The following is a 288,358-nucleotide window of genomic DNA, read 5'->3' as shown; positions in this document are numbered from 1 at the left end:
GAAATGGAATCGCCTACCAATATGTTTGGTTTTTCCACGGTATTTGGGATCCTTTACATATGCAAGAGCTGATGTGCTATCACTATGAAGCACCACCGCATCCTTTGCATTTTCTGAGACACCAAGACTCTTAAGAAATCTCCTTAACCATACAACTTCTTGGACAACTGTTGAAAGTGCAACATACTATGCTTCCATAGTGGAAAGAGAAACATACTTCTGTTTATTACTACACCAAGTGATTGCACCACCTCCTAGTTTAAACACATAACCTGAAGTAGACTTGTACTTATCTTTATCGTTGCCCCAATCAGCATCGCTAAATCCCTTAAGTATAATATCATCACCATGGTAACAAAGGGGAAGATCAGAAGTCCCTTTAAGATAATAGAATATCCTTTTGACCGATTTCCAGTGATCCGGTCCAGGGTTACTTTGGTAACGACTTACCATACCCACTGCGAAACTTATGTCAGGTCTAGTACACAACAGAACATACATTAGACAACCAACTGCAGATGCATAAGGTACTTTGGACATATAATTTTTTTCTTCTTCATTCTTTGGGCATTGATCTTTACTTAGGACCATAGTTTGATCCATAGGAGTGTCAACGGTTTTGCAATCATGCATTCGAAAACGTTCAAGAATCTTCTTTATGTAAGTCTCTTGTGACAAACTCAGAATCTTTCTTGAGCGATCTCGTGTGATCTTAACACCTAATACATAATTAGCTTCACCCATGCCCGTCATCTCAAAATTAGAGGAAAACCACTTCTTAGTGGCGACAATACCTTCAAGATCATTACCGACTAATAGAATATCATCGACATACAGTGCTAGGATAAGAATACTTTCCTTGGATCGTTTAATGTACACACAATGGTCTTCCTCAATCATCTCATAACCAGCAGAGGTGATAGACTGATGGAAACACATATAAAATTGTCTAGACGATTGCTTAAGGCCATAAATAGAACGTTTGAGACGACAAACTTTGCGCTCTTGTCCCTTGACCTCAAAACCCTTGGGTTGAGACATGCAAATCTCTTCGTCCAGTTCTCCATTGAGAAAAACAGTTTTAACATCCATTTGATACAATTCTAAATCCAAATGTGCGACTATAGCAAGCATGAGACAAATTGAGGCAAACCTCACCACGGGGGAAAATTTTTCCTCATAGTCAATACCCTCTTGTTGGGTATATCCCTTTCTACTAGGCGAGCCTTGTATTTGTCAATTGAACCATCTGCCTTGCGTTTAATTTTAAAGAACCATTTGTTTCCAATAGTCTTTCGCCCAGGCAGAAGGTCAACATAATCCCAAACATCATTGTCTTTCATTGATATTACTTCATTCTGCATGCCAACAATCCATTTACCGCTAGAAGGTGATGAAACTGCTTCTTCGTAAGAAGTAGGTTCATTCTCAACACTCGCAACACACATTAATATTCCCCCTTCAATCTCAAAACGACGACGGGGTACTTTTTGACGCTTACTTCTGCGTGTCTCAAGGTCTTGGGGCTATAATGAGATACTCCCACTAGGATGAAGATCACTCTCACTATCATCAGCGCGTGTGGGTTGAGAAACTAATTCCCTACCCTCGCTAGAAGATGGCAAGATGTCAACATTCTCTTCTATTTCAAAGAGTTCCAAGTCCTTGTTAATGTCACTGATGCGAGGAAAATCATCTTCGATTAAAACAATATCTATGGACTCTACTTCAGTCATTCCTCCACTTGGATGTTCACCATACATCACATAAACTTTTGAGCAATCATAATACCTTATAAAAACAAGATTTCTTGCTCTAGGTACTATTTTCCTATACGCGTGAGAAGTGTTTTGAACATAACCAGCTGAACCCCATGGGCGCAAATTCCCTAAATTGGGTTTTTCGCCTTTCCAGAGTTCATATGGTGTGGTAGGAACTGACTGTGACGGGACACGGTTTAAAATATAGGCCGCAATCATAATAGCATCCCCCCAGAAATATATTGGGAGGTTGGATTGCGCCATCATTGATCTAACCATATCCAATAATGTTCTATTCCTTCTCTCTACGACACCATTTTGTTGCGGAGTATAGGGAATAGTAAGCTTCCTAGTTATACCCTTGTCTCACAAAATTCTTTGAACATGTCAGATAAGTATTCGCATCCACGGTCAGTATGGAGAGTCTTCAAACTCTTCCCAGTTTGATTCTCAACTTCTGCTACAAAGCGCTTGAAACAATCCAAGGCTTCGTAGCGATGAGCGATCAAATATACATAACCAAATCGCGTATAATCATCAATAAATGTAAGAAAATAGGAATAACCATGCCTAGCTTTAACATTCACAGGTCCACAAATGTCTGAATGTACCAACTCAAGAGGTTGAGTAGGACGCGCCTTACCAAAAGGCTTTCTACAAGATTTGCCTTCTAGACAAGGTTCACAAAAGGGTAAGGAAACTTTAGCGAGTGAGCCAAGATAGCCTTCTCGAGCTAACCTTGTCATCCTATCCTGCCCAATGTGTCCTAGTCTAGCATGACAAGTCATACAATCATCAACAACACTACTACTAGCATTAGTTACTAAAACATCAAAAGAAAAAAAATTAAACAAATCTAATTTAAAGAAGTTATTACTTAAATAACCATGTCCAAACAAAATACCATCATAAATGATATCCAACCTACCGTCTTCAATTTTAAAAGAATATCCAAAACTAAGAAGTGCAATAATTGAAAGTAAATTATGATGAATTCCAGGTACATAAAGCACATTGTGAAGTGTTAAAATGCGTCCAGAGCGCATATGAAGTTGATAAGTGCCAACTCCCACAGCTTTCTCACTTGGTCCATTGACCATGTAGACTCTTTGTGTACCACGTGAAAGACGTCGATAATTTACGAACCCCGCTCGATCTCGAGCTACAAGTCTTGTTGCTCCCGTATCTACAATCCATTCAGGGAGAGAGTGAGCCACCAATACATGTGTACAAACACATATGTTTACGAAGTTGGGTGAAAAAGGTACCTTTTTAGGCTCAGTGCACTCACGGCCAAAATGTCCCTTATGAACAGTTGTAGCATTTTATCTTGGAGTTATCCTTTTTACCAGCTCGCTTGCCACGATGGCGCCTAGCTGTCTTTTCTTCCTTGTTGACATCTTTTCGGCTATCGTTCTTGCGCCTACCATGTGGTTTGCGCTCACCATGAGCATACAAGGCATCCACACGCGTCTCCTATTGGCGCTCAGCCTCAAGCTCAACGTGTCGACAGATATCAGAAAAATTCTTGATGCCTTCATTATGAGTCAAAATTTGTTTCATATGCACCCAAGAATCAGGCAACGGCCTTATCACAACTAAAACTTGTTGTTCATCAGTAAGAACATTCCCAGCAGATTTCAAATCATGAATCATAGACGACATCATCCTAAGATGTTCAATCATTGAATGTTTGGGATCTTTTCGGTAAACCTCAAATTTCCGCACTAAGTTGCGAAGTCTAGTAGTGGACATACCACCAAAGTCAAATTTTAGTTGATCCCACATCTGCTTGGATGTAGGAAAATTCTCATATTCTCCAATAAGATCATCATGCATACTACTCAACATAGCATAGCGCTCATGACGATCTTTCTAAACCCAAGCTTCGTAGGCTTCAAGGTCACGACGGGCTTGTGCGGAATTACGTTTTTGAGGTCGGACCATTTCATTTGTCAGCAGTTCTATTTGATCTTTGGAATCGAAAAAGTACTCAATCTTCCTATGCCACATGTCATAGTTTTTCCCATCTACTTTGTAACCCTTGTTGAGATCGGCAATCAAACTCTCAGTAGTCATTTCTACACGTATTTTGCACGAAGATTGACATTATTATTATGTGTACATTCAAAATACTGTCTCAAAATCTAATTAATAAAAATAACATTTACATACAAATTTAGGATCGAAAATATCGCTAGGCTCATAATCATCACCCAAATGTGTACTTCAATACGAAATTTATCAATTAACTTGGACAAGTAATTATTGGTAAAACACATAGCTTAAACCAACTACACCACTAATTGTCATTTAATTAGCATGTTATCCAAACAAACAAAACAACATGTGATCACAACATTCATTTCAAGCATTTTCACTATGATTTCAACCAATGAAATGCTAGCATCAAAATAATCAAAACACACAGTACATGTTCTTTTCTTGTTTTTGAAAATATGCTGAGTGCCTGAGTGGATGCAGACCGAGCTATGGGTTTGTTATAACTAATATATAGCCCATCATGATTCATTTTCAAAGAATCATGGTTTTTTTGTGGGGACCATGATTCTATTTTAGACAAGACATTATAAGTAATCCTAAGTCACCCCTTATCTAAATGTTTTTCTTAATACCAAATTTACCCTCCTTAATTAAATGTGTTAGTTTAATGATTAATTAGTTATTAGTTAATGATTAGTATGATTAGTGATTAGTATCATTAGTATGATTAGTTACCATTAAGAAGTTCTATTACAAAAAATTGAAAATTTTCTCTGCGAGAAATTTTAAATTTTTTTACGATTAAGTTCGGTTACCCAAATTTATGACCAAAAACGATCTTAATGATTAGTGATTAGTATGATTAGTAATGATTAGTTACCAGTAAGAAGCTCGGTTAAAAAATTGAAATTTTTCCTTGCGATCAAACTGAACTCTATATCTGGTGTGACCATTAAATAGTTCGGTTATAAAAAAATTTAAAACTTTTTACGATCAAACCGAACTTTAAGAAACATTTTTTGCGACGCAACCGAACTAAAGTTCGGTTGGGAAATGTTTTTTGAAACCAACCGAACTATTAGGGTTCGGTTGGGAAATGTTTTTTGCTAGTAACCGAACAAAGGTTCGGTTGGGAAATGTTTTTACAACTAACCGAACTATTAGGGTTCGGTTGGGAAATGTTTTTTGCTACTAACCAAACTATTAGGGTTCGGTTGGGAAATGTTTTTTGCGACATAACCGAACTAAGGATCGGTTGGGAATTTGTTTTTTGCGAAATAGCCAAACTGTTCTTCATGTTCATCATTTTCATTAGGTTCGGTTAGTTCGACAAAGTTTTTCACATAATTCCTAGCCGAACTTCTCTCTGCAACTTCCATTTTCAACTCATTTTGATGGTTAATAGTCATTTTTCAATCGAACGAGGAACGTCAAGCAAAGAGAGAAGAAGAAGAGGATAATTTTTTTTTTCAAAACTAAAAAATTTCAATTCCCCCTATTTTTGTTTTTGATTTTGATTTTGATTTTGGTTAATAGATTCATTTAGATTAGATATATATTATTACATTTATATAATTATTAGGTTAGTTTTAATTTAAATTAAAGTAAAGGGTAAATGTGTACTTACCTAACTTTAGGACACCCCTTATGAGTATAGGGAGGTTGGCCTAATAAGACCATGGTCCCCCAAAAAACCATGGTCCCTAAAAAATGGTTCTTTTCTAAGTACTGGGCGCTTAGCCAATCACGGACACAAATCCCACTTAGATTTTATCTATGTTCTCGGGTATCAACACTCAAAGGAGTTTCTGAAAGTAGGAATTACTGGCTAGTCCAGTTCTAGCAGACCCAGTTAATGGCTAGTCCATCCGTGGAAAAGATTTACTCTCTAATCCAAAAACATGTTTTTGGACTAGATTATTTACTCTCTAGTCCAAAAACTTCGTGGAGACTATAAAGTGTATTTTATAAATTCCTAAAACACCCTTCCAGGTCTAATTAGTATCAACACATGTAAATGTTACTAGTAATATGTTACTACATACTAGTAGTATCACTATGGTGATACTACATATTAATATGTACTGTACTAGTAATAACAAAAATATCTTATTGTTACTAGTAAATTATGTAACTACTTTACTATACTAAACTAGTATACTAGTATACTACTATAGTATAGTATACTAGTAAACTAGTATACTATACTAGTTTACTACATATCAAAAAAAAATTGATACTACATATCAATTTTTTACTAGTATACTAAACTAGTATACTATACTAGTTTACTAGTATACTAGTAAACTAGTAGTAACTAGTACTAGTAGTAAAATATGTAGTATCAATACATTACAATTTTTTTTTGATATGTAGTATCAATACATAACATACTACATATCAATATGTAGTATCAATATATAACATACTACATATCAAACATACTACATATCAATATATAACATACTACATATCAATATGTAGTATCAATATATAACATACTATATATCAAACATACTACATATCAATATATAACATACTACATGTCAATATGTAGTATCAATACATAACATACTACATATCAATATGTAGTATCAATACATAACATATTACTACTAGTATATTAGTATACTAGTTTCTACTAGTATACTATATACTACATATGTTATTACTACATACTACATACTAGTTACTACTAGTATATTACATACTACATATGTTATTACTACATACTAGTTACTACTAATTACTACTAATTACTATTAGTATACTACATACTAGTTACTACTAATTACTACTAGTAGTAACTAGTATACCACATATGTAATATGTAGTAACATATGTAATATTATACTTAATGTTATATACTAGGGTTAGTAAAGTAATTTTACTCTTTTCAAAACTTTTTTGGACTAGGGAGTAAATATTTTTTGGCGCTGGACTACCAGTAACCCGGGTCGGGTTTTTTGGACTAAATAGTAAATCTTCTGAAAAGAAGAAAAATTCACTCAGCAAGCAAAACATGGTGACTCCTTTTACAAACAACATGAAGACAAAACAAATCATTCAAGGATCATGGTATAGAGAAAAATTGAAGATAAAAAATCATTTTGCTTCACTGTACAACTAAGAACCCATCTCAAAAATCATTTTCAACTAATGAAAATGACGCGAGCATCAAAACAGTCAAGAACACATTACACAACCGTTTTCTTATTTCTGACATTGTACATGTTTATCTTGACTGACTCTTTAATCATGAAAACAAATCTCATTATAGACAAACCATGGTATAGCAAAACAAAAAACACTCATCATGATCACACTATACACAACACATATACAAACAAGATGCATAGATCATTATGTGTTACTGATTTGTTGTACCAACTCACGAAAAAATTTAACTAATGAAAATGAGTCTACGTACAGCACTTCTCATACGCTGGACTTATGAGTAGTCACAAAAAAAATACACAAAGCATTTTCTTTTCCTCTCAAACATACACCGAGTATAATCGAGAACCAAATACTACACATAAAAATCCAGAAAGCATACTGCATATCATAAGTCTGTGTACGGAACTTGAACACAAACAATACGAGTGCTTCAAAACAGCACCTGGAGTTCATGTTACAAACTGCATATGATCAAGGAATCAAAAGAACAAACCAACATGGATTTAACATATAAACATGTTTGCAACCATAACAGAAAAACGATTCATTAATCATACTACCACAACACAACCTCATGTAGGTATAAAACAAATTATTACCATCATTACAATTATGATAATCAACATATTCAAATCAATCAACGTATGAAAAATAAAAACAGATTGTCAATCACAAAAAAAATCAAAGAACACTCAAATAGGCGAATCAAGCAATACTAAACATCTTTGATTACACTGTCACACAGACTTGAATCAAAGTAAATGGATTCAGATAGGAACTTACCTGCGGAAGATCCGAAATCCCCAGGATCGAATGATTACTGTTACAATCCTCTTATTGAGAATCCTTCTTCATTCTTCAATTGCAGTGAAGCCTTGAATATAATCCACTAGAGAATATACTACTTGTTCACGCCCTAGTCTCCTAGAGAAATAATGGAAGAGAAGATACTTTCTGTGTAAATCCTAAACCTTGCGGCAGTTTCACTTAACCAAGAAGACAAGAATAACTTATACTCTTATATATGCCGTTGAATAACTTATACTCTTATACATGCCGTTTAGGGAAGTGGAAGAAGTCCTCCGAATACTTCTCAGACAAAACTAATGAGAGAAACTGATTCTATCACGTTCAATAATTATGTTCGAATATATGCGGGTACATGGGTGGATTTGGTCATGGGTCAAGACACCTTACCTGACCGACCAAATACTAACAGTTTGGATACAAAGGTTTTATGTACATGCTGTATGTTTATAATTGTCTCAAATTTTTTTTGTTGAGTGTGGTTACTATTACTCACTTCTTTGGTCTTTTCAGTTGGCGTTGAATCGTATTCTGAGTACGAATAGTGTATAGTACTCGTTGTACAGAGAGTATCTTCTTCATCTTCTGTTTGTTGTTCATAAAATTCAACTGGTGAGTACTTGACATTGACAGCGGTGCCAACACCAGCATCATTACAAGATGCAGGAGGACAATGTTTAGTCCGATCAATAGTACCAGCATCTTCCTCAATTTGTTGGTCAAATAATTTTAGTAGTGACATGACATTGCAACCCTGGTAATTTAAAAACAACTTAGGGTCACTCCCTTTTAACTGGAATGGATGTTATGAATATTCAAAAGAGATGAACAGATGACGAGAATACCCTGTTAGCATCGTTAGAAAAATTAATAATAGAAACCGCAGGTATTTAACCTCTATAGTCTAGATCTCCTTCGGCACCCACAAATCATAAGAAAAAAACAATTTTTATTAGAAAAATCATTCAATATAAGGTAAAAACCTAAATAAAAAAGCTAACCGAGATACATAGAGACTTATTACCAGTAAAACAACCAACGAAGATCCGCAAACTCTAAGAATACATTCCTGCTTCGGTGGCCGGCTGTCATATTTATACTCATCTAAACAAACAAAACGGGTTGACAAAACCGGTCCGAACCCGGCATGTTACTAAATATTTTTCCTTATTACCATTATATGAGGAAGGCGCCCCCTTTAAGATGAAGAGAAAACCCTAAAATCGGCCGACTCTACAGAGAAAACCCTATATATCTAGATCAGAGATAGATACAGTTTCCCTGGGGTTTTAAGTCGATTCAGTTTCCCTTCAATCATTCATGGACAATCTCCCTGTCGAGATACCATTAGACATATTTTCTCGATTACCAGCTGATACAGTCTTGAAATGTCAACAAGTACGCAAAACATGGTGAAATCTCGTATCACTTGATAACTTTGCTGCGATGCATTTACTGCGACACACTCACAGTCATCATCATCATCATCAGAACAATGGTGGTATTGGCAACTCAAAGGTAAGTAGTCTAGGTCTTATTTTCGTAGGTACGTCAATAAAACAAAATGGTACATGTCCCCCAGAACTTCATTATGGAGAATTTGATGAGAATGATATTACTGATCAAAACGAGCAATGCGTTCAAAACATACTTAGCTCTATCAATCATCCCGACCTTCGTACCAGTCAGAAGTACGCCATGATATTATTGGTTGGTTCTTGCAATGGTTTGATTTGTTTAGGTGAACCTACAGAGAAAGGACTCCACGATCCAATCCATATCTGTAATCCCATTACTGGAGAATGTTTATTTCTTCAAGGATTTCTGGAAACTGTTCTGGAAAATAATAGTAAGTACGGTGATGTGAATAGTATAGGTCGTGGTTTTGGTTACAGTCCACAAACCAAAGAGTACAAGGTTGTTAGAATCGTATACAGAGGTCAGAGGATACGCTAGTATAGGAGATATCCAACTATACACTCTTGGTGCTGGAAGTGGGTGGAGAAATAAAGGGGTTATCACTATCTCGTTACATTATTCGCTTGGTGTCTTTTTAATGGAGCTCTTCTTTGGTGGAATTCGCGTAGAAAAAATATAATGATCTTTGATTTGTCAGATGAAACGTCCCATGTCCTCCAGGGACCTTTTTCGGATTGTAGTTCCATGCGCACTTATATTTTCAGATCATTTGGAAAGTGGTTGAGTGTTAGTGGAACTTACACGGACCCCTATTCATGTTTAGATATATGGACTTATAAGAAAACATCTTCAGAGAAGAGTACTGAAGCTACCGATAACAAGAATTACTCATGGAGTTGGTGGAAGGAGTTCAGTACAACTCCAGACAATTCATTATCCGCTTGGTATTGTAAACCAATTGCTCTTACAAAGAGTGGTTTGGTTGTACTCGAGTATGATGATTGTAATAGCCATGAAAGCTCTCACGATCGGACACTCTTTATTTATAACCCGCAAACTGCAACTATGGAAAGGCTTGGGATATGGAATTTTTTTGAAGCAATTCCACATACTAACAACTTTGTTTCATTGGAAGCTTTAGGAGAAACTACATGTAATAAGAAAAGAAAGAGAAGATCAACCTCATCGATCAAGTCATGGTGAAAGAGAAGATCAACATGTAATTATCACTTAATCCCTAAAGGTTGAAAAGTCCAACTTCATCAAGTCGCGCTGAGTATTCATTATCATTTAAGTGGTAAAGTCGGTGGGTGATGATATAACTGACTTGAATTCGAAAAAATGATTGAGTTCTGAGCTCATACCTATCGGATGGGATTTTGTTTTTTCGTTCTTTGCATAGTTGCATGGGCTAGTACGTAACCGGCCTCTTATTTTATAGAGTTTTTTATTTTTATTTTAATTTTTTATTAGCATAGTTTTGAACTTTACGAATCTACATTATCATGTTGGGTGGTTTTTCTGTTCTTTTAATGTATGTTGCCATAATCTTTCTTGTTAATATTTAACAAATTGGTGTTTAAGCAAATCAAACAGGAGTTCTTGGTGTTAATTAAACCAATCTTTCTTTATAATAAGGGACACCCAAATCACCACATATCCACGCCACAATCATTCTTGATTTTTGTGAAGCCACATCAGCACTTCCTTTCCCTGTCAGCATGATCTGATTGGTTAATCCAATAATCACTCCGGTATTAGATGCAATCCAGTTGGCAAATTCAAGAGTGACGATTGAAAAGAGAACGCACCCTTTCACAGAAAAAAATACACAAAGAAGACACAGCCATTAACGACCAATAGATACAACCATTGACCACCAAAAGTTACTTGATTATAAAATCATAACGACACGATGCATCAGTTCAACCTCCTACTTTAGGATTGAAGTTGCACAACAAAAATGAAAGATCTTTTGGCATTTTATGTTTTGGTTTGAGTTGTTCCTTTTGTTCAATATCTCAAAAGATACATTATACTTCAGTCTTATACTAAAGACGCGTTGTTTGCTTGGAAAGGATACGTCTTTTGGTTCCAGTTGAACCTGAACTTAAGTGTCCCAATTCCCAGATATCTTTTCAAAAGACACGTCGTTTGCTCTTTTCTCTATATATATGTTCGACAAAGTTAGCTTCACAAATAACCAATAGTGCTCCTCCTGCATCAGCCATTTGGGTCTAAGTAGCTTGCAATAGATACGGGCAAGATGAAAATGAAAATGAACTCCATCTATAAAAAGATGGAGTTCTTTCATTCATTACACAGGAAAGGAAGTGCCTACTCAACTGTCATTACTTTGAATGTTTCGAAAACTGCTTATGTTTGCTGAAATTTATGAAAATCATCGATGCGAGTTTTGGATCATATCGTCTATGCAACATGGTTGACAATCTCAATTGTTTTGTGCAGTTGATTAGTAAAGGAAATATTTAGAGAAATGATGTTGTTTTGGTAAGTTGTTCACGGCATTTAAAGTTGTATCTTAGAGGAATGATTAACTACACCAGTTTCCATGAAGGGTTGGATACAGAACATGTACATGTCGATAAAATGAGAAATCACTAGCAAAAAATAAACAACGTTTGGTTTTGATTTACAAGTGAACGTGTAGTTTGTTTTACATCAACAATACATTTTGAATCAAAATTTAAATTTGATGGTTCTAAAAAATCGTATGAAGCATGATCTACTATAGATTACCCGTAAAGTAATCAAGGTTTTCGGTTCAGTATAGGGTTATTTGTAGTCTATTAGAAGTATATCATGCTGACAACATTATTTGTCACTGCTGCTTTCACTCATATTTTTAGTGTGTTTATAACTACAACAAAACTCAACATTCTGAAGATTTTTTTATGGCATTACAAGGGATTGAACATCCAGCAAACAAACGTGTGGTTCAACTTCAAGCCAAAAAGAAGGGAGATTTTTTCGTCTTTGGAAGCAGTGGGATGGGAAAAACCTTTTTATTGAATCTGTCGGCAGCCGTACTAAGATCGAGGTCGAAAACTGTTTTAACAGTATCTTAATCAGGAGTAGCATCGCTCTCATTTTGCGAAGGTAGGAAAGCAAATTTAGCATTCGAAATACCCATATAGCTTATGCTATGAAAACTTAGTTTGTGGAATACGCAAGGGAACATATTTGGCAAAGTTAATGCGTAGGGTAGACAATATAACATGGGATGAAGCAGCAATGGTGCATAAACATGCCTTCGAAGCACTGGATAGGACATTGAAGGATCTGATGAGCTATCCGATCAAGATTCCAGATATATGGAAGAAGAAAAAAAACTATAGTTTTCAGTGGAGATTTCAGGCATATTTTCATGCCAAGGTCAAACCCTAGAACATGCGAGGCATCTACTTTCCAAAACCACTTTTTACTCAAGGATACGGCAGTGACTAGAAAGGCATCAAATTTTGTCCAATCTAAAAGTTTTCCAAAGCGATAAACTACGTCTATCAATCCAATTTTGGCCACCCGGGCATGTAGACACTCGAGACAACGGGTGCGTATGCACCGGGTTAGATGCTTGTTGGAATAATGTCTCAACCAAGTCCAACCAAACATTGGCTGAGAGAGTCCATGATGGCATAATGTTTGGCTCCAAGAATTTTGAGACTGGGAGCTGAACCACCAGTTGACTCACTGAGTAATCATCCTCATGTACTCGACTCGATTCAATTATTGCTGATGGGCGTTTTAGTAAATCTCACAATTTCATTACTGTAGTTATCAACAAATCCCTAAAATTTCGATCGAGTATGTTTGATAACGGTGAGGTACTGAGCCGGCGGTATTGAAGGAAAAAAAATCTAAAGATCTAAACACAAATCCAAGAATGGAATCAGATCTTAGTTTCTCCCTTGGAGATCACAGTCACCAATTAGTTTTAAGGGTCAATGGGTCATAATGATTTTTCCTCTCAAGAGTAGTGTTTTGCTTCTCTGAATTCTTGCCCCAAGAATTTTCTCAAAGGGAACTTCTGATCCAAGAGTTCTTTTTTGTTCTCACTTCAGTTCTGACTCACCAACAACTCAGCAAAGTTGATTAGTACAGCATTTCCCAGACATTAAGATCAGATCTTTTTGTGGATGAGTACCAGATGGATGGATGAACAAACATGGCATTTCCAGCTGTAAAACAGGTCTTTGGGGTCTCAAAGATGACGAGGAGAGCAAACTTTAATAGAGTAGGTGCTTGTTGCAGCATCATACAATGGATCGATTGTCATAATGACTTACCCTCTCAAAAATAAGTGAGTTTTTTTTTTCCTATTGCAATTTCACTATAAAACCTTATTAGATTGATTTTTTTTTAGTTGTCTAACAACTGATTTGATTATCATTTAAAGCAATGGAATGGAACCATTATGGTGGATACTGATTGACTAACACACCAGAAAGGTATCATTGATTTTCATTACAGTCCCACAATTGAGTAGAGATGGAATTTTGTTGTTTTACTGAACAGGATTTTAGATTGTTGGTATATGTTCTTTTAGTGTAAAATGAAAGCACCAGGATTTGCGTCATTCATTGTATGGTTGTTGCATCCATGCTTTGTGTATTTTATTATTGAAAAGATGGAACAAAAATGGAGTGAGCATAGCTTGAAAGAGTAGTAATGATATTTTTGAGAGAAACCAGTGAATTTTAAGAATTTTATTTGCCTAATAGAGTCGCAGTGGTGGCACAGTTGGTACCGTTGTGCGGTTCATCAGCCCTAAGTATTATGGAATGAATATAGTGATTAGGTGTGACCAATGGTTTGACATCTTAAGCTGTGTATTTCCATGCGAGTGTAAACAGGGCAAAATATATCAATTGGAATGGTGAGTCCTTGTGCATAGTAGTTTCACATTTTAGTGTGTTTGAGTTTTACAGGATTATGTTTCATGTCAGGAGGATTCATCAGTTCTTGTATTAACACTATATGTCATGCTCATGAGTAAAACAAGGTGTAAATTCTGAAATTAGTTCTTTTTTCTTAATGTGTGACTTTATTTGCTTTTGCACTCTTTGGTGATCCTAAATTCAAATGATTTTCATTGAACTCTTGAAATTTACCAATATGATCTTTCGTTTACAAGTTCTGTTTTCATTTATATCTGATGCGCAATAAAAATTAACCAACTAGGGTAGTACATTAATTAGCTGCGTTGATAATCATTTTCTGCTCAAGTTTTAAGCATCATTGTTCTAGCCAGATTAGTTATGTAGTTGCAGTCAAGTTACAACTCATACAATTCATGTAGCATTGTAATGTTGAATATGTAAAGCTATGGCTTCCAGGCTGCCTCGTGCCTAGCCAGTCGGCTTCATATTATCTTGTTAAAAGTTGTTCCTGAACATAATTGTGTTGTTCTTTGTTACAGATTGTGCTGCAAGTTATGAGAAACCACTAACAAAACCAACATCCTGCTTTCAAATATCAACGAACCCCTTTTAACTCCGCCAATGTTAATGCCAGTCCCAAGACTGGGTTAAGGAGGAGGGAAGAGATGGGCACATGAAAATCCTGTTTTGCCTCGATTTTCATAATTTTTTCAGAAACTTTTTAGAGTCTTGATTTATGGCTCTTTTCACCGTTGCAAGATTAATACAAGGTGATTTTCTTACTTCAGAGGCAACTTTCTTCCTCAGTACGAGCCGTTGCCATAGGCAGCCATTTTAAGGATGCAATTGCCCATTGTTTGATCTCTCTGATCATACTCTCATTGCAGGCAAACATTGAACGAAACTTCTCATGGCTCTCGTGAGATGATGTCAAATGGATCTGCAGAAACAGTTAGTCAAAGAAACATGTTCCATTTTGCATTGATGAGTTTGCATCAAAGGTATACTGATTTTTTTCTTTTTTTATTCAGTTTGGTTCAAAGTTCGTTCTTAGTTGTTTATTTTAGTTTATATGTCAGATGATTTGGAATGCAGATTTCCTACTTTGGTTTAAGTTTGCTATCTGGTTTGAGTCATGTTTAAAAACCAGACCTGCATTTATCTTAAGAGATGTTTATTATGTTGAAGTTAGGGGACGTTGTAATAGTTTAGCTTGATTTGGAGTTAACCGCAGAAGCTAACTCCAAATCAAGTTGGTTGTGCTGTCCCATGAGTCGGGTCAAGTTGGTTGTGCTGTTCCATGAGTTTGATCAAGTTGGATTGTATTTGTTAGATCACTACAAATTATGAATTATCACGAATTATATGTCCGAAACTCCATCCCACATCATTCATATTTGATTATCACACCTGCAAAATTAGTATTAACAACACTCCAGATTTTTTTAGCAATAGAACATTCTAGAATATATCTGACACATCTAGAAAGTTTAGCTATCACTGTTAAAAAATGGACCTTCTAAGACGCGGACCATTAGAGGTAGACCAAATTGGTCTACCTCTCCTCCACCACAGGATCTGGTAGGGGTGGTCTTTTAAGGTGTTAGTGGGGCCTGCACAATTTTGTTGGATGGTTGGATTTCATTGGTCCACAATTGGACTATGAAATTTGATCTACCATTAGTTTTTTTCTTAAAAAATTATGGATACAATACATATCCATAACAGATGTAAAATCTTTTGGGGAAGATGTGTTTTCCAATATATTTTCCAGGGATAGTTAACTCCATTCAACTGTTGCACATTATTACTATCATCATTAGCCCCGTAAGCTGTTTTAAAGGAAAACAAACCATTATGGGAAGGTGCCCATCTTAATTTATCTTCGCCATTCATTGGAATTCTAATACTATTGATTTAAGGCACAATTTGACTATTAAAAAGCGCAACTAGGATGTCTATGTTCCAGCACTTTCTATCCTGAATAATCAGCTGGTCAACAATGTTCATATTGGATGAGTACATATTTGAACTAATATCATAATGCTTTCTTAGAGCAACCACAGTCATGAGACAGACCAAATACCAAAAGCCAGACTAAAAGCCAAAAAAAAATGGTATTCTCAGTGTTCAAGCGCAATGGGAGAGACTAAAATTTGGTGAAGCGTAACTTATACGAACGCTTGATGAAAGACGGAACTTATACTCACGTTTCTTGATGGAGCGTCTTTATAATATGCGTCTGAGTGAAACGGAGGTATAATGCGCGCTTGATTGGGGCGTAGGTATAATTCACGCCGGACATGGGACGGCGATGGAAAGTGCGTCTACTGGGACGGAGATGAAAATTGCGTCTCACACATACGGAGATATAAAGTGCGTTTGGTTTGGGGACATAGAAAGTCCGTATGTTTTGGGCGGAGAGTGGGGCGTTACGGAAAGTCCGTCTGAGTGGGGCGTTTACGGAAAGTCCGTCTGAGTGGGGCGTTTATGGAAAGTGTGTCTGGATTCTGTCTTGGTCGGTGGTGGATTGCATGTTAACTCCTAATGAGGTTTTGAGCATAACATGAAGTTCTGATTATGTGTGGATTCACTGTTGTCATTATGTGTGGTTTACCATGAGGTTCGTATAACATGATTCTCATTATGCATGGATTCCCCGTTGGTCACACAGACGTACATTAAATTTACGTCTCACACAGGCGCTCATAATACATGCGCCCAAACCAGGCTACACTAAAGATACGCCTACACACAGGCGCTCACAATACATGCGCCCAAACCAGGCTTTTTTTTATAACTGCGCCCCGTTGGGACGTACATTCTAATTACGCATGTTATGGGACGTATGTTTTATCTCCGTTTGGTCCGGCGGTGTTTATAAATACGCCTCATTCATACGCTCTTTATACATACGCCCGGTGTGAAGCGCTCACTATACAACCGTCTAGATTCATACGCTCACAATAACCCCGTCCCACTATAACTGATTTTAGTCTGGGTTGGAGACCACATTTGGTCTCAAACCCTAATTATCTGGACTAAATATAGCTTTAGTCCGTTCCATTACGGATGATTTTGAGACCAAATTTGGATATAGTCCCCAAATTTAGTCATGACTGTGGTTGCTCTTATATGTTATAGGCCTCTACATATTCCCCTCGAAACCCAAAATCCTTTATCAGTCTCCTCATAATGTAAGAGATTCATATCTAGAAAATATTTGTCCCCCATTATGTTAACAACCAGGCTATCAGTCTCCCCTTTATCAGTCCTCCATGCCATCTTTGCTAAAAGGGCATTCTTCGTGGTTTCAGACTTCCTAATCCTCCAACATCTTTAGAACTAACTAATGTGTCCCACTTTATAAGGCTAAGACCTCTACCGGTAGCTTTTTTGTTACCCAAAACTTCTTCTGAATTCTATCAATTTTGTCGGTCATAATTTTTGGCATTGGAAAAACAGAAAGGTGATGTGATGCTGGAGATCCTAAAACATGTTGAGTAAGTAAAGTCCTAGAAGGTTGGTTGAAGTACTTTCCTTTCCAATGAGCGAGCTGGTCCTTAAATCTTTCCTCTAGATGAATGAAAGTCTCCATTTTATTCTTTTGAAATAGAAGGGGAACTCCAAGATATTTATCTTGTAGAACCATCCTCCTAGTGCCAAGAATACCCGCAACTTGATTTTTCAAAGTATCATCTGTTTTGGGGCAAAAAACGTACCAGATTTATCAAAATTTATTAATTGGCCAAATTATACTTGCTGAATTGCTTAATAATCTCATTAAGATGTTTGGTACCTGTAGCATTAGCTCTAAAGAAAAGAAAACAATTGTCAACAAAGAATACCTTATAGTTTACCAACACTTACAGGGTGGATTAATAACCTAGAGAAGGACTCCATACATATGATAAAAAGATAGGGGGTCTCCCTATCTAATACCTCTAGTTGGATATAAAACCTGACTCGGATATCCATTCAGTAAGACGGAAACAGAGACAGTTGATATACATTATGCATCATTTCACAGAAAAAATCATGAAAACCAAGTTTTTTTAGGATGGCAATAACAAAAGCTTTTGACATATTGAGCTTGACTGCCATAAAATCCTTTTTTTACTTTACAGTTTCTCATTGTATGCATAACTTCATTTCCCAGGAGTATATTATCAGTCATATGCCTATCGGACAGAAAAGCACCTTGGAAAGGGCTTATCAATTTGTCAATCACCTTTTTTAACCTAGTGGCTAAGACTTTAGATATTAATTCATATGACACATTACTAAGACTAATCGGTCAAAAATTTGCAGCAGTTCTAGTATAAGTGATAAATGTTTTCCTGCATCTAATGATCATGTTTTAATTTGTTTATCTTCGGTTCAAATTTTTAGTTAGCTAAAGCCGATGCTAGTTAACATGGGATCTTGAATATGTATGTGTTTTCATTCCATAGTTAAGAACTCTAGACGGGAAGACAAGGGTGCCAGGGAAACAAGTGATATATGTATGAGTGCAATCCTGAATATTGTGTTGGATATTTTCAATAACATAGAAAATAAAACGGTCTTCGTTTTTGATTTTCCGCTACGACGGGGGAGCGTCCTGTGTCGAATAGACACAATGGATGTTAGTTGGAGATGAATAGACACCTCCAAAGGGTGTCATGGTTCACAAAAGACACATCCATTCCCATAAGACACTATTGATGTCTTTTGGAAGTAAAGAGGCACCTCCAATAGGCATGAGTTCCCTATGAGTAGTGATGATTTGTTTTCATTCAAAAATGAAGAACAAAAAATACTTTCTGTTTTATCTCTTCTAAGCATTATCAGACTTTTATTATTGTGTGTTCTTGATTGAGTCAAGAGGTACAAACCTTGAATCCAATTTCTCTGTTGTAGGGCTTTCATTGCATCCTGAAGGAATTATTTCGCATACCTGTTGTAATCTCCAATTGATATTGGTAGGGTAGAAATAATTGTGTAAAAGAAATCTATCCGAGCCTTGAAAGTCAGGAGTACAACAATCTCTGTGTGTTTATTTCATCCTCTATCTGATCCCATTTTCCAATAGTTTTAGACAATTATTTCTAGATTATAGAGGGTGAACATTCAGTTGATCCAACATTGCTGAATTGTGAGAATATTTTTCGGTGGATCATGGAATTGGAAAAGCTTTATAGTTTTCAGAACGGTCCTGGTTGTATTTTTGAAGAAATCTCTCGGGTTCTTGTCTTCTGATGTATGTTTACGTTCACGAGGTTTAGATGATCAATTTGGGATTTATTATACCATCAGAAGTTGGGCTTTTGCGGAAACGAAGAAATAAGAAGAGAAAAATGATTTTTTAGGGACCATGGTTTTTTTGAGGGGACCATGGTTTTATTAGGCCACCTTCCCTGTAGTGATAAGGGGTGTCCTAAAACGTTGAAATGACTAACCTACCCTTAACCTAATTTAATTTAAAACCAACCTAATAACTACCTATATATATAACCACCACCTCCGCCCACCACCACCGCCCACCACCGCCGATTACCACCACCACCACCTCCGATTATCACCACCACCAACCACCGATTACCACCACCACCACCGCCACCACCACCGCCACCTCCTATTTAAGAAATGTAACAACATTAATGCAATCACAATTAAGTTCGGTTACATAATAATTTTATCGCGTATAAAAGACGCCAGCCGCAACCTGATTCTGCCATGGGACCACTCCAGAGGTATTTTCTAACAAACCCTTCACTTTAATTTGATTTTGATTGCTTCAATCGAATAGAAATCATCAAAATAAGGTTTTAATAGGACTTATAGAGCCATGTTCGGTTAGGCCGATTTTCCAAAAAACCCTAGTTTACTAACCGAACTTCTTGAAAATGAAGAACACGAAGAACAGTTTGGTTCTATTGGATTTAAAACTAAGTCACCGAACTCTTTGTTCGGTTGTTTCGCAACAAATTTTAAAACTACAAAGTAACCGAACTCCACCCTTAGAACCGAAAAATAAAAAATCCAGTCTAACCGAACTGTGTTGCTGTGGCCACTATGTTGAGTTCCAAAATAACCGAACTTATCCAATAGAGTTCGGTTTGTTCGCAAAAACTTTTAAAACTACAAAGTAACCGAGCTTATCCAATAGACGCTGGAACTTCACTTTTTTTGTTTGTTAAGTTCGGTAACTTCACAATTTTATCGCAGAAACCGAACTCAGAGTTCGGTTGGTTAGTTGTTAGGTTCAAGTCTGCGAAAGAACCGAACTTTGTAAACTTATATACTCTTATATTACGTAAAGTTCGGTTAGATCAAAAGTGCATGTGTTCACTCACAAGTCACAAGTTCTCAGCAGAATGGTCTGTAATAATGCTTTGTAAGATATTATAAACTGTATACATCTTTCTAGAACTTGAAAACTCATATGTATTACTAAATTGTGGTTCAGTTTAGGAGAAACTTGACTGAATACATCTACAGTCCCAATATTTCTCAGCACAAAGTTACCAAAAGCCAATGGTGAATACTAAATAGTATATCTACCAAACTTATGGTGAATACAGATCTTAACCATTTAACAGATGTATGAAGTATCAAAAGCTTTATCTGACAGTAGGTTTGATGTTGCAGGAGTGCTTATACTGCAGGAGTACTGAACCAGTTTTTTCCCATCTGAATTTACTGAGAGGGAAATGGTTTTTTCCCATCAGCATAAAATTCAGTTGTCTGTCAAGCTCGATCTATTGTTTCCCCTGCAGCAGAAGCTGCAAGAGATGCTGTTGAGCTTGACAGAGAAAGGGTTTGACAGAGAGTACACACAAAACAAAACTATATACAATCAAAATAAACAATCATGGAGATCAAAGATATGAAAAAAATCAAAATAGTACACAAAACAAACTATTATAAACACTCTAAACAAACAATCATGGAGATCAAAGAAGAAAAAAAACATACCTGAAAGAAGCGTTTCCTCTTCTTTCTTCTATGATTTTTTTCGACCAAACTCCCTCCCAAATCTCTACTCTTTTGAGAGATTTGTTGTGAGACCAAAATACACTAAAAACTCCTTCGAACTCTCCAAAGCAACCAACTCCCTAGCATTCTAGGGTTTTAGGGAGTTTAGGAGACTCTTCTGAGCTCTCCCACGACTAACGGGGATTTTGAGAGACTCCCTCGAACCACCCCACGACTAACGGGAAAAACTCAAAATACACCCAACTCCCCCAACCCCCTCGAGGACTAACGCCCTGTTTGTTTTCCGCTAATCCTTTACCCACTTTTGATGCAAAACTAGCTCCTTACGAAGTTTCCAGCAATGCGTACATTAGAATCCCCCAAACTATCCACAGACAGCTTCAGATTATTCAAAGTTGCATCATCCTTCCAGGTTTCCACGGACAAAACAATAAGCCTTATAGATCATTCCAGGTTTCCACGTACAAAAAGCCTCATATAACCTATGAGTAGGCGCTAAAATAGCATTTGACGCGCCAAACATTTTGAAGTGATGGGTTGGTGGGTGACACGTGGATCTGTACGGATTGGCCTGCCATTTGGCGGATCCAAAAACATAAACCCTAACCCCCAGGTCCGGTGGGTTAGGTGTTCCTGAACATTGTAGTTCTCTTAAAATTTGTTTTTTAAAGGGATTCACTGCTGTTTTTTTAGCATGGGGGGACTTACGCTTCCTTGGGCATTCTTTGCAGTCGACCTATTGAATTTCAAATTCTGACAAAGTCATAATAATCTTCAGCTTGTGATTGTAATGTGTTGGCTATTTTTGAAACATTTAAGCAAAGCAAAAAATAGTATCCCATCTTTTGGCATGTAGTCTCACGGCAACTTTAATTCCTTTTCGGGTTATCTTGTGTTTGGTGTTGTGTTTATGGCCACATGCTAATCGAACAAAAAGCGCAGGACTTCTGAATTAATGGCCACTATACAAAACACTGAAGAGACACCAGACTTGAATATTCCACCACCTAGAGCAACTCCAGTGGGCAAGGTGGTTTGGTTTTCTCATTTGTACCTCCACGTGGAGTGCAAACATGATCTCTCAGTGGTAAACATGCAAATGAATGGGTAAACCTCAACCTAACCTCAACCTGCTTGTTTCAGATAGTCTCAATTTGATCTGCTTGCGGCTCAACCTGGAACGCGATGGACAAACCCTTCTATTTGAGGGTTTGTCAATCCATTTTACTTGTTTGTCAGTTCCGATGTGGGCAGTAAATGGGAAAATCAACTTGTTTGCCAGCCCACTGAACTTCTCTTAGTCACCCTTCTGCCCCTCCCAGCAATCTAATTTCTAATACTAACAGGAGAAAAACCAAATGTAGATTACATTGCATAATTTCGAGAGGTAAAAAATGATCTCGTCTGATTAGAAATTGCGAATGGAATGATCAGCAAGAGACATAATGGGCTTCTTCAGCTACCCATTTTGTTAGAAACCCTAGAATCATTTTCAGCCGTTGAATCATTTTTCAAGGATTCCTTATATAAAGTTCCTCTAAATGTTTTTCTCTCTCCACTCTCTTCTTTTTTCTGCCGCCACAATCACAATTGACTCATCAAGAATTTGTTTATGGATGAAGAAGACCAAACCAAAACCCTAGATTTGTTGAATCACAGCATAATGATTTCTCCTCTCGAAACTAAAGTATGTGTGTGTTAACATGAGTTGATAGAAAAAATCACTAATGTTTTAGTTGTGTTGTTGACTTGGTCTTCCGAACATCCCACCTCCATCTCTTCTCGGTGGTATGTAACATATATTCCAACACAAACATCATGGTTTATTCAAGTTGAATTTGTACTCAGTTTGGTTAATTTTCTGTAGAAATGGCATTGCAAACTACAATGCTTTGCTATATGGACCTAATTAAACAGAGAAGGTGATGTTGTATAATGATACAGTTTAGGTTCATTAGATTTGGTTTCACTTTTGGTAGAAACATTGCATGCACTCCTAGTTTACTCATACAAGGGAGGTGGCATGCAATTACAGGGTAACAAATTGTGTATTAGGGTTGATATATATTAGTGCAGTCTTGAACACTGTTTCAGCTGCAGTTGGTGGCATATCTGTCTTTTTGGTACCTTTAAGACCAGGGAAATGTTGGTACCCTTAAGTTGACTGGTCATTCTTGTCTTGTTCTACTCAAATGTGTTGTAATCTTAAACTGCATTCTTCTGTAGTTGGTGGCTATGTTGTAAAAGGCGAGCGCCTTTGGCGTCTAGGCGCCAAAGGCCCACTAAGCGCAGGTCCAACGCCCGAGGAATCGGATTTTCTACTACTTCCCACACTAGCGCCTTAGGCAAGCGAGTATGGTAACTATGTATATACAAAGATATTGCAGAGATTTTATAGCTCATTAGTTATCAAAACTTAATTGGAGAGATTTTATAGCCAACTAGCTGTCAGATATTTGATCACTTATCCGGAGAGATTCTTTAGGTAATTAGTTGTCAATATTCAATCAAATCTTAATTGCAGAGATTTTATACTAAAGCAATCAAAGATATGTGACCATATATTGTGCTTTATCTCCGGAGCAAATTGAGTTTTTTGTTTCCTTTTTTTGTTTGTAAATTTTTAATTTTCTTTATATTGTATTTACTACCCCTGATATCAGGGCTGTAATTATGTTAAGAATAATGCTTTTGTTTTGGTCTTCTCATCGATTGAGAAACCAGGAAAATTATATTCTCAGTCAAAGAATATCGTTAACTTAACTATGGGAGTATAAGACTGTAAGCATGATTATAAAAAGAGGAAGAAGACTTGGTGATGATGAGAGTTGGGATAGCTAGGATTATGGAACAGAGACGTACAACCACAAGGCAGTACAAGAAGAGGATTATGAAAAGAGGATTACGAGCATGGCAATCAAAGCAGGATTATGAGTATTGCAACCAAAACAGGATTATGATAAATTGTATTCGTGGTCGCCTAGCGCCTAAGACAACATAGGTTGGTGGTGGTTCATGGCACTCATCTACGTGATAGTTACTTTATTATGTTTTGGTTTGGCTTGATATGTACTGTGTTGTAATTGTTCTTAAACATTGTAGTTCTCATAACCGGCAGTCGGCCTCTTAAATTTCAAAAACCTGAGCTAGTTGTATTTGTAATGGTAGCTATTTTTGAAACAACTAAGCAAAGCAAACAAATACTATCCCAAATGAGCTAATCTTTTGGTAGTTGCACAGTTGAAACACTGATTCCATTTTGGTTATCTTGTGTTTGGTGGTCTGTTTATGGCCACCTGTTTACCGAACAATAAGTGCAGGACTTCCCAATTAATAGCCACTAACTTAGCTCTCTTAAGCTCCTGTGAAAACTTGTCTAGAATGGGGAAGGGCACCAAAACTCAAAACTCCTCTATTCTCTCAGGAGAGAGGTCTGTTGGGCCTGGATCCATAATAGGGCTTCTACAGCTATCAGTTTTGTATAAACCCTAAAAACATTTTCAACATCCATTTATCAAAAACCTGATAACATCTTCAGCCGTTGGATCACCATTCTAGGTTTTCCTTATAAAATCTCCTCTTACGGTGTTTTTCTCTTCACTTCACTCTCACTTATTTTTGTTGCTTCCGCCGCAACCACAAAATAGTTTCTTCAAGAATTAGTTTATGGATGGATGAAGAGGAAGATCAAACCCGAATCCAATCTGGTTTTGTTGATTGAATCATGAAAGCATAATGATATCTCCTCTCAAATCTAAAGTAAGTGTGTGTTTATATTCTCATCATCACATACATTTTGATTGATTTCCTTTCACATACTGTCCATCGAACTAATGTATGCTTCGATTATGTTGTTGACAGGCTTTCAGAAACGACATCGCCTCCAATTTGTGTTATGATTCTGTGTTCCCCATACATATAGTTCCTGGGAGAAGATGAAGGAATTCGTTGTGCCTTTTCCAATTCCTGGTTTCGTCCATGGTCGAGGGTAAGTGGAAAAATCAACATTTTTTCTTTAACAAAATCCAATTATCTAACATTTGTTTTCAATATTTTCTAGCGCACATACTACATTCTTAGAAGTTTAAAGCACACTATTCACGCTTCTTCGCTGAAGCTTCTAAGCATAACATGTTACATTCTGTCACTAGTTTAATTCATAATTGATTGTGCAATTGATTATACTTACTCATCCAAGCATAACATGTATGCGCTTTCAGAGACCAATTGAAGTGAACAGTTGAATTCTGGATAAGCGGCTGATTGGATTGATGGTCCTGTAGGAAAAGATGGAAAAATACATTTTAGGTTTGTGTGAGTATATACTTGGTCAGTTTGAATTAATAGAAACTTGTAGTTTGCCTGTTTACTTGTGAAATTAAATCTTGCCTTTCTATTTATGTTGCAGGAGAGATCTAATCCACCTGACAGAAGAAGGCTGCTAGAAAGAGCATATTTGATGCAGAAGTCAAAAACTGATGCAGATCTAATCCTCTTTGGACTTTGAGAACTTATAGATGAAGTCTTTGTTTCTATCAAAAACTGAACTGGTTTGTTGGGTAATTCCACGTTGACGAGACTGAGCTGCAAAAACAAACCTGACTAATTACCAATGTGATCATCTTTCTATACTTTTCCTCTCCACTCTGGAGATCACCACTAATTTTTATTGTCATAATGACTTGTCCTCTCAAGGGTAGTGTTTTTTATTTGGTCCTTGTCCAATGAATCTGAAGCCTCCCCAGATCTGCTGTCTTCCTGGTAAAGATCTTAAGCACCAAACTTGAAATTGCTGGGATCTTCTATGGATCGATGGATGATTACTGGCCTGTGTAAAAAATTCGACATCTCCGGCTCAAAAAGAGGTAATCGGGTCCACTAAGATGACGAGGAGAGTAAACTTTAACAGAAAAGGTGCTGGCTGCAGCGTCATTCAATGGATTGATTGTCATATTGATTTCTCCTCTCAAAAATAAGTGAGTTTTCTTTATGCATTTTCACTGCATTATATTAGATTGATTTTTTAGTTGTTTACAACTGATTTGATTATCATTTACAGCAATGGGATCATCATGGTGGATACTGATTGCCTAATTATTACAACTTCTGCTCAGTGTGCGACTGTGGCCAAACACCAGACAGGTATTATAGATTTTCATTACATTAAATTCCCATAATTCAGTAGAGATTGGGTTTTTTTCCTTCTACTAAACAGGATCTTAGATCGTTGGTATATGTTTTTATTAATGACAAGATGGGTGTATGTTTTTTAGTATAAAATTTGGATATGCAAGATTAATCAAATGGAAACCTCATTACAGATACTACCATTATTTGGTCAATTCAAAGCGCTGAGGTTTGCCTCATTTATTGTGTGATTGCTGAGTCCATGATTTGTGAATTTTATAAATGAAAAGATGGGTAACCAGTAAATTTTAAGAATTTTGTAATAGAGTCCCAAATGGTTGCCCAGTTTGGTAGACAATGTTCTACACATGTTATTTACAATGTTGAATCCTTTTTCAGTGAAATCATATTTTAAAGTATTCGAGTCTTATAGTAATAGGATTCCTCTCCACTACGGGAACTCACCATTTCTCGTTCTAAAACTATGTCATGCTCATGAGTAAAACAAGGTGGAAATCCAGTCGATTATCATTGTAATAGTTAAAATTGAATCTAGGTTCTACCATGTAAAGCATACAGTATGTAGTTTAAATGCTGAATGTTTTCCTGCATCTAATGAACATGTTTATCTTGAGTTCAAATTTTCAGTTAGTTAAAGGCAAGGATAGTTGGCATGCCAGGAGCTTGCATATGCATGTGGTTTCATTCCCGATGATAGTTAAGAACTCTAGACGGAAGGACAAGGGAGCTGGCATGCAGTTGCAGGGAAACAAATTGTTTACTAGCCTACTAGGGGTGTTATATATGAGTGCAATCTTGAACACTGTTTCAGTGGCAGTTGTGGCATATCTGGCTCGACTGGAAACAAGTATCTTTCTAGGAAAAGAAGCATATTTTGTTTCAACTAAGCTCTAACATGAAATCTTCTTTCCTAGCTTCAAGTTCGTCAAGGAATTTTTGGTAACTTTAGGACATTGGAAATGTGCATACCCTTAAGTTGACTCTTCATTCTTGTTTTGTTCTACTCAAATGTGTAGTAATTTGTAGACTGCATTCAGCTCAATAATCTTCTGTAGTTGGTGGTTGTTCATGCCACTTATCCATGTGATAGTTGATTCGTTATTTTTTGGTTTGGTTTGATATGTAGTTGGTTGTAATTTTAATTAAACATTGTAGTGTCGTAAGTATGGCTTTGAAAGGGCTTCACTGCTGTTTGCAACCGCAACCTGCCGTCAGCCTCTTAAATTTGGAATTCCTCAGCTAAACAGTAGATAGTTGTAATGGTAGCCATTTTTAAAACAGTTAAGCAGAGTAAAAAATAGTATCCCATGGTAAAATATTGCACAGTTGAAACACATATTTGGGTTATCTTGTGTTCGGTGCTCCGTTTATGGCCACACTAATTTAGCTATTAGGCTCTATAGAACAACACTGAATATATACCAGTAATATGGACCATGACCGGGTCTTAAAGTCCAGACGGAACTTGTCAAGACTGCACCAAAACTTAAAGAACGATTTTTTGGGGACCATGATTTTTTTTGGGGGACCATGGCTTTATTTTGGGTAAAGACATTAGAAGTAAATCTAGGTCACCCCTTATCTAGATATTTATATTAATACCTAAATTACCCTCCTGATTAATTTTGGGTGATGATTAGCTAGTGTTAATAATAGTTAGTGTAATGATTAGTGAGATGATTAAGTTAAAGATAATTAGTGAGATTAAAAAATCAGATGAGTTTTTTTTTTTTAAAGAAGTAAAATTATTGACAGAGTAAAGTTAGAGAAGATGAAGAAGGAAAACATGAAAAACCATGGACTTTACCAACCACAACCGGAGGAAGGGTATTTGGGTACCCAGGTATGCTTCAAACTTAGATAATGTTGGTTGAATTGCTCCAAACTTTCAAAAAAATGAAATTTTTTATGTCAACAACATGTAACCGAACACATCTGAAAGTGTAGTTCGGTTACCATATGTCAAGAACATGTAACCGAACACACCTGAAAGTGTAGTTCGGTTACGTTTTCCAAACACGCAGGTTACCGAACTCACTCGTTAATGGAGGTTTTGGTCGTACAGTGTAATGTTCGGTTACTTAGGATAAAATAGTAGGTAACCGAACTTTGAACTTAATTATTTGGGTACATCTTGTGTGTTCGGTTAGTTCGCAAACTTCAACGCAACCAAGTTCCCAATCGAACTGCAGGTTAAAAGTAACCTAGTGTTAGAAGTTCGTTTGGTTCGCAAACTTCAACATATTTTGCGAATCAATCGAACTGGGCTTATATATGCATATATGCAATTAGGCAAACGTTCGGTTACTACGAAATTTATTTCTTGGCGAATTAGGTAGAGTTCGGTTACGAAGTTTCAAAGGTAGAGTTCGGTTACAAAGAAAACTTAACATTTTTGCGAACGAACCGAACTTGTGGACTTCTCATTATTTTCGTAAACTAAAGTTCGGTGATGTCCTTATTTTGCGATGGAACCGAACTTATGGACTTGTGTTGTTCTAATACAAGGAGTTCGGTTAAAAGTATTTTTTTGCGAATCATCCGAATCCTGAGTTCGGTTAAGAAAAAATTAATTCTTGATAACCGAACTTTTCTCTGAAAAAACCCTCCATTAAACCTCTCTGCAACTTCCATTTTCAACTCATTTTAATGATTATTTCTCATTTATTCAACCAAAAACGAATTACAAGTAATGGGTTTGTGAGAATATCTTTGTTAATATTTTAAATTAAGCTATATATATAGTGGTGGTGGTGGTTGGTGGTGGTGGTGGTAATCGGTGGTTGGTGGTGGTGATACTCGGAGGTGGTGGTGGTGGTGATCGGCGATGGTGGGAGGTGGTGGTGGGAGGAGGTGGTGGTTATATATATATATATATATATATATATAGGTGGTTATTGGGTTGGTTTTAAATTAAATTAGGTTAAGGGTAGGTTAGTCATTTCAATGCTAGAGGACACCCCTTATAACTATAGGGTAGGTGGCCTAATAGGACCATGGTCCCCCAGAAAAAACCATGGTCCCAAAAAATCGTTCAACTTAAAGGTCCATGTCTGTTGGGCCTGGATTCATAATTTGGCTTCCATAACTATCCATTTTGTTGTTTACCAAAACCCTAATAACATTCTGAGCCATTGGATCACTATTCTAGTGTTTCCGTATAAAATCTCCACTTTTGAGTGCTTAACTTCACTTCACTCTCTCTTCTTTTCCGCAACCACAAAATGGATTCTTCAAGAATTGGTTTATGGATGGAGAAGAAGATCAAACCCAAACCATGGTTGATTGAATTATGAAAGCATGATGATTTTGATTGGAATCCCGTCTATCAAACTAACCTATGCTTATGTTTTCATGTTGATAGGCTTGAACAAACTCCCTTTCGGTGGATTTATGTTAGTATAATGTGTAGCCACAATTTTGATGATCTGAGCGAATAAGAAGGAATTCGTTTCACGTGTTCATACTTCCTATTTCACATTTCGTGTGTGGCTATTACTATCAAGATTGCGTAAGTGGAAAAGATAACTACCATTTTTCTTTACAAAAATTCAATTTATCTAACAATTGCTTGCAACATTTTATAGCAGACATGCAGAATGGACTTTGGAAACCTATTATATTCTTTTTTAAGCATGAATCATACTGACCGCGCTTCTTGGTCCAAGCACACCGTGTTCATTAAGCTATTACTTATGTCACTAGTTCAGTTCAAAATTGATTAAGCATAACATATATGTGTCTAGTGTATGTGCCTACAGGAAAATATTGAAAAATACATCAGGCATATGTGAGTGTATTTGGCCAGTTTGATTGAAACTTGTAGTTTACTTGTTTAGTTTTAAAATTAACACCTGCCTTTCGGTGGACCTTACAGGAGAAAGTTAACCTACCTGATTGAAAATTGGAGATTAGGCTGATAGAAGGAGCCTAATTGATGCCAACTTGTATAACCTTTGGACTTTGAGAACTACAAAATAGCTGAATTCTTTGAACCTTGCAAAACCAGAACTAGACGGAGCTGCAACAACAAACCCTACTAATTACCAATGTGAGCTTTCAATTACAAGTTCTGTTTTTGTTGTGCTGCAAGTATTATTGTTAGAATTGTTGTCCCGGAAGTATTATTGTTGGTTGTTCTTGGCAGATAGTTATGTGGTACCAGTCACGTTACAGCTCTCACATAATTCACGTAACATTATAAATTCGGAATATGTAAAGCTAAGGCTTGGTAGTGCCTAGATATTCACCAACACATTATTTCGCAGTTGCAAGTTTCTCCTAAACCTGCCTAAAACCCAGCTGTGTTGTTCTCTTTTACAGATTGTGCTGCAAGTTATGGGAACCAGAAACAATACCAACATCCTCCCTTCAAGTATCAACAAATCCCTGTTTACCCCCCTGCCATTGTAAATGCCTACACTGACCATAGGGGTCTGTATGCCAAAGATATGGCCTGAGAAGTGAAGTTAACCTGATATTGTTGTGTGTGTAAAACATGTATGTAGGATTAGTAGAACTTGAGAAATCTGCCTTGCTCGCGAGTTGCAGAGAAAGATGGTGAAACGGAACTTCAGTCTGGGTGTGATCAATTATATTTCGTTGGTCCATAGATTTGCATTCAGACTCATAGATCTGATGTGCTCTTGTTAATCAGTCTTTATTTTCTTAACTCATGTTAAGATGTACCTTATATTTTCCTTTGGCTTGTTTCTTGCTGGAATTCCTAAGCTAGGAAGAGATTATGTTTGACAAATCAAACTGGAGTCCAGCGAATGAAATTGGTGATGTCTGAACTTAAATATGGATGTTTACATTTTAAAGTAAGCGTGAATACGTGATAGAAACGTAGTCTTCATTCGGCTCGTCTTCTTCATCTCTTTGGTCTTCGGTCTTCAACTGTTGATGATAAACTCTTGAACTTCGTAAAACTTTGACAATTTATAACTCTTTTCTCTTCAATTTCCTTATTGCTTGAAACTTCCTTATATATTTTTCTTCCCCATGGCCTTATTGAACAAATAACAACCTAGATGCAAATCTTTTTGTGTTTTCTCTCTTTTTTTTTTTTTTTTTTTGATAAAAAGATTCCAACTACACAAATAATAACGAAATTAAAATTAACATGGCCATGAAAGAAGTACTTTACCATTTTGTTCTTCACAACTTGTATTGTCTTCGTATCATAAACTTCAATAACTCTTATCTTTTGATTTTCTTCGCTCTTGTAATAAGTCTTCATACTTGGATATAAAATTCCGCTCCTTATATGTAAGTCTTCAACATATATATAAAAATCCGCTCATTGTATGTTGCTTTACTCGGATATGAAATTTTTGCTCTTCCTTGTATTGTTCCTTGTAAACCTCAAACGTCTTCAACTTTTCTCGTAGATTTTGATATCGCTCCACTTGTTGACGATGATGTGTTTCTATGGACCTGTTGTTGGCGAGAGAGAGAATGGTGCTAACTGCAAATCAAACTACAATAAGGTGGTTTTCATCTATAGACGTCACCTTCATGATTGACAAAATTAGCACTCAAGAGATCAAAGAGTAGTGCTTCTATTGGTGGGAGGTTGGGTAGCTCACCATTCTACCTAGAATTAACGTACGGTGACACACTGTCAAAAGAAAGCTCTTAGTCAGCTACAAAGAAAATTTGGTTTGGTGCCTCTGTTGATTTGAAAATAGGTAGTCTCTACTAATGATTGATCATCAACTCTAATAATGCATTTCTCCCTGCTCCTCATTTGCATCACCGGCATGATTAAATCCAGTGTTTAACACTCTAACAAGAAGGAAATCCAACGTAGTTCCCTAACACTTTAAGTTCAGTTATGTCGGTCGGAATTCTCTATGTAAACATACCTAGAAGTATGCTAGTGACTCTAAAATCTCTACAAGTTGGAGGTTTTATGCAAAAATTTACAAAAAAGTGAAAAATCTACATGCAAAATACTCCCCCACACTTGAACTTCACATAGTCCTCAATGTGTAAAACCGAAAATTCTAAAATCTGACGTAACAACAGATAAAACACAAAAACTGTACAAATTGGTAAGGAATTTGGAAAAACTCCATTTCACAAAAGTTGTTCGCCTACGTCTTTTATACACAGTGTCAAAAGTTGTTTGCCTACGTCTTAAATGCACGAGTATGCTCGATTCGTGACCCGCCTATCCGTGTATCCTCGGCACGGGACCGCCAACCTCACTTGCACGAGTATCCCTGGGTCCTGCCCCACCTATCCGTCAGTACACCATATTTTTCGCGTTTAGTAACCTCTATTTTCGGTTGCCAAATGGGCTTGTAACACTACTCAACCGTTACAAAAAGGGGTGTAACAAATTTTCGTAACAAAGATGTTGCGTTACTAATCTGGGGTTGTAACTATTTTCGTAACGGAAACAGGGCCATTACCAAATGAAAATTAGTAGCTACGGTAGGACCGTTGCTAAATTTTTACTAGGGTTACAAATATATTGACTAAGTCAATGTGGACCGACCCCAATTATCCTGGTAAAAATTTAGTACACTTTTTTGCCGTTAATAATTTCTTTGTAACTCAAAAAAAAAGGCCAGTGTTCATTGACCTGGTCAGGATTAATTCCCACCCCTTCTATTTTACCCAAAAAAAAGGCCAGTGTACATTCATTCTTTCATTCAAACATTCATTCATTCTACATTCTGAAGCAGCAAACATTGTTCGAATCATTATATCTGTAATAACCTTAGAGGCAAGTACTTCAGGTAACATTAAAAAGAAATTCCTACTTCAGATTTGGGGAGAGTTTGTATTTCCTAGTCATTGAGGCTGCAAAAGTATTGAAATAAATTTATGATGTGATAGAGAACTTCATGGAGTGTGAAAAGAGTTACTCTGTGTTTTCCGGTTACAATCTATTACCAAGAAACTGAATCTTAACGGTTTGCAGATCAACAACCACCTGGCTCATGTTGCATCTATCTGAAGCTAACTCCGAAGAACGTTTAACACCAATCTGAATTATAGAAGCAAAGACTTGTCTCTTTGTATCTCTACCTATGTTTCTTCTTTCGCTCCTCAGCATATTGTACTTGGTGACTTCAATATCATTATGATTTTCTCTTAATTCCAACAGCAAGCGTGAATCGATGATCTCATCAATACGCTCTGGCAACTCATGCATCTTAGAGAAGTTATGAATATTTAGACCATCCACAAACATGCCATCATTTGGCCTCTTTCCTGTAAACATCTCTAACAAAAGAATCCCATAGGTATAAACGTCGCCTTGTGTGGACACTACTCCACCCATCCCATATTCTGCATAAACCAAAATTATAATTCAAGAACAAAATCTTGTCGACTTTAGTTAAACCACCAATTGCTAATAAAAAAAAAAAAAATCTTACCTGGTGAAACATAACCAATGGAACCCTTTAGTGCAATTGAGCTTGCGACTTGTTCATTCAACTGCATAGAATTACTTGAGGGATTGCAAAGGAATTTAGCCAAGCCAAAATCACCCACATGGGCAGTTAAATCATCATCAAGAAGAACATTGCTTGGCTTCACATCACAATGCACAATGGGTGTTTCAGAATCATGGTGAAGATAATTTAACGCAGAAGCAACATCGACTGCAATGTTCAATCTTCTTTCGAGGTTCAAATTCCTATCATGCAGTTGATCATTGTTAGATGCGTCATCTCCAGGCGGGTGCAGCCAGTTCTCTAGACTCCCATTAGGCATGAACTCAAAAACTAGAGCTTTGAAAGGATTACCTTGAAAATCGGTACTCGAACAACAAGTCACAATCTTGAGTAAATTTCTATGTCTAGCTCTGCTCAAAGTATCACATTCAGCCATGAAAGTCATAGTTGCACCTCTTTGCTGAAGGTGTAGAACCTTAACTGCAACATGTTTTGATTCATCTTGTTCAAGAATACCCTTATATACAGAACCAAAACTTCCCTTACTAATCAAGTTGGTAGAATCATTAAATCCATTGGTAGCTTTAAGAAGCTCACTGTAAGAAACTCCCATGAATAACCGTTCACCCACGTCTAAAGCTGTTGAAGGCAGTTTGGTTTCCGACTTCTTTCTCCGATAAGAAATTAGGTACAACACCAAAGTTAAAAGTAAAACCACAAGAATTATGTTGATAATAATAATAACTTTGATCTTCGCTGAGTTCCTCCGCTTTCGCTTCGTATAAGACTTGGAGCAATTCTGCAACTTCAAGTGAGGTACACCACTACAGAGTCTACTATTTCCACTGATAGAAAAAGAATTCAAGTCTTTAAAGATTCCTCCTTCTGGTACCTCTCCCTCTAGATTGTTAAATGATAAATTCAGTACATGCAAGAATTCGAGGTTTTCTGTCTTTAGGTATCGTGCCGGACAAATTATTATGGGAAAGAAGTAAATATTCAAGACCTTTTAAGAATGTAATAGATGGTGGAATATTACCTTGAAAGAAGTTCGCCTCTAATCCTAAATATATTAACCCTAAACACTCGCCTATGATATTTGGGATTTCACCAGATAATTTGTTGTTGGACAGTTGCAACACGCAAATGTTTTTCAAGTTGCCAACTTCTACCGGAAGTAGACCAGTAAGTGAGTTATTAGCTAAGTTGAGAAAAACAGATAAAGAGGCAAGTTCGAAAATTTGTTTAGGAATATTACCACTTAACCTATTGCTCTCAAAGGACACGGCCTGCAGAGATTTACAATATCCAAGGCTTGAAGGAATTAAGCCTATTAATTCATTGTGATCTAAACTGAGTTCGAGCAGTTTTGTTAGGTTGCCGAAGGAGTAAGGAATTGGACCTGATAATTTGTTAAACTGAAGGTATAATCTTCCCAATTTGAAGGTTCCCAATACTCGGAGGAATACTACCTGTTAACTGGTTAGAACTCAAAATGACTTCTGTTAATCCTATGAGATTCTGAATACCTGTTGGAATACTTCCGTGTATCTGATTTCCTTCAAAAATTATGAGTTTTAGATTTGTTGTGAAATTTCCTAAAGAGCTAGGTAACACTCCCCCAAAATTATTCTCAAATATAATTAAACCACTCAAATTGGTACAGTTGACTAGAGAAGTGAGAAAGTCTAGATCATCAGCTTCTCCACTTCCAAGTTCATTTACTCCTAGATGTAGCCATTCAAGACTTTTTAAGTTACCAAGGTTATCAGGGACTGATCCAACTAAATTATTTCCACCCAACTGTAAAGTCTCAAGTCCAGACATATTGGAAAACGAACGTGGTATGGTTCCAGTGAGATTGTTATTTGTAACCGAAAAAAAGATGAGATTTGGTAGTCTGGAACCAATATCAAAAGGAATACTCCCATGGAGTTGATTATTCATCAATGAAAGATCTGTAAGTGATGAAACATTATACAGTGAAGAATGGACAATACCTGATAACCTATTCGACTCTAGAATCAGGAGTTCTAAGTTTGTTGATTCAATTAGAGTGCTTGGAATTCTTCCTTCTAAGAAGTTATTGCTGAGAACAAGATGATAAAAAGATGATGAAAGGTTACCTAATGAAGTTGGAATGTCTCCGGTTAGATTATTACTACCAAGCCACATGATTTTGAGATTAGATAAGTAACCTAATTCATTTGGAATTCCTCCCACAAGATTGTTGCTAGAAATATCAAGGTGTATGAGATTGGAGCAACGAGAAATATTACGCGGAATAACTCCTTCCAAGGAATTAAATGAAAGATCCAAGTGTTTTAACCGAAAAAGACGACCAATCTGCATTGGGATTTTACCGTTTAAACTGTTATTGCTGAGGATGAGATCCTTAAGAAAGCTAAGGTTTCCAATCTGAGGAGAAATGGAACCTACCAATCCTTGGGAATCAAGATCAATCCCGGTCACTCTTCTAGGATGATGATGACTACATTTAACACCTCTCCACTCGCAGAATGGGATAGAATTATTCTTTTCGTTCCAAGAACTCAATACTTCCAGTGGATCTCCGGTAATTCCATTCTTAAAAGAAATTAATGCTAGTCGGTCGTCATTTGATTTGCTATCATTGACAGTGCCCATCGACATATAAGAAGAAATGATGAGAGTAAGGCTGCATAATAATAGTATTGTACTGCAGTTGTAAGAGTTTTTATGCTGTGCTAATAACTTCATCTTCATAAAATGTATATACAGATCTCCAATTTTCTAGAATCTGCAAAGATATTGTGAACTTGGTGGGATGAATGGTTAACTACGTTGGGATTTTATAAGTATGTCCAAACATAAGGACAGCCTTGAAGTCTTTGCGATCACTAACACTGGGTAGAGATCCAGTCGCTCTAGGCCTTCGATTCAAGTCTCTGTGCATGTGGTCGACTTTGACACAACTCCAGTATATCCAATCACATGCAATAGTCCTTGGTTTTGTTTTTGTTTGCATTATTTTTTCTATCAGTACTTCTTTACCCGAGTAAATGGAATAATGTATATGCTTTGAATAAAAGGGCGGTGTTAGTTATTCGCTAATCAAGTAGCTAGTGTGCATTACGCATCCTCTCACATGACATGCTAAGGATAAGCAGAACAGTGCATATGCAATATCAATAGCATGGCCAATTTGCTTTAGTCATTTTCCTCCACCACCTAGATGTTAATACTTACAAGAATCACCGCACGTGCTTTGCATGTGCTACAACCTATGTGAATCCATCTTGGCCGTGGATTTAATTTTATATTTGATCCTGCCCATTCATTTTTATCATAATCCCTAAACCAAAAACAAAACCCAATAATCAATCTTATCTCTCCTTCCTTCGCTACAAGAACACATGCCATAGATCACACACTAAAGATCACAATTTATGAACACTTGATCTCTTTTTAGGGTAAAAACTTAAACACCATTAATATTATAGTGTTTGTGATCTTAGATATAGAGACCTTCCTATACATCTCATGCATTTTAAAATCTGTGATCTTACAACTGATCATTCGACTACTTTCAATATTATTTTGTGATCAAAAAGATGTCCATTAGGCTTTTTTGGTAAATTTTAAAAAACAATTGCGGTGAGCATGGGTCGAACCTGCGACCTTCTTCTAGACTCTGACCGGGTCAACATAATCAAATATTCAACAAGATAAATCAAAACATTCGGTTCATTTAAACTTCATTTTCTTTTTTTCTTTCTCTCTCCTATTTTTTATCTCCACTTATCAAGAAAAATACAGTGGAAGAATTAAAGAAGTAGACTTAAATCCCTTGTTCTTTGAGAATTTTTTTTGACGTTTTTCATTGAAGCTAGGTTGAATACCAATAAGGGGTAGTATGGTTGTGATTTCTGGTCAGTAAACTAATTTGGTTTTTATTTTGATGTGATCAGAACTTAAATCAGATTGAACAACTATAAACGGATCGTTTAAACTTTAAAACATTAATAGGATGACCATCATTTATTTATCATTTCCTTAGGGATACTTTAGAAATAAAAACAGACGGTCAAACTAGTCTTTGGTCAGTCTACGACCCAAATACATCAACGACATCTTTTACGACCCAGACCCTAATTAGAAAATAAACATGCGATCCTTTTACAAAATATCTCTTCTTCCTTCAGAGTATAGACACATATAACAAGGGATTAGTTTAATCCAACAACTTTCGTATTTATTTCGATATTGTAGTTACAGGAAATCCTACAACCACACTCATTCTAGATTAAATAACTCTCTAAGAAATCATGGTGAAAATCATTTGTTTATTCATCAAGATCTTAAGATTGAATACAAAATATTACAAAGACTTTACTTTCTCTCCAAATAAACTTTCTCTCTCATAATTTCTTGTCTAACACACCTTACAGAGATCCCACAATACACAGTTTCGTTCCCTTTATATAGGGTAATACATAGTGGATGACAGCTAATAGATCCCCTATTTTCGGAATCAATGTGTGTTACAATCGCTCATATACATTCGCTCAACTTCGCATACTTTATACTTTCGCACAGATCATCACACTTTACTCGTGACTATGCTGACATCATTAAATACGTCATCCTAATTTTAATATGTGCGATGGTCTTCGCTTACATTAGATGACCTTTATTGCGCATACATAGTGAATGTGTGATATTTCACTCCTACATTTTGCCTCTTCTCACATCGTTCTCTTTATAAAGTGAGCGAGGTGAGAAATTTTCAATCCAAATTATCGCAAATATTTATTCTTCATATTTTGTTTTGCCGACATTCTTCCGTAATTTCAGCTTTTCTTTCTGCACGTGTCGATTCTTCTGCTTTTTACCGATACAACCCGTCTCTAACCGGCCATCTTTCTTTTCTATTTATTGATTTATCCTTGAGAAATCACTTCTTCGTTTCTTTTTATTTTGTTTATATCTCTTTTTCCTCGAGACTTCTACTTCCCTGATTCATCTGTTACTGCTGATGTTGTTTTATCACCATTATTCTCATGGATCCAAATTCAAGGTTTGTGCATTCTATCAAAATCATCCTTTTTTTCTTCTATTGACTACGAGTGTTGATCATAATTGTTAATCTTGATCACGATTGTTGATATTATGATTAACTTAACTCCCCTACTGTTTGCAGGAAAAGTTCCTCTTCGAGTGGCCTCAAAGTAACTGTTTCCAACCCTAAATCTTCTTCAGATATCAAGGACAAAGAATCTCTCAAGAGGAAGACTTCGCACAACAAAGAAGTAAGAAATATTCTATTTTTATCAAACAATATTGTTGCCTCTATTTCTTATCTGCGTTGTTTTCGCAGGATTCCGATTGTGAGATAGGTGGAGGGAAAGGACCAAAACTTAAGATAGTTCGCAAGCCCACAGCTCTTAAATCAAATATTTTTATTCATGAATTTGTCGTCGAAGACGTCATTCCTCTATCTCTAGTTCAAACTAATATTTTTCCTTCTCATGTGAATGTCTCTATTACTCTCGAAGAAATTTTTCCTCCCGAAGAGAAAACCGTTACTAATCAAGGTCTACAGGGTACCCCCACTCCTGCTTCTACGTTTGCTCCGGATGTCGTTCAAACTGTTTCAACCTTTGTGAACTCTCCTTTGCCCATAAGCACCGATACCATTCAAAATAATATGGATATTCCCAACTCTGAGAATTTTACTATTTCTTCTCCTTCTATTTCTGTTTCCCCTTCTTTATCTTCCTCTTTCTTATTGGAATCCCTTTCTCTTGATAAGAAAGCTTTGGACAGTGTAAAGTTTGCTTCTCAAACTTTACTTGACATTATCAATTCTGCTCAGTCATCCACCAGTGATCCTCACAAAATTCGCATATGTTCTTCTTTAAGTAAACTTCTATGTGAATTTCCTTCTAATAAAGCTATAAGAGATGAGATCCGTTCTCAAATTGATCCAAGTTTTCATACCTCTCTAGATGTCTTGGTAAGTACCTCTTGTATGTGTTCTTTTGATTATAATATCTTTATTATTTATCCTTACTTTCTTTCTTCCTTAGGAATCTCATCGCCGAATGATTTTGGCTGAAGGGTGTTTTAAATCTAGTTGCTCTCAACTAGAACTTTCACACCAGAACACTCTTTTAGAAAAGGAAGTTGGTAAACTGAAAGGAGAACTCCAAGTTGCAATCCTTGATTCTGAAGGTCTTCGCAACCAGAACCAAAAACTTAGAGGTATTTTTCTTTTCACTTATTGCTTCTTGTAGTATATTTCTTCGCTTATCCCCACTTTTTAAACTTCTTCATGCATTTATTAAGATTTAAACCAGAAGCGAGTTGCGGAGAGATTCACCTTCCAATTCCTTGATGAAGATATTCGTGCGAATAATGAGACGTGCAGATTCAACTAAATCAATTAAATAACCAACATTCATATTCGCTTGACCAGATTAACAATCTAACTCATAAAGATAGTCATCTTAATCAAGAGATTGAAGTATTAAATGCTCAGATTTCCCACATGTCTAAATTGTTATATAGTGCTGATTTAAGACATCAAACCTTATCAGAAGAGAACCATACTCTTTCTATGGAGAAACACTCTTTTTTAAAGAAAGAAGCAATGTTTTCGCATCAGTACTTAATTCTCCAGAAAATAAATGATGATAAAGAACAAGCTCTTCATTCACTAGAAGTTCAGCATGAAGCATCATTTAAGGAATTAAACACCCATAACGAAAAAATCATCCAAAGTAAAATAAACTTGACTGTGAAGATGAACCAACTTTAAGAACAATATGATCAACTGAAGCATTCTCATGATGACCTTAAGAAAAGGAATAATTTCCTCTTTGTTGATAAAAACAAGATTCGATCTCATCTCAATGGTTTAGTTGGTGACGATTTCGATAAATCAATGGAAAGTATGAAGAATAACACTCTTGCATTTTCTAAATTTTGCGAAGGTAGTCAGCTAGATTTGACTGCCTTAAATATCTAATCCTTTTATTTATTTCTTCGAATTTTTGCTTTCAAATTATGATTCCATATTAATCTTTGCAGAGTCCGAAAAGTCGAATCAATCCACTATATCCCAGTTAAGATCTGACTTAGCTAAAGTTCGCAAGGATCGTACAAACCTGAAGATTGCTTATACAAATATTGAAGTTTCTCTTACTGCTTCTCGATACCGAGCGCGAAGAAGATTCGCATATCTTCAAAATTTCGCAGAAATCAATGCCAGAAATGTTGAGAAACAAGTTATTCGCAACGCTCATGTTAATGCTCAGACTTTAGTTAATCAAATCCTTCTGAGAAATTCTCTTTCTCCAGTAACTGTCCCTCCCCTTAATATAAGCTAAGACGAGAAGTATCCAGAACCGGATAGTGACTATGAATTTGTAAGCGATGATGAAAAAGATCATGAAGATGATATTGATGCTTCCTTTTCATAGGATCAACTTGAGAAGAACAAATCTGGAAATGTTGATTTTGTTGATAAGACTAATGCCGAAGATAAGGACCCAAATCCAAGCCACAAGATTGATGCTGAAAAGTCTTTGATTGAAAAAGATGTACCTTCCAACAATGCTTAGTCTTCTCACTCCTTAATTATCTGAATTACCCTCTTATATTTTGATACATTTTGAACTTGTTTCTTAATCAAGAAACATAATATCTTTTTATTTTAACTCCTCTACTTGCCTCTTATTATATGTCTTGTAAGAAACAAGTATATGAATTTTATGGATCCTGCTATTTTTCGTGAATTCCCTGCAAAACAACATTAGTTTATATGTAAATTTTCTCATGAGGTCTTATGTTTCCTTCCTAAGTAAAGGTCTTATCTTTCTTTAATTTTATCTTTTATTTTTGTGCGACGAGATCGCAGGCGGTCTTTACACCTAAATGTAAAAACCCTTTGATCTCGCCTTATCATATTCTTGTATTATTGCCTCTTCAGGTTTTTCTCGTGCGTAAATATGACAAGCCTTAATACTCCCTTGAATAAAAAGCCTCATGACATTTACGTCTTTTGACACAATTCAGCTCCCTAATGGAGGGTATCGTCCTTATATCCCGGTTGCCCCTTCAAGGAAGCTTACCTCTACCGGGTTAAGGTTGGCTCCTCCCATCTGGTAATACAACAACCAGTTGATCTCGCATCCTCTTATCCCTCCATCGATAAGGTTTATGGTTACGAGACCGCACTCTAAGTGGGGTATCTTCGGACCGAGTGCATCATAATCAGGACTTTTCAAGAGTGGAAAGGTACACTCCAGACGCCCCGGGCACTCTTGACTCAACCGTGTACCTCGGCGCCCTGATCGATTTTCTGCACTCCTTAGGAGAGACTTTCTTACCTTGGTCTTCCAATATAAGGCAATGAACCACTAGTGGAAAACAGAAGTTCCGAGACCGTCAGGACAGGTCATACCTACGATTTATACGACTATTTTTAACCGTCTCTGATGGGGTCGTTGATAAAGCGTCTTTTTTTTTGTACGACCCTTAGCGGTGGGTTTCAGAATAACGGCCGGTTTTAAGGGTTTCGTGGTACAGACCCTGAGCCGTGGGTCTCAGATTTAAATTAATATATAAAAAAAGATAGATTCAGATTTGTTAAAATGCCTGAATGGCTGAATCTGAAATGATCTGCCTACACCAAATTCAAGTCAAATTGAATTAAAGTCAAGTCATAGTCAAGTCAAATAGAACTCAAATTAAACTCAAATAGAACCCAAGCTGAAATTCAAATTTAAACTCAAACTTGAAAATTCCACATTCATTCATTCATTTCCATTGGGTTTAAAATTACACAAAAAAGATGAAATTCTGATTCAGAAGAATACATGTCCATCCTAGCTAGATAGTAAGTTCTAACAACAAGATTCTGAACTAATAGACAATAAGCTACCAACAACATGTTAAACAACAAAATCATATGTTCCTCCGATGACGATGAACTTAGCCAATACTTCATAAATGATATCAAGTAGAGCATCCATGTGTTGTGTCACTGGTTCACATACGACAAGGATCTTCGTTCCTGCAAAGCAAATCAACAACAGCACAATGACTTATCACTGGTTAACGTGTGAGGTAATTTTAGAGGTTAAACCTAGATCTAGGTCATTTAAACAGCAGTTGGCTCATCAGTAGCAGGTATACAATCATGCAACAAGAGTGAAAACATAAATGAAGAAAGCAGGGAAATTCAAGAAAAGAAAATGACTAAAAGGGAATTACTATTGTGTAATGCATTTGGTATGCAAATACTAATATCACAGGGGAATAATGTTCAAAATCGTATCAACAACCAACAGGTTATATATATAGTGGAATATAAGAGGTGCAGATTATAACCCAAGATTCGGCCTGCTATCTGAACCAAATAAGTAGCAAAATCAAATCACAAAGGAGGTTCAGGGTATGTTGTCAACTCACATGTGCGCAGGGGGAGCTACATGATTTCCACCAATGGAATTATAAGGTGTCGGGAAACAATAATCTTAATCCACGTATGTCATCACAAACCAACCTGCAACAACAAGATGTTTAAGTCAGAAAAGGGTAACAATATATAGTGGAAACAATCTTAATCCACCGTCAGCACACCCATTCAATCAAATACCAAGTCTAAATAATAAAATCATGATATCTTTTTCTAAGAGGAGCGAAATACGCAATAATGAGTTGACAGACTACTTAATATTGCAAGTTTCACATATGGGGCGCATTATAGTATAATTTTATACCAATCCCAAATCGTAGCTAACAGACCACTCTAGTCTCCACAACTAATGCGCTAACCCAAGTTTATTATGCTTTCAAGTCTATCACACAATCAAGGGATTCACAAGAACATAAATATAGAGGTATATGAATGAACCGTGAGAAAGTCGAGAGGACTGATAAAAACCAAATAAATTGATAATCTAAAATTTAAAATTCAGAGAGACGAGCTATCCATAATTATTTGGAAACCACTAATGTGACATGAAGTTACGCTAAAAATACCAACATGCCATGGATTTTACACTAAACTTAGAAAACTCTCTCAAGAAAATATAAGCTATGACATTCCTTAGAAAACTCTCTCACGAAAATATAATCTATGACATTCTATCTAGCATCACATGGTTAATGGTACATATATGTTGAGATTTCTAAGGGTTAGGGGAAAGTTCATAATCAATTTAGTAACTTAGCAACTGACTGCGTGGATAATAAACCTCAAGTGATTAGTGCAGTATATGAGAGAAAGAGAGAAATAAATAGGAAATGTAGTGGGTTCTCAGTCCTAAATATATGATAGATGTGTATAGTGGATCAGTTTGCATACACCCAACATATTAACGGACAAATGACCATATGGAGTCATTTAGGTTGGATTTCATGAATAAACTTGCTAATTTCCCTCCAACAAAAACTACCATAGGAACCAACATTCCCACTTAAAGTGAAATGAAAATGAGTACATGTGTCAACAATCTAAAATTTAAAAGGTTCGACCCATTCTATCAATTATAAACTGTCTAAATTATTGTCAGTCTCAACATGCAAGTCAACATCCAAAAGTTTATTGAGAGAAGACAAAAAAAAAAGGAGACATGAAAAAGAAATATACATATTTCTTCAATATATTGCTCACTCTTGCCAGTACAACCAAACAAAGATGGCGCTTAATGTCTCAATCATTAGAAAGATAATATAGTAAATTTCTATTCATCAACACCCCATTTTTACTTAGGAATTTTGTCAAACATGTTGTCGGCATGACTTTGTTGCCAAACACAACCTCATAAGAACAGAAAAATCAAATCTACAAAAAAAAAAAAAATGCTTCTCAATACATGAGACAAACTAGACGTCTGCAACTAACACGGGACCAAATATAAAATTTGTCGAAAGACTCAAAACTATTAATCCCTTGAATATGGAAGAATCAATGATTTGAAATGAGTTTACAAGAGAAATGCAATTAATTGGACAGGGAAATGTTCGGAATCATTATCAACAAAAATCCATAAGTAATAGCACCTTGATCCAGTTCTTGCTAATCAAAACTGGGCCCTTAAGTATTTCAGCAACTGGTTTCTAATAACTTCATCAACAACAAATATATACCCTCATTGATCAAAGCAACAAATCGAGCAATGCATAACTCATAGAAATTAAAGTACAATAAACATAGGCATACGAGAAGATCATAGTATTTACCCTGGCTGCGTAGGGTTTTCCATCTTCAAAACCAAGCACCTGCATCAAGTAGAAAAGAAAATTAACTATTAAAATCAAGCAAACCAAGCACTTTTTCATTTAACATTCTTGAAGCAAACCGATCACTTTTCCATTAAACATAGCATACCAGCAGATCATAGTATTTACCCTGGCTGTGTAGGGTCTTCTAGCTTCAAAACCAAGATCCTGCATCAAGTAGAAAAACAAATTAACTATTAAAATCAAGCAAACCAAGCACTTTTCCATTTAACATTCTTGAATCAAAATTTTCCAATGAGATTCAAATTGAAATTAAAATTGAGATAAAAAAACTTACATGTTTCTGTCATAACCCCCAAAAGTTTAATTAGCGATTCAAAATTCAAACAATCCAGAGATCAATGAAAAACAACTAAACAGGGGACATCCAATCAGTGAGATAAAAAACAATTTGGAATAAAACCTCCTTGTTAGGAATCCAATATCAGACCCATAACTCCAAACACTCAATGGACATTAAAGGTAAAAAATATTCAAAAATAAATAAAATCTTTTACCAATTTTTTGTGTATAAAATCGAGGGAAAAGGAATACTTCAACTATATATTGAATCCAACAAAGATCCTAACAAATAGATCTTCTGAGATTATAGGAAAATCACAAATCCTATATTAGAAAAACAAGTAGAGTTGATAATCGAACCTTGATTCATCAAACCAAATAAATCGAAAATTGTTGAGACTAATTAAGAAAAATGCCTAAATGGCTACCAATAAAAAGAAGAGACCTTGGATTAAATCACGAGAATACTCTGCATGAAAGGAACAAAAAAAAAACCTTATGAACAAACAAAAGGAACAAGAAAAAAATTGAAGAAAAATCAAACAGTAAACCCTAATTACTAGAAGAAATTTATAGAAACAAACCCCATGATTTAATCAAACTGGGAAATGGGTGTTTCTTTTAATTTATAGAAACAAACCCAGGGTTTAAGAGCAATGATTTAATTGATTTCTTTTGGGTTTTTTTAAGTTTCGATTTGGTCGATGAAGAAGATGAATAAGAGACCGGGAGAGCAGATGATTTAATTGATTTCTTCTGGGTTTTCTTTTCAGTTTCGATTTGGTGGATCAAGAAGATGGCTAAGAGATCGAGAGAGATTTAACTGATTTCTTCTGGGTTTTTTTATCAGTTTGGTGGATGAAATGGATGAAGAAGATATGGATAAGACATAAGAGGCCGAGAAAACAGAAGAAGAAAAAGAGAAAGTGAGAGATTAAAAATGGGGAGAGAGAAAGAGGTATTTATATCCTCGGTCAAATAATAAAAATATTATCACATCTCAATCGGTTTTTATGGGTCGTGGGATCGGTAGCAGATTTAAGGAAACATAGTAACATTTCAGAGACGTCTACTAATCATCTCCGAATTTTTCCGTGTTTTTATTATATCAGAGACCGCTATGTTCGGTCAAAGGTCCAACTACGGTCAATGAGGGTCTCAGATGTGAGTCCTAGAAACCCCATTTCCCACTAGTGAACTTAGACTGAAAATATAAGGCACCTCTCCTGGATGGGCTTTTTCGTTTTTTCTCACCCCAAGTCTCCATGACTCAAGTTCCAGGGTCGATGTAGATTTCCTATAAAGACCCTGAAGCTCGTCAATGCTATTAGACCGGTCTAGTGTCGAATTAGCCGATAATAACTCGATTAGCTTAACACGAACATTAAGTAATATGAATTAATATAACAAAGATCTACATACGAATCTAATACCATCGATTAGATCTCGAAAAGTTATGTGAAATTGACTACTCGAACGTGTGAATCGGATACCGGATGAAGAACAAAACATCAAGACAATATGTAGGGTAAAATCGTCATTTCTGGGAAAAATGCTTTTGATGCAACTTAGACACATTGTGGATGCCTTATCGAAGCAAGTGGGTGTCCTAGTATTTTCTTTCGTCTTATCTCAAAACCGATCATGGAGAAACCCATTTTTTTTCTTTCTTCTTCTTCTTTCTTCTTCTCCCCTGCTCCTCTGTTATTTCTTCTTTTCTTCTTTCTCTCGATTTTAAGCCGATGAAGCGAGCTTAGATTGATGTGGGTGATTCGTAGAAGTTTTTAGTTGTATCGATGGAGAAGGTGGTGGTGTTGAAGTTGATTGACAACCAGGAGAAGAGATTTGATGTTACTGTAAGTTGAATTTAGGGTTTTATTTGGAAAAGAAGTAGATGAATCAGAGGAAATAAGAGAAGGGTATTATCGATTGAAGGCTGCGGTGGACTCAAACAAAGAAGGAGATGATTTGGTAGATGATTTTGGAATTAGGTTTTTTAAGAAGATTGTGTAGAATCTCGATTAGAAGATGAATTTGATGTTCTAAGAAGGGAATTAGAGATGGGTTTGGTTGAATTGAGTAGTTAGAATTATCTATTAAACTCGAATCATAAAGCAGGGGATTGAGAATTACTTTTAGGGTTTTTATGAGCATAAGTATTTGAGATGGAGATTGTGTGATGAAGACTATGGGTCGATTCTGTTAATAAAAAGATGATGGAGTTATGGTTGGTGTTGATTCAAGACTCGGGAGAAAATGGTGAAGAAGAGTTTGCATTCAATTTCTTCAACAAGACTAATTTGAGGTAATTGTCTTTTCCAGTAAACCTAATAAAGATATGTATTTATATCATTGAGATTATGTTACTGATTAAGATTGTGATGGAACTGTGATTGTTCTGAAGCTAATGTATGAGATGAGTTATGGTTATGGTGTTTCTTTTGAAGTTACAGTTATGAAAAAATGTGTTGTTGTCTGTATGTTGGAATTAAATTACTAGTGAACTGAATTATGAACTATGGATGTTGATGAAGATATATTGAAACTGAGACTGAGATAGTTGGAGGTATCTATTAATGAATCTCTATAGAAGTATGAATGGATGTGCAGGTGGTGGTTTACATGCTGAATGTAACTGTGTGTATTTGTTGAAGTGATAATGGGATTTCTGCTGGACTCAAGTTGAATATGCAGATGAAAAGTGTGGTAGAGATGCTGAAGTGTAAATGGAACTGAAGTTGCAGTGTATGGATGAGAGGATAGTGCCAATGGGATAGTGAATAAGCTGTAGTTGTAAACCTAGGTTTGTGATTTTATTACAAGGAATGGGTTTATACTGGTGATGCGATGGATTGAAGTTGATTTATGAAGACTACATGTAGTAGTGGTGATGTTGTTGCTGCTGTGGTGTTGTATAATGCAGGGAAGATTTGGTTCTGTTGAAGTGCAGGGTATATTGAGTTAATTGAGGTTACAGGTGATTGTATCTTGAGTTGGGAGAGTAGATATAGAATAGGTTTGTTGTGTAGAATCAGAGTTGGATAGTCTCCTTGAAAGCCTGCTGCTACTGCAATTGCAGGTAAACTTAGTTCACATTTGTAATTGAAATTCAAAGTTGTTTAAGAATGAATGTGTAATTTTAGTTGGTAGATTTGAAATCTTAATGAAGTAGAGTTGAATTGAAAACCATGACAGGGAGGTGATTGCTCAGTTTGAGCTTAGTTGTGCTTTGGCTTAGGTCCTGTATCTTTCAGCTAGATAGTTGGCTGACTGATCTAGCTTACCCTGACTCAGTTAATCTGACTGAGTCGAGTTACCTTGTCAGTCTGAGTTGAATAGGTTTGACTCAGTGACTAGACCAGTTGACCGATCTAGACTTTGGACTTTCACTATTTGACCCTGGACTTTGACCCGACCTTGGACGTCGACTGTTAGTGACCCTTGACCGTTAGTTCGAGCATTAGTGACTGTTAGTTGATTTTAGTGGACTTGGGCTTAGGGTAGTTTCTTAATTAGATGTTTTGGACCTCTTGTAGTCCGAATTAGACTTTGACTTCTTCTACAAAGTTGTAGATATTCATAAGACTGAGCTAATAGATTATAGAATCAACCTAATTGTGTTAGTAAACCTTTAGATGAGTTAAAGTATAAAATGGAAGGTGTAGAATCATAAATGGGCTTAGAACCATTAGTTAGACTTGTATGATTCTTGTGTGAGCCATTTTGGCTAGATTCTTAGAGTTCTTGTGTGATTAACAGTTAGTTCTTAACAACGATCGATTCGAAAGATCAACCAGTGGATTGTGGATCTTGAGGTAGGCGTGGCTTGTCATCATAAGAGGTGGGAATACATTTGACTCTTTTGTAACCATTATTGTTTCTTTTACAAAATTTATGCTTAACAAACTCATGCATTGTCTTTCCGTGCATTCCATACTTTGTTTAAATTGCATTATGATAATCCTGTTGATTCTGTGAATCTTTCCACGATTTGGAAAGGACTTGTAATGTTTTGTTTGTCATTAAGAATTGTTATGGGAAATGATAATTTCCACATGTGGTATATAGAATACGCTCCTTCACATTTATACCTACATGAATTCAGCTTTTATATGCTTAGAGTGTGTCATCATGGTCTTGGTGATATCAATAGCTAATGAGTGTGGTTAGCACGAATATTATACATTTTTTGAAGAAGGAGTTTGTCTATATACATGTCGTTTATTTCAGTGACTTGGTCACTTTTTAATGTTTGGGAAAACATTATTGCTTTCCAATTCTTGCTTATGATTACTTTAAAGTTAAATGTTATTCCTGTGCACCTCTTTTAGGGATGATGTGCTCACCCATTCCCACTTTCAGTTTCAGAGACAGATCAAAGTTGTGCAGCGAAAGATTCAAGGGTTGATTTCGTTAGTTGGTCAACTTTTAAATTGTTTATTATATTGCATATTGTATTTGTAAACCAAATGACTATTGTATATGTATCATTTGAGAGGAGTTCTTGTATATATATAGAGCTGGGCTAGTTTTGGGTTACGCTTTGTAGAAGATTTCTTAATTGAATGTTCAAGTAAATGATTTATATTTTAGTGCCTTTTTTTAGTTAATCTCTTGGATTAGTCAGTTGCTAGCTTAGGGGGCGCTACATTTCCCTTGAGTCATGCTTACCAGGTGTTGATGGTGGTTTTTAACTTAGGGTTAAAATCGTAAAATTGTACATCTGACATGACGTCACAATGACCATTAGCGCATTTATTGAATCGATCAGCATGCCTACGTAAGAATTACCGGGGTACATTTTTTTTTATATATACATGGGTCATGTTCCACGGCAGAACCCTTAACATTGACCGACATCATCTATGTCAAACCCTAATTCTCATGCTACCGCGCCAAGGCATGCCAACCATGCCAGCCGCACCACCGTTCCAATGGCAAACCATGCCATCTACATCTCCGCACCAAGGCATGCCAACCATGCGAGCCGCACCACCGTGCCAATGGCGAGCCATGCCAGCCACGTCTCCGCGCCAAGGCATGCCAACCATGCCAGCCGCATCACTATGCCAATGGCATGCCATGCCAGCCACATCTCCGCGCCAAGGAATACCAACCATGCCAGCCGCACCACCGTGCCAATGGCGAACCATGCCAGCAATGTCTCTGCGCCAAGGCATGCCAACCATGTAAGCCGCACCATTGTGCCAATGGCATGCCATGCCAGCCACGTCTCCGCGCCAAGGCATTCCAACCATGTCAGCCGCATCACTATGCCAATGGCATGCCATGCTAGCCACATCTCCGCGCCAAGGCATACCAACCATGCCAGCCGCACCACCGTGCCAATGGCGAGCCATGCCAGCAATGTCTCTGCGCCAAGGCATGCCAACCATGCGAGCCGCACCACCGTGCCAATGGCGAGCCATGCCAGCCACGTCTCCGCGCCAAGGCATGCCAACCATGCCAGCCGCATTACTATGCCAATGGCATGCCATGCCAGCCACATCTCCGCGCCAAGGCATACCAACCATGCCAGCCGCACCACCGTGCCAATGGCGAGCCATGCCAGCAATGTCTCTGCGCCAAGGCATGCCAACCATGCAAGCCGCACCATTGTGCCAATGGCATGCCATGCAAGCCACGTCTCCGCGCCAAGGCATGCCAACCATGTCAGTCACACCACCGTGCCAATGGCAAACCATGCCATCCACGTTCCATGTCGGCCTTCCCTTTACGGCTGCTAAAACGAAGGGTTGCAACAATCAACGGCCACCCTTCCATCTTAGATGCAAATATTAGTCGTCCAAGGTCGCCAACCAACGCATGTTAACCTTTGGCCCAACGCCAAAACCGTAGTTTTGGCCATGCCTAAACCGCGCAAGGCATGCCGACCATGACACATGTGTCAATGACATGTCGTGCCATCCACCTTGCCGCGCCTAAACCATACCATGTCGGCCTTACCTTTATGGCTTCCAAAACGAAGGGTTGCAACAATCAACGACCACCCTTCCATCTTAGATGCAAATATTAGCCGTCCAAGGTCGCTAACCAACGCATGGTAACCTTTGGCCCAACGCGAAAACCTTAGTTCTGGCCACGCCTAAACCGCGCCGAGGCATGCCGACCATGCCACATGTGCCATGGCATGCCGTGCCAGCCATCTTGCCGCGCCTAAACCATGCCATGTCGGCCTTCCCTTTGCGGATACCAAAACGAAGGCTTGTGACAATCAACGGCCACCCTTCTATCTGAGACGCCAATCTTAGCCGTCCAAGGTCAACAACCAACGCATAGTAACCTTGGACCAATGCCAAAACCCTAGTTTTGGCCACGCCAAGGCATGTCGGCCATGCCACATGTGCCAATAGCATGCCAGCCACCTTGCCACGCCATACCATGTCGGCCCTCCCCTTTACGGCTGCCAAAACGAAGGATTGCGACGATCAACGGTCATCCTTCCATCTTAGATTCAAATCTTAGTCGTCCAAGGTTACCAGCCAACGCATGGCAACCTTTGTCCCGACACCAAGCCATAGTTTTGGTCGCGCCCAAACAATACCAAAACCCTGACTTTTGGCCGAGCTTAAACTATGCCATATAAAAGCCAGGTCGGCTATGCTTTCATGCCACTGGATACCAAACGAAGGATTGCAATAATCAACGGCTACATTTCCTCTCAAGATGCAAAATCTTGACCGTCGAATGTCACCACCGAGCCGGCAAGTCTCCCAAGCTCAACTTTCCAAACAACAACAACATGTTATATGTTTTCCACGAAAACGCTCGAGACATCAACACATGTCACAAACTGGGGGATGCTCATTGGCTATTGGTTAGGCGTTTACAGCGTGCGGCGTACACTACGCCCGTTACAAGACAATGTCATAAGGATAGGGCGGTTAGTAAATACAGGGAATAATGATGAAACGCTTTCTTTTATGGAACATCAATTTCAGGCGTTACCAGTTACCACCTCTTCCCATTTACTCATCCGTTTTCCATTTCTTACGAGACCAGAGTACGTTTCACTTCGACTTGTATAAATATGTCTTGCCTATTTCCACCGAACAACAAGTTCAGGTCAGGAGCATACAACACTCAGAAAATATTTGCTAGCTTTCCACATGTTAGATTCCTACTTTCTGATACAAGTCGTGAAACAACTACTCTTACAGAATCAACTATTCTGGTGTCAATACTCTCTTCGCTTCCCTCCCCAAAACCAACCCTTCTCCTTCACTTTGTGACCGAAGCAAGTCTGGAACGACCATTTCTTGGTTTAGGCCGTATTTGTACAGATTGATCTCTCGAATCTAAAGTACTCCCTTGCAGCACATTGTTTAGGGTTTAAACTCATTTCTCACCCACACACCCGAAATTACCAAAATCAGCAGAAACCGTTTTCACCCTCAAACACCAGGTTTTCCCCAAATGTGACGTGTGATAGGTCTTACTTTTTGCCTCTTGCATTTATGCGAACTAGGGCGCACGCCACAGTTGGATGCCTCTATTATGTGGTTATATATTCTATTGCCTTATATTAAGATGTTATTATAAGGACTTGTATTTGCCTTTTTCTGATGAGAGAAATTCTTGAGAACGAACGGAATCTTCAAACTTGTTTATTGAATTGAATATTACATCCAAGTTCAATAGGAACTCACATTCTTGATTTCACATTTTTTACCTGTGCGATTTATATCGCGTATGTTCATGGAACATATTTCTTCAAATATAACCTATTCCAAGGACGATCTAATTTTCGTCCTACATCTCTTCCTTCGGGATCCCCAACTCATAAGCTCCATTTCCAACTATTCTTTTTTATTATATATGGTTCATCCCACTTCTTTTCTAACTTCCCATCTCCTCCTCTCTGATAAACCGGTATTTCTCGCAACACTAATCTCCTGGTTGAAATTATCTTATCTTAACCCGTTTATTGAATTCTCGAGCTAATCCTATTTGATAATTTTCCATATGTTGCAAAGCGACCTCTTGAGCTTCTTCCAGATCATCAAGTTTTGTTAAAATTAAATCCGCACTTAGATTCTTCTCCCAAGCTTCTTTCTTTGTAGTAGGGATAATGACTTCTGTTGGTGACACTGCTTCTACCCCATATGTTAAACAGAAAGGGGACATTCCTGTCGCTTCCCTCCTTGTTGTTCTATATGCCCACACTACATTATGTACTTGTTCAAACCAACCTTTATTATGTCCTTCCAACTTCTTCTTTAATGTGTCTGCGATCGTTTTGTTGGTCGTTTCTACTTGTCCATTACTCTACGGATAGAGGCGGGTAGACTTTCCACTTGAATTTTGAACGCATTGAGTAGCATCTCTATATTCTCATCCTTAAATTGTTTTCCATTATCAGATACTAACTGTACAGGGATTCCAAATCTGCATATGATATTTTCAAAAATAAACGTGAATATGTATTTATCACGAATATGTTGAACTTCTTTCACTTCTGCCCACTTTATGAAATAATATATTGCGACAATTAGATAACTTCTTCGCCCTGTTCCTGGTATAAATTGACCAACAATGTCAATTCCCCATTTTCCGAATGGCCATGCATTTGCTGACGTGTTTAGAATTGCTCCCGGTGTGTGTATTTTCTTCCCATGACGTTGACACTCTTCGTATCGTCTTGATACTTGTTTTGCATCTTCGTGCATGTAAGGCCAAAAATATCCTTGTATCTTTGCTCTGTATGCGAGTGATCTTCCTCCACTGTGGTTTCCAGCATCCCCATAATGTAATTCCTTTAAGATTTCCATTCATTCTTTTCGCGTGAGACATCTAAACGAAGGTCCGAGAAATGATCTTCTATACAGAATACCATCTCTTCATTCATAATTCGTCGCACGACTTTTTAACTTGTCTGCTTCTAATCTTTTTCTTGGTAGCTCTCCCTTGTATATATATGAATGAAGCTCAGTTCTCCAATCTTTGTCTTTGTTCATTTGTTCTCCTTCCTTGTCTTCTACTATCATCACATATGCTTCTTTTCGCCTTCTTTCTTTATAGATGGTAAATAAAGCGTTTGTATCTTTATATCTCGTGCAATTGGATCTATTAACATGGAGGGTATGAAAGCCAATGCATCTGCGAGCCTATTATCTTTTCTTCCTATATGTCTCCAGCTTATGTTTGGAATTCGCTCTACTAATTCCATGACCAATTTCTTGTATTTCTGTAAAGATGGTTCATTTGTACAATATTTACCTTCTATCTGTCGAATTACTAATGGGGAATCACTAGTTACTCGGGCTTCTTGTACCTCCATTTCAATTGCTAACTTCAATGCATATATAACTGCCTCATACTCGGTTTCATTGTTTGTGGATGCGAACTCCAACCTGAATGAGTAAGCCATTCGCGCTCCTTCTGGTGAAATAAAGATAATACCTATACCATTTTCTTTTCCATTAGACGATCCATCTACTAGTATCTCCCATCTATTTGAATTTCGATCTGTCAATAAATCTTTAAGATTCCCATGTTCCTCATCCACGTCCATCATATCTTCTACATACTCATCTTCCTCCAATGGAAATTCGGCCAGGAACTCTGCGATGATTTGTGACTTTGGTGAAGATAATACTTCAAAACCGATTTCAAAATTTCCCAATTGTGCATTCCATCTTTCAATTCTCCCCGATCTTTTTGAATTTTTCATCGCAGGTTCAATTGGTACCTTTGTTAATACCTTAATCTTATGAACCTGAAAATAAATGCGTAGTTAAAATGACGCATACACGAGTGCGAGAATTAGTTTTCCAATCCTTGAATAATTTTTCTCTGCAGAATTGTACGTTTTGCTTATATAATATATTGGTTTTCTACCCCTTGATCCGAACGTAACATGACCGCGCTTAATGCATATGGTGTTGATGCCAAATATAACAACAATTCTTCTCCTGTCTTTGGCTTTTGCCATGGATAAATTCATTAAGTAATTTTTTATTCTTTTTAATGCCTTGTCACATTCCTCTGTCCACTAAAATTTTGCTCCTTTCTTTAATATGTTGAAGAAATGTTTACACTTGTCCGAAGAACGTGAAATAAATCTTCCCATAGAAGCTATTAATCCATTTAACTTTTGAACATCCTTCACCGTTGGTGGGAGTGGCATATCTCTAATCGCTTGTACCTTGTCTGTATCAACTTCTATTCCCTCCTTAGAGACTATATAACCCAAAAAATTCCTGATGATACTCCAAAAACACATTTTTCTGGATTCACCTTGATATTGAACTTTCGCATCTGCTCAAAGATTTCTCTCAAATCATCAACATGATCTTCCGCCTCTTTGCTCTTTACTAACATGTCATCGATATAGACCTCTAATGTTTTATGTATCCATTTCTCAAACACCCTTTATACCATTCGTTGATATGTCGCACCCGCATTCTTCAATCCAAAGGACATTTTCGTATAGCAGTATATCCTCGGGGTGGGAAAAAAGCGGTATGTTCTTGATCTTCTTCAGGCAAAGGAATTTGATTATAAACTTTATACCCATCTAGCAATGAGATTCTGCCATTTCCCGACGCCGATTCTACCATTTGTGGAATATCTGGTAAAGGATAACTATCTTTCGGACATGCTTTATAAATCACCGAAGTCTATGCAAATTCTTATCCCCTTGTTTTTCTGTGGCACCACCACCATGGTTTCTATCCATTCTGGATATTTTTCTGGTCATATAATCCCTGCCTCTAACATCTTTTGTAACTCTGTTTCTATTTGAGGATGATATGTTGTTGCGATCTTCCTTATTCTTTGTTTAAATGGCTTTGCATTCTTTTTAATATCTAATTTATGGAATGCAACAGACGGATCTATTCCTGGCATTTCTTCCATGCTCCATGCGAAGATATCACTATATTCACGCAAGATGTTTATTGTTTTTTCTTTTTCTTCTTTATACATCTTAGTTCCTATTTTCAGTATTTTTGGTTCTTCTTGTGTACCAACATTTACTTCTTTCGTTGGTTCTGCTGTAGTGAAATTCGCTCTTGGTTCTCCCATTGGTGTTGACTCCTTAATCTCTTGAATTGGTTCACCTTCCTTCTCTGGTATCTCGCTTGGTATTCCTTTCCCTTCCTTCGCTCTAACCCCGTATATCCGAAATTCTTCTTCTTTCCTTAACTCCTTTTCTTTTCTCCAGCGATCCTTTCGCTTTTTTGCACGTCCTTCATAATTTTTTACATCCACTTGATGGCAGATCTTCGCATTTGTAACATCTCCTCTAATTTCACCTATTCCACTTTGAATTGGGAATCTAATGCATTGATGTAGTGTGGACGCTATGGATTTTATCGCGTGCACCCATGGTCTCCCCAATAACATGTTGTATGGTGATTCGATATTAACCACACATAATGTTGTATTCACTTCTACTTCTACTTCTACTTCGATATTAACCACACATAATGGTGATTCGATATTAACCACACATAATGTTGTATTCACTTCTACTTCTATTCGCATTGTAATCTCTCATGTTAGTTTTGTGACTGTTTTATTAAATCCATGTATATTGTAAGTTGGACATGTCATGTCCGCATCTATGTATCCCATGGATCTGAACACACGATAAAATAGGATATCAATAGAACTTCCGGTATCCACCAACGTTCTATTAATCGCCCATTCTTCTGAGTTTTCCGTCCTTTCACCAATTTTGCTTCGCTCAGCCGTTATTGTAATCACCAATGGATCTGTTCGCTTTAAATTTTCTTCTGTAATTTCATATGTTGCAAATGTTATCTACGTTTTTTCCCACTCCTTTAGAGGAGATTCTTTTTCCACCATCGTCACCTTCTTTCCTTTATAATCTCGTTTATGTATTCTTCCTGTGATTCCTGCTTGAAAATCCACATCAGAAAGTGGTGTTTTAGTTATAGAATTACACTTTATGCCTCTACCTCTTCCTTGTATCGTCATGATTTTTATTTTTCCTATAGATCCTATAGATTCTTCGCTTTTCATCTTTATCTTCTCAAGAATCTCCATATCCAATTTTTCAAGATTCTACAAACTCGTTGATAGGATTTATCACTCCAAGATGTTTCCAGCGCCAAAATGTAGTTGCAGGAAATCCTACAACCACATCCATTCTAGATTAAGTAACTCTCTAAGAAATCATGTTGAAAATCATTTGTTTATTCATCAAGAACTTAAGTTTGAATACAAAATATTACAAAGAATTTAGTTGTTCTCCAAATAAAGTTTCTCTCCCCTAATTTCTTGTCTAACAAACCCTAGAGAGATCCCACAATACACGGTTTCCTTCCCTTTATATAGGGTAATACATAGTGGATGACAACTAATAGATCCCCTATTTTCGGAATCACTGTGCGTTACAATCCCCTCATTTACATTCTCTCAACTTCGCATACTTTACACTTTCACACAGATCATCACACTTTACTCGTGACTATGCTGACATCATTAAATACGTCATCCTAATTTTAATATGTGCGATGTTCTTCGCTTACATTAGATGACCTTTATTTGGAATACATAATGAATGTGCGATATTCCACTCCTACAAATATGGTTAACGGTAAAGATTGATGTGGGTGTATGCAGGTTAGGCGAAGACTAATGGTTGTATATTTCGCCAAATTGAAATTGGAGTTTTGGTCAGGTTGATTAATTAGGTATACCTAATGGTGTATGTTAGTTTCTAACAACGAATTACTTTAATTTCTTTGAATTAGAAATGCTTAATGTATTTTCTTCCATGAAATTTTTTATGTTCTCATCATCGTTGTTGTTCCTGGTGATGAGATAAGCAGTAGCAGTATGACGAGGTTGATGAAGAAGGTTCAAGTAAGTTCTCAGAAGCCGTTAGATGGATCTGAGGTGAAGTTTTGACGGTATCCAAACAGTCAATATAGGTCGACTTTTGGTCTGGGTGTTTTCCAAAATATAAAAGGTCAACTAACAAGCTTTTTCACGATCTTTGTTAGTTAACGACCCAATTTCACTAAGTGCATGTTTTAAGAAGAGTCGAAGACCCTAATTAGGTGATAAACTTACGACCCATTAACAAAATAACTCCAAAAAAAAACTTTGTCTTTTCAAAAATTTGAGAAATTTGAGACTCCGGGCTGAGTGATCATTCTCAAACACTAGATCAATTCAATTATTGGTGAAAGGACATTTTAGTAAATCCCACAAATTCATTATACTATTTACAAAAAAATCCCTAGAATTTTTATCCACTATGTTATGTTTGATAGTGGTAGGCGGTGCCGTTGAAGAAAAAACCCTTATGAAATCTCAATATGTAACTCCTCCAAATCCAGCGATGGAAGATTATGAAACAGATCTTAGTTTCCTGTTTGAAGACCACCATTAATTTCAATGGTCATAATGACTTGTCCTCTCAAGAGTTGTGTTTTGTTTTCCATGCATGTGCTTCAAAGATCTTATCCTTTCCAAAGGAACAACATCCACGATGATTACTCCAACACTTACTAGACAATAATGGCAGAACGAAACTGAAATCCTGGATCCAGTTGTGGGTGAGTGGCAGACGGATGGATGGTTTGTGGGATGCTGCAAATACCAGTATTGCTGACTAAAAATCTCGGCATCTCCGGCTGAAAAAGGGGTCATCGGGGTTTCTAAGATGACGAGGAGAGTAAACTTTAACAGAACAGGTGCGCATTGCAGCATCATTCAATGGATTGATTGTCATAATGATTTCTCCTCTCAAAAATAAGTGAGTTTTCTTTATGCATTTTCACTGTATTACCATGTTAGATTGATTTTTTAGTTGTTTAACAACTGATTTGACTATCTTTAACAGCAATGGGATCATCATGGTGGATACTAATTGCCTAATACAACTTCTGCTCCGTTTGATTGTTGGATATTTTCAAGGTTTGCCACTATGCAGAGTTATACGGTGATCGACCTGAATCAAGCTCCCATGCAATGGCATGAAAAGTTTGACAAAGTAGCTTTGTCACATGGTTTTGTTGTAAATGATGCTGATAAATGTATCTATAGTAAGCATGATAGTTCTGGATGTGTGATTCTCTGTTTGTACGTTGATGACATGCTTATTTTTGGATATGACATATCTCGTATGGAAGAAACAAAGAAGTTTCTGAACTCTAACTTTGATATGAAGGACTTAGGGGAGGCTGATGTGATCTTGGGAATCAAAATCCTAAGAAAGGGAGATGAGTTGGTTTCAACCCAATCTCATTACATTAAGAAATTTCTCAAGAAGTATGGTCATTTTGATGACAAACCATCCCCTACTCCTTTAGAACCTAGTATAAAGTTAATGAAGAACACTGGGCGTACTCATGCACCACTTGAGTATTTTAGTATTATTGGAAGTCTTATGTATGTTATGCGTTGCACAAGACCGGACATAGCTCATGCCGTGGGATTTCTATGTAGTTTCTCAAGTAACCCAGGAGTTGAACACTGGAAAGCAGATTCAAGAGTTTTGGCTTACTTGAAAGGAACCATTGACTATGGTTTGCATTATAACGGCTATCCCGCTGTATTAGAAAGACACAATGATGTTACCTGGAACAATGTAGAATCCAAATCCAAGTCGACTGGTGGATGGATATCTATATTTGGAGGTGTTGCTGTGTCTTGGAGTTCCAAGAAGCACACCTGTATTTCTGACTCAACAATGTTGTCAGAATTGATAGCGTTAACCGATGCATGTAGGGAGGCGGAATGGCTTAGAAACTTACTTGTTCAAATCCCATTTTGGAAGAAGCCATGTCCAGCGGTCTTGATTAATTGTGATAATAAAGAAACTATTTATAATGTCTCTAACAAGAATTATAATGGAAAGTCAAGACATGCAAGTCTTAGACATCAAATGGTAAGACAATTACTCAAAAGAGGAGTAGTTGCAGTAAACTATATTGAAACAAGTAAGAACTTGGCAGACCCATTTACAAAAAGTCTACCAAAGGCAGTGGTTTCAACAAAGTGTAATGAAATGGGACTAAGGTATGTGAATGAAGTTTGATAGCCCATAGCAGAAACCCAACCTACGTTTTGGAAAGGATAAACAAGGTTCAATGTGGTACCAACAAGTTATGTAGGTGATTATGGAGCACTAATACAAAACATCCCATTTCTAATTAGTGCTGGTTTTCTGCAAGAAAACAGGATGGATGAAAATCCTTAATAAGTCTAACTTTTATCACAAGGTGTCTCGCAGAAATACCTTCGAGACTTACCTATATGAGTATGGAAATCAGGACGTTTCCTAAGAGAAGAAGACCGTTCTCTAAAGAAAAATCATGAATCCAGGAATTAAGCACATGGCCATTAATGTGAGAGCTACAGAACACACTATTCTCAGAAATCAATATGTGTTGAAATTCTGATTTTATCATTAGGGGTACTTGGTTCAAGACTAGTTTCACTACTGAACCTCGATAAGGCTTTGAATTTCTTACACTAAGTGAAGGTTCAAATCCAAAAGATACCTATCATTTATGTATTGGTTTCAACGATGATGCTTATTTCCCAAACGTAGCGTGAACTACGTTGGCTTGATCCCACTCGGGTACGTAGGCAGTCACATTAGTGATGCAGCCACTTTGATTTAATTTTTTTTTTTACTTTGTGTTTTTGTGTTTTTCTCATTTTTTGAAAATAAGGGGAGAATGTTGGATATTTTCAAGGTTTGCCACTACGCGGAGTTATACGGTGATCGACCTGAAGCAAGCTCCCATGCAATGGCATGAGAAGTTTGACAAAGTAGCTTTGTCACATGGTTTTGTTGTAAATGATGCTGATAAATGTATCTATAGTAAGCATGATAGTTTTGGATGTGTGATTCTCTGTTTTTAAGTTGATGATATGCTTATTGATGTGCGAGCTACAGAACACACTATTCTCAGAAATCAATATGTGTTGAAATTTCGGTTTTATCATTAGGGGTACTTGGTTCAAGACTAGTTTCATCACTGAACCTCGATAAGGCTTTGAATTTCTTACACTAAGCGAAGGTTCAAATCCAAAAGATACCTATCATTTATGTATTTGTTTCAACGATGATGCTTATTTGCCAAACTAAGCGTGAACTACGTTGGCTTGATCCCACTCGGGTACGTAGGCAATCACTTTAGTGATGCAGCCACTTTGATTTAATTTTTTTTTTTTACTTTGTGTTTTTTTGAAAATAGGGGGAGAATGTTGGATATTTTCAAGGTTTGCCACTACGCAGAGCTATACGTTGATCGACCTGAAGCAAGCTCCCATGCAATGGCATGAGAAGTTTGACAAAGTAGCTTTGTCACATGGTTTTGTTGTAAATGATGCTGATAAATGTATCTATAGTAAGCATGATAGTTCTGGATGTGTGATTCTCTGTTTGTACGTTAATGATATGCTTATTAATGTGCGAGCTACAGAACACACTATTCTCATAAATCAATATGTGTTGAAATTCCGGTTTTATCATTAGGGGTACTTGGTTCAAGACTAGTTTCACTACTGAACCTCGATAAAGCTTTGCTTTCTTACACTAAGTGAAGGTTCAAATCCAAAAGATAACTATCATTTATGTATTGGTTTCAACGATGATGCTTATTTCCCAAACTAAGCGTGAACTACGTTGGCTTGATCCTACTCAGGTACTTAGGAAGTCACTTTAGTGATGCAGCCACTTTGATTTAATTTAATTATTTTTGTACTTTGTGTTTTTGTGTTTTTCTCATTTTTTGAAAATAGGGGGAGAATGTTGGATATTTCCAAGGTTTGCCACTACGCAGAGTTATACGGTGATCGACCTGAAGCAAGATCCCATGCAATGGCACGAGAAGTTTGACAAAGTAGCTTTGTCACATGGTTTTGTTGTAAATGATGCTGATAAATGTATCTATAGTAAGCATGATAGTTCTGGATATGTGACTCTCTGTTTGTATGTTGATGATATGCTTATTAATGTGCGAGCTACAGAACACACTATTCTCAGAATTCAATATGGGTTGAAATTCTGGTTTTATCATTAGGGGTACTTGGTTCAAGACTAGTTTCACCACTGAACCTCGATAAGGATTTGAATTTCTTACACTAAGTGAAGGTTCAAATCCAAAAGATACCTATCATTTATGTATTGGTTTCAACGATGATGCTTATTTCCCAAAATAAGCGTGAACTACGTTGGCTTGATCCCACTCGGGTACGTAGGCAGTCACTTTAGTGATGCAACAACTTTGATTTAATTTTTTTTTTACTTTGTATTTTTGTGTTTTTCTCATTTTTTGAAAATAGGGGGAGAATGTTGGATATTTTCAAGGTTTTCCACTACGCAGAGTTATACGGTGATCGACCTGAAGCAAGCTCCCATGCAATGGCATGAGAAGTTCGACAAAGTAGCTTTGGCACATGGTTTTGTAGTAAATGATGCTGATAAATGTATCTATAGTAAGCATGATAGTTCTGGATGTGTGATCTCTTTTTGTACGTTGATGATATGCTTATTAATGTGCGAGCTACATAACACACTATTCTCAGAAATCAATATGTGTTGAAATTCTGATTTTATCATTAGGGGTACTTGGTTCAAGACTAGTTTCACCACTGAACCTCGATAAGGCTTTGAATTTCTTACACTAAGTGAAGGTTCAAATCCAAAAGATACCTATCATTTATGTATTGGTTTCAACGATGGTGATTATTTCCCAAACTAAGCGTGAACTACGTTGGCTTGATCCTACTCGGGTACTTAGGAAGTCACTTTAGTGATGCAGCCACTTTGATTTAATTTAATTATTTTTTTACTTTGTGTTTTTGTGCTTTTCTCATTTTTTGAAAATAGGGGGAGAATGTTGGATATCTTCAAGGTTTGCCACTACGCAAAGTTATACGGTGATCGACCTGAAGCAAGATCCCATGCAATGGCACGAGAAGTTTGACAAAGTAGCTTTGTCACATGGTTTTGTTGTAAATGATGCTGATAAATGTATCTATAGTAAGCATGATAGTTCTGGATGTGTGATTCTCTGTTTGTACGTTGATGATATGCTTATTAATGTGCGAGCTACAGAACACACTATTCTCAGAATTCAATATGGGTTGAAATTCCGGTTTTATCATTAGGGGTACTTGGTTCAAGACTAGTTTCACCACTGAACCTCGATAAGGCTTTGAATTTCTTACACTAAGTGAAGGTTCAAATCCAAAAGATACCTATCATTTATGTATTGGTTTCAACGATGATGCTTATTTCCCAAAATAAGCGTGAACTACGTTGGCTTGATCCCACTCGGGTACATAGGCAGTCAGTTTAGTGATGCAACAACTTTGATTTAATTTGTTTTTTTACTTTGTATTTTTGTGTTTTTCTCATTTTTTGAAAATAGGGGGAGAATGTTGGATATTTTCAAGGTTTTCCAGTACGCAGAGTTATACGGTGATCGACCTGAAGCAAGCTCCCATGCAATGGCATGAGAAGTTCGACAAAGTAGCTTTGGCACATGGTTTTGAGTAAATGATGCTGATAAATGTATCTATAGTAAGCATGATAGTTCTGGATGTGTGATTCTCTGTTTGTACGTTGATGATATGCTTATTAATGTGCGAGCTACATAACACACTATTCTCAGAAATCAATATGTGTTGAAATTCCTGTTTTATCATTAGGGGTACTTGGTTCAAGACTAGTTTCACCACTGAACCTCGATAAGTGTTTGAATTTCTTACACTAAGTGAAGGTTCAAATCCAAAAGATACCTATAATTTATGTATTGGTTTCAACGATGATGCTTATTTCCCAAACTAAGCGTGAACTACGTTGGCTTGATCCCACTCGGGTACGTAGGCAGTCACTTTAGTGATGCAACCACTTTGATTTATTTTTATTTTTATTTTTTTACTTTGTTTATTTGTGTTTTTCTCATTTTTTGAAAATAGGGGGAGAATGTTGGATATTTTCAAGGTTTTCCACTACGCAGAGTTATACGGTGATCGACCTGAAGCAAGCTCCCATGCAATTGCATGAAAAGTTTGACAAAGTAGCTTTGGCACATGGTTTTGTTGTAAATGATGCTGATAAATGTATCTATAGTAAGCATGATAGTTCTGGATGTGTGATTCTCTGTTTGTACGTTGATGATATGCTTATTAATGTGCGAGCTACAGAACACACTATTCTCAGAAATCAATATGGGTTGAAATTTCGGTTTTATCATTAGGGGTACTTGGTTCAAGACTAGTTTCACCACTGAACCTCGATAAGAATTTGAATTTCTTACACTAAGTGAAGGTTCAAATCCAAAAGATACCTATCATTTATGTATTGGTTTCAACGATGATGCTTATTTTCCAAACTAAGCGTGAACTACGTTGGCTTGATCCCACTCGGGTACTAGGCAGTCACTTTAGTGATGCAACCACTTTGATTTAATTTTTTTTTTTACTTTGTATTTTTGTGTTTTTCTCATTTTTTGAAAATAAGGGGAGAATGTTGGATATTTTAAAGGTTTTCCATTACGCAGAGTTATACGGTGATCGACCTGAAGCAAGCTCCCATGCAATAGCATGAGAAGTTTGACAAAGTAGCTTTGGCACATGGTTTTGTTGTAAATGATGCTGATAAATGTATCTATAGTAAGCATGATAGTTTTAGATGTGTGATTCTCTGTTTGTACGTTGATGATATGCTTATTAATGTGCGAGCTACATAACACACTATTCTCAGAAATCAATATGTGTTGAAATTCCGGTTTTATCATTAGGGGTACTTGGTTCAAGACTAGTTTCACCACTGAACCTCGATAAGTCTTTGAATTTCTTACACTAAGTGAAGGTTCAAATCCAAAAGATACCTATCATTTATGTATTGGTTTCGACGATGATGCTTATTTCCCAAACTAAGCGTGAACTACGTTGGCTTGATCCCACTCGGGTACGTAGGCAGTCACTTTAGTGATGCATCCACTTTGATTCAATTTTTTTTTACATTGTGTTTTTGTGTTTTTCTCATTTTTTGAAAATAGGGGGAGAATGTTGGATATTTTCAAGGTTTGCCACTACGCAGAGTTATACGGTGATCGACCTGAAGCAAGCTCCCATGCAATGGCATGAGAAGTTTGACAAAGTAGCTTTGTCACATGGTTTTGTTGTAAATGATGCTGATAAATGTATCTATAGTAAGCATGATAGTTCTGGATGTGTGATTCTCTGTTTGTACGTTGATGATATGCTTATTAATGTGCGAGCTACAGAACACACTATTCTCATAAATCAATATGTGTTGAAATTACGGTTTTATCATTAGGGGTACTTGGTTCAAGACTAGTTTCACCACTGAACCTCGATAAGGCTTTGAATTTCTTACACTAAGTGAAGGTTCAAATCCAAAAGATACTTATCATTTATGTATTGGCTTCAACGACGATGCTTATTTCCCAAACTAAGCGTGAACTACGTTGGCTTGATCCCACTCGGGTACGTAATCAGTCATTTTAGTGATGCAGCCACTTTGATTTAATTTTTTTTTTTTACTTTGTCTTTTTGTGTTTTTCTCGTTTTTTTGAAAATAGGGGGAGAATGTTTGATATTTTCAAGGTTTTCCACTACGCAGAGTTAGACGGTGATCGACCTGAAGCAAGCTCCCATGCAATGGCATGAGAAGTTTGACAAAGTAGCTTTGGCACATGGTTTTGTTGTAAATGATGCTGATAAATGTATCTATAGTAAGCATGATAGTTCTGGATGTGTAATTCTCTGTTTGTACGTTGATGATATGCTTATTAATGTGCGAGCTACATAACACACTATTCTCAGAAATCAATATGTGTTGAAATTCCGGTTTTATCATTAGGGGTACTTGGTTCAAGACTAGTTTCACCACTGAACCTCGATAAGGCTTTGAATTTATTACACTAAGTGAAGGTTCAAATCCAAAAGATACTTATCATTTATGTATTGGTTTCAACGATGATGCTTATTTCCCAAACTAAGAGTGAACTACGTTGTCTTGATCCCACTCGGGTACGTAGGCAGTCACTTTAGTGATGCAATCACTTTGATTTAATTTTTTTTTTTTACTTTGTGTTTTTGTGTTTTTTTCATTTTTTAAAATAGGGGGAGAATGTTGGATATTTTCAAGGTTTGCCACTACGCAGAGTTATACGGTGATCGACCTGAAGCAAGCTCCCATGCAATGGCATGAGAAGTTTGACAAAGTAGCTTTGTCACATGGTTTTGTTGTAAATGATGCTGATAAATGTATCTATAGTAAGCATGATAGTTCTGGATGTGTGATTCTCTGTTTGTACGTTGATGATATGCTTATTAATGTGCGAGCTACAGAACACACTATTCTCATAAATCAATATGTGTTGAAATTCCGGTTTTATCATTAGGGGTACTTGGTTCAAGACTAGTTTCACCATTGAACCTCGATAAAGCTTTGATTTTTTACACTAAGTGAAGGTTCAAATCCAAAAGATACCTATCATTTATGTATCGGTTTCAACGATGATGCTTATTTCCCAAACTAAGCGTGAACTACGTTGGCTTGATCCCACTCGGGTACTTAGGCAGTCACTTTAGTGATGCAGCTACTTTGATTTAATTTTTTTTTTTTTTAACTTTGTGTGTTTGTGTTTTTCTCATTTTTTGAAAATAGGGGGAGAATGTTGGATATTTTAAAGGTTATCCACTACGCAGAGTTATACGGTGATCGACCTGAAGCAATCTCCCATGCAATGGCATGAGAAGTTTGACAAAGTAGCTTTGGCACATGGTTTTGTTGTAAATGATGCTGATAAATGTATCTATAGTAAGCATGATAGTTCTGGATGTGTGATGCTCTGTTTGTACGTTAATGATATGCTTATTAATGTGCGAGCTACATAACACACTATTCTCAGAAATCAATATGGGTTGAAATTCCGATTTTATCATTAGGGGTACTTGGTTCAAGACTAGTTTCACCACTGAACCTCGATAAGGCTTTGAATTTCTAACACTAAGTGAAGGTTCAAATACAAAAGATACCTATCATTTATGTATTGGTTTCAACGATGATGCTTATTTCCCAAACTAAGCGTGAACTACGTCGGCTTGATCCCACTCGGGTACGTAGGCAGTCACTTTAGTGATGCAGCCACTTTGATTTAATTTTTTTTTTTTTTTACTTTGTGTTTTTCTCATTTTTTGAAAATAGGGGGAGAATGTTGGATACTTTGTAAAACCTAGAAGTTTCCATTCAAAATTGAACAGACGCGTCTCTTCTCAAAAGCCACCATTAATGGCTTTTGGAAGCGTCTGCCGGTGATGAAACGACACTACCAACAGGCATGAATATCACTATAAGTAGCGAAGATGTTCTCCCATTCCAACACATCCAAAACAATCTGTTTTCTTCTTCTCTAAAAAGCATCATCAGAACCTTATACATTGTGTTTCTTGGTCGGGTCAAGGAAGTACAATCCTTGAATTCGATTACGGTGTTAGGGCTTCATTGAATCCTGAAGGCATAATTCGAGAGACCGTTTGTACTCGCCAAATTTATTGGGAAAGGTCGAATTATTGTCTAAAAGAATCGAAAGAGCCTTGAAGTCAGGGGTACACCATTTTCTGTTTCTGTTTTCATCCTCTTGTTTAACCCAAAATTTCCAACATTGATTGTGTGGCAAACACCCGAAAGGTATTATTGATTTTCATTATAGTCCCATAATTAGTACTAAGTTTGAGTTTTTCCTACTCAACAGAATTCTAAGAGTAATTAAATGTAGAAATTTTAGATTAGATTGGAACCATTAATGGGTCATTTCAAGGTGGAAATTCTGAACTTAATTTCTTTACTTCCCAATATATGATTTTGTCTGTGTTTGCCGTTTTTGGTGATCCTAAATCCAATCGATAGTCATCGTAACAGTTGAAATTGAATCTAGGTTCTATCATGTAAAGAATAAAGTATCTAGTATAAGTTCTGAATGTTTTCCTGCATCTAATGAGCATGTTTCAATCTGTTTATCTTGAGATCGGTTTTCAGATAGTTAAAGGCGATGATAGTTCACATGCCAGGAGCTTGAATATGAATATGTTTTCATTCCCGGTGATAGTTAAGAACTCTAGACGGAAAGACGAAGGAGCTGGCATGCAGTTGCAGGGCAAGAAATTGTGTACCAGGGGTGGGTGATATATGTGATTGCAATCTTGAACACTGTTTCAGCTGTAGTTGGTGGTATATCTGGCTCGAATAGAAACAAGTAACTTTTTGAGAAAAGCATATTTTCTTTCAGCTAAGCTCCGACTTAAAGTCTTCTTTCCTAGCTTCAAGTTCGTCAAGGAATTTTCCTACCTTTGAGACCTGGGAAATGCTTATTCCCTTGAGTTGACTGGTCGTTCTTGTTTTGCTCTGCTGAAAGATGTTTTCTTGGTCATCTGTAATAACAGTTCTGAGAAATGTTCATACCGTTAAGTTTGGTGCTCTCTTTAGGTCCACATGCTTGCCTTGTAATCCTGTAAGAGAAATCTTGTCTAAATTTCATGTACTATTGTGAGTATTAAATGAGAACCATCGTTTGGGGCATACAAGAAAATTTTGGGGCATATTGAATAAGACAAAAACATGGTTGGAAATAGTGTTTCTAGGGTATCCCTTATCCAACCTATTTTCATAAATGCTAAAATACCCCTGAATGATTAGTGTTTAATTAGTGTTAATTTAATTGATTAGTTGTTAACGATTGTAGTTAGGATTAGGGTTTAATTTAGGATAACAATTTGTGGATTAGATTCTTGGTTAATGATTGAATTCTCAAGTTAATGATTGTATTCAGAACATGTTCTGGAATTCTTAAGTTAATGATTTTATTAAATGATTAGGAAGGAGTGAGTCCTGGAGCTGGTGTTTATTCAGTGAAAGATTAGCTAGGGTCTCCCCAGCTGATTTTATGGAAAATTCCGGCAAGCAGTATTTATAATATACCATATAAACTTCATACTTTCCTTGCCGAAATATATGATTTCCATATTTGTTGAGATTTTTCCGCATAAAGTTAGAATTATTGGTATTCTACTTACAGCTAAGCTCTATCAACCATATATAACAAGCAGTATTTGCGTACAATATAAACTCTATACTTTTCTTCTGCAGCAAGTAATATCTAGTGTGAAGATGGTTAACATCAGACCTCTCTTGTCTCTACCTTCAACATTCATCTGTCTGTGTCATATCTATAGTATTCAGCCTGCTCGATCGTGATTCGTTCTTCTTCTTTGATCAATCGATTTGGTAGTCAAGATGGTTAATACAGATCTGATCGATAGCCTCGGAATTATAGGTAACATCATATCTTTTGGTTTGTTTATTTCGCCAGCACCTACGTTTTATCAAATTATCAAAAAAGGAACAGTAGAGGACTTTTCTCCAAATCCTTATTTAGCTGGAGTTCTGAATTGTCTACTATGGGTTCTCTATGGTTTACCTTTTGTTCATCCACATGGTGCTCTTATCGTTGCAATTAACGGTATCGGTCTTATGATTGAACTCACCTACGTTTGCATATTCATAAAATATGCAACCGAGAAAGGAAGGCGTTATGTGATGACAATGTTGGCTGGTGTAGCTGTTTTCAACATTACAGCAGTGCTGTTCACTCTGCTGGTGGAGAACAGATTCACGACAATCGGAATTTTGTGCGCCGCAGTCAACATGATGATGTATGTTATGCCACTCGACAATCTGCCTCAGGTTTATGAAACAAAGAGCAGCCAGTATATGCCGAAATACCTTCTGCTTTTCAATGCTCTAAACGGTGGGTGTCAGTTAGTTTTAGCACTTCTCCGTTTGGATATCTTTTTAGTGGTAACTAGTGGGTTCGGATTTCTTCTTGGTTTAATCCAAATCGGAGTATGGTGGTGGTACAACAACACACAGCCAATGGAGGAGGTAGACGATGGAGATTGGGTTGATGTCTCTCATTCCATTCTCAAAGACTCGGTTAAGAAAACTAATTCCATGGTGAAAAACGAATGAACAAATTGGGGTTCAACAAAAACTGAATTTCTTTCATCTTTCTTTCTTTTTTTTTTTGAAGTTAGTTTAATCTTTTCTTAATGTTGGTAGTCATAATTGTAAGGGATTTCTTCGTAGTTTTTAATTTTTTATTGATGCAAATTTCATGAGATTTTATTAAGTAAAACATAACCCAGAGAGGTACATTTAACCATAAATATGAAAGATCTACAAAATGTTGATTTTTTGTGTGTATGAACAAGCTTATTGAAAAGAAACACAAAAATGCAATAGTCACTTTCCTAACATATCATGCCCAGAAATAGAGCTTCCAAAATCCAGGTTTGATGTAAAAGAGAAATTTCAGATTTCCCATCCTTGAGTATGAAACCCAAAAAGTTTTAGAAGAAACTAATAAATCACAAATTTTGTTTTTTCCAACTTGAAGTGCATCTTTTTTTTGTATATTGTGCATCTCCTACCAGCATCCACAAAACCTTGACAAAAAGATGAATCACGGATAGTTTTCTGTCTAAGATTTTCATACAAACTGCCGCATTATAAAGAGCATTCAGCTAGCTAGTTGCATTTATACAATCTTCAACGGTTTAACAGCAGCAGAAGTAAACTCTCATTTCCTGCTTGCACATACGTTCTACTAGTAGCCCTTGTTTCCACGAATTCTAGCTCTCATATCAACCTAAAGCAACAAAAAAAAAATCAGCTTATTAGTAGAACGAAGGCCCTGCTTGGTGTCCAGCGAAAATTTGCAGGCTCACTGAGTTTGTAGCTTCTCAAGAATTCACAATAATTTGTGCAGAAACACACAAGAAGAAGCAAACTTCTCTGCCAAGAATTTGCAATAATTTGTGCAGCATACTAAGCAGGGTTAAAGTAACACACAGCAAACTAGTGTAATTTCCTCAACCTAGATAACTAGTGAGTGGGCGAAAACAAACAGACGAAGTTAAGCAGAATATGGGAGTGGTTCAAAGGCTTTTTAGCTACTTATTCCGTGGATAATTTTGCAGGCGAACTGAATTTGTAAGAACAAAAAAGAATTCAGCATATTCTCATTTGTAGAATGAAGGCCCTGCTTGGTGTCCTGCGAAAAGCAGGCTCACTGAGTTTGTTGCTGCTCAATAAGCCCAACATTCACTACAAAACACATCCAATTTGCAGAAACACACAAGAAGCATACTTCTCTGCCTGGAATTCACAGTGATTTCTGCAGCATGCCAAGCAGGGTGGCTCAAAGGCTTTTTAGCTACTTCTAACAGTGCTTGTTCTGTGGGTACTTTTAAGGATGCTAACAATGCTTATCCTGTTATAAAAGAACTGTGCTTGGTAGTTTGAGCGTCAGTGATAACATCTATCCGTCATGCTAGGGTACACATGTATTTTGGGTAATTTTCAGTTGCTAAATTTAAGACTTTGAAATTTTAAAAGGGCACAATTATCAGTTCTCCTAGCAATTGATGAGGTATTGTTATGTCTAATGTTCTTCCAGAATCTTCTCAATATGTATAGGGAGGTCAATTTTAGGACTGATCCCATTCCAAGACCAGCGCTAGACTAAACTTTTGAATGAGCAGGTTGCACGCATCGTATAATGAGATATCGTGAGATGTACAAACTGAACTACAAACTTTGTTGAGTGGTTTTTCGCCTTCCTATTTCTCCTTGGGCATTAACTTTCATTCAGCGCAAGCAAATGAAAAAACAGAAACAACACAGAATGGAGAGAACTGAATTAAACAAAATGGGCCTTATTCCTCTTCTTTGTTTAATCTACACTCTAGCAGGATAAGGAATCTCACAAAGATCTTATAAATCTCAAGCATTCATCAGATGCTCTAGTGTAAAACGAAATATGGCCTTTGCATTCCTGCACGCCCATCCTGGCAAACTCTGGTTCCTAATCTATCAACAGGTTACAATGAAGACTTATGAACAAAACCTAAAATCTAAAACCTTGGGTCACATTAACAAACTACGTGTAGATGACATAAGTGATGCAGTAGATATACATTAGCCTGTTGAAATTGAAAACAGAACTCATTTCACGACTGCACCAGCCATTTCAATGAATCAACCTAATAAGCCTTTATTATACACGAACATAACACACTTTCTACACCAAATTGGTTAAGCCTTCATTAAACAACCTAATAGGTTAAGGCTTCAATCTCAGAACAGAAAAAACGAACCATTTAAGGAATCAAATTTCCCTAGCAAACAACATAAATATCATACCTGGCCTCTTTTGCAATTGAAATAAGTCTCTCTTAACCCAATACACTCAGCTGAAATAGATGGACACTTCTCACCAGCACATTCTTTGTATGATCTCTTCTCAACCTACGTTACATATACTGTTAAGATTTTCCTAATCAAAAATATGATGAACTCATACTATTTAAACCCTAACTATCAAAAGAGTAGAAATTGATAAGTTCTCCGTCAAATTTCACAAAATTAAACAGAACCCATGCTGAATCATCAAAAACCCACATCCTAAAACACATCAGTTCAATCATTGATGAAGAAATTCATCATGATAATCAATGAAAAGAAGAAAGGGCGAAGAGAGAAAGAAAGAAAGGGGGTTTTTAATGAATAAGAAGTACCTTAATACAGTCAGTTTCACTTAAGCACTTGACTAGTTCCATCGCTAACCCTTTGCAAGACTTTGACATTTCTTCTTCTTCCTCCTCTTCTTCAGAGATTTCAGAGCAAAAATTGATTTCCAGACTTTAAAGTTTCTGGAGAAGTAAAAGAAAAGAGGGATGTTATTTAGTAAAAGATGGGTGTTAATTAGCAACAAGATGGGTGGTAAAAGTCGAATGTTATAATGGGCTTTGGTAAATGGACAATTGAAGAAGCCTATTATGGATCCAAGTCCAACAGACCTCTTGATTATTGAGAGGAGTCAGAGGACCCTTTCGAGTATTGGATGTGTCGTCAGCTTCTGTTCTTGCTTTGTTTGGAACGGCATTCAGTGGTGGAGCCAGACTTTGAAAATGATGGGGATTAAAAAATAATTACACACACATTAGTGGGCTAAATTTAACGATTAGGTGGATTAGATATAAAGTATGTTATAAAATCAAGGATTTTTTTATGGTTTTGGAGATCTTAGGGGGCTAAAACCAGGGTTAGTCAATCCTTGGCTTTGTCCCTTACGGCATTTTATCAATCTGTCTTTCAACAAATATTTGCTAGATTAAAAAATATGAAGAATAGGAAAAATAGAATGTTGATCTGCGATGCTGCTAGATAAAAAATGTTCGAGCAACATATGAGTAACAAATTTGTGCTTTGTTTCATCCAGTTTTATTTTTATTTTTTTTCTGGACAAATAGTATGCCCAGACGACAAGGATGATAACGACAATTCCCCAAATGAAAATCAGTTGTCCAATGACCACAAGAAAAAGCAGAAACACAGGCTCTGTTGGATGCACCAAATGCTATTAGATGGAAATCAGAGTGTTTACAATACACTTGATTGGCTACGGGCTATCTAAGATCAGAATCAAGAACGACTAACATAGCTGCATCTTTAACAATTGAATTTCCAGTTCAAATTCTTTAGTCCAGCAAATCTTTACAATAGAATTACAAAGATGTACATAACGGACAATGAAAACTGAAGAAAAAAAATGCTAGCAGACTTGCAAGATGAGGGTATGAGGATCGAATTGAAGGAGAGATTCAAAAACATAGTGCAGAATTTAAAAACTTATGTACCCCCTCTACAAGATTCAACCACAGGAAGTTTACTTGAGTTACTAGAGAGACAACTAATCACATTGATCAACTCAAATGTTCTTATACCTGGTCTTGACCTCGGGCATCTCCTAGCTTGAGCTGGTAATTTCACTTTTCTCTGAATCAAACACAGACTGCTAGACTAGGCTTGTCTGTAAGCTGGTGAATTTGTGACCCAAACATGGACAAGCTGTATCAACTCCAATGTTTCTTTTAACATATTTATAAAAATGACGCCATGAAAGGCCTAATTACTAATTAGCATACTTAAGGAAAGGGAGGGATAACCTAGTGTTTAAAAAAACGACTAGAGCCAAATCAAGGAACCAACAATTCGCACAATTTTGAAAATTTTAACACCGACTGATGAGAGAGGAGAGCCTTGTAGCAGGATGTGTTGTTTACTGCAAAAGTGTCAAGGAGTTGAAGTCTTAGCAAATGAGACTTCAAACTCCTCCTTTGCCATAACAAAGATACCCTCAGGCAACCTGCCTATTTCTGTTGTAAGATGCACAGCTTGAACTCCATCAAGGGGATATTTAACACCCACAAGATCTGCCATTAGGACTCTCGACATCAGGGACGTGATTTTTGAACGCAAGATGTTGGTTCTGTTGCTGGTTTTGTGTAACTTGGAGAACAATCTGTAACATAGAGCAACACAATTGGGTTTAGGCAATTATGTGAGTTGAAACGTGACTTGCAGAACAAAAAAAATCCATCGCAGCCAACTAATAAACCAGCCAAGTAGGTTAATTTTTTATGCGCACAGAAATTATTAATTGAAAGCTCACATTGGTAATCAGTTGACTTTGTTTTGGCTGCAGCATAGTCTCGTCCATGTGGAATAACCCAACAAACCGGTTCTTCCTTTGCCAGGGACTGAAATGCTATGAGATATAATCCCCTTATAGGTTGTTGCTCGCCGTAGTGTTGAAGATGATCAGTTAGCTTGTATGGCATAATCCTCTATAAGTTGTTGCTCGCCATGGTGTTGAAGATACCCTGTTGCAGCCACTGCTTACTGTTCTATAGGTTGTTGCGCGCTCACCGTGGTGTTGAAGATGCTATAAAAAAGATCCTCTATAGGTTGCTGCGCGCTCACCATGGCATTGAAGATGCCATCAATAATACTTGGTCAAACAGCCCTTAGTTCAGATTCTGCATAAAAACACCAGCAGAAACCAAACAGAATGTTAACTGGTTTTGACAAATGAGTATTGCTGGCTTTAATAAAAAGCGGGAACAACAACTTCGACATTTTCTTAACAAGTGGTTTATCTTGCTGGGATATATGTCAAATGACCAATCAAAGTGACATGAAGCCTACTAGCAACCAATTTGTTCTATGCACATTAGATAAACAAAACAAAAGGGTATGTTATGTTCCATTACATCTGATCAGGTGAATTCATTTTATCTAAGATGGAAGATAATTAACTGGATCTTCAGAAAATTGGATTTTGTAATAGAAAACTGGATAATTAATAGCAAATTTGATTAGAAGGAATCACAAAACGTGATAAAAGAGATACAAAACCTGTATTGATGAAATTGAACCATTAGTTGCATGACAGTTGGAACATGGATGCAGAAACCGACTCAGAAATCATTCATCTTCAGCGTATTTAGGAGCTGACCCTCCAGCCAGCGTGTCAGCTGACGAGGTACCCAAATATCCAGTGTCATGAGTCTTTGGGATATTACCATAAATATTTTTTGTTTCCTACCCTTTTTGTCCTGAAAGTCCATATCGGATAATTAGGAATAGTTCTAGGCCGGATTCGGTTTTTTCATGGTAAAGTTTGTCCAAATAAAACAGTTTCTACATTACATGTCTTATATGCTGCCTATGTGTACATATATAGATAGACACATGCATATACATGAAATCAACCAGAACGGCTTCTAATTAATAAGACCAAAATAATAACAATTGAACTGCTTTTATCTACACAAATAATGAATTCACCTGTTTAGGAAGCACTCATTGACTCATACCTCCAAGGAAATCAGCGAGTTTTCCTTCTCCAAAATGTACATCCAGATTGGACATGAGCTGATACTCTTTCGCTAACTAATTATCCCCAGCTGCATATGGATCGATCCCATCTCCAAGCAGTAGAGATATCTAGAAAAAGCCTATCAACAACAACAAAAACATCAGTGAATTTGCTTAAAAGAGGAATGTTTCAACGAAAATCAAAGAAATTTTAAACACTTACTTAAATTCTGAGAGGAAAATATCAAACCAGGGTTTGGGTTTCATGTTCTTCATCATCCATAACCTGAATCTTGATGAATCCATTGGCGGCGGCAGCAATAACAATAAGAGAAGAAAATGAGTTAGGTGCAAAAAAAAAAAACACAAAATTTATAAGGAAACCTAGAAATGATCAACGGCTAAAAATGTTTTTGGTGTTTTGGTAAATGGATTGTTGGAGAAGCGGCCTATTATGGATGCAGGTCCAACAAACCTCTTAAAGTAAAGAATAGAGTAATGGGGCCTTCCAGCTTCCCGTTCTTTGCTTCAGGGACAAAACTCAAATGATAATGAATTTAAATCACATATTTTGATCCACCATCTTCTTATAAGTCCCTACAATCTACTGATTTAAATTTCAGTCGTTAACTTTTGACGGATGATTTTCAATGGGGTAAAAGGTGGTGTTATAAGTCTTAGATGGATAGTTCAAGAAGCCTATTACAGACAGACCTATTATGAAACAGGCCGAATTGGAATATACCCAAATGAATTGGGATATACAAATTTTGTTCCCCACCATAATAATGGGATAAGGGATGTTCAATATGTACAAAGTTACCTAATCACCCTACTCTTAATAATAATTAAAACTAATCCTCTTTTGGTTATAGATCCCTCGTTTCGTCCTCCTCCTTCTTCAACTAAATGATCAATTCTTTATTCTCCTTATATCTCATCATTTTTAAACGAAAATCTCATCGATTTTTCATACGGTCGTCATGGTATTTTTTTCGTCGACCATGGCGATTTTTCGTATTTATTTTCAGTTGTCATGGTAATACACTAAATAGCGTGACGACTTTCAAAAAGTTATTTTTCTGAAAGTAACATTTGTGTAGTATGAATAGTCGTCAGGTTTTGAAAAGCTAAGCCTTGACGATTAATAACTCCCAGAAAACAAGATTTGCTTCGCCCAATTTTATTGTTGGTCGTCATGGTTTTATGAAAGAAAAAAAAAGTGTATATCTGGTTTGCTTTTTATGGGTCGAGCATGCCTACTTTTCATCCTCTGATTTTTGAAAATGTTGATTTCTTCTGCAATTTGGAGAATAAAACCATTAAACAACTATGCATCCCCCTTATTAAAAGTGTTTGGCTTGTGTGGTTTAATTTTCGTTACAAAACCAATTCTCAAAACAATTATTTTTCTCAAAAACCTTCCAACAAAAAAGTTCACTAATGAAAACAAGATTTCGTAACTTTTAATTCAACTAATTAATCAAACTAGATTAACTAAACTAAACAAGTTGATTAATGGCAGTTTAGACATTTTCAAAAATAGATGACTAGGGAGCTTTGGGTTTTACTTCCTAATGTCCCTATTAATCTGGGTATACCCTAACTTCGTTAGTATTTTGAAGCCTTTTAATTAAGTAACTTTTATTTTTTTTGAAAGCACATACAGAGTGACATACGGGACCTCTTGAGAGTAGGGAGGACCCTTTTGACATATTTGGAAAAACAGAAGTCCGAAGAAAAAAATCTTCGTTTCACAAAAGGTTAATGTTTTTCATTTTAGAATTGTGTACCAAAAATTAATTTTTGACTTTTTCTACTTCGAAAAATCAAAAGCAACTTTTAGAGTGATATCAGAACAGTAAGAGTCGTACTAGTATTGATTAACAAACTTGAAGTAGAAAATACAGGACTCGGTCCTTTATATAGACAGGACAATGATTGAAAACATACATCACATGTGATACGTAATAAATGCATACTACAGTATCCGTACAGTATAGCCAGGCTGTCAAGTATCTGAAAAGAAGAAATATCAGCCATAGGATGAGTCACAGGATGATCTAACATCCCCCCTCAAACTGAAGTCCGTACAGCAGGCATCACTTTGGTCTTCAAAACACTGAACTGTGACTTGGAGAGACCGTTAGTAAATATATCAGCTATCTGATGAGAAGTATGAACATAAGAAACTCTCAGAAATCCAAATGAACAAGATCACTGATCATGTGATAGTCTACCTCAATGTGTTTGGTGCAAGCATGAAAGATCGGATAGCAGTAAGATTGCCAGCACCCTGATTATCACAAAACAACTTGTAGGGCAGAGAAACATGAACGAACAATTCTTCAAACAGATAAGAGAGCCATAAAATTTATGCAGCGGCATTAGCTAAACCACGATACTCAGCCTCTGTGGAAGAACGAGAAATAGTCTGTTGTTTCTTGGATGACCAAGAAACCAGATTACCACCAAAAAAAACACAATATCCATAGGTTGATTTACGAGTATCTGGGCAACCATCCCAATCACTATCACTGTAAGCCTGTAAGTCAGAACAATTACCAGAAGACAGTGTAAGCCCCTGACCAAGAGACCCTTTGATGTAGCGTAAAATCCTCTTAGCTAGCTGAAGATGGATGTCTGTTGGACAATGTAAGAAATGACTGACATAGTTAGCTGCAAAGCTAATGTCAGGTCGAGTGAGAGTGAGGTATTGAAGACCACCCACCAAACTTCTAAAAGAAGTGATATCAGATAAGGCTGTTCCATCACACACTGAATCCCTTTGACCTTGAGCAACTGGAGTTTTGCATGGATTACATCCCAACATATCATGTTTCTTTAGAAGATCCAAAGAATATTTATTTTGGGTTAACAATAACTTCTTAGCTGATGAATCACAAGTAGCCTGAATACCCAAGAAATAATGTAATGGGCCTAGATCCTTAATAGCAAACTCACTGTTGAGAGACATAATGAAGGATTGAAGAAGCTCTTCTGAAGAACCAACTAGAATGATATCATCAATATAAACTAAGAGAATCATCCTTGCAACTCCTTTTTGATATATGAACATGGAAGTATCACAAGCAGAATTGGAGAAACCAAATTTAAGAAGATATTGACTGAACCTCTCATACCATGCTCTTGGTGCTTGCTTAAGACCTTAGAGAGATTTCTGAAGCAAACAAACATGTTTTGGATGTTGAGGATCCACAAAGCCAGGTGGTTGTTCCATATAAACAGTTGCAGAAAGATGGCCATGCAAAAATGCATTACTAACATCCAAATGTCTTATAGACCAATTTTGAGATAAAGCAAGACTTAAAACACATCTAATAGTGGTGGCTTTGACTACTGGACTAAAAGTCTCTTCAAAATCAATTCCATCAACCTGATGATAACCCTTAGCTGCCAATCTAGCTTTATGTCTCTCAATAGTGCCATTTGCATTTAGCTTAGTCTTAAACACCCATTTATAGCCAAGTACATTCATAGAAGGATCCTAAGGAACATGAATAAAGGTGTTGTTATTTGGAAGAGCTTCATATTCATTATGTATTGCTTTGATCCAAATAGGTTTCTTTATGGCTTCTTTAAAAGTTTTTGGATCAGAAGAATGTAATTCTTTATTAAGTACAACAAAGGGAACAAGATGTTTAAGAGCAGAATTTACTACAAAGTCCTTAGAAAAAGAGGTTTAGGTAAATGAATACCATATTTAGACCTTGTGTGCATCCCTGAAGAAGTATAAGTATCCTTTGATGAAGCAGTAGGAGAAGCAATAGGAGAAGACTCTGCTGGTGAAGTAGTATTAGACTAAGTGGAAGAAGTATGCAGGGAAGAAGAATCCTTTGATGATGCATTACATAACTCAGGTGAAGAAGTATGATGAACTGGAGTATCTTTTGGTGACTAAGTACATAATTCAGTGGAGCCAGAAGGCTGTACAAATCAGCTGATGAAGGAGAGGAAACAACATGAGCATCAAATGGAAAATTTGTCTCATCAAATACCACATGAGTGGTAACATAAATTCTCTGAGTTAGTAAATCCATACATTTGTAACCCTTATGATGGATATTGTATCCTAAGAAAACACAAGCTGTGGATTTTGGGCTTAGTTTATCTTTCTTATAAGGCACTAAATTTGGATAAAAACGGCATCCATACACTCTGAGAATATAGTAATCAGGTTTAGAATGATAAAGTGCTTCGTAAGAGGATTTGTAGTCTAATACCTTAGTGGGTAATCTGTTAATGAGAAACACAGCAGCTAGGAAGGAGGCAAACCAAAATTTCTTGGATAATGAGGCATTAAAAGATAAAGTATTGCCAACCTCTGTGATGTGTCTATGTTTCCTCTCTGCAGAACCATTTTGTTGATGAAGATAAGGACAAGATATCCTCAAAGCAATACCACAATAGTCAATAAATTCCCTGAATGGAACTTTGGTAATCTCAAGTCCTCCATCACATTGAAAGTATTTGATTTTGACATTAAACAAGTTCTCAAAAAGAGACTTAAACACTTTGAAACATTTAGTACAATCTGATTTATTTTTCATGGGATAAATCCAGCTGAATTTAGCGCAATCATCTACAAAAAGTATATAATATCTAAAACCAAGATGAGAGTGCACAGGTGCTGGTCCCCAAATATCACAATGAACCAGTACTAAAGGGGTGGTAGACACAGAACCAGTAGACTGAAAGGGAAGACATTTGTTTTTACCTAACTGACAACAACCACAAACTGAAGTAGAAGATTTACTGCATAGCAGCAACAACTTCTAGTTTTTGAAGTATCTTCTGAGCAGGATGACCTAATCTTGAATGCCACAAAGTTGAAGAAGCTAGAACTGAAGAGAGAGCAATATGTGAAGTAGAAGAAGTCTTGATAGGGTATAAGCCATCCTGCACTTTGCCTCTAGCCAGAATACGGTTGTTCTTCAAAGACTTGATTCCATAACCCCATGGATAAAATATAAAAGCACAATGATTATCTTTTGTGAACTGAGCAACAGATAATAAGTGGTGTTGAAGAGGTGGCACATATAAAACTTTATGGAGAGTAAAGTTATTACTTGTAGTGGACAAAACTGAAGAACCTGTTAAAGAGATAGGAAGAAGCTTACCATCTCCTACCATTACTTGTTCTTGGCAAGAGTGAGGAGCAGTGTGGTTGAGAAATGTGGAGTCATTTGTCATATGTCTAGATGCACCAGAGTCAGGTATCAACACAGGACCAGCTGTACTTTATCCCCAGTAATCTCCAGATTCAAAGTTAGAAGGAAGTTGCACATTGTAGTCGAATTCATTATGAAACCAAGGAGTAGAATCAGCACTACTTCTTGTATTGAGATCAAGACCAAGAAAGGCCTTCTGAGGATGAGGACCACTGTTCTTGGAAGGTATATACCTCTAGGTGAAAGATGTACATCTTTTAAACAAATCTGACAAGGTGGTGCATCATTTTGTTTTTGAGTAAGATGAAACTCATTCTTATTAAAACCAATAGATGATGATGAAGCATTATTGTTGAAATTGATAAATCCAGGAGGTGCACTAGGTTTTCTAAAAGAAGAATTATAAGATGAGTTGTGCTTTTTGACATAGAAGGCTGCATTTGTTGGATCAGAAATAAGAGAAGAAAATGAATCTGTATCTTATTCCTTTAGAAATTGTTCATGACTGATCAATCTAGAGCGTAATTTCAGAGAAAGGAAGTGGAGGTTCTCTATTTTAAACACTTACCACAAAGTCAATGTACTCTCTGCCTAAGCCTTTAAGTGAATACATAACTAGATCTGCATCTGGAACAGGTTCACCAATCTCTGCAAGTGAATCGGAGATATTTTTGAGTTGATGTAGGAACTCACTGATTGTTGACGATCTTTTCTTGATAGAATGTAATTGAGATCGTAACATAGATTTTCTGGCGAAAATTTGTTCAGTAAAGATTTTCGCAAGATGCAACCATTTTTCCCTTGCAGAAACTTTGCCAAGGAGTTCTGATGATAAAGATTTATCAACAGAATCATTGATACATGATCCAACAAATTTATCGAACTGTAACCACTCAAGATAATGAGGATTTGGAACCTGAGTATTGTTAAGCATGATCACAGGTTGTTCAGAGGGAGTAGAGCCATCAACAAAGCCATAAGGATTGGTACAAATAAAAATTGAAGCCATCTGATCTTTCCACACAAGATAATTCGAACTATTTAATTTTTCAGACACAAAATTTGCAATATTAGGAAAAGGAATGCTAAATTTACTTTGAAACTGAAAAGAATTGTAAGCCTGTTGTTGAAATTGATGAGTAAATTGGTATTGGTATTGGTGTTGTTGTTGGTGATATTGGTGTTGTTGATGTGGTGATTGTGGAGACGACACAAGTTTAGGCATTTGTTGTTGTAAAGGTCGGTATTGTTGAGAAAAGTTGTAAAAAGTTGAAGTATAAGAGGGAAATTGAATCGGAGTATGGTGTAGTAAAGATGGAGATATTGGAGAAACAACAGGTGAGATCGGAAATGTAAGAGGTGGAGTAGGTAAATGAGATGAAGAAGGCGGTGGTTGAGTAGATGTAGAAGGTTGAGACGAATTTACAGGTTGTGATCTGTTTGGAGAAGATAAAGGTGGAAACAAGCCATGATTGTTTAATTGTTGGTAAGATCAGAGATGTGAAACAACGGAAGAAGCTTGAAGATTTTGTGTAGTTCTTGTCATTGAAGAAAGTGGCAGGTTTAATGGTGAAGGTGCAGGATCAGAGAGAAGTCAGAATTCTCTTTTGATATCTGATACCGTGTAAGAGTTGTACTAATATTGATTAACAAACTTGAAGTAGAAAATATAGGACTCATTCCTTTATATAGACAGGACAATGACTCAAAACATACATCACATTTGATACGTAATAAATGCATACTATAGTATCCCTACTATATAGCCAGGCTGTCAAGTATCTAACAAGAAGAAATATCAGCCATAGGATGAGTCATAGAATGATCTAACAAAAACAAAGCCTTAGATTTTTGATATGACACGAGCTCCCATTTCTTTTTATTCTTTTTGATTGATGGAAAGTATGCCCAAATAACCAATAAAATGACGTATCCGCTGTCCAGTAACAGCAAAAATTGGAAAAATAGAAACATAGAGGTTCTGTTAGATGCATCAATGCCATTTGATGGACTCAGTGTTTATAATTGGGACAAATTTTAAGGTCCAAGTCTGGGATAATAAATCCAGACCTTTAACCATTCCCTTTGCTAGAGTCATTCCCCTCTCTACCGTTCATAGTTTTTATAATGGCATGTATAGAGCACACACAGGCAGTTGTTATGGTGAATTTTCTTTGCTTGCTAAAGGTTTGCTTGCTAAAGGTGAAAATCGTAAAATTATTTTTTGGTTCCATATCAGAAAAATAAAATTATGAATTTTGTCGCCAGTCAGTATCAGATAACATGCAGTATGTTTCGGTAGTCTGTACTTACCGAGATCAAGAATGTCTCTAATATTCTTTCAAGGTAGACATAATAACAAATGAAAAAAGGAATCCCTTGTTCAAATTCGGTGAAGACTTGCAAGAAACTTAAAATGGAAGGATTAAGGAAGGATGTAATGAAAATGAACTGAATGCATAAGAGATAGAGGGAAGGAGACCAAACATGTAGACGTTTACAAAGGAGGGTATCAGGCTCAAATTGAAGCCTTTGATTCAAAAACATACTGCAGATCTTAAAAACAAATGTAGTTCAAGAACAAGCATGTTACATACCCCCTCTACCAGATTCAACCACCCGAAGCTTACTTGAGTTACTAGAGGGAAAACAACTAATGTGATAAACTCAGATCTTCTTACACCTGGTCTCGATCTCGGGGATCTCCTCGCTTGAGCTGGTAATTTCACTTCTCTCTGACCCAAACACAGACTACGCGACAAGGCCTATCTCTGAGCTGGTGAATTTGATTCAGTAACCCAAACATGGACAAGGTGTGTCCGACTGATGAGAGAGCAGAGCTTTTTAAGTATGTTGCTGCATGGTGTGTTGGCTTCACGCAAATTGGAGCACAATCTGTATCATGGAGCAACACAATTGGCTTTAGGCAATTATGTGAGTAGAAACGTGACTTGAAGTAACTAACTAATAATGAACAATGGACGTGTGCGGAAGAAAAAAAATCAGCCCAGCTAACTAATGAACCATCCAAGTTGGTAAAATTTTTATGGGCACATAAATTATAATTGAAAGTCTTGGATTTGATGATAATTCCCTTGAACAGTAATGTTCTCCAGGGACCAATATATATAAAAACCTTGATAATATCTTTTGTCATTACAGCCTAAGTAAAGGGAGATAATCTCCCAAAAGGTAAATAAGGTAACAGGATAATATAAAGTCTATCACACCCCCTTAGTCTGAGCGGGAGAGGAACAAACGCTGAGACTAGAACGAAAACGAACAAATAACTGACGAGGAAGCCTCTTGGTGAAAATGTCAGCATACTGGTTCTCAGAGGGGACGTGTAAGACTTGAATGGCACCAATACGAACTCGTTCACGAACAAAGTGTATATCAATCTCCACATGTTTGGTGCGCTGATGTTGAACAGGATCTCCAGACATATATATCGCACTTACATTGTCACAGTAAACAATGGTAGCACGTCGTAGAGGTAGATGAAGCTCTAGAAGAAGGTTGCGTAGCCATGTTGTCTCAGCAACCGCATTTGCTACCCCCCGGTATTCCGCTTCAGCACTGGATCGAGAGACTGTTGCTTGTCGCTTGGAGGACCAGGAGATGAGATTGTCACCAAGAAAGATACAAAAGCCAGATGTCGATCGGCGAGAGTCAGGACAACCGTCCCAGTCAGCATCAGAGTATGCTGTTAGGCCAGAAATAATGGAAACCAAGAGGAACAGTCCGTGGTTGTTAGTGCCCTGAAGATAGCGAAGGATTCGCTTGAGGGCATGCATGTGAGGCTCACGGGGGTCATGCATAAATAGACATACCTGCTGAACTGCGTATGCAATGTCCGGCCGAGTAAAAGTGAGGTACTGAAGAGCACCTTCTAGGCTTCTGTATAGAGTAGGATCCGAAAATGCTGGGCCAGAGGTGGCACTGAGCTTGGAATCGGTGTCGACCGGAGTAGCCACTGGATTACATTTTGTCATGGAGGCACGCGCGATGATGTCATGTGCATATAATGACTGAGACAAAAATAATCCTGAGGATGAACGAGTAACTGTGATGCCCAGAAAATGATGTAGTGGACCAAGGTCAGACATAGCAAACTCTCTCTTCATCAAATCAATAAAGCGGCATAGGAGAGCATCAGTAGAGGCAGTCAAAATAATGTCATCAACATATAAAAGTAAGTATGCCGTTTCGGATCCTGATTGATAAACAAAAAGAGAGGGATCACATACACTACCGCGGAAACCACAACTTGTGATGAACTTGGAAAATCTCTGAAACCATGCACGGGGAGCCTGCTTGAGGCCGTAGAGAGATCTACGTAATCTACATACGTGATCTGGGTGATCAGGGTCAACAAATCCTGGAGGCTGATGCATACAGACTGTCTCAGTTAGATCACCATGAAGAAAAGCATTCTTGACGTCTAGTTGATGTATGGGCCAAGATCGTGATGTAGCAATAGTGAGAACCGTACGAATAGTAGCAGGTTTAACAACCGGACTAAACGTTTCAAAACAGTCAACTCCAACTTGTTGAGACTTGCCATTGGCAACAAGACGAGCCTTGTGTCGCTGTAAGGTTCCATCAGCATTATATTTATGACGAAACAGCCACATAGAACGAGGGGGGGAGAGATATGGCATCGTGGTACAAGTTCCCAAATATTAGTTTTCAACATAGCATTGTACTCGTCTTTCATGGCAGCATTCCAGTTTATGTCTCTAAGAGCATACAGGTGAGAGCGAGGGAGGGAGAGATATGGCGAAGGGTTTGGACATGAAGATTAAGACGATTTATAAGGAGGAAAATACCACGAGAGGCACGACAGGTAGGTCTATAAGGGGCTGTAGGTATGGGAGGAGGCGAAGGTATTGTGGCTGTGGGTGATACTGTAGTGGGAGTGGTAGTTGAATTGGAGGGAGTGGGACGATTTTCTGTAGAAGGGTGAGTGTAAGCAGGAGGTGGCAGGGTGTTGTGCTGGGAATTAGTGGGAGTAGGAGTGGATACATAGTACGGTGAAAAAGGTGAGGAAGAGGGTGGATGGTGGGCTGTAGTGGGAGTGGAAGAAGATGGACGGTGTTCTGTAGTGGGATTGGAGGGAGTGGGACAGTTGTCTGGAGGATGGAGAGTGGAAGCAGGAGGTGGCAGAGTGAAGTGCTGGGAAGGGGGGTAGTCAGAGTGGGAACATGGACAGATGCAGCAGTGGGATGCAATGATTTGTTGTGCAGAGACGTAGGTAGATTAGGAGACAGTAGGGAAGGTGAAGGGGCGGTAGTTGGGTGGTCTGTTGTGGGGAAGGTGTGGAGAGGATTAAGGCGTCTATGAGGTGGTGTGTAGGGCTGTGGAGTAGGATTGGTAGAAGGAAGATTGTAGGAAATGTAAGGGGAATACAGAGGAGAAGAAGAGGATTCATTTTCGGACGGTGTTGGGGATTAGTGAAGGGAAAGACGTTCTCGTCAAAAGTTACATGACGGGAAATGATGATTTTATTTGTGGTAAGGTCAAGGAAGCGGTATCCACGGTGGTTGGAAGGAAAGTCAAGGAAGACACATTTAGTGGAGCGGGGGCACGTTTGTGAGGAGTTGTAGAGGAAAGATTTGGATAACAAAGACAACCAAACGTACGAGGATGGTCATACGTTGGTTGGCGTTGATAGAGAATAGACATAGGAGAGGAGAAATTTAGGATTTTTGTGGGAAGAATATTATGAAGATAAATAGCCGTATGGAGAGAATAGGCCCAAAATTTTGGTGGAACGAAAGCGTGGGACATAATAGTGCGAGTGATATCATTGACACGGCAAATCATGTGTTCGGCCTTGCCATTTTGAGAGGAAATTTTGGGGCAAGAGAAGCGAAAAACCAGACCATTTTTACGAGCAAAATTGTGAAAAGAAGAGTTGTCAAATTCACGTCCCATGTCGCATTGAAAACTTTTTATTTGACGCTCAAATTGGGTTTGAACAAGAGAACGAAATTCCAAAAGACTTATCATAGACTTGGGATTTAAATTTTAAAGGATAAACCCAAAGATAGTTGGTGAAATCATCCAGTAAGATAAGATAATAACGAAAACCGGTATCAACATGTAATGGAGAGGTCCATAAATCACTGTGAATGATATCAAATGGAGCAAAAGTATTGGAATTTGATTCATAAAAAGGTAACCGAACATGTTTACTAACTTGTCATGAATGAAAAAGTTTAGAATGTTGATCCTTATTACAATGAATAGAATTATTGGTACAAAGAACATCTAAAATAGCCTTGCCGGGGTGACCAAGGCGGTTGTGCCAAATATCCGGCGAAAAAACAGTAAGAGAAATTGGGGAAGACTGTGACGGTGTTTGTGGTGGTACGGCAGAGTTGGTGATAGGGTAAAGCTCCTCGGAACTATTACATCGAAGGATAATCTTCCTTGAACTCAGATCCTTCACATAAAAACCAGCGGGGTCAAATTCAACAGACACATGATTTTCAGTAGTGAATTTGCGAACGGAAACCAAGTTTTTGATAATATCAGGAACAACAAGGGTATTTTTGAGTTGAAGAGTACGAGAAGAAAGGGTTATGAACTTAATACCACTAGCAGTAACTGGAATACTATTGTCATTGCCATTGCCATTGTCAACTAAAATAAGACCGTACATTGATGGAATTGAAAACTTTATGTAAAGTACCTGTATCAGCAGTAAGGTGCGAGGTAGCACTAGTATCCTATAAAAAGCATCATCAGGCGGCTGTAAATGCATAGAGCTATATGCCTCAGCAATGTCAGTGGGCTGCAGAAGTTCAGTCGATGGAGTAATGTACGATTGGCCATGATTACGTCCAGAAGATCGCCCACGGGAGCTGGCATGACGCTGGTTCACAGCAGGTGGCCGGTGCCAGGAAGGAGCAGTTGGGTATGGGCATGGGGGAATGGCCCAGTAAGGTGGCCAGTACTGTTGATAATCTGGCTGTAGGTATGGACGTGGGCCTGGTGGAGTTGGCAGCAACGGTGGGCTTGAGCTGGTAGCAGCAGTTGGGCCTGATCCGGTGTGGTGAGCGTGCTGCGGACGTTTGTCACTTTGCTGCTGACGATGGATTCTTCTTCCATTGTTGGGCTGATGAAGGCGTAGTGAGTTGCGATCTGAAGGAGCAGCAGCAGCAAGTGCGGTGGGTGCAGAGGCGAGTGAGTGCTGTGGACCCCGAATTTCCTCAGTACGCAATTGAGATCGAGCAGCATCGAACGTGGGCATGGATTGTTGGATGAAGGATGCCACGGTGTTGTACTCCTCCGTGAGAACATTAACCAATTGGATAACCAGTCGTTTATCGTTCATTGGAAAATCAAGGTCACTCAATCGATCGGAAAGTGATTTAAGTTTATCACAATAATCATCAACACTAGCACAATCAGAAAACTTGAGATTTACAAACTTATATTCAAGATTTGCAGCACGGCTTCCTTTGTTGTCTTGAAACAGTGTTTTGAGATGGTCCCCAATCTCCTTTCCGGTTTTGCCTTTCTTGAGAATGGTAAGCATAAGATCCTTGGTCATGGTAGCAAACATCCATTGACGACAAAGGGCATCTAGCTGTTTTTCAGTTTCGGCATCAATATCCGTAGGTCGTTGTGAACCATCAATCAGAAATAGCAATCGTTGAGCTTGAAGATGAACATCGAAAAGAAATACCCATGAGGAGTATTCATCTTATTTGATATCTAAGATAACCGGAATCAAGGATTTGATGTTGTTGATGGTAAAGGCCGGGTGAGTGGATTTCTTATCACCTGCCATGGATTTCAAAGATTTTTTTAGAAGAGGTAGGATCGTGTAGGGGCTCACATTGGGAATCAGTAGTGTTTGTTTTTGCTACATCTCAGTCTCGGTTGGAATAACCCAACAAACCAGTTCTCCCTTCGCCAGGGCCAAAGACTTCGGCTATGTCGCTGTTCTCAGAAATTGTTAATTTCATAAGTAAACAATTATGTTTTTGGCCACTCAACATATGTTATTTAACAATGGCAGGAAGGGATGAGGGGAAACAAAGTGGTGGAGCATGTTGGCTGCATGTAAGTCTGGTGTCTGTTTCAGTGTTTTCTAAAGACAAAGTGGTGGAAACGTACTTGTTGCTTGGCTTCCCAGCTGAGTTCAGCTGTAAGTGAGTCAATGCAATTCGGATCTTAATTCTGTGTACATGAAACTAAGACAAAGTCATTGTGTATTTTTTTTGGTCTAGCTGCATCTCAGGTGGACTTATCAAAATCATGATCCTTTACCAAAAATAAGATAATACAAAATGTACCTGATCCGGATTCCAGAGTCTCAGTCAGACGCCTACAATTGTGTCACAGATCTAACAGTGAAATATAGTTTGTTCCATTGTTGCTCTCCGTTAGGTGCTATGGCATAATCCTCTATACGTTAGCTGCTATGGCATAATCCTCTATACGTTGCTGCTCGCCATGCTGTTGAAGATGCTCGGGTAGCTTGCATGGCATAATCCTCTATGTTCCTCACCATGGACCACAAGGTCGAGATCTGGAATCAGAGGATACCTCATCGTCAAGCAGCTGAGATAGCTAGCAAAAGCCTATCAACAACAACAAAAAAACATTAGTGAATTTGCTTAAAGGAGGAATATGCTGATGAAAATCAAAGAGATTTTAAACACTTACTGAAGTTTTGAGAGTAGATATCATTATGCTGCTGTGATGATTCAACACGCAAAATCAAACCGGAATTTGGTTTCATCTTCTTCATCCATAACCTAAATCTTGGTGAATCCATTGGCGGCGGCGGCAGCAACAGCAAAAGATAAAGAAAAAAACTGAAAATTTATAAGGAAACCTAGACACATGATCAACGGCTAAAAATGTTTGGGTTTTGGTATGTGGATAGTTGAAGAAGCCTATTATGGACCCAGGTCCAACAAACCTCTTGAGAATAGAAAGGACCCTTTGAGCTTCCCTTGCCAAATTTGCTCAGGACTAGGTTACGAGTTAGGATTTTGCGGGAAGGATCAAATAATGCCGTGAACATACATCCATCTCAATGATTTAAGAGAGGCGAATAATCACTAAATGAAAGTGAACTGAATGCATACGAGATAACAAGGACCGGACAACATCACTCATGCAGGGCCGGCCCTGAGATTTGGATGCCCCGAAGTCATGGTAAAATTGTTGCCCCATCCATCCTGGTACCCGTACACATTTGAGATAAGCTGAGCGGCACAATTTTTCTGTACATTTCCACTTCAATAAGACCACTGATCACCAACTGTAATATGATTAATAGGAAGTTCATTTTAATATCCATGTACGATGACTGCCAATAACCCTTTCCGGCAGCCAATCAGGAGAACAATAATTCTTCCTTGTTAGACATGCCAATTGTGTGCAACACGGACAACATTGAGCACGCCAAAACTTACCAAACTACTACTATTTTGCAAAACAATCCTTACAACCATCCCTTGAGTTATAAGTCTTCCATATAGTTTGGGTGTAAATAATCACTTATCCAGCACAAAGGTACGTTCCGAACTTGAAAGTTTAATCACTTATGCACATACCTTTCTAGCAGATGTACAATAGGTACTACCAAATCAATCAATCACGAAACCAATCACCATGATCTGCATAATCCAAAAGCGCATGTTGGCAAAAAACCCATTGTTGCCAATTTTCTTAAAGAAAACCACAATCCATTTGCAAGGGAAAAAATTCTCCTCCCCACTTACCAGGCATTTGGGCAAACAATTTATGTGCCTTCCAAGACACAGAAGTTTTGATAAAATCGAAGATTCGAAGTAGTTTTTGAACAAATACAAAACAAGTAACCAACAAACAATGGAAAATTTAAGTTTAACAGAATTGAACACTTGAAGTTTCTACCCTAAAATATTAAATCGGGGATTCTTTTTAGAAAACTCAAAAAAACTAAATTGAATTTGTATCATGATTGTTGTATCTGTATAATGAATAATCAATTTTACATGAGTAATAGTTTAACTCGCCATTAATGGTGGTCGACGTAATAGAGAGGGAGAAAGAGGGATTTAGAACTGTACATACCAGAGAAGATCGATTGAGGCTAAACAAAAGTTTGTTTCTGAAATTTTTAATTATATTTTTATAGTGGGACTACTAAGTAAAATATTTATCTATAATGTGCCCCTCATTTTCTTACGAATTCGTCCCAATGTTTATCTATAATTACATTTTAAATCAGTTTTTCTTTTATTTTAGCCATGACACCCCTAACTTTGTTGCCCCCGTTGGGCGCTGCCCCAAAGTCAACCTTCGTTGACTTTGCCTCAAGGCCGGCCCTGCACTCATGTATACGTTTACAAAGGATGGTATGTGTTGGAATATAGGACATCTATATTAGCCACCGAGATCCAAGGTGGTTAGGCGCGTGTGCAAAGAAGATATAAAGAAGACCGAAGACCAAGGGGGAAAATACGATTTAGTCCAAAAACCAGTCCATAAGTACGGTTTAGTCCAGCCCGAGTCAACTAGGTACAAATTAGTCCAAAATATGGAAAAATACACAAATAACCCTTATTATTTACAATTTAGTCCAAATATTTGCAGTTTAGTCCACAGTGACTCATAATGATGTCAACTATTTTAAATAATACAAAAATAATTTTTAAAACTCACAAAATTTATATATTCGAAAAGCTATTTCTGATAGCTACAAAAAGAGTACCCATATCACTATATAATTTTCAGTTTTTAAAAATTTTAATTTTGGCTTCATTATTTGACGTGTACAAAAAATATACATGCACAAATTTTACAGTCATTTTTTACATGTGCACCACTTTGTACACATCCACAAAAAATGTATGAAATTGGTCATTCATATCGACACATATTTTATCATCGGAATTACACTGGTCCACCAATATGACACCCCTGCAAAACATGTACGAAACAGTTTATTCATAATGACACACAAATTTATTTTTTTATGGAAAATACACTGGCGCATCAATATGGAAACTCAGATGCACTAGTATATACACACCTACCCCATATTTTATAAACATAACATGGAAACTCAGATGGATTTGAACCATCAGCCTCCACAAACATTATGATAGGCTTGGACGCTCTACCATTTTGAGCTTGTGAGTCCCTAAATTAGATGCATAAACAGGTGTACAACCATGTACACATCAACTTGCGGATGTCAACATAAAATTTCTAAGAGAACTTGAGTTTGAACTTCATCCACATTATTTGTAATTTCTTCTATGAATTGAAGGACTTTCCTTTTATTCTCTTCCTGGTAATGTTCATCAGCATCACTAATGCAAGTTTAACTAATAGTAGCACTAATATAGGTTTCGCTATGCTACTGTTGTTTACAAGGCGACAGAATTATCTGTTGCATCTAATGTGTTCATTATCACTGATCTGGATTTTCTGTGGAGGCCTGAAGGAGTACTAATGCATAAAAACTATAACAATCAATATCTACTCGTTTGGTTTTCTAATTAAAGCTCAGATCTGTGTCTCAATCTCGAATTAATCGCTCCTAGTTGTTCTGTAAAATAGTAATAGTATAGGGACGAATCTAAAGATAAAATGATACAGTATGTCTGAAATGTCATATACTGGATCCGAAATATTACATGTCAATCCCACGAACAATTGGCCATCCTGAGGTTGCAGGGAAACCCTCCCTTTCAATCTGATCAACATACCTTAGTCAGTAAATTACAAAGCTAAAGACACTTACATCTGTTTTTCCTTAGCGCGTTTTTCCTTGTCAGCATCTCCACCATTTATTTTTTGCTCACTCTCATCTTGCTAATCTCCTCTTCCTAACGAACGAGCTCTTCATCCTCTTCAAACCAACAACCTCTTGATAGGCTACTTCAACTATATTACTGTAAAATGAAATAAAAGATTGGTTTGATAACAATATCCCTATTATAGCAAGGTACATAACGATTAACAAATGTACAACTATGTACACATTGATAATCAACATGTGTAAAATTATGTACACATTAAGAATCAAGATGTGTACAAGTATGTACACATTTTATACCTAAATGATCTTATCTTTCCATGTTTATCTTAATCAACAAGCAACCTGGAATATAATAGCACAACAACGAATAATACCAACCACCAAGTAAACCTTATTCCAAGTTCTCTTGTACCTAGACCGGCAAGGAGATGAGTGATAGCATATTATCTTTCAAACCCGGAAGTTTCAAAATTATCTTAATTGGAATGAATTAAGTCATATACAAGAGCACAAATGTTGATAAATAAATAGGACACATAAAATGAATTGACCACTCAGAGTTTTGATTAACTACTCCGACTTACCGTTGATAATTGAGTATAATGTATAAAGCCATACCTAGGGGAACAAGTAATGAACCTGAAACTTCCATTTTCTCCTTAAATTTCACCACAACAACTAATTTTTTCTCTCACTCTTTTCATGTCTTTGAATTATTGATGATGTTTATTCCCTGAAAGTGTGATTTCTTCCATAAAATTTCCATTTTTGAACCTAAATTTTGTAGATCTAGAAAAATATGAACAGTAGCTAATCTTCATGAAAATTTCTTGAATCAACAAATTACAGGAAGGATAAATCCTTTACTCGTTCCCTGTTTCTAGCGCCATTATGTAGTTGCAGGAAATCCTACAACACACCCCTTGTAATAATTTGTAGATCTAAACATAAAAATGATGATAAGAATGCTAAAATTGTAAAGAGACACAAGGTTTACGTGGTTCGATCAATTTGATCTACATCCACAGGGTTAGGTTTTACTATGATTATTTGTAATTACATCTTGATTACATCTTAATTTCCATGTTTACCTTAATCAACAAGCAACCTGGAATATAATAGCACAACAACGAATAATACCAACCACCAAGTAAACCTTATTCCAAGTTCTCTTGTACCTAGACCGGCAAGGAGATGAGTGATAGCATATTATCTTTCAAACCCGGAAGTTTCAAAATTATCTTAATTGGAATGAATTAAGTCATATACAAGAGCACAAATGTTGATAAATAAATAGGCCACATAAATTGAATTGACCACTCAGAGTTTTGATTACCTACTCCGACTTACCGTTGATAATTGAGTATAATGTAAAGCCATACCTAGGGGAACAAGCAATGAACCTGCAAAATATTGTAACATAACAAAATTGGCGGGGTTTAAAATGACGAAAAATACTTGAATATAATTTCATTGTCCATATGAAAAATACATAAACAAAACAAATCTTTACTGGTATCACCGTATAACTGTTCATCCGAATTATCTAAACCTATGTTACCGGTTGATCGAATTTTACAATGAAGCAAAGTGAGAAATTGAAGGGTAATTAAAGAATTTTATATTCTACAATTTAGAAAACAACTTACAAATTTTATATTCTACAACATTCTATAAATAACACAACCAAGAGCGTAATTCAACACTTATAATTGTTACTTTAATAACACAACTGATAATAATATTAAATTCTATAAATTAATAAGATAATAATTAATATATTTAATTATAATTACTAATAAATGTCGGTGGTTCCATTTCTAATGGGTCTGGGGGAAACGGGGCCATTGCTAGGTATAACTATCTCTGCTACTAGTGGAGGGTCTGTTCCGGAAACTATATATTTTGCCTATGAATTGCAAGGGGCGGAAGTGGGTCTCAAGCTGACCAAGATTAATAATTGCATAGTTTGTTCCACCCTACGAGCCTACGTGGAGTGTGTTGCATATTTGGAGGAGAATAACTCCCTTGCTGGATTTATTAAATTGCTCTACAGCTGTAATCGAATCGGGAGTTCAGTGAGTTAACTGGTGGTTTACCTCCGAGTCTTGAAATTCTTACGAGCTAATAACTTTTATGGACTCATGAACTACAGGTTATGTTTAGAGCAAGTCTTATGATGGAAGAATTCCATTTTCCATATTCCATGACATCTCAGCACTTGGAACTCATCATGGAAGCTCAAGTCTTATGGTGGAACCACAAAAACGCCAATCTAAATAGCGTTGGGCGCTAATCAAAATATCGTTGGACTTTTATTCGTTTTTTGTTTATAATGTTTTCTGGAACAGGTGGAGAAAATAGACGTATTTTATAATCTCTAAATATTTTCTCATAATCTTTTTTGTTTGCTAGTTAAGGGATAACGAATAATGAACCGACACGTCATACAGATAGCTTATTCAAGGGATATAAAAATATTTAACATATATTTTTTTCACATTTTTTAGGGACACGTATGTATCACTTAAGGAAACAGGTTTAAAATTTGTTACGGGAGAAATTTTTTTTTATAATATTTTAATGAAAAACGCTATTTTGATTAGCGTTAAGCGCTATTCTTATTAGTGTTTCTTGTCTTCTACTGCGCTATTCTTATTGGCGTTCAACACTATTCTGATTAGCGTTTCCATGGATTCCACGGACTTTTCCATCAATTCATGGAACCCTGCTTGGATTTTCTGTGGAAGACCCCAACTTGGAAGCCACTAGACTTGACATTCCATGGTTTTTCCACACTTGGAATAGGTTGAATTCCACCATAAGACTTGCTCTTATAAGACGCGCACATCATACATTCTCATCAAAAAAGATTGAAGCAATTAAATGATGAAACTGGAGATCAATATAAACAAGTCTTCGGGATCCATATCTACAACCAATTAAGACATTCCAAACAAAATACGATGAAAACAAAGATATACATAATGGCAAGGGAAAATTGGGAATATATCCCATTTTCACTAATTCGTGTGGGAATCTATCCCAAAACCGAAAAAATTAAGAAATCTATCCTACAAATTAAAAAAAAAAAAAACGTTATGTGCTTAATACCCCACATGTGTGGGCTTGATTGATTAACATTTTTGCACTCAACTATTAGATTACCCGGATTTCATCACAAACATAATGTTGCAAGAGAACGGCATTCCTTGAAGTGAAGACGTGAAGTCCGTTGGCAATAAAAACTCTCTTTTTCTCCTCTCTTTAGCTCATTATCATTTTCTCTTTCGAGTTTTGAATTTTGTCTCGTTCCATAGTACCGGGGTATAGCCAAAAACAGCACTATGACGACGAACTCACACTTTGCAATTCATGGCGCGAGATTTTGATGTTAGTTTTGGTAATATTATTTGCTATTTTTCTTTCGTTTCTCATTTTTCCTCTTTATCTGGAATCAAACATGTTATTCGTGGAAGAAGTTCTCCTGAACACACTGCCCGTGTGAGTGATTCGAGTAGTAGCAACTACAAGACGCAACAGAATGATTGTCTGGTGGAAGTTTTAGAATCTGTTGATTGATTAAGTGTATGTACGATTAATTTTTAATTGATGTAATGATCAGGGAACATCTAAACTGCTACCATTTTGTTCGCTTTTTCCTTACTCACTGTTCTACTTGTTTGTTGGACCACATAAATATGACCGGAAGAAACGACTAATAGCCTAATCGGCTGCGGAGACTCCACTATGTTACTAATCTAACAGTTGAGGACAAAAATGTCAATGAACTGCATGTGTAAGCCCACGCATGTGAGATATTAACCATTTAAGGGTTTTTTCCCTCTCTCCGGGATAGATTTCTTAATTTTTTTCCCCAAAGGAATTAGTGAAAGTGGGACATATTCCCAATTTTCCCTAATGGCAAAGCTCGTCTATGCTGCATTCTGATAAGGCTTCTGCAGAAGAACCTTGGCCTTGGGTAGATCCGTGGCCAGAACAATGTAAGATTACAAGTCCATGCGGAGAGTTTTTGGTTAACTTTATGGTGTTCAATGCCTTGCCAAGCAAAAAGGATGTTGTATATATGTGGTAAGGAAATTGTTCCAAAAAGAATGTTGCGTGATTTTGTTGGTTTGCAGTTGATTTTCTCTTATAATGACATTCATAAGTTTCAATTGTTCCAAAATGGTATCGGATTTTTGTTGAAATTGTTTGTCATTCTTCGTATCGTATGTCAGCGCGCGTAAAACCTAAATCCTTTAACATTCAATATAAATATTTATCAGAATAATCTATCAAAAGTAACTCATCAACATATTTATCAAAATTAAGTTAACTTACCAATGTACCATAAGGTGATCTTGTTGAAGAAATCCCCCAGAGATGAATTCCTAAATCTTTAAATCTTCACCCAGAGACGAGGTCGATTGCGAAAGCCTATCAACAACAAGAAAGCATATATTGATAGGATAGTTTGATGGACACGATGTAAAATGTGATGAGAATATAAACACACACTTACTTGAGCTTTTAGAGGATATATCATTATGCTATGATTTAATCAACAAATTCAAACCAGAGATTGGATTTGGGTTTGATCTTTTTCTTCATTCATAAACATATTCTTGAAGAAAAAATTGTGATCGCCGCAGCAGCTGAAAAGAACAGAGTGAAGTAAAGAGAAAAAAAAAACACTGAAACAGAAGATTTTATAAGGAAAACCTAAAACGGTGATCCAACGGCTGAAAATGGTTTTAGGGTTTTTAACAAAATGGTACCATTATGGATCCAGGTCCAATAGACCTCTTGAGAAATTGAGAAGAATGGAGGACTTTTTAGAGTTTGGTGCCATATAAGAATGTATATAAGCATGTCCTAACTCTAAATCTGGAAATGTGGAATCGTTTGCCCGTTACCAAAAACAAAAAAATAAAAAATAGTTAAGCAGAAACACAAATGCGTTGATAGATGGATCAAGAATGACTAATATGGTTACTTTTTCAGGTTAGGCATATTAATACAAAAAAGTTCAAGACAAGATTTGAAACCTTCCTGATGCATAACTCATCCACCAGATTCAACCAACAGAAGTTTACTCGAGTTACTACTGAAGAGGAAAAACTAATCAGATGAATGAAGATTGCATGATCAACCGAGATCTTCTCACATTTGGTCTCGACCTCAAGCATCTCCTAGCTTGGAATGTTGAATTCACTTTTCTCTGACCCAAACAAATACTAGGCTTATCCCTGAGCTGGTGAATTTGCTTTAGTAACCCAAACAAGCTGCATCAACTCTACTGTTCCTTTGATATTTATATAACGACACCATGAAAGTCATGATTACAAATCGGCATGCTACTGGAAAGGAAAGGATAACCTAGTGATTCAAAAACTACTAGACCCAAAGACTTTGGGTATTTCGCCGTTCTCAAAGTCCAAAGGGAATATCAATCCTGCAACAATCGGGCTCTTTACTCTTCCTCTAGCAGCCTTTACTTTATCCTGTTACAAGGTCCTCAACTTTCTCCTGTAACATACTACAATGGAAGGCAAGTGTTAATTTCACAAGTAAACAGGTAAGTACTGACAGTTATGATTTTACTCATAACTATTGTTAGTTAAGAGTTTTTCTCCAACAGTAACTGGAAATGGCAGGGAGGGAAGAAGAGAGACAAAGTGGTGGAATATGTTGGCTGCAAGTAAGTCTGATGTCTGTTTCAGTGTTTTCAAAAGACAGTGGTCAGTGGTGGAGTGTGCTTTTTGTTTGGCTTCCCTAAGTTCTGCTTTAAGTGAGTCAATGCAATTCGGATCTTAACTGTGTCATGAAACTAAGACAAGGTCATTGTGTATTTCCTTGATATAGCTGCATCTCATGTGGAATTATCAAAATAAATCATGATCCTTAACAAAAAAAAAAAAAAACCCTAAGAAAATAAAAGATATACCTGATCAAGAGTGAGTCACACGCCTACAATTGTGTCACAGATCCAACAATGAAATATATGTTGTTGCTCGCCATGGTGTTGAAAATGCTCAGTAGCTGGTATGGCATAATCCTCTATACATTGTTGCTCGCCATGGTGTTGAAGGTGCTCAGGTAGCTAGTATGGCATGATCCTCTATACATTGTTGCATGCCATGGTGTTGAAGATGCTCAAGTAGCTTGGGTATTTCATAATCCTCTATACTTGTTGCAGACTGTTCTTCTCGCCTACCTACTAGTCAAAATTCCAACAATAATGACTCAGAAAATATCCGTTGCCATGTTATTGAAGATGCTGGAAACCTTAGTTCAGATTCTGCATAAAAACAACCTTTCTTTAACTCAAATATATACAGTAGAAACCAAACAGAATAAAAAGGTTTATTGGTTTTGACAAATGAGTATAGCTGACTGACATAAAAAGGGTATGTTCCATTAATATTTGATCATGTGATTTTTTTTTATCCAATCTGGAAGATAGTTAACAGGATCTTTAGAGAATTGGATTTTGTAATTGAAGAAATACACATGAAACACTCATACCTCCAAGAAAATAAGCGAGTTGCTCTTAGGGAAGATGTACATCCAGATCTGATGCGTCAGAGCCAGAGGATACTCTTGAACTAACTATTTATCCTCAGCTGCAAATGTAGATCCGGATCTCACATAAGCCGATACTCTTTTAGCTAACATATTATCCTCAGCTGCAAATGGATAGTTCCGCTGTCCAAGCAGTAGAGATAGCTAGCAAGAGCCTATCAACAACAACAACATCGGTGAATTTGATTAAAAGAGGAATATGTCAATAAAAATCAAAGAGGTTGTAAACACTTACTTAAGTTTTGAACCAGGTTTTGGTTTCATCTTCTTCTTCATCCATAAACTAAATCTTGATGAATCCATTGGCGGCGGCAGCAACAGCAGAAGAAAAAGGGTGAGATGAAAAAACCAGAAACTTTATAAGGAAACCTAGACACATGATCAACGGCTAAAAATGTCTAGGTTTCGGTAAATGGATAGTTGAAGAAGCCTATTATGGATCCAGGTCCAACTAATCTCTTGAGAATAGAAGGACGCTTTGAGCTTCCCATTCTTGCCAATTTTGCTGAGGACTCGGTTACAGGTTAGGACTTTGCGGAAAGGATCAACACCATCCATGTCAATAGATCAATGTACTGGCATAAACCATGAATCATAGAGCGGATCATTAAATGAAAATGAACTGAATGCATAAGAGATAATAGGGAGGAGGGAAGAACACCAATCATGTATATACGTTTACAAAGGAGGGTATGAAGCTCGAATCGACGGAGAGATCCAAAAATATAGCACAGAATGTGAAAACAAATGTAATTCAAAACAAGATTTTGCTGTTACATATTCCCCCTACTGGATTCAATTAATGGACGTTTTACATGAGTTACTATCGAGATAAGTAAGATTGCATGATCAGGACAGATCTCTCACTTCGGGTTTCGACCTCAAGTATCTCCTAGCTTGAGCTGGTGAATTCACTTTTCTCTGACCCAAACACCGACTACACTCATGAGAGAGCAGAACGTTCAAGTATGTTGCTGTAGGGTATGTTGTTTACGGCAAAACTGTCACGGAGTTCTTAGCAAATGAGACTTCACCTCCTTCTCATAAACTCCAGGATATTCAACACCCACAAGATCTTCCATCACGAATCTCAACGCCTGGGACTTAGATATTGGTTTTGAGGGCAAAATGTTGGTTTTGTTGCTGGTTCCCCATAACTTGCAGCACAATCTGAAAAAACCACCAAACAATTGGGTTCGGGCAAAACTTGTATCAGGACTAGATTAATTGCAAAATAATATGTTGATGACTAACTAGGAGGCTAGGAAACCGTTGATATACATAATACAAACAGTATCAGTGTATCAATTATGTGAGTTGTAAAGTGACTGGAAGTGCAGAAAACTATTTTCATTGGAGCTAACTAATGAACTATCCTAATCGGTTAATATTGAATGTGTAAAAGAGACAAATGAAAACTGAAATTGTAAATTGAAAGCTCACACTGGTAACTAGTTGGATTTGAGCCTTTCCATCTCAGTCTTGTCCACGTAGAATAACTTAACAAACCAGTTCTGCCTTTGGCCAAAGACTTCGTCTTTTTCACCATTCTCAAAGTCTAAAAGGAATATCAATCCTGCAACAGATGGCCACTTCCTTTTCTTCTTGCAGCCTTTACTTTCTAAGGTGAATAGGTCCTCAACTTTTGTCCTGTAACATATACATTGAAAGGAAAGTGTTCATTTCACAAGTAAACAGTTGTGTCTTTCACCCACTTAGATTTACACTTTTCTACAACGGGAATTGGAAATGGCTGTGAGGGATGAAGGGAGACAATGTGGTGGAATATGTTGGCTGTAAGTAAGTCTGGTGTCTGTTTCAGTGTTTTCTAAAGACAGTGGTGGAATGTGCTTGTTGCCTGGCTTCCCTGATTTCGGTTGTAAGTGAGTCTATGCAATTTGGATCTTAATTCTGTGTATATGAAACTAACACAAGGTCATCATGTATTTCCTTGGTCTAGTTGCATCTAATGCGGTCTTATCAAAATAAATCATGATCCTCCACAAAAAAAAAAGGAACCAAGAAAATAAAAAATATACCTGATCAGGAGTCATAAGCCTACTATTGTTTCACAGATCCAACAGTGAAATAAGTTACTACAGACTGTTGCTTGCCATGGTGTTGAAGATGCTCACATAACTGATGTGGCATATCCTCTATAGGTTCATGCTGATGAAGATGCCCTGTTGCAGCCGCTGACTGTTCTTCTCCCCACACCTAGTAGTCCAGATTCCAAAAATAATGACTCGAAAAGATCCTCTTTAGGTTGTTGCTCGCCATGGTGTTGAATATGCTCAAGTAGATAGTAGGGAATAATCCTCTATAGGTTGTTGCTCACCATGGGTTAGAAGATGCGCAGGCAGAAGGCTCTGCCGCACTACATCGATTGTCAGCTGGAAATTCGACAACAAGTGATAAACAATCAATTAGTATAAATAAAAATTTGATATTGGAGAGCTATCATGTTGATCTTAAGTTTTGCTTCCAATGCTTCACATTATCCATCCTGAAATTGTGTGATTGCAGAGATATACAAGCTCGCATTGATAAGAAATACAAGCAAGACAATATCTAGTAAAAAAAAACAAATACGGTAGTGATAAAGACATTATGAACAATTTTGAAGTAATGAAGTAAACGTCACCAACTTTGCGTCACTACCAAGTTTTAAGTTTTAACTACTTCTCATAGATATAAAGATATAAATGCGCTCAAGATGATAATTCATGGAGTCTACAATGCAATTCCAAAGCAAACAAAATGAAAGGCCTCATCCACATCAACAGTAACCAACTAGAACTGTGAAAAACACATAAATAAAGCACAAGGAACCAGTGCTAGAAGTCAAAAACACACTCCAGGCACTGCTACGAATCCAGAGGCAATCGACAAAGCAAACAAATGGAGAACAAAAATAACTTCATACACACTGACAGAATTCATAAGTAATAGCAAAGTCTGGACACTGCGCTTATGAAAACCAGACTGAAATATTTTTGGTTCTTATGAATACCACCAAACACACAGATGTTTTCATATAAGACTGAAAAATATTCTATCAATCACAAACAAGAGATCAATTGCATAACTAAGAATTGACTTTATCTTTCACAAGATCTTAGTATTCTATATTTTGAATAGCACCCATTGGCAACGGCAGCAGCTACAGCAGAAAATAGTGAAGTGATAAACAGAAATTTTTTAAGGAAACCTAGAAACAGGATCAATGGCTAAAACTAAAACTGTATTTAGGTTAGGGAATGGATAGTTGAAGAAGCCTATTATGGATCCAGGTCCAACAGATCTCTTGAGAGTAGAGGACATTAGGGTTTTGGTGGGACTCGTGAGCTTCCGATTCTCAAGGTCTCAATTAAGAGGATAAGAATGAAAAACCGTGATTCTAATTCGTGGAGGAATTGACAATTCAAATTCAGAAGTCTAGCAATCAATCTAATAATACGCAATAAACATCTCAAACTACTGGCAAAAACCATGAATTGTAAATGTATACTTGACAAAAGTAAATGTAAAAATTGCAAGCAGACTTACAAAACAGTTCAGAGGAGGGAGACTAACCATTAAAACATAGCACAAATCAAGTACTCAACCAACCAACCAACCCTAGAGCTTTGAATGACCCAATATGGTTCCACTCTAAGTAATCCACATGAATATCTAAATTTTATGCTAAAAAAAAAAACCTGTAAAAACCAATTAAATTAAGTACAGAATAATGGGAATGCAAAGAAAAATCAATAATACCTAGCTGTCACTTGCCAAAATTACAGTGACTAAAAGTTGTATCAGGCAATTAGTATCCACCATGATTCCATTCCTGTAAAACATAATCAAATCAGTTATTAAACAACTAAAAATATCAATCTATTCAATGAAAAAAAAAATTCACTCACTTTTTAGAGGACAAGTCATTATGACAATTAATGAATCCATTAGATGCTGCTGGCCGAGAAGGGTTTTGGTTTGATCTTCTTCTTCATGCATAAACAAATTCCTGATGAATCCATTGGCGACGGCAGCAGCAGAAAATTAGACAGAGAGGGGAGAGAAAAACACTTGGAGGAAAATATGATCCAACGGCTGGGAATGTTTCTAGGGTTTTTAGCGAAATGGATAACTGAAGAAGCCCATTATGTATCCAAGTCCAACAGACCTCTCTCTTGAAAATAAAGAGGACCCTTTGACCTTCCCAGACGACCTTGAATGTGTGAAGTTGAGACATCAAACAGTGAATATATACTTGACAAGTCAGTATGACCTGAATGCACAATAAGAGATAATTGGGATTTGGAGGAGGGAAGAACACCAATCATGCAAACGAGGGTATGAAGTTCGAATCGATGGAGAGATCCAAAAACATAACCAGAATAAGAAAATAAATGTATTTCAAGACGAGATTTTGCTGTTACATATGGCCCTACCAGATTCAATTAATGGAAGACTCTTCTCTGAGCTGGTGAATATGCTTCAATAACCAAACATGGACAAGCTGTATGACCTCCAATGTTTTTTCAACATTATTATATAACGATAACATGAAAAGCTTAATTATTAATTAGCATGTACTAAAGAAACGGGCAACAACAATTCCCACAACTCTGAAAACTTTAACGCAACCTTTTATGCATGCTGCTGCAGGGTATGTTGCTTACTGAAAAAGTGTCGTGGAGTTGACACATTTCTGTGATTCAGCAACCTGACTCTTTCTGTGATGCACAACATGAACACCTCAACACCCACAATATCTGTCAGTAGGACTCTCAACATCTGGGACTTGATCTTTTGAAGGAAGCATGTTGGTACCGTTGCTGGTTTTCCAAATCCAATAACTTGCAGCATAATCTGTAACAAGATAATATGTTGGTGATTAACTAGGTTCTAGGCAAACCATTGCTATAGATATTACAAACACATATCAGCGTATCAATTATGTGAGTTGTAAAGTGACCTGGAAGTGCCTAACTAACGAACAATTTTATGACGTGTGCGAAAAACAATATAAATCGCAGCTAACTAATGAACTATCCTGATTGATTATGGTGCACAATACATAGAAATGAAAACACAAATTGTAAATTGAAAGCTTACATTGGTAATTAATTGGGTTTGTTTTTGCAGCTCAGTCTCGTCACATGGAATAACCAGTTCTGCCTTTGCCAGTGCCAAAGTCTTCGGCTATTTCATCATTCTCAAAGTCTGAAAAGAATACCAATCTTCTTGAAGCAAGTGTTAATTTCACAAGTAAAAACAGTTGTAGTTTTACCCACTTAGAATGTTACTTAACATTTCACCAGATGTAATTTACACTTGGTTTTTCCTCAAATCGAATAGGAAATGGCGGGGAGGGATGAAGGGAGACAATGTGGTAAAATATGTTGGCTGCATACAGGTCTGGTGTCTGTTTCAGTGTTTTCTAAAGACAAAGTGGTGGAATGTGCTTGTTGTTTGGCTTCCCTGAGTTCTGCTGTAACTGAGTATGCAATTTGGATCTTAATTGTGTATTTCATTGGTCTAGTTGCATCTCATGTGGACTTACTAAAATAATTATGATGATCCTTAACAAAAAAAAAATTAAGAAAATAAGAAATCTACCTGATCCAGAGTCTCAGTCACACGCCTACAATTATGTCACAGATCCAACAGTGAAATAAATTAATATAGATTGTTGGCTGCCATGGTGTTGAAGATGCTACCGTAACTGGTACGGCATATCTTCCATAGGTTCATGTTGTTGAGGATGCCCTGTTGCAGCCGCTGTTGACTATTCTTCACCCCACCTAGTAGTCCAGATTCCAAAAATAATAACTCGAAAAGATCCTCTACAGGTTGTTGCTCACCATGGTGTTGAATATGCTCAGGTAGCTAGTATGGCATAATCCTCTATAGGTTGTTGCTCATAATGAATTTGAAGATGCTCAGGTAGCAGGCTCTGACGCACTACATCGATTGTCGGCCTCTATGTGTATGAACATAGACTTGGAAAGATTAGCTAGAAACTCTACAGACAGTGATAAACAATCAATTAGTATAAATAAAATTTTAATACTGTAGAGATATCACGATGATCTTAACTCTAGCTTCCTATGCTTCACATTATCTATCCTCAAATTGTGTGATTGCTGAGATATGCAAGTTCACTTTGATACGAATTAGAAGTTACCACATTATCTAGTAAAAACTACCAATACTATAGTGCAAAAGACATTGTGAACAATTTTTAAGTAATGAAGGAAACGTCACCAACTTTGTCACTACCATGTTTTAAGTACTGCTCATAGATATACAGAGATACAAATATGCTCAAGCTGATAGTTCATGGAGGCTACAACTCAATCCCAAAGCAAACAAAATGAAAGGCCTCATTCACAACAACAGTAACCAACTAGAACTGTGAAGAACACATGAATAAAGCACTAGGAGCTAGTGCAGAACAATTGATGAAGCAAACAAGTGCAGAACAATAATAACTTCATACATATTGACACAAACATAAAGATGTATTCAATTAGCTGAACTGAATAGAATTAATAACCTAAAACTGGAACCCACACCATAATCAAGGACACTGAAACACTAATTCAACCCGCCTAATTTCCTGACGTTATTTCTATAAGCAATATTCCGGTCATCAAATCTTCAGCATATACATACATTGCAAAAGAGTGGAGAAATCAACCTAGACAGTGATTCTCAAATCTCGAATATCTAAAATTTCATCTATACAACGTATGTCAGGAAATGATCCTAAACAAAATCATGATTTAGTAAAGGGGGATTCATTAATGAGAAGTTCATTAGAAAATAAATCGACAAACAAGAAAACTTTATTACAAACAAGAAATTAATTGCATAAGTAAGAATTGGCTTTATCTTTCACATGATCTTAGTATTCTATATTTTTATATAAGATAACCACGAATCAGTACTACATCGAGCAAGAATCAGGAACTTACTAATGGTGTTTGGAAGCGTTCCATGAATTTGTGCCTCAGTTGGACCACACAAATATACAAAACTAATCAGCAAATGTTCAAAATCAATATAAAAATCCAGATTTCCTATTAAGGATGAATCAAAATCAAAATATAAAATTGAACACATACCAAATTCAGCAAACTTAGCCAATTGACCAAGTAAAGCTATGCAAAACCACCAAACCAACTCCCCTTAGTAAGTATTGGTTTTATCTTCGGGTGATGTTTCTGTCAGATAGGTTGCATACTTCAATTTTGAGAGGAGATATCATTATGCTGTGATGATTCAATCAACAAAAACCAGACAAGGGTTGGGTTGGGTTTGGGTTTGATCTTCTTCTTCGTCCATAAACTAATTCTTGAAAAATCCATTTTGTGGTTGTGGCGGCAGCAGGAAAAAAAATGAAGAGAGAGTGAAGTGAAGAAAAAAACACTTAGAGGAGATTTTATAATAGAATGGTGATCCAACAGTTGAAATTGTTTGATGAAAAATTTAATGAACGGATCTAAGGGTAAATGCGTGGCTGTCCATACCAAAAGGCCTATACAGAGTAGACGCAATTTGGACCAAATAAGCCCGTTTTAAGGTGGTACCGGGCCGGACACAAATAATCCTGTTTATAAGGAGTCGTCGATTTTATCAAAAGTGAAAACTACAGAGAAACTTATTCTTCAAATTTTTCCACTATGAAACCCACATCCAGAAAAGTTTACGGGCGCACCCATTTTGTCGGTGAAAATTTCTCCCAAACCCATAATTATTGAAATTTCCGTTTATATGTGATTTTCTTAGTCTGAGTTTTCTTTTTCTTTTTCTCTCTAGATCGATCCATGTATATATTTTAATTTACCAATAAGTTTATAGATTTCGATTATAATCATGACTCCGTTTGTTCAATACTGACAATGGGATGGAACAGGATTTGGTGAAGATTGATGGAAATTCAGGTTGTTAGTTGTTAGATCGAAGATGGTTTGATGTGAAGATGGGTTCGTATTGAATTTGAACCAGAAATTGAAAGCACTGATGATGTCCCCATTAACATCTGGTATTGAAACAGGGAAATTAGGGTTTGATGAGGAGCAGATACTGAGTTGGTAATGGTTCTTGTGGATGTAAATGTGAGTCTGGGTTCGGGATTAAGAAAATGGTTCAGAAACATACCTCGTGAAATTTCTCCTCAGAACAATCGATTTCAGAGTCAATAATACTGATGAGGAGAGTGTCATCCGCATTGGATCTCTTCTCAGTTAGAGAAGACAAGTGATGATAAGCTGGAATAGACGTCGTTCGAATTCAAATCACTTTTTCAAATAGATTAGTAGTATTGTTACTAGTACTGGTCTTTATTGGGGTAGTGAAAATGGTAGAGGTGTAGTTTCCATGAGTAGTTTTGTTTGCTGGTGGAAGTACTGAATATGGAGCTTTCTTCATCGTTCCACTCATAGTAAGTTGTAGTTTTATTTCCTGTTTATCCAACTACTTTCCCGCGTCTCTGGTACGCATGCAGCGACGTAGCGTGCTATTGATCTCCATTTTCCTAATGTTTTGCATCGCCTTACTAGATTGGAAAGGTTGACTATCATTATTAATTATTAAAACATAACAGTTTGTATACATCTTTGACAGGGAATAGAAAGATTTGAGACTGATTTAAGTGTGCTACATCCAATTTTAACTGAATGTTGTGCAATTAAATCAGACGCGGAGCTTTCTCTTATTTTGTATGCCAAAGATGGAAGCTCATGTAGAGGTAATGTCCCGGCAAAATGTTCTGTAATTTGATAAAATGAATCTCCTAATTTGTTAACTTTCGTTGGCTTTGGTTTGTTAAAATATAGATTCCAATTATTACAAAATGGGAGACTAAAATAACAGGAGTATGCATAAGTTTGCTTCCAGTATGTATAAGTTTATACTGCTTAGTAATACATATTTTAAGATTCTAAGAACCATGTAAACTAAAATGCTTCAAAATTGTATGTAAAGCTTCCCTTGTATCTACAGTATCGACTTATTATGTCTTATTATAACTTAGCTTTTTAATCTTACGTGATCGGTTTAATTTGTTACGAATGATATTTTTTGTTTGATAAACTGATCCACTTGGCAGGCAATGAGAAATATGAGAGCCGGAATTTTCAAGTATCAACTAAGTAGCATATTTCTTCCACATCTGAAGGTTCTAATCTATAACCTTACTTATTTCGCAATATCGAGTTGCCTCAGCTATCTTTCATAAACTTCTACATGTTCAATTCCGTTGTGCTTTGATTTCACCTAACTTTGAAGCTTGCAGACTTGATACGGTCCAATGATTCTCTCATATTTTAACATCACTTGCAGGCCTTCGAAGAGTGTTTTTCTATGTGTCGAAACTAGTAGAAGAAATAAAATTTGGAAAAGGAGATGGAAGTGTAGATGGGTTTGGTGTGTGTGTGACGTGCATTTAGAAGAAAATGGAGGTGTAAATAGTGATGCATAATAGGTTATGCATCTACAAAATTTGTTGCATAACTTGTTATGCATTCTCGAAATTGGTTGCATGACACGTTCTGCAGCTTTTTTTTTTGCATAACTTGTTATGTAGTCCAGAAAAGGGTTGCATAACACGTTATGCAGCTACTTTTTTCTTAGTATTGAAACCAACAAGAAATAAGGCTGCATAACTTGTCATGCACCTACAATAATATCTACATAACATGTTATGCAGCCGCGAAAATGGATGCATAACTTGTTATGCATCCGAAAATATGACTGCATAATGCATTATGCATCGAGAAAATTGTTGCACAATCTTTTATGCATCGAGAAAATAGATGCATAACCTGTTATGCATCCGAAAATATGTTTGCATAATGCATTATGCATCAATTTTTTATGTACGCACTAAAATCAACCAAAACAATGGCTACATAACTTGTTACAGATGCATAACTTTGTTATGCAGATGCATAATTTGTTATGCAGTCGAGAAAATGGTTGCATAATTCTTCATGCGTCTGCAGAATGTGTTATGCATCTTTTTTTGCCTAAAATGATGATCACCTTCGATTTTTTCGTGAAAAACAAAAATTTAATATTGTTGTTTGTACTCGTTGCGTAGCTCTCTTAAAAAGATTTCCAACGATATAAAATTTGTAAAATTCCAAGGCGCGTATTTTTAGATATGTTATATCCGAGTTGCGTTGCCAATTATACCCCTGGTGCATAACCCGTCATGTGGATGCATAATCCGTCATGCATACATTTTTAATAATTTCATATAATTATGGGTGTCACGGTACCTAAAATTAATTGTGGTCCTGAGAATGAGAATATTATTTTTTTGGGTCTCCCCCTAATTTCCCCTTATCAAAATCTATAATATAACACAAAATGATTTGTTTGGTGTCTATGGTTGGCATCTTTTCTGGACCAAAATGCCCTCATTCATTTTAAGTTATCCCTCCGGATCTTTTTAAAACTAAATTACAAATTAAAATTTAAATTACCACAGCCGCTGCCACCTGCACTACCTCCACTGTCTATGCCTATGCCTCAACCACCACTACCCCCGTCTTTTCCACCACCACCTCCACTTTTATTATGTTATTGTCATTTGCCGCTCTACCAGCACCACCTCCTCCCCTGTCAAATCAAATATAGGTTACCCCTACCACCATCGATATCATCACCAACAACACCGCAAACATCATCATCACCTTTGCCAAGCAGCAGCGCCAACACCACTGTCGTCAGCACTACAACTCCGCCGAAAATATCTTGTGCCTTTTGTGTTTTTCCAAACTCAACTACTACATCCGTGTTTTTACCGAGAATTTGGATGGAACTTTTAAACATTAACCATTACTCACTTCCTTGATCATTCCTTCACCACCAGAAACACCCGTAACCGTCAGCATCACAAATACAAAAATCAAAATTTTCCACCCAAACCAAAATCGGTCATTCACCACCACCACTACCTTACCAAAAACAACCGCCGCATCAGCACCGTACATACACATTCTTAGATTTTGTTTTCGATTTCAAACCCAAATTCAAGCTGTTATTTTCGATCTCGGTTGAGATGATGAGTACTTACCCAACCTCACAAATCAAACCCATAACCACCATCACATCCCCCATATCACTTTCAGAGCCACCGTCACCGTTTATGTTAAAAATTTAAGTAGTTGTTGTAATTACATCAGAACCATGATCATAACCAGTAATTTACCAAACAATTTCCTCCCCATCACCATCACCATCTTCAATCTTTGTGGGAACAAATTCAAACCAAAATTTAGATATACACCACTAGGAGTCTACGATTCTCAAATTATCGTATTATTGCACCAATCACAAATTCAGATCATTCAATCAGGAAAACACAAAACTTTATATATTGATTATGTTGGAAACAATGAGCAAATAATGAAACTGAATCTCAAACAGCTGAGTCGCGGACTAGGTCGCTATTTATAAGGTATTTCGCGACTCTGCCTCTTTGATTGTGCTAGCAGTCAAAAAATTGTCGAAAACCTATGGGATAAAACAGCTGATACTCTCTTGTTCGATATCTCTGCACTATGAGAAATCGAATCACAATACTCTTTCTAACACTTGCTCAGAATCACAAAAACAGATAACTTTCTCTTTTCAGAAAACCAGCCTTATTACAGCTTAAGAGAATCAATTAAGTTTAATTAAAATAAATTCTGATTAATTACCCAAAATTAATCTTCCGTAACAGTCAGAAAACGGGCAAAATATAATATCAAAATTAATGAGAATTAATTAGAGAATAATTTCCTTAAAAGCGTTTTGAAAACCAATAGTCAAATCTGCAAAAAGTTTTTTTTGCATAAGTCACCAGACCTCCCAAGACCCCCAAGGCCCCGCTCTCCCGTATTTTTGATAAATAGTATAGATATAAATAATATACCTAGTCAAATGCAAGGGGTGAGACTTGAACCCAAGTCTATAGTGTGGGAACCCAAAATAATACCACCACACTATTTCTCTAAGTTTGATATAATATTATAAAACTATGTTTTAAAATATATATATCTCCCAACAATCCCCCACTTATATTTTAAAAACATTGAGCAAGTGCTATATAGTTGTGCATAAGCAAAGGTGCCTTTCGACTTGAACCTCTACATAGTGTTAAACTTTCTAAGTACTAGGTGACTAGAGTGACTCGGGTCTTGAACTCTAACTAATATTAGATTATTTAACACACCAAAACTATATCTAGAGTAATGTCCTTAAGTTTGCACATTAAGGACATGTGCTTATCCCTTTCTTAACGAACGATCTAGAGAAATGTCCAAGTTCTCATAGAAGGCGGCCAGACCTTCACATTCGTATAGGTGAGTCTATCAAGGATACTTCTGTGTATCCCACTCTAACTTAAGAGCTATAGACATCATTAAGAGTTTAAACACTCAACCTGTTTCCCACTTCAGGATATCATGCTATGGGAGTGCATGACTCTATCATATCATTTGTAACTTCGTCTAGTCCCTTTGAACCTATTTCTAGGTTGGGTATCCATTACAAATGACTCAACTTCTCACGGGAAAAAGTCCCATACTTTTAGAGGTATTCCATACCTTTTCTCTTGTTAATCCTTTCGTCAAAGTATCAGCTATATTTCCTTCAGACCTTACATGATCTACTCTAACAACACCAGTTGTGAGAAATTCTCTAACTGTGTCTTGCTTTCGACGTATCTGTCGATTCTTATTGTTATTATAACAATTCTATACTACTCCGATGGCCGCGGTACTATCGTAGTGGCTGGTATCGGTTTTTCCCATACTGGAATGTCTGACAACAGACTCTTCAGCCATCCTGCCTCTTCACTAGCTGCTGCTAGTGCCATCAATTCTGCCTTCATCGTAGATTGGGCTATAATTTTCTGTTTCTTTGTTCTCCAAGATACAGCGCCCCCAGCAATTGTAAAAACATATCCACTGGTGGCCTTGGAATCATCTGAGAGAGTGTTCCAATTAGCATCGCTAAATCCTTCAAGGACTGCGGGATACCTCTTATAGTGTAGTCCCAGGTTTGTGGTTCTTTTCAGATACCGCATAACCCTCTCAATAGCATCCCAGTGTTCCAAACTAGGATTACTGGTAAACCTGCACAGAACTCCCAATGCATATGCAATGTCTGGTCTAGTACAATCAGTTGCATAACGTAGACTTCCAATTATACTAGCATATTCAGATTGTCTAACACTTTCTCCGGTATTCTTAAACAATTTCACAGTAGGATCAAACGGAGTACAAACAAGTTTACAATCAAAAATTCATACTTCCTCAGAATTTTTTCAATGTAGTGAGATTGATCTAAAAAATACTACTATCAGTTCTAGGTATTTTGATTCCCAAGATTACACTAGCTTCACCCAAATCTTTCATGTCAAAATTCGAACTAAGCATGCTTTTAGTTTCAGTGACAACAGATAAATTGGAACCAAATATCAGCAAATCATCCACATACAAGCAAACAATCACACACACATCATTCTCAGATTTATAATAGATGCATTTGTCACCCTCATTTATTCTGAAATTATTTGAAATCATTAAATTATTAAATTTCTCATGTCATTGTTTAGGAGCTTGTTTTAAACCATAAAGAGATTTCTCTAGCTTACATACTTTCTGTTCTTGTCCAGGAATTACAAAACCTCCAGGTTGTTCCATGTATATTTCCTCTTCTAATTCACCATTCAAAAAAGCAGTTTTAACATCCATTTGGTGAATAACAAGATTATGAGCAGCAGCAACAACAATCAAAACACGTATAGATGTTAATCTAGTAACAAGAGAATAAGTATCAAAAAATTCTACGTTTTCTCGTTGCGTAAATCCTTTAGCAACCAGTCTAGCTTTGTGCTTATCTACTGTTCCATCAGGTTTGAGTTTCCTTTTCAAAACCCATTTACAACCTATAGGCTTACAACCAGGAGGTAAATCTACTATACGCCAAGTTCCATTAGACATGTGAGAATCCCATTCATTATCTACAGCTTCTTTCCAGAAACTAGACTCTGCAGAACTAAACGCCTCTTGTAAATTAGAAGGTTCTTCCTCTATAGCGTAAAATTCAAAATCGGGATTTTTATCTTTTGTCTCAGTCCTAGCTCTTTTACTGCATCTAGGTTCAAATTCAGTGACCCTAGTTTCTTCACTTCTAGGTTCTTCTAATCTAGGTTCAGAATCAGAACTAGGTAAAGTACTTGGTATTGAACCCCCATTATTTCTAGATATAAAAGGAAATATATCTTCAAAGAAATCAACATCAATAGATTCAATAATAACCTTATTATTAATATCAAAGAACCTATAAGCTTTACTGTTTTGAGCATAACCAATAAAAACACATTCATAAGCTCTACTTTCTAACTTATGTCTTTTAGGATCAGGTTTCTAACAAAAGCTAAACAACCCCAAACTCTAAAATAAGAGACATTAGGTTTTCTACCTCTCCAGATTTCATAAGGAGAAATTTTGGTTTTATTATTGGGAATGCGATTTAATACATGGCAAACATTCAACAAACATTCACCCAAGCAACGGTAAGTTCAGTCAGTGTATGATTCTTTCTTTCAGCTTTTCCATTCATTTGAGGATTATTTGGAGAAGTTCTTTCATGTATTATGCCATTAGTTTGATAAATTTCAGTAAAGGGAGAAGAATCATATTCAGTGCCTCTATCACTACGAAACCTCTTAATTTTTCTACCAAATTGATTTTCAATTTCAGCGATAAAGATCTTAAACTTTTCAATAGCTTCATTCTTATGGCTCAACAAATAAACATAAGTATAATTAGAACAGTCATCAATGAACGCCATGATATACCTTTTTCCATTTCTAGTTAGGATACCTTCATATTCACACAAATCAGAATGTATTAAGTCTAGTGGTTTGGATTCTCTTACAACATATTTATGTGAAGTCTTGGTTATTTTTGCTTGACTGCAGTATTCACATTTTTGAAAATCATTTTCAGAAAATTCAGGGAGGACACCTAACTTTCTCATGTTATTTACTAACTTTTTACCCACATGACAAAGCCTACCATGCCAAACATTAACATTGCAAACCATATAAGCAGAAGATTCAATTTTATTCATAGCATCAACATTAAGCTTAAACATTCCATCAGTAGCATAACCCTTTCCTACAAAACTCTTATTCATAGTTATAGTGTAAATATCAGACCCAATAGTTTGGTACAACCCATCCTTGTTGAGAAGATAGCCGGAAACAAGGTTCTTTCTCATTTCTGGAGTGTGAAGGACATCTTTCAGCATGAGTGTCTTCCCAGAAGTAAACTTCAACTCTACTGTACCAGAACCTTTCACCATAGTGATGTGAGAGTCTCCCAACAACACTTTCTTATCCTTGGTTTCAGCATAAGTCTTAAACATGGACCTATCAAAACAACAATGACGCGAAGCACCACTGTCTATCCACCACCCATCAGATCCACCAACCATGTAGAACTTTAGATCAGAGACCATGGAAATTATAACGTCACCCACAACATTAGCTTGTGCGTTATTCTTTTCCTTGTTAAACCTGCAATTCCTAGCCATGTGGTTTGATTTATTACAGGTATAACAAAGAAACTCAGAATTGGAATTCTGTCCATTTCTTGATGGGTGTTGGTTCTTGTTTTGATTAGGTCTTCCTCCTTTCTTTTGGTTCTGGTTAGGTTTCAGGTCATTCTTCTTAGGTTTCAAACTCGGATGAGTCTTATTGTTAGAAACAATGAGAATCTCTTCCTTCTTATCTTGTTTCCGAGCTTCTTCCTCAACCCTAAGCTTAACAATCAAACTTTCAATAGAAAATTCTTTAGTCTTGTGACGCAAAGTATTACGAAAATCTTTCCAGCTAGGTGGTAACTTGTCAATCATTACAGAAACTTGAAATTGTTCATCAGTTTTCATACCTTCGGTCATAATTTCGTGGTAAATTTTTTGAAGTTCATGAGCCTGTGCAACAACTGACCTATCATCCACAATTTGGTATCTCAAGTACCGGCTCACAGCATACTTCTTTGAGCCAGCTTCCTCGGTGTCATATTTTTTCTGTAATGCATCCCATACACCTTTAGCAGTTTCAAAAGTTGAATAATACTCATATAAATCATCAGATAATGCGTTAAGAATGTAGTTTTTGCAATCAAAGTCATCATCAACCCATTTTTCAATGGCCTTATGTTTCTCCTTAGGAGTTTGAGAAACAACGTCTTTGGCACCACCGGTAGGAGGTGGATCAGTAGCAGCAACACCATCATCAGCATCAACAGCGACAGCAGCAGTCTTATCAGCAACAACAGTCTTATCAGCAGCAGGTTCCAGGGTTCCAGGATGAACACTCGACACAATCATATGCAGCTTCATGAGTTTGAGATAAAAGAACATCTTCAGCTTCCATCTTCTGAAATGCAGCCCTTCAAATTTGAATGGCTTGTTGGTATCATCAACGCGCTTCTTTTCAACCTCCATAGCAAAATCAAATACCTTAAAATTGTTGGAAACAGTGAGCAAATAATGAAACCGAATCTCAAACAGCTGAGTCGCGGACTAGGTCGTTATCTTTAAGGTATTTCACGACTCTTCCTCTTTGATTGTGTTAGAAGTCAAAAAATTGTCCAAAACCTATGGGATAAAACAGCTGATACTCTCTTGTTCGATTTCTCTGCACTATGAGAAATCGAATCACAATACTCTTTCTAACACTTGCTCAGAATCACAAAAATAGATAACTTTCTCTTTTCAGAAAACCAGCCTTATAACAGCTTAAGAGAATCAATTAAGTTTAATGAAAATAAATTCTGATTAATTACCCAAAATTAATCTTCCTTAACAGTCAGAAAACGGGCAGAATATAATACCAAAATTAATGAGAATTAATTAGAGAATAATTTCCTTAAAAACGTTTTGAAAACCAAAAGTCAAATCTGCAAAAAGTTTTTTTTTTGCATAAGTCACCAGACCTCCCAAGACCCCCAAGGCCCCGCTCTCCCGGACTTTTGATAAATAGTAGTGAAAACTACAGGGAGACCCATTTTTCAGATTTTTTCCACTGTGAAACCCACGCCCAAAAATCTGAAGGGGCGCACCCATTTTTTAGGGAAAAAATATTCTGGGACCCAAAATTATTGAAATTAAATTTTATCGTACTCTTCATCTTTCTTCTTCTCTTTTTCTCTTCCATCTCCAGATCCGATCTGATTTCAATCTGATTTCATAAAAATCCGAAATTTCTTCATTGAAAACAAGTTTTAGTGGTAGATCTATGATTATATCAAACCTTGTTTCAAGAAAGTGAAGTTGTAGATCTATGATTAACAGGGGTTTGATTGCTGGAAATACATGGAACTGCAGTTGTTACGGAGGAGAAAGTGAAGCCAAGAATGAATGGGTTGAGATGTTATTGAGCAATTGTAATAGATTTAGATGGTTTGGTTGGTTTAATGGTTGCAGCTGATCATATGGAAGGTGAAAGTGGTAATGTGAAAGAATCCAAGATGTACCATGGAATTCTGGTTTGAAAGACGGTATCGATCTTATTGTAAGTTTTGTGTCTTTTTTTTTTTTGATTGTTGTATTAAGATGATGTTCTATAGGAGTAACGACAATGCAGGCAAAGGATCCAAGAGGAGAATTGGTTCACTATTCTGATGACAAGACGAGCGAGAAATTTGAGTTTATGGTTCACAGGGAAGGTCTGCACCAATTTTGTTTCAAGAACAAGGGTCCTCATTAAGAAACCGTCGACTTTGATATTCATATTCGCCATTTTGCATATCATGGCCAGCGTGCTAAGGACGGGATGATTGGAGAATATCTAAGGTTTTGAATACTCTCGTCTTTCTTGATAAAAATGGAAAAGGTGACCTCCCTGTTTCTTGCACATGGTTTTGCAGAGCACCTTAACCCATTGATGACACAACTCGCAAAGTTGCAACAAGCTCTCTTTGATGTCCAGTTCGAACAGCACTGCCTAGAAGCTCAGACTGATCGCCAAGCTATATGTTATATCTATCTCCCATAGTAAAAAGTGATGACAACAGTCTGATTTAAAATTGTTGTTTTGGGCAGTGAATCAAGGAATGAGTAAGAGGGCAATCCACAAAGCAATGTTGAAGTTGAGAAGATAGTTATTGCAAGAAGAAGTTACAGGAAATGATTTTACTGTCGGGAATTAATGTATGACTGTTGTGCAATACAGGGAAAGAGAAGCACGAATTATTGTTGTGCAATACAGGGAAAGAAAAGCACATAATATGATTATGCATTTATAAAAATGGATGTATAACCTATTATGCATCTACAAAATTTGTTGCATAACCTATTATGCAGTCCAGAACACGGTTGGATAACATTTTATGCAGCAATTTTTTTGTCACTATTAAAACCAACAAAAACAAAGACTGCATAACTTGTCATGCATCTATAATAATATCTGCATAACATGTTATGCAGTCGCTAAAATAGATGCATAACCTGTTATGCATTTGAAAATACGGCTGCGTAATGCATTATGCATCGAGAAAATTGTTGCACAATCTTTAATGCATCGAGAAAAAAGATGCATAATGCATTATGCATCTATTTTTTATGCACGCACTAATACATTCGTTACATAACTTGTTATAGATGCATAACTTTGTTATGCATATGCATAATTTGTTATGCAGTCGAGAAAATGGTTGCATAATTCGTTATGCGTCTGCAGAATGTGTTTTGCATCTTTTTTGGTGGCTGCATAATGGTTATGTAGTCAGTTTTCGAAAATTTTGCCTAAAACGATGATCACCTCCGATTTTTCATGAAAAACAAAAATTTGATATTGTTGTTTGTACTCGTTGCGTAGCTTTCTTTAAAATATTTCCAACCATATAAAATTTGTAAATTTCTAAGGTGCGGATTTTTAGATATGTTATGTCCAAGTTGAGTTGCCAATTATACCCCTGATGCATAACTCAGTCATGCAGATGCATAATCCGTCATGCAGAAGTTTTTAATAATTTCATATAATTATGGGTGTCACGGAAATAATTATGGGTGTCACAGTACCCAAAATTAATTGTGGGCCTGAGAATGAGAATATTTTTTTTTTGGGTCTCCCCCTAATTTCCCCTAAATAGTATAGATATAAATAATATACCTAGTCAAATGCAAGGAGTGAGACTTGAACCCAAATCTATAGTGTGGGAGCCCAAAATAATCCCACCACACTATTTCTTTAAGTTTGATATAATATTACAAAACTATGTTTCTAAATATACATATCTCCCAACAGATTATTAAAGTAGATCAAAGAACCCGAATTAGGGCATCAATCAACGGTATCCAAATTTTTCTTCCTAAAAACATTTTCACCATTACTGATTGTATTGGATACGAATGATCACGGCTGAGAGGTTGTAGTGATGTCGCCCCGGCAGTGACGGTGAGATGTCATGCTCAGCAGAAAACTAAGAATGAAGACATTTTAACACATGTTGTCCATAATGAAAGGTTAGGATAATGATTTTCCTGTTCACTTTTGTCACGATTATTACGTGATAATAAAAACTGTTGGTCCCATAATAAGAAGCCTCATTTGGATTTATTGCCATCTTGACGCTAAAAAGGATTTCTAATTAAATGATTTTTGCATTCAAATGTACTGCCCTTTAGTGTTTTGTTCGTTTTTACTTATAACTTGCTTTGGTGGCGACTAGAGAGACGAGCGGCAGGAGCCTACCTGCAGAGATGTTTTGCATTGACATCAATCCTGTGCCTTTATGGCACGGGAAATCCACTAGTTAGTTCTATATAAATTACGACAGAAACAAGTTGGTCTATTCACAAAAGTGCACATCTCTGCAAATGATTTCGAGGTATTATAAGAAATATTGGTGCAGTTTTCTTGTGCGTACACTAACTTAACAGGAAGAACACTGAAACAAAAATTCAACCTGGACATTACAGAAGTAGCCAGAAGGAAGACTTAGACAAACAATGCGCATGCTTACCTTGCAGTTCTATCACTGTTAATCATTTTAAATAGACTAACCCAAAAAAAATTAAGCATGTCATCATCTCTTCCAGGCACCTACGACAATCTGTACAAATTAAACTTTTTTCATCCATGGCTAGTTTAAACCCAGCAATATATTTCCATAATGCCATAAACGCAAAAGGCAAGATTTGTGAGTCTGAGAAAAGTTTTTAGGTTTTCAATTGTTGTCAAATTTGTGTTGCATGTCATGCTCGCCCTGACCAACCAATCAACTTAACATAGAAATAAAATAACACAAACTGGCAGGACATAAAAGACACTAAAATAAGGCACATGCATTTGATAATGAACATCATTTATTTCTGTTCACATCTATCTTGTTAGCATACGAGCATCCAACTCAAAATCAATTGGCGATGAGTAGAGATCCAAAGGATTATAAACCGCAGGATCTTAGATTGCCCAGACAATGTGGGACTAATAATCTCAACACGCCCCCTCACGTGTAGCCTCGTTGGGTCTAACACGTGGAAAATTAAATCGGGTGACGCAGAGTAAGGCACGGTCAATGACTCAACGCAAATAGCCTGCTCCGATACCATGTTAGAATACGGGCATCCAACTCAAAACCAATTGGCAATGAGTGGAGTGGCCCATAGGATTATAAACCGCAATATCTTAGATTGTCCAACAATGTGGGACTAATAATCTCAACACGCCCCCTCACATGTAGCCTAGTTGAGTCTAACACGTGGACACAATTAAATCGGGTGACGCGGAATAAAGGCGCGGTCAAATAACTCGTCGCAAATAGAAATAGCCTACTCTCATAACATGCTAGAATACGGGCATCCAACTCAAAACCGATTGGCGATGAGTGGAGAGGCCCAAAGAATTATAAACCACAGGATCTTAGATTGCCCCGACAATGTGTGACTAATAATCTCAACATACCTAAACAACAAATATAAATACTGTTAGCTAAACTTGTAACTATATATGGAAATAAATCTATGGTTGTTTGGGAACTACTTTACTCAGTCTGAGTGTATGGAACTGTTTTAACCATAAGGGGTACGATTAAGTCTACCATTATACAGCTGTTTTGCAAGCATCCAGTAGAGTGTTTGACAAAGTCTGGGTTACCTCATCTAGACTAGTAATTTACTTATTTGTATACTGCATTTCAGCGAAAGAACCCTGAATCCTACTAAACTAGTTTTAGTTTCCCTCGGTTTATTTTAGTCAATATTTGCAAGTCCGCAACACAAGACATGAAAAACAGAAATGCTAGCGAACTTGCAATTGAGTTCGGTGCAGGAGGGAGCCTAATCATGAAATGGAATGGAAGTGAACTGATGCTTAAGAGATGAAGGAAGGAAGGAGACAATCATGTATGTTAACAAAGGAGGGTATTCAAGACATACTGCAGAATGAAAAAAACCAAATGTAGTTCAAGACAATTTATGACAAAGAGCAACACAGTTGAGTTTAGGCAAACCTTGTAATTGCCAATCTATAACTAGCTAGGCACTTGGCAACCATAGTTGCACATATTCAAAATTATATATAGTGCTACATCGCTAGTGACTGAAAGCAGATAACTATCCGTTGTTATGAACACAAATATTCAAAATGATAAATTATTAGTATTGCGGAAAGGGAAAACAAACTATCATGGCAGCTAACTAATATGAACTATCCTAGTTGGTCAACTTTTTATGGGCATCAGATATAAAATGAAAAAAGAAAAACTTGTATTTGAAAGCTCATATTGATAATTAACCGGGTTCAATTAGTTGGGTTTGTTCATGCAGCTGTTGCCATATCCAAAGACTTCGGCTATTTGGCCGTTCTCAAATTCCAAAGAGGGTAAGTATAATATCGATTAGGCTGTTTCTTTTGCTTACGCGGCCTTTTACTTTCTCCTGTAAGATGCATTGAAAAGCAAGTGATATATATATACTCACGTACGCCTCAACAGACAGCTGATGGATGTTTCGATCGGTCTGGACTTATAACTTGGCCGGAACTTATAACTTGTTCCTAAAGCAAATATAGATCACTCATTAAACAAAAAGAAAAAAGGATTTTAAAGATATATATTATCGAACATTATCATCATTATACAACAATAAAAACGGCAAAATTATAAGAACTTTTGAAAGTTTAAAACACTACCTCCTAAACTTTCTCCACACTCTATTGCATACCATTTCATCACACCATCCGAATGATCCGGTATTTTGGATTTTCAAAACTACATTCTAATATGTCTTCAAATATATATTTGCAAAATATAAACTCTATCCTAATTTTACGTACAGGTAAATGAACGGATGATTTTAACAAGCGAGCCCCACGTTTTCAGGTGTTTGAAATCCTATCCGTTGATTTATCATTTCCACTGTTCCACAAATACTCGTTCTATATGAAAAATTCAGTCGGTTTGATAAGATAATTCTTAGGATTTTAGATAAGTTAGAACTCTGATATCTTGTCACTTGATCCTCTGCAGCAAGTCATATGTAATATATATATATACAGGTTCATCAGACCTCTACCTTCACATTCATTCATCTCTCGTATCTAGTATTTTCATCTTTCTTTTTTCTCTTCTCTGATCAATCAAGATGGTTACTGCACGACAAATCGATCACATTCGTACTGGAGTCGGGTTCGCAGGTAACGTCATATCTTTCGGTTTATTTCTTTCGCCTGCACCTACGTTTTATGAAATTATCAAAAAAGGAGCAGTAGAGGACTTTTCTCCAAATCCTTATTTAGCTACAATTCTGAATTGTGTACTATGGGTCTACTATGGATTACCTTTTGTTCATCCACATGATACTCTTGTCGTTACAATTAACGGCGTTGGTATTGGGATTGAACTGATCTACGTTTGCATATTCTTGATCTATGCAACCAAGAAAGGAAGACGTTATGTGATGTTGGTGTTTGCTGGTGAAGCTGTTTTTTATGCTGCGGTAGTACTGCTTCTTACTCTAGAACCACGTTGTATTGCAAACAGACCCAAGATAATCGGTATATTGTGTGACATCTTCAACATATTGATGTATGCTATGCCGCTCGACAATCTGTATCAGGTTTGCAAATCAAAGAGCAGCCAGTATATGCCCAAGTGGCTTCTTCTTTTTAATGCTCTCAACGGTGGCTGTTGGTTGGCTTTTGCACTTCTCCGTTATGATATCTATCTATTGGTAAGTAACGGGTCGGGATTTGTTTTTGGTTTAATCCAAATCGGAGTATGGTGGTGGTTTAGAAACGGCCCAAAGAAAGAGGACCAGATTGATGATGAGGCCGTGAAAGCAAAAGAACTCGCTATGGTCTAATTGCTGCCGATGCAAAGTTTTGAAGTAGTACAAGATTCAGCAATAGTTTTGAGCTTTTAGCAATCGATATATTTTATATTTTAGGAGTTTGTTTTTCTTCTTTAGTTTTTAGTTATTTTAGTTTTATGTAGAGTTTTATTTTAAATCAGCACACTATTTGTTTGAGTAATACAAACTTTATTATTAGTAATGAAATCTCAGTTTTTATCTGTTTTTACTTTAATACTGTTGGTCCAAGTACTCCCCCAAAGATAGGAGAAAATAGAGCCTGCAGAATCGATTCCTTTATCTAACGAAGTTTACATGATAGAAAAACTAGGATCACAAGAGACCCTAAAAACATCAGAGAGATATTTGAATCCCAAAAGGAATCTTGCCAGGCACAGAAGGAAAGGAATCCGGCCTACCTTCCCTGCACGGCACTCGCAGAATCTGATCTGACACAAATATGCCTCACACCCCATCTGCTTTCCCATTCCTGGCCAAAGAGAACAGCACATAACGACACGATGCATCTCTAGCTGCATTCATCACAGCAAATTTAAATCGGATGACTCCAAGAACACTCAACAGGCGTTGAGTTCTTTGCCGTTCTAAACCTAACTCTGAAACAATCTAAAATACGCACATCCATATAACCCTTTATCCGAACAGAACAGAATTATCACTAATGACCTGATAAACTCTACCTTGAAACCAAACCAATTCCCTTGAACATTAAACAAACTTTGTTGCGCAACTTCCACAGCTCGGCTCGAATAGCCATGTTCGCAACAAGCCACAAGTCTTTAATCATTCTGCTCCTACCCTCTTCTACGAATAGATTCCGTTATCCCGCTGAAAAGAGTAAGTTAAGCATCCTCGTGCGACAAGTGAATGGATGAAGCTACTGTTTCTTGGTGGTCATTTCATTCACAGGCTAAAGTGGGTCATCTTCTAGTTCTGTAATGCAACAGTGTTTGGTCAGTTGTTGGTCAGGCTGTTGATCTAACTGTTCCACTTGAAATGATAAGTTACTTACATTGTGTATGCACATTAGACAACATAATTTCATCTAATGGAAATTCAGTAACTACTAGCTAGTAGTTTTTAACAAGCAAATCTATCAATGTGCCTATTTTATATCCAACAGCAGATTTTACGTTGTAAATTTGTACAGGTTACTTGAAGAATTCTGATGAAACAGATGTATTTTCTTCACTACTCCCTTGGATATAGATAGATCGACTTGGAATGAATGTTCTTGGAATTTTCATAAATTAGGCTACCTGTATTTACTTCTTTCCGCGTTATGAAACTAAAGAATCAATTACAATGTTACATTATATTTCTCTAGTAAAAGCTGCTCTCAAATCCCGCCCCGACCCTATGAGAATCAAAACTATGAGAATCCAGTAAAGGCTGCTCTCAAAAGCCCCGGTCCGGATGGATACTCTGTCTTCGATAAAAAAAGTTGGGATATTATATGTAATGATGTTCACACTAACATCACATTGATTCCAAAGATTAAGAATCGAGCATTAGCTTCAGACTATCTCCCAATTTCTCTCTGCAATGTCTTACATAAGATGGGAAACGGAGCAATCACATCTCTCATTCAAACAACATGTAGAGTCCACCTGGTCGTTAATATGTAAAGATAAGCGTTGATGCAGCGTTTCTACCCAACAATCGTGCAGCGGGAGCAGTTGTTCAGGATCACAATGGCAATTTCTTAGGTTATGTTACAACCATTTTTTATGCCACTTCACCAATTCTTGCTGAAGCGATTGCCTGCAATCTGGGAATTGTAGTGGGAATCAAATTTGGTTTCGGCAAAGTGGTCATTGAAGGTGATGTTTCAAACGTCATTGATGCAATACTTGGAGAATCCAGAAGTATCCCTTGGAGCATTAGATCTGTAATTTTAAAAATAAAAGATGCAGTTCCTACTTTTGTTGATATTAAATTTCAATATGTTCCAATGCAAAGGCGACTTCGTCGTGGTGATCTCAGAATCGACGCAGAGGTATGTTTGGTGGTCTCGCATAATGCCCGTCGAAGAGCCCATCGCAATGCAAAGGACCGCAACACAATTTTATCTGGTTGAATAAGTTCTTGATTATGGAGCAGTGCTCACCCTTCTTTCTGCAAGCTACAACAATAACAAGTAGATGCAAACAATAAGAGAAGAATTAAATCAAATAGGGTATACCTAGCCATCTTTGTTTGTGATGGTAGTTCGATGAAACTAAATCAAATTATTAGCTGATCAATACGGTCGAGAACATGTTATAATGATCATCCGCGCTTTGGTAATTCGTCCATACCTTATTTAGTGTTCGCCAATGTCTCAACGCATCCCTAAGATAAAACCAATACAAGTTAGTTAAGATAGTGGTAAACAAAGCAACTGCAATTTACCTGATTGCATCTGTTTTTCTTTTTTCTTTCCATTCAGTAAAAAGACTATCAATTTTGGGTACAATCTTTTTTTATTTATTTATAATTAACTGAGCAAAGAGATCTATGAGAAGTATAGAATTAGAGTCATTTGGAATTGGAAGTTATTGTTGGTGCTATGGAAACGGATTACAAAGAGAGACTACATCTTTGTTTTGTTTCAATCAAACAAAATCTAGTTAGGGTGGTGGTGCTCAAAGCAGCAGTGTTTATGTTTATATAGTACGCTAAAGAGTCTTAACATATCACCTTCTATGTGTGATTCAGCTACCTTTGTGTTTTTAGGTGGGAAGGTAATTCATGTATTCCCCCACGGAGTAGGGAAGAATAGGAATCCAACCTTCCTCCATTGAATCACATCTTGGTTCTGTGGTTTTGGATACGGTTTGTTTTCTTTTTCTTGTCAAATAATAGCCATTGCACTAGTAACAAGGTTGTCTAATTGTGAATTGTGAATCACATTGCAGCGAAGCGGTTTTCATTTTTAATATTCAAATCACTTGATTCGTGGTAAATTTGTAAATACATGTGTATATTGGAGTTATAAATTAATAATTTAAATATATGTTAGTAGTGGGTGGGCACTTTAATTAGGTGGACGTGGCATTTTGAGTTCGAATCTTGTGCTCTAGCTTGAGTCAAAATGCCTGTAAAAAAACTATTTTTAATAAAATCACATGTAAAGAACAGATTTAGACTTGTCTGATAAAAAAATTTAATTTTAATAAAATCACATGGAAAGCAGATTTAGACTTGTCTGACTAATGAATCCATGTATATCGCAAGAGCCAGAATGAGAATCGTACATAAGATTTACGGTAGAATTGATCGTTTTGGGAAATTTTGAGACGAATTGTAAGATTCAAATCATAAATCCCAAGATTTTACAATGAGTAAAAGAAATCTGGCTTGATTGGGATATACCCAATAAGACAAAATCTGGTCATTATGAAGTAAAACCAAGCCACCCCTTAACCTTGTATTTTATAAATGGCTAAAATGCCCCCACAATGATTAGCACTAATTTAATTAAAATGATTAGATTAGTTAAATTAGTTAAATTAATTAGTTGATTTATAAGTTGGGTTTTAGAAATAATTTAGAGAGAGAGAAGTAGAATGAAGTAGTAGAGGAAGTTTTGGGGGGGAAAAGTTAGGGTTTTTGAGAAATTTGTGATATGAGTGATTCAAATCCAGATTTTGAAGTGGGGGAGTCTTCTAACTTTCCTCCTACATATGAATACTTGTATGATGATCTACCAGACCATGATCAAATGGATTACATGCATGACCCTCACTTTTATTTTCCTCAAACTCATGATGAGTATGGAAGTGATGAATATCTTGAGTCAAACGTAGAATCCAATGACCAAGAAGAAGAGAATGGAGCTACAAGTAATTAGGTAGACAACATACGTGGTGAAGATTGTGATTTTTCCATGCAAATGATGAATTTTTGTTTTGTTTTTTCACTTTTGTTGCACAGGGTCGGCAGGGTCGACGCTTTTCGATCATGCCGACCAAACACGCCGGCGTGGTTTGTATTGCAACAACGTGCCGACTTTTCATGAGCAGTATTCTTGTCGGCAGGGTAGAAAATTTACACCATGCCGACTTTCAGTTTTACAACCTAGGAGTCGTTACTTGAAAATGCTTAAGCCGGCATTTTCAAGTTTTCGAACCTTGCCGACTCTAGTCTGGTTGGCACTGTTAAATTTTTCCTACGTGTCGGCTTCTTTATGGTCGGCAGTGTTTTTTTTGTAGACCTTGCCGACCTTGGTAATTCATACCAACTAAATTTTGATGTTTTGTAGATTGTTGGATTGGTACCGATGACGGATCAACCTCAAGCTCAGAAAATTAGGGGTTCTGATACTTCCGCACATTACGCTAATGATTTGGAATGGGAGGATAAAAACGACGCGGTCAAATGGATTATTGAGAAAGCAAAAGAGAAGATGTGCGTTCTAGTGAAAAACACCCAACAAAAATCTACGCGGTTTGAAATGGTATGCGAGTGTTATGGGTCGTCGGACAAAAGTCACAAGAGAAAGGGTTATGTGTATGATAAGAAGACGACTAGGGTGTACAAGACCAAGTCAAAGAAGTGTGGATTCCCATTCAAGATTATTTTTTGGAGGAACAAAGAAACCGACAATGTGTTGAGAATGAGTAGAGTTGATGTTGGTTGGCATAACCATAAAGATCCGGAAACTCTTGTTGGGCATTGTCAAGTTGCCAAGTTGAAACCGCACGAGTTCGAACAAGTAAGAAAAAGTTGGGGAATTAAAGCAAGCAAGCTCCTTAGTAAGTTCAAGAGGGATGACAAGAATAACCTCTCTTCATTGTCTACAATTTATGCGTCCAATGCAACTATTAAAAGAATTGAATGGGATGGAATAAAGGTGATGGAAGAATCACAATGGTTAATACACAAATACAACTACACGGTGAGACACCATGAGTCATCGGAGGGGAAGGTGGATCGTATTTTTCTTGTGCATCCCGATATGATTCAATTGGAGCGTTGTTTTTACCAAGTTTTGTTCATGGATTGTACTTATAAGACGAATAGGTACAACATGCCTTTGTTGAACATTGTTGGAAAAACCTCGGATAAGCAATCGTTCACGGTGGCATGGTGTTTTATGGATCGTGAGAAGGATGATAGCTATATTTGGGCATTGGAAACTTTGAATCTTCTCTACCACGAAGACGAGACTCCCGGGGTTATAGTCACCGACAATGAGCAAGCAATAATGAACGCCGTGAGGATAGTCTTTCCCAATGCACAAAATTTCCTTTGCACTTGGCATATACAATGCAATCTTAGAAAGAATTATAGAAGTCATATCCAAAGACCGAAGGCAAAGAAAGGAACTAAACGTGAAAAAGAGGAAGATGAACATCTTATCAAACTAACTAAAGAGGAGCGAGAGAAGGAGAAAGAGAAAGAAGGCGAAGAATGGAAAGAAGGTGAGATCAAGTTTGGGTTATTCATGAAAGCGTGGCATAAGGTGGTTTGGTCGATGAGTGTTGCAAGATATGAGATAAACTTGAAGGAGTTCGAGGAAGATTGGAGGACTAATTACCCCAAAGTAGTGGAATATTGCAAGAAACAATGGTTGAGGCCACACAAAGAGAGGTTTTTGTATGCTTTTACTTACGACTATAAACATTTCAAACTTGAATCCACAAGTATGGTAGAGCAAGCTCATGGGAGACTAAAAGGTCTACTTTTCACAAGTAAAAATGGGATTGTGATGGTGCAACATGTTATCCATGAGTACACTAATAATGATATCAACAAGATAAAAAAGCAATTCCAAGAAAGTAGATTCCAGAAGTTGAGGGAGTTTAAGGAGGATAATTGGATGCTTGTTGGTATACATTGCAACGTCTCGCATTGGGCAATACGTTTTATGATGAAACATCTCGCTTTGTTTAAAAAGTATAAAAAGTATGACGACCGAGATTCCTTGTAAGTCTATCGGACTTCCATTTTGTCATATGCTTGGTAGGTACAAAAATCTCATTCCTCTTGATGATATCGATCCTTATTGGAAGCAATTATCTTTCAAACCGGCTCCAAGAGAAGATCCCGGTGAAGAGTTTGGCGACGTGGAACTTGGGAGAATAATCCTTGAAAAGTACCCCAAGTTTAATAGGTTGGACAAACAAACTATGAAGCACAAGTTGATGCCGATTGTTTACCCTTTTATGGAAGAACTTCAAGAACCGGAGAAACAATATCCAACGGGTAGACCACCTACCACAAAGACGAGGGCGGAAGAAAGGTAACAAATTAAAGAGTATTTGAGTACAAAGTGCGATCAATCCGAAAGGGAACAAATTAAAGAGCCTTTGAGTACAAAGTGCGATCCATCCGGACATGTTTATACTGAGGCGCAATACAAGGAGGAAACGGCTAAAAAGAATAGAGGTCATCCGCGAAAAGAAAAAACTACACCAACGGTCTCAAACTTGAATCCAAATATCATTCCACTTCTTAAGAGTCAAGCAAGTGTGGAATTTGTTGGAAAGAAAACGGGTCGGCCAAGGAAGGATTCAACTACACCAACGGTCTCAAACTTGAATCCAAATGACACTCTACCTCTTGAGAGACAAGCAAGCCAAGGAGATGTTGGGAAGAAAAGAGGTCGTCCAAGGAAGGTAGTACAACCGGTGTTGTAAGAGTATCGCGTACAACTCCTTCCAATTATTCAAGAGTTCGTTATTGGTACCGACGACGTCCCAAAAGATGGAAATTGTGGGTTTCACGTTGTCTCGCAAAAATTGGGACACCTAAGTGGAGCGGTTGAGGAGAATCTCACCCAATGCCAATACATAAGAAAAAAGATGGCCGCCCGACTAGAAAATGACAAGGAATTTCATATCTCAATGATGCTAGAAGGTTCCATGGAGGACAAAGAAGCAACTTTTAAAGATTTGATAACTAGTGTTAAAGGCCCGGAGGAAAATGCACCGGTCAAATGGGAGCATTGGATGAGAATGCCGGAGTGTGGCCATCTATTGGCGGATACGTGGAATTGCGTGGAATAGCATTTGCACCGAAACATGCGGTTTGCGTGGAGCAACTCAAGCATAGAATAATTGTCATGGCTTTGGTGGATAAAAATCATTTTATTGGTCTACAAATTAACAAGGAATATCCATTACCTCCTCTTTGTAGGTTTAGTTTTTGGGAGAAGTTCACAAACAACAAGGGCAAGGAATGGATGAAACTTTATGACAACAACATGGACGTTTGGAATGTTTTAAATGAGTCTAAGGAATGTCCCATAGATTTAACTAAAGGAGGTTTAATAGATTTGAATGAACTCCCTCCAATAGATTTGAGTGATGATTGATTATGGTAGGAACTAAAGAATCTTTTTGGAGTACTTTTGTAATCGCATTCGTGTTTTGTGTAATGTACTTTGGCGTACTACAAATAATGAAATGGATGTAGTTTTTTTTGTGCATACTCCTTTGGTCGGCATTATATTTGTCACACGATCCTGCCGACCGTAACAGGGTCGGCAGGGTCTTGGTTTCGTCAGCTTGCCGACGTTTATGTGGTCAACATGGTTTTTGAGGATAACCATGCCGATCAAAAAAGGAAAAAAAAACTTGTTTCTGGATGTTCTCATGCATTAAGTCGGCAGGGTTTATGAGGAGAACACTGCCGGCTTTACAACCGCCGGCATGGTTTATAAGGATAACCAGGACGATCAAAACAGAAAAAAAAAACTTGTTTCTGGATGTTCTCATGCATTATAGTCGGCAGGGTTTATCAGGAGAACATTATCGGCTTTACGACCACCGGCATGGTTTGTAAACTGTTAAGTGTCGGTTGTTAAGCAGCCGACACGCTTTTAATTTAGTACCATGCCGACTTTACATCGAATACAAACCTTAATTAAAGCATACAAACGTTAAAAACTTAACCCTAACACATTTGGGACATAGATAGTATCTTTTTTCGGTACATAATTTCTTAGGAGAGGTAATTAGCTTCATCTTACCGTCGCAACATGGATCTGTGCATGGTAGAAGGTTGATTTTAGCAACTTCATCTTCATACGGAGCTAGGCGCTCATCTATCCAATAGAAAAACCCTCAACAAGTGAATTTTGAAGCATACGGCAGATATACATCTCCTACTACAGCTTTCGTGAGAAATAAGAATCCCTTACAACCTTCAATAGTGCATTTGCTTCCTTCAAAGGGACAATCGTTTGCAAAACGACCACTTAGTGTACAAAGACTACAAATATTTGGTTGTGTTGCACTTGAAACTTCCATTCTTTATGCAAGGTTGAAGATGAAGTTGAGAATGCTTTTATAATAACAACACACCTAATATCTTGATTTTGAAATTTCTAGTCGTTGAACATTAAATGGGTTGTACTTTGTACCTAAAAAGTACAACTAACATATCAGTCGGCAAGGTCGAGATTTAAAACCATGCCGGCCACCACTCCATGACAGCATTGTGGCATATAAAGCCTAGTATGGTCAGCAGGGTATAATTTACACAACATGCCGACTCAGTAAAACGTGAAAATTTGTCTAAAACTGCACAAAAAAGAATAACTTCTAAAGCAACTGAAACTCAAAATTAACATAAGTTTAACAAGTCTAAAACCATATTCTAAGAGTTCAAAACATAATGTAATAGTTCAAACCACAAACTAAGTTTTGGTAGAGCAAGTAAAACATAATAAAGTTTAAAAATTTCATGGATCCTTCTCATTGTTGTTATCTTCCTCCCCATCACTAGCTTTTCACCATCACTAGCTTTTTCACCAGCATCAGCTTTTGTTTTTCCCTTATCTGGACCTACATAGTCACCAGCCTCATTGTAATAGGGATTCACTCCAGAAAAGTCACATGCCCTGAAAAAGTTCTTGGATCAACCTCCTCTTCTTCCTCCTCTGATGATGTGCATTCAACATAGTTGAGGGGATTGCTAGGACTGTGCATAAACCTTAGAAATTCTTCAAGATCTTTCTTACCCATCAGAAGTAACTTCCTTACAGGGCAATTCTCTTCAGTCTCATCTTTAGGATCTTCTACATTGGGATAAATTCCGTCAATAAATTCTAATAGCTCTTCTGCAGTAACCGAACAAGGTAGATCTTCTTTTTTTTTCCTCTAGGAACCTAAACAATGCACAAATAAGAGATATGAAAACAAACACGGTTGAACATACGATATTGGTCGGTACATTCATGAATTTGGATAACAATTTTCTTCTCCCTTCCACTTTACGTGTATGGGGAAATGACGAAGAATTAATTACTGTTCTCCTTATTTCTCAGAGAAAAATAATCAATTCCTGACCACTTACTCATACACATAAAGCGGGAGAGAGATGAAAATTGTTACACATTTTCATATGGTTTTGGTCATCTACTGGTCAGCAAGGTCGATAAACTAAACAGTGCCGACTACCAACTAGTCGGCATGGTTGTATTCATCTACAATGCCGACAAATAAACAGTCGGAATGGTCCTATTTAAGAAAGATGCCTACTATTAACTAAGGAAAATCAAGTTTCTGTGACCCTAGGTCGGCATGGTACAAGTCTAAGAAAATGCCGACCAGATGTAAGTCGGCAGGGTTTGTTATTATACCATGCCATCCCTGGTAATTGCACAACAGTCGTCATGGCTGCTATGAAAAGTCGGCAGGTTATTCATCCTAATACCATGCCGGCGCTTACAAAATATCAATAGTCGGCATGGTTTTAAACTATCGACCTTGCCGACCAAAAACCCTGAAAATCAAAATTTTCGATTTCTAACCTAATATAATAATCATATAACACATCTGAATAATGGGTTGAGTTTAGAAATCACTTACAGTCTTCTTTTCACCGGTGGATGGTTTTTTTCAACATTCTCAGAGATTGAATTTTCGAGTTTGCTAGTTCCAACTTTTTCCTTACCTTTTTCCATCTGATTTGGATCTTCTCATGTTACCTGTTGAATCTCTCTTGCTACCGGATCAAACCGTTTTTGGTAGAATATCAAAATTGAAATTTTTGGTTGATGGAATAAGATGAAGGAAGGAGAAGAGGAGAGGGATTAGAGAAGATAGATTAGAAGAAGATAAAACGTTTTTTTAGTTTTTAAGTTTAGGGTTTAATTTTAGGTTAATTAGTGCAGGGTAGTAAAGTAACTTCATCCGATTTTGACCTCCCCTTATTAAGGGCATATGTCCATTTAAATTTGGGTATACTCCAATCTCGCCAGGAAAAGAAAGGAAACTAATAATTAATCAGGAACCCAAATATGTGCTCCCACAAGAATAGGGCGCACACGTACAGAAGACTTGGAGAAATTTTACCTGCTCGTAGTTAGGGGTATTCAAGGGTGTTTTGGATATTTTACATTGAAATGAGTATCTCATATCAAAAGTAAAGGTCATTGGTATCATTTTTGGGTCACATGGATGGCAAAATTTCTGATCCCCTTGCTTACAGCAGCCATTTTCATAACTCTTATTCATGAAAGCCTACAGGCATGAACATTACATGAATTGCTGACTCAATTTGAGGAAAAGTTAGATTACAATCTCAAATGTATTGCAAGATTGACACTGAATGTAGAGCGCAGTTAGATTGAATCTGGTTTCCGTGCAGAACTTGGGTGTCATTCGGCATCCTCTATCGAGATGTTCTGAGTGAGCTTCTGCTAGACGGAACCGCAGATATTCTAAATCAACCTAGGATCATATTCAACAATAATGAAATCAGTTAATGAACAGTGTATAAGGTACTTGTCATGCAAATTAAGATGGGCTAAAACTAACATCTAATCATTGAGGGGTTTTCATGCACATTTGAATAGATATGGAGAGGCAGTATTTGTGTCTGGATTAATAGATGTGCAATCTGTGTGAGGTTTTACCTCATCAACTCTAGCAAGCCGAAACTTGCATCGATTGCAATATATAAGATCAGAGTTTTCTTGAAGTTCTCCTTTCTTGCAAATGGGGCACCAAACCACTCTCTCGCGTACCTATCACTCGCATAGGATCGAAACATTTAACAAGGGATGCATAAACAATGTAAAAAAGAGATATCAGAATAGTGTTCTCTTTTATATGATCATACCTGATCATTGCTGAGCTGCAAATGCTCAAAAACTGCTTGAGCCAAATAATTATCTTCTTCCTCCTCCCAAGTTTTTATATATTCTGCTTGTTCTGCAATGGCTAGCACAGCCATCGGGAAATAAGTAAGAAAAAAGGACTGAGAACTACTTTGCACAACAATATGTGATTTCAAAACCCTATACCTCTCTAGTCCAAAATCGCCGAAGTTTTCAGTAATAAAGCCATAAAGGTATCTAATTTTACCTGTTCTACTTTGCTGAACTCTAAGATCCTCATAAAAAATCCTTTGCATTTCTATCATTAACTCTTCACACTCCCTTTCAGTTGCTTTAGCCATGGAGTTACCATCATATTCCCATATTGCATCATCCATCATAGTGTCGTCGGATGTTGAGGTATCAGGTGTACAGTTATCTGAAGATGAGTCCTTCATTTTCTTCAGCTCATCAGAAACTATATTCCGAAAAGTAGAGTCTACAATATTCTGTAATTATGCAATGGGTAATTCAATAAAAAAAGTTAGAACGCAACTACAGACGCTAAAGGATAACCACTGCATCAAAGACTTTGAAATAAAGAATCGCAGATATGGGATACAAGAATAAAATTACATGTGCAGTTGTTCTCTAGTTCATAGATAGTATATAATATTCAATTATGTTGCACTCTACTTGTTTACTGGAGCCTCGAGTTAGATTAACTCTGAACTCAGGAGTCAGTGGTTTATAAGGTTGAGCTAGAGTTTAAAAGGGCACGTTTTCAAGATTTCTCATTTCAGGTATGAAGTTACACTACCACCAACATAAAGCCACACCAATAAGCTACAAGACAGACGGGATTTGTCAAATATTACACAAGCAAATCCTGCTCCAATGTTTTCACAGTACTAAACTTGTATGCTTAATTCTTTGCAACAATCACATTCTCGTAAAACATTTCACGGGTTTTCATGGACTAATTGAATCAGTTTAGCACTTAGAAGAATTGAGTTACAATCTGAAATCAGTAAATAGAACTTACATAATTGATTTATCCCAACAAGGAAACAACACTATATAAAATTTGTTAAAAATACTCAGTATACAATTGCATATAGGGCACAGGGAAATTTCCTGTTTGCCACAGAATGTTTATCCTTTTACATGGTAATTCACTCATTCTTAAAATGAAACAAGTAAACTACCATATCAGTGAAACGGACAAACACATCTTCAAATCAGAGGATTTCCAATTCATATGAGCTTCAAAATTGTACTTTCCCAAAGGTTAATAAACAAGGAATAGATAAAGAATTCTCTAGCAGTGGAAGCAATTATCCATCAATAAGAGGCTCTCATATGCCACAGCTTCAATGCATATACACATGAATTCAAAGCTTATAAAGATTTTAAGGAACTTTCCCAGTGACTGGATCACTGCTCAGAGGCTATGGTTAGTGTGTGGCATATCCAATTCCAAGTAACAAATGCTTCCAAATAACCACTACATACTCATGCAAATTTCCTCATATTAAATAGCCTATACATGAACCAACCAAATCCTACTCAATTCAGTCCATTGTTTTCACAGCACTAAACTCCTGTGCTTCAATTTTTCCATCTATCGCATTCGCGTAAAACCATATGCGGGTTTTCATGGGCTAATTGATTCAATTCATATACACGACTTGTACAATTGACTTAATCCAACATAACTATACAAAATTTGTTAAATAGACTCACTATCAATTTACATGTGGGGGCAACTCCCCCAATCTAAGCTAGACCCACAAACCAATTTTAAAGAAAATTTCCATAAAAAAGAGAAGAAATAAAAACCTTTTGATTAACTGATGGGGTGGTTTCTGAAGAAGAAGAAGAAGGTAACCTCATTTTCCAAAGCAAGTGATTTCTTTCTTCTTGAATTCTTTTCAAACATTTCTCTCTAAGCTGTAAACGAAAATTGAACAGAAACCCATTATTAATTCATCGATTTTACATTAAAAAATCAACAAAACTGAACGAATTGAAAGGAAAAAAAAAAAACCTAATTCGGGAATTTAAGCTAAGGAATAGGGAGGAGAATAATAATAAGAATACCTTTTGTTTCCAATTGTGTTGATTGAATTTAATATGAGTTCTTGGGTGTCGATGATTTTCAATTCCTGCCATGAAATTGTGTTCCTGTAGCTCTGAGTTTTTGCTGCTGATTGTGAATCCCGCCATGGAATTGGGAAAAGATGGGTATATTTATATGTGGAACTGAATCTGGTTCTGGTTCTTTCTTTTTTGGTCTTATTTTATACTGGTTTTCTTGTCAGGTGTTAATAGTAAACTTCCATAGGTTAAGGGTTGTCTCATCCTGGATTCAAAAGGGTTTGTACACTGAACCACCGACAAAAACAATTTTTTTTATTTTTTTTTCCCACAGCCCACAAATGAAAATTCTAGTGGGTTGTGCTATCCCGCGTGACCGAGCACAGAAGCTTTATAAGCTAGCAGGTTGGCAGCCGTTGGATGCACCAGATCTTTGTTTTTTTGTTTTTCTGGTCAAAGCTACTGTCGTGGACAGGACAACTATTAAAAAGATATAAACTTTTAATAGGTGCTTAAGACTTATGCCAGATTTATCAATTGCTCCTTTGTTCTTCTTTTTTCTGGTCCATGGGAACTGTTGGAACAATTGCTGAATTATGCCTGCAAAATAATCATAAAAAAGAAAAAAAAAAACATTGTTATGACTGAGTGCGGACTAGGTCGCTTTCTTTAAGACGTTTCGCGACTCTGCCCAAGATTGTGCAAGCAGTTCTTTAATGGCGCGTCGTCCCCAGGATAAAATAGCCGAGTTCAATCTCTTACACAATCACTCTTTCACGATGAGAGGATGTGAAACTTCTACACTTCATTCTTGCTCAGAAACACTTTTAGAAAAATCAAGGATGATCATAAACTTGTTTTTCTTTCTCACAAAAATTCATTTTTCTTTGAAAACCCAAGAGACATAAAAGAGAAACTCTCTCGATAAAAAATGTTTCAACAACTCTTCTAAAAATCCCATTCTAAAATTCTGATTTTTTATTTTTAAAGCCAAGAATAAATAAATATGGATTAAATGAAAGACATTATTAAGATGTTAATTAGCATCATTAATTCGTTCAACAAAAAACAGTTTTGACATTAACACAAATATTTATTCTTTAAGAGAGAGAATAGTTATCACATTTACACCATTTAAATGAGACACTAATTTTTGGAAATTAATAATGTTTTTAAAACATATATTCCCAACAATCGCCTACTTATATTCTTTCAAAACATTGAGCAAGAACGTATAGAGTTGTGCATAAGCAAAGGTGTCTCGCGACTTGAACCTTTACGTAGTGTTAATAGGCTCTTTTAAAATCTAACCACAGAGTGAACATAAGTCTTGAAGTCTATGTGATAAAAAGATTGCTTAACACACACGACTATACTAGTGTAAAGTCTAAAACCAGCACATTACGGCCCTGCGCTTGTATCCCAGTTTAATGAATGATCTAGAGAACTGCCCATATTCTCATAGAAAGCGTCCACACTTTCACATTCACATAGGTAAGTTTATCAAGAGTACTCCTGAAAGTACCCCACTCTAAATAGAGATATAAACATCATTAAGAGTTTAAAATTTAAAATTAAAAATTAAACTCAACCTCTACTTGCTTCAGGATATCATGCCGTGGGATGAATTCTTCAAAGCATGATTCTCGCATCTCTATATCATTTATGACTTCGTCTAGTACCTTTGAACCTATTTCTAGGTTGGGTATCCATCATAGATGACTCTACATCAATGGGCATCAACCTCATCCCTAAGATGTATTCACATCTTCTTATCAATCCTTTCGTCAAAGGACTAATGAAATCTCTTCCCAGACACTATATAATCCATTCTCATAACATTAACTCTTTTAGTTGTCATTACGTTCTCAATTCTTGCAATAGCCGCGGTACTATCACATTGGATTAATATGTATTTTCCTCTATCCACTATAGAGGATCGAATCACTCCATCCCTTAAAGGATTCAACTGAAAGGATGTCCAATCAGCTTCGCAATATCCTTAAAGGATTGCGGTAACCATTTAGATAGTGTATTTCTAGGTATAAGGTGTGTTTGAAACACCTCATAGCCTTCTCAAAATTATACCAATTTTCCATACTAGGATTGACAAATCTGAATATAAAACCCCCACTATGGAAGTAATATATTAAACCCCCACTACAAAAATACTTATATATAGTCAATCACATAGCAAAGAAACATACTGAGCTACCATACTCATGTCTAGTGCAATCATACACAATCTCAAAAGCATTAACACTGAACCAAATGAGTGAAAACTAGTTTAAAGTCAGACTATATATATTTCTATCTCTTTTAAATTTCTATTTCTATTTTCATTGAAATGAAATAGATCCAAAAAAAAGAAAAAATTCATTTCAAAAACATACACCATCTTCACTCAAATCTTTCATATCAAATAATAAACTAAGCATGTTCTCAATTTCATTTTCATCCTATAAGTTAGAATAAAAATTCAACAAATCACTTATGCATACAAAACAAAAAGTATTGTGCATTTCACTTTCATCGATTCTGAAATCATTCGAATGAATCAAGTAAACAATTTATTTTTAATTGTTTTAAAGTTGTTTTCATAATATAAATGATAACTTATCTAACTTATATGATTTCTTTTATTGTAGAAACTACACAGTTTTCCATGCTTGGTTTACATAGATTCTCATCTTTAACTTACACAAAAATATATATTTCTACTTATGACTATAACAAACCATACATCGTAGAAACAACATCAAGAAAACAAGCATGTAAGTTAATTTAGCGACATGAACGAAAGTGTCAACAATTTTTTTTTGTTTGCTTGTCTAAAGATAATAGGTTCACAAATTTATTTTTCAAAAGATTAAATTTTTTGAATGAACAAAGTTACCTTTTATGAGAAGTTATCTTCCAAATTATAAGCAACAAAATATCCATCACTACATTTTAGTCTCACTATAAATATGCTTTTCTAGGTTCATTCTTAGTGAATTACTTGTCACCTTCCTTTTTTTAGTTCCTCTAATTCAAATCAAAGTTTGTAAAACATAGGTTATGGAACCCCATTATTTTTTTGACTCAAACAAGAATTTCAAAACAATATCAAAAGACTCCAAAAATTGTGAAAAACTAATGAACCAATGATTTAAATCCAAAGAATTTTACACAAGATAGCGGATAAAAATTCAAACAATTTTCGTGAAGACAACATCACCTAGTTAACTACTCAAAGTATCATATTTGATATCAATACAGGCCGCTCAAAGCACCACACATGTTTTTATAAAATTCTCCAACATTTTATTTCATTTCAAACTTATGCAACTCGCGTTAGATTTGAAAGGTTACATGCTTTTATGAGTTAGGTAAGATTACATACATGTTATTCAAAAATTCACCAAGTTTATTGTAGTTGCAGGAAATCCTACAACACACCCATTGTAATAATTTGTAGATCTAAACATAAAAATGATGATAAGAATGCTAAAATTGTAAAGAGACACAAGGTTTACGTGGTTCAATCAAATTGATCTACATCCACGGGGTTAGGTTTTACTATGATTATTTGTAATTACATCTTGATTACATTGAGACTCCATTAATGAGTATTTGGATCTCTAGGTTCTTGAAGGAGGAAGAAGAAGGAATAATAATAATACAACCAATTCTACTTTCTCTCTCTACAGAATGTATCCTCTCCTAAAGTGTGTCTCCCTTTTTGATTATCTATCTTGCCTTTCTCTTTATATAGGTGTTTACATAGTGGATGACGGCTCACATATAGTGGAGTACAACTCATATTATCTCGCGCCCAAACTACATTCTCGCAAGCTTCGCTACCTTATCGCAAACTCTCTCTATAATTTTGGAGGCTCTATCTATAATTTTACAAATTCTTATTGTTGTGCGATATTTGGATCCTACATCTTTCTTCTTTTTCCTTGAATATTGCTTGAAGAGCGATCTTTAAGGAAAAATCCACTTTGTAGTAGTAGTTGTTGGAGGAACGAGCGAAAGAATATTGGACTTGAAAAGTACGTACTTGTCTCTATTCTTTTGTGAAGTTCCGGAATGTTGTGAAGTAAATAAGAAGTATCATCTCTTGAAGTATGCGAATTATGAAGTATCCTTGATGAAGTATAAAAAGTACTTAATCCTCGAAATATAAGAAGAACTCTGCGAAGTAAATAAGAAGTATCTGTCCTTGAATAATAAGTACTGCCTCTATTCGTGCGAAATTATTACTCCATTTTTGGTGAGGATTCTTATTGTTCATTAGCGAACGTCCGCTTTGGGAATGATTCTTGCCGAGGAGATAAAGAACATAAAATGTTTTCTTGGTAATCCATATTTGCCTCTGTTCTTTATCTATGAGGGTAGAATCTTTGAGAAAATGTTGAATGTGCGAATTGTTTCTTCATTCTCTTCTTGCCTCTGTCTCATGTTTTGTGCTCATGCGATAGTATAGTCTCTTGAAGTTGCTTATAATTGTGCGAAATAATTGAGAGAAATAATCATATCGTTCGGAATAATCACATTCTGCGAAATAATCACATTCTACAAAATTCTGACACATTCTGCGAAATTCTGACACATTCTGAATAATCCAACGAAACTCTGAATAAGCCTACGAAATTCTGACACATTCTGCGAAATTCTGAATAATCTTGCGAAATTCTGACACATTCTGCGAAATTCTGAAATCCTGCGAAATTCTTAAAAATTCTGCGAAATTCTGAATAATCCTGCGAAATTCTGAAAAATCCTGCGAAATTCTGAATAATCCTGCGAAATTCTGAAAAATTCTGTGAAATTCTGAATAATTCTGTGAAATTCTGAAAAATTCTGCGAAATTCTGAATAATTCTGCGAAATTCTGCAAAATTATTGCGAAGTTCTGCAATATTATTCCGTACAGTTTTGTAAAGTACTTGTGCGAATATAATGCTTATGTGATAATTATGTTATGAAATGTGGATGCGATGTTTATGCTATGAAATGCTTATGCAATGCTTTTATGATGCGAGTATGATGTTTGTATGATGAGAATGCTTATCTATTGCAATGTTAGCTAATGTTTACGTTACTTAGCTCATTTTGCACGCTAAAATTGATGTAGCTTTAAATTGCCTCCATTCTCCATTTCTCTGTCTTTTTCTTTAGTGTATGCATTCCTCTTCGTGTAGTTATTGTTCCTCACAAGTTCTTACGTGTGTTTCATCTTTCCTTTTTCCTGCACTATTAGTATCTCATAACATTATGATCATAATATCAAGTCTGCGGCATTTTCACTGCCTCAGTTTCATTTTCATGTACATATTCGCAAGCTTATTTGCTTACATATAATCATTTTTGCAAGCTCATTAGCTCTTTTTCTTATTTTCTTATGTGGTCTTATTTTTCCTTCCTAGTTAAAGGTCTTATTTTGCCACCTCTTGTCATTGCGACAAAATCACAGGACGTCTTTGCACTTTCATGCAAAAACCCATTGATCTTGCCTTAACTTTTTCTTTTGTATTATTGCCTCTTCAGGATTGTTGCGACAATATGACAGGCCTAAATATTCTTTCGAAAATAAAGCCCCATGACATTGCCGTCTTGCGACGAAATCGCAGGACGTCTTTGCACTTTCATGCAAAAACCCATTGATCTCGTCTTATCTTTTTCTCTAGTATTATTGCCTCTTCAGGATTGTTGCACAAATATGACAAGCCTTAATACCCTTGCGAGTAAAAAGCCTCATGACATTTGCGTCTTAAGACACTTATCAGCTCCCTAATTGAGGGTGCCGCCCTTATCTCCCCCTGGTTGCCCCTTCAAGGAGGCGTATTTCTACCATACAAGGTTAGCTCCTCCCATCCGGTCTTAACAAAACTAGTTGTTTTCGCATCCTCTTATCCCTTTTACCTATAGGGATTATGGTTATGAGACTGCACCCTAAGAGGGGTTTTCTTCGGGCCGAGTGCAGTATAAGCCAAGACTTGTCAAGAATGGCAAGGACGCTTCAAACGCCCCTGGCACTCTTGACTCAACCGTGTACCTCGGCGCCTTGATCAGATTCTGCACTCCTTGGGAGAGTCCTTATTACCTTAGTCGCCCAACCTAAGTCATGTGCTTAGGCTGAGAATCCAAGGTGCCTCTCCCGGATGGGCTTTATTGACCCCAAATCTCCATGACTCAGGTTCCGGGGGCGGTGTAACCTTTCCCTGAGCCATGCAACAGGTACCCCCTTATATGACGTACTTTAGGTCTTACATTTTCCTCTTGCAAAATTTTATTCGCGAACTAGGGTGTACGCCATAAAGGTTCGCCCCTATCTGCGAAATTTTATTCGCGTTTCTGCGAAATTTTCGCGTCTCTTTGTTTCTGCAAAATGTTCGCTTTTCTTTATTCTCTCATTCATCTTTTCATTTCCGTCATCTCTTTCATTCATTCTTTCATTTCTGTCATCTCTTTCGTTCATTCTTTCATTCTCATAATATCATATCATTTGAATCAAAATAAATATTCAAGAGAAATTTTATCACATCCGTAAGCTAACATTCGTACTGCTGTTGTTACTTTTTGATGAGGGTTTAATCCTAAAACTCCACAAGCATCGGGCTTTTGAACAAAATATCTGTTTGCATTGGTAACACCTTCCACTATCCGGTTAAACAATTGTCGACGCATTTTAAATCTTCTGCGAAAAACATTGGGTGGTTGGTTTGGGTACGGAGAGAAATAGTCGTTTCATAGAAGTTCAGCCCCTGACTCACGATCTCTTGGTATTCTGATACGAGTTTGAGGCCATTTTGAATTTGTAACAAGGACTCCCAAACTAACGGCCATGTTATTTTGCATAATTGCTATTGCATCATCATCCGAGGAATAAAAACTACTATTAGAAGAAGAAGAAGAAACAGAAGAGCAATAATGAGCGTTTTGCTCATAGTGTTCCATTACTATATGAAGCAGAAGAGATGTATTGTTATTCATATATTGAGTGATTAGGTCTTTAATTTATAACCCATTTTCAAGAGCATTAAAAAAACCAAAAATAGATATTTTTTTGGGTTCACGCAAAAGTGTTTTCCAAAAAACATAAAGTGTTTGTCAGTAACCTGATATGACTATACTATATATGATATGATATATAAGATAAGAAAAGATAACTCCAAAGACAGGTCATCTAAATAGTCATAACAAATTAACCCTTCATATTATCATTATCCGAAGTCGACGATCTTGGTGCCATAAAAGGCATGTGCGTTCTCGGATTGGTATTGACTGAGGACATTGTTGAAGCTGATCCTTGATTCATACAACTCCAAACTTGTGATGGTATTGTTTGGGAAAAGGAACCGTATCCAAGGGGAGGTTGGACAGTGTGCGGCATACGGAAAAGAGATAGTTGTTGCTGCAAATCAACGTTCGCATTATTTAGCCTTTGCATTTCTGCTTCTTTCGACATAATAACGTCCATCCTCTCCTTCGTTTGTTTTAATGTAAATTCGCGAAATTGTTGATTAAAATCAGCATTTTCTTGAAATAATGTGTAAGCTTCATGCTGTCAAGAAAAAATAAAATACATAAGTACAAATATACCAACAAAAATCGAACGTACAATAAAAAGTCGAAAGTACACTTACGTGGGATAATAGATGTGGAGGAGGGATATGTACATGTTCAACAGGTTGTTCAATTGGGTCCGTATACAAGTCACCGACATACCCATATGTTTGGACTTCCCAAATAGGATGAGTCACGTAATCTTTGTAGTTGGTTACCATTCTCCAGTATTGTAAATATATATCATAATCTTTAACAACTTGCACTATCTCTGTTGCATCGACCAAACCTTCTTTTTTTAGGCGTTCGGCTTGAATATTGCCAATATCCCCTATAACTGTGTGTAGTCTTATAGGAAAAGTGAAAGTACAATTGTTTTGCCGCCAACACCTTTCACCAAGATACATGTTGTGATGTACAGTTAGAAAGGGAATAAGAATTTAGTAAGTATGTTATATAGAAAAAAAGTATGTTATATAGTAAGTATGTTATATAATAAAATTTAATTATTAACTCACAATGCCCATGTAAGAAAATATATATCTCGAGTCTGATAGCCGCGTAGCCGTGCATCCCATATCAGATGCAAGAACTTCTCTGTACGATTCCCATGGGCGCCATGTCACTTGTTCAGCAGTAAGCTTACTCAGTAAATCCCTACAACGGAAAATATCATTTGTATTCTTCGGTACATTCCATTTAGAAGATACGTGCCATTTTTGTTCTGTACTCGCCTCTGGGATTTCTGGTCGACATATGCCCAGGTATTCATACCCCCAAAACTACTGCATCAAAATAATTAGCCAATTTAATAACTTAGCAACAAAATAAACAATGAGAGGAAAAATAACTAGATTGAAAGAATACCTCTAATACTTGGAATGGACCACATAGTGCCTTCTGTCTCCTCCCAGATAAACGGAGTGCCGCATACAATTTCGAAAACGCAGCACCACCCCAGTCATACGTGGATACTACAACAAGATTTTCAAAAGCAGCTAACCATCCAGCATCAATATAAGTCTTTGCATTAGAAAAGAAAAAATGTCCCAAAACATACATGAAAAGGCAATTGCTACTCTATGAGCAAGGGTGCTATCATTTTCAGCCGCAACCAACTTGTCTTCGAAGAAATATGACCTTAAATATTTAATTGTAATTGAATTTGAAACCCACGACGGTGCTTTTGGACAGAGCGTGACATCTTGGATATCCGGAAAGATATGCTCACGAACATGTTCAAATTGCTACTTCCCCGAATCATAAGGAACATCAGGCCCATCACCGATACTCAGTCCAGTCAACATGAGCCAATCTAGGGGGGTGAATCCCATCTCACCAAATGGGAAGTGAAAAGTGTTTGTTGTATCCCAAAACCGCTCAGCAATATAATCAACCATTGAATGGTTGGTTTCGCTACATTGTATGTCCAGTAAATTTTGCCATCTCGCTTTTTCAATAATATATTTAGCTCTAGGACAGTGTTGTGAAATAGTTTGATAGTGATGAATTACCGATGCCAAAGATCCACGATGTTGATACTTCAATTTGTGCTCCCCTGTAAATGTGATGTCCGTAGTAGCGTGCGGTTTATCATCTTGCAGTATAGGAAACCTCCCTAACCGGGGAATATCAACCTCCTTAATTGTACCAGTAGGGATTAAGTTATAATCCTCTTCAGCTACAGATTTTTGTTTCTTGTTCGTCTTCATGCGACCATTGAACCGCGCTGTGAATTTGTTCAACATCTGTGCACACACAATATAGATGCAGTTACATTATTAAAAGACCAACCCTCATTAACGAATATTTTTATTAGTCCATCACCATTTATATTCCAAATACTATAAATCCTTAACACAAACCATATCAATTCCAAATTCTATAATTCCACAAACACAAATTAAATCGTCACCGATGCATTTCGAAAATCATTACAAGATTCCACAACCCAATTTAATCACTTCAAGATTCCATAAAAATCACTAAAAAATCAATTCCATACTCACGCAATTAGCTCTTCTACATATGTAACTCCCAAAATTTACATAACTAAAATTAATCACCTCAAAATTCAATAAAAACAATACAAATTCAATTATTGGTAACCATATTCACATACAACATGCAGAAAAGCAATAATTAATCCAATAATTTACATAACTACAATAATTTTAAAATTAATCCAATAATTTTAAAATTAATCCAATAATTTACATAACTACAATTATTGATAACCATATTCACTAAAATTAATTACCATAAAAGGAAGCTCTCAATTGAAATAGGTTGATTGAAACAGATGAAGGGTGAGAACTATTTCCCACATAATCTACATAACCACAAATTTTTACAATACCCAAAAATTATAAATCTATTTCGCCCACAAATTAGATCTTCTATAACTATTTTAAAAAAAAAATTAACCAAATTTACATAAGCAGCGAATATGGTTTTTTTCACATACATATTAATCTCTAAAAAAACATAAAACACACATACCCAATTAAATTTAACCAATTTCATATTCATATTTGTTCGTTAAAACCCAATTTTATATAAACTAATTTTAACAAATAAAACCCTAAATAAATTATACAACAATATGGATAAAACAAAAGAGATTAAGAAAAAAAACATACCTCTTTTGTAACCCGGGTTCATCAAGTATCTCGTTTTTTTCTTTTCTTTTACTGCTCGTTACTGTGATGTGTTGGTTTAGAAGCTGTGTTTGTGGGCGGTAGAAACAAAGAGGAGGTAGAAAAGAAAAGAAGAAGACGGAGAAGATTAGGGTAAAGGGAAAGTGAACACGTGGGCTATACGTGGTGGTTAGAGATTGTCTGGGCTTTAGTTCCACACGTGCTCGATACGTGTGTTAATACAAGTCCAACACTATACGTACGCCTGCCATGAGGCGTTGATTCCTTCATTCGCCTGAGTGAAACCAAGCGTTGATTATACGTACGCCTGAGAGAAGAGTGAGGCGTTGATTATACGTACGCCTGAGAGAAGCGTTGATTATACGTACGCCTGAGTGAGGCGTTGATTATGCGTACGCCTGAATGAGGCGTTGATTATACGTTCGCCTGAAACAGGCGTTGATTATACGTACGCCTCAAAACAGGCGTAGATTATACCTACGCCCCTTCTCCGAGCGTGAACTATATGTACGCCCCACAACCGGCGTATTCTTTACCAACGCCCCACAACCAGCGTTAACTATATCTCCGCCCGGCCCAAACGAAGATTATACCAACGCTCCACATGCAAGCGTGGATTATACATCCGCCCGACTAAATATACTCCACTGCCTTAACGTGACACTACAGACTAAACTCAAATTTGATCGTTTGTTTTGATCTTTGATCTTTGGTTTTGATCGTACCACCGTGCACGCTCTTAGAAGTCATTTACAATATTCAAGGAGAGAAATTTTTATGTTTGCGCGTGAGTCTTATGGTCAAAGTAAAAAGACATATATAGTAGTAATGTATGTGCATTCATGTTTAAATGTTCCCAATATTCCTGTGAGCAGTGCTGTCCAGCGCAGCTGCGCGGGACTGCTAAATGAGGAAGCAGCTTCTCAGTCGTAGTATTATCTCACCAACCGTTGGATTACTATTGGTTAAGTTTTTCAATTTAAAATACATCTGGCATATCTTTGTAATTAGATGTAGGTCCTTCTCATGTTTTTCTCAAGTCCTTTATCCTTTATTCATGTGCGATGTATGTCTCTGGAATCTCTATCTATTAAACTTCCATTGTTTTTCGATTCCATGGATTCTGATAATCCAACCAAAACTCCAACTATCTACGAAACTAGGGGAAGCAGGACTAAAGAAAATTTCTAGTAACCTTGAGGAATCGGTTAAAAGTAATTTTGTCAAAGAGATAGAAGATATCCAGTGTTTAGCAAAAACAGTAAAGAGAAAATTTTACAGATGAAATTTATTCTTTTCAAATCCATCAAATTTTACTATCCAAACCTGTATATAGCAAGATCAAAAGAGTGAAGAGAAAATCCATTCCTTCGAATCCATCAAATTGGCTTTTCAGAAATAAGAACAATTAGTTTTGCCATTAAAAGAAAAACGAGAGTTAAGATTTATGATTTTTATTCACAGGGAACTTACTATATTGAGCTGGCAGAGAAAAAGGACCTAATACGAAATGATTTTCGAAGTAGGCCAGCTGTTCTCAGGTGGAAGAGCTTTATTAGATTTAATCCAACGGTTAGTAAAATAATCCTACGACTGAGAAGCTGCTTGCTTATTTAGCTTTCCCGTGCAGCTGTGCGGGATAGCACTGCTCTATTCCTGCTACTTGGGTCTAGTCATTATGAAACCGGATAGTTGAAACTCGAAAAGTCATGTACAAAATTAAAGTCAATGAGTCTGTAATTATGTTTTCCATTACAAGTTTAACTGGGCAGCAAAACTGGCCCAAAGTAGCTTGGCTACTTGGATTGCATATATTTTCATTTGAATCATGTGGTCCCTAGATAGCTATATATCGGCATTGTGTTGTTATTACGGCATGTGTAAAGAAAGTATTCTTCCGTATGAATAAAAGAAAGTACTCTTATTTGGATTTGGAGAGGATTAAATCAGTGTTATAAAAAGACACGCACTTTTTGACTCCTTGATCAAAGAGTCAATCGGTGGACAGGATTTGTTGGAGAGGATAATCCAACGGTCAATAGCACCCGGATGGAGATTTGATTTCGACGGCTGGGAAAGACCCGGTTATGGGATGGAGATCGGCCGCGACGGTCAAAAGAATCATCGTGCGGCCGGGAAAGCTTGGCCGGGAGAGTAATCATATGGCTCGCATTGGCTTTCCTTATCCTTTTGCTAATATATCTCGAGAAAATTCCGAACAAAACAAAATTACATCGTGTTCTACTATAGGACAGGGGGTTGGTCGTGGGAGAGTTCGAGAGATTTTAATGTATTTAGGAAGTAGCCGTTAAAGACACGTTGGAAGAATGGGACAGAAAGAAAAAACGGTAGGAAGTAGCCGTTACCGAGAGGGGAGAAAGTTCAGGTGAAGGAGAGAGAGATGAGAGAGGGAGAGCCATTACGTTTTTCTTTTTTTTGTCAAAGTAGCCACATTATATTACATGCCCTCATAATTGAGTTGTTCGGTCATGCAATTCTTGTACGGTCGCGCTAGGCGCCTCGCCACTTTCTCGCCATTTACCCGCACGCTGAGATGGCCAGGTGAGGTGGACAAGTGATTTGATTTTCTTGTTCCACGTATCTGAAATGATGAGAGAAAAATAAAAAGAGACGTTTTATCGGACTCCTCCTTCTTCTGCCAAAACTAGATCCTTTTTTTTTTTTTTGTTGTTGTTCATATCTCATCCCAAATCGGTTGATTCTTAAACCATATTTGTGATTAATAACTTCTGTGTGTTTGATTTTGAAAGTCCGGTGATTTTCATTGATGAATGGAAAGGGGATCTGCTGATTAATAATTTTTGTGTGTTTGATTTTGAAAGATTTGATGAATTTGAGGATATAATGAATCTACTTGAAGAATATGAAGACTCGAATGTTATTATTATCATTTTTTAGAGTTTGTGAATTCTCAAGTGGGATTGTTTTTTAGGATATAGCTTAATTCTGGGATATGAAATTTGTATGAGCATTTGATTTTGAATGAGATCCATGGTTAATTAAAAGGGGAAAATATTAGGATCTGTGCAGTTTTGTAATATAAAGTTTGATTTTACATCTACATACTTCAGCTGAGGTTCATTTTACATCAATTTTGGGAATACTCTGTTTTAATAATTTCAGAAATTTTTTGTGAGTTTCCATTACTAACAGCTCAAACACTACCATTCTTCCCCCACCACCTCCTGTTTAGTCGTGAAATTATTAGTAAGAGAATATCCTTAGAACCGAATTAACTTAATTTGAATGTTCACAAATGATATGAATTACTACCCCAGTTCCTAAGAATTCCAAATTGATTGGGTAAATGATTTTGATGGGTTTTTATTTTTATCACATAAAATCACATGAAATTATGAAATAACTCACACTTATAGAATTTCTTTGATTAAGTTGCTTGTGAAGCTTTTTCTTGTGGAGTACGATTGAAACATGATCACCATTTTGAATCACCATGGATGATTTTGTTTTCTTCAAGCAGAGACTCACAAAATGGAAATAAAATAGTAAAGCCGGAGACCAGAGAGAAAGAATCAAAAAATGAGATATCACGTGATATTTTTCTCTGACCCACCAAGTCGACCTAGACTGCAAATATCCTATTCACACTCTCCACGTAAGAGTGCGAGCAAATGGCGATCCAAAATAGCGTGATTTCTAGCATTTCCCATTCTTGTAACAATTTAGCAGTACGCCAGTACCCATTCAGCTGACACCTTGACAGCGGTATCCATGTTTTTTTATTTTATCTTTATTTCCTATTCCGGTTCTCCCTTGTCCTAAGTTTCCTTTTTATTCTTGGTTTCTTTTGTATTTCTTCCACGATTGGTTCTTGCCCTGCATATTCTTTTCACTTTGTGGACTAAAGGCGATTAATCAAACGTTGGGTAAGTGTCGCTCTCTTTCTCAACTTCTTTGGTTTTTTACATGAAATATTCTTATAATTCAATCAATTACGTAATCCCAACCCGTTATTTGGATTGTTAATCAGTTTTCTAGGTTCTTTTCCCATTCAATTTTTATGAGTATTGTCAATTCTAGGTAATTCTCTTAATTGATTGTACATAATAAGAGTTCAGTAAGAATCTGTCAAACCCTTAATCTGAATTAGAGAATTATTGAAGAATTTCTAAAACCCCTAATTTATAGTTCTCAGTCATTAGGGCTTTTACAATTTTTTGATTTTTTGATTTTTTTGTTATAATGGAGGTGGAGATAGATCATTATGTTGTTTTAGGGTTATCATCTGGAGAAGAAAGTGGGAAATTAATAACTGATGTTGAAATTGGTAAAGCTTATAGAAGAAAAGCATTAGAATTACATCCAGATAAATGTCGTAATGATCCTAATGCAAACTTTAAGTTTCAAAGGCTCAAGTTGTCTTATGAAATTCTTAAAGATGCAAAAACTCGTAAACAATTCGATGATCTGTTACGTATTAAACGTCGTAAGTGTGAGTCTCAGTACAATTCGAGAAAACGTAAGATGATGTCTGATCTTGAAGAAAGGGAACACGCTTCTTTGGCCTGTGATTCTATGAAAAAAGCTCGAGAAGAAGAAGAAAAGAGGTATGCTGAGAAGCTGAAAGAAGAAATGGTTAGAATTAGGCGTGATAGTCATAGGAACACTGGTGGGCAATTCTTCAGAGTTCAGAAGAATGTCAGCAACGGACGCTGGGAGTTCGAGAAGTGTTCTGTGTTTGGAAAGTGATTTGTAAGGAGAGGACTTTGAAGATTTTAAAGTGCTGTTATTGCATCAAATAACTGGTGGGCAATTCTTCAGAGTGCAGAAGAATGTCAGCAACGGACACTGGGAGTTCGAGAAATGCTCTGTGTTTGGAATGTGACCTGTAAGGAGGGGACTTTGAAGATTTTAAAGATGTTGTCATTGCATCAACTAATTGCTTTCTGTTCTTCTTTCAATGTTAGATAAGCTTCATAATATGACTGCAGAAAAGCAGGAAATGATTTTTTGTTAGCGCGATAATGATTTAGGTGTTTGGTTGTTTTACCTTGCAATTCAAAACAAACAAAAATACTATCTATTTTTCTTTTTTTCTTTCAATAACACAAATTATAGTACTGAATGTATGGATATTGAATGTTACAGTTCTGCACTCTCATTCTCGAGAAGTTTCAGGTCAATGGAGAATTTATCTCGCTGGGATGGAACAATCTCATCAAGTGAATTTCGCATTGCTGCGACAACTCTTTCCGAAAAATGGAAAGTTATTAACCCTGAATTTCCACCATGGACATGGATCGACTCACCCAAACCATTTTGGGTTACTTCATCAAAGGTAAATCAACATGTTAGCAGAATATGATATCTTGTATTTATGCAATTGCTTAACACAAACTGAAAATTGATTGGGTGTTTATATTTAGTTTGTCTCTTTTTTTGTTCAGGTTGAGGGATATTTATCTCTAGAAACGTACTCGTATAAATTTAGTTCGGACAATGTTGATAATACTCAAGCTCATAGAAACTTAATTGACACTCTTTGTGGATATAGAAGTTCTTGTCAAAAAGAAGAACCAGTCGACTTCGAAAATGAAGAAGAGCTTGTTGATTCTGCCACCTTGGTACCTTTTTAGACTATGCCCGATTTCGTTTCATTATCTTACTGAAATTTTGTTGGTGAGCTAAGATCCCTATTTGACGTTAGCAATTTATCACCGTATGATTGTTAATTGCTTAAACCATACATTTAGTATAGGAATGACTTAGCCTGTCTTTTCCTGTTTCCAAGGTTCTGAACGATGATGACCAAGAAGAACTGCATCACTATGATTTCCACATAGTGTATAGCAATTCGTACAGGGTCCCTGTACTATACTTTCGCGGCTATCGTTCTGGTGAGTTTCCATCTTCCAAATCTTATTATTTTAGAAACTGTAGACAGCTTAGCCATGACTCATCACTGCTGTCAGTCTGGTACAACATTTCACAGACACAGACAAAATGCATGTTGAGTTAGTGGCAACTGGAAAAATAGATAAATCTCTCAGATGAGAAGTTCTTAGTGATGTCTGAATGTTCAATTCATATGCAATCAGATTTTTCTGGGGAAGAAATTAAAGTTGTTTATTCTGCTTGTAGATGGACAAATTTTGACGTTGGATGAAGTTGAAAGAGATCTTCCTGCTAACTCCTTAAAGGTACTTAGAGAATCGAAGTGGACATTCATTACTCAAGAGGTAATTTATATTCCAAAATATAATCATTGTAGCTGACATTCTTCAAATCTTCTGCTGCATAGCTTCTTTTAGTTATGTGTTCGGGATATTTTGTCAATCAGGGAAGATTGAGTGTTAGAGTTTCAAGGTCTCAAGCTCTGGTCTGTTAAAATAGAAGCTGAATTCATAAATCTAAATCCTAGCTTTCTCGAATTCATTGCAGGAACATCCGTTGTTAAACCGTCCATGGTATACATTGCATCCTTGTGGGACAAGTGAATGGATGAAGCTACTATTTCTTGGTGGTTATTCACAAGCTAAAGATGGGTCATCTTCTGGTTCTGTAATGCAACAATATTTGGTCTCTTGGTTATCAGTTGTTGGTCAGGCTGTTGGTCTAAATGTTCCACTTGAAATGATAAGTGACTTCCATCGTGTATGTACAATCTAATGGAAATTCAGTAACTACTAGCTAGTATGTTTCAACGAAAATTCAGGTAGACAGTGTAATGTCATCTAATGAATTCAGGTAGACAGTGTAATGTCATCTAATGAAAATTCAGTTAATACTAGCCAGTAGTTCTGTACATGCAGTTTTTTAATAGTAAATTTGTACAGAGAACTCGGAAGAATTCCAATGAAACAGATGTATTTTCTTCACTACTCTATTGAATCTCCATAGGAATGGCGAAGAACTGTGTTCCCATATAGATCGACTCGGCATGAATGTTCTTGGAATGTTCATAAATTAGGCTACCTGTATTTACTTCATTCTCAGTTATGAAACTAAAAATTCAATTACAATGTTACAGTAAAATATTTTTTCCCAGTAAAAGCTGCTCTCAAATCCAGCCCCTGACCCTATGAGAATCAAAACTAGTTGCAATTTTTACATTATGGATGCTCTTTTCTCTCACTCTTAGCAACTCAGCATCCATGCTCATAGAACGCAAGAAACATGTCAATTAGAGGTTTGGATCAAGTTCAAGGTTTGCATTTGATGGTTGTTCCGCCTCTGCCGTCTTCTCAATAACTGTTGTTCTGTGAAAGCAAACCAAGAATTCAGTGTTTCCCTCGGCACCTTTAAGAGGAGACTCAATCCACCCTTTGCTGCAGAACCCAAAACTTTCAACACCTTTGGTAATCCGCTCAAGAACCTACATGTAAGAAAACATTTGCATTTACACACATGATTTTCTGCAAGAACCTTTGCATCTTGGGATGAAACGGAGAACACAAACCTCTTTATGGACTAGGGGATCTCGCACTATACCACCTCCTCCGACCTGTCAAAATAGAAGAAGAGAGCAATAGCTTAGAAATGCTTCTCAATTTTATCTTTCCCTTGTCAATTGTGAGTGGTAAAGTTAGTTACAGGATTAAATTGCAGCGAGAGGAGAAAGAAATCAGTCATATTTCCTTAAATTGAGGGACAATGAATTTTTATTGAGACATGCTCATGCTTCAAGGATGGCTAACAAACCTACTCGGACAAAGAAACCCTGAAAACCTTGAACTCGTTGAATTGGGTTCTGTTATTGTAACAGAGAGTAGGGTGTACGAAACTTAACCAGATTAAGAAAAGGATACAACAAAATTGCAAGCAAATACCTCCTCTATGCGGATCGGTACCAAATATAAAAGCCAAGGTGCCAAGGACAGACAAAATTTTCAACTAAATATATTCAGACTCAATTTGATAAAATATTGGAGTGAGGAAAAACTGAGAAGGAGACTTTAAGGAAATTACAGACCTGGGATCTGCGAGCCTCAAATTGAGGCTTCACCAGGGTTACTAATGTTGCTTCGTCTTTCATGAGTTTCACTATAGCAGGCATCACCTTCATCAATAAAACAAAATGGATTGTCAGGGTTCATTCGATACACTTGGCGCAGCAAAGAAAATAAGACAGGCATCCAAGTTAAAACAGCACCATAACAGCAAGCAATTCTATGCTATCATTTAAAACCATACCAGGAGTATGGAGATGAACGAGAGGTCCAAAGTAACCAAGTCCACCTTTACTTTTTGTGGGAGTTCAGTAAGATATCTCAAATTTGTTCTCTCTATAACAGAGACACGTTCGTCTCGACGGACTTTTTCTGCCACCTGATAAAATAAGCATTTCATTTTAGTACTCAACAATGTGCAGATCATCTGTTGATTTTATTACAATGCATTTTAAATCAAATAGCATAGGAACAAGAAATATACCTGTCCATATCCTACATCAACCCCGTAAACAAATGACGCTCCATACTGGAGCAAGCAATCAGTGAATCCCCCAGTTGACAACCCTGCATCTAGAGCTATTTTTCCGGCAACATCAACATTTAGCTGTTCAATTGCTGCTTCTAACTTGTGCCCTCCCCTGAAAATTAGTACAATAAATCAATCTCTATATGATTTCCAAGTTGTGTAGGAGAACACTAACTTTGAAACTGCTACTTGTAGTGAGTATGAAGAATTATCACCTACATACATATTTTGGGATTTCCGCATTTATTTCTACAACTGCTTTCTCAGGAATCTGCGTTCCAGCCTTATTTACAACTTTTCCATCAACAATTACTTTGCCTGAAACAGCATTTAGGATTAGCGAGATACAAGACAGAAAGTACAAAGAGAGTAACTTCCAATACTGTCTCTGAGGACAGTGAATCTCTAATACGGATTTTCAAGAATGAGAACACACTTGTATATTCAACTAATTTTCGCTACTGCACAAGACCATTTTTGAATACGTAAACATGGATACACTTACTGACCTTGTATGATCCAAGACTGTATATAGGTTCGACTGTATTGCTGAAACCTTTCAAGACAAACCTCATCCAGTCTCTTTTTCCTGATATTTTAAAACACACGGTTAAAAAATGAAGACACCGATTCACTGTCACCTTTCTTAACCGCGAATTGACGGAAAAAAAATTACTAGCGTAATGCAATTTATATGAAATTCTCAACCTAAGTTTATGTTTAACAGGCTGGAAGTGTTAGGATCAGGTTTATCAAGACCTGTTAGCTCCTACACACTTCAATAGGGGTTCTACCATGTCTAACAACTACCCTGCTGTCTCTTCTCCAAAACTAATCACAGTAACATAAACAAGCTCGAAGTATGGGTTTTAAAGTTCCCACAGCAAACTCCAGATTAGTCAACAATACTACTTCGGAATTGGCTTCAATTAAACTTCAAACAACTACCAGCCTCTGACATTAAAACTCTTCCCAAGTCAAACCTCAAGTAAACAAGAAGTAAATTCAGGTACTAAATTCAGGCAAGTGTTTATCGATATCATCCGATATTTAAACACGATTTAAGTAGCCAGCAAACTTTAGATTAGTGAACAATACTACTCTGGGTTTGGTTTCAGTTAAACTTCAAACAAGTACGAGCCTTGGACATTAAACTTTTTTTAAATCAAACTTCAAGAAAACAACAAGCAGTTAAGTTACTAAATTCAGGTAAGTTTATTCGATATCTTCCAGATTTACAAAAATTCCATTCCAAATTAACAACAAACAACATCAGACCACAATAATCTACACGAATTAAACACCCACAATCCAAATGTGCCAACATTATTAGCAGTTTAGGCAAAAATCTCTAACTTGAACATAAAAATGATTTCAGCCCATCACTGCCACCGATATCAATTTCACAACACAATTTTGAACATGAAAAAGATTTTCCCCAATTACCTCAACCAATCAATTCCAATTTTATCTATCTCAAAAACCCACAACATAAAAATAAAAAAAAAGACTTACTTTTTAGGTAATTGAAGCTTTCCATACTTTGAAACAGAAGCATAAGTTCTAACTGGATGATTTCTCACATGGGTTTTAACCCAAGTCACTGTAAACCCACCGATAAAAACATTATCCAATCAAAATTACTGAAAAGATACAACCATTAAAAAATGCATACAGAGAGATAGGGTATACCAAGACCAGGCGGATGAGATGTTGTAGTCGGTGATTTGTAGAAGAGAACTAAGGAACGTGAAATCATTGGGAGCTTCAGAAGCTCCATACTATCACCGCTTCAATTTGTAATTGTGAGTTTCATTCGATAAAAAAGAGGAAAAAAGAGGATTTTTGCAGGGACTATGATGATATTCACATCCAACAGTTTGTTTTGAGCACCTAGGTCGTTCTAGGATAGCCTGTCACCCGGGTGACCTGAGTCCGATTCCCGGGAACCGCTTTTTTTTTTCTTCCTTCCCATATGTCAGCAAAGACGGCAACATTAGAAAATCAAGCATTTCTCAGTTTGGCTTGTTGCATTTGTAGCTTACGAAAATATTTTTAATTCTGCCGCGTGTAACCTACTATAGTATATAGTTCATCTGAAGTATAATCAGCAATGAAATGAGCAGAATTAGGTTGTAATTTGTTCTCATTTAGTTCGCAGAAAAACAGCATCCAAATATGAATATAGTGCCAACCTAAACATATGTCGTCCAAGATGAACTGAATTGCCAAGATTTTATTAAAAAGGTACAAATAGTGGTGCACTGCTCATTTGCACGAGCAGGATTTTATTGGAGGGTGTTGATATTATCTGTGGGGTAAGATACGATTTTTGACCCATGGCCAATTCCATTGTATGCCCGCATATGGTGGGAGAATGGGTGAATCTGTTAAGACAAGTTTTACGGGTGACTACTTCCATTTTTCTTTTAGCTTGCTATATATACAATATTTTTTATTCTTATTCACAAGGGAGACCGCCAAAACCAAGGGTTATAAAAATAGTATCTTCTATTCCATTACTTCTCTAGGAGACTAGGGTGTGAACTAGTAGTATAGTCTCTAGTAGATTATATTCAAGATTTCGCGGCAATCGAAGAAGGATTATCAAAGAGGCTCGTAGCAGCAATCAATCAGATTATATTCAAGATTTCGCAGCAATCGAAGAAGGATTCTCAAAGGGGCTCGTAGCAGCAATCAATCGATACTGGGGATTTCGGGTTTTCCACAAGTAAATAACCTACCCAAATCCATTTACTTTTAATCCAGTTTTCCTAACAGTGGCATCATGAGCTATTTAGTATTGCTTGATCCGCCTATTTGAGTATTCTCTGTGCTGTTCTATACGGGTGATAATCAGTTTTTTATATAAAATCCCCTTGAACATATATATATATATATTAAAATCCCCTTTATTTGTCATCGTATGATTGATTTGAAATATATATATATATATTAGATTTGTCGATTATCATCACGGTATTTATATATGTCTAGGGAGTTTTTGTATCTCTGTTTGATGTATGTATAATATCCTGTGTGCTGTGTGTAGTGACTCGTGATGATTCTGTATCTTTATGTTTTTTGTTTTGCTATACCACAGTTGTAGCATTTCATTTTAGACTTATGAAGTAGAATAACCTAAATTGGATGTTCACCAACGCAATCAAACAGTGCAATAAAAAGTGACAGGAGGCTATCATCTTCCAGTTACACAGAGCACACGAGACTAAAGAAAGCCGAATACCTCTTATCTGTAGCATAACTCTGGAAGGAATGGAGCATCTTTGTATTGAACCTCATGCTCTGCTGTTTGTTTTGTTTCCAGAAAACCTAAGAAGACGTGTATCTGATCACTTGAACATTGTCTCTTGCTTGTAATTGTGCTTCCACTATTAACATTTTTCTTAGCCTTTTCTGTGTGCATTCATGAATGGAAATGTTATAACATCTCTTACAGAAGACATGCGTGATTATAACCGAAACTGTGAACTAAATGCATCCTGGCCTGGTGTAACTCCTGAACCTACACTACAGCATGCACCATCTATGTCAATATTCCCCCACAAGATCATGGGAGCAGCAATCACATTGACCATGAAGTTCCTTTGTGAAGATGTCTGCAATCTGATTTATACAGTTGAAATAAAATAGATCAAGATCATTCGACTGTACCAATTCCCTTTTAAAATGATAATCCAAATAATCATGCTTCATTCTTATGTGCGTAACTGGACTTGAAGCAAGAGAGATGGAACTGATATTATCCCAGCCAAGTCTAGGAATGCCAGAGACAGAGAAACAAAGATCCTGCAACTGATAACAAATCCAAATTATTTTAATGCAGCACAATTAGGTGATGTCTTGTATCCTACTTCAGTACTGGACCACAGTGGTTTTTTTTTTTGGAGACCAGAAAATGATATTTGAGCCCAGAAAAACGCAGTATCCACTACTGGATCTTCTGTCATCAACATAAGCAGCCCAATCAGCATCTGAGAAACCTAGCAGAAAAGAAGATCCTTAGGTGAAGTTCAGACCAAACCCAAAGTACCCTTGACATACCTCAGGATTCTTTTAGTTGTTATTGTATGAGGAACTCTAGGATGCTTCAAATGTTGACAAACTAGTTTCACAGCATATGAGAGTTCTGGTCTTGTCCGGGTATGATAGTTTTGAGCACCGACCAAAGATCTGTACTCTGTAGGATTGTCAAGAAGCTCACCCACATCCTTACTTTGCATGTTATACATATTCAGTGAATCCCCCAATTGACAACCCTGCATCTAGAGCTACTTTTCGGGCAACATCAACATTTAGCTGTTCAATTGCTGCTTCTAACTTGTGCCCTCCCCTGTAAATTAGTACGATAAATCAATCTCTTTATGATTTTTCTGGTTGTGTACGAGAGCAGGAACTTTGAAACTGCTACTTTGTAGTGAGTATGAAGAATTATCACCTACATACATATTTTGGGATTTCCGCATTCATTTCTACAACTGCTTTCTCAGGAATCTGCGTTCCAGCCTTATTTACAACTTTTCCATCAACAATTACTTTGCCTGAAATAGCATTTCCGGTAGGATTAACGAGATAAAAGACAGAAAGTACAAAGAGATTAACTTCCATTACTGTTTCTGAGGACAGTGAATCTCTAATACGGATTTTCAAGAATGAGAACACACTTGTATGTTCATTCAACTAATATTTGCTACTGTAAAAAACCATTCTCGAATATGTAAACATGGATACTTACTCACCTTGTATGATCCAAGACTGTATATAGGTTCGACTATATTGCTGAAATCTTTCAAGACAAACTTCATCCAGCCTCTTTTTCCTGATATTTCAAAACGACGTGGTTAACTTGTGCTTAAGGAAGAGTTTGAATAGGGTTTCTAGCATGTCTAACAGAAGCAAGCTCAAAGTATGGATTTTAAAGTTGCCACAGCAAAGTTCAGATTAGTTAAGAATACTACTTAGGGTTCGGCTTCAATTAAAATTCAAACAACTACGAGCCTTAGGAATTAAACTCTTCCTAAATCAAACCTCAAGTAAACAACAAGAAAATCAGTACTACATACTACATTCAGGTACCTTAAGCAATATCTTCCAATTTTTCCACACATTTCACTCCAAATTAGCAACAAACAACATCAGACCATCAGAATCTACCCAAATTTAAACACCCACAATCCAAATGTACACCATATGAGTAATTTTAAGCAAAAATATCTAACCTGAAGTTTCAATTTCACAGCTTCAAACACAAATTTAAACATGAACAGCGATTTCTCCCAATTACTTCAACCAATCAATACCAATTTTACCTATCTCAAAAACCCACAACAGAAAAACATAAAAAAAGACTTACTTTTTAGGTAATTGAAGCTTTCCATACTTTGAGACAGCAGCATAAGTTCTAACTGTATGATTTCTCATCTGGGTTTTCACCCATGTCACTGTTAACACACCCAAACATTACCCAATCAGAGAACTGAAAAAAAAATACAAACTCTAACCATAACAATTGAATATACAGAGCTACAGGGAGAGAGAGTATACCAGGTAGATGGGATGTTGCCGGTGATTTGTAGAAGAGAAATAAAGCTGCAGCAGCAGTAGAACGTGAGATTATTGGGAGCTTTAGAAGCTCCATCATATCATCCCCTCAATTTCAATTTGGGAATACAGAAAGGAAAGTTAAAGAGGATTTTTGCAGGGGCTCTGATGATTTACCGGATTTTGATTTGAGCACCCATTTATGATACAAGTAAAGTCGTTGTAGTATAGTGGTAAGTATTCCCGCCTGTCACGCGGGTGACCCGGGTTCGATCCCCGGCAACGGCGTTTTTCTCTTCTTTTTCCTCGAAATTTTCATGATTGCAACCTGTACCAAACTGACTACTTTTTGTTGGTGTCTACACGGCAATTGCTTTTGGATATTTTTGAGACAGAGAAGACACTATGCATGTGCAAGACATTTCTCAGATGAGTTCTGAAAATGACTGGATCAAGTTATCAAGATGCTTTGCAATTACAATTACAAAGTCCCATTGAACAAATTGGTGATAAAGAACATGCATCATGTGTGTACATTTCTTAGTTCAGGGAATTTGAACCCTACAGTTTAGTACTGTTATGTCTAAAAAGCAAACCTTATGGTTTGTTTTGTTAGGGAAATTCTCCACAATCTAGCGATGCGTAATTACTACGATTACTATGGCAGTAAATTTTGCTAAGCCACCACAACTACACATCTGTAGTGTTGGTAAGTCATGGCTTAGCTCGTGGTGTACATGGTATCTTCCTTTTGTGAAAACTTGGTTTTTCGGACGGCTACTTGGTTTCCCAATTAACATTTCCGCCCTATGTTGTAATTGTGTCTTCTCCTCGCCCTCCCTTGGTGCATAGGCGCACCTAAGCCAACCATGGCGGCCGAAATAAAAGTGGAAATTGAAATATTGTCCTTATTTTTGATGGACTTTATAAATATCTTTATCACACAATATTTCTATCCCTCTCCTTGTACAAGCCTATCAGGGACCCAATATCAAATTATGGACTTCCAAATATACCCCCTGTATATATTTAGATAACAAAATTAAAATTCAGTTACTAACGGAAATCAAAAACTGAACGAGAGAGAGAGAACCAGCTGAACTCTTCTCGTGAAATTTTTTGATTCGAATTTTTCCGGTTCAATCTATGCTTCCTATATTCAAATTCATCTTCTCCTCCATCTTCTTCATCATCCTTGCAGCAAGATTCATCAACGGAATCGTATCCAGCTGAAGATCTGCTCTGCTCGTGAAATTTTTGATTCGAAGTTTTTCATTTCAATTTATGCTTCGGAGATTGAAATTCGTCTTCTCCTCCATCTTCGATCTTCATCATCCGTGCAGCTAGATTCATTCATTGAATCAGAGATTTTACCTCTGTTTAACTGAAATTTCCATTAACAACAAAAATTTGTACTCCGTTCAACTGGATCTCTCTTTCTGAAACAAATTGGTACTGTTGATGTTTATTTGAAGATTCATATAGTTGTTTTTGATGATTTCATGTTAGTTTCGTTGAATTTGATTTACAATTTTTGTTTCTGGTTGTTGATGCAGAGATCGTGATTTATTTTGGAAGATTGATTTCATCTATTAAACGGGTACCTTTTAATTTTTGATCTGTTATTTACACTTATTCTTAAATCTGCTCATAAACTTTGGTTTTATGTATATTCCGAAATGTTGAAGAATTTCATTTCGTTTTGTTGTTGATCCAAAATTGATACTGAAATGTTTATGATTCATGTTTGTTATGTATATTTAGACACTCTACTGATTATGTTTTTTTTATGAAAAGTAGATATAATGTTTTTGATACACAAAACACTCTACTGAAATGTTGTTGATCCATATTTTTGAACACAAAATGTTCTTATTTCCACTTTTTTGTTGTTCTTATTTCTTTGGAAGATTTGCAGATAATCATTATGCATTCCAATTTGTTGATAATGTAGCTTTTATTTTACCTTCTACATTGAATTTAACTTTCACGAGGGGCTACGCCCCCTCGTGAGGCGCAACTTAATACAAATATGTAGCTTAGGGTAGTTTAGGATGCTTTTCATTTTGGTTTGCCTTGAAATTCATGCTTTTACTACCTGTTATTGGATCAACTGCGGTATTTTACACAGATTTATTGGATAAACTTCTATTGTTTATCCTAATTTTATTTGGATCAATTGTTGTTGTTTATCCCCTAAATTGGATAAACTTCTACTGTTGATCCATTTTATTTGTATCAACAATGATTGTTTACTCAAAAACATCACTGAAATGGATAAACTTTTATTGTTTATCCTAATTTTATTTGGATCAACTGCTGTTATTTATCCCCTAAATTGGATAAACTTCTACTGTTTTATCCATTTTATTTGTATCAACAATGATTGTTTACTCAAAAACATCACTGAAATGGATAAACTTTTATTGTTTATCCTAATTTTATTTGGATCAACTGTTGTTGTTTATCCCCTAAATTGGATAAACTTCTACTGTTGATCCATTTTATTTGTATCAACAGTGATTGTTTACTCAAAAACATCACTGAAATGGATAAACTTCTATTGTTTATCCTAATTTTATTTGGATCAACTGCTGTTGTTTATCCCCTAAATTGGATAAACTTCTATTGTTGATCCATTTTATTTGTATATCAACAGTGATTGTTTACACATATTTATTCTGAACACCACTATATGTTATGGTTGTTGCAGGACAAAGATGGTTGTTGCAGAGTTCAAATTTTGCAATCAGACCGTCTCTCATCCTGTTTTATTTTCAACTACTGTCAAGGATATGATAAGTTTGGTGAAACAAAAGTGGCCATATGTTCCTGAAGACCTCATACTTTTTGGTTACACTGTAGATGTTACTTCAAATGTCATCAATCACGATTTGGAACTGAAGTTTTTCATTCACTACTGCATGATAGACACATTTTTGTGTCTAAATTGATCTCAATACTATATATTGTTGGCACTCGATTTCGTATTTATTTACAGTGTTTTTTGGTGTTTGTAGGTATTTTTGGGGAATAAACATTTTTGGAAGAATTGGCATAAAAGTGTTAAAGGCACCCTCATTTCAGATAAGAGCACCAATCTTGTTAAAGGCACCCAGAAAATGGATAGAGGCACCCTCTCCTTCTTCATTTTGAAACAAATTCACGGAATTTATGGGATATTTTAAAGATTCGAGGCAAAGATATCTTCTTGCCTATTATACATAAATTTTCCATATCTTGAAGGTAAAAGAGATAATATATTTATGAGTTGGTTTTTATTGAAAAGGAGAAAGAAAATCTGGGGTTTTATTTAAAAAATAAAAAAAGATAATATCCCTAGGATTTTATTCTAGCAAATAAAGAAGATTTGTGATAACGGAGAAAGAAATTATTCATGAGATATGTTTCATTAAAGAGAAGATCTGATGGAGTTATGGAAGAAGATTTTGAAAAGATGTTTGAGTAATGGGTTATTGTGTATAAATAGGGTGCTAGTAGGACCAAACAGATGGATCAAGAGAGGGGAGTTTTGGGAGAGCAAAATCATTGTTTTATTCTTATCATTATATTTCATCATCTTGTAAACACTTTTTGAGCCATGAATAAATATTTTAAGTGTGTTTTCGACGTGATGAGCTAAACCCCAACACTAGGACGACGGAGGAAGACGAATTTCATACATGGGTAAAATTATTTAGTTCTTTTTAAGACTTTTGCATTAATTTTAATTGAAATATGATTTGAATTAATTGGTTGTCATTTAATTTGATGAGGTATGCTTAGCTTAAATGTTTTGATACATCATGCTTAGGATTTAAAACTAATCTTTTGAGAATCTACCTTGGAAAAACCAGAGTCCATGTTAATTTTATTCATTGAGCTTTAATTGTTGAGAATAAATAAATTGAACCCTGTGTTATGAATTCGACGAAATCCTAGTCCCAGTAACACTCTTCATCTTGTGACAATATTTTGTGTATATTTTTTCTTTTCTTTTAGTTTATTAATTCTTAAAATCAATTCATCAAGTCCGAGTGAACGACAACTCTATTTACCACTATAAAATTCGATCACTGCAGCTCACAAGGGATTGACTTGTTGAAGTTTGAAATCCAGTTAAGGACTTGTGTTGATTCTATTTATTCATCATCTTCTTCTGCTCCTGCTCATGCTTCTTCGTTATCATCAAGTTGTATTTCAAGTGATGATGTAGTTTTTGTGGAATATATCACTGATGATGCGTGTTTGATCAAAAAGGTACCGAAGAAGTCTGATGCTTGGGTCAACATCTTAACTGGAGTAGGGAAGTTGTTTCAAGGTGGTATTAGAGAAGTTAAGGATGTTGTTACGAAGTATGAAATAAATAGTGGTCGCAAATACAAATTAGTTAAGAGTGACTTTGAACGATACACTGTGGAGTGCAAGTTCAAGGAGGAGGAAAATTGTTGCTGGAGGTTTGACGCCTCTCTCCTTGCCAAATCAAATGGTGTATTCCAATGCAAGAGATATGTTTCAGAGCATTCATTTAGCTTAGCTTCATCTAATCCATCAAAAGTTAGGATGATAAAATCGTTTATGAAGGATATCTTGGCAGATGATTTACGAGCATCGAAGAAGAAGAAGACTGCTTCTGAAGTTATAGATTTATTCCGAAATGAATATGGGGTTGACCTCACGTATAGTCAGGCATACCATGGTTTAAACTTCACCAAGCAATTTCTTTGGGGTGACGATATCAAATCTTATTCATACTTTGTTTGGTATAAAGATGCCATTGAACATTACAATCCTGGAAGTGTCGTCAATTTTGAGTATGATAGTGTGACGCGTCAGTTCAAAAGTTTTTTCGTTGCTTTTGAAGCTTCCATAACTGGTTTCAACAATTACTGTCGTCCAATGCTATTTATCGATTGTACCTTTCTCACTGGGAAGTTCAAAGGTGGTCTTATGGTTGCATGAGGCAAAACTGGTAACCAAGGTATGACTTTTAACTTTTTATTCTTTTTCATTTATTAGTTTTAGTAACCAAGTTGTTTGTTTGATCCATCATCATGGATAAACATCCACTGTTGATCCAACTGAAATGGATAAACATCAATTGTTGATCCAACTAAATGGATAAACTTCTACTGTTGATCCAACTAAAATTTATAAATTTCAGTTTTATGCCACTTACTGTTGATCCAACATCATGGATAAACATCCACAGTTGATCCAACTGAACTGGATAAACTTCTACTGTTGATCCAACTGAAATGTATCAATTTCAGTTTTATGACACTTATTTTCTTTTTTTGTTTATTGTAGAGATTTATCCAGTTGCATTTGGTTTTGTTCCTTGTGAAAATTGTGAGAGTTGGCTATGGTTCTTAACCAATTTGAAGGGTATTATTCGTGAAGATCGTCCACTGAACATCATATCAGATCGTGGAATCGGCCTTTTGAAGCATGTTCCTGAAGTTTTACCAAATGCTTACCAATCCTTCTGTCTGTACCATATGAAAGGAAATTTCCTGTTCCAAAGGGAAAGAGCAGACAAACTGCAGTCAAGTTATTCGGACAGTGCTACACTGCATTAACAAAGGAAAATTTTTATGCTGCTGCGAAGAGTATGTGTAATCTAAAGTTGGATTCAGTAGTTGCTTGGATGATGAAGATTCCATTAGAGAAATAGGATGCTCATGCATTTCCAGGAGAGATGTGGGGTGAGAACACATCTAATATTGCTGAGAGTTTTAATAATGTTATTAAGAGTGATAAGACTCTTTCAGGACTTGAGCTTGTCGATTCTATTCGTGCTAAGGTAATGGAGCAGAATTACAAGAGGAAATTGGAGTCTTACAAGTGGAATACAGTGCTTACTCCTCGTATGCAAGCGAGGTTTAACAAGAGGATAAACGACTACCGTTCATACAGGTTTCGTAGATCAAGTGAGAAAGTATTTGAGATCACTTCTCCAACAGGAAAGCATACTGTCGACTTGGATTCTAGAACTTGCAGTTGCAGATGGTGGAAAAAAACATAGCTTTCCTTGCACTCATGCAATGAAGGCAATGTTGCATATTGGAAATAATGAACCGTACAAGTACATCAGCCCTTATTATATACTTATGACTACTACAGAAAGTTGTACTCTCTACCCATGTATCTTATTCCAGACTCTGAGAAAACACCTGGAATTAATAAAAAGGGTTATGTTTTTCCTCCCAATGGTGGTCGAGAACAAGCTGGAAGGCCTAAATGTACTAGGTATCGGGGTTGTCGTGAAAAGGTGCGGAAGAAGAGGAAGTGTGGCCAATGTGGGATGCTCACCTTTCACAACCGGCGAACATGTCGCAGAGCTCCTTTGGCTCCTCGTGCACCAACATTTCGCAAAGAGTCTCATTTCAGGATCATCAAATTTTTGAAGAGGATGTTGTTCTGAAGTTGTTTTGGTGTTTTCATATTCTGAACCACTTGTTTTAGGTTTCTGACTAGTTGGTTGTTTCTTTTTTATGCTTTTTTGGTTTGGACTTGTTAATTTTTTTAATCACATAGATTCTTATTTGTTTTTATGAATTTTATTCTTGTGTTTCTTTAGTATATGTCAGTATGCAGGTTCCAGTTTTATTGATTTTTACAAGAAACATACTTGTATAAAATGTATCAACTGCACTTGTTTATCCTTTTCTTGTGGATAAACAATGATTGTTTAATCAACTGAAATAGATCAACAGTTGTTATTTATCCAACTGAAATGGATCAAAAATGGTTGTTGACATATTAAACAAAAAAATAATTGGCATGGTCCTATCTCTATTTGCCAGTAAACTCCTCAAGCTTTACATACCTGTAACATTCATTCATAATCAGACCAATTTGCTAGTAATAAATGGATCAACAATGATTGTTTATCCAACTTAAATGGATCAACAATGGTTGTTGACACACAAAACCAAAAAAAATTGGAATGGTTCCATCTGTATTTGCTAGTAAACTCCTCATGATTTTACATACCTGTAACATTCATTCATAATCAGAGCAATAATAATGTTTCATGATAACACATTCATTCATAATCAGACCTACAATAATGTTTCATGATAACATATTCATTCATAATCAAACCTAGCAATTATATTTACTTACTAATATATATTTTTTAAAAACTACAGTTGTATTTTCTTTACAGACAATGAAAAGACTATGACAGCAAGCTCACTCTAATGGTTCAGTGGAGTCTTGCAATTGCAATATTTCTGTAACAGAGTCAGTAGCATAATCAGGAAGTTGGATAACATCAGCAGCTGAAGAAGGATTCTTTCATGCACCCGACTCTGACAAGATTCTTACTGCAAGCTTCACTCTCTTCTTGTTCAATTTCTCATCTAAGTCAGTGATTTCAGATAGATTTTCACAGTTTCCACGCTTTACCAAATTCTTCATGTACATGCAAGTGTGCAATGCACAATCGCATCCGTCTTGTGCTGGTACTGTGTAGTGTGAAAAGCTTGTCTCTATATAACCACCTGTCTTTGGATCTTTGTGACCCATTTCATTCAGCAGTTTAGTCAATGGTATTATCATCACAAGATACTGCCAATTGTAAGCCGCATAGCGCCTTGCGGAGTTGTATGCTATCCATTTTCCTTTTACCAACGCGAGCACCACATAATGGTATCCAACACCTTGCTGATTAGTCAAGCACATTGGTATAATGAGGTACGTGTCTTCAACATTCCCTGTGTAACTTTGCCTTATCTTCTCCGGAATCCCACATCTCTCTACCTTTGCTATATTTTGCGTGGCTAATGCCATTCCCAATATTGGTTGTATCAATATAATTTTCAAATATATTAGTTTTCCATATTATGAATCATCTTAACTAGATAACGAAACTGCAAATCATTATCAACACAAATCGAAATTTTTTGTAGACACTAAAACTGGATCAACAGTGGTTGTTTACCCCTTTCACTTGGATCAACTCCCATTGTTTATCCATATAAAACTGACACTGAAACTGGATCAACAGTGATTTTTTACCCCCATTCACATGGATCAACTCCCACTGTTTATCCACAAAGAAACTGACACTAAATATGGATCATCTTAACTAGAGAACAAACCAAGATTTTCTGTTACTTACATAATCATTTTTTGAGAGAATAACGTGGTTCCTGTATGCAGGTTTTTGCGGCGATTCCATCTTTGTTTTCAGCATGGTGATGTAGTAATCAATAATCTTGTCGTGAATCTTTTGATTATTCATTAGACACTGTATTTGCTTTCTGCTGATGATTACTTCCACATCAAGATTGCAGAAATAAAAACGGTAAGCTCTCTCGCTGCATTTTCAACAACAAAAAAAAACAAATTAAAATCTTATTAAAAATAACTAGCATAACCCAAGAAAAAAAACTATGTGATCTGAGGTGAATTACATACCTTTCAGTTGCATTCTCAAAGAATCGTTGGATTATTTCTTTTTCGTTCGCACTGCATTTTTTCCACATTTTTAGTTTATTTGGCCTCATCAGTTTTTTCGGTTTGGGTGGTGTGAGGTCAATATAACCTTCGAGGTCAATTATTTTCTTTTTCTTCTCCACCTTCTTCTTTTTTCCTTTTCCATCTTTCCTTTTCCCCCTTTTAGGCTTAGGAGTTGTCTCACCACTTCGAAGTTTATATGTCTTAAACTTTTGCCTTTCTCCATTCTTCACCCGTTTGACAAGAGAACTGACATGCTGTTGTTGTGTTTCTGATGGTTTTGCATCTTATGATTGTTCCTCTGATTCGTTTTCCTCTTCAGTTTGTTCTTCAACTACATCCGCATTATACATTTGGTTCAACCCTTGGAATATTGCATCTTTTCTTGTAGTGCCAGAACAATCCTCTTATGTTTCTTATGTTGGCGTACGATCTACCTCAAACATTATTGCATCGAAACTCGGTTTGGTACATGTTGGCTCATAACCAGATTCATTTGGTTTTATTGCTTTAAGTGGAGGAGTATCATACACAACCTCTTCCTCAATGTTCTTCTCATCCTTTTGTTCAACAGACTGATTCTTCTCTTCTTCTATTCCAGCAGATGTTACAATGTTTTCGACCACAGTATTGACCAAAGTACTTGGAGTTCCATCTGATAACAACTTGTTCATTTCTTAAGTGTCTTCATTGTTCAAAGCCACTGTATCTTCGACTTCCATGTTTACTCTCGCTTCATTCGCATCTGTTGCTTGATCGTTTGCTGCAGAGTTCGTTTCATATTCATTTCATTTTCCATATGTTTTTGCATCTTGTTTCTGTGTGAACACATTATCCAAATTATCAAATTCCTTCCGTGAATTATCTGGAATATGTATTTTCCTTGATTCCTGAAAAATCCTTTCCGCTTCTTGCCATTCATTTATGTTCTTGTCAATCTCAGCAAGTCACTCCGCTTCTCCAGCTTGCAACTGTATCTTCTCTTTGTTTCTCTCATAAAGATTTATCAAGAATATCGTGTCGTTGACGACCAGTTACTTTCAGCCTTTCCCATGTAATGAATTTCTTCCTTCTCGCACACAAGAAGCACGTTTTCTTCCTCTAGTTCGTCTAACTTAAGCTTTTTTTATTCTAGTTCTCATCAGCAAAAACTGGATCAACAAAGTCTTGATGAAACTGCGAAGCATTATCAACACAAATCAAATTTTTGTAGACACTAAAACTGGATAAACAATGGTTGTTTACCCCATTCATTTGGATAAATTCTCACTGTTGATCCACAAAAAAAACTTACACTAAAAATGGATCAACATTGGTTGTTTACCCCATTAACATGGATAAACTCCCACTGTTTATCCATATAAAACTGACACTAAAAATGGATCAACAGTGGTTGTTTACCCCATTCACTTGGATCAACTCCCATTGTTTATCCATATAAAACAGACACTGAAACTGGATCAACAATGGTTGTTTACCCCATTCACATGGATCAACTCCCACTGTTTATCCACAAAGAAACTCGTACATTTGTAATAGTAAAGATAAATATAGTAAAAAAAATTACCTTAGGCTTGAACCAACTCATATCGATCTTCGTCTTTGAGACTTTCTTGCCAAAATACTTACAAGCTTCTTGCACAATTCGTACTGGCCCCATCGTAGGAATCTTGGAGTTGCATTTTCGAAACTCTTCCTTTTTCTGATGTACTTTTCTGTATGTTCGCATAACCAACACTGCAGAATATAAAAAACGATGTTAGTTTTATCCAACAGAATATGAGGCAACAATTTCTTTGGGAAGCTTGTAATTCTAGTATTTGGGAATAAAAAAATTGTACACAACCACATAGCAAAAAATCTCACAAAATGTTCTGAATCAAACTCATTTTCTGCTGCCATTTTCAGTTTGCGTACAACTTCCGCCTTCATTATTGGATCTGGATAGTCTTCCGGCATTTCTGGTCTGAACTTTTTATTCAAGAAATCACTGTAGTCAAGTCCCTTCTTTGTTTTCAGTTACTGCTGCAGTTCTTCACTCTCTATTACCCTTCTCACCTTGAATATCAAAGAGAAATCTCTTGGTTTGAGTCTGCACTCTTCGGATTCTCCAAATTTGAACGTAGAGGTTTCTTTATTGAATGCACTCATCAGCAGCTGCATTGCAAGATTTATCTTCTTCAACCATTTAACACTTATTTGGTTTATGTCTGTTACATAGAATGGGATGATTATCTCCCAGAACACACACTCCTTTAGTGCTTTCGCAAGTATCAGTTTATTCTTATTACCTCCCTCTTCTACTTCAAACTTTTTTTTATAGAAAATTCCCCATGTCCGCCAATGGTTGGAGATTTCCTTTGAATTTCGTTTATTTTGCTCTTGACTTGCGTGCATACATGAAACTCAAATCATTTTCATTTTCAATATTTAAACAACATATTTTATAAACCTGCACAAGTATTCAAATCGATGTTTTTACCTTTGAGCTCTTTATCTGGTTTGCCCTTTTTTGCTACTTCTTCTTTTTCTTCCCCTTCTTCCGACGACGACTCTTGATCATCTTCATCTGATTGTTCTTTCTCTTCTTCATCTGATTATGATTCCGTTTGTTTGAATCTTCCTCAGCTATCTTCCTGAGTTTCAACTTTAACTTTTGTTGTGCTTCTTTATTTGTACTGCTGCTCTTCCTCTTTATTATTGTCTCTTTCTTGTTTTTTGCATTTCCTTTGATGACTTTCTTCTGTTTTTCCTTTTCAGCTTCTTTTTCCTCTTCTTCCGGCTCTTCATCATCATCTTCATTTGATTCTTCTTTTCCTTCTTCTTCGGATTCTGATTCCGACTCTTCTGGTTTTTTCTCAACCGTCTTCTTGTGTTTCACCTTTCTTTGTGTTTCTTCATTTGCAGTTTTGTTCTTTCTCATTCTTGTTGCCTCTTTTTCAACTGCCATTTTATTGTTCTTCGCATTTCGTTTTGTTTCTTTAGGTTGCTTACTCTCTTGCGAGACAATTTGATCTTCATTCTTCTTGCTGATTCTTTGTGATCTCCTAAACATTGTGTCTTCTCAACCTGAGTTCAACAATTATTATAATTAGGGTTATTTTGTTTTTGGTACTCAGGTTTTGTCCAACTTTTGAGTTTGGTCTAACATTTGTCCAGCTTGGTGTTTGGTACTTGAAATTGACGTTGACTGTGATTGACTTTATTTGACCTATTTTTCCTTTTTATTTTTCTTTTTTTAATTAATAATTGAGTATTTTACTTATTTACCCCTTCTACATAAACCAGAATCCGCCTTGATCCATCTTCATCTACATTTGAAAATGTAGAATCTTCATATCCAAAACTCGTAACTCAACGAACCATAACATCAACATTTCTTCAGCAACACCAGAATTTTAGCTGTTTCATTCAATATCTCCTAGCACAACTAACAATCAACCCTATCTGTAGCGCAATCAACCATAACATCTCGAGTCACACAGCAAACAACCATCTCTTTTAAAATTACCATCAATTTCTTCTCGGCTTCACAATTACCAGCACAAACTCCATCAATTAAATATATCAACAACACCACCAGAAGCTATCATAACCAGCACCACTACAATTTCTTCTCTTATTCTTATCAACCCATCTTCTAACAACCCTTGAAACAGCACCACAATCTTCTATGTGTAGTTTTTTGAAAACTCAAATCACCACAAACTTGCATCAGAACCCATTTGTCAACTCTAATTTATTCAATCTCACATTCAAATCAACCCGAATTTGTAATTTTTTTTCTTGATTTCGAATCCATCTACTAACAAATTCAAACCTCACTTTAGCAGAATCTTTTCTTCTGCCTCTATTTACCCAAAATTCTCTAAAGCAAACCCTAATATCACTGAGATTTCAATTCATTGCACGAGAGATGACTTCATTTGAAATTTCAGCCTAATATGTTCAATTAACTCAAAACCCATCTTTAATCGCATCCCCGAGAACCCTAATTTTTAATCTCTATAAATTCACCCCCAAGAACCCTAATTTCTATTTGGATAAGAACGTATATATAAATTATATAAACCCTATAGCTTCTTCCTGGGTTTAAAATAAACATACCATTTCAAAATCAAATTAGAGAAACCCTACTTATATTCTCTCCGATTTACATTTTCCCCCAATCACCTGAGTTCAATCGATCTCATCACCATCATCAGTTGTTTCATGTTCATCAACATCGAGAAATATCTTCTCTCTCGGTTTAATTAATCTCTTTCAGGCTTCCACGGAAAACTCTCAGCAAAATTCAACTTCCTGAATCGCCAGAGAGAAAGAAAGAAGAGAAAGGAATTGAAAGGGAAGAAGACAGAATCGAGTTCTACTCCTTTCGGTTTAAAATAAAGGGTGTAATAGTAAACTCAGCCAGTTATTAGATTTTATATTAATTTTTAATAAACGCTAAACAGAAGTCAAGAGTCAACTTTATTTTCAAGTACCAAACACCAAGCTGGACAAATGTTAGACCAAACTCAAAAGTTGGACAAAACCTGAGTACCAAAAACAAAATAACCCTTATAGTTATCATATTAGAAAACAACATAACTACCGATTATTTCATTTCTATGGATCAACTATTGTTGTTTATCCACTGAAATGGATAAACATTCATTGTTTACCCTATTTTTATATGGATCAACTGCTGTTGTTTATCTCCTGAATTGGATAAACTTGTACTGTTGATCCATTTTACTTTGTATCAAGTACTACTGTTGATACAAAAATCATTTAGAAACAAATATTCACCCATTAACAGTACAACAAATATGCATACAATGGGTCAACTTCTATTGTTTAATCTCTGTAAATTCACCCCCAAGAACCCTAATTTCTATTTGGATAAGAACGTATATATAAATTATATAAACCCTATAGCTTCTTCCTGGGTTTAAAATAAACATACCATTTCAAAATCAAATTAGAGAAACCCTACTTCTATTCTCCCTGATTTACATTTCCCCCCAATTACCTGAGTTCAATCGATCTCATCACCATCATCAGTTGTTCCATGTTCATCAACATCGAGCAATATCATCTTTCTCGGTTTAATTAATCTCTTTCAGGCTTCCACGGAAAACTCTCAGCAAAATTCAACTTCCTGAATCGCCAGAGAGAAAGAAAGAAGAGAAAGGAATTGAAAGGGAAGAAGACAGAATCGAGTTCTACTCCTTTCGGTTTAAACTAAAGGGTGTAATAGTAAACTCAGCCAGTTATTAGATTTTATATTAATTTTTAATAAACGCTAAAAAGAAGTCAAGAGTCAACTTTATTTTCAAGTACCAAACACCAAGCTGGACAAATGTTAGACCAAACTCAAAAGTTGGACAAAACCTGAGTACCAAAAACAAAATAACCCTTACAGTTATCATATTAGAAAACAACATAACTATCGATTATTTCATTTCTATGGATCAACTACTGTTGTTTATCCACTGAAATGGATAAACATCCATTGTTTACCCTATTTTTATATGGATCAACTGCTGTTGTTTATCTCCTGAATTGGATAAACTTGTACTGTTGATCCATTTTACTTTGTATCAAGTACTACTGTTGATACAAAAATCATTTAGAAACAAATATTCACCCATTAACAGTACAACAAATATGCATACAATGGGTCAACTTCTATTGTTTATCCAATTTTTATTTGGATCAACTGGTATTGTTTATCCCCTAAATTGGATCAACTGCTATTGTTTATCCCATTTGCAAATTATCTAAAACTCCTTCAGAAACACATTTTCACCCATCAATACCCACCAACAGTAGATCGAATTTTCAAAATCATTACATTAAAAAAATCAAGACTAAAACATACATGCATCAATTCCATATATACTTTTCACGAGGGGGAGTAGCCCCCGAGTGATGTGCGACGTTATACATTATGTAGCTTAGGGTAGTTTAAACTGCTTTTCTTATTGGTTTAACTACCTCTTATTGGATCAACTGTGATTGTTTACTCAAAAACATCACTGAATTGGATAAACTTCTATTGTTTATCCAATTTTTATTTGGATCAAGTGTTATTGCTTATCCCCTAAATTGGATCAACTGTTATTGTATATCCAATGATCAAGTACAGTTGTTGATACAAAAATTTCTAAAACTCATCCAGAAACACATTTTCACCCATCAATACCCATCAACAGTAGATCGAAATTGAATCTGAGCAAAACAATACTAAAAGTTTGAAGAGAAATATCAATTTTCAACATAACTAGCATACATAACCTACACATATTTCATTTCCTTCCACAAATATCCTAAGAACACTAACCAAAACTCAAACTCAAAAATAACTAGAGAAGACCAAAATCAAACCTAATCAGTAATTTCAGTGTGAAAATCAACTAAATACAAACATATAATAATTACATTAAAAAAAATCAATACTAAAACATACAAGCATCAATTAGATCTGAAATCAAAATTAGTTTTTACCTGTTCGATTTTTACATCAAAATCACCAAATCATGCTTATTTTAGTCACACAGAGAATTTCTGATTTGATGAAATTTAACAAAAATCTAACCAAAAATCAAAACTAACAAAACAAGAACAAAATCAAAATCGTTTTTACCTGTTCGCTGCTTTCTGTTGACTAGATTTTGTTCGCTGCTTTCTTTGAAACCAAATGAAACGTAATGAAACTTTATTAGATTTATGTTCGCTGATTTTTTGTTGATGAAAGATTTACGGTTTCCTTCAACTTTTAGTTTCTGTTCTTCATCATATACTACTGGATTTTGATTAATTGGTTTATCTTCAGTAACGGCTAGTGTATTTAATGGTTGATTATGAGCAGCGGCTAGTTGATACTCATCGTTTTTCAGTTTTTTTTTTCTTCTATTTTTCAGTTTTCTGGATTTGAAAAAGGGAGTGATGGAGGAAACGAGGCAGAGAGAGTGCGTGAGAGTAAGTGAGAGAAGAAACCGGCGTAACTGAAATTAATGTGTCGGTTTTGTTATAACTTATTATTTATATCGGGGGCATTTTAGTAATCTGATAAATCCTGATTTTAATTCCTGAAATTAGTAGGGATATATTTATTTTGGGAAAGGATATATTTGTTGGGTTTGTGTAGTTGCAGGAAATCCTACAATACACCCCTCATATGATTTCATTGCTGATCAGCTCATTTTTAGGTTTACACTCTTAATTTTATTGATTAATTTCTGAATGTTCTTACAAGGATAATAAAGAAATCAAGAATGATCTCTGCTCTGAACTTTCTCTCTCCTATTTACTTGTCTCTTACTAAAAAAAAAGATCTCTCTCTCCTTTACAATTCGAATGACTATTTATAAGGAAATACATAGTGGATGACAGCTAATCTGTCCTTTATTTTCGGATATGGTTTGCGACATTCTCGCAACCTTACAAATATTAATTTCGCAAGCTCTCTAATTTTCGCAAGACTGTCACATCTTTCTCATGACTTTAGATGACGTCATTTATTCTATCATTTCTGAAACTGTTCTGCGATGCTACTGTGTTGTACCATTGATAATTTCGCTGAGGCATAAATGTTGCGAGATTCTGATCCTACATCTTGCCTCTTCTCATATCTTTCTCTGCAAAGTAGAGAATGATGTGAGAAATGCCGCAGCTGTTTATCTTTTCATATTCCACATTTATCACACGTACTCTCTCTCCCTTTATTTCTTGACACGTCTTCTGTAACCGCTAATTTTCTACCGCTCACGTCTCTTGGTCTTAATGGTGTTTATTTCTTCAAGTAAAAAATTTTCTTTATATACTCTTATCCCCCCCTTTTTCTACTTTTCTCTTTACTTTCTCTTTTATTTTTATTCTTTCATCTCTGCAACTCTGTTATTCTTCTGTAAATTCTGCTGCTGTAATTTTTTCTTCCTTCAATCCTTTTACTTCCCATACATTCCCATACTCTATATTCAAACATGGCTTGAAGTGGTCATAGATATGAGAAGAATTTACAAGATGTCCAAAAAGATCTTTCTGATAAAGGTTTTACACTCTCCACCATTCCTGGTGAGAATGCCAAATCAATTCTTTCTGTCAAGCTTTTCTCTAATCAAAATTGTGATGATCAATCAATCAAAATTTCGCTAGGTCAGATTCTCGCAGGTCTCCCTATTCCTCTATAACCCAGGACTTCCTTTATTTTATGAAATTCTCGCTCATCTGGGATTTTCGCGAGCCATTTTCCAACTAAGTGGGGACTGCATCCGTCTGATGCTAGAGTTCGCTAATCGTGGTGCTGGTAGAGGATCTATTTATTCCAAAGAACTTAGGGATCAAAAATTCGCAAACCTAGAGATAGTTGCTGAGAAGTATACAGTGGCGAATTTATTTGAAAACTACGAACTTATCTCCATGAAGAAAGAGAATATTCGCTGGGGTATTCGATTAAGAAGGAAAGATAACATTGATTAAGGCAAAATTCTTATGCAAGATATTGACTGGCATTCTGGTAAAAACACAACTCCTCGCCAATCCAAAGACGATAAATGGTGTGTTTTTCCTTTAATGTTAAAGGGACCCTACATTGCTGGATTAAACGTTCTTCCTGCGAATCTCGCTGCATATCAACCTTGGGTTTTCTCTTGGACCGAGAAAGAGAAAGAGGTATCTTTTCCTCTTTAACTCATTTTATATTTCTTTATTGATTTTTACTATTTTGTTCGCTAACTCTTGCGACATTCCGCAGATCCAAAAACTAAAGGATAGTTATAACAGGACTGGGAAATCTAGTACTCTGTTAGCTCTTCGCTCATATACAGATGAGGTAAGAAATTTTCTCTTATGAATTTAAATAGTACTGTCATTCCCATGCTTCCATTTCTTATTTCTATATGTGTGCGAAGATTATTGCTGAAGTAGAAGAATCTGCTGATGCTGTGAAGATTGGTGATAAAGGTAAAGGTGCTCTTCACAGGGAAAAATCAACTAGTCCTCCTCCAAAGAAAAGAAAAGTTCGTTCTTCTTCTCCATCAAATATTCTTCCTAACGAAAATTCTGAAAGTGACAAGGATGATGAGGATAATGATCATCTTGATGCAACTGAAGATTCTCCACCTGAATCTTATATGGCTAAGCTTTCTGGCCTCTTTTCTGATTCTCTACAAGGAATGGGATATAGCCAATTCGCAAATACCTGCAAAGCTCTCGCTACCCTTTGTGATGTCCCTTTACTAGATGGTGATAGCTCTCTTCGCGGAGTTTCTAGATCAATGACTCCCGACTTCTTGCATTCTCTCAATAGTTTGGTATACTTTTATCTTTTTACTTCTTCATTGTTATAAGTCAAAATCTCTTTCTATATCAATATTTTTTATTTCTTTTCGCAGGATGGAAAAGATTCTTTTGCGGTTGCCTCGGATCTAGAGAGAAGACGCGAAAATCTTGAAAAGAAGAATCTTCAATTTCGCAAAAAGAATGAAGAATTGGAAGCTGAAGTTAAAGGTCTTCGCGAGAAGAATATACAATTAGAAATTGATTCTTCCTCTTATAAGAACAAAATTTCTAGTCTTCAACAAGCTAATAATCATCTTTATGGTATATTACTTTTCTCTTTTCTCTTTATTCATTCATCTTGTTGTTTTATCTTATTTAAATGATCTTTTTTGCAGACATTTATGGTCTTTCTGATGAAGCTACCCTTCTTCGTTCATTTCCTAATGCCTTGGATAATGATACCCTTCTTGAACGTCTTAACAATTCCTTAAATAGCTTTTCAAATGATAGAATTTCATCTCTTTCTCTAAATGAACTTAGATCAAAATTTCGCCTCTTAGAGATTGATCATAGATCCAGTTTAGGCTTAGCCAACAGATTTAAGCGTCTCCTTATTGATTCTAAAGAGAAAACCAATGAGTTGAGAACCAAGATTAGCGGTCTCATAGATGATAAGGATCGTATCTCTGATTAAGGTGCCAAGGCTTTGGCGAAATTCCAAGAGGCTCTCCTTGAAGTTCAACTTGAGCGAGATGAAGCTAACCGCAAGAATATTGAACTCTGCGAAAGGGAAAATCAAATTCGTTCTCTTCTTCTCATAAGTAGTGAGGATGAATTTGTCTGGGCTGCGAAAATTTTAGATGATGCTAGAAAAGATTTAGGCGTAAACGTTAGTCTCCAAGTTGAACATACAGCCTTGATTAGAGACATGATTTCTGACAGAGAAGGTTGTTAATTGCTCTTCTTTACTAATCTTTTGCTTCTTATGGATTTTCATCAAGTTAGTAATTGGTTGTCTTTTGTTCGCAGATTCTGAAAATAGATATCGTGAAAAGATTGAAGAACTTGAAGCTGAAAAGGAGGAACTCGCAAAGAATCTTTCTTCTCGCAACGACAAGTATTCTAGATTGAAGAATCAAATCAAAATAACAGTTGAGAATTTTAAGAATGACGCTATGCATTTTCGCAATCAAACCATCCAGATGGTTTGTGATGATCATAATATCCCACATTCTGATTACCCTTGTCTTTTAGAAGAAATCCCACAGAATACTCCCAGTTTGATTATCTCTGATATTGAAGCTGACGATGAAGAATCTGATAATGGTGGAAGTTCTGATGGTGATGAGGATTCTGACGCAGATGAAGAATGAAACAAGTCTGATGAAGATAATGAAGGATTAACCAAGAAATTGTCTTTACTTCTTTCTTTGATTATTTGTAATACTTGTACATTTATTTCTTCTTTCTGTTTATTTGTATTTCTTTCATTTGGACCTGCGTAAATAAAAACAATTCTTCTTTGCAATACAATTAATCAATATAATCATTAATTCTTGAATTTTTGAGTAAACCTCTCATATGGAGACAAATAACATTTTCTAATTTCATACATTCCCATACTTGCCTTTGTTATTTGAATCCAAATGAGAGGTTTCATAAAAAATTTCTTATTGTATAATTTCGCAACCTTTTGCGAACTGAATTTTGTTTCTTTCCAAATATCATTCCTGTGTGGTCTTATTTTGCCTTCCTAATTAAAGGTCTTATTATGCCACCTCTTGTCATTGCGACAAAATCGCAGGACGTCCTTGCACTTTCATGCAAAAACCCATTGATCTTGCCTTAACTTTTTCTTTGTATTATGGCCTCTTCAGGAATGTTGCGAAAATATGACAGGCTTAAATATTCTTGCGAAAATAAAGCCCCATGACATTGTCGTCTTGCGACGAAATCACAGGACGTCTTCGCACTTTCATCCGAAAACCCATTGATCTCGTCTTATCTTTTTCTTTTGTATTATTGCCTCTTCAGGATTTTTGCACAAATATGACAATCCTTAATATCCTTATGAATAAAAATCCTTATGACATTTGCGTCGTAAGACACTTATCAGCTCCCTAATGGAGGGTGCCCCCCTTATCTCCCCCCTGGTTGCCCCTTCAAGGAGGCGTACTTCTACCATACAAGGTTAACTCCTCCCATCCAGTCTTAACAACAACCAGTTGTTTTCGCAGCCTCTTATCCCTTTTACCTATAGGGTTTATGGTTACGAGACTGCACCCTAAGTGGGGTTTTCTTCAGGCCGAGTGCAGTATAAGCCAAGACTTGTCAAGAATGGCAAGGACGCTTCAAACACCTCCGACACTCTTGACTCAATCGTGTACCTCGGCGCCTTGATCAGATCTGCACTCCTTAGGAGAGTCCTTATTACCTTAGTCTCCCAACCCAAGTCATATGCTTAAGCTAAGAATCCAAGGTGCTTCTCCCGGATGGGTTTTATTGACCCCAAATCTCCACGACTCAGGTTCCGGTGGCGTTGTATCCTTTCCCTGAACCATGCAACAGGTTCCCCCTTATATGACGTACTTTAGGTCTTACATTTGCCTCTTGCGAAATTGTATTCGCGAACTAGGGTGTACGCCATAAAGGTTCGCCTCTTTCTCTTTTGTCATTCTTCTCTGATTATTTTCTGTAAAATTCATTATCTCTGCGAAAGTTTCGCAAATCATTATATTGTATCTGAATTTCGCAATCTCAATTTTGTTGCTCAATCAAATGTATTTTTAAGAATTTTACTTATTGCGAGATTATCGCAACAACTTAATCATTCATACATTTCTTGTTTTTATTACTTTTGCCATCCTCTGCTTCTTTGTTATTTTCTGCTACTGCTTCCTTGGTAGTAGTATGTTCATCCTTTTTATTCTGAGCTAGTATTAATTTCGCAACATCTCTTCTCCTTTCTTTTCGATTGTATCCACCATCAACCTCTCACTTCTTTGTACGTCTTTGATTTTGTGTCGCCAGTTTTCCTTATTGTTTGCTCTTCATTCACAAGATTTTATCTCAGTTTCGTAACATCTCTTTCCTTCAACCCAATCTCCCTTTATGATTCTTACACCATTGGGGTGAGGGAATTTGATGCATTGGTGGAAAGTTGAAGCTACACCTAGAATATCATGTAGCCAAGGTCGACCAATTAACGCATTGTAGGGTGATTCTACATCAACGACACAAAATGAGATTTTAGAAGATATTCTCCTTCAATGGAATTTGCATAGTAACCTCCCCTTTAGGCTTGTTAGCAGTACCATTAAAACCCTAAATCTTATATGTTGATGGTATAAGATCATCAACTCTTCCACCCATGGTTTTATAAGCATGATAAAATAAGATGTTCACAGAGCTTCCAATATCGACTAGAATTCTATTGATTGCCCATGAATCTTCAGCTTCATCATCCTCATCTTCTTTCAGTTTTGGATTAATTTCTAATTTTATTACCAATGGATTGTCATGCACCTCTTCTCCTTCGGGAATTTCTTCTGCGGTAAAAGAAATGATTTGTTTCTGCCATTCCTCTAATCGCGAGATTTTCGCAATATTAATAATTTCTCTTCCATTATTATCTCTTGCGAACACTCTACTCAAAACATTATCATGAAATTCTTCAATTTTCTTATATGAATGTACGATAGAGTGACATAATAGATTTTTTGCTTTTGCACCAACTTCTATGAAGAATGTTTCTTTCTTTTTCATCGTATTCACTTTGTGATGTTCTGGCGGTGTTGGTAATGGTTGAGGTTGCGGATTCCCTACCATAAAGTCGTTTAGTTTTCCTAGATCTATCATTATCAAAATAATTCTCTTTACATTTCTGCAATCGTTTGTGGTATGTCCATGAAAATGATGATAAGAACAAAATTCATGAATTCTGTGATTTGGAGGTGGTTCCGTTACCATATTCCATGGTGTTGGTATATTCTCCATCAAGATTATAGCTTCCCATATCTTCTCCACACTTGCATTTAAAGGTGGCATCTTGATTTCTTCCTATACTACCTTGTGACCTCCTTGTCCTCTATTAAAGTTTGGTCTTTGATCTCCATAAGTTTCTTGCGCTTGATCGAGTCTTTGAATCTTGTTATTTCCTCCACGACTGTAGAAATTTCTTTCTCTTTCATAATCTTCTTGATCTCGACTCCCCATAGCTACCAACTTCTGCTGATTGTTACCTGTCACCTTTTCTTGTTGTACTTGCGAAGTATTCGACACTGTGTTTATCAGCTTGGGTAATAAGCTTGCATTCGCTGTTTGTGAGCTGGTGTTCGCAACTGGATATGATTCCATTTCATTTTTTCTTTCCTCTAAAGCAATGTATTCTTCTTTAAGTTCTCGCATTCAGTAATTGTAATCGTATTCTTGACTCTGAAAATTTGGACATACAACAGGTTTGTTGCAAACATAGCATTGATAAATGATAATATGAGATATCTCTCATCTACACGTCCAGCAATTTCGCTACACATAGTTCTCCATCTTTTAGTCAAATGTTTCAAACTTTCTCCAATCCTTTGCTTTAATCCAAACACATTTTATATACCAGGTCGTGAGGAATTGTTACTTATATATGCCCCAAAGAATGTAGTCTTTAAATGATTGAATGAGGTTATTGTATTCTTTGGCAAACCTTCAAAACATTTTAACGCTTCTCCTATTAAGCTGGATACGAAATATTTGCACAATACCGCATCATGATTTTCCCATTGTAACATGCATCTCACATAAGCTTTAATGTGTTGAATTGCACAAGTTGTTCCATCGAAAATGCTGGTTAATGCAGGCAAATTGCATTTCGGTGGTATTCCTCCTAATTGTACTTCCCTTGTAAATGGAGATTTCACAGCTTCTTCTATTGCTTCATCCAATTGTCTTCTACCTACTTCTCCTCTGTTATTTAGCATTCCCCTCATTTCTTCTAATTCTTTCAAGATTTGTTTATTTACTCCTGAATCTTGACCCATTGGTCTCTTTAATTTTGCTTCTCTTCTTCTGCATTCACGTCTATATTCTCTTGCGAAATTTTGTATCTCTTCTTCATTATCCTCATCTCTCCTTATTCTGCGATTCTCTTCCTCATCCTTATCTTGAATTCGCAAATGATGACGTCGGTCATTTTCCCCTCCATAATTTTGTTCATTTCTTATCAATTCAATTCGCTGTCTTTCAACCATTCTCTTTACTCTATCATACTCTTCATTGAGATTATCGTTATTCCGGTTTTGTATACGCCTTCTTTCCCGATTGTCATGATTTTTTTGGCGAATTGTCTCCTGAAACTCTTGTTCTTCCATTTCCGCTCTCAATCTTTCACGTTCGCAGATTAAACGTGCTTGTTCAACATTATGTCTTTCAATTTCTTCTTCAATTGTCTGTTAATTTCTTTGAGTTCTCTTACTCAAAAAAAAGATCTCTCTCTCCTTTACAACTCGAATGACTATTTATAAGGAAATACATAGTGGATGACAGCTAATTTGTCCTTTATTTTCGGATATGGTTTGCGACACTCTCGCAACCTTGCAAATATTAATTTCGCAAGCTCTCTAATTTTCGCAAGACTGTCACATCTTTCTCATGACTTTAGATGACGTCATTTTATTCTATCATTTCTGAAACTGTTCTGCGACGCTACTGTGCTAGACCATTGATAATTTCGCTGAGGCATAAATGTTACGAGATTCTGATCCTACAGTTTGAAAAGGAAAGACATATAATTAATATACCCAAAATAAAATCAGAAAAAAGAGAAAAACATAATGGCTAACATTTTGGGTGTTTCATTGTATGAGACGCCCCTGCACGATTGTGTGCCTAGGCGTGCGTTTAGGCGCTTTTGATAACATACTTTCTTCCTATTGTTTTAATACTTGTTTGACCTTTATTGTTTGAACTCTGATTTTGGCCTTCTTGTTCTTGGGTTTCATCGGGAGATTTTAGTTTTTCCTTCTATATAACTGTCCTTCACGATCAATGATCAACTAAAATTTATTCTAAAGTTGTAGATATACCCGGAAAAAAATATTCTTGAAATGACCGGATAAATTTGCCACTTATCTGATCGGGCGCCTTTAATTAACTAAAACTCGGTTTGAATGACTCTCTAGTATACGAGAAGGATTTTTAGAAAGGATTGACATTTTGATAACGAAGAAACAAGGAAAAAAATTAACTCTTATTTTGTATATCAAGTTGTTGCTTTTTAGTTGGAATGTTAATGTTGATTCGTTTAAGCACATCAAATTTGATGATTTTGTTTTTGATTGGGTGAACTTATTTAGAGCATAGTCTGATGTAACTCTCTAATCGCCTTTCTTTGCCTTTTTCAAAAGAAAAAAAAAAGAGAAGGGTTTTTAGAAGCAAACTAAAAATGATTATGGTATTCCTCTTGGCTTGGCTATATTTCCCCAATTCAGTGACAAAAAGCAGCACGACAGTTAAAACTGGAATTTAGATGGCTTGAAAAGCTAGCTTGCTAGTTGCAAAGATACTGCAAGGTGCTCTTCCTGAGTTCAATATTTTGGTCATTTGTTGCTTGACCGAGAAATAGGGCGACTAGGATAACTTAGCTAGGACAACCCTTATCCCACTACCCCAGATGGCTATATCCCAGTAGACCGCAAAAAAGAATATGGGTTAGCTTCCAAAAGTGCGTTCGAAATCTATAAAAGTAAACTTCCAAAACCTATATAAAACCCAGGACAAAAGGAAGTTCAACAAATTAAACCCTCTTCTCATCGTAAATTAATTAAGAAAAAAAAATTATGTGGAATTATTTTTTATTAGACGCTATGAAGAAGAATGTAGCGGGTTCTCCATTATGGCTGCAAACTATGAAGAATCTGTCTTCGGAAAAAGCATTCAAAGAAAATAATTTAGTATATTCTCCATTATCAATCTATACCGCTTTAGGGTTATTAACTTCTGGATCAAAAGGTGAAACATGTAATCAATTATTAGGATTTCTAAAATCTCAAGATCTTGATTCTCTTAATAAGTTTTGTTCTCAACTTATGAGTTCATTGAATGAAACCCAAACTCAAAGACAACTCTCCCCATTGTCAATCGCCAATAGTGTTTGGGTCAATGAATCTTGCGCCTTGAAACCAAAATTTCAAGAGGTTGCCGATTCAGTCTTTAGTGCACATGTTCAAGCTGTAGATTTTGAGCACAAGGTAAGAAAATTTATTTTTATTTTTGAAGTTATAGATTTTTATTTCTTATATCATATTACTTGCGAGAAGAATTTTTTTTATGCATAATTCTAGACAAAACAATCAAAAGAACACCACAAGAACTGTCCAAAAGTTTTCGGTATAAATTGCCAACTAATATTGTTTATGTATTTGGTTTTTTTCTTAAAGGCTGATGAGGTTACTGAGATGGTTAACCAATGGGTCGAGACGAAAACTAATGGTATAATCAAGAATCTAGTTCAGAAAGGCTCATTCAGCGAATTCACAATGGTTGTGCTGGTGAATGCACTCTATTTCAAAGGAGTATGGCATCAAGGTCAGTTCGATAAAACGTTAACAAAGAACTCGGAATTCTATCTACCTGATGGACAATCTTCTGTTCAAGTCCCATTTATGACTAGTACAGAGGAATACCAATATATATCGCGTCAAAACGGCTTCAAAGTACTTCAACTCCCATACAAATTACAAAGACAAACAGGGAGTCGTAGTTGTCATCAATACGATGATGAATATGATCCAAGTACTCGGCGTTTTTCTATGTATATAATATTACCTGATAGACGGGATGGACTTGGAGAGTTGATAGACTTTTCGAGTACTGATTCAGCCAGTTTTATGAATCAATATATTCCAGAATACATGCCACTGAAACAAACAGGAGAGTTCAAGGTACCAAAGTTTAAGATAACATTTAAATTTGACGCGATTAAAGTTCTGAATGATATGGGATTAGTATTGCCTTTTAGTTCCGAAGCAGAATTGACTGAGATGGTGGGTACTAGTGGTTCAATCAGTAAAGTTATTCATAAGTGTTTTGTTGAAGTTGACGAGGAAGGAACTGAAGGTGCTTCCGCTACTCTAATAGAGTTTGAAGAATGCAGTATGGGTGGTGATCCTCCTTCACCACCACCGGTTGAAGACTTTGTTGCAGATCATCCTTTCATGTTTATCATCAAAGACGATTTTACTGGGGTTTTACTGTTCACCGGATATGTTCTTAATCCTTTGCTATAATAACACCTATTCATCACTAACTGATCAGGGTTGTTTAGATTTGCCGTTTTTTTTAGCAAATAGTTTAGATATGTTTTTTCAGCTGGATTGAGTTTTTCTTGTTTTTTTTTTTGTTTTTTTATTTAATTTTACCTTTCGTCGCAGGAAGTTGACATTTATGAAGAGTTGATGAATGTCTTGAGTTTTATAATTTTCTTTCAACCACCAAGTGAAGAGTTAAAAAAAAAGTATCATCACCATCATCAACAATACATCCCCCCTCATCCACAAATTAAGAATTCCTAAAGCTGTCGCCGAAGATCTTTACAAAATCCCTCCTCAACAATTCTTCTCTACAAACCTAAAAGAGTAAGACAAGTTTTCGTGATAAAACAGAAAAATCGAGGTATTTTAGAATACCTGTGTCATAATACTGGGTGGGACTAGAGGTGTAAATTGGGCTGTGCCAGCACGAGCACATCCCAGCCCAGCACGCTAAAATCTGAGCCTAGCACGTGATTTAGCCCAGCAAGGTCCAGCACGTTAGTTTGATGGGCCGTGCTGGGTTATCCTAATCGGCATAGTAGCACAGTAGCACAACACGTGGCACTGATAAGCACGTGGCCCAGCACATCACGTTATAGCATGCACAAATACGCTATATAACAAGACATAATACATCACATTTTGTGTATATTTCATAAAAGAGTCACTATTCTAGTTAGTTTTTGACATTTTATGCTAGCTTATTTTTATAACAACACATATAATACATAAATATTTTGGAAAATATATTTCAATATCGTTGTTATAATGTGGTTACTTATATTTAACTAGAACATTAGTTTACATGACAATGATCCAATTTTATATTTGATGGGCTATTTCTTTTTATTGGATAAACTTGTTAATTTTACTTGAAATAATTTCAAATGATATGTTGTTTATTTAGATTCTCGTGATAATGTCCGACTTAATGTATACCACTAAGTGACTTCAAATTGGTTATAACAAATGTGCTAGCACGGCGCCACAGCACGACACAACACGTTTATTCGTGTGATGTGCCCGTGGGCCGTGTTGTCCCTAGCTTTTGACTAGTAAAGCACAACACGTTTAAATCGTTGGCACGGCACAGCACGGCACGTGACACGTAAAGCATGTGATTTCGTGTGCAGGGTTGTGCCGGTCCGGCACGTTTTACACCTCTAGATGGGACCACAACACCAAGACTCGATCCCAAACGTTGTGGATGCTTGTTGGCTACGACAACCACGAACGTGCTGGGGAATTGGTGTTTTGAAACTTTAAGATACCTCTTATGAGATGCTTGGAAATCATTAAACGGTTCAGTCTATGATAGTGCGCTAACGGCTACTCCTAGGAGTCTAGTAATAGACACATTTTTGTGTCTAAATTGATCTCAATACTATATATTTTTGGCACTCAATTTCGTATTTATTTACAGGTTTTTTTGTGTTTGTAGGTATTTTTTGGGGAATAAACATTTTTGGAAGAATTGGCTTAAAAGTGTTAAAGGCATCCTCATTTCAGATAAGAGCACAAATCTTGTTAAAGGCACCCAGCAAATGGATAGAGGAACCCTCTCCTTCTTCATTTTGAAACAAATTCACGAAATTTATGGGATATTTTAAAGATTCGAGGCAAAGATATCTTCTTGCCTAATATACATAAAGTTTCCATATCTTGAAGGTAAAAGAGATAATATATTTATGAGTTGGTTTTTATTGAAAAGGAGAAAGAAAATCTGGGGTTTTATTTAAAAATAAAAAAAGATTATATCCCTAGGATTTTATTCTAGCAAATAAAGAAGATTTGTGATAACGGAGAAAGAAATTATTCATGAGATATTTTTCATTAAAGAGAAGATCTGATGGAGTTATGGAAGAAGATTTTGAAAAGTTGTTTGAGTAATGGGTTATTGTGTATAAATAGGGTGCTAGTAGGACCAAACCGATGAAGGGAGAGAGGGGAGTTTTGGGAGAGCTTTGTCATTGTTTTATTCTTCTCATTACATTTCATCATCTTGTAAACACTTTTTGAGCCATGAATAAATATTTTAAGTGTGTTTTCGACGTGATGAGCTAAACCCCAACACTGGGACGACGGAGGAAGACGAATTTCATACATGGGTAAAATTATTTAATTCTTTTTAAGACTTTTGCATTAATTTTAATTGAAATATGATTTGAATTAATTGGTTGTCATTTAATTTGATGAGGTATGCTTAGCTTAAATGTTTTGATACATCATGCTTAGGATTTACAACTAATCTTTTGAGAATCTACCTTGGCAAAACCAGAGTCCATGTTAATTTTATTCATTGAAGCTTTAATTGTTGAGAATAAATAAATTGAACCCTATGTTATGAATTCGACGAAATCTTAGTCCCAGTAACACTCTTCATCCTGTGACAATATTTTGTGTATATTTTTTCTTTTCTTTTAGTTTATTAATTCTTGAAATCAATTCATCAAGTCCGAGTGAACGACAACTCTATTTACCACTATATAAAATTCGATCAATTTTTGGCGCCGCCGACGCGGACTTGTGTATAGATTTGCTTTTAGGTTGTTTTTTTTTGTTGTTCTTTTTTATGCGTTTTGGTATTTCTTGTTTGCTTTCAGATTTGGAGCTGAGCTAAAGAAAAAGAGAGAAAGTGCTGAAAAGAAAAGCGCAGCTAAAGAAGGAAACAAAGAAAGAATCCAGAAGGAGTGAAGAAGAAGATTTTGTATATTATATTATTTTATTTTTTTAGAAACTGTAATTAATGTTTTTATTTTTGTAATATTTTATTTTTGGACATTTTTTTTTCTTTTCTTTCGGACATTGAACATTGGACTTTATTTTTAAAATCCTAAGGAAGGGTTGGTTTAAATATAAACTGCACAGGGAAGGACGACAGTTACGATACTTTCTCGGCCCCTCGGGTTCGTACACTGACATTGGAGTCGGTGGCCCGAGTCGACCTCAACGGTTCATCCCCCGTCTGGAACGGGAGGTAAGAATTCTATACACCCGCGAATCCCCTGTCAGCGGGTTTACTAGATAATTTTTTATGCATATATGTTGAGGACCTGAAATCGGATTTAATTTTCTAGTAAAGGGCAAGGCCTGGCCAAATCAAGATAAGGACTCGGATTTCATCACCGTTTCCTTCTTGCCCGCCTTAGGAACACGTAACCTACACGAACCTAAGCTTAAAATACTGACTAGAACGAGACCGATAGGGTAACGAGCTTAATAGGAAAGTCATTCGAAAAATATTGGTTAATCTTTTAAGCATACTTCGAAGTTCATGATGGTTTCTGTGAGTTGAATGCGTGACTGCGCCGCCTTTTAATACGGTGAGGCCTTGGATATCAAAGCTCCACGCAGCTTCCCTCGCCTCTATTCAACTTACTTTGACTCGGATTGATTCCATAGGGGTTTGCTTAAATTATAACGAATTCCCTTTCGAAGGATTAGAAGCTGGTCTAGAAACAATCTAAGTGGAGCCATCATGATTTTTGTTTGCTAGATAAAATAGGCTTGTTGTGGTCGAGTCAGCCTTCTTTGTGCTTGTTTAGAATCCCCTTGCAGTTAGGATGTCAAACTGGTATAGCCAATACAATGATTATCCAATCGAGCAACATGGATATTACTCTTTTTATGATCATAGTGTGAATAGTGGTTGGGCACGCCAACCTTTTCAAGATTTTGGGTCATACCATGGTGAGCCCAATTATTATCCGCATGCGCATCAGTCTTACGAGCAAGAATATTATAATACTAGTTCTTCGTATTTAGAGGATACATCCAAACTTTTGAAAAGTAGTCATTTTTATGATACTTCAGTTCTTATTCCTTCTCTAGAAGAGTCTCTCAGGAGTTTAGCTGAGTCGACACGAAAGTTAGCTGAATCGACATGTAAGTTAGCTGAGGTGAATAACGTAGTTATGGACGAAAGGACTGCAACAACGACTGAATCTTTAGAAGATATCCTCAATATATTAACTCAAAACTTAGATCCAACACTAAGGGAACTTTCTTTGGAGGAGACCCTTGAGAGGATAGCTGAGTCGACACGTAGACTTGAGTTAGAGACGAATGAAAGTATTGCTCGAAATAACTTGAATTTCCAATATAGTGTATCCCATAATACATTTGAGAATGAAGATAGTTATTCACATAATCAAGATGAAGAGGATAAAATTGGCAACACTACTTGTTTAGATGATGTCCAACCATTTTCATGTTATTATAATGATGATTATGATGAGGATAGTGTTGATTAAGAATTTGAAATAAGTAGGCATAGTGATCAGGAATTTGTTACTCCAATTGAACATAATAATGATAATGTTTCTTGTTCAAATCCAAATAATTTTAATAATTATTCACCTATTCAAAAGGACGAGGATTTAACTAGAGATACTCCCGTTTTAGAAGATGTAGTATTTCCTTATGATTACGAAGTCATCGATAGTTTAGAGGAACGAGTTTATTCTGAGAATATTGTTTTAGAGTCTAGCGATTTAGAAACATTAGTCTTAGACGAAGAAGATTAACTCGTTGAGCTTTTAAATATGAGTGAGGATGCATCACCAGAGTATAATCTACATGAAGCAATTGACCATTTTCAGGATTCCGATGATCTAGAAATTAGGGAAATTGTAGCTAGTCTATCTAGAGACACCCAAAACTCTAAGTTTGGGGGTGATTATCATTCTCCTTGTGCCTTACCTTTAGCTTTTACGAGATCCCTCACTTGGGACTTGATATATGTGCCTCAAACATTGTGCCAGATTACCTTCATACTAGCTCTCCCGAACCTAATAATGACCAGGAAGAAGTTTAGTTGTTAGAAACCCATCCTCTAGTTGATGTGGTTTACCCATGCTATGATACCCAGATTGATTTTGTTTTCCCACCAAAAACTTTTATTCCAATTGTGGGAACGTTTGAATTTCAGATGTGTCGGTTATTGAGTTTTGAGACTAAACCTAATTACTTTAAGAGATTAAGGTCGACACATTTGTTTAACGAAGACCACCACGTTCATTATGGTCAGCTAGGTAAGTCAAATTTGATTGACTTAGAGGATACTAGTTATTCAGGTTACTTTTATGTGCTTCTAAATTCTTAGTTGAGTATTTCCAGACTCTACAACCTGACTTTCAGGATCCTTCCTTTGAGGAAGTCCAGCCAATGAAAACCTTTTATCTAGACCCTTTTATAGAGCCTGAACCTGAACCACAACTAGATATTGTTGTCTTAAAGTTAAATAAGGGTATGTTCTGTATCTTCATGGTCTGTTACGATTTTCTTTTCTTTTGGGTAACATTTTTTGATTCAGATGACTCGCATTTATTCCGGCTGCTGCTATATGATTCTTCATGGTGACTAATCCTTTCTTAGTCTGGCTGAATACTTTAAACTTAGCACTTCTTGGGAGGTAACCCAATATTCATGCTACATGGTAATATCTTTCCTTATATCTTTTACTTCAAGTGGTAGCAGTTTCTCCTTGTTCATGCTTTTAAACAATGAGGACAATGTTATATTTAAGTTTGGGGGTATTGGAGAAAAATTTTAGTTGCATTAAATAAACTCCAGAGCCTAGAAATTTATGCTTATTAAGGATGGCACTAACCAATCTAAGTGGATGGAAGCATCTTGGTTATAGGAGTTGAGGAACCAATCTGATTAGATGGAAACATCTAAAGAGTCTATTCATAAAAGCACAGAGCTCAGGTGTTAGAAAAAAAAAACATGGTAGTTTCGCCATATCCTCGTGATGGAAACATCGAAAGAATCCTGATCAGTTCTTTTTTTTTTTCTTTTTACCATTGCTAGAGTGAAATAGAGTGACTGAGATCAAAAAAAAAAAAAAAAAAATTGAGACCAGACCAACCGGAATAAATACAATAAAGTCGACCACTGGTACCCTTGTATATGCCAGGTGAGTTGACCTAGAGTTAGGATTATCGACCACTGGTTCCCTTGTATATGCCGGTGTGTTGATATTAGTCCAGACCAGTATCTCAGTCCATTAGGATAGGTTCACCTTAGTTAACATCATCTACGTTTTTCTCTACATCCATCTTCTTAATTTATCCATGTGATTGGTTGACTCCGGCTTATGATGTCCAGAAACTATCTGAGTAGAGCTCTGTCACTTTATATGAATTTTAGTATGCTTGAGTGAAAACTCGTTTACAACAATTGGAATTTCGTATCAGGGTACTTCCTCCTGTAGTCAATAAGTATGCCAACCAAGGAGATTCTTTAGTGCCTTCCAAGGTTCAGCGTAGATAGTTAGGACCCGGAGTAAAGGTTTTGTGGCTACACCTCTGGTAAACCCTCCCGAGATTAACTCGGTCACTAGGGCCACCTAGTGAGTTAGGATTTTATTTTCAAGATTAGTTTTTCTCGAGGACTAGCAAATAATAAGTTTGGGGGTATTTAATAGACACATTTTTGTGTCTAAATTGATCTCAATACTTTATATTGTTGGCACTCGATTTCGTATTTATTTACAGTGTTTTTTGTGTTTGTAGGTATTTTTGGGGAATAAACATTTTTGGAAGAATTGGATTAAAAGTGTTAAAGGCATCCTCATTTCAGATAACAGCACCAATCTTGTTAAAGGAAACCAACAAATGGATAGAGGCACCCTCTCCTTCTTCATTTTGAAACAAATTCACGGAATTTATGGGATATTTTAAAGATTCGAGGCAAAGATATCTTCTTGCCTATTATACATAAAGTTTCCATATCTTGAAGGTAAAACGGATAATATATTTATGAGTTGGTTTTTATTGAAAAGGAGAAAGAAAATCTGGGATTTTATTTAAAAAATAAAAAAAGATAATATCCTTAGGATTTTATTCTAGCAAATAAAGAAGATTTGTGATAACGTAGAAAGAAATTATTCATGAGATATCTTTCATTAAAGAGAAGATCTGATGGAGTTATGGAAGAAGATTTTGAAAAGATGTTTGAGTAATAGTTATTTGTGTATAAATAGGGTGCTAGTAGGACCAAACAGATGAAGGGAGAGAGGGGAGTTTTGGGAGAGCTTTGTCATTGTTTTATTCTTCTCATTACGTTTCATCATCTTGTAAACACTTTTTGAGCCATGAATAAATATTTTAAGTGTGTTTTCGACGTGATGAGCTAAACCCTAACACTGGGACGACGAAGGAAGACGAATTTCATACATGGGTAAAATTATTTAATTCTTTTTAAGACTTTTGCATTAATTTTAATTGAAATATGATTTGAATTAATTGGTTGTCATTTAATTTGATGAGGTATGCTTAACTTAAATGTTTTGATACATCATGCTTAGGATTTACAACTAATCTTTTGAGAATCTACCTTGGCAAAACCAGAGTCCATGTTAATTTTATTCATTGAGCTTTAATTGTTGAGAATAAATAAATTGAACCCTATGTTGTGAATTCGACGAAATCCTAGTCCCAATAACACTCTTCATCCTGTGACAATATTTTGTGTATATTTTTTCTTTTCTTTTAGTTTATTAATTCTTGAAATCAATTCATCAAGTCCGAGTGAACGACAACTCTATTTACCACTATATAAAATTCGATCATCTAACACAGTTAATCTCTGTACTAGACGATCTGAGTCGGGACATGCCCTAATTAAAATAGTTCCCATAATGAACTCAAGTTGCTGGGAGGGAATTTCTGTTGGGTTTAGTCTCGGTATAAACCTACTAATGTAAAAACTCTATATATTTGTAGTTGCAGGAAATCCTACACTACACTCCTCACAAGATTTCATTAACATTCAACTCATTTTAGATCAACAATCTTAATTTTGTTGATGAATCTTTGAACAATCTTACAAGGAAAGATAAAGGAATCAAGAATAACCACTGCTCTAGATTTTCTCTCTCTTATTTACTTGCTTTTCACTCAGAAAAAGATCTCTCTCTTTCCTTTACAACTGAACGACTATTTATAGGGAAATACATAGTGGGTGACAGCTAATCTGTCCTTTATTTTAGGATATGGCTTGCGACATTCTCGCAACCTTACGAATGTTAATCTCGCAACCTCTCTTATTTTCGCAGAATCATCACATTTTTCTCATGATTTTAGCTGACGTCATTTATTATGTCATTTTTGGAATTGTTCTGCGACGCTGTTGTGTTGTGTTGTTGATAATTTCGCAGAGGCATTATCGCTGCGAGATTCTGATCCTACAATATTGATACTCCATATATTAATAAACTCTATATATTAATAAAAAATTTAGTCCCAACTTGTAAAATCATATAGAGAATAACCTCCATAAATTAATAACCTCTATATATTAATAATTTTGTTTAGTCCCAAGTGTATTAATATATGGAGTTTTTACTGTAACATAGACATATGTGCATATAAGAGAAATAAGCGCACACCACTAACAATACTAGATACGGCAACGGAAGAGTATGATCATAAACGCTACTACTATAGCAGAAATTCATGGAACTGGGTCATGGAGTTTAGTATAGTGAGCGGTCACACGCCATTTTCAATTACGAAATGCAATTAACTACTATAGTTGGGCACTAAGGAATTCTATATTTATGACCCTAAAACTCGAACTATAATTAAGAGCATCTACAATGGTAACTTGGTGTGCATCCTATGTGTAATAGTTTTTCAATGAATGCGGGATAAAATTTCTCTAATTTAAGGATGTGAAAAAAATCCATCTCCTACTATATTAGTAGAAAACATTTTAAACCGTTGATTTGAAACCTAAATGTTTAACTCCTTAATTAATAACCTTTGATTTTGATGATTAGGATGTCTACATCCTCTAAAGAAACCTCTAAAACCAGAGGATGGAGTAGAGGATGTGAGAATAACTACCTTATACATCATCCTCGCATTTGTCTTTAAAGTTTTCACTGGAGAAGATTTTTTTGTTAAAACTCTGAAAATCCTATGCGGCTTAAAATATAGGAATTCTTCGTTGTCTCATTGGAGATGCACTAAGCAAACTTGGAGATGTCTTTTTCTCTTTATTATTTTCTTTTCTTTTTTGATCGATTATTATTTTCTGTGTGGATCCTTTGAAATGTTACGCACAATCCCAATTGTGGTACGTATATGATGAGCCCATGTCATATATCCAAAATAGTGTTACATGTCGCTGATTACGTTACCGATGAACATGGAAACTTGGCTAGAAGTTTTTTTGATCGGAAGTGAGAACTTTCATTAGAAAAGAAGAATGTACAAAAGCTACCAAGTCTACCAAAGTAGACTGATAGAAAAAAGAGAAGAAACAAGATTACAGAAACAGGTATATATAGTTTGTTACATAAACAAATTCTCCCAATCTGTCAACACTGAACTAGAGAAGTTCACATGTATTCCTTTCCCAGCTGCAGCAGCCCAAAGAAGTATTAAAGTTTTAGCCTCGTTACCAAGTTCATCATCAGTCTTATAGATGTGCTTGACGTCGAAGGTGCGGCTGTTTCGTTCCTTCCATAAACACCAAAAAATGGCTGCCGGAATTAAACTCCATACGTAGTTTCCAGCGGATGAGAAGACTGTATTATGCCAGCAAAGAGCCAGCGACATTACATCCCTGAGAGTGACCCATGTGCAACACGAGCTAGGTAAAAGCAGTGACCAAACTCTAAAAGCAACTCTGCAATGTAAAAAAAGATGGTCTTGTGTCTCTCCATTGTTACCACAAAGCGCGCAGAAGTTATCAACGGCTAATCCTTTGCGCAGAAGCATATCTTTCGTGTTTAATTTGCCATGAACCAGACTCCAGACTAAGATGTCAACCTTAGGCGGTATTGACTATTTCCAGATAAATTGAGAAGGAAAATTATCCACTCCTACTGACTCTACAAGTTTAGAGTAAAGAGTTTTGACAGAAAATACTCCCGTAGAGTTGAAGGACCACCTCCTAGTGTATGTCAAAGAGTTTTGGCTAGAAGTCTAACAGTCATACTTGAAAATAAAGGTTCTGACCAACATCTTGAGTTTCATAATCACTAAAAAAAATAACCTCACTTTCCATTCAATTATCTGGAAAGTGAATTGAAGCTTCCAGCAAGGCCTTATTAATCGCCTACTCAGGAATAGAAGTTTCATGCACCGAATTTGTTATTAGGTGTCGGTTTCCTAATTAGGTGTGGGTTTCCTAAGAGTAGTAAACACACCTCTATATATAAAAACAAATCAAATCACCACACAAACAGAAGATCGAGGTAATATCTAACATTTCACTTGTAATCAGAATAATATTTTCATGGAAAATCTCGACCATGATGTCTTAGAAAACATACTTTTTCGGTTACCTTTAGGGACAGCTACTTCACAGGCTAATCTTGTGTGCAAATCATGGAAAACTATCCTGTATAATAAACGTCATAACGAGGTGGGTATCCTTTTCACATGCAATGAATACAAAGATGGCTTCAAACACAGTCAAGTCCAGCTCTGCTTTGGAGAAGAATATGATCACATTGATTGTAATAAGATGAACTATTACTACTCTCACGAAACACTCATGGAGATGGGGCATTGCAGATTTGCTTTTAAATCCCATGCATTTTATGGTATCCTGGTTGGATCATGCAATGGATTGGTTTGTTTTCAGAAAGAGGATCTTGGTGACAAGTACATTCGCGAGGCTTTCGCAATTTGCAATCCCTTAACAGGTGAATTTATATCTCTTAAAGCTAATTTGAGTAGGGCGGGGGATTACTGTCCACTACCACTCGTAGTTTCAAGTGGGTTCGGTTATTGTCAATCAACTGGCGAGTACAAGGTTGTTAGAATTTACAACATCAGCGAGGAACAGCTGGTGTCATACGCCCAAGTATATACTATTGGCAGCAACAAGTGGAGAGACATGGAAACATTTATAGATGTCGCATTCTCCTATGAATCTGGACCTGGTATCTTTGCTAATGGCGTTCTTCATTGGTTGGGGTATGACCAAGAAGCAGATCGCATTATAGTCTTTGATTTGAAAGATGAGAAGTTCGGAAAGCTCTCCCTGCCACCTCCTGAGGCAGATGAACTTGAAGATTCGGAGGATCCTTGTAATGAACTCAGGTTTTTGGGAGGGAATTTGTGTTGGGTAAAGAGGGCCTGGAGCTGGAGTTACATGGAGATATGGGAATATAAGAAAAATAATCTGAATACTAATAATGCTAGATACGGAATGGAAGAACATGATAAGATACAAGACTACTGTAGCGGAAATTCATGGAACTGGGTCAAGGATTTTAGTATAGACATTAGTGAACATTATATCCAAACGTTTGCAATTACAAAAAGCAATCAAGTACTAATACTGGGCGCATGTAATCTCTACTGTTATGACCCTGAAACTCGAGCTATAAGCAGCCATCGGGACGATAGGTGTATGCGTCACGTATTAACTCATGCAAAGCTATGTTTCGTTGAAAGATTTCGGGGAAACATGGTATGGGCCAGGGTGCTAACAAAGTTCCAGATTCCGGGGAAACATGGTAATCCCGGGTTCTATCAAAGTTCTGTTAGAGATGGTTTACTTCTTTGGAATGTTTTTCTCTTTTGTCTTATTGGATCCTTTGGAAATTCAATGCACAAACCAAAATTGTGGTACTTACGTAGAATTTTTTTTTTTTCTTTCTTTTCTTTCAATTATGTCGTAGACAAATCCGTGCTTTTGAAAGCATGAAGTTGTTTCTCTTGATCAAAAAGGTCTATATTGAGAATAGTACCTCATTGTTACACAGACAGAGTCATGCAATTAAAAACATGTTATTGTTTATCTAATGTGCCTGTAACCTTCTTGGTTGGGTGTCGAGTAAGATAGCATGATAGGGTTGGCATCATTTCTGTTCTATAATTCATAGCATTGAACTATAAAAAGGTTTCTTCCTTGATCTTGATTGCATCTCTGGTTGCTTTTTCAGTTTCCTTTAAGAGTTGGTGGACACATTTCGTTTGAGATGTTTAATCCAAGGTTGTATGTTAACTGTGTTAATTCAAAGATCACATAAGTTCTGGTGCCTTCTTGTTTACAGAGGGTTAAAAGAATCATATTGGCTGCTTCTGTTTCTGTCTCTAAAGTTTCATTGAGAGCATGTGATCATCCATATGTTTATCCCATGGTTTAACCAGTAAGTTGAAAATCCATGCTACTTGGACTCAGGAAACTTCATGTTTATCCCTTCATGTATAAATTCTTCTCAAAATCATCATGTGACAAAGCTCAACAACGACAACAAAACAAAGACTAGTACTGGATATAGTCTGAATGACCAGGACGTACGAGTAATGGATTTGCAACATTCTACTATGAAAAATTGCAAGATTCTTTAAGCAACTGTGGAACAAAGTTTAAATCTTTTTTAGATAAATTAATCTGAAACTGGCATAATATATTCAATCAGGAAGCTACAGTATCAAATTAATGGCTCTAAAATTCAAAGGATATTCACCTGGGAAAAATTTAACATTCAAATACCTAAATTGAACTGGTTGTTCCAAACCTTAAAATTTTAACTCAATTTTCATCGCCATCCTCTGGTGGCTTTTCGTTAAGGTCGAACATTATAATCTTCTTATTCGGTACGTCGGCTTGCTCTTCAACTGATGTTGTGGATGACTGAATTAGATGTAAATTAGATTCCTTTTCCTTTGGTGGTGGTGAGACTGATGAGCTACTAGGTTCAACTTCTCCAGTCTTATGACTCTTTTGATGCTCCCCTAGAGCGCAACCACTCAGAAACACCTTACCGCATATTTTGCATGGATGGATCTTTGAAGTTGCGGTTGATTCTTGCACTGCAGGTTTGATAACTTCGTTTTTCAAGGGTTTTCTCTTGCAGCTTGATTTATGACCACCCAACGCTTGATAATTATTGAAGGATTTTCCACAAAAGGCACAAGTGAATGTATCAGAAACAGAATCTAATAAGATTTCACCCCTGTAATCCTCCACAGTTTCCTTGTGAGTTCTTGGTTTCTTCAACCCATCTTCTGTACAGACGGTATCTTGCAATTTTCGCTTCTTAGTAACTGAAAACTTTTTGCTTCTGTCTCTCTTCAAGTTTGCTGAATCAATAGAATAGCTATTAGCCAAAGCCCATAGATGCATTAGGGTTTCGACTAATTCTTTCTCACCGAACACTGGTTCCTTTTGTTTCTCGATAGATGATTTCTCAACAGATGATGCTGATGTCAATGAGCTCTTTTGGCCTCTTTTTGCAGTTTCAGAATCCGATTTCTTAGAAGTAGAAAAAGACCTTTGGGCATCAAAAGTAGATGGTGAATTCCTTTGAGCACCAGAAGTAGATGGTGAATTCCTTTGAGCATCAGAAGTAGATGGTGAATTCCTTTGGATACCATTTTCCTGCGTTAAGAAACCTACGAATTTATTATTACTATCAACCTTTATGCGAATCTTCCTCATCTTCTTGTCTCTGGATTTGCTAAGAAAGTGTATAGAACAGAGTACCGAAACACGGGTTTTTTGAGTAAACAGAACAGAAACCCTAGAAGATGAACTTGAATGAATGCTAAAATAAAACAGAATACTGATCAACAAGAGTTTTATATGCTCCAATTACTTGTTTCTCACTCAAACTTAAATCTACACAATTTCTGAAATCCTGATTCACTTCAACTTCGGTCACTCCCAATTTCTAATTGCGCGTGGTAAACTATAATCCTGATTCACTTCAACTTCAGTCACTCCCAATTTCTAAATGCGTGCTTTTCCAGTCTTTCCTTATGTTGACCTAAAACTAAGGAACTTGGCTCTTAAGTCTCAACCATCTGATGCTAGCTGTAAGCCATTGTGTAGTCGACATGTGACAAAGCTCAAAACAAAAGGTGTTGCATAAAAAAAGAAAAAAACAAAAGAAAGACTAGTAATAAACGAGAATTTATTTATTTGTTTTGAAAAATTGAGATTGAAATAAACGAGAAAAAGGCTGTCCGTGCCACTATACAACGCTAATGAGGATTCTTCCTTGATATAGTTTGCACCAATCAACATAGTTTGTTGTTACTTTTAGGACTTGGTATTTTTGTTCTAGCAAGAGTACAAGTTGCGCAACATGTAGGTAGCATATATGTCTGTGTATGAAGCTATTATGAAATCCGATTAGTGTAAGATTCAAGCAAATTGAGGTGCATCTAATGTAGAAGAACTTTAATTGCTTGTAATTTTGTGAATTTTAAATGTATCAAATGCGCTCAAGTACTTATTTTAGAAAAAGATTAATTAGAGATAAAAGTAACAAATGACAACTGATTCAACAAAACAAAGAAATGATGGGGCATGAACTCTTCTCAGATACCACTGAATTTGTCTGCAGCTTGCTTGATCAAACTTGAACCGGTGCACTCAACCCTGATCTTGATCTTGGAATATCAAGCTCTATAATACAATCGAAGTTTCGGCTTTGAACCTCCATCTACAAACGCCAAACAGTATACATTCTTCTTAACAAGCTTCAAAGAATTACCTGACCCAATCATCCATTTCACATTGTTGCTCAAGCCAAAAAGGATCTTTGGCGCAACAAGCCCGTCAGGTCTGTTTTTTATCGTCGATGCACTAAAGCAAGCATGGAAAGGCCAAGCAGGAGCAACTGCAGAAATATTCATGGCTTGAGCTCTGTTAATATAAATACTTGTGAACGCCTTGTATATTGATGTCTCGATAGTAGTGTAAGGAACTAAAGTGCTAAAGTCGATTTTTGTTGTTGATTGACAACAATCTTTTGACATTTGCATTGCCTATTTCGATTGTCTTTACGTCAATGAAATAGTCATTAGGAAAATAAGAGTTAGTGATGAGTGGGGTGTAAGCTAACTGTTGATCAGGGTAAGGACCATCCACGAAGTACATGGAACCTCCGCTTGGCGAAGACAAGTCCAACGCAAATTTTGAATGTATGAAATGCGCTCAAGTACTCGACTCCCTTTGTTATGGCAGAAAATGCATAGTGAAATTAGTCACAATACAAAGGGATAATTGCAACGGGTGGTAGAAGAAGAAATGAAGTAGATAAGCAAAGAAAACTCTGGGAGCTTCACTTATGAACAAAAATGATTTTGAAAGTTTGAATTCAGCAGCAAATTAAATAAGGAATTTGGCAACCCAGTCGTTGTAGTATTTACTTGGTAACGGCGTTTTTGTTTTGTTGTTTTTTCCTATTCTTTTGTGTTCTGCTCTCTCATTGCAAATGTTGACACATAGGGCGCCGGGATAATTTTGCTTGTATAGTTCTAGAGACTTTCTATAGGAGAGTGGCATATATAAGCCGGGATGATTTTGCTTCTATAGTTCTAGAGACTTTTTATAGGAGAGTGGCATATATAAGCTTTTGGAAGGATCAGGTTTGGCATCTTATCGTCCGCGTGCAGAGGCGACGCCAATTCACTGATTGTGCAACCCTCCTCCGCTCCGCATCATATGAGTGATTTCAAAATCTTTGTTGACTCCGTTATGAAGGGAATCCAACGCAGTGGCAAATGGAATATCAACTTCCTAACGGGGATATTCACTAACCAGGGTTCCAAGTGTTCTGTACCATATTTACACGTTACTTTCCACGGTGACATGCACTTCTGACTCCCTACCAATACCGAGAACATGCAAGGGGTATTAGAAAAAGTTATATTAGAGATAAAAGTGATAAATGATCTCAGAGAGATCATCAGCTTTTATACTGAGCTGCAACAGATTACAATTTGTCGAAAATGAAAACTGACTCAACAACAGAAAAGATAAGATAGGAATAACGGGACAAAGAAATAATGGGGAGTCAACTGAACTCTTCCCAGTTCCCACTGAATTTCTCGCAGCTTGATCAAATTTGAACCCGTGGACGGAACCCTAATCTTGATCTTGCAACATCAAACTCTATAATATTATATTGCATCTGATGACCACCAATAACAATTGAAGTTTTCGGCTTTGAACCTCCATCTACAAATGCAAGACAGTATACATCCTTCTTAACAAGCTTCAAAGCATTACCTGGACTAATCATCCAATTCACATTGTTGCTCAACCTAAAAAGAATCTTTGGCACAACAAGCCCGTCCGGTCTACTTTGTATCGTCGATGCACTAAAGCAAGCATGGAAAGGCCAAGCAGGAGCAACTGCAGAAATATTCATGGCTTGAGCTCTGTTAATATAAATACTTGTGAACGCCTTGTATATTGATGTCTCCATAGTAGTGTAAGGAACTAAAGTGCTAAATTTTGTTCCTCCTACGCCATTTTCATTGTCGATTGACAACATTCCTTCATCGTATGTGACATTTCCATTGTCTATTTCCATTGACTTTACGTCAACGAAATAGTCACTAGGAAAACAAGAGTTAGTGATAAGTGGGGTGTAAGCTAACTGTTGATCAGGGTAAGGACCATTCCCGAAGTACATGGAACCTCCGCTTGGCGAAGATAAGTCCAACGCAAATTTTTGAGGCAACTGAAATGCAGCTGAAAGTTGTGAAGCTAAAGAAAGTCCTGATCTTCCAAGACCAGCAATACCTTCAGCACCTTTTGCGAGTCCAAGTAAGACACCAGTAGTTGTTTCACAACCGAGTGAAATCCCACGAGCTGTAACATTTGGACCTGACACCCAGTCCCCATTTTTCAAATTGTTTGATTGAACGGTCACGTCACCTGAGGTAGATGCACAACCCTGACTAGAATAGATCCAGGAAGATTCACCACCGAGATCAACAACTACGTTAATGGGGACTGTTTCAAGGCTGATTTTGGTCAGATATTGGAGAGTAGACGGATCTATGGTAACTGAAAAAACAAGTCCGCTAGGCCGAGAAGAAGAGGGAGGCTGTGCACCAGACGCAGAGAGAAAGAAGAAACTAAGTAAAAGAATTGCGAAAAAAGAAGAATAAGAAGCCATGGGGAATTTATTGCTTCTATGCGACTCAAATAACTAGAAGTGGAAGGAAATGTGGGATATATAGAACAAGGGAGGAGGTAAGGGGTTTTAATACCAGCGGATCAGTATTCGACCATTGACCATTGTTTTGTTTCTGTGAATGTTAGGACGAATTTCACCTGCTATTTGTCTTTTAGCACTCAAAACAAACCATTATTTCTGCAAACGTTAGGTCCGAACTTGAATTTCATCTGTTACATCTGTATTTTAGCCCTCGTAACCTTCGACATTGTTTCTACAAATGTACGTCAGAAAGAGATCTAAAGGTGTAAAGTGTGTCGTGGCAGGAAGTTGAATAGAACAACACACCGAAATTTAAGCACAACACAGAACTTTCGTGTGTTGAGAGAGGAATTTAGCAGTCCAGGGAGCCAGCGACTCTGATTTAAGTACTCATTTCGAAATTAGCAGAGGGGAAAATTTCACAACCAAGTCGTTGTAGTGTAGTGTTAAGTATTCCCCCCTGTCACCTGGGTGCCCCGGGTTCGATCATCGGCAACGGCGTTTTTTTTTCCTCATTATTTTGTGTTGCAGAAAATAATGAACATTACATAAGTTGCTGCTAGAGCAAGTCTTATGATGGAATCCAACCTATTCCAAGTATGGAAAAATGATGGAATGTCAAGTCTAGTGGCTTTCAAGTAGGGGTTTTCCACAGAAAATCCAAACAAGGTTCCACCGTTTCGTGGAAGGGTTCGTGGAATCCATCTGAACGCCAATAAGAATAGCGTTAAACGCTATTAAGAATAGCATTTTTTTTTGTCCCTAGATTTAGGATGAGTTGTTGAAATCTAACGGCTGAGAAAAAACGCTATTCTTAATAGGGTTTTCCTAGCGCTATTAAGAATAGCGTTTTCACTATTCCACCACTACACTTGCACTTCCATCCACGATTCCAAATGCTGAGGTGGTGTGGAAGATGAAAGATGGAACTCTTCCATCGTAAGACTTGCTCTTAGTGAGCTGCACTCGCTGGTGTGAATGGCCTGCAGTATATGTGATGTGTAGTAGATTCAATTCTACATGATGTTAGTCTGGCACATCACATGTACTTCTTTCACACTCCCTATATTTATTATTTATTTTTCTTTTATAATTTTACGGATATAAATAAAATAATATCTCATTCAAAGACAGCTACACCTAACCAAGAAAGAAAAAAGTAAAAAGATTGTGATTTCTGGTTCTTTCCAATTTCTTTTTCTCTAGCTGATAATTCTCTCAGCAACAGCAACAAGATTCAATGGAGGAACTCAAATCTTTTCCCTTATCAGAAGTCACTCTTCATTCATCCAAATCTGATTGTTGGCTAACCATCCATGGCAAAGTAAGTCTGTCTAACTATCACTGATTACTCTTTTAATTCTCGAATATACTAAGATCTTAAACCATGGTATTAATGGTTTTCTTTTTTGAATAATTAATCTAGGTTTATGATGTGACCAATTTCTTGGAAGAACATCCAGGAGGAGAAGATGTTCTATTAGAATCTGCAGGTAATTTCTTTTTCTGAAATTACTTTGATTTCAATTTTATGAACAACAAAACATCTAGATTTGTGTTGTGGTTTAATTATAAATAAGAGTTGTGAATCTGGTCAACTTAATCAAGGATTTCGAGAGTTAGTTGTGATCAAGATTCAAAATGGTTGACTTACCTCCTGGTTATTGTGCGTTTTCTAGGATCTGACCCAGATGTTATCATCCTGGTTCTAAATTATGTTATTGCTAGTCCGGATATTATAATCCCAATACTTGTGATATTAAAGTTGGGCCCAATTAGCTAAAATGCCGGAAAAAAACATAAGCCCATGATAAATTCTCTTTCAGAAGATGCCACTGGTCAAAAACATTCGCAAAATCAACCACTTCTCAAAGATGATTAAGAGCTTCTCCAACGGTGGTTATGTGTGTTTCCTAGGTGGCAATCCAAACAAGACATCCTCATTTCAATTTTTCCTTAAATTTAGGGGGAAAAAATATTTCATCTCCAATGGTGTATTAAGTTATTTTTTATGAATTAAATGCATTCTTTATTTTTAGTAAATTTTAGATTTTATTACACCTAAAGAGGACTATTTAATATATTGGAATTAATGTTAGGAAGAAAAAGCTTACTAGGATAGCTTGACATTGTCAAGATGAATGTCTAAAACTTGACATTCAGAGTCTCTCCAATGGTTGATGTGCTTATTTCATATGTGTCAACATTGTCTTGACATTCTCTTGGTAAAAATTCCCTTATATAGATATAAATTCCTAAATATTGGGAATTAAAAAGATTCATCTCCAACCCAAATCAATTTTAATCTTTTGTTTCTTAAGTGTCATTTAATAATCGGTTAACAATCATTCCATTTTTATTTTATAATATATTTCACTAACATAAAGATGACTAGGATGGGAAGACATTGTCAAGGTGAATGTCTAAAACATTGTCAAGGTGAATGTCTAAAACTAGACATTCACCTTAACAATGTGTTCCCAAAATTAAGCCACGTCACTCCACATTCATTTAAGAAGTTAGGGTTGGAGAAGGTTTTTAAAGAAAATTGATGGTATCCTATGTGGATTTAAACATTTATCCTCACACACATTCCATTGGAGAAGCTCTCACCTTGACAATGTCTAACAAAAACTAAGCCATGTCATCTTCACATTGATTTAAAAAGTTGGGTTGGAGAAGATTTTTAGGGAAAATGAATGTCTATCCTATGTGGACCTAGACATTTATCTTCACATACATTTCATTGGAAAAGCTCTAATAAGGGGAAAACCACTTTTACTAGAGGGAAAGTTGACTTTGGTCTCGGCTATTTGACTTCAGATCAATATCGGGTGGATTTAAAATAAGCTTTTTCCCAATCACCGTATCGTATATCACCGTTTCTACACAACCCATTTAACCCTAATTGTTTTATTCGTATCAACAAACCCGCTGATGGATTAGATTATTAATTTGATCCCCACTATGAAGTACGAATATAGAAGTGAACTATCTACCATTTCCATCTGTTTGAGGTAGAAGTAGAAGAAAAGAAACATAATGCAAAAAATATTGGAAGAAAATCAAATTGTTCGAGGTAGGTAACTAGTTTACATAATCCGCTCTTTTTTCTTTCTCCACGTAGTGGATTAGTTTACTGCCTAGATATGCGACTTCATTTAATTTTAGAGAAAGATATTGAAGTATAACTACAGTCTACGGTATTGATTAATTAAGCGTCACATCTTTGCATGTTGGAACTTTTTTTAGGAAAATGCTTATAGTTGATGAATTTGTACATGGCTACTGTTTTGCAATTGTTTATTCAGATTATTGCAACACTTCTTTTAGTTTACCACGAACATATCCGATCCCTGGAATAGTTTTGATGGGAATAGAGCCATATATTTGTTAGTTTAGTTCTAGAACATCGGTAAAAAAAGATTAGTCGACAATAGTCTAGTTTTATCGAATTTGATTAATAACATACTAACACAGCAACAAAGAGAGAGGGTGACATGGGAAAACTCAAGATAAAAAATATAGAAGATGATCGGGGAAACTTATTATCAATCCACCCAATATTGATCTAAGGTCAACTATCCTAGACCATGTCAGCTTTTCCTCTAATAAAAATGGCTCCCCCTTATTAATTGTAAAAACTTCTGATTTTCTGTCTGTGGGTGTAGAATTTTACAAATTGCACTTAGTCCTGATAATTATGGTTTTTCAATTTTTTAAATGGAAATTTAAGCCAAAGGAGATGCAACAAATGACTTCGAAGACGTGGGTCATAGTTCAACAGCTACAAGCATGTTGAGTAGCTACTTGATCGGAACTTTGGATAGCAGTACCTCAAAAAATGGCGAAGTTGGGCAACAAAGTTCAGAGGGTGTGAAGAATGTTGCAGCAAAGACAGCAACATTAGAAAGACAAGTATCCGCTCCTTCTTCAATGAGGAAATTCATTGTACCATTTATCAGTTTGGTTGTTGCATTTGTAGCTTGGTATTATTTTTCTCATTCTGGAAAGAAGACTTGTTGCAGCCACCACCACTAGTTGGTGGAATATGGTCTCTCCCGGTGGCCATTTCCATTATTTGTGACCGATTGAACATCGTGGAAAAGCGGTTTCTACTTTCTAATGCATTCTCATATACGCACAGAAGATTTAATTTTTCAAGAATTTCGTTATTGATGTAAGATTTAAACAAGTTTCTTAGTTCAAATGATGAAAATTCAATAACAAAATTTTACAATTGAACTTATAGTTTTCCCCGGTGTGTAACCTACTCTCATAGTTCAATTGAAGTATAATCCGCAATGAAATATACATTTCACAAAATAGTTAGACTGTAATTTGTTCTCGTTTGGATCACTTAAATTAGCATCAGAAGATAAAGGTAGTGTCAATCTAAGCACACCTGAAATATCGCCAAAGATAGGCTCTGAATTGCCAGGATTTTATCAGAGGTCACAAATAGTGGTGTACTGCCCATTTGCAGTTGCACGCGCATGATTTTATTGGAGGATATAAATAGAAGTATGAAACCAGGATTTCTTCACCAGACTATGTTCACGAATGAAGTCAAGAGCACTGTATAGCAAGCACAGGGTCAATTAAAGTTGCTGGTTCAAGTCGATGTCAAGATGGATGTGTTTCCATTAGCTCTAATTTTTTTTTAATCTCTGTAATTTTGTGAATGAAATTTTTAGCCCCACATCCGAGGATTCCTCTTTTTAAGTTGTATTGTTTCATTATTTAAACAAGTTCTCTGCTTTTGTAAAATTTGTGGGAAAGGGTTTCTCTATAATTTAGAGAGACCTTCAAGGGAAGATATTTTATATTGCTTTCTTTACCGTTCGCGAATTTGCTTAAGGATTTTTCGGAGTTGCCTAGCTCAAGTTGAGCATCTACAACATATGCTAGTAGTAGGTGTATTAGGGTGTTTTATCCTGAATATGTACGTCATGTGAGGGCTATAGCATCACTCTTGAGTATAGTCGGGCGCTAATTAATGTATTAAGGACAACGTGTTGAAAACGTGACTCGCGCTGTTTCTCCAAAGTTTTGCCTTTTGATGTTGTGGAGATTTGGGAAGCTCGTCCGTTTCGTCAAATCGATCACTTCCATCATAAAGGAGCTAAGTATCAATAACTTTTGCTTATTTGATTTTTCTTTGTTTTTGATTATTGCACCCAACAATCTTAAGACATTAGAATTTGTAATAATCATGAATGTTAATTGTGGAGTGAAAAACAAAAAACAAATTTTTGGTCAGCTGTAGAGTTTCGAATTTTTCTCTTAACCTAAAAGGAATTTCGATGAACCCTTTTGACTTAATGTAGTAGACATTTTGATAGTTACGCACACAAAATTTTAGAATTTTTGGAGTTGTAAAAGTATTTTTTTGATATTTTACAAAATAGAGAAACGTTCCTGAAAAATTCTAACGAGCAGAAATTTGTTGTTGACTAAATTAGTTTTAAATGGTAACCATGAGTTTTTTGAAATGGTGATTCAAACGAAGGTTGTAGATCTAGATGTTATCTTCAAAATTTATATTTTGTTTTCCGATTCGGAACTAAGGTTTGTGAGATGTTATTAGGTGATTGGGAAATTACCGTGTCTGTGGTCAGAGTATAAACGAAGATCGTGACATGAAACTAAAAAGGGACATGGCTACCAGGCACATGTGGATGAACACAAGTCTTCCAAAGATGACAAAGGCAAGAACATCAAATACAACTCTAAGCGTAGTCTTCGTGTAATATTCCCCAAAATTTCATGGGCATTTTTGTCTTTTAATAAAAGGGTATTTAGATGGTTTTATTATTATTTTATGCGATGGTTTACTTTTTTTTAGAAAAGCTATTGACTCATTGAAAATATATATCATCTCTTATTCTTTAATTGGTGGGTTAGATTTAGATAATTGTTTATTTATTTTAATAAATAAATAAATAAATGATATTGGGATAGAATTTGCCGATGGCCAGTGACTGTTTAGTTTTCTATACAGGTGAACCTAAAAACTTCCTCTAGGTGGCACTTGCAGATAAAAAAAAAAGAAAAGAAAGAAGAAAGAAATCAGGTATAGGAACAAAAAAGCAATTAATTGATTAAAGTTATTGGAAATGGGCCTAACAATTGGAAGCAAGGAGATGGGCCTAACAATTGCCTATAAGATTCATTTTTTTTTTCGGGCCTAAGATACAAGTGGGCCTTGTAGTACTGTTTATATAGTCGACAAAAAAGTTTAGGTCGGGTGAGTATTTTGCTTTAGGTTAGTGAGCGTATAAAGAATACACGAATAAGAAAAGAAGGCAGTAGCGACAATTCCTTTTTATCTTCGATCATTTTATTCCGGTTGTGAACGACGGCGAACGATTTATTGAAAATCGCTCGTGGAGAACATGGGTTAGTGGTTCCTAGGCGACTTGGAAGAAAGCTATTTATTAGAGTTCCGGTGATGTGGTTTGTGGAAATAACATATGATTTATTAGATCTGTACTCCATTATGTTGTTTTGGATTGCGATTCGAGGTAAGTACATCACAAAAATGAATTGATTTTTATTTGTATTTGTATTTGTATAAATTAATTATCATGATGTTATGTGGTTGTTAATATCAATATTTCATAATTATTGGTATATTATTGATATGAATTGATTTGCAACATATTGTTATGAACATGATTATGAATGTAGGATAAGGGTCTTTGGAAAGCAATTCCTAAATATTTCTGGTTAACGTTGTACGAGATATCCTTGGGATGGTTATTTTTTCCTAAACCACATGGGGCTCATTAGAAGTTGATGGTTGCCTCCTGTATGATTGCTAAACTCATTTGGGGCTCCCTGGGGCGAGCGGATTTTTATGTGTTTATTTTAAAAGGCTCCCTGGGGCGAGCGAATTATTTTTATGTTTATTTTTAAACGGGCTCCCGAAAAGTGAGCAGGCTCCCAGAGGACGAGTGGTATTTAATTGTTTGTACAAGCTTCTCAGAAAACAGTGGATTTATTTGTTTGACCAGTTTATGCGCAAATTATTGTTTGATGAACTATGATCGTGTTTGATCCCTTTGGGTACATAGGCAGCCGTTTGACAGTCCATCACATGTGATTATAACATAATATGTGATTTTGTTATCTTAATTATTTTTCCTCGTAAATATGGAATTAAAATTACGGTGGACAATTTAACTATGTTGGGTCTTTAGTTAGATAATTATGGATATTTTAGTTGTTGCTTACGTGTCAAATTTTAATATTGTATGCTAACCTGGCTCCGATATCGAAATTTGGCCGTGAGTAGACTACTATAAGTCGGAAATTTCGTAAGAACGATGAATCCATCCATTTAAAGGTAAGATTCCTTTGGAATATTATCTGAAACATTAAACAAACCCTATTCTGGCATATTGTATGCAAACCCTGGCTCCAAGATCGAAATCTGGCCGAGAGTAGACTACTATAAGTCGGAAATTTCGTAAGGACGATGAATCCATCCATTTACAGGTAAGATTCCTTTGGAATATTCCCCGAAATATTAAACAAACCATATTCTAGCATATTGTATGCAAACCCTGGCTCCGAGATCGAAACCTGGCCGTGAGTGGACTACTAAAAATCGAAAATTTCGTACGAACGATGAATCCATCCATTTACAGGTAATTTTCCTATGGAATATTCCCCAAAAATTAAACAAACCCTATTCTGGCATATTGTATGCAAACCCTGGCTTCGAGATTGAAACCTGGACGTCAGTAGACTACTATAAGTCTGAGAGTTCGTAGGAACGATGAATCCATCCATTTACGGGTAAGATTCCTTTTGAATATTCCCCGAAACATTAAACAAACCCTATTCTAGCATATTGTATGCAAACCCTGGCTCCGAGATTGAAATCTGGCCGTGAGTGGACTACTACAAGTCGGAAAATCCGTAAGAACGATGAATCCATCCATTTAAAGGTAAGATTCCTTTGGAATATCCCTCGAAACTTAAACATACCCTATTTTGGCATATTGTATGCAAACCCTATTCTAGCATATTGTATGCAAACCCTGGCTCCGAGATCGAAACCTGGCCATGAGTAGACTACTATAAGTCAGAAATTTCGTAAGAACAATGAATCCATCCATTTACAGGTAAGATTCATTTGGAATATTCCCCGAAACATTAAACAAACCCTATTCTGGCATATTGTATGCAAAACCTGGCTCTGAGTAGACTATTATAAGTCGGAAATTTCGTAAGAACGATGGATCCATCCATTTACAAGTAAGATTCCTTTGGAATATTCCCCGAAACATTAAAAAAACCGTATTCTGGCATATCGTATGCAAACCCTGGCTCCGAGATCGAAACCTGGCCGTCAGTAGACTACTATAAGTCTGAGATTTCGTAAGAACGATGAATCCATCCAATTACAAGTAAGATTTCTTTAAATATTCCCCGAAACATTAAACAAACCCTATTCAGGAATATATTGTATGCAAATCCTGGCTCCGAGATCGAAACCTGGCCGTCAGTTGAGTACTATAAGTCTGAGAGTTCGTAAGCACGATGAATCCATCCATTTACGGGTAAGATTCCTTTTGAATATTCCCCGAAACATTAAACAAACCCTATTCTAGCATATTGTATGCAAACCCTGGCTCTGAGATCGAAACCTGGCCGTGAGTGGACTACTATAAGTCGGAAATTTCGTAAAAACGATGAATCCATCCATTTACAGATAAGATTCAATTGGAATATTCCCCGAAACTTAAATCAACCCTATTCTGGCATATTGTATGCTATCCCTATTCTAGCATATTTTATGCAAACCCTGGTTCCGAGACCGAAACCCGACAGTGAGTAGACTACTATAAGTCAGAAATTTCGTAAGAACGATGAATCCATCCATTTACAGGGAATATTCCTTTGGAATATTCCCTGAAACATTAAACAAACCATATTCTGGCATATTGTATGCAAACCTTGGCTCCGAGATCAAAACCTGACCAGGAGCGGACTAGTATAAGTTTGAGAGTTTGTAAGAACGATGAATACAACCAATTACGGGTAAGACTCCATGGGAATATTCTCAGAAACCTTAAACACACACAAATTCGTCAACTTCGAGAAAGAAACTGGCTCCGGGATCGAAACTTGGCCATGAGCGGACTACTATAAGTCTGAAAGTTTGCAAAGACGATGAATCTAACCATTTACGGGTAAGATTCCATGGGAATATTCTCAGAAACCATATACACACACAAATTTGTCTACTTCGAGAAAGAAACTCGCTCCGAGATCGAAACCTGGCCAGGAGCGGACTACTATAAGTCGGAAATTTGATAAGAACGATGAATACATCCATTTACAAGTAAGATACCTTCGGAATATTCTCTGAAACCTTAGTTAAACCCTATTCTAGCATATTATATGCATAAATTGGCTCCAAGCTCGAAACCTGGCGGGGAGTGGACTATATAAGTCGGAAACTTCGTAAGAACGTGATAGACGCATTTATGTGTCTAATATAGCTCATTTGTATATATTGTTAGTACTCGATATTGTACTTATTTGGTTATTTTATGTATTTGTAGGTGTTTTGGAAAATAATCTCTTGCGGCGAATTTGGCTAAAAATGTGGCATTTGGACCTCCGTTGATAACGTACCGGAAGCGCCTCAGAAGTGTACCGGAAGTATCCCAGAAATACCCTGGAGGAACCCCGAAAAAAAAATGCGGAAAATGCCCCAGAGGACACTTGCTATACGGACCCTTGATTTTGGATAAGGGGTAACCTAATTACTAAGGGGTGACCCATTTCCAGGCATTTTCTAAAGGGAGACCAGCCACAGATAAGGGGAGGTCAACTTCTCAAATTCAAAAGAAAATTTTGGCGGGAAAAAAGGCAGCAGCGTCAACAGTTTTGGATCAAGGATTTGAGCGACCTAGCAGGCGATTCAATGGGAAAATTTGGTACCCACGGACTCTACAAGACATAAGGGACCTGTTAGAAGCGATTAGACCCATCTAATTGGGCTGGATAAGTCAGAAAATCCACACAAAGTCAAGACAGTGCACACGGTCCCTGTTTAGGGTTTTGAATTGGTTTGAAAGATTTGGGAGAGATTCTTGTGTGGTATATACTTCAAAACAGTTGAGTTCAAGTCAGAGAAGATTTTGGGAGCAATATAATAGCTCACAGACGCATACAAAGATCGACAGATGGAATTATTGTTCAAACTGCACGTGAAGAATAAGAGATTTATTCTCGAATTTGATCGAGTTTCTAGGGAATATGAAGGCTATATAAGTGTTGGTTTACATCAAAGAAAGGTTAGAAACCTTTAGGAGAGAGTTTAGAGTCGATGAGAGCCCAGGAGAAGCAATTATAGAGGAGACAACGCTGCTGTTGCTGCTGCCATTAAAGCTTCTGAAGAACACGAAGAACAGACTCGCAGAGTCAGTCGTTCTTTAGCAGACTTATTTTCATACCACTGTCGTTGTTTCACAGCAGTAGATAGTTATCGTTTACAGCAGTCTTAAATTACCATACTCTTTTGTAACAGTGGCGCTGTAACACCACTACAGCGTTGCTAATTCCTATTTCATCATATAATCATCAATAAAAACACCTATTTTAGCCATGAATTTATCTTGTGATTGTGTTTTTGAGAAGAGGAGCTAAACCCAATCCCAGGGGTGACAGAGGAAGCCATTCTCACAATAATTATGTGGTAATCTCTATTTTATTAATTTATGCAATATTTTTATATGATTAATTGCATTGATAAAAATGATTTAAATGGTTTTTATTAATCAACTGTGTTTTCCCTTGATAATGCATGCTTAGTTTTAGACTCTTGATGTATTATACTTGTGATTAACATTTGATATTTTGGAAAATCTGCTTTAGGCAATATTTAGAATCAACCCAATTATTTAAATTGCATAGTAAAAAATATTAGATCACATAAGTATTGTTGATTGGTGGAATCTCAACCCCTATTTCTCCATAAAATTTTACGTCAGTTTGCTATTTTCCTAAATTTTATTTAAATCTAGAAATTTTGTTACCTTCACAAGTCTGAAAAGAACCGTTTTACCACTACTACTACAATCACTATTTGAAAAACCATCAGAACGATGAATCCATCCATTTACAGGTCAGATTCCTTTGGAATATTCCCCGAATTGTTAAGCAAACCCTATTCTGGCATATTGTATGCAAACCCTGGCTCTGAGATCGAAAACTGGCCGTCAGTAGACTATTATAAGTCTAAGAGTTCATACGAACGATGAAACCATCTATTTACGGGTAAGATTCCTTTTGAATATTCCCCGAAACATTAAACAAACCATACTCTAGCATATTGTATGCAAACCCTGGCTCCGAGATCGAAATCTGGCCGTGAGTGGACTACTATAAGTCGAAAATTCATAAGAACGATAAATCCATCAATTTACAGTTAAGATTCCTTTGGAATATTCCCCGAAACTTAAACAAACCCTATTTTGGCATATTGTATGCAAACCCTATTCTAGCATATTGTATGCAAACCCTGGCTCCGAGATCGAAACCTGGCCGTGAGTAGACTACTATAAGTCGGAAATTTCGTAAGGGCGATGAATCGATCCATTTACAGGTAAGATTCCTTTGGAATATTCCCCGAAACATTAAACAAACCCTATTCTAGCATATTGTATGCAAACCCTGGCTCCGAGATCGAAACCTGGTCGTGAGTAGACTACTATAAGTCGGAAATTTCGTAAGAACGGTGAATCCATCCATTTACAAGTAAGATTTCTTTGGAATATTCCCCGAAACATTAAACAAAACCTATTCTGGCATATCGTATGCAAACCCTGGCTCCGAGATCGAAACCTGACCGTCAGTAGACTACTATAAGTCTGAGAGTTCGTAAGAACGATGAATCCATCCATTTACAAGTAAGATTTCTTTAATTATTCCCCGAAACATTAAACAAACCCTATTCAGGCTTATTGTATGCAAATCCTGGCTCCGAGATCGAAACCTGGCCGTCAGTTGAGTACTATAAGTCTGAGAGTTCGTAAGCACGATGAATCCATCCATTTACGGGTAAGATTCCTTTTGAATATTCCTCGAAACATTAAACAAACCATATTCTATCATATTGTATGCAAACCCTGGCTCCGAGATCGAAACCTGGCCGTGAGTGGACTACTAAAAATCGAAAATTTCGTACGAACGATGAATCCATCCATTTACAGGTAATTTTCCTATGGAATATTCCCCAAAAATTAAACAAACCCTATTCTGGCATATTGTATGCAAACCCTGGCTTCGAAATTGAAACCTGGCCGTCAGTAGACTACTATAAGTCTGAGAGTTCGTAAGAACGATGAATCCATCCATTTACGGGTAAGATTCCTTTTGAATATTCCCCGAAACATTAAACAAACCCTATTCTAGCATATTGTATGCAAACCCTGGCTCCGAGATTGAAATCTGGCCGTGAGTGGACTACTACAAGTCGGAAAATCCGTAAGAACGATGAATCCATCCATTTAAAGGTAAGATTCCTTTGGAATATCCCTCGAAACTTAAACATACCCTATTTTGGCATATTGTATGCAAACCCTATTCTAGCATATTGTATGCAAACCCTGGCTCCGAGATCGAAACCTGGCCATGAGTAGACTACTATAAGTCAGAAATTTCGTAAGAACAATGAATCCATCCATTTACAGGTAAGATTCCTTTGGAATATTCCCCGAACCATTAAACAAACCCTATTCTGGCATATTGTATGCAAAACCTGGCTCTGAGTAGACTATTATAAGTCGGAAATTTCGTAAGAACGATGGATCCATCCATTTACAAGTAAGATTCCTTTGGAATATTCCCCGAAACATTAAACAACCCCTATTCTGGCATATCGTATGCAAACCCTGGCTACGAGATCGAAACCTGGCCGTCAGTAGACTACTATAAGTCTGAGAGTTCGTAAGAACGATGAATCCATCCAATTACAAGTAAGATTTCTTTAAATATTCCCCGAAACATTAAACAAACCATATTCAGGAATATATTGTATGCAAATCCTGGCTCCGAGATCGAAACCTGGCCGTCAGTTGAGTACTATAAGTCTGAGAGTTCGTAAGCACGATGAATCCATCCATTTACGGGTAAGATTCCTTTTGAATATTCCCCGAAACATTAAACAAACCCTATTCTAGCATATTGTATGCAAACCCTGGCTCCGAGATCGAAACCTGGCCGTGAGTGGACTACTATAAGTCGGAAATTTCGTAAAAACGATGAATCCATCCATTTACAGATAAGATTCTATTGGAATATTCCCCGAAACTTAAATCAACCCTATTCTGGCATATTGTATGCTATCCCTATTCTAGCATATTTTATGCAAACCTTGGCTCCGAGACCGAAACCCGACAGTGAGTAGACTGCTATAAGTCAGAAATTTCGTAAGAACGATGAATCCATCCATTTACAGGGAAGATTCCTTTGGAATATTCCCTGAAACATTAAACAAACCATATTCTGGCATATTGTATGCAAACCTTGGCTCCGAGATCAAAACCTGACCAGGAGCGGACTAGTATAAGTTTGAGAGTCTGTAAGAACGATGAATACAACCATTTACGTGTAAGATTCCATGGGAATATTCTCAGAAACCTTAAACACACACAAATTCGTCAACTTCGAGAAAGAAACTGGCTCCGGGATCGAAACTTGGCCATGAGCGGACTACTATAAGTCTGAAAGTTTGCAAAGACGATGAATCTAACCATTTACGGGTAAGATTCCATGGGAATATTCTCAGAAACCATATACACACACAAATTTGTCTACTTCGAGAAAGAAACTCGCTCCGAGATCGAAACCTGGCCAGGAGCGGACTACTATAAGTCGGAAATTTGATAAGAACGATGAATACATCCATTTACAAGTAAGATACCTTCGGAATATTCTCTGAAACCTTAGTTAAACCCTATTCTAGCATATTATATGCATAAATTGGCTCCAAGCTCGAAACCTGGCGGGGAGTGGACTATATAAGTCGGAAACTTCGTAAGAACGTGATAGACGCATTTATGTGTCTAATATAGCTCATTTGTATATATTGTTAGTACTCGATATTGTACTTATTTGGTTATTTTATGTATTTGTAGGTGTTTTGGAAAATAATCTCTTGCGGCGAATTTGGCTAAAAATGTGGCATTTGGACCTCCGTTGATAACGTACCGGAAGCGCCTCAGAAGTGTACCGGAAGTATCCCAGAAATACCCTGGAGGAACCCCGAAAAAAAAATGCGGAAAATGCCCCAGAGGACACTTGCTATACGGACCCTTGATTTTGGATAAGGGGTAACCTAATTACTAAGGGGTGACCCATTTCCAGGCATTTTCTAAAGGGAGACCAGCCACAGATAAGGGGAGGTCAACTTCTCAAATTCAAAAGAAAATTTTGGCGGGAAAAAAGGCAGCAGCGTCAACAGTTTTGGATCAAGGATTTGAGCGACCTAGCAGGCGATTCAATGGGAAAATTTGGTACCCACGGACTCTACAAGACATAAGGGACCTGTTAGAAGCGATTAGACCCATCTAATTGGGCTGGATAAGTCAGAAAATCCACACAAAGTCAAGACAGTGCACACGGTCCCTGTTTAGGGTTTTGAATTGGTTTGAAAGATTTGGGAGAGATTCTTGCGTGGTATATACTTCAAAAAAGTTGAGTTAAAGTCAGAGAAGATTTTGGGAGCAATAGAATAGCTCACAGACGCATACAAAGATCGACAGATGGAATTATTGTTCAAACTGCACGTGAAGAATAAGAGATTTATTCTCGAATTTGATCGAGTTTCTAGGGAATCTGAAGGCTATATAAGTGTTGGTTTACATCAAAGAAAGGTTATAAACCTTTAGGAGAGAGTTTAGAGTCGATGAGAGCCTAGGAGAAGCAATTATAGAGGAGACAACGCTGCTGCTGCTGCTGCCATTAAAGCTTCTGAAGAACACGAAGAACAGACTCGCAGAGTCAGTCGTTCTTCAGCAGACTTATTTACATACCACTGTCGTTGTTTCACAGCAGTAGATAGTTATCGTTTACAGCAGTCTTAAATTACCATACTCTTTTGTAACAGTGGCGCTGTAACACCACTGCAGCGTTGCTAATTCCTATTTCATCATATAATCATCAATAAAAACACCTATTTTAGCCATGAATTTATCTTGTGAGTGTGTTTTTGAGATGAGGAGCTAAACCCAATCCCAGGGGTGACAGAGGAAGCCATTCTCACAATAATTATGTGGTAATCTCTATTTTATTAATTTATGCAATATTTTTATATGATTAATTGCATTGATAAAAATGATTTAAATGGTTTTTATTAATCAACTGTGTTTTCCCTTGATAATGCATGCTTAGTTTTAGACTCTTGATGTATTATACTTGTGATTAACATTTGATATTTTGGAAAATCTGCTTTAGGCAATATTTAGAATCAACCCAATTATTTAAATTGCATAGTAAAAAATATTAGATCACATAAGTATTGTTGATTGGTGGAATCTCAACCCCTATTTCTCCATAAAATTTTACGTCAGTTTGCTATTTTCCTAAATTTTATTTAAATCTAGAAATTTTGTTACCTTCACAAGTCTGAAAAGAACCGTTTTACCACTACTACTACAATCACTATTTGAAAAACCATCAGAACGATGAATCCATCCATTTACAGGTCAGATTCCTTTGGAATATTCCCCGAATTGTTAAGCAAACCCTATTCTGGCATATTGTATGCAAACCCTGGCTCTGAGATCGAAAACTGGCCGTCAGTAGACTATTATAAGTCTAAGAGTTCATACGAACGATGAAACCATCTATTTACGGGTAAGATTCCTTTTGAATATTCCCCGAAATATTAAACAAACCCTACTCTAGCATATTGTATGCAAACCCTGGCTCCGAGATCGAAATCTGGCCGTGAGTGGACTACTATAAGTCGAAAATTCATAAGAACGATAAATCCATCAATTTACAGGTAAGATTCCTTTGGAATATTCTCCGAAACTTAAACAAACCCTATTTTGGCATATTGTATGCAAACCCTATTCTAGCATATTGTATGCAAACCCTGGCTCCGAGATCGAAACCTGGCCGTGAGTAGACTACTATAAGTCGGAAATTTCGTAAGGGCGATGAATCGATCCATTTACAGGTAAGATTCCTTTGGAATATTCCCCGAAACATTAAACAAACCCTATTCTAGCATATTGTATGCAAACCCTGGCTCCGAGATCGAAACCTGGTCGTGAGTAGACTACTATAAGTCGGAAATTTCGTAAGAACGGTGAATCCATCCATTTACAAGTAAGATTTCTTTGGAATATTCCCCGAAACATTAAACAAAACCTATTCTGGCATATCGTATGCAAACCCTGGCTCCGAGATCGAAACCTGACCGTCAGTAGACTACTATAAGTCTGAGAGTTCGTAAGAACGATGAATCCATCCATTTACAAGTAAGATTTCTTTAATTATTCCCCGAAACATTAAACAAACCCTATTCAGGCTTATTGTATGCAAATCCTGGCTCCGAGATCGAAACCTGGCCGTCAGTTGAGTACTATAAGTCTGAGAGTTCGTAAGCACGATGAATCCATCCATTTACGGGTAAGATTCCTTTTGAATATTCCTCGAAACATTAAACAAACCATATTCTATCATATTGTATGCAAACCCTGGCTCCGAGATCGAAACCTGGCCGTGAGTGGACTACTAAAAATCGAAAATTTCGTACGAACGATGAATCCATCCATTTACAGGTAATTTTCCTATGGAATATTCCCCAAAAATTAAACAAACCCTATTCTGGCATATTGTATGCAAACCCTGGCTTCGAAATTGAAACCTGGCCGTCAGTAGACTACTATAAGTCTGAGAGTTCGTAAGAACGATGAATCCATCCATTTACGGGTAAGATTCCTTTTGAATATTCCCCGAAACATTAAACAAACCCTATTCTAGCATATTGTATGCAAACCCTGGCTCCGAGATTGAAATCTGGCCGTGAGTGGACTACTACAAGTCGGAAAATCCGTAAGAACGATGAATCCATCCATTTAAAGGTAAGATTCCTTTGGAATATCCCTCGAAACTTAAACATACCCTATTTTGGCATATTGTATGCAAACCCTATTCTAGCATATTGTATGCAAACCCTGGCTCCGAGATCGAAACCTGGCCATGAGTAGACTACTATAAGTCAGAAATTTCGTAAGAACAATGAATCCATCCATTTACAGGTAAGATTCCTTTGGAATATTCCCCGAACCATTAAACAAACCCTATTCTGGCATATTGTATGCAAAACCTGGCTCTGAGTAGACTATTATAAGTCGGAAATTTCGTAAGAACGATGGATCCATCCATTTACAAGTAAGATTCCTTTGGAATATTCCCCGAAACATTAAACAACCCCTATTCTGGCATATCGTATGCAAACCCTGGCTACGAGATCGAAACCTGGCCGTCAGTAGACTACTATAAGTCTGAGAGTTCGTAAGAACGATGAATCCATCCAATTACAAGTAAGATTTCTTTAAATATTCCCCGAAACATTAAACAAACCATATTCAGGAATATATTGTATGCAAATCCTGGCTCCGAGATCGAAACCTGGCCGTCAGTTGAGTACTATAAGTCTGAGAGTTCGTAAGCACGATGAATCCATCCATTTACGGGTAAGATTCCTTTTGAATATTCCCCGAAACATTAAACAAACCCTATTCTAGCATATTGTATGCAAACCCTGGCTCCGAGATCGAAACCTGGCCGTGAGTGGACTACTATAAGTCGGAAATTTCGTAAAAACGATGAATCCATCCATTTACAGATAAGATTCTATTGGAATATTCCCCGAAACTTAAATCAACCCTATTCTGGCATATTGTATGCTATCCCTATTCTAGCATATTTTATGCAAACCTTGGCTCCGAGACCGAAACCCGACAGTGAGTAGACTGCTATAAGTCAGAAATTTCGTAAGAACGATGAATCCATCCATTTACAGGGAAGATTCCTTTGGAATATTCCCTGAAACATTAAACAAACCATATTCTGGCATATTGTATGCAAACCTTGGCTCCGAGATCAAAACCTGACCAGGAGCGGACTAGTATAAGTTTGAGAGTCTGTAAGAACGATGAATACAACCATTTACGTGTAAGATTCCATGGGAATATTCTCAGAAACCTTAAACACACACAAATTCGTCAACTTCGAGAAAGAAACTGGCTCCGGGATCGAAACTTGGCCATGAGCGGACTACTATAAGTCTGAAAGTTTGCAAAGACGATGAATCTAACCATTTACGGTTAAGATTCCATGGGAATATTCTCAGAAACCATATACACACACAAATTTGTCTACTTCGAGAAAGAAACTCGCTCCGAGATCGAAACCTGGCCAGGAGCGGACTACTATAAGTCGGAAATTTGATAAGAACGATGAATACATCCATTTACAAGTAAGATACCTTCGGAATATTCTCTGAAACCTTAGTTAAACCCTATTCTAGCATATTATATGCATAACTTGGCTCCAAGCTCGAAACCTGGCGGGGAGTGGACTATATAAGTCGGAAACTTCGTAAGAACGATGAATCCATCCATTTACAGGTCAGATTCCTTTGGAATATTCCCCGAATTTAAGCAAACCCTATTATGGCATATTGTATGCAAACCCTGGCTCTGAGATCGAAAAAACTGGCGCCGTCAGTAGACTATATAAGTCTAGTTCTAACGAAGAAGATGAAACCATCTATTTACGGTAAGATTCCTTTTGCATATTCCCCGAAACATTAAAAAACCATACTCTAGCATATTGTATGCAAACCCTGGCTCCGAGATCGAAATCTGGCCGTGAGTGGACTACTATAAGTCGAAAATTCATAAGAACGATAAATCCATCAATTTACAGTTAAGATTCCTTTGGAATATTCCCCGAAACTAAACAAACCCTATTTTGGCATATTGTATGCAACCCTATTCTAGCATATTGTATGCAAACCCTGGCTCCGAGATCGAAACCTGGCCGTGAGTAGACTACTATAAGTCGGAAATTTCGTAAGGACGATTGAATCCACCAATTTACAGGTAAGATTCATTTGGAATATTCCCGGAAACATTAAACAAACCCTTTCTAGCATATTGTATGCAAACCCTGGCTCCGAGATCGAAACCTGGCCGTGAGTAGACTACTATAAGTCGGAAATTTCGTAAGAGGGTGAATCCATCCATTTACAAGTAAGATTCCTTTGGAATATTCCCCGAAACATTAAACAAACCCTATTCTGGCATATCGTATGCAAACCCTGGCTCCGAGATCGAAACCTGGCCGTCAGTAGACTACTAAGTCTGAGAGTTCGTAAGAACGATGAATCCATCCATTACAAGTAAGATTTCTTTAAATATTCCCGAACATTAACAAACCTTATTCAGGAATATATTGTATGCGAAATCCTGGATCCGAGATCGAAACCTGGCCGTCAGTTGAGTACTATAAGTCTGAGAGTTCGTAAGCACGATGAATCCATCCATTTACGGGTAAGATTCCTTTTGATATTCCCCGAAACATTAAACAAACCCTATTCTAGCATATTGTATGCAAACCCTGGCTCCGAGATCGAAACCTGGCCGTGAGTGGACTACTATAAGTCGGAAATTTCGTAAACGATGAATCCATCCATTACATATAAGATTCTATTGGAATATTCCCCGAAACTTAAATCAACCCTATTCTGGCATCTTGTATGCTATCCCTATTCTAGCATATTTATGCAAACTTGGCTCCGAGACCGAAACCCGACAGTGAGTAGACTGCTATAAGTCAGAAATTTCGTAAGAACGATGAATCCATCCATTTACAGGGAAGATTCCTTTGGAATATTCCCTGAAACATTAAAAAACCATATTCTGGCATATTGTATGCAACCTTGGCTCCGAGATCAAAACCTGACCAGGAGCGGACTAGTATAAGTTTGAGAGTCTGTAAGAACGATGAATACAACCATTTACATGTAAGATTCCATGGGAATATTCTCAAAACCTTAAACACACACAAATTCGTCAACTTCGAGAAAGAAACTGGCTCCGGGATCGAAACTTGGCATGAGCGGACTACTATAAGTCTGAAGTTTGCAAAGACGATGAATCTAACCATTTACGGGTAAGATTCCATGGGAATATTCTCAGAAACCATATACACACACAAATTTGTCTACTTCGAGAAAGAAACTCGCTCCGAGATCGAAACCTGGCCAGGAGCGGACTACTATAAGTCGGAAATTTGATAAGAACGATGAATACATCCATTTACGTAAGATACCTTCGAATATTCTCTGAAACCTTAGTTAAACCCTATTCTAGCATATTATATGCATAACTTGGCTCCAAGCTCGAAACCTGGCGGGGAGTGGACTATATAAGTCGGAAACTTCGTAAGAACGATGAATCCATCCATTTAACAGGTCAGATTCCTTTGGAATATTCCCCGAATTGTTAAGCAAACCCTATTCTGGCATATTGTATGCAAACCCTGGCTCTGAGATCGAAAACTGGCCGTCAGTAGACTATTATAAGTCTAAAGTTCATACGAACGATGAAACCATCTATTTACGGGTAAGATTCCTTTTGAATATTCCCCGAAACATTAAACAAACCATACTCTAGCATATTGTATGCAAACCCTGGCTCCGAGATCGAAATCTGGCCGTGAGTGGACTACTATAAGTCGAAAATTCATAAGAACGATAAATCCATCAATTTACAGTTAAGATTCCTTTGGAATATTCCCCGAAACTTAAACAAACCCTATTTTGGCATATTGTATGCAAACCCTATTCTAGCATATTGTATGCAAACCCTGGCTCCGAGATCGAAACCTGGCCGTGAGTAGACTACTATAAGTCGGAAATTTCGTAAGGACGATGAATCCATCAATTTACAGGTAAGATTCATTTGGAATATTCCCGGAAACATTAAACAAACCCTATTCTAGCATATTGTATGCAAACCCTGGCTCCGAGATCGAAACTGGCCGTGAGTAGACTACTATAAGTCGGAAATTTCGTAAGGACGGTGAATCCATCCATTTACAAGTAAGATTCCTTTGGAATATTCCCCGAACATTAAACAAACCCTATTCTGGCATATCGTATGCAAACCCTGGCTCCGAGATCGAAACCTGGCCGTCAGTAGACTACTATAAGTCTGAGAGTTCGTAAGAACGATGAATCCATCCAATTACAAGTAAGATTTCTTTAAATATTCCCCGAAACATTAAACAAACCTTATTCAGGAATATATTGTATGCAAATCCTGGATCCGAGATCGAAACCTGGCCGTCAGTTGAGTACTATAAGTCTGAGAGTTCGTAAGCACGATGAATCCATCCATTTACGGGTAAGATTCCTTTTTAATATTCCCCGAAACATTAAACAAACCCTATTCTAGCATATTGTATGCAAACCCTGGCTCCGAGATCGAAACCTGGCCGTGAGTGGACTACTATAAGTCGGAAATTTCGTAAAAACGATGAATCCATCCATTTACAGATAAGATTCTATTGGAATATTCCCCGAAACTTAAATAAACCCTATTCTGGCATATTGTATGCTCCCTATTCTAGCATATTTTATGCAAACCTGGTTCCGAGACCGAAACCCGACGTGAGTAGACTGCATAAGTCAGAAATTTCGTAAGAACGATGAATCCATCCATTTACAGGGAAGATTCCTTTGGAATATTCCCTGAAACATTAAACAAACCATATTCTGGCATATTGTATGCAAACCTTGGCTCCGAGATCAAAACCTGACCAGGAGCGGACTAGTATAAGTTTGAGAGTTGTAAGAACGATGAATACAACCATTTACATGTAAGATTCCATGGGAATATTCTCAGAAACCTTAAACACACACAAATTCGTCAACTTCGAGAAAGAAACTGGCTCCGGGATCGAAACTTGGCCATGAGCGGACTACTATAAGTCTGAAAGTTTGCAAAGACGATGAATCTAACCATTTACGGGTAAGATTCCATGGGAATATTCTCAGAAACCATATACACACACAAATTTGTCTACTTCGAGAAAGAAACTCGCTCCGAGATCGAAACCTGGCCAGGAGCGGACTACTATAAGTCGGAAATTTGATAAGAACGATGAATACATCCATTTACAAGTAAGATACCTTCGGAATATTCTCTGAAACCTTAGTTAAACCCTATTCTAGCATATTATGCATAACTTGGCTCCAAGCTCGAAACCTGGCGGGGAGTGGACTATATAAGTCGGAAACTTCGTAAGAACGATGAATCCATCCATTTAAGGTCAGATTCCTTTGGAATATTCCCCGAATTGTTAAGCAAACCCTATTCTGGCATATTGTATGCAAACCCTGGCTCTGAGATCGAAAACTGGCCGTCAGTAGACTATTATAAGTCTAAGAGTTCATACGAACGATGAAACCATCTATTTACGGGTAAGATTCCTTTTGAATATTCCCCGAAACATTAAACAAACCATACTCTAGCATATTGTATGCAAACCCTGGCTCCGAGATCGAAATCTGGCCGTGAGTGGACTACTATAAGTCGAAAATTCATAAGAACGATAAATCCATCAATTTACAGTTAAGATTCCTTTGGAATATTCCCCGAAACTTAAACAAACCCTATTTTGGCATATTGTATGCAAACCCTATTCTAGCATATTGTATGCAAACCCTGGCTCCGAGATCGAAACCTGGCCGTGAGTAGACTACTATAAGTCGGAAATTTCGTAAGGACGATGAATCCACCAATTTACAGGTAAGATTCATTTGGAATATTCCCGGAAACATTAAACAAACCCTATTCTAGCATATTGTATGCAAACCCTGGCTCCGAGATCGAAACCTGGCCGTGAGTAGACTACTATAAGTCGGAAATTTCGTAAGGACGGTGAATCCATCCATTTACAAGTAAGATTCCTTTGGAATATTCCCCGAAACATTAAACAAACCCTATTCTGGCATATCGTATGCAAACCCTGGCTCCGAGATCGAAACCTGGCCGTCAGTAGACTACTATAAGTCTGAGAGTTCGTAAGAACGATGAATCCATCCAATTACAAGTAAGATTTCTTTAAATATTCCCCGAAACATTAAACAAACCTTATTCAGGAATATATTGTATGCGAAATCCTGGATCCGAGATCGAAACCTGGCCGTCAGTTGAGTACTATAAGTCTGAGAGTTCGTAAGCACGATGAATCCATCCATTTACGGGTAAGATTCCTTTTTAATATTCCCCGAAACATTAAACAAACCCTATTCTAGCATATTGTATGCAAACCCTGGCTCCGAGATCGAAACCTGGCCGTGAGTGGACTACTATAAGTCGGAAATTTCGTAAAAACGATGAATCCATCCATTTACATATAGATTCTATTGGAATATTCCCCGAAACTTAAATAAACCCTATTCTGGCATATTGTATGCTAACCCTATTCTAGCATATTTTATGCAAACCCTGGTTCCGAGACCGAAACCCGACAGTGAGTAGACTACTATAAGTCAGAAATTTCGTTAGAACGATGAATCCATCCATTTACAGGGAAGATTCCTTTGGAATATTCCCTGAAACATTAAAAACCATATTCTGGCATATTGTATGCAAACCTTGGCTCCGAGATCAAAACCTGACCAGGAGCGGACTAGTATAAGTTTGAGAGTTTGTAAGAACGATGAATACAACCATTTACATGTAAGATTCCATGGGAATATTCTCAGAAACCTTAAACACACACAAATTCGTCAACTTCGAGAAAGAAACTGGCTCCGGGATCGAAACTTGGCTATGAGCGGACTACTATAAGTCTGAAAGTTTGCAAAGACGATGAATCTAACCATTTACGGGTAAGATTCCATGGGAATATTCTCAGAAACCATATACACACACAAATTTGTCTACTTCGAGAAAGAAACTCGCTCCGAGATCGAAACCTGGCCAGGAGCGGACTACTATAAGTCGGAAATTTGATAAGAACGATGAATACATCCATTTACAAGTAAGATACCTTCGGAATATTCTCTGAAACCTTAGTTAAACCCTATTCTAGCATATTATATGCATAACTTGGCTCCAAGCTCGAAACCTGGCGGGGAGTGGACTATATAAGTCGGAAACTTCGTAAGAACGATGAATCCATCCATTTAAAGGTCAGATTCCTTTGGAATATTCCCCGAATTGTTAAGCAAACCCTATTCTGGCATATTGTATGAAACCCTGGCTCTGAGATCGAAAACTGGCCGTCAGTAGACTATTATAAGTCTAAGAGTTCATACGAACGATGAAACCATCTATTACGGGTAAGATTCCTTTTGAATATTCCCCGAAACATTAAACAAACCATACTCTAGCATATTGTATGCAAACCCTGGCTCCGAGATCGAAATCTGGCCGTGAGTGGACTACTATAAGTCGAAAATTCATAAGAACGATAAATCCATCAATTTACAGTTAAGATTCCTTTGGAATATTCCCCGAAACTTAAACAAACCCTATTTTGGCATATTGTATGCAAACCCTATTCTAGCATATTGTATGCAAACCCTGGCTCCGAGATCGAAACCTGGCCGTGAGTAGACTACTATAAGTCAGAAATTTCGTAAGGACGATGAATCCATCAATTTACAGGTAAGATTCATTTGGAATATTCCCGGAAACATTAAACAAACCCTATTCTAGCATATTGTATGCAAACCCTGGCTCCGAGATCGAAACTTGGCCGTGAGTAGACTACTATAAGTCGGAAATTTCGTAAGGACGGTGAATCCATCCATTTACAAGTAAGATTCCTTTGGAATATTCCCCGAAACATTAAACAAACCCTATTCTGGCATATCGTATGCAAACCCTGGCTCCGAGATCGAAACCTGGCCGTCAGTAGACTACTATAAGTCTGAGAGTTCGTAAGAACGATGAATCCATCCAATTACAAGTAAGATTTCTTTAAATATTCCCCGAAACATTAAACAAACCTTATTCAGGAATATATTGTATGCAAAATCCTGGATCCGAGATCGAAACCTGGCCGTCAGTTGAGTACTATAAGTCTGAGAGTTCGTAAGCACGATGAATCCATCCATTTACGGGTAAGATTCCTTTTTAATATTCCCCGAAACATTAAACAAACCCTATTCTAGCATATTGTATGCAACCCTGGCTCCGAGATCGAAACCTGGCCGTGAGTGGACTACTATAAGTCGGAAATTTCGTAAAAACGATGAATCCATCCATTTACATATAAGATTCTATTGGAATATTCCCCGAAACTTAAATAAACCCTATTCTGGCATATTGTATGCTAACCCTATTCTAGCATATTTTATGCAAACCCTGGTTCCGAGACCGAAACCCGACAGTGAGTAGACTACTATAAGTCAGAAATTTCGTAAGAACGATGAATCCATCCATTTACAGGGAAGATTCCTTTGGAATATTCCCTGAAACATTAAACAAACCATATTCTGGCATATTGTATGCAAACCTTGGCTCCGAGATCAAAACCTGACCAGGAGCGGACTAGTATAAGTTTGAGAGTTTGTAAGAACGATGAATACAACCATTTACATGTAAGATTCCATGGGAATATTCTCAGAAACCTTAAACACACACAAATTCGTCAACTTCGAGAAAGAAACTGGCTCCGGGATCGAAACTTGGCTATGAGCGGACTACTATAAGTCTGAAAGTTTGCAAAGACGATGAATCTAACCATTTACGGGTAAGATTCCATGGGAATATTCTCAGAAACCATATACACACACAAATTTGTCTACTTCGAGAAAGAAACTCGCTCCGAGATCGAAACCTGGCCAGGAGCGGACTACTATAAGTCGGAAATTTGATAAGAACGATGAATACATCCATTTACAAGTAAGATACCTTCGGAATATTCTCTGAAACCTTAGTTAAACCCTATTCTAGCATATTATATGCATAACTTGGCTCCAAGCTCGAAACCTGGCGGGGAGTGGACTATATAAGTCGGAAACTTCGTAAGAACGATGAATCCATCCATTTAAAGGTCAGATTCCTTTGGAATATTCCCCGAATTGTTAAGCAAACCCTATTCTGGCATATTGTATGCAAACCCTGGCTCTGAGATCGAAAACTGGCCGTCAGTAGACTATTATAAGTCTAAGAGTTCATACGAACGATGAAACCATCTATTTACGGGTAAGATTCCTTTTGAATATTCCCCGAAACATTAAACAAACCATACTCTAGCATATTGTATGCAAACCCTGGCTCCGAGATCGAAATCTGGCCGTGAGTGGACTACTATAAGTCGAAAATTCATAAGAACGATAAATCCATCAATTTACAGTTAAGATTCCTTTGGAATATTCCCCGAAACTTAAACAAACCCTATTTTGGCATATTGTATGCAAACCCTATTCTAGCATATTGTATGCAAACCCTGGCTCCGAGATCGAAACCTGGCCGTGAGTAGACTACTATAAGTCAGAAATTTCGTAAGGACGATGAATCCATCAATTTACAGGTAAGATTCATTTGGAATATTCCCGGAAACATTAAACAAACCCTATTCTAGCATATTGTATGCAAACCCTGGCTCCGAGATCGAAACTTGGCCGTGAGTAGACTACTATAAGTCGGAAATTTCGTAAGGACGGTGAATCCATCCATTTACAAGTAAGATTCCTTTGGAATATTCCCCGAAACATTAAACAAACCCTATTCTGGCATATCGTATGCAAACCCTGGCTCCGAGATCGAAACCTGGCCGTCAGTAGACTACTATAAGTCTGAGAGTTCGTAAGAACGATGAATCCATCCAATTACAAGTAAGATTTCTTTAAATATTCCCCGAAACATTAAACAAACCTTATTCAGGAATATATTGTATGCAAAATCCTGGATCCGAGATCGAAACCTGGCCGTCAGTTGAGTACTATAAGTCTGAGAGTTCGTAAGCACGATGAATCCATCCATTTACGGGTAAGATTCCTTTTTAATATTCCCCGAAACATTAAACAAACCCTATTCTAGCATATTGTATGCAAACCCTGGCTCCGAGATCGAAACCTGGCCGTGAGTGGACTACTATAAGTCGGAAATTTCGTAAAAACGATGAATCCATCCATTTACATATAAGATTCTATTGGAATATTCCCCGAAACTTAAATAAACCCTATTCTGGCATATTGTATGCTAACCCTATTCTAGCATATTTTATGCAAACCCTGGTTCCGAGACCGAAACCCGACAGTGAGTAGACTACTATAAGTCAGAAATTTCGTAAGAACGATGAATCCATCCATTTACAGGGAAGATTCCTTTGGAATATTCCCTGAAACATTAAACAAACCATATTCTGGCATATTGTATGCAAACCTTGGCTCCGAGATCAAAACCTGACCAGGAGCGGACTAGTATAAGTTTGAGAGTTTGTAAGAACGATGAATACAACCATTTACATGTAAGATTCCATGGGAATATTCTCAGAAACCTTAAACACACACAAATTCGTCAACTTCGAGAAAGAAACTGGCTCCGGGATCGAAACTTGGCTATGAGCGGACTACTATAAGTCTGAAAGTTTGCAAAGACGATGAATCTAACCATTTACGGGTAAGATTCCATGGGAATATTCTCAGAAACCATATACACACACAAATTTGTCTACTTCGAGAAAGAAACTCGCTCCGAGATCGAAACCTGGCCAGGAGCGGACTACTATAAGTCGGAAATTTGATAAGAACGATGAATACATCCATTTACAAGTAAGATACCTTCGGAATATTCTCTGAAACCTTAGTTAAACCCTATTCTAGCATATTATATGCATAACTTGGCTCCAAGCTCGAAACCTGGCGGGGAGTGGACTATATAAGTCGGAAACTTCGTAAGAACGATGAATCCATCCATTTAAAGGTCAGATTCCTTTGGAATATTCCCCGAATTGTTAAGCAAACCCTATTCTGGCATATTGTATGCAAACCCTGGCTCTGAGATCGAAAACTGGCCGTCAGTAGACTATTATAAGTCTAAGAGTTCATACGAACGATGAAACCATCTATTTACGGGTAAGATTCCTTTTGAATATTCCCCGAAACATTAAACAAACCATACTCTAGCATATTGTATGCAAACCCTGGCTCCGAGATCGAAATCTGGCCGTGAGTGGACTACTATAAGTCGAAAATTCATAAGAACGATAAATCCATCAATTTACAGTTAAGATTCTTTTGGAATATTCCCCGAAACTTAAACAAACCCTATTTTGGCATATTGTATGCAAACCCTATTCTAGCATATTGTATGCAAACCCTGGCTCCGAGATCGAAACCTGGCCGTGAGTAGACTACTATAAGTCAGAAATTTCGTAAGGACGATGAATCCATCAATTTACAGGTAAGATTCATTTGGAATATTCCCGGAAACATTAAACAAACCCTATTCTAGCATATTGTATGCAAACCCTGGCTCCGAGATCGAAACTTGGCCGTGAGTAGACTACTATAAGTCGGAAATTTCGTAAGGACGGTGAATCCATCCATTTACAAGTAAGATTCCTTTGGAATATTCCCCGAAACATTAAACAAACCCTATTCTGGCATATCGTATGCAAACCCTGGCTCCGAGATCGAAACCTGGCCGTCAGTAGACTACTATAAGTCTGAGAGTTCGTAAGAACGATGAATCCATCCAATTACAAGTAAGATTTCTTTAAATATTCCCCGAAACATTAAACAAACCTTATTCAGGAATATATTGTATGCAAAATCCTGGATCCGAGATCGAAACCTGGCCGTCAGTTGAGTACTATAAGTCTGAGAGTTCGTAAGCACGATGAATCCATCCATTTACGGGTAAGATTCCTTTTTAATATTCCCCGAAACATTAAACAAACCCTATTCTAGCATATTGTATGCAAACCCTGGCTCCGAGATCGAAACCTGGCCGTGAGTGGACTACTATAAGTCGGAAATTTCGTAAAAACGATGATTCCATCCATTTACATATAAGATTCTATTGGAATATTCCCCGAAACTTAAATAAACCCTATTCTGGCATATTGTATGCTAACCCTATTCTAGCATATTTTATGCAAACCCTGGTTCCGAGACCGAAACCCGACAGTGAGTAGACTACTATAAGTCAGAAATTTCGTAAGAACGATGAATCCATCCATTTACAGGGAAGATTCCTTTGGAATATTCCCTGAAACATTAAACAAACCATATTCTGGCATATTGTATGCAAACCTTGGCTCCGAGATCAAAACCTGACCAGGAGCGGACTAGTATAAGTTTGAGAGTTTGTATGAACGATGAATACAACCAATTACGGGTAAGACTCCATGGGAATATTCTCAGAAACCTTAAACACACACAAATTCGTCAACTTCGAGAAAGAAACTGGCTCCGGGATCGAAACTTGGCTATGAGCGGACTACTATAAGTCTGAAAGTTTGCAAAGACGATGAATCTAACCATTTACGGGTAAGATTCCATGGGAATATTCTCAGAAACCATATACACACACAAATTTGTCTACTTCGAGAAAGAAACTCGCTCCGAGATCGAAACCTGGCCAGGAGCGGACTACTATAAGTCGGAAATTTGATAAGAACGATGAATACATCCATTTACAAGTAAGATACCTTCGGAATATTCTCTGAAACCTTAGTTAAACCCTATTCTAGCATATTATATGCATAACTTGGCTCCAAGCTCGAAACCTGGCGGGGAGTGGACTATATAAGTCGGAAACTTCGTAAGAACGATGAATCCATCCATTTAAAGGTCAGATTCCTTTGGAATATTCCCCGAATTGTTAAGCAAACCCTATTCTGGCATATTGTATGCAAACCCTGGCTCTGAGATCGAAAACTGGCCGTCAGTAGACTATTATAAGTCTAAGAGTTCATACGAACGATGAAACCATCTATTTACGGGTAAGATTCCTTTTGAATATTCCCCGAAACATTAAACAAACCATACTCTAGCTATTGTATGCAAACCCTGGCTCCGAGATCGAAATCTGGCCGTGAGTGGACTACATAAGTCGAAAATTCATAAGAACGATAAATCCATCAATTTACAGTTAAGATTCCTTTGGAATATTCCCCGAAACTTAAACAAACCCTATTTTGGCATATTGTATGCAAACCCTATTCTAGCATATTGTATGCAAACCCTGGCTCCGAGATCGAAACCTGGCCGTGAGTAGACTACTATAAGTCAGAAATTTCGTAAGGACGATGAATCCATCAATTTACAGGTAAGATTCATTTGGAATATTCCCGGAAACATTAAACAAACCCTCTTCTAGCATATGTATGCAAACCCTGGCTCCGAGATCGAAACTTGGCCGTGAGTAGACTACTATAAGTCGGAAATTTCGTAAGGACGGTGAATCCATCCATTTACAAGTAAGATTCCTTTGGAATATTCCCCGAAACATTAAACAAACCCTATTCTGGCATATCGTATGCAAACCCTGGCTCCGAGATCGAAACCTGGCCGTCAGTAGACTACTATAGTCTGAGAGTTCGTAAGAACGATGAATCCATCCAATTACAAGTAAGATTTCTTTAAATATTCCCCGAAACATTAAACAAACCTTATTCAGGAATATATTGTATGCAAAATCCTGGATCCGAGATCGAAACCTGGCCGTCAGTTGAGTACTATAAGTCTGAGAGTTCGTAAGCACGATGAATCCATCCATTTACGGGTAAGATTCCTTTTTAATATTCCCCGAAACATTAAACAAACCCTATTCTAGCATATTGTATGCAAACCTGGCTCCGAGATCGAAACCTGGCCGTGAGTGGACTACTATAAGTCGGAAATTTCGTAAAAACGAATCCATCCATTACATATAAGATTCTATTGGAATATTCCCCGAAACTTAAATAAACCCTATTCTGGCATATTGTATGCTAACCCTATTCTAGCATATTTTATGCAAACCCTGGTTCCGAGACCGAAACCCGACAGTGAGTAGACTACTATAAGTCAGAAATTTCGTAAGAACGATGAATCCATCCATTTACAGGGAAGATTCCTTTGGAATATTCCCTGAAACATTAAACAAACCATATTCTGGCATATTGTATGCAAACCTTGGCTCCGAGATCAAAACCTGACCAGGAGCGGACTAGTATAAGTTTTGAGAGTTTGTAAGAACGATGAATACAACCATTTACATGTAAGATTCCATGGGACTATTCTCAGAAACCTTAAACACACACAAATTCGTCAACTTCGAGAAAGAAACTGGCTCCGGGATCGAAACTTGGCTATGAGCGGACTACTATAAGTCTGAAAGTTTGCAAAGACGATGAATCTAACCATTTACGGTAAGATTCCATGGGAATATTCTCAGAAACCATATACCCACACACAACATTTGTCTACTTCGAGAAAGAAACTCGCTCCGAGATCGAAACCTGGCCAGGAGCGGACTACTATAAGTCGGAAATTTGATAAGAACGATGAATACATCCATTTACAAGTAAGATACCTTCGGATATTCTCTGAAACCTTAGTTAAACCCTATTCTAGCATATTATATGCATAACTTGGCTCCAAGCTCGAAACCTGGCGGGAGTGGACTATATAAGTCGGGAAACTTCGTAAGAACGATGAATCCATCCATTTAAAGGTCAGATTCCTTTGGAATATTCCCCGAATTGTTAAGCAAACCCTATTCTGGCATATTGTATGCAAACCCTGGCTCTGAGATCGAAAACTGGCCGTCAGTAGACTATTATAAGTCTAAGAGTTCATACGAACGATGAAACCATCTATTTACGGGTAAGATTCCTTTTGAATATTCCCCGAAACATTAAACAAACCATACTCTAGCATATTGTATGCAAACCCTGGCTCCGAGATCGAAATCTGGCCGTGAGTGGACTACTATAAGTCGAAATTCATAAGAACGATAAATCCATCATTTACAGTTAAGATTCTTTTGGAAATTCCCCGAACTTAAACAAACCCTATTTTGGCATATTGTATGCAAACCCTATTCTAGCATATTGTATGCAAACCCTGGCTCCGAGATCGAAACCTGGCCGTGAGTAGACTACTATAAGTCAGAAATTTCGTAAGGACGATGAATCCATCAATTTACAGGTAAGATTCATTTGGTATTCCCGGAAACATTAAACAAACCCTATTCTAGCATATTGTATGCAAACCCTGGCTCCGAGATCGAACTTGGCCGTGAGTAGACTACTATAATCGGAAATTTCGTAAGGACGGTGAATCCATCCATTTACAAGTAAGATTCCTTTGGAATATTCCCCGAAACATTAAACAAACCCTATTCTGGCATATCGTATGCAAACCCTGGCTCCGAGATCGAACCTGGCCGTCAGTAGACTACTATAAGTCTGAGAGTTCGTAAGAACGATGAATCCATCCAATTACAAGTAAGATTTCTTTAAATATTCCCCGAAACATTAAACAAACCTTATTCAGGAATATTGTATGCAAAATCCTGGATCCGAGATCGAAACCTGGCCGTCAGTTGAGTACTATAAGTCTGAGAGTTCGTAAGCACGATGAATCCATCCATTTACGGGTAAGATTCCTTTTTAATATTCCCGAAACATTAAACAAACCCTATTCTAGCATATTGTATGCAACCCTGGCTCCGAGATCGAAACCTGGCGTGAGTGGACTACATAAGTCGGAAATTTCGTAAAAACGATGATTCCATCCATTTACATATAAGATTCTATTGGAATATTCCCCGAAACTTAAATAAACCCTATTCTGGCATATTGTATGCTAACCCTATTCTAGCATATTTTATGCAAACCCTGGTTCCGAGACCGAAACCCGACAGTGAGTAGACTACTATAAGTCAGAAATTTCGTAAGAACGATGAATCCATCCATTTACAGGGAAGATTCCTTTGGAATATTCCCTGAAACATTAAACAAACCATATTCTGGCATATTGTATGCAAACCTTGGCTCCGAGATCAAAACCTGACCAGGAGCGGACTAGTATAAGTTTGAGAGTTTGTATGAACGATGAATACAACCAATTACGGGTAAGACTCCATGGGAATATTCTCAGAAACCTTAAACACACACAAATTCGTCAACTTCGAGAAAGAAACTGGCTCCGGGATCGAAACTTGGCTATGAGCGGACTACTATAAGTCTGAAAGTTTGCAAAGACGATGAATCTAACCATTTACGGGTAAGATTCCATGGGAATATTCTCAGAAACCATATACACACCCAAATTTGTCTACTTCGAGAAAGAAACTCGCTCCGAGATCGAAACCTGGCCAGGAGCGGACTACTATAAGTCGGAAATTTGATAAGAACGATGAATACATCCATTTACAAGTAAGATTCCTTCGGAATATTCTCTGAAACCTTAGTTAAACCCTATTCTAGCATATTATATGCATAACTTGGCTCCAAGCTCGAAACCTGGCGGGGAGTGGACTATATAAGTCGGAAACTTCGTAAGAACGATGAATCCATCAATTTACAGGTAAGATTCCTTTGGAATATTCCCTGAAACGTTAAACAAACCCTATTCTGGGATATTGTATGCAAACCCTGGCTCTGAGATCGAAACCTGGCCGTCAGTAGACTATTATAAGTCTAAGAGTTCGTAAGAACGATGAAACCATCTACTTACGGGTAAGATTCCTTTTGAATATTCCCCGAAACATTATACAATCCCTACTCTAGCATATTGTATGCAAACCCTGGCTCCGAGATCGTAATCTGGCCGTGAGTGGACTACTATAAGTCGAAAATTCATAAGAACGATAAATCCATCAATTTACAGGTAATATTCCTTTGGAATATTCCCCGAAACTTAAACAAACCCTATTTTGGCATATTGTATGCAAACCCTGGCTCCGAGATCGAAACCTGGCCGTGAGTAGACTACTATAAGTCAGAAATTTCGTAAGGACGATGAATCTATCCATTTACAGGTAAGATTCCTTTGGAATATTCCCCGAAACATTAAACAAACCCTATTCTAGCATATTGTATGCAAACCCTGGCTCCGAGATCGAAACCTGGCCGTGAGTAGACTATCATAATTCGGAAATTTCGTAAGAACAATGAATCCATCCATTTACAAGTAAGATTCCTTTGGAATATTCCCCGAAACATTAAACAAACCCTATTCTGGCATATCGTATGCAAACCCTGGCTCCGAGATCGAAACCTGACCGTCAGTAGACTACTATAAGTCTGAGAGTTCGTAAGAACGATGAATCCATCCATTTACAGGTAAGATTCCTTTAGAATATTCCCCGAAACATTAAACAAACCATATTTTGGCATATTTTATGCAAACCCTGGCTCCGAGATCGAAACCTGGCCGTCAGTAGACTACTATAAGTCTGAGAGTTCGTAAGAACGATGAATCCACCCATTTACGGGTAAGATTCCTTTTGAAAATTTCCCGAAACATTGAACAAACCCTATTCTAGCATATTGTATGCAAACCCTGGCTCCGAGATCGAAATATGGCTGTGTGTGGACTACTACAAGTCGGAAAATTCATAAGAACGATGAATCCATCCATTTACAGGTAACATTCCTTTGGAATATCCCTCGAAACTTAAACATACCCTATTCTGGCATATTGTATGCAAACCCTATTCTAGCATATTGTATGCAAACCCTGGCTTCAAGATCGAAACCTGGCCGTGAGTAGACTACTATAAGTCGGAAATTTCGTAAGAACGATGAATCCATCCATTTACAGGTAAGATTCCTTTGGAATATTCCCCGAAACATTAAACAAACCCTATTCTGGCATAATGTATGCAAACCCTGGCTCCGAGATCGAAACCTGGCCGTGAGTAGACTACTATAAGTCGGAAATTTCGTAAGAACGATGGATCCATCCATTTACAAGTAAGATTCCTTTGTAATATTCCTCGAAACATTAAACAAACCCTATTCTGGCATATCGTATGCAAACCCTGGCTCCGAGATCGAAACCTGGCCGTCAGTAGACTACTATAAATCTGAGATTTCGTAAGAACGATGAATCCATCCAATTACAAGTAAGATTCCTTTAGAATATTGCTCGGAAAAATTAAACAAACCCTATTCAGGAATATTGTATGCAAACCCTGGCTCCGAGATCGAAACCTGGCCGTCAGTAGACAACTATAAGTCTGAGAGTTCGTAAGAACGATGAATCCATCCATTTACGGGTAATATTCCTTTTGAATATTCCCCGAAACATTAAACAAAACCTATTCTAGCATATTGTATGCAAACCCTGGCTCCGAGATCGAAACCTGGCCGTGAGTGGACTACTATGGCTAAGCTTCTATGGCTAAGCTTTCTGGCCTCTTTTATGATTCTCTACAAGGGATGGGAGATAGCCAATTCTCAAATACCTGCAAAGCTCTCGCTACTCTTTGTGATGTCCCTTTACTGGATGGTGATAACTCTCTTCGCGGAGTTTCTAGATCAGTGACTCCCGACTTCTTGCATTCTCTCAATAGTCTGGTATACTTTTATCTTTTTACTTTTTCATTATTATAACTCAAAAGCTCTTTCTATATTAATATTTTTTATTTATTTTTGCAGGCTGGAAAAGCTTCTTTTATTGTTGCCTCAGATCTAGAGAGAAAACGCGAAAATCTTGAAAAGAAGAATCTTCAATTTCGCACAAAGAATGAGGACTTGGAAGCTGAAGTTAAAAGTCTTCGCGAGAAAAATAGACAATTAGAAACTGATTCTTCCTCATATAAGAATAAAGTTTCTAGTCTTCAACAAGCCAATAATCAGCTTTACGGTATGTTGTTTTTCTCTTTTCTCTTTATTCATTCATCCTGTTGTTTTATCTTATTTAAATGATCCTTTTTGCAAACATTTATGGTCTTTCTGATGAAGCTACCCTTCTTCGCTCATTTCCTAATGCCTTGGATAATGATACCCTTCTTGAACGTCTTAACAATTCTTTAAATAACTTCTCAAATGATAGAATTTCATCTCTTTCTCTAAATGAACTTAGATCGAAATTTCGCCTCTTAGAGATTGATCATAGATCCAGTTTAGGCTTAGCCAACAGATTTAAGCGTCTCCTTATTGATTCCAAAGAGAAAATCAATGAATTAAGAACCAAAATTAGCGGTCTCATAGATGATAAGGATCGTATCTCTGATCAAGGTGCCAAGGCTTTAGCGAAATTCCAAGAGGCTCTCCTTGAAGTTCAACTTGAGCGAGATGAAGCTAACCGCTAGAATATTGAACTCTGCGAAAGAGAAAATCAAATTCGTTCTCGTCTTCTCATAAGTAGTGAGGATGAATTTGTCTGGGCTGCGAAAATTTTAGATGATGCTAGAAAATATTTAGGCGTAAATGTTAGTCTCCAAGTTGAACATACAGCCTTGATTAGAGACATGATTTCTGACAGAGAAGGTTGCTAATTGCTCTTCTTTACTAATCTTTTGCTTCTTATGAATTTTCATAAAGTTAATAATTGGTTGCCTTTGGTTGCCTTTTGTTCGCAGATTCTGAAAATACATATCATGAAAAGATTGAAGAACATGAAACTGAAAAGAAGGAACTCGCAAAGAATATTTCTTCTCGCAACGACAAGTATTCTAGGTTAAAGAATCAAATCATAATCACTGTTGAGAATTTTAAGAATGACGCTATGCATTTTGGCAATCAAACCATCCATATGGTTTGTGATGATCATAATATCCCTCATTCTGATTATCCTTGTCTTTTAGATGAAATCCCACAGAATAATCCCAGTTTGATTATCTCTGATAGCGAAGCTGACGATGAAGAGTCTGATAGTGATGGAAGTTCTAATGTTGATAAACATTCTGTCGCAGATGAAGAAGGAAACAAGTCTGGTGAAGATAATGAGGATTAACCAAGAAATATTCTTTACTACTTTCTTTGATTCTTTGTAATACTTGTACACTTATTTCTTCTTTCTGTATATGTGTGTTTCTTCCATTTTAACCTGCATGAATGAAAACAATTCTTCTTTGCAATACAATTAATAAATATAATTATTAATTCTTGAATTTTTGAGTAAATCTCTCATATGGATATAAATAACATTTTCTACTTTCATACATTCCCACACTTTCCTCTGTTATTTAAATCCAAATGAGAGATTTCATATAACTTTTCTTTTTGTATAATTTTGCAGCCTTTTGCGAAGTGATTTTTGTTTCTTTTCAAAATCTCATTCCTGTGTGGTCTTATTTTGCCTTCCTAATTAAAGGTCTTATTATGCCACCTCTTGTCATTGCGACAAAATCGCAGGATGTCTTTGCATTTTCATGAAAAAACCCATTGATCTTGCCTTAACTTTTTCTTTTGTATTATGGACTCTTCAGGAATGTTGCGACAATATGACAGGCCTAAATATTCCTGCGAAAATAAAGCCCCATGACATTGCCGTCTTGCGACGAAATCGCAGGACGTCTTCGCATTTTCATGCGAATACCCATTGATCTCGTCTTATCTTTTTCTTTTGTATTATTGCGTCTTCAGGATTGTTGCACAAATATGACAAGCCTTAATACCCTTGCGAATAAAAAGCCTCATGACATTTGCGTCTTAAGATACTTATCAGCTCCCTAATGGAGGGTGCCGTCCTTATCTCCCCCCTGGTTGCCCCTTCAAGGAGGCGTACTTCTACCATACAAGGTTATCTCCTCCCATCCAGTCTTAACAACAACCAGTTGTTTTCGCAGTCTCTTATCCCTTTTACCTATAGGGCTTATGGTTACGAGACTTCACCCTAAGTGGGGTTTTCTTCAGGCCGAGTGCAGTATAAGCCAAGACTTGTCAAGAATGGCAAAGACGCTTCAAACGCCCCCGGCACCCTTGACTCAACCGTGTACCTTTGGCGCCTTGATCAGATTCTGCACTCCTTGGGAGAGTCCTTATTACCTTAGTCACCCAACCTAAGTCATATGCTTAAGTTGAGAATCCAAGGTGCCTCATTCGGATGGGTTTCATTGACCCCAAATCTCCATGATTCAGGTTCCGGTGGCGGTGTAGCCTTTCCCTGAATCATGCAATAGGTACCCCCTTATATGACGTACTTTAGGTCTTACATTTGCCTCTTGCGAAATTGTATTCGCGAACTAAGGTGTACACCATAAAGGTTCGCCTCTTTCTCTTTTGTCATTCTTTTCTAATTATTTTCCGTAAAATTCATTATCTCTGCGAGAGTCTCGCAATTCATAATATTGTGTCTGAATTTCGCAATATCAATTTTGTTGTTCAATCAAATGTATTTTTGAGAAATTTACTTGTTGCGAGATTATCGCAACAACTTAATCATTCATACATTTCTTGTTTTTATTACTTTTGCCCTCCTCTAATTCTTTGTGATTTTCTGCTACTGCTTCCTTGGTAATGGTATGTTCATCCTTTTTATCCTGAGCTAGCATTAATTTTGTAACATCTCTTCTCCTTTTTTTCGATTGTATCCACCATCAACTTCTCACTTCTTTGTACATCCTTGATTTTGTGTCGCCAGTTTTCCTTCTTGTTTGCTCTTCTTTCGCAAGATTCTATCTCAGTTTCGTAATATTTCTTTCCTTCAACCCAATCTCCCTTTATGATTCCTACACCATTGGGGTGAGGGAATTCGATGCATTCATAGAAAGTTGAAGCTACACCTAGAATCCCATGTATCCAAGGTCGACCAATTAATGCATTGTAGGGTGACTCTACATCAACGACACAGAATGAGATTTCAGAAGACATTCCCTTCAATGGAATTTGCATAGTAACCTCCCCTTTAGGCTTGTTAGCAGTACCATTAAAACCATATATCTTATATGTTGATGGTATAAGATCATCATCTCTTCCACCCATGGTTTTATAAGTATGATAAAATAAGATGTTCACATAGCTTCCAGTATCGACTAGGATTCTATTGATTGCCCATGAATCTTCAGCTTCATCATCCTCATCTTCTTTTGGTTTTGGATTAATTTCTAATTTTATTACCAATGGATTGTCATGCACCTCTTCTCCTTCGGGAACTTCTTCTGCGATAAAAGAAATGATTTGTTTCTGCCATTCCTCAAGTCGCGAAATTTTCGCAATATTCATAATTTCTCTTCCATTATTATCTCTTGCAAACACTCTACTTAAAACATTATCATAAAAATCTTCAATTGTCTTATATGAATGTACGATAGAGTGACAAAATAGTTTTTTTGCTTTTGCACTAACTTATATGAAGAATATTTCTTTCTTTTTCATCGTATTCACTTTGTGATGTTCTGGCGGTGGTGGTAATGGTTGAGATTGCGGATTCCCTACCAGAAAGTCATTTAGTTTTCCTTGATCTATCATTCTCAAAATAATTCTCTTTACATTTCTGCAATCGTTTGTGGTATGTCCATGAAAATGATGATAAGAACAAAATTCATGACTTCTGTGATTTCGGGCGGTTCCTTTCCCATGTTCCATGGTGTTGGTATATTCTCCATCAAAATTATAGCTTCCCATATCTTCTCTACACTTGCCTTTAGAGGTTGCATATTGATTTCTTCCCATATTACTTTGTGACCTTCTTGCCCTTTATTAAAGTTTGGTCTTTGACCTCCATAAGTTTCTTGCGGTTGATCGAGTCTTTGAGTCTTGTTATTTCCTCCACGACTATAGAAATTTCTTTCTCTTTCATACTCTTCTTGATCTCGGCTCCCCATAGCTACCAGTTTTTGTTGATTGTTACCTGTCTCCTTTTCTTGTTGTACTTGCGAAGTATTCACCACTGTGTTTATTAGCTTGGCTAATAAGCTTGCATTCGTTGTTTGTGAGATGGTGTTCACAACTGGATATGATTCCATTTCATTTTGTTTTTCCTCTAAAGCAATGTATTCTTCTTGAAGTTCTCGCAATTCAGTCATTGTAATCGTATTCTTGACTCTGAAAATTTGAACATACAACAGGTTTGTTGCAAACATAGCATTGATAAATGATAATATGAGATATCTCTCATCTACACGGCCAGCCATTTCGCTACACATAGTTCTCCATCTTTTAGTCAAGTGTTTCAAACTTTCACCAATCTTTTGTTTTAATCCAAACACATCTTCTATACCAGGTCGTGAGGAATTATTACTTATATATGCTCCCAAAAATGTGGTCTGCAAATGATTGAAGGAGGTTATTGTATTCTTTGGTAAACCTTCAAACCATTTTAACGCTTCTCCTGTTAAGCTGGATGCGAAATATTTGCACAATACCACATCATGATTTTCCCATTATAACATGCACCTCACATAAGCTTTAATGTGTTGAATTGCACAAGTTGTTCCATCGAAAATGCTGGTTAATGCGGGAAAATTGCATTTCGGTGGTATTCCTCCTAATATTACTTCCCTTATAAATGAAGTTTTCGCAGATTCTTCTATTGCTTCATCCAATTTTCTTTTACCTACTTCTCCTCTGTTATTTAGCATTCCTCTCATTTCTTCTAATTCTTTTAAGATTTGTTTATTTACACCTGAATCTTGGCCCATTGGTCTTTTTAATTTTGCTTCTCTTCTTCTGCGTTCACGTCTATCTTCTCTTGCGAAATTTCGTATCTCTTTTTCATTATCCTCATATCGTCTTCTTCTGCGATTCTCTTCCTCATCCCTATCTTGAATTCGCAAATAAAAAAAACTCAATTGTACGTGAGTGGACATGGCTGATGATGTCGTTCATTTTCCCCTCCATAATTTTGTTCATCTCTTATCAACTCAATTCGCTGTCTTTCAGCCATTCTTTTCACTCTATCATACTCCTCATTGAGATTATCATTATTCCGGTTTTGTATACGCCTTGTTTCTCGATTTTCATGATTGTTTTGGCGAATTGTCTCCTGAAGCTCTTGCTCTTCTATTTCCGCTCTCAACCTTTCACGTTCGCAGATTAAACGTACCTGTTCAACATTATGTCTTTCAATTTCTTCTTCGATTGTCTGTTGATTTCTTTGATTTTCTCTCACATGTAAAATTCTTCTTCCCTCCTCTTGATTTCCTTCGCCATCTTGGTTATTTTGTCTCTGAATTTTCCCGTTCTCTTGATTTCCTCCAATTTTCCCATCATCAAAAGTTTCATTTTGTGGAATGTAACGATCATCAGTTCTTTCTCTATTTTCGCGATATTCTTCATTAGGATTTGATATTTCTTCTTGAATATTGTTTCCAGTATTGACCGTGGGTGAATTTTGCCTCATTTCTCTTCCAATCGATCTGGAATATGATTTTGTAATACTTCTCGATCTTCTATTCTGCAATCTGATATTCTCCATCCTTAATTCGTGATTTTTCCTTATCAAATTCGCACGTTCTTCTGCCTCGTCTCTTCTTTCTTCATGTATTTTTCGTCTCAATGTTTCTAACCCTCCAATTTCCTCATTTCCATGAATTATTCCTTCATCTACTTCTTGATTTCTCTCTTCATGTCTATAATTTCTATTTTGTTGCTCTTTTTATATTTCCTCTGCTGAATTTGATCGCCAAGTGTGTACGCTCACTCTGTCATAACCTATATTCCTCTCTTGAACTAACGTTTGTTGAATTGGCGATTGAATTAGATTTTCTCTGTTATTTCTCATTCTAGTAGATTCTCCCATTTCACTTCTTTCTCTTCCAGCAATTCTCTTGCTTCTTCTAATAGTAGTCGGTTGTTCAGATGTATTTCTTCTTCTAGCCATTTCTTCAATGCTAACAGTATTGCAAGAAATTATGAAAAATTCTTAATCAATCACTTTAGATTTTCACAAATCTCAATATCAATCTTTAGCTTTTTCTAGAATAATCTTCAACTCGTCCCTATTTATAGCGCCATTATGTAGTTGCAGGAAATCCTACACTACACCCCTCATATGATTTCATTGTTGATCAGCTCATTTTTAGGTTTACACTCTTAATTTTATTGATTAATTTTTGAATGTTCTTACAAGAAAGATAAAGAAGTCAAGAATGATCTCTCTCTCCTTTACAACTCGAATGACTATTTATAAGGAAATACATAGTGGATGACAGCTAATCTGTCCTTTATTTTCGGATATGGTTTGCGACATTCTCACAATCTTACAAATGTTAACTTCGCAAGATCTCTAATTTTCGCAAGACTATCACATCTTTCTCATGTTCCTTGCTGACGTCGTTTCTGAAATTGTTCTGTGACGCTATTGTGCTGTACCATTGATAATTTTGCTGAGGCATAATTGTTGCGAGATTCTGATCCTACAATCTAAGTGCAGTTTACCGGTATTTACAAGTATATTTGATGGAAGCGCATGTGCGGTACAACATGTAAAAGCTTATTCTAGATGTTTATTGCAGTGGGAAAATTATGATGCAGTAATGTGCAAATATTTTGCTGCAAGTCTAGCAGGAGAAGCTTTGAAATGGTTTGAAGGCCTACCTGTAGAATCAATTGGTTCATTTCATCATCTACAAAATGTGTTTTTAGGGCAATACATAAGTAATAATCTATCAAGACCAGGGATTGAGACTGCATTCGGACTTCGTAGAAGAACAAATGAGAGTTTGCGTCATCTCACTAGTACAAAAAGGTCTTTTAGTCATGGTATATCACCGTGACCAAAGGTATACAGTCACGGTATTTCATTTCTGAAAAACCGTGACCAAAGCCTGCGAGGCCAAAAGTGTGTTTATATGGTCTCGTTAATCCACCGTGACCAAAATTCCTTCAAGCCGTGTCCAAATTTGATCATTGGTCCCGGATTACATCTCACACCGTGTCCAAATTTGCTCATTGGTATCGTTTTAGATTTAACCCGTGACAAGTTCTTATGTTGGTCAAAGCTCTGATGTACATTAAAAAAGAAATTTGACAAAGCAATAGCCAACAATAAACTGAACATAGATTCCAAATCAAACAATATATTTATAATGTGAAATTTCCCGTCTGAAATTACAAAGTAAATAGATTTTGAGTGCAATTTAGGAGCCTTCCAGTTCCTCAATATCCCATAAATATGTACAATATACTGTTAGCACAAACAAACAAGAAATGGATGAAAATATCTCTATAAAATGCTGAAAGTACTTGAATTAGTAAGATATCCAAAAATTCCAGTTTGAATTCAAGTTCGTTGCTGTTGAGATGTGGAAGACATCAAAAGATCGTAAACTCTTTACTTCTGCCACCTGAAATTCATAGTAATATGTCATCAAGCTAGAGCAAAACTACGAGCACTAAAAATTAAAGATGAACTACGAGCAGTCGAAATTAAATATGAACTACATGACTGAGAATGCAAACATAACTGCAGTAGCAGTGAACTATCACTCATGGCATCCACAAAGAACCAAGTTAGGAAAAAACAGAAAATTCTTAAAATTGAATGTCGAATAAATACATCATGGATGTATATATATGCCCTTCCTTTTTGAAACAAAAAACTTCTTTCTTTTATTGGGTCAATTCAAAATGAAAACCGTACTATTAAGGAAACTAGCAGGTAATCAGACGAATGACCTACCTACCACCTAGTGTCATTGAGGGATATCTGTCCTATCATTAAAAACAGTCGAGTAAGTGACAAACTTACTAATATTATCGAGGATATTATCCCCATATTGCACTGAGAAAAATTTACTAGTTTATTACCAACTAAATAGAGAACAGGAGAAGACTAAAGGTACCAGATGTAATATCGAAAGAAGCAGTGAGTAATGAAATGATTAACAGTGATCCAGAATTTCTAAAATGAACACCAAATTTGCTTTAAAAATGAGATGAGAAAACAACAAATCGGGATATACCTGTGAGCCTGTGGCACTCCACCTAGGTACTTCACAAGCGTCTCATAAACACCAGTTGCACTGCCAAACTGGGCTAGTTGTCTTCGTCTTCTTCAGTAACTCTCACATTTTATGAGAAATAATGTTGAACTGCTAGATCTGTAGCTTATTTTCCTATAAAACTTGAAGGAATCTTTTTCTTCTGTAGATCGACCAAATAGTTCTAAAACTTATAAACAAAAATGTACCAGTGAGCTTCATATGCTTATGCTTCAACTGTATCACAATGATAGAAGAGAAAAGGGTAAGTTAGCACGTAAAAAATGTTCAAATACCCATAAACTTTCAAGAAAAATGGGAAGAAAAGTCACCTCTGCAAAGAACAGGCTTAGGCTTATTTAGGCTATTCCCCGAAGCACTAAGAGTAGAATCAAGCAAGATGTGTCAACCACCAGGCACCAACTGCCTTTGAAAATTAATAGTAACAACTGTAGAGTGCTAGTTCTGATACTATATCAGAAGGAAGGACCATAATCCATCTCAATGCGAGTACTGACAGGCAAAGTCCACAATAGTCAAATAGCTCATCCCAAGTAGATAACCATAAATAAATGAACAAACATATTAAGAACTAACAATATCTACTATTAACATTAAAGAGGTCACGATAAATCAACCCACGTATTTGAATTAGTTGCTGTGACATGGTCTAATAATGCAGACTTGCTTGCTGAGTGTTAAAGAAATTAGGAAGAATTAAAATTGAATTAGTTTCTGGGACATGGTCTAATTATGTAGAAATTAGGAAGTCTTGATGTCGAAAGCAACAAAATTATCATGAAATTTTTTCCAGTAACAAGTCTAAAGTATTTTACTTCAAAAGAGAAGCAGTTCATGGCTCTCTGAAACTCAACGCCTGTATCCAGGATTGCTGGTCAAAGCCTGCTCCAATCCCGAAAATGCTAATAATATTTTGTACTCTCTGTGCTCATTATTTTACTTGGTGCTCCTGCAATTTTGGTGATTTTTACAAGCCTGTGTTCCTTGGTCTACATGTTACAAAATAGAAAATTTTGAGCTGAAGGCTTGTTAATATAGTTCGTTTTCAGATAGTTATAGAATGCTACTGTGTGTCATGTATGTTCTTTTACGGATAAAAATTAAGACCGTATCAGTCATGAAAGTAAAGACGAACAAATCTATATCCAATATATTAAAAACTATTCCCCCTATTTTAGTCAGGAGCATCATCTATAGTATGGTATGAAATATAAGTGACTTATTTTCAAACTCATGAGTTTCAAAACTGGCAATACTACTACTAGCATGTGAAATTCTCTCCATGGGAAATTCAACAAGTATAGTTCTGATCAATACCATAAAGTTTTAAAATTACCTAAACTAAAGTTTTACGGTAAAGGTTTACACAAATTTCATATGGACGAAAGATTCTCCTTAGATCCCTTCTCTGTGCACTCTGACTAGCAACTTTAAGATAATCCTAAACCCCTGCTTCGAATCCAGGTGAAATAACCTGTCCATTAAGTTAGATAAACAGAAACTCAAATATCAAATTTAACGAAAGTGAATCTTTAAAGGTTAGACATAAGTCAGACCTAAAACAAAAAGACGGGCTAAATTGAAGATTCAGAGCTTACCGTGTTACAAGAAGTTACGATCAAGAAGACTCCACTGAGTAACCAACGATCTCCTTTGAATAAAATAAATAGAAACGATTCAATAATGATAATTGAGCGATCCCAAAATAAGTTCAATAGTTTCTGAATAAACTATATTAACAATCCGAAATTCACTGAAAATGAAAATGCAAAATTACATTAACCACCCAAACACAATAAGTCACAGCGGAAACAGGAGGAACGACATGCTTTACATATTACGTTGATAAAAGTATATTCCCAATAATTCTCTATCAACAAATCTTCGGACTTTATTGATTCCTAATAATTCCCTATCAACAAATCATACAATGTTGCCAGGAGAATCCAATCTTCCCCTTCCACCATGTACGACCTAAATTATAATGTCATGATATGCAGCAGGTAACAAAAACCCTAAGAAAACAAACAATTTGGGTTTTCTAGATTCATAAATCAAGGATAAATATCGAACTTACCACCATGAAACTGTACCCCTTTCTCTGCTGGATTTCTCTGTTAGGGAACTAATTTCTCCGGAACAAATAAAAATGGGGAAATCAGGGGAAGAGGAAGAGAAAATAGAAAATGGGGAATTGGAAGAAAAATGAAAAAAAAACTGAATTGGTGGGGAAACTGGTGTGCTTTCTCGAATCTTCACTCCCACAATTACAGGACGCAGTGGGGAATATGGAGATTGAGATTAACCAACCACCAGATTCACCCCGATTTTTTCTCCCACATGATCGTAAAGGGGAAAGAAGAGATGGAAATATTTACATCGTAGTTTCAGTTAGATCGTGTATTTTATGTACACCAGGAAGGTCAAGTTTACACTTGTGATGATTTAGCCACGCGTCCCTTTATATTCCGAGACCATTAAATCTCTACAATCTGGAGACACGGTGCACACAGATCCCGAGACGGAAGACATGATGAATGGTCACGGGATCTCAAAACACCGTGTCAAAAAGACATTTAGTCACGTTTTTAGCTTAAACCGTGACAACGTCAACCGTGACCATAACCCCTTATTCTACTACTACTAACGACTCGTTGGAGAACAATGTGTAGTGAAATGGGAAGACGGGTGGATGAGCGACATCTTATTCTTGCATTCATTAATGCTCTCTTTGCAACAGATTTATTGTATACCCAAATCTTCAGAATAAAGGATACAATAACAATGTCGGAGATGCGCGAATTTCAAGAAGAATACATAGCACTTGAGGAAAAGCAAAGAGATATGGAATCTTACCCTATTGTAATATCTGATTTCATAGGTGGAAATAAGTCTACTTCTGAGGATGACAAATGTTGTTGCGAGTACATCGCAGGGAACCCAAGGAAGGAATAATGCAGAGATGGAACAAAAGTTAGTGGCTATGGGCAGTGCAGATCAAGCAGAGTTTGATAAAGAGTACAGAGACAAGCAACTTCAAAATTATGGAGGTGCTGATACAGTTCAAACAGGAAGCTCTGCAGGACAACAAACACATTATAACAAGAAAGCTGGAAGAATAGTGTGGGAACAGAAAAATTTGCCAAAGTTGAACACTACAGTGGATAAAGTATGGGAAACCGCTCTTTTAATGGATGATATTCCAGAACCACATAATGTAGGCGAAGAGCCGCCACCAGGAAGGAGAAGTAAAGAATTTTGTGTCTATCATAGATTCCATGGTCACACAACAAGCAAATGTAGAAATGTGAGGAAGATTATATTGTGAATGATTGAGCAAGGAAAGTTGGACCATTTCTTACTAAAACAGACAAGGAATTTACCACCACCACCACCTCCACCTCAAGGAAATACATATGAAAAGGAGAAAGAAAGGAGTACATTTGTTGTTGAAGTGGGCGAAGACAAAGAATTTATATTGTACCTCGATCATACACTCGTTCAGAAACATAGAAGATTTTCATGATAATGTCTTAAGTGGAGTATATGCGAGAGATACTGAAGGAAGGGAAATATTTTCAACTTGGAAAAAATATCACCCTTGAAAGAATGGCAAAAGAAGAAAATCTCGTTCAGCGAAGATAAAACACCAGGAGGAGGAGAATCACATGAATGTCCATTGGTGGTGCGCTTGGGAATTAATCTGAAGCCATTAGAAGAAGATGAGGAAGAAAATGAGAAAAACACCTGGGCGATAAATATAATACTTATAGATACTGGAAGTTCTGTACATATTCTGTTTTATCATACATATAAAACCATGGGTGAAAGAGATGATGAGTTAGTCCCATCAACATACAAAATCTATGGCTTTAATGGTTCTGCAAATAAACCAAAGGGAGAAGTGACTATGCGAATACTTCTACAAAATTTACCAACAGATATCACATTCTGTGTAGTGGATGTCGAGTCGCCCTATAATGCTCTCATTGGAAGACCATGGCTGCATGGAATATTAGCTGTTGCATCAACATTTCATCAATGCATCAAGTTTCCTCTACCTCAGGGTGTTGGCATTATAAGAGGAGATACAATTGAAAGTAAAAATTTCCAAGAAATTGATATTGACAAATGCGAAGCAAGAGAATTCAAACGACGGAATTGGAAAACATATGCAGTGGATAGTCAAATAGCAGAGAGCCTAATGGTTGATGCGGTGTACGAAGTTGGGGAAACAAGTATGCGAAGTGTTGGAATAAATTCTTCTGCGAATACAGAATGTTAATCAAGATTAACAAAATTGCTATGGAAAAAAAAAAGCGTAGAGGCAAGATATCCAAAATTGAAGGGTACAATGACTTTCGTACACAGCCAATTGAATGGTTATGCGAATGAATATTCTGGAAAACATATGCGAACTTAAGAAGATTCAAGAAGTGCAGAAGACAAATGATTTTATGTACTAAAATAGTGGATCTGATTTTCTTTGTGCAAGATGATTCGGTAAAAGCATTTATGTACTAAGGAGTAACATAGGCATTCTCATCTGTAAGATGGATTGTTGAAAATTTCAATTTCTAATAAGAAAACTAAAAGAGAAATCTTTATAATAAGACCTTTATAAAAGGATACAGAAAATGATATTTTTTATCAGATTGGCTAGGAATTCGAATGTGGCGTGCACCCTAGTTCGCTCATATGCAAGAGGCAATATAGTAATACCTATCGCACGTCATAATCGGAAAGACCTAGAAGGAATAACTCAAGGGAAGGCTACACCGACCCCAGAACTTGAGTTGTGGAGATTTTGGGTGAGAATTAAACGATAATTCCCATCCGGGAGAGATACCTTAAATTTTCAGTCTAAGATAGTAATCTTAGATTGAAAGCCTAAGGTGAGAAAGGCTTTCCTAAGGAGTGCAGAAACTCGATCAGGGCGCCGAGGTACACGGTTGAGTCAAGAGGGCCCGAGGAGTCTGGAGCGTACCTTTCCACTCGGTCCGAAGATATGATGCACTCGTTTCGAAGATACCCCACTTAGGGTACGATCTTTCTGCCATAAACCCTATAGGTAGCGTGTGCGAGATTGCGAAATCAACTAGTTCTTGAAAAGCCGGATGAGAAGAGCCATAATCTTAACACGATAGAGTTAAGCTTCCTTGAAGGGGCATCCGGGGGGAAGATAAGAACGACACCCTCCATTAGGGAGCTGAATTGTGTCAAAAGTCGTAAATATCACAAGACTTTTAACTCATACAAGTATTAAGACTTGTGGTATTTACGCGAATTAACCTGAAGAGGAAATAATACAAGAAAATGATAAGAGGAGATCAATGGGTCAATACACTATGATGTAAAGACTGCCTGCGATTTCGTCGCACATAAACAGAGGCAACATAAGACCTTTACATAGGAAAGCAAACATAAGACCTCATAGCTAATACAAATAAATAAATTATTGATAATGTTTGAAATATGCCCGCATCAAGGGAAGTTCATGATAAAGTATACCAATCATATTTGGTTTATCAAAATTTGCCAAATAATAAGAGGCAAGAATGGGAATGCAAAGGAAGTGTTATTTTCCCCATTTTGATAAGTCTTACATACATATGAATAAGTCGTAAATATGAAGCGAAGGAAAGAAGAATCATATTAAAAAGATGAAAACTGAATTTACAAGAATCTACAAGTATATTACAACAAGAAGAAACAATCAACTTTCATCTTCTTCATTTCGCTCAGACTCAAAATCACTAATTTCTTCTTCGGAATATTCTTCTCCATCAGTAACTTGGATATCAGGAATAGGTACATTTTCAGGAATCGCTGGAAAGTTGTATTTCAACAAAGGAATACCATTCTCAAGACAAACTCTTTTAACAACAGCCTCACGAGAACGATTAGCATCGTTACTATTGTTTTGGACTAAATTAAACCAATTTTCCTTCAATTGCTGATACTTTGAGTTACGAGAAGATGATTCTTCTTCTTTAACAGCCAAGCGAGTTTCTAGCTCTGCGACTCTCTTTTGATATTCCTTCTCTTTTTCTGCGAAGCATCAACAAAAGAGTTAATATAACGGATAATTATTCCTAAAGAATATGAATGAAGATTAAAGAACAACAAATGACCTTCATAATTGGAAATAATGTCCGCGACCAGTGTAGAATGTTCAGTATGAAGGCTAACATTACACAGATTATTTCTAGCATCGTTAAGAACTCTAGCAGCCCAGTTAAACTCATCTTCACTTTCTATAAGGAGTTGAGATCGAATTAAATTTCTTTCCTCAATAAGAATGTCCCTCTCACGATAAGTTGAATCACGTTCTATCTTAACCTTAATAAGGGATTCTTGAAATTTTTCTAGTGTTTTCGCACCCTAAGAGTGATCTCATCTTTTTCAATAATAAGTTTGTTCTTCTTCGCGTCCAATACCTGAATTGTTTCTCTCTCCTCATAAAAACGTCTTTTAAAATTATTGGCAGTGGATAATGCACTTTTATGGCGTTCTCTAAGAGTAGTATATTTTAATCTTAACTCTTCTAAGTTGAGGTTTTCAAATCCTCGAGTAGGATAATTATTTAAAGAGGAGTTGAGATGCTCTAAACGAATTTCAGCATCGGGAAGATTAGCCGCTTCATCTGAAAGGTCATACAGGTCTGCGAAGATAATTAAAGTAAGAAGTGCAAACGATCGCATAAAAGAAAAGGAGTACGAAAATATAAGTTGCATACCAATGAGTTCCTTGTTTCTTTATCGAGTTCGGAGAACCAATTGAGAATTAGTTAAATTCTCATTTCTAAGTTTTTTATTCTCGCCTGTAAGATTCGCATTCACATCCGAAAGAATAGATTTCTCATGTTTCAGTTTGGTATTCTCATCCTGCAACCTGCAAAGTTTTTTCATTGTCTAAAGAAATCGCATAAGATATGCAGGCACTTTGCGAACATAAAAGCATCATAAGTAAAAGAAGGAATAATAAGGAAAGGATAAAAGGCAAATATTGCAGAATATTACCAAACCATTCATCGAAAATTGAAAATCTGGGTTTATCACAGAGGCAGATCCACGAAGAGATCGATCCCCCAATCAGAAGTAGTACAGATCCTTGAGACCATCTTGAAAGCACGATCCGTTTCATCATCCCCAAGAGTAGAAAGAGCATCTCCAGAAAAAAGATCAGACAACTTCTTTCGATACAAATCAATCGATACCTCTTCCTCAGAAACAAAAGTATCTTTATCTGAAGATTCTGAACTTGAAGAAGAATCATACCTCGCACGCTTTCTAAAGATATCATCTTTTAATGAGGTTTTCTTGGATTCAGATTTTGATGCGCGTTTCTTAGGAGTGCTCTTACTTTTTCCTAAAATTTTATCGTTCAAAGGATTCACCTACGCGAATAATGAAGATAAGAAACAGAAGCAACAATATTGTTAAAAATAGAAAGTGTGTTTCTCACTTCCTTATTCTGCGAAGATGATACCTTACGCGAAGTACTGACCTTTTTGGCGTCCTGCGAAAGAGAAGAAATAAGATATAAGAAGGAAAGTTACGAGAATTTACAAATTGAATTAAGAGGATCACATACCGCTACTTTTTTTCCTCATTTTCAAATAATTTAAATTCCCAAGGTTGGTAAAGAGGAAAATCTTCGGGCAGAGGATTGTTAGAACCATCCGCAGCTTTACCAGATATAAAGGATCCTTGCAAGATGACATGGCAATTAGGCCAACTAGAATCATTGGATCTGCGAGCAGCACGATTAGAGTTTGAATTCCAATCAACATCTCGCATAATTTTTTCATCTTCAGTGATACCATCTACTCTCCTTATGCGAACAACCCACTTAGTCACGTTACTTTTCATAATAGCGATGTAATAATTCTTAAAGAAATTATCAAGAGTATACTTAGCAGGATCTATAATTTTATCACGATGATCCTCTTTTCGCACTTCATCAGGATAAGAATTTCCAAGACCAGCTGCGCGACGAGCATACTCCAATGGTATCCTGATAGCATCACCACTCAACTGAAATATTCCTCGTGCGAATCTTTCATCAGCAAGAATTCTATAGAAAAGAGGAATCTGAGGATTATATAAGGGAATTGGTAGAAATTGAAGTTGACCTAACGAAATGATGATTTTTCAGTTATTCCATTGCTCAGATTTGATTAGATAAAGATTAAATTTGGATGTGAAATTACATGAAGGTGGAAGAGAAAGTTCATAACCCCTCTGATTGAAGTCAGTTTTCACTCTGTTAAATTCGATTTCCATTTTTTTACCAGCAGGAGCCATTGAAGAATGGAAATGAAGTGTATAAAATTGCAGATTATGTAAAGAAGAATGAAATAAATAAAAGGAGAAAGGTAGAAGAGAATATATAGGAAAGAGCGACCCGTTTTTCAAAATTTATTATCATTAATGCTAAGAAATGAACATATAAAAACGTACGGTTAAAAAGGACGTGTCGAAAGATGAATAGTAAAAAGGACACGCGTACATGAGGAGAACTTAAGATAGGGAAAATTGTCGGCAAAGTAAAATGAAAAAAGATAAGCATGTGCGAATTACAAGAGGAGAATTTCTCATATCGCTCACTCTGAAGAATAAGCAATATGAGAAGAGGCAAATGTAGGAATTAAATGTCGCACATGTTAGTAATCAAGTGAAGTAAAGAATATAACTTAAGCGAACAACACCGCACACAACAAAGTTGAGATGACGCACCAGATGATGTCAGCAAAGTCACGAGTAAAGTGTGAAGAATTATGGGAAGAAGTATGCTATGCGAAGATGAGCGATTGTATATGAGCGAATGTGTCGCATAGTGATCCCGAGAATAATGGGTTTCTTAGCTGTCATCCACTATGTAAAATTCTATATAAAGGGGAGAGGTCATTGTTTCTAGGAGGATTTTAGGACAAGTCTTGGAGAAGAAATAGGAAGAGAGAGAAATTGAGCTTAGGTTTCAAGTAGAATTGTTGTAATACTTGAATCTATTTTGTGAACATTCCCAATCTTCAATTAATAAAACAAAAATTCATAATGATTACCTATAGATTGAATCAGTTATAGTGGAGTGTAGTTGTAAAATTTCTTACAACTACAAAATAGTCTTACAAATTGTCTTAAAAATATATCCGTTTTCCTCCTTAATTAGTAATTTTCATGTCCATCTTCTGGTAGGCATTTTTTCAATTTTAGTACCTTAGAGCATCCACAGTGGGCGAGTATAACCAAAAATTTGGGATGAGATCGTAACACAGTGGGACGGAGTAAAGATCAAATCCCAACCAAAGATCAAATTCCAGACCAAATATGGTCGCGACCAAATCCCAAATTCCAATATAGTCGGGCGTAAATTTAAAGTACGCTTGTTGCTGGGCGTAAATTTAAAGTACGCTTGTTAACGGGCGGAGATTTAAATTACGCCCGATGAAAATTCAAATTAAATAAAAAAAAAAAGAATGAGGCGGACTTTTAAAGTCCGCCTGATGAAAGTTACAAAGAATGGGGCGGACTTTTAAAGTCCGCCTGATGAAATTTACAAAAAATGGGGCGGACTTTTAAAGTCCGCCTGATGAAATTTTACAAAAAAAAAATGGGGCGGACTTTTAAAGTCCGCCTGACGAAATTTTAATCATGTACCGTTGCGTCACAACACGGACTAAACCCAAACTTTGGTCTTTTTTTTGATCTTTGATCTTTGGTTTTGATCGCACCACTGCAGTTGCTCTTAGTACCGCTCTTATTTGTTGGGCTCACCGACTGCAAGGTCCGAAGTGAGAGAGTCCCCTTTTATGGTTATTTTTTGGATAGAATATTAATAAAAGATTCCTATCACTAATAAAATTTCGTGTGGTTTTTCTTGGTTACTTTTGAGTGGACAAAATTGTCCATTCCATTTAGTCCAATTACTATAATTTTTTATGTATCTTGACATCCTGTCAAGAAAAGTGATACTTTCACGCCATGTCCGGGAAAATGATACTTTCACGCCGTGTCAGGAAAAATGATACTTTCACGCCATGTTTGAAAAAAAGAAACTTTCGCATCGTGTCAGGAAAAATGATACTTTCGCTCCGTGTCGGGAAAAATGATACTTTCGCCCCGTGTTAGGAAAAGTGATACTTTCACCCAGTTTCAGAAAAAGTGATACTTTAAACCCGTTTCAGAAAGAGTGTTACTTTTAACCCATGTCAAGAAAAGTGATACTTTCATCCCATGTCAAGAAAAGTGATACTTTCACCCCGTGTCAGGAAATATGATATTCTCGGGTCAGGAAAAATGATACTTTCCCTCCGTGTCAGGAAAAATGACACTTTCACCTCGTGTCAGTAAAAATGATACTTTCACGTCGTGTCAGGAAAAGTGATACGTTCAATCTGTTTCAGAAATAGTGATACCTCCACCTTTTCAATTTTGCATATTCTAGGTAAAATTGAAACTGTGAGAGTATCTCTTTTCTGAAACAAAAGTAGTATATGCCTAAAAATATCATTACAAAAAAAAAGAAGATGCATAATGAATTATGTAGCTACCACAAAGGATGCATAATAATTTATACAGTCGTATTTGAGTTCATGCATCAACTAATTTGGTTTTTCAACCACTAAAACGATGTATATGCCTCCAAAATAACATTCCAACAAGAAAAAAGATGTATAAAGTGTTATGCAATTAAAGGTGTTTCGTTGTTTTTTTCCGGTCATCCCTCCCCACCGTGACAGAGGTGCTCTAGTAAGCTTCTAATTTTGGACTAGGGGGTATAACAACTTTTATGAGGAGAAGATTTCGAGTTCACAACATCAATAAGATTTCAACAGTGTTAAATAATCATATTTTATTTACTTTTTTAATAGTTGGTAAACAGAAGCCAAAATTTTAATGGTTAATGAAAGTCAACGTCCAGTCCAAGTAACAATCTCTAACGTTGGACAAATATTGGGCCGAAGACTAGTGTTGGACAAAACCGAAATACTAAAATCCAATTATCCCTTTATTTAAAGAAAAACAAACAATTGACGATATTTACTTCTTTTCTCCCACCACCATCACCACCACCACTGCAAATCACTCAAATGGCATCCAGTTAAAATCCATCCCAAACTCCACATAATCATATTTAAGTCCAAACCCCCTGTTAAAGAAATATAAATCAAATCAACCGAAAGCTATAATTTTCATCAATTCTCCACTCAAGAAAGTAAATTAATAGAAACCCAATACATCATCCTCTTATTCAAATTTCCTTCAACTTCTTCATCATAAATGATAAATAACTTTTCATTTGTCCAAGTTGTATAGCCACATAAATCAAATCTCTTAGAATAAGAAAATTATGGTATAAGTTATATAAATATCCATTTATCCACCATCCTTTTTGTTTTATTTTTTATTTTTGATGAAAACTAAAGACATTAAATTTACTTTACATTTTTAACTTTCATCAGGTGGTCAAGACAGTTAAACTGGGTAAATACGTTGACTGAGACCCAAACTCAAAGCTATACCATTACACGAAATCAAAATTTCACGTTCAAACTCATTACTAAAGAATGGATTTAAGGAAGGAAAGAAATTCAGAAAGTTTCAGTCAACGTCCGGTCAAAGTCAAAATGTTGAAAAGTAATTCATTTCATCATAAGTATCAAATCTATCCTCCCTATCATCTTTAGCTTTCAATCAGCATCAACATAAATTAACATCAAAGTTTTAAACATGATTTGAACTTTTCGTTTATTGATCTTGTTACTACATATTAATTATTACTCTTGAGAATAAGAGGGACCCTCGCTTGATGTCAAGCTTTGGCTTCGAAAGTTCTCACTAATGCACGGCTGGATTAACCTGTTGGAATATTTTCAACGCCCCTAACCAAAGGGGGTCCTGGGGGCATCGCCTCCCAGGCTGTGGTCGAGGGGAGACCGCCCCTGGTGGGGGTTTCAAGGGGGCAACGCCCCCGGAAGAATTTTTTGAACTGAAGGTTTTATTTGGCCGATAAAAGCCTGTTCGAAAATTTCGAATCCAAAAGACACCATTGATGTCTGTTGATGAAGGAACCTGACGTTTCGTGAATAGAAACCTGTTGGCGAATAAAAAACCTATTCCCAACAGGTGCAAAACCCTTTATAAATAGCTTCTCCCAGTTTCGTTTAACATATAAGAAAAATCAATCTGTTTTCTCTATTTCAAAAAGCATCATCAGAAATCAGAAATCTCTTTGTGTGTTCTTGATTGAATCAAGGGGTACAAACCTTGAATTCAGTTTTCGTTGCAGGGCTTTCATTGTATCCTGAAGGCAATATTTCGCATACCTGTTGTAATCGCCAATTGTTATTGGGAGGGTAGAAATATTTGTCTAAAAGAAATTTATACAAGCCTTGAAAGTTTTGGAGTGCAACAATTTCTTCTCTGTGTCATTCATCCTTTGTGAAACCCATTTTTTTCCAACATAACCTGTTTTCATTAATCACATCAGCCGAGCCACCATTTTCAGTCAAGAGTCTGACTACTTTCTTCTTTAGCTGTATATTCCCTTTCTCTTCTATCTGATGGTTCATGAGGAAATCCAAGAGGCGGGTATCATGATTTTAAGTCAATTTTGTTACAAGATTTACTGCCAAAATAAAAAATACTCATGTACGGCTCTGGTTTCAATATCGCTTTGGCTACTTGCTCATTGTCAGTTTCTCTCTATATTGCTAGGATGGAAGTGAAATTAGGGTTCACAAGAAAACGAGAGGGTTTAATTGATTTTAGGTTTCTGAAAAAAAGAAGAAGGATATTATAGATATTTCAATACTTTTTAAAAGAGTCAATCCCTCGTTCCCTCCTTTAAAATTTGAACTCCCTCACCTCAATCCTTCCCTCCTCCCTCATATGTTCAGTGAAGGAGATGGTTCTAACTCCGAAGCGTCATTCTAATAGGTGGTATTATTCTCCAAAATGATTCTCAGTTCACAATCAGTTTTGTTAAAAGTCGTCTTTCCCTCTAACCACTCTACCTACCTCCTTTAATTAATAAAAAAAAATATTAATAAAACATTTAGTATTCAATTTGTCTATTTTGTTTTAATTTCTTTGACATCCCGTTCCATTATTTGGAAATTAATTTCTCTATCAAGAAATGATGAGAGTCTGCTACATAATAATCCGAGTAAGTGAAGATATATATAGTTACTTCTACGTGTGAAACAATAACAGCAATATGGCCGGTTTATCGAGGAATGAGAAGTAATTGGTAGCTGAAAATAATCACCGCCGGGTGATGATAAATGGCCAAGTAAGTCTTCTTTTTTTCAAAAATTTAATCTCTCGGTTACTTGGTCTGAATCTTGTGGTTTTCCTATTGACTGTTGGATGGGAAATTGTGTATAACCTTTTAGTGATGTGATTAGTTAATCAATTATAGCGTAAAATGTTACTGAAATCGCAGGAATATAAGGTGGAGGACTTCTGGGATCAAAATAAACAAAGTGAACAACTTATGAAAGATCTGGTTGAGGCAATTCGAAGACAGTTAGGTATTTGTAAAACAAAGAATTATTTGAAAAATAAAATAAAAAATTAGTTCATTCAATTGAATTAATTGGTAATTATACAACCAATTCTAACTCAGACAGAGCTTTAACAAATGAAGCATGATTTATTATTTTATTTTTGAAAATTTAATGGATTTTAGCTCTATTATAAGATTGAGATTATATTATATACAGCCAAATTTAATTTAAACTCAGGGTTCTGGTAATTAATGGATTTTAGCTCAATTGTAATTTCTATTGAAGGTCGTGGGAAAGATGCCCGAGGAAGTTCAGGTAAAAGCGCCAAAAGTAAAAATGCAAGACCAAAATCGGCACCAATGCCGCTTTGGATAATTCCAATTGGTATTACTGTTTTAGGGATCAGTACCGGTATTCTTGTCAAGGCACTGTTGTCAGGAAGGAAGAAGTACTGTAGTATGTTCATATTAGAACCAAGACTTATCATGCGTGCATGTAATTTCAAATTTTCTCACTTTCAAACATCAGCAAGTTAAATTTCGTGGATTCTCTTGTGGCCGGCCGTCTCTAGGAGGCCATAATTATGTAGGGTGACTAATATGTTCAATGTCGATCAGTACGCTTTGTCTCTTCTAGTCGTATTTAAAGTTTGACAAAATTTCCATCAAAATCTAATCAAGTTTTTTGGAAATTCTTCACATTTCCTTCAAATACAAATACACGACGAGATTAAATCTATTCTTCAAAGTTTCCATCAAATACATCGAATCATAGAACAAGTCTTACCCAACAAAATAGATCATCTTCTTCCCTTTCGCATTCTTGCAGCTCATCTCTTTTATGCATACAACCAAAATTAAATTTAAGACTAATCTAAATGTTAAACCGTCCGTCCAAGATTCCAACTCATCTACGAGGCCTAACTTTTAGCATTTTTATTAGAAAAATAGATTAATTATGTTATGCTTCAAGCCGCAAGCAATTATCCGTTAGTTCACTATCAATTTTTGTAAAGTGGTCTCTCTCCCCCTCTAACCACTCTATCTACCTGACCTACTTCAATCAATATATACAAATTAATTAAATAATAAGTATTTTGTTTGTTAGGTTCTAGGTCCTTCAATTCTCCCTCCCATTATTTGAAGACGGAAACATCATCTTCTTAGCACGAATTTTCTGAGAAAAGAACTCTGTTCTTTTTTCTTTTTTTGCGATCGATGAACTCTGTTCTTTTATATACAACAAACTTCGATAAATTAATAGTCTTGGGATTGCTAAATTCTACACAAAATTGGTCAATTAATTCAATAAGGACAATTTCTAAGTGAAAAGGACATGTAAAATTTGATACTGTTTAAATGGACGAGAATGTAAAAAAATAATCAGGATGTAAACAATTTCATCCTGCCCATTTTCAAATATTTTTTCTTATTTTTAATTTACATCAAGATGCATCGAGTTTCACTCTTGCTATTTCTTAAGTTTAAGTCAGGATGAATCCGGATTCATTCTTGCTAATTTTTGGTGTCCATTCACTCATACTAACTTTTACTCGTCCATTAGTGTAGGATCCAAATATCGCACAATAATAAGATCTCGCGAGAATATAGGGAAGCTTGCGAGAGAACGTAGCATGTGTGCAAATTAAGATCCAACGTGAGCCTGCGAGAACATCGCACGGTGATTCCGAAATTAGGAGAAATGTTAGTTGTATCCCACCACATATGAGCTGTCATCCACTATGTAAATATCTATATAAAGAGAAAGGTAGGAGAGAGAAAAGTAACTTGTATTATTATTATCTTCTTATTCTTCCCCAAAAACCAGAGACAGAGAGAGAGCTCCAAATACTCATTAATGGAGTCTCAATGTAATTCATATGTAATTCAATGATCATAGTGAAACCTAACCCCGTGGATGTAGACCAAATTGATCGAACCACGTAAATCTTATGTCTTATTTTCTATTTTCATTATTTTTATCTTTATTTTCATATGAAATAAGTTTAGATCTAGAAATCATAGTCATGATAATACAAGGGGTGTGTTGTAGGATTTCTTGCAATTACATAATGGCGCTAGAAACAGGGAGGAGTAAAGGATTTATCCTTCCTATAACTTGTTGATTCAAGAAATTTTCATGAAGATTAGCTACTGTTCATATTTTTCTAGATCTACAAAATTTAGGTTCAAAAATGGAAGTTTTATGGAAGAAATCACACTTTCAGGGAGTAAACATCATCAACAATTCAAAGACATGAAAAGAGTGAGAGAAAAAAATTAGTTGTTGTGGTGAAATTTAAGGAGAAAATGGAAGTTTTAGTGGAAGATTTTCATGTTCAGGAGAAGAAGGCAAATGTGAAATAAGTTAAGGAGGGACGAAGAAAAGATAAGAGGCAGATACTGCAATTTCTATCACAAACAGAAATTCGCACAGATGGTTTGAGCTGGAGCGAGTAAGCGATAGGTCACGGGTTCGAATTTTGCAGAGACACATATTTTTCTTGAGCATAGTTTTCTTCTTTTTACAGATAGCGAAAAAATGAATAATTTCGCAATATTGTTTCATTAGTTCGCAAACAAGAGGTGGCACAGTTGGTCAAGCTTCGCTAGAGTGAGTTGTAAGACTAGAGTTCGAATCCCTCATCAACCTTAATTTGTTGCACATTTTTGAAATCCTAAAGGCGAAGAAATGGGATAAAGTACACCATTGTGTGCTTCTTTTGCAAGCAAAAAGTAGCGCAAATTGTCAGAGAAGGAGTATGCAAACTAGAGGACATGGGTTCGATTCTCCCTGCGATCAAATTATTTTTGCTTCGCAAATATTCATTTCGCGGAGTTGATATTTGATTACTTCGCAGAGTCTTTGATTATTTTGCAAGAGAGGGTTAGCACAGTTGGTTAGGAGGAATGAATGCAAGCAGCAGGTCGCGGGATCAAATCTTGCTTTTCGCATGTTTATTTTTATTATGCGAATTTTATACAGAATTGCCTCTTACACAGTTGGAATTTGATTACTTCGCAAGAACTTTGATTATTTCGCAAAAGAGGCTTAGCACAGTTGGTATGGTGCGAGAAAATCCAAGAAGCAGATCAAGGGTTCAAGTCTCACTTCTCACACTTCTTTTTGCTGCGCGAAATTCATACATTTCAAGGCATTTATTCACTTCTTTGACAACAACAGCGACTCACATGAAAGATAAGTACCACTTCCTTGAACATTTTACTTTATACTTAGAACGAATAAAAAGATTTTTGATTTTATTTACAAAAAAGCGATTCGATCGCACGACTACAAAGATTTCAAGATTTCAAAGATAATAAATATTACTAAGATTTCAAGATTACAAAGACTTCAAAACTACAAAGATTGCGAGATTTCAAAATTACAGACAACTGAAAAAATTTAATTTATATGTTTCTCTAGAATATTTCTTTTACATAGAATAAAAAGATTTTTGATTTGATTTACAAAATGCGAAACAATCACAGAATTACAAAGATTTCAGAATTATAATGTATTAGAATTTCTCTTGAATATTTACTTTGCTTCAAATGATATGATATTATGAGAATGAAAGAGTGGATGAAAGAAATGACATAAATAAAAGAATGAATGAAAGAGATGACAGAAATGAAAAGATGAATGAGAGAATAAAGAAACAACATTTTGCAGAAACAAAGAGACGCGAAAATTTCGCAAAAACGCGAATAAAATTTCGCAGATAGGGGCGAACCTTTATGGTGTACACCCTAGTTCGCGAATAAAATTTAAGACCTAAAGTACGTCATAGAAGGGGGTACCTGTATCATGACTCAGGGAAAAGGTTACACCGCCCCTGGAACCTGAGTCATGGAGATTTGGGGTCAATAAAGCCCATCCGGGAGAGGCACCTTGGATTCTCAGATTAAGCATATGACTTAGGTTGGGCGACTAAGGTAATAAGGACTCTCCCAAGGAGTGAAGATCCGATCAAGGCGCCGAGGTACACGGTTGAGTCAAGAGTGCCAGGGGCGTTTGAAGCGTCCTTGCCATTCTTGACAAGTCTTGGCTTATACTGCACTCGGCCCGAAGAAAACCCCACTTAGGGTGCAGTCTCGTAACCATAAGCCCTATAGGTAAAAGGGATAAGAGGCTGCGAAAACAACTGGTTGTTGTTAAGACCGGATGGGAGGAGCTAACCTTGTATAGTAGAAGTACGCCTCCTTGAAGGGGCCACCAGGGGGGAGATAAGGGCGGCACCCTCCATTAGGGAGATGATAAGTGTCTTAAGACGCAAATGTCATGAGGCTTTTTATTCGCAAGGGTATTAAGGCTTGTCATATTTGTGCAACAATCCTGAAGAGACAATAATACAAAAGAAAAAGATAAGACGAGATCAATGGGTTTTCGCATGAAAGTGCGAAGACGTCCTGCAATTTCGTGGCAAGACGAAAATGTCATGGGGCTTTATTTTCGCAAGAATATTTAGGCCTGTCATATTGTCGCAACATTCCTGAAGAGGCCATAATACAAAAGAAAAAGTTAAGGCAAGATCAATGGGTTTTTGCATGAAAGTGCAAAAACGTCCTGCGATTTTTTCGCAATGACAAGAGGTGGCAAAATAATACCTTTAACTAGGAAGGCAAAATAAGACCATATAAGAAGATAAGTAAGAAAATAAGCTTGCGAAAATTATTATATGTAAGCAAATAAGCTTGCGAAAATGATTATATGTAAGCAAATAAGCTTGCGAATATATACATGGAAATGAAACTGAGGCAGTGAAAATGCCGCAGACTTGATATTATGATCATACTGTTATGAGATACTAATAGTCCAGGAAAGAGGGAAGATGAAACACAAGTAAGTGTTATAATATTTTTTAAGGGATAAATAAGGGATTCGTTTCTCGGACTTGTAAAGATTTAAAAATAAAAATATTAACAAATTGGTAGAGGTCCTGGGACTAATGATTCGGCCAATTTTCATAACATAGGGCTCAATGATTTATTCTCGACAATAATCGCTCAAAACATAAATTATATGGACTCTTATTTTGCCAAAGTAGATTTTCAAAACATTGATTGTAAGTCCTAAGCATGATGTATCAAAACACCTAAGCCAAGCATACATCATCAAATTAAATAACAACCAATTAATTCAAATCATATTTCAATTTTAAATTAATGCAAAAGTCATAAAAAAGAATTAAATGAAATTACCCCAAGTATGAAGTTTGGCCTCCTCCGTCGTCCCAGTGTTGGGTTTTAGCTCATCATAGTAAAAATGCTCTCAAAATAATTATTTATTGCTCAAAAAGTGGTTTACAAATGATGAAAAGGTGTAAAACAGTTGAACAGAAAAATCGCAACAGAAATAACTGTTGCAAAGGCGTTGTTCAGCTGTTACAAGAAGAACGATAAATGATAACTGCTGTTGTACGACGAACTACGACCCGCGGACGTGCGTCTTAGACACTGTTGAATAACGACGGTCTTTGGCTGTATGTTCCTCGTGTTCTTCATCTTCATCAATGGCAGCAGCAGCAGCAGAGAGAAATCATGGTTCTCGATTCTGCAGCGTTCCTTCTCTCCTCCCAACTCTCGACAACCTTCTATGCTAACCCAAGAGTTATATTTATACACCTTTGGACCAAGAATAACTTCTCATTAATCCAAAAAATCTTCCCATTACTCGGCAGTGAATGAAAATATTCCCAAGAAATTTTCTTTCCATGCACGCGTCTGCTGGCTTGTTTTAACCTCTCCAAATCTTCATAGGATGTATTCAAATCAAACAGGATAACTTCTTACCCATTTGGTCACGTAACTTCCATATAAACAAGAAAATGCCGAGAATAACTCAACTTCCCTGTTTTCGCATCCCACGATTATCCAACCCAACTAAATCGATTTGAACACCCATACCAGCTCTGTCTAGGCCCTAGGAACAAACCCAATCAATTTGGGTCGTTAAGTCTCCTTTAATCCCGTCCAAACTGCCAACCCTAAATCTGCCAGTTGATAACACTGGGGTGCGAATAGCAGCTGCCTTGGGGTGACCAGGGGGTGCCCTTTAGTAATTAGGTTACCCCTTATCCAAAAGCGAGAGTCCGAATAACACTTGTCCTCCGGGTGACAAAATCAACTTTTCGAGCCGAATTTTCCAAAAATATTTATTTCCAAAAAATACCTACAAATACATAAAATAACAAAATTAGTACAAAATCGAGTGCCAACAATAATAGTATTGAGATCAAATTAGACACAAAAATGTGTCTATCAGTAAGAACTTGTGAAGAACAATAACTACACGAAGAAAAATGCATACACTAAAGAAAAAGGCAGAGAAACGAAGAATGAAAGCAATTTAAAGCTACATCAATTTTAGACGGAAAAATGAGCTAAGTAACACAAACCTTAACTATACATTGCAATAGATAAGCATTCTCATCATACAAGCATCATACTCGCATCATAAAAGAATTGCATAAGCATTTCATGACATAAACATCGCATACACATTTCATAACATAATTATCACATAAGCATTTTGTTCGCATAAGTACTTTACAAAACTGTATGGAATAATATTGTAGAATTTCACAATAATATCGCAGAATTTAGCAGAATTATTCAGGATTATTCAGAATTTACAGGATTATTCAAGAATTTCGCAAGATTATTCAGAACTTCACAGAATGATTCAGAATTTCGCATAATGATTCAAAATTTTGTAGAATGTGTCAGAATTCCGCAGAATATGATTCTTCCGAGTGATGTGATTATCTCGCTCAATTATTCAGAATTTCGCAGAAGTATTCAGAATTTCGCAGAACTATACAGAATTTCGCAGAACTATTCAGAATTTCGCAGGATTATTCAGAATTTCGCAGGGTTATTCAGAATTTCCCTGAGTGTGTCCGAAATTTGCAGAATTTGATTATTTCGCAGAATGTGATTATTCCGAACGATATGATCATTTCGCTCAATTATTTCGCACAATTATAAGCAACTTTAAGAGATTATACTATTGCATGAGCACAAACACATGAGACAGAGGAAAGATGAGAATGAAGAAACAATTCGCACATTCAATATTTTCTCAAAGATTCTACCCTCATAGATAAAGAACAGAGGCAACTATGGATTACCAAGAAAACATTTCATGTTCTTTATCTTCTCGGCAAGAATTACCAAAATGGAGTAATAATTTCGCATGAATAGAGGCAATACTTATTATTCTCATTCAAGGATGGATACTTCTTACATTTCGAGAATTGAATATTTCTTATGCTTCATCAAGGATACTTCATGATTCTTATACTTCTTCAAGGGTACTTCATACTTCGCATACTTCAAAAGATGATACTTCTTATTTACTTCGCAACATTCCGGAACTTCACAAAAGAATAGAGGCAAGTACGTACTTTTAAAATCCAGTATTCTTTCGCTCGTTCCTTCATCAACAAAGATTAAAGACTACTCCAACAACTTCAACAAGACGGATTTTTCCTTAAAGATTGCTCTTCAAGCAATATTCAATAAAAAAGAGGCAAGATGTAGTATCCAAATATCGCACAATAATAAGATCTCGCGAGAATGTAGGGAAGCTTGTGAGAGAACGTAGCATGTGTGCAAATTAAGATCCAACGTGAGCCTGCGAGAACATCGCACGGTGATTCCGAAATTAGGGAAAATGTTAGCTGTATCCGACCACATATGAGATGTCATCCACTATGCAAATATCTATATAAATAGAAAGGTAGGAGAGAGAAAAGTAACTTGTATTATTATTATCATCTTATTCTTCCCCAAAAACCAGAGACAGAGAGAGAGCTCCAAATACTCATTAATGGAGTCTCAATGTAATTCATATGTAATTCAATGATCATAGTGAAACCTAACCCCGTGGATGTAGATCAAATTGATCGAACCACGTAAATCTTGTGTCTTATTTTCTATTTTCATTATTTTTATCTTTATTTTCATATCAAATAAATTTAGATCTAGAAATCATAGTCATGATAATACAAGGGGTGTGTTGTAGGATTTCCTGCAATTAGAATTAGAACCATGTTTTAAAAATATTTGGGAAATTTACCTAATTTCTCTAAATTCTATCAATTTACCGAAATATTAATTTATCGACAAGTTAATAAGTTATTATTATATTGAAACATATAAAATTTAACTTTAAATATCTAAAATAAATGGGTAGTATCAAATATCTTGATATTTTATCGTCATTTCAAATTATATTCTAGTTATTTTATGGCATATTATGAGTTTAAATGTATATACTTTGATGTTAAAATCAAAAATAATAATAAAAAAAGAACACAATAAAATTATTTCGGAACCTCTCAAGGGAGTACAAAAAATTAAAGATGATGTCTAATATATTATAAATGTATGCAAAAACAAATAACTATAGATGCCTATTCTAATAGAGGAAGGATCCCTTCACACTTTTATTATCACACTATCTCACACGTTAGACGTCATTTTTGTGAATAAAACCAAGTCATAACGGATTTGAAGATAATATTTTGAGTATATGTTCCTCATACCAAGTTCTACATGCTTACCAAAAATGAGCACATTCCGCAATATAAAACATCACAATCTACGAGTTAATTTCGACGGCCAGAAACCCGTTGATTTTCAACGACTCAATTTCAAAGTAGTAGATGGTTGTATTATACATCTAGGAATACAATCATTTTCGGTAGGAACGTTGATATAGCACGCGAAAGCAAATAGAAAAAGGTAACAAAAACTAGGAGAATCCACTCCAAACTGTAAAGATCAACTCTCTAATCCAAGAGAGGTCGCAAGATAATAAACTGATAATTCAAGATATAAATCATAATAAGAGGTTTAATAACCAAAGATAAACTTACTTGACTGTAAATTTCAATCGAGCTAATCCAAGCTACTTACAACGATAAAGCAATCGACTATTTATAGCCCGAAGAACTGACATGAACTACACTTTACATGTAGTTTATCCTAACTGACTTAAATCCCTAAATATCCTGCTGCAAAAGAATTATTACTTATCTATATATGGGGTTTCATATCTTATTTGACTTAGCAAACTAACTGACTTAAGGAAATTTGATCAAACTATAATAAATCCTAACTAAACAGATTAAAAGAACAAAGCAATGGACCTGCACTTGACTAACAAGACTCGCATAATAAAAGGCTTCAAATACGTCCCGTATCAGGCTCCCCCGCCGCGACTAAACTCGCCTCGAGTTTGCCTTGAGTAGCGGCAATGTTAAACTTAACATCTTTGTTGGCAGCAAGACCAATAAGAGTCTTGATTGGTAGCACGCATTTCTCCTCTCTGACTTGATTTTTCTTGGTTGGCAACAACAACACCTTTGTTCCCCTCCAATAAAACTCGTAGCTATTTTCCTTGCCACGAAAAAGAGCATCAACATCAAATTTCCAAGGCCTTCCCAGAATGACATGACATGAATCCATGTCTATTACTTTACAAAAGATACTGTCACGGTAAACTCTTCCAAAAGCAATTGGAATTTTGCAAACCCTTTTAATTCTAGTTTCCAGCCCTATCTTGATCCAACCAACACGATAAGGATGTGGGTGTGGCTCTGTTGGTAAACCAAGTTCTCGAACTAATCCCAACGACACAAGATTTTCAATACTACCACTATCAATAATAAAATCGCATACCTTTTCTAGGATAATGCCTTTGAACATGAAAAGTTTCTTCCTTTGAGATTCTTCATCTACTTTTGGAACAAGGAGTACTTTCCTATTCTTTCCTTCACATTGGACTACTTTTCTAACCACCATAAAAGTGCCCTTGAAGTCATCAGCAAAAACACAATCAACAGCTTCCTCTTCTTCGTACAACTTTCCATCTATAGCTTTTTCATCTTCGACAAGTCCCACTGGTCGTCGCTTTGGGCATTCATTGGAGTGATGTCCAGCCAGTCCACAACGATAACATTTATCTCCAGAAGGTTTCACATAAGGATTGTTAACCTTTTTGACTGTAGAAGAGTCGATTGTAGGTACCTTAGTTGGCTGTGATGGCTGAAAATTAGACGGTGTTGCTGACAATTCAGTTTGAGTCGCTTCAAGTGATGACTTGCTTCGCTTTGGCTCACTGGCGTTTTTGTTCCCATCTTAGGATGCAACTCGATCCTTTGAGCTAGGCTTACAGCTTCTGTGACTATTTGTATGGGATGGAGGTAAAGGTCCTCTTTGATTTCAGGATCCAACCGCTTAAATAATGACTAACTTGCTGTGCCTCGGTCTCTGGAAGATTGACTCTCGAACCCAATCGGTAAAACTCCTCTGTATACTCGTCAATTGGTCTACTTCTTTGTGAGCATTGTTGATAACTTTGGAAATCTTCTGTGCATAGTCATTAGGGAGGAATCAAGCTTTCATAAGACGTCGCATTTGACCCCAAGAAGTGACCATCGGTTCACCCCGAATTCTCCTATTGTGAACTGTCTGCCGCCACCAAGATGCAGCTCCTCCTTTCAGCTTGTAAGACACCAATTTTGCCTGTTGAGATTCAGGAATCTTCATACATTCAAATAAGTCTTCAATAGCAGCAAGATAATCTAAAAACCCTTCGATGTCGATCTTCCCATCATAGGTCGGTATTTCCATCTTCATCTTATAAGATGACTTAGAATCACCTTCTTCATGTGTTGTATTGAAGTGAGAACCATCCTCGCAAAAGAATTCAGGTCCCATCTCCTCATCTTCCATCTCAAACGGGATAGTTCGTCCATGAAATTTTGATTCATATCCATATATAAGACGACGTTGCACCATGTTAGGATTGTCTTGGGCAGTGTTATGGAAGTCTCTCCTTCCGTTCATCTGATCATGTGTGGGCTTCTTCAGTACAACATCTTCTCCGTCTTCAAAATCCATGAAACTGTCAGGAGCAAAATCAAACTCAGAAAACCCATAAAAATCACGAGTATTTTTTTTCCTCAAACCATTATTGTTCTGTTCGTTCCAAGGAACTCTCGAAACAGCACCACCCTTTTGGAATCTAGGTTCTTCCGTAGATTCGTACATATTAGCTTGCAGTCTCGGACCTACTCTCGAAGTCCAACGATTTATGGCTCCATAACGATCACAACTCTCAAAGCTTCTGGAGTTGAATCATTGTTGGTTCATATTCTGGAAACGACCATAAGGTCGCCAATCTCCTTGACGATTATTCTCAGCATGGTCAGGTTTAACCAGCCTCAAATCTTTCATTGACTCTTGTAAATCTTTCAAAATTTTTGTGTGAGATACCAACGTTTCCCCTATGCCAGCAATGATGTTGTCTTGCGCTTCGATAATCAACAGCATCGAGTCTTTGGCGCCATTCTTCTCACCAACGTTTTCACCATTATTCCCATCGTTTGTCATCTTGATTGAGTAATGTATCTCAATGACTTTCAGATAGAACTGTGGCTCTGAATCCACCTGATATAGCACGCGGAAGCAAATAGAAAAAGGTAACAGAAACTAGGAGAATCCACTCCAAACTGTAAAGATCAACTCTCTAATCCAAGAGAGGTCACAAGATAATAAACTGATAATTCAAGATATAAATCAATAATAAGAGGTTTAATAACCAAAGATAAACTTACTTGACCGTAAACTTCAATCGAGCTAATCCAAACTACTTACAACGATAAAGCAATCAACTATTTATAGCCCGAAGAACTGACCTGAACTACACTTTATGTGTAGTTTATCCTAACTGACTTAAATCCCTAAATATCCCGCTGCAACAAAATTATCACTTATCTATATATGGGGTTCCATATCTTATTTGACTCAGCAAACTAACTGACTTATGGAAATCTGATCAAACTATAATAAACCCTAACGAAACAGATTAAAAGAACAAAGCAATGGACCTGCACTTGACTAACAAGACTCGCATAATAAAAGGCTTCAAATACGTCCCGTATCAAACGTAGAGCTATCTAATAGTAACATATCCCCAAAATATTAGCTTCATATCCGTAACCGTAACGGTTTGGTTTTTATTCGCAAAACCGACATCCAACATGTGAGATAATATGATAATAAAAGTGTAATGGGATCTCTCCTTATTTTAATAAGCACCGTAATATAATGTTATTACACTGATTATAAATTTATACATTAATCGGATCTTATTGGAAACTTAAATTTTTTATTATCTTACAAATTTATCGAGATTATTAATTTAGCACACCGACCTAAGTCGAGACTGACAAAAATAATATTTTAGAGAACCTATTAACTTATCGCGGATTAATTTTAAGAAGTTCTAGATAAAATAACTTGTAATTGGACTAATGTTTAGTGAAGGAGACCGTTCGAACTCCGAAGGGTCATTCTTATAGGCGGTGTTATTCTCCAGAATGATTCTCAGTTCACAATCAGTTTTGTTAAAAGTCGTCTCTCCCTCTAACCACTCTACCTACCTCCTTTAATTAATAAAAACAAAATGATAATAAAACATTTAGTATTTAATTTGTCTCTAACTTCTTTGATACCCTGTTCCATTATTTGGAAATTAATTTGTCTATCAAGAAATGATGAGAGTCTGCTATATTAATAATCCGTGTAAGTGAGTTTCTCCATGTGAAACAGCAAATGGCCGGTTTATCGAGGAATGAGAAGCAATTGGTAGCTGAGAATAATCATCGCCGGGTGATGATAAATGGCCAAGTAAGTCTTATCTTTGTTTCAAAAATTTAATCTCTCGGTTACTTGGTCTGTATTTTGTGGTTTTCCTCTTGACTGTTGGATGGGAAATTGCTGATGTGATTAATTGTTGAAATTATAACCTTTAGTGATGTGATTAGTTAATCATTTATAGCGTAAAATGTTACTGAAATCGCAGGAATATAAGGTGGAGGACTTCTGGGATCAAAATAAAGGAAGTGAACAACTTATGAAAGATCTAGTTGAGGCAATTCGAAAACAGTTAGGTATTTGTAAAACAAAGAATTATTTTTAAAAAATAAAATAAAATTAGTTCATTCAATTGAATTAATTGGTATTATACAACCAATTCTAACTCAGGCAGAGCTTTAACAAATGAAGCATGATTTATTATTTTATTTTTGAAAATTTAATGGATTTTAGCTCTATGGGTCATTTTTTTTTAAAGATTTGGAGGGAATTGCCGGAGGGAGTACTAGTAATTCAGGTAAAAGTCCCAAACCCAAAAATGCAAGACGTCAATCGGAACCAAAGGACGCGTCACCACCGCCATGGCTTCAAAACAGAGGTGGTCAATATGAAGGACTTGGAGACGGACCGTGGAACCAAGCGGCTAGACAATATGGATATGACCAGCCATCGTTTCCAAATTTAGGTGGTCATGATGAAGGGCTTGGATACGGGAAATGGGACCAAGTGGCTGGACAATATGGATATGCAGGACCTGGACCAGTTGAATTTTATATAGTCGTGGGGGGTTCTAGACAAACCATGTTCTTAGTGATCATCCTTCTCTTCATCATATTATGCTTGGTGATAGTCAACATTGGAAACATCTTGGCACTAAAAAGCAAGCCTTAATTATTTTCCGACCATGTAATTTTTCAGGTAATGTTAGTTTCTTGTAGGATCGAGCAAGAGAGAGGAGAGTACACGCGGAAATAATAAAACGATTACATTGATAATCAGTTTTGGTGTACATTAACTCATGGCTAAAGAGCCTATTTATAGTCTCACAAACTTGAAAATCACTCAAAGTACTTTCCTAATAAAATAAAATTCTAAAAAAAACACACTTTCCTAACATAACACAAAATCTAAATAGAACTCTTCTAGAGCTCTCTAGAACTCAAAATACCATATCTTGGTTTAACTTCCAACATCCTCCCTTAAACCAAGATATCATTTAATAAGAATTTCGTAACCCTCTTATACTCCTCATCTTCTTCCATTGATCGACGTTAGTACGTCCTTGTCTTTTCTCATTTTCGATTCCTCTTCTTCCATAGATAAACGTTAACACGTTCTTGTCTTTTCTCATTCTTCTTCAAAGAAACCGCCAACAAACCCTTACTCCTTGATACTCGATAATAGCTCATCCCAACTTCATGATCACACCGGAATTCCGTCAATCAAACTCAAACTCAAATAAAAAACAAAGCACAAACATCAAACTAACTAAAAAACGAAACTCAAACAGCAAACCAACTAAAAATGAAGCAATCTTCTAATTTTGCTTAACAACAATCTTCATACCATCGCAACCAGCACAAGTTTCTTTCACTTTCTTCTTCATCGCAGCGGAACACCATTTTTAACAAGCTAGAAACACCTCTTTGTGCTCTATTCAACTTGCTAACCAAACACAAAACCAATAACTCATCACCGAGCATTATAGCTCACCTTAAATTTTCTTCACCGAGCATTGTAGCTCAAACTCAACACTTGTTTACCCACTTCACTAGCAGGATTTCCACTCAACACTTCAAATTCCATCATGGAATTTCGTCACTTCTCTAGCAAAATCCCCACTGGGATTGCTTCACTCAACTTATAGACTTCACTCGCCTACAATCTTGTTTTACGCTCACAACCTTGTGACGTCTCAAACTCAATAACTCATAGGTATTAACCTCCTTTTGTTGTCTTCTCACACATCACCCCCTGGTGATTACTTCTCTTACTTCACAACCTTACTGTTGTATTTCTTTTTCTCTTGTATTCTTTACTTCTTTGTTCCAGTCACGCTTGTTAGGGTAGAAACTTTCACACTTCTTTCACAAGATTCTCTCACAATCTTTCTCTTGTTACGCTTCTGCCACAAGCAATAACTAACACAAAGTCTGCCACACTTTGTCAGGTATTCCAAGTTTCTGCCACAAACTCGTCAACCTTTCTTCACGGTTTCCAACATGTTTGAGCTTACACTCTAACACACTATCCTCCCTTAAGCTCAAACATCACCATCCAACAATCCTTGTCATTCTAAGTCTTTGAATTCGATCAACTTCATCAAACTGTACCAGTCCTTCTTGACTGCAATACCAACTTTGATCTCCTCTTGTGTCTATTTCGAATCCATGACTTAACCCTTTGAAAAACAACCACTCACCCGAAGCTTCTTTCCTCAACTAACATCAAATCTGCTTTCTGCAACGTCTCTCACACTTTTTTTCTGTTATAAACCTTTTGTCACACTTACTCACAAACTGTAACACTTTCTTATGTAACACTTGTGTAACTGTTCAACAGTAACAGTTCTCCTGCAACTGTAACACTAACCTTTGTAACACCTAAACTGTTACAAACATTCAATAACACTTACGAACCCATACTCCAAACAGCAGCAACAAAACAGTTTTCAACTGATTTTCTCCTGCGTAAAAACATGACCTTCCCTGACTTCTTCTCCGTTAATATTCTTCATGTCCAAATTAGTGTTCATGGTCTTAAACCAACAGTCCAAAAATCTGTTCATGCCGTCGATCATATACTCACATCAACGATCATCACTAAGCACACAACCACGATCAACCACCAACTCCGATCACCATACTCTGTTCCGGTGTAACACTGTCTTCTCCATCAACCATGAATCACGGTAATCCCATAACTCATCCCCTTTCTTCTCAACTGCACGATTTTCCGGATACAATGACTACTTCAACCCGTGAGCATCACCATTCACAACATCACAAAGAATAAACATCGACAGAAACAATCAACAACCGCCATACTCAGTTGCAAACACAACTCATAGCGCACCGAACTCTGTATATCAATCTCTCCATATTGATCGCAGCAACAATTCTTTACGGATTTGTTCAATCAAATCTCGTCCAAAAAACTCCAAACTGTAAACCTTCAACTCGGAAACTCTAACTTCTCATCACCTCCTTCCATCCACCAATCGTCATCACAGTTCCGTTGATTCCAACAACATCTTTTCTTCTACCTGAGCATCATCGTATTGATCATAGTCAATCGACACAAACCCTAGTTTCACCATCTGGTTCCACCTTGGACAAAAATTCCACGAACTTGACCTCAACCAATCAACGGAATATGACAGCAACAACCGATTTCTATTCTTCTGTTCCTCAACTTGTGACCATCTTGGCTGGATGAAGGTAATTGAAATTGGCGTGGCTAAAACATAACATATAGCCACGTTAAACCTATATGGGGCGTGTCTATAGGATATCCAATGAACGGCTCACAACGTTACATGTGGATGGTATTCAACGGTTCCTAATACAACCACGTGGATGAAGGTAAGTGAAATTGGCGTGGCTAAAACATAACATATAGCCACGTTAAACCTATATGGCGTGTCTATGGATAATCAATGGCTACGCTAAAAAGCAATTTGCGTGTCTAAAATGAACCAAATAGCCACTCCAAAAGCAATTGCTTGTCTAAAGTGAAACAAAGAGCCACACCAAAACAATAAATCGAGTGTCTACAGGGTACCAGTACTTAAGTTTTTGGGACACTATATAGCAACACTTATGTGTTTTGGCGTGTCTATTATAGGCAGCAATAGACACGCAAGGTCGGCGTTGCTATAAAGTACCTAATGCCACGCCATCATACCTAAAACCACGCGAGCAGAAACCACGCCAAGTCCAAACCAAAACGGCGTGTCTAAACCCCTATGGACACGCTAATTTGGCGTGGCAAAAGGGTCAGTTTGTACTAGTGCGGGTCGAAGTCCGGCGTTGTCAAGAGTTTGGTTGAGTCTAGCGTCGTCTCAAAAGATGCAGTGAAATCATAATGAGCTGGACCAGATCGGCCATCTTGATAACAAAATGGTTCAAAATATTTAGCCACATCCATGAACTGGCCTATATCTCCCTTTCGTACGTCCCCATGCCATTCCAAAGAACCATCCTCGAGTAACCATAAGTAACTGGAACCTTCCTAATCGAGCCATCATCATGTCAGACATCTTCTTCGAGGTGAACTGCTAACTCATTAGGATTAGGCGCGTACAGAGAATCATGATCCCAATTCCACGCTTGCATGAAAGAAGCAGGATGTAGGTTTCGATCTTATGGCTCGAACCTACCATCTGGAGGTCTTGGCAAAAAAAGTCCAATGACGATACAAGCCACCTAAAAGCATCGTCGCGAGCTGGAAAGAGATGTCGCGAGATAACAACACCGCTATCGGCACGAGCTCACTTTTGGTCGTATCTTGGGCATTGTACTTAAATATATCATGACAAAGACAAAACAGGATATAACCGGCTAATTCAGCACGAGGATTTCTCTCTTTCCACTAAGAGGAATGCACTTTCCCTTCCACCAAGTGTGGAGCCCAATACTTAATCCAAAGAGGAAAGGAAGCGCGTCGACTGGTTTTAGTAACCCACCCACGAAAACAGCTAGCAAGCAAGCACTCACCTTGTGTGCGCGCCAAAGGAGGTTTCTTATTCTTCTTCTCGCTAACCAACATAGCATTCCCCTTGGCGGCAGATGATGATGCTCCTTTGTTATCAGCGCCAGCAACAACCCGTTCTTCCCCCTTTTTCACCGGCATTTAATCCTTCCTCACCACCTCGCTTCGAGAGGCATCCTTTTAGTCTAATAAATAATCCCGTAACGCTTTATCCTCATCAGTGACCGCCTCGTCGTATGAATGGCTACCATGAATATGTAACCCTGTAAGAGCGGCTACATCCTCCAAAACCGCGGTTGCTCCGCGCGTTAAAGAGAGTACGGACAAGAGGAGCCCAATGGCATAAGAGTCGATTCAGATCGCGCCTGCACCTCTTTACTTCACGCTTAAGAGACGAATATATAGCTTCATCAATACCTGCTTGACGAAGGATTGCCGGGTGACCAGGATTGGGGCGGATATAAGATGTCCAGTGCGACCATATTGGATGAGTTTTCGATTTAGAACGAATATCGATGGCAGGGAGATCATAGTCACCATGGTGGATCGTTATTCGCGACACTCGCGCTTTTAAATGAGAAAGCGTCCATGTTGTCCGATTCGGGTTGCAAAAGCCACCCGGGAGCAGATGGATAGGGCAGCACAGAAGGGTTTAAGAGACGAGGAACTAAGATGTCATCAAGAGGAATAACGTGCTTACCTCCACGAAGCTCCCTAAGACTTAAGGCGCGCTTCAGATCAGGGCCGCTGGTGAACTCTGCAATTGTATTCGACCGACCATCTGCTGGATGGGGCAGAATCTCGTCCTGCTCTGAATACTCGGCTTCTTCGGAACCCGCGTTCGTTGTTTCTTCAGACTCGTCGGATTCATCATATGAACTACCACTGGAACAACTACTAGACATGGCGTCTGTATGACTGTTAAAAATGAGGGGAAGAGAAGGACTATAAAGGGAAAGATAAGGGGAGAATGGATCAGTGGGTATATATATAAAGATCCTAAAATCCGAACGTGGCAGTTATAGAATGGGAATAGTAACCGGCAGAAACTGAAAAAGGGGAGAGGAAAAGCTTGCACGATGTGGAAGACCAAACGCTGCCTGAAGTCTTGGAGTTAGGGGAGGGAACTCCTATCCTTGGTCCCCGAACAAAATAGAAGAAGCGCTAAAGGAAATCTTATGACTATTGGGTTATTTTACAATTAACCCAATAGTCAGGGGACTAACGTTGAAACATGAAAAATAATATCCCTTAACGGGCTCGGAGTTCCCTCTAAGATGGGAGGTAAGTCTAGTATGAGACATGGGGACTTGAGGACTAAGCCCAAGCCCAATGAGAAAATACCCTTGAGGTAAGAAGGACAAGGAAGGGATTAACAAATAAGGAGGAGGTTATATTAAAGAGTGGCATTATAAGTAATGATGGAGGTTTATGACATGTGTCATGATGTCATAAAAGGAGAGACTTTTGGGAAAAGACGGACAAGATACAATGGAAAGACAACTTTCTCTCTTACTATTCCTAGAAAATTGAGGTTGCTTGGTATAGCTAAGACGGGTAGAACCAAAACTAAAATCACCCTTTAACGGTGAGAAACACTGCTTCTATTTATAACCCAGGATGCTAGCTATTCTAAGCAAATTTTAGCTTGGATTTTTTATTTTTTTTTTTGGTTTTGGCGGAAAATGTTATGATTTTATTAACATAAAACAGAAAATACAAGTACAATTATAAAACTATCCTCGGAAAATGTTATGATTTTCAGTGACAAATCCTTGTCAAGATAACTTTCCAATGCGCGATTAACTGGTTAAAAAAAATCAATCTGAACCAATTTGTTTCGGACACCCGTAAGTAGATTTTTTATTTCAACAACGGCGACTTTAGGATCTCTCCCTCTTTTTTTGCCACTACCTCTGATTCTTTTCACCTCAAATCACCCAAATTATGGCAAAAGCTTCTTTCCCCTGTTTATTCCTCTTTTGAATTTCTAGGCCATCAACTATTGCTCCATGTTCCTTTCCTGCACCCAACTTATTGTCGCTCTTTATAAAATAATTCCCTATTTCTGAGGAGTATGGGCGGTGGAGAAATAAGTAATTAATTGTCTCATCCTCTCTCAAGCATAAGCTACATCTGACATCAGAAATCTGATACCCATTTCTGTTGAGATTATCTACTGTTGTTATTGCATTCTGTAGAATCATCCACATGAAAAGCTGGATTTTAGGAATTACAAATTTTATATGCTCTTGTAAGAAACAATAATTATATAGTTTGGTTGAGCCATTCATTACATTCCTTAACTCAGAATCTTTCACCAAAAGTACAAGAGACTTCATCTTGTTGATTTGAGAGTATTTGGGGGTCTCCTATATGAGTGATAAAATTTAACACATCTCGCATCTCTTCAAAAATCAGAATTCCCTTTGAAGTAAATATCCCAGACTCCATTTTGGACCATATAAGTTGAATTTCAATCCAAGGATCGATGTAACGGAGATGATAAAAACAGACTAAACAAAACTCACATTAGATCATGCAAAACTACTTGTATGTTAAATTTATCTCCAGAAACATCTACTTGTATGTTAAATTTATCTCCAGAACATGTAGCTGTAAAAAAAGATATTTTAAAAGCCGAAATATCCAGACCTCTTAGAACATCAGGCTATACCTTTTTCATCCATACTTCACTGGATAATTTACGTCAGAGTGGTCATCATAAAATATAAATGGTATGAAACCATAGACAAATAGAAGATACGGATAAACTCGATTAAGAAAGCGGAAGCAACAAATCTTTTCCTGCTCTGATACCATCATAAAATATTATTGGCAAGTCAAAGGAAAAGAAAACACAAAGATTAAAGTGGTTCAGTCACTTGACCTACTTCCACTGTAACCCCCCATAGGGAAAATATAGTATGATCATTAGAATAATCTGAGATAGAGATACAATTACACGGGGTTCCTATTTATAAGATAATAGGAGAAATAGTACTAAAACTAGGAGATACGTAGCAAACCATATCTTTGACTAGGTGAAAGATTATCCAGCTTGAATACAGGATTTACCGGTTAACTACTTGATCTTCTGTAACTTACTTCACAACCACCTGTATAGGCGAAGGATTCCAAATTATTTCCAATAAAGATGAACCAAACCCTCGACCAAAGTCTCATTTCACTAATACCGATCAAAATTTTTTTATTCGTTCCATTAACACTATAAATTATTTCACCAAAATTACAAGAGGAAGCCAAAAGTAGAGGCCACTCATTACTCAAAATTAAAACATTAACGGAACCAAAATATAATCAATAGAAAATCACTATCATATAGTTAAATTTCGTGGGCAGTTTCATAGCTTTAAACAAATACTACTATACACAGTGAGTGGACCGCCCATGTTGACATTGACCGACCTACCCACCCACCCACCGTAAACCCTCTTTTCTACTGTGCTCTTTTTTTGAAACAAATTATTTTAATCATCCGCCAAGTTATATCCCAGGGTATATCCAAGCAATTTCTAATCGTCATCCCAAAGGACTGAAATAGTAGTGGCGTTGCTTAGTTTTTCTAAGCTGTACGGAATCCACCGATCATATGGACAGAAATGTTTTATCTTATATGCATTTTGGTACAACTCTAATCAAATTGATACCCATCAGCAACCATGGTTATTTAAATTCTTTAGTATGATATAACTTTATTCGCTAAGCAAGCCCCAAAAATATATTTAATTAAGAGACAGCAGGAATCTTCATCATACATGTATTTGGATTGGATTAGGTTTCTTATGGACAATCCTTTTCTCACTCTTTTTTGTTTTCTGGCCTAAACTTTTTGTTTAGGACAAAACCTCACATATAGTTGTTGTATTTGATTATACACTAGACTAGACTCCAACTTTAGGTAGGCAAAAGCTCCTGAATCATGTAATAACACAAATATACATGATTTATCACTTAAATTTTGTATATTTGTGTTATTACATGATTCAGGAGCTTTTGCCTACCTAAAGTTGGAGTCTAGTCTAGTGTATAATCAAATACAACAACTATATGTGAGGTTTTGTCCTAAACAAAAAGTTTAGGCCAGAAAACGTGTGTCCTGTCACAGAAGCCGAGGGAACAACCGCAAATTCTGATTCAGAGGAAGATATACCCCTGCAGAATGAGCCGGAAGCTGATGATACAGATAGATACAGTGACAATCAAAATAGTACTTACCAAGAAATTGAAGAAGAAATTATTGAGGAGCTTGTATTAGATCCTTTCCTGTTAGAACAAGAGATGTCTAATGTTGAATTTCAACCGGAAAAATTGCGCCTTAGCGACTTAACCGGAATTCCATCCGTGGATTCCCCCACGGTTCAGCTAAATAATAGTGAGTGCATATATAACTTCAATTACTTCTTTTTTTCAAGTCCATGACCTTAGCTTGATCGGCACTAATAATTCAATTTTCTAAATTCGATTTTCGTTTTTAATTTTCTTTTTTAAAATTGTAAATTTGTTTCTTGATTTATGGTTTTGAAGGTAATCATGATGCTCTAAGAAGGTACAGGCCACTTTACATAGCAGCTGAAAGAGGAGACTGGGAAAGTGCTAAAGAGCTATTCGACAAAGATCCTGAATCACTAACAGCACTAATCACAGCGGAAAGGGATACTGCGCTACTTATAGCTGTAGATAGAAAACATTGGAGGTTTGCGGAAAATCTCATAAAGCTCATGCCAGGGGAAGCACTTCAACTACAGGAAACTGAATACGGCAACACAGCACTTCACATTGCAGCTAGAGAAGGAAAAAAGGAAATCGCCGAAGCGATAGTGAATAAAAATCCTAATGCGACACAGATACGTAACAAACAAGATGAAGTACCACTTGCAACTGCTACATTATCTGTCTCACGTGGACAAAAAGATATAATCGAGTATCTTTGCAACGTTACAAGAGACGAGGAATCAAGTCCTTTTTCTGGTCCTGACGGCGCTTCACTACTGTGCGATGTAATAAAAGCCAATTTCTACGGTAGGGAAAAGCACATGACCATTTATCCACTACATTATAGTGTACCCCTATACTTTAATTAATTTAGTGTACTTTTTATTTACGCTGCAGGTATTGGATTGTTTATCTTCAAACGATATCCCAAAGTGATAATCGAAAAAACAAAGAACCTTAAGATGTGGCCATTAGAAGCCATTGCTAACAGACCATTTTCTTTTAAAAGTGGGAGTAAATTAAACTTTTGGCAACACAACATATACACATGTTAGTATATCCATAATACCTTATCGATGTTTTTTAAATATGTATTAGTTGTTGTGCTTTTATTAATTATAGTATTGATTCATGTAGACATGAGTACTCCAAGTTGTTACCGAGGCATGGGAGACATAGAGAATCCATCTGAGTGCCCAAAGGTGGATAGAGAAATCTTTGCCAAGTTTTTCACCAGCATCCTTAACTACTTAATACCTCGAGGTTTGGTAGAATTTTGTTTGGTGTTAATAAAATATCACTATATTTGCCTATAACCCGTGATGCAATTTTTAGGGTATATCACGGTGATTCGGTGAACTAGATAGTGAAGGTACAGTGCGAGATTGTATATTTCCTGTTTTACTGATTGTTTTCCTTTTGCAGTCCCTAGTATCAAAGAATTATATGCGCAGAAGTTAGTACATGAAGAAGCAGCCACGTTGGTCAAAGATATGATTGCACAGCTTGAGAAATTGACAACTAAGACTGAAGCATTAAGCTTTTTTGAAAATTCCTATGCCTTGAAGACTGCTATAAAGGATGGAACAACTGAAATTGTGGAGGAATGCCTAAGAGTATTTCCTGATTTAGTGTGGATTGAAACAAACAATCAAACATTGATACACATTGCAATTGAGGAACGAAATGAAACGATTGTAAAGCTCATATGTGAGACAAGTGATGAGGATGATAAAAATGAACTTCTTTCAAGAGGAGATACACATGGTAATGGAGTCTTGCATTTTGCTGCAAAGTTAGCGTCTTCTACTCAACTTAATCTTGTCTCTGGTGCAGCTCTTCAGATGCAAAGAGAGATGCAGTTTTTCAAGGTATGCTTTAAGTATGATCTATTAATTGGACGACTGATATATTGTTTTATAATTATAGCTATCACATTGATGATTGATGGTCTCGATAATGCTAGCATTTACACCTTCCAATGAAAAAAGTTGTTGGAAGCATAAAAGTGGTTGTTCTTATGTATAACTCATCTGGCATATCTTGTACCGTACCCTCATCTTCTTTCATTCAGGGTATGGAAAAAATGGTAGGAAGGACTAACAGATTGGTGAGAAATAAAGATGGAAATACAGCTCAATTTATGTTTACCAAGGAACACGATAAATTGAGGAAGGATGGAGAAGAATGGATGAAAGGCACCTCTAGTCATTGCATGGTTGTAGCTGCTCTTATAGCTACGGTTGTTTTTGCTGCAGCTTTTACGGTGCCTGGTGGAAGCTTTAGTGATGGGAATGATAGTAAGAAAGGCATCCCAATCTTCTTACATAAGACTTCATTCATGGTGTTTGCCATAGCAGATGCATTGGCTCTTTTTTCCTCTGTCACATCAATCCTTATGTTCTTAGCCATTTTAACATCAAGGTACGCAGAAGAGGATTTCCTTACTTCTTTGCCCACAAAGTTGATAATTGGTCTTGGAACACTTTTCTTCTCTATAGCCGCAACTATGGTAGCTTTTGGTGCAACACTTAGTATCGTCCTTGGACACAAATTCGCTTGGATTCTTATACCTATAACTTTATTTGGTTGTGTTCCTGTCACCTTGTTTGCCTTGTTACAATCTCCGTTGCTTGTTGAAATGGTTCGCTCTACATATTGGCCGAGCACCTTTCGTGCTTGATGAATCTTAGTACAAGTTCTAAGGCTTTAAAGTTGTACATATGTATTGAGTTTTGTTGTCTGGGCAATTTATATATACACATTATGGACTTTCTCTTCCAATTTATTTTCGTTTTTTTGACAAAACAAAATTAATTGATTAATTAAAATATACCAGGTATGTATGCAGCTTCTAAATTAAGTTTCTCGGAACTCCAGTGGACACACAGACTGCCGTATTCTGGTTAAGTTATCTACTCTTATTTACTTTAGCCACTTGATCAGCCATATCTATGCATACTCTATCTACATACACACAAGATCGTTGAGGGTTTTGACCCAACAAATTTAAAGTCCTACTAACCAGAACACGCTGCCACGGTGGAAGGACCGACCGAAGAAAAACGAAACACCATTGATTGCATAACGTTTTATACGGGCCGACCGAAGAAAAACGAAACACCACTGGTTCAATAACGTGTTATACATCTTCTTTTTGTTGGAATGTTATTTTTGAGGCTTATATATCATTTTAATGGTTGCATAAGGCTGCATAACAAATTAGTGGATGTATGAACCAAAATACGACTGTATAAACTGTTATGCATTTTTTGTGGTGGCTCCATAATTCATTACGCATCAATTTTTTGTCGGAATGATATTTTTAGGCATATATATGACCGATGTTCGGGAAAAGTGATACTTTCACTTTTTCAATTTCGCCTATTTTAGACAAAAACGAAACTGCAAAAGTATCTCTTTTTCGGAAACGAAGTGAAAATATCACTTTTCTTGAAACGAAATATTAGTCGATGCATAAAGCAAAATATGTCCGTACAATGTGTTATGCATCCTTTGTGGTGGTTTGCATGATAGCTACACATTCAATTTTCGAAAATTTTGTCTAAAGTGGAAATATCACTTTTCCTGAAACTGAGGGAGTACATCGTTTTAGTTGTTGCAACGGAAAATTAGTTGATGCATAAACCAAAATACATAATGTGTTATGCATCCTTTGTGGTGGTTTGCATAATGACTATGCATTCAATTTTCGTAAATTGTGCCTAAAACGATAAACACCTCCTAATTTTTTATAAAAATTCTAATTTGATATTGTTGTTTGTACTCATTATGTAAATCTATTTAAAATCTTTCTAACGAGATAAAATTTGTAAAATTTCAAAACACGGATTTTTAAATATGTTATTCTAGTTTGCTTGCCAATTATACCCCTGAAAAAATAGGATACATAAGAAAAATATGATAAATAAGGAATTATATGAAAAGGCTTCACCAAAAAAAAACTTCACCAAATCCAATCTTTTTATCGAATTACACATTTCCGTTAAGGTCCATTTTATAAAAAACTGTTTATATCCTTTCGGACCCTTAGGTCGATCGGCCCAATGGCTACACCTCCTCCTCACACCTTCTCGTGTTAATGTTTTCTCTGAACTCTTCTCTAGCCATGGGACACGGGATCATAATGCCTCTACTAATCCTTTATCAGTAAATTTCCTCAAGAAAATGATGAGTGAAAACTAAATAATAGAAAGGTAGTCTCCGTAGCCCATAGGCCTACCTACCTCAACCCATTGAGAAACAACTCGGTAGGAAAAACAACTTTGTAGTCCCCATATCTGTATTTATAATCTGCAGACGACACTTTGATTTTCCTAGATGCTAATGCTGATCAAGTTAAATTCTCGAGAGTACTTCTTCTGTGTTTTGAATTGCTTACGGGTCTCGAAATTAATTTCTCTAAAAGTCATATGTTTGTTGTTGGTTATAACGGTGATATGAATGAATTCGCTTCTTTACTGGGATGCTACAACTCTACTCTTCCTACTTCTTATTTAGGGCTTCCTTTGGGGGACAAGTACAAAGGAATACATAAATGGGATAAAGTTATAGATAGATTTAATGTCAAATTGGCGGGATGGAAGAAACCATTTTTGAATAGGGCCGGTAAAGTGGTTTTAATCAACTCAGTTCTGTCAAGTTTGCCTATATACTATATGTCTCTTTTCTAAATACCTAGATCTGTGGAACTGAAGTTCAAGAAGCTTTTTACGGAATAACTCTAAAGGTAACATGAAAATTAATCTTGTTAAATGGGACTTCATTTGCCGAAAAAAGAAGAAGGATGGCTTGGGGGTCAAAAATTTGAAAGCCATGAATAATGCTCTACTTATGTGGTTTTGGAGATTTGCAATTGAATCAGATGCTCTTTGGAGGCGCATTGTAGAAGAAAAACATGGGGTTTCAGAAGTCGAATGGTTGTCTAAGAAACCAAATGGAGCTTGTGGGTTTTCAGTTTGGAAAGGCATCATGGAGAGGAAGGATTTTTTTCTTCCAAATTTTCAGTTTAAAATGAACAATGGAGAGAAAACTAGATTCTGGGAGGATAGATGGATATTAGACGATGCTTTATGTAATGTCTTTCCTCATTTGTATGCTATAGCAAGATCTAAGATGAAGACAGTGGCTGATATCTCTGCTCGGGTTCTCTATCAGAATTATTTCAAAGGCTGCAACTTCCTAGAAGATTATCTATTCAAGCTACAGGTGAATTTGATATCATTCAAGAAAGTCTAGCTGATCTTACTCTCAATCCTGAAGCGGAAGATATGTTCCAATCGGCTCTGAATTCAAAAAAAAACTATACAGTCAAGTCTAGTTATAACAAACTTGCTCCATACAGTGCCTTACCAAATCAAGACATTTCTGAGTTTATATGGGAACAACATTATCCACCTAAGGTATGTTTCTTTATCGGAAAATGGGTCATTTGTCCAAATATTTTTAAATCACGGTTCAAATGGACGAGTAAAAAATAGTTTGGGTGAAATGGCCAAAAAAGAAATAGTAAGGATGAAACTGGTTTCATCCTAGCTTAAATTTAAAAAATACCAAGGATGAAACTGGATACATCATGTGTAAATTAAAAATAAGAAAAAATATTTGAAAATGGGCACGAAGAAACTGGTTACATCCTGCCTATTTTTACATTTATGTCCATTCAAACAGTATCAAAATCTAACTGTCCATTTCACCCAAAAATTGTTGATTTTGGTCTTTTTAACCAATTTTGTGTTTCTTTATTTGGTGTCTCTGTCATTTTAAAATACCAACTAGAAATTCACTGATCAGAAAGAGAATTGCAACTCCAGCTTCTTGCTTATTCTGCAACTATGATGAAACCGCGACACATCTCTTTCTTCACGGTGAACTTGTTACACATATCTGGCAGCACTTCATAAAGAAGATTTACTTGTTTTTCACTATGTCGTCGACTGTTCCTGTTGTACTTTTTTATGGCAGTGGAATTTCGATACGCTGCAAAAGAAAAAGATCTGGAATTTGCTAGCCGTTGCTATTCTTTGGTGTAC

General features: G+C 36.7%; 19 protein-coding genes, 5 long non-coding RNA genes, 1 other non-coding gene and 1 pseudogene across 34 annotated transcripts; 15 read left to right on the top strand and 11 right to left on the bottom strand.

The window, feature by feature from the left end:
* Nucleotides 1-24,669: 24,669 nt before the first annotated feature.
* Nucleotides 24,670-27,319, top strand: LOC113338934. Of its 2 annotated transcripts, XR_003354891.1 has the most exons (7): nucleotides 24,670-24,811; nucleotides 24,914-25,040; nucleotides 25,273-25,360; nucleotides 25,461-25,666; nucleotides 25,789-26,028; nucleotides 26,112-26,194; nucleotides 26,828-27,319. It is a non-coding gene; the product is annotated as an uncharacterized LOC113338934 (long non-coding RNA). The 2 variants fall into 2 exon arrangements; XR_003354890.1 differs by having other exon boundaries at nucleotides 25,461-26,028.
* A 5,431-nt stretch (nucleotides 27,320-32,750) lies between these two features.
* LOC113320196 (putative receptor-like protein kinase At3g47110) lies at nucleotides 32,751-36,405 on the bottom strand. Of its 2 annotated transcripts, XM_026568140.1 has the most exons (3): nucleotides 34,658-35,089; nucleotides 33,598-34,518; nucleotides 32,751-33,508 (listed from the first exon to the last, which is right to left on the bottom strand). In XM_026568140.1, exons 2-3 carry the CDS (start codon nucleotides 34,229-34,231, stop codon nucleotides 33,096-33,098), a joined length of 1,047 nt encoding a protein of 348 aa, XP_026423925.1. In that variant the 5' UTR covers nucleotides 34,232-34,518; nucleotides 34,658-35,089; the 3' UTR covers nucleotides 32,751-33,095. The 2 variants fall into 2 exon arrangements, 1 of the variants encoding a protein (XP_026423925.1); XR_003345953.1 differs by lacking the exon at nucleotides 32,751-33,508 and having other exon boundaries at nucleotides 34,087-34,518; nucleotides 34,658-36,405.
* A 33,076-nt stretch (nucleotides 36,406-69,481) lies between these two features.
* Nucleotides 69,482-70,216, top strand: LOC113273241 (bidirectional sugar transporter SWEET7b-like). The gene has a single exon (XM_026522994.1). It carries the CDS (start codon nucleotides 69,482-69,484, stop codon nucleotides 70,214-70,216), a length of 735 nt encoding a protein of 244 aa, XP_026378779.1.
* A 246-nt stretch (nucleotides 70,217-70,462) lies between these two features.
* On the bottom strand, nucleotides 70,463-72,976 carry LOC113338929 (cytochrome c oxidase assembly factor 5-like). The gene is made up of 3 exons (XM_026584323.1): nucleotides 72,826-72,976; nucleotides 72,452-72,556; nucleotides 70,463-70,895 (listed from the first exon to the last, which is right to left on the bottom strand). Exons 1-3 carry the CDS (start codon nucleotides 72,892-72,894, stop codon nucleotides 70,854-70,856), a joined length of 216 nt encoding a protein of 71 aa, XP_026440108.1. The 5' UTR covers nucleotides 72,895-72,976; the 3' UTR covers nucleotides 70,463-70,853.
* Nucleotides 72,977-78,344: 5,368 nt separating this feature from the next.
* LOC113273232 (uncharacterized mitochondrial protein AtMg00810-like) lies at nucleotides 78,345-79,019 on the bottom strand. The gene has a single exon (XM_026522987.1). The coding sequence runs from the start codon at nucleotides 79,017-79,019 to the stop codon at nucleotides 78,345-78,347; it is 675 nt and encodes a 224-aa protein (XP_026378772.1).
* An 8,351-nt stretch (nucleotides 79,020-87,370) lies between these two features.
* LOC113273219 lies at nucleotides 87,371-89,949 on the bottom strand. The gene is made up of 3 exons (XM_026522977.1): nucleotides 89,848-89,949; nucleotides 89,475-89,762; nucleotides 87,371-88,959 (listed from the first exon to the last, which is right to left on the bottom strand). Exon 3 carries the CDS (start codon nucleotides 88,736-88,738, stop codon nucleotides 87,371-87,373), a length of 1,368 nt encoding a protein of 455 aa, XP_026378762.1. The 5' UTR covers nucleotides 88,739-88,959; nucleotides 89,475-89,762; nucleotides 89,848-89,949.
* A 10,229-nt stretch (nucleotides 89,950-100,178) lies between these two features.
* Nucleotides 100,179-103,565, bottom strand: LOC113338922. Its single transcript, XR_003354883.1, has 5 exons — nucleotides 103,444-103,565; nucleotides 103,295-103,367; nucleotides 101,572-101,925; nucleotides 100,976-101,182; nucleotides 100,179-100,702 (listed from the first exon to the last, which is right to left on the bottom strand). It is a non-coding gene; the product is annotated as an uncharacterized LOC113338922 (long non-coding RNA).
* A 432-nt stretch (nucleotides 103,566-103,997) lies between these two features.
* Nucleotides 103,998-106,634, bottom strand: LOC113338917. Its single transcript, XR_003354882.1, has 4 exons — nucleotides 106,504-106,634; nucleotides 105,143-105,548; nucleotides 104,639-104,746; nucleotides 103,998-104,392 (listed from the first exon to the last, which is right to left on the bottom strand). It is a non-coding gene; the product is annotated as an uncharacterized LOC113338917 (long non-coding RNA).
* Nucleotides 106,635-116,882: 10,248 nt separating this feature from the next.
* LOC113273215 lies at nucleotides 116,883-117,702 on the top strand (annotated as a pseudogene).
* A 4,438-nt stretch (nucleotides 117,703-122,140) lies between these two features.
* Nucleotides 122,141-123,030, top strand: LOC113338911 (bidirectional sugar transporter SWEET7b-like). The gene has a single exon (XM_026584307.1). It carries the CDS (start codon nucleotides 122,186-122,188, stop codon nucleotides 122,903-122,905), a length of 720 nt encoding a protein of 239 aa, XP_026440092.1. The 5' UTR covers nucleotides 122,141-122,185; the 3' UTR covers nucleotides 122,906-123,030.
* A 10,303-nt stretch (nucleotides 123,031-133,333) lies between these two features.
* On the bottom strand, nucleotides 133,334-136,163 carry LOC113338898 (RPA-interacting protein-like). 2 transcript variants are annotated; one of them, XM_026584296.1, is made up of 6 exons: nucleotides 136,053-136,163; nucleotides 135,792-135,902; nucleotides 134,218-134,458; nucleotides 133,973-134,073; nucleotides 133,767-133,877; nucleotides 133,334-133,581 (listed from the first exon to the last, which is right to left on the bottom strand). In XM_026584296.1, the coding sequence occupies exons 1-6, from the start codon at nucleotides 136,122-136,124 to the stop codon at nucleotides 133,420-133,422; spliced, it is 798 nt and encodes a 265-aa protein (XP_026440081.1). In that variant the 5' UTR covers nucleotides 136,125-136,163; the 3' UTR covers nucleotides 133,334-133,419. The 2 variants fall into 2 exon arrangements, with proteins under 2 accessions (XP_026440081.1, XP_026440085.1); XM_026584300.1 differs by having other exon boundaries at nucleotides 133,973-134,064.
* Nucleotides 136,164-150,044: 13,881 nt separating this feature from the next.
* Nucleotides 150,045-153,052, top strand: LOC113320153 (ubiquitin-like-conjugating enzyme ATG10). 5 transcript variants are annotated; one of them, XM_026568112.1, is made up of 6 exons: nucleotides 150,045-150,173; nucleotides 151,426-151,585; nucleotides 151,674-151,871; nucleotides 152,039-152,144; nucleotides 152,389-152,486; nucleotides 152,689-153,052. In XM_026568112.1, exons 2-6 carry the CDS (start codon nucleotides 151,430-151,432, stop codon nucleotides 152,914-152,916), a joined length of 786 nt encoding a protein of 261 aa, XP_026423897.1. In that variant the 5' UTR covers nucleotides 150,045-150,173; nucleotides 151,426-151,429; the 3' UTR covers nucleotides 152,917-153,052. The 5 variants fall into 5 exon arrangements, with proteins under 5 accessions (XP_026423897.1, XP_026423892.1, XP_026423904.1 ...); XM_026568107.1 differs by having other exon boundaries at nucleotides 150,109-150,173; nucleotides 151,396-151,585; XM_026568119.1 differs by having other exon boundaries at nucleotides 150,124-150,173; nucleotides 151,420-151,585.
* LOC113273206 (pre-mRNA-splicing factor cwf23-like) lies at nucleotides 150,490-150,996 on the top strand. Its single transcript, XM_026522967.1, has one exon. The coding sequence runs from the start codon at nucleotides 150,490-150,492 to the stop codon at nucleotides 150,994-150,996; it is 507 nt and encodes a 168-aa protein (XP_026378752.1).
* Nucleotides 153,053-153,203: 151 nt separating the features above from the next.
* Nucleotides 153,204-160,460, bottom strand: LOC113320137 (putative rRNA methyltransferase YqxC). Of its 2 annotated transcripts, none has more exons than XM_026568078.1 (9): nucleotides 160,291-160,460; nucleotides 160,100-160,187; nucleotides 155,235-155,314; nucleotides 154,941-155,043; nucleotides 154,681-154,837; nucleotides 154,441-154,575; nucleotides 154,220-154,306; nucleotides 153,707-153,751; nucleotides 153,204-153,622 (listed from the first exon to the last, which is right to left on the bottom strand). In XM_026568078.1, the coding sequence occupies exons 1-9, from the start codon at nucleotides 160,385-160,387 to the stop codon at nucleotides 153,431-153,433; spliced, it is 984 nt and encodes a 327-aa protein (XP_026423863.1). In that variant the 5' UTR covers nucleotides 160,388-160,460; the 3' UTR covers nucleotides 153,204-153,430. The 2 variants fall into 2 exon arrangements, with proteins under 2 accessions (XP_026423863.1, XP_026423869.1); XM_026568084.1 differs by lacking the exons at nucleotides 160,100-160,187; nucleotides 160,291-160,460 and adding exons at nucleotides 156,241-156,328; nucleotides 156,418-156,557.
* LOC113320188 (putative rRNA methyltransferase YqxC) lies at nucleotides 157,823-159,944 on the bottom strand. Its single transcript, XM_026568128.1, has 4 exons — nucleotides 159,823-159,944; nucleotides 159,486-159,565; nucleotides 159,185-159,287; nucleotides 157,823-159,079 (listed from the first exon to the last, which is right to left on the bottom strand). Exons 1-4 carry the CDS (start codon nucleotides 159,852-159,854, stop codon nucleotides 158,971-158,973), a joined length of 324 nt encoding a protein of 107 aa, XP_026423913.1. The 5' UTR covers nucleotides 159,855-159,944; the 3' UTR covers nucleotides 157,823-158,970.
* Nucleotides 160,461-160,503: 43 nt separating the features above from the next.
* TRNAD-GUC lies at nucleotides 160,504-160,575 on the top strand. The gene has a single exon. It is a non-coding gene; the product is annotated as a tRNA-Asp (tRNA).
* Nucleotides 160,576-161,378: 803 nt separating this feature from the next.
* Nucleotides 161,379-163,210, top strand: LOC113338891. The gene is made up of 3 exons (XR_003354881.1): nucleotides 161,379-161,739; nucleotides 161,844-161,887; nucleotides 163,001-163,210. It is a non-coding gene; the product is annotated as an uncharacterized LOC113338891 (long non-coding RNA).
* Nucleotides 163,211-163,798: 588 nt separating this feature from the next.
* LOC113273197 lies at nucleotides 163,799-165,869 on the top strand. Its single transcript, XM_026522957.1, has 3 exons — nucleotides 163,799-163,827; nucleotides 164,370-165,229; nucleotides 165,598-165,869. Exons 1-3 carry the CDS (start codon nucleotides 163,799-163,801, stop codon nucleotides 165,867-165,869), a joined length of 1,161 nt encoding a protein of 386 aa, XP_026378742.1.
* Nucleotides 165,870-184,877: 19,008 nt separating this feature from the next.
* On the top strand, nucleotides 184,878-186,299 carry LOC113273190 (serpin-Z2A-like). The gene is made up of 2 exons (XM_026522952.1): nucleotides 184,878-185,261; nucleotides 185,451-186,299. Exons 1-2 carry the CDS (start codon nucleotides 184,878-184,880, stop codon nucleotides 186,297-186,299), a joined length of 1,233 nt encoding a protein of 410 aa, XP_026378737.1.
* Nucleotides 186,300-196,577: 10,278 nt separating this feature from the next.
* Nucleotides 196,578-198,441, top strand: LOC113273185 (putative F-box protein At2g02030). The gene is made up of 2 exons (XM_026522946.1): nucleotides 196,578-197,762; nucleotides 198,349-198,441. Exons 1-2 carry the CDS (start codon nucleotides 196,578-196,580, stop codon nucleotides 198,439-198,441), a joined length of 1,278 nt encoding a protein of 425 aa, XP_026378731.1.
* Nucleotides 198,442-202,149: 3,708 nt separating this feature from the next.
* On the bottom strand, nucleotides 202,150-203,217 carry LOC113273174 (basic 7S globulin 2-like). The gene has a single exon (XM_026522938.1). It carries the CDS (start codon nucleotides 203,215-203,217, stop codon nucleotides 202,150-202,152), a length of 1,068 nt encoding a protein of 355 aa, XP_026378723.1.
* Nucleotides 203,218-204,379: 1,162 nt separating this feature from the next.
* On the top strand, nucleotides 204,380-207,515 carry LOC113320130 (cytochrome B5-like). The gene is made up of 3 exons (XM_026568067.1): nucleotides 204,380-204,583; nucleotides 204,686-204,752; nucleotides 206,996-207,515. The coding sequence occupies exons 1-3, from the start codon at nucleotides 204,500-204,502 to the stop codon at nucleotides 207,298-207,300; spliced, it is 456 nt and encodes a 151-aa protein (XP_026423852.1). The 5' UTR covers nucleotides 204,380-204,499; the 3' UTR covers nucleotides 207,301-207,515.
* A 38,709-nt stretch (nucleotides 207,516-246,224) lies between these two features.
* Nucleotides 246,225-249,525, bottom strand: LOC113338884. The gene is made up of 6 exons (XR_003354879.1): nucleotides 249,244-249,525; nucleotides 248,765-248,817; nucleotides 248,503-248,640; nucleotides 247,478-247,658; nucleotides 247,128-247,382; nucleotides 246,225-246,509 (listed from the first exon to the last, which is right to left on the bottom strand). It is a non-coding gene; the product is annotated as an uncharacterized LOC113338884 (long non-coding RNA).
* Nucleotides 249,526-260,323: 10,798 nt separating this feature from the next.
* LOC113338874 lies at nucleotides 260,324-261,289 on the top strand. Its single transcript, XM_026584276.1, has 3 exons — nucleotides 260,324-260,465; nucleotides 260,619-260,706; nucleotides 260,968-261,289. Exons 1-3 carry the CDS (start codon nucleotides 260,451-260,453, stop codon nucleotides 261,216-261,218), a joined length of 354 nt encoding a protein of 117 aa, XP_026440061.1. The 5' UTR covers nucleotides 260,324-260,450; the 3' UTR covers nucleotides 261,219-261,289.
* An 11,917-nt stretch (nucleotides 261,290-273,206) lies between these two features.
* On the top strand, nucleotides 273,207-274,388 carry LOC113338864. Its single transcript, XM_026584267.1, has 3 exons — nucleotides 273,207-273,389; nucleotides 273,565-273,652; nucleotides 273,835-274,388. The coding sequence occupies exons 1-3, from the start codon at nucleotides 273,315-273,317 to the stop codon at nucleotides 274,245-274,247; spliced, it is 576 nt and encodes a 191-aa protein (XP_026440052.1). The 5' UTR covers nucleotides 273,207-273,314; the 3' UTR covers nucleotides 274,248-274,388.
* A 7,701-nt stretch (nucleotides 274,389-282,089) lies between these two features.
* On the top strand, nucleotides 282,090-285,591 carry LOC113338853 (protein ACCELERATED CELL DEATH 6-like). Of its 2 annotated transcripts, XM_026584255.1 has the most exons (7): nucleotides 282,090-282,465; nucleotides 282,618-283,112; nucleotides 283,203-283,355; nucleotides 283,443-283,568; nucleotides 283,731-284,176; nucleotides 284,380-284,729; nucleotides 285,145-285,591. In XM_026584255.1, the coding sequence occupies exons 1-7, from the start codon at nucleotides 282,372-282,374 to the stop codon at nucleotides 285,161-285,163; spliced, it is 1,683 nt and encodes a 560-aa protein (XP_026440040.1). In that variant the 5' UTR covers nucleotides 282,090-282,371; the 3' UTR covers nucleotides 285,164-285,591. The 2 variants fall into 2 exon arrangements, with proteins under 2 accessions (XP_026440040.1, XP_026440032.1); XM_026584247.1 differs by lacking the exon at nucleotides 285,145-285,591 and having other exon boundaries at nucleotides 284,380-285,048.
* Nucleotides 285,592-288,358: the final 2,767 nt, after the last annotated feature.

Source organism: Papaver somniferum, chromosome 1, assembly GCF_003573695.1.
Source record: "Papaver somniferum cultivar HN1 chromosome 1, ASM357369v1, whole genome shotgun sequence".
Classification (NCBI taxonomy): Eukaryota; Viridiplantae; Streptophyta; class Magnoliopsida; order Ranunculales; family Papaveraceae; genus Papaver; species Papaver somniferum.
This window is presented reverse-complemented; position numbering and strand designations above follow the sequence as displayed.

What these genes read in the sequence shown, in the direction of transcription:
- LOC113320196 (XM_026568140.1), bottom strand. Translation starts at nt 34,231, where the DNA reads ATGGGAGTTTCTTACAGTGAGCTTCTTAAAGCTACCAATGGATTTAAT. An exon ending in CATTGGTTATGTTTCACCAG is followed by an intron (nt 33,509 to 33,597) that starts GTAAGATTTTTT and finishes TGGTTTATGCAG; the next exon opens with AATATGGGATGGGTGGAGTA.
- LOC113338853 (XM_026584247.1), top strand. Translation starts at nt 282,372, where the DNA reads ATGTCTAATGTTGAATTTCAACCGGAAAAATTGCGCCTTAGCGACTTA. An exon ending in AATAAAAGCCAATTTCTACG is followed by an intron (nt 283,113 to 283,202) that starts GTAGGGAAAAGC and finishes TTTACGCTGCAG; the next exon opens with GTATTGGATTGTTTATCTTC. An exon ending in GCAACACAACATATACACAT is followed by an intron (nt 283,356 to 283,442) that starts GTTAGTATATCC and finishes TGATTCATGTAG; the next exon opens with ACATGAGTACTCCAAGTTGT.
- LOC113338874 (XM_026584276.1), top strand. An exon ending in GGCAATTCGAAGACAGTTAG is followed by an intron (nt 260,707 to 260,967) that starts GTATTTGTAAAA and finishes TTTCTATTGAAG; the next exon opens with GTCGTGGGAAAGATGCCCGA.
- LOC113273190 (XM_026522952.1), top strand. Translation starts at nt 184,878, where the DNA reads ATGAAGAAGAATGTAGCGGGTTCTCCATTATGGCTGCAAACTATGAAG. An exon ending in CTGTAGATTTTGAGCACAAG is followed by an intron (nt 185,262 to 185,450) that starts GTAAGAAAATTT and finishes TTTTTCTTAAAG; the next exon opens with GCTGATGAGGTTACTGAGAT.
- LOC113338898 (XM_026584296.1), bottom strand. Translation starts at nt 136,124, where the DNA reads ATGGCAGGAATTGAAAATCATCGACACCCAAGAACTCATATTAAATTC. An exon ending in AACACAATTGGAAACAAAAG is followed by an intron (nt 135,903 to 136,052) that starts GTATTCTTATTA and finishes TTTCGTTTACAG; the next exon opens with CTTAGAGAGAAATGTTTGAA. An exon ending in TGCAGCTCAGCAATGATCAG is followed by an intron (nt 133,878 to 133,972) that starts GTATGATCATAT and finishes TGCGAGTGATAG; the next exon opens with GTACGCGAGAGAGTGGTTTG.
- LOC113273219 (XM_026522977.1), bottom strand. Translation starts at nt 88,738, where the DNA reads ATGTTTGCTACCATGACCAAGGATCTTATGCTTACCATTCTCAAGAAA.
- LOC113320153 (XM_026568092.1), top strand. Translation starts at nt 151,080, where the DNA reads ATGTCAGCAACGGACACTGGGAGTTCGAGAAATGCTCTGTGTTTGGAA. An exon ending in TTTGGGTTACTTCATCAAAG is followed by an intron (nt 151,586 to 151,673) that starts GTAAATCAACAT and finishes GTTTATATTTAG; the next exon opens with TTTGTCTCTTTTTTTGTTCA. An exon ending in GGACATTCATTACTCAAGAG is followed by an intron (nt 152,487 to 152,688) that starts GTAATTTATATT and finishes AATTCATTGCAG; the next exon opens with GAACATCCGTTGTTAAACCG.
- LOC113273232 (XM_026522987.1), bottom strand. Translation starts at nt 79,019, where the DNA reads ATGATTCTCTTAGTTTATATTGATGATATCATTCTAGTTGGTTCTTCA.
- LOC113273185 (XM_026522946.1), top strand. Translation starts at nt 196,578, where the DNA reads ATGGAAAATCTCGACCATGATGTCTTAGAAAACATACTTTTTCGGTTA. An exon ending in AAAGATTTCGGGGAAACATG is followed by an intron (nt 197,763 to 198,348) that starts GTATGGGCCAGG and finishes TCTTGTTTACAG; the next exon opens with AGGGTTAAAAGAATCATATT.
- LOC113338864 (XM_026584267.1), top strand. Translation starts at nt 273,315, where the DNA reads ATGGCCGGTTTATCGAGGAATGAGAAGCAATTGGTAGCTGAGAATAAT. An exon ending in GGGTGATGATAAATGGCCAA is followed by an intron (nt 273,390 to 273,564) that starts GTAAGTCTTATC and finishes CTGAAATCGCAG; the next exon opens with GAATATAAGGTGGAGGACTT. An exon ending in GGCAATTCGAAAACAGTTAG is followed by an intron (nt 273,653 to 273,834) that starts GTATTTGTAAAA and finishes TTTTTTTTAAAG; the next exon opens with ATTTGGAGGGAATTGCCGGA.
- LOC113320137 (XM_026568078.1), bottom strand. Translation starts at nt 160,387, where the DNA reads ATGATGGAGCTTCTAAAGCTCCCAATAATCTCACGTTCTACTGCTGCT. An exon ending in ACAGTCTTGGATCATACAAG is followed by an intron (nt 155,044 to 155,234) that starts GTCAGTAAGTGT and finishes ATGCTGTTTCAG; the next exon opens with GCAAAGTAATTGTTGATGGA. An exon ending in CGTTCATCTCCATACTCCTG is followed by an intron (nt 154,307 to 154,440) that starts GTATGGTTTTAA and finishes TTATTGATGAAG; the next exon opens with GTGATGCCTGCTATAGTGAA.
- LOC113273174 (XM_026522938.1), bottom strand. Translation starts at nt 203,217, where the DNA reads ATGGCTTCTTATTCTTCTTTTTTCGCAATTCTTTTACTTAGTTTCTTC.
- LOC113273241 (XM_026522994.1), top strand. Translation starts at nt 69,482, where the DNA reads ATGGTTAATACAGATCTGATCGATAGCCTCGGAATTATAGGTAACATC.
- LOC113338929 (XM_026584323.1), bottom strand. Translation starts at nt 72,894, where the DNA reads ATGTCAAAGTCTTGCAAAGGGTTAGCGATGGAACTAGTCAAGTGCTTA. An exon ending in GTGAAACTGACTGTATTAAG is followed by an intron (nt 72,557 to 72,825) that starts GTACTTCTTATT and finishes TATGTAACGTAG; the next exon opens with GTTGAGAAGAGATCATACAA. An exon ending in TCAATTGCAAAAGAGGCCAG is followed by an intron (nt 70,896 to 72,451) that starts GTATGATATTTA and finishes TTGTTGCTTTAG; the next exon opens with GTTGATATGAGAGCTAGAAT.
- LOC113320188 (XM_026568128.1), bottom strand. Translation starts at nt 159,854, where the DNA reads ATGTGTGGAAAAATTGGAAGATATTGCTTAAG. An exon ending in ATTGGAAGATATTGCTTAAG is followed by an intron (nt 159,566 to 159,822) that starts GTACCTGAATGT and finishes TTGAAATATCAG; the next exon opens with GAAAAAGAGGCTGGATGAAG. An exon ending in ATCCCAAAATATGTATGTAG is followed by an intron (nt 159,080 to 159,184) that starts GTGATAATTCTT and finishes ACTAATTTACAG; the next exon opens with GGGAGGGCACAAGTTAGAAG.
- LOC113273206 (XM_026522967.1), top strand. Translation starts at nt 150,490, where the DNA reads ATGGAGGTGGAGATAGATCATTATGTTGTTTTAGGGTTATCATCTGGA.
- LOC113338911 (XM_026584307.1), top strand. Translation starts at nt 122,186, where the DNA reads ATGGTTACTGCACGACAAATCGATCACATTCGTACTGGAGTCGGGTTC.
- LOC113273197 (XM_026522957.1), top strand. Translation starts at nt 163,799, where the DNA reads ATGGATCAAGAGAGGGGAGTTTTGGGAGA. An exon ending in GAGAGGGGAGTTTTGGGAGA is followed by an intron (nt 163,828 to 164,369) that starts GCAAAATCATTG and finishes CGATCACTGCAG; the next exon opens with CTCACAAGGGATTGACTTGT. An exon ending in TCTCACTGGGAAGTTCAAAG is followed by an intron (nt 165,230 to 165,597) that starts GTGGTCTTATGG and finishes TGTTTATTGTAG; the next exon opens with AGATTTATCCAGTTGCATTT.
- LOC113320130 (XM_026568067.1), top strand. Translation starts at nt 204,500, where the DNA reads ATGGAGGAACTCAAATCTTTTCCCTTATCAGAAGTCACTCTTCATTCA. An exon ending in GGCTAACCATCCATGGCAAA is followed by an intron (nt 204,584 to 204,685) that starts GTAAGTCTGTCT and finishes TAATTAATCTAG; the next exon opens with GTTTATGATGTGACCAATTT. An exon ending in TGTTCTATTAGAATCTGCAG is followed by an intron (nt 204,753 to 206,995) that starts GTAATTTCTTTT and finishes TGGAAATTTAAG; the next exon opens with CCAAAGGAGATGCAACAAAT.